The following is a 222888-nucleotide window of genomic DNA, read 5'->3' as shown; positions in this document are numbered from 1 at the left end:
CCAATACAGTGACACTCCAGCAAAGTGTGGTTTAAAATGTTTTGAAACTTGAGGGAAATGCTGTTCCATCTATATGCACAAGAAATCTAACATTTATTCAGTAGAAGAAAGGATCTCCCATAGAATACAGATCCAGCTTAAAAACACACTAACCTGCCTGGCTGTACCGAGACTATAACCCACACTTGGAAACAATGAAAAGTGACTGTGGAGATTTACTGTACACTTATGTCTGCAGAATGGAATGTGTTCGCCACTATAGCCACATCACTCTAGTACAGTGTGACATATTTCAACGATTACTAAATGTTCGACAGACGTTTTTGATGCTTAGAGGGGTGAAGACTACTGACTCTGAAAAGCCTCTGACTTTTTCCTTCAGCCCCACCATGAGTTGCACATTTGTGGTTTTTAGTAACATATTAGATTAACATTTATCTGACTGACCGTGGTGATCCCCGTAACTTCATGACTTGTCTCACAATCAGTTCAATTTGTCCAGAACCACACACTTGGGTTATAACCAAGTAAGTGCAAAAATTCAAAATTTGTTTTTGAGTTGAATAACAAATTGCAACTATTATTAGTATATTATTAAATCAACCTTTTACAACAAAGGCAGATGATACTACATCGTCAGGTGCATTGCATACATTTTAATTGAAACTTATATACATTACTCCTTATTTAGCTACAAGGGAACAGATAGTAATGACATTAGATGCGTAGTCTTTTCATAAGCTTTATTACTAAAGTGCTATGATCGGCATCTCCCTGGCGTTTGTTGGTTTGTGTGTATGTATTTGTCAAATTTGTTCAAAAGCTCTATGATTAAGCAAGTGAAAACAAAAGTAGCCTATTTATTTTCGAATTTGATAGTCTTAAAGTTCCAGTCTGCAATGTCTATCCTGTCATTCCACCATGTATATGACATTACATTGATATTTATTATCCAAATCTGCATTTAAATGATATGGTTTCCATATAATCAGCTGAAAGATTTAGCGTACCTTGTTGGTAAAATGTCGTTATGAAAAATACTGGTACATTATGAGCTCTCTCAACAACTAAGCTGAAACTCATATTTTAATGATTCCACACCCAGTTGCGTTGATGACCACTTTCTAAAACATGCAAAGGGTTTGTGAGGTTAATACAGAAAAAAGAACACACAATGTTCAAAGCCTGAATTGTTTTTCTGTAATTCCTGGCTGAAATATCAGATGTCAATGTCAAAAAGCCAGTCTCTTTAGTCATTATTTTCTGCTTTTCCATTTCCTCTACCCTGGCTTAAAATGTCTAAAATGTAACTCTAAAGGACATTTATGCATGCCTACTCACCTTTAGATGTTGGAACCAGCATCAGTAATCAGTAAGTAGAATATCAATAGGGTTCAACAACTACTCATGACTATGACCCAGTGCTCTCCATCAGGGAAAGAGTCCTCTGCGCTGAGGGAGAGGTGATGTGATTTATTGAGACATGAAGAAAGCATGAGTGTTTTTAAATAACATTTAGTCAAGACTTGAATACAACTTCTATTATGCATCATCCAGCACTGGTTTGATGAGTGGCTGTTACAGCAGTTGACAGTTCTCTCCTACACTGTAAGAAAAGATATACCATATCTACTCAATAAAAATGAGGCAACAGATTACAAGCAATATAACATGTTGATTAATTCACTTTTGTGCTTTCAAACACATTGTAGCAGAACTACAGCAATCCAAACAGTGATGTATCCATATACATGTGTTAGCTCAATAATGATCTTAAAGTAGAAATTCTCTATAAGTGCATGTGCCAAATCATAAATCATAAAAGTGAAATTTGTACACAGCAAAAACATTTGTACTTTGAACACTGAACTAACAACAATTGAAATGTCACTGACATTTATGGGACAAATCAGTGCCAATTACAAACAGCACTTTAAAATGTGCAATTCTCAAGCTCTGCAGAAGCTGGACAAAAGTCTGCACTGCAACTACAGTCTCATTTCAAGCCAGAAGTTTGCTCTTGAGGGACTGGACTTTGTCTGACAGCTTTGAATGATCCAGTTCAAGGAAAAGTTTTTGGAGTACCTCAAAGGTGTACTTCAGGTGTCTGGGATAATTGAGATTCAGAGCGTAGGTCAAGCCAAGGAGGACAGAGCAAGCCCTCATAATATCTCCAAGTCCTGTGATGATTTCCACGGCCTCTATGACAATTCCAGTGTTCTTTGCGCTGTTGCTTGTAGAAGCTCCAGGCTTTGGGGTCACAATAATTGCCATTACAAGCTGTTCAAGTTCCTCCAAGTTCTCAGTGTCCTGCAACATGAAATTGTGTCTTAGTATAAAGCTGTCAGTAATATACTGCAAGCATAGGGCATTACTAGACAATACGTTCAAGATTGTTTTCATAGCTTATAAACCTATTTTATCAAATTTTATTTTCTCGCAGGCCTTGGTCTCAAATAATTTTTTGTTTTCTTCTCTATTTTGATATTTTTATATTTTACAATTGTTCTTCCATTGTAATGAGGGCTTTATTCTGTTCTACTATTATATCCCTTTCTATTTACAGTATTTTGTGGAAGAATAGTGTTCATCCCTCTAGTTGAGTTCAGAGATTTGGAGAAACTATGACAAGGAGCACTGAAGCTGTTAAAAAGATACTACAAAAAACAAACGTCACAGATCTAGCAGCACCTACTTGAGGAATTAAGGAAATGTGGTCCTTGAAATAAGTTAATGCCAATTAAGTTCCCTTACGTTGAATTCTTTGATGAGATGCCCCCCTTGTTCTCAATAGTGCACTGAGTCCTGGGGAGGAATACAACAACTAATAAATCAATCACCGAAAAAAAAAAAAAAATAATAATAATAATAATAAAAAAAATCACATCATTTGGAAATCTTATGGAATAAAGCTACTTCTAATTTTAAAAAGTATTGTACCTCCAGCGGTTGCATTATGATCTTCAGTCTTCTTCCAAGTGCTCCACCTTTGGCACGAAATAGTGTCAGTAGCCTGGGAGTGTAAAGGTCTAACGCAGACATAAATTTCAGCTCCAGATGTACAGTAGTTGTTCTTTGAAATTCTGCATTGATCTGAAACACAAAGGCAACAAAAGAGACAATGATATCACATCAGGTCTTTCATAAAATTTTCTAGCATTCAACACTTTTTTCCACTGTCAGAGTACTTGAAGTCCAATATATTTGCATATCTATACATTCTGGAATTTTTAATGAGGGAGAGTTAGTAGATGTAATTTTAAGGATTTTAATGGCATAACTGAAGCTTTTTTTTTGGAAAAAAAAATGTTAGACAAATTATTATTCAAAGAGTATTTTTATACATCTTTAAGTCAATTTGACAAAATTATTTGGAAGTAATCCCTTACAGTGTCATCGTTTTCACGTTTTCATTATCTCTTAACAGGAATCATTTCGGTTTCAACAGAGAATCGTGGAATAATGAATTCAGTTGGCCATGGTTTCTTTTGTAGGCTGCTGCTTGCTGACATCATGGCTGACCTTGGAGGTGATGAATCACGAGTCATATGAGTCTTGCGCAGTGGAACTTGTGGAGGCAGGATCATGTGATTGATCTAAGGTGATACTTTCATCAAAGCTTTCAGTGTGTGGTACTGGATACAAATTGAGAACCACTGGTTCAATTGCCACAACCTTAATTGTGGCTTTGTGTGTAATTTCAGCAGTGAAGTTGAGAGTGAAAAAGTCCTCAAAATTTGGATCTAAATACTGCAGGCTGAAGTCGTCAGGGATACTTTATGTCTGCTTGACAGCCAAGTTCAGCTCCTCCATAGTCTCTGGTATTCCATATGGAAGAGTCAGTTTCTCTATTATGTGACCAAAGATGACCCGGAGCATTGCTGGATCCATGTCAGGTGGTCTCGTAGTGAGACGAAAATAATCTTTAAAAAAAGTAAGGGTTATACCTCCAATAAGCACCAAAATTACTCAAACCCTCTGAAAACAAATGATGTGTGGGACGCTGTTTTTTGGAAATAGGCTAATTCACAATATCTTCGACAATCTACTCTTTATGTTAAGAATTTAAAATGTACAACAAATGGAATGTTTCAGTGTAACCACACGCATTCCTGCAACTCTGTAAGCTGCAAGTGGATAGACATCTTGAAGGCTGGGGTGATGAACAAGTATCACTTCCTTACAGGTTTCCAACAGAAAAGATCTGAGGTGCTCCAGGTACCAAGCATTGAGCTTCTTAACAATGAAGTAAAGACTGCTTTCCAAAATCAACATCTGTATGATCTCTATAAAGTCTGGGAGCCCTCCTGTGGAACCATACGTCAAGATCATCCCAGCTGAATACCTTGTTCCATGGTATATCACAGTGTTTGACAACTGTACACTTGTTGGCTGAGGGAACAGTTTCTTTAGAGACTCTGGGATGTCGATGAGATAACACTTTGCTGATTAAAAAACTGCTCCTTGTTCCAAAACAGACAGATCTTTCAAGTGAGGCTCCAAAACAATATCACAGCCAAATCTTTCAACATCAACGGCTTTGCAGAGAATGGCCAAGTATATTGCAGAAACAGTAGAGCACAGTGCAGGTGGTACATTTGGTACGATCCAATAAACAGCTGTGATCTTGTGTTTATTACACGATGTCCCTAATGGGTTACAAACCTCAAAATCATCAGCATAGAGAATTAATTTTATAGATCCTGGATTTTTTTAATGAGTGAAAAGGAGTTGATGTCATGTTAAGGACTTCAATGATATAATTTAACTTTATTTGCAGAAAAACTACATTAAACAAATTGTTATTCAAAGTAGTCTTAAAAAAAAAAAAAAAAACATCCTAAAACATGTCCTGAGGGATCTTGGATCAAGTAGCAAAGACAAAATTCATTGCAGGGTCATTGTTTTCACATTTTCATTTCTCATCTAGTAACAGGAATTACAAATTACAGCTCAGTCATAATTGAGAAAAGGTACCTAATTTACAATCTCAAATGTCCTGTGTGATGCTGAATCCACAGATTTTACACTGTTGTCTCACTTGGAGCCACCTAAGGACAAAACAGAAAGTTTTAAATGTGAGATGCGCCTTTCAGCTTCACATTACTTATTTTAAAATGAAACTCATCCCTACTATCAATTAAATGAATTAATGAAAATATATGCATATTTATAGATCCGAGGATTTTCAATGAGAGAGGAGTAGGTGTGTCCGCTGAAGGCGCGCATCATGATGATATTTTTTTAAAAGTGACGGTAGGAGTCACTGTTTTATTCGGCAACTATTTTTTGGGTAAATGTAGACTTATTTCGGTAAAAACGTCATTTAAATTACTTGTTAACCAGCTCCAACTATCAAACTAAACGCCGGCGCTGTAAAATGGAAAAGTCTCTGCCATTTTAAGCCTCCTCCCCTCCTGCTAACGTTAGCTAAGTGCTGTGGACCGGTGTGTCAACCGATTTGGTTCCCCCCAAATTCCTGTTACCCTTTACGCTGATTTACTGCTGAGTCGTGCGTAGTTGCTAAGTTACCGTGCGTACTTAAGGAAGAAACATAAATAGAAACACAGCTGGGTGTACGGAAAGCGAAATGGAAAAAGCCAATGTGTAGGTTACTGGTGTGTTATTTATTATATAAAAAATAAATTGAGAATGCGTTTGTTCGGCCATTCATTGTCAATCTTTGTGTAAATGGATGCCAGCTAGCATAGCTGTGCGAGAGTAGCCTACGTTAAGTAAACTTGTTTTGTGGCTAAATGATAGCCTGCTGCAGTAAAAAAAAAAAAAAAACGCATTTTCACAGGATGTGCTTTTCACTTAAAATTTGCCTGATTACATTAATTTGAATTCACTCAATATTCTCTATTCTATTATAGTCTATTTGGGATTAGATAAACATAATGCTTATGTTTTATTTAACTACAATGGGTGGATTTTATTCCTAGCATTCTAAATTGAATTCTAATTAAATATTTGCCTCAAAACCAAAAATACAATTATATTGAATATATTTTACCTGATACGTTAATTCAAATGTACATGACAACAGAATCATTTCTTACAGTGTAAAATCAACCATACATTATGAGGCCCTGAAGGGGAGGCATGGTTATACAGCGGTGGTTTCGAAAATTAGACTAGATCCAACTTTTACCACTTGCTGAGCATTGAAAGCCTAGCACCAGACTGAAAAATCTATGACCTTATAGTCTGATATGTGTGATTTATTCTGACCTTTGTCTTGTTACTTTGCTGGAAATCCATGTAAGAAATTATATAATCGCTCCTGATTTGCCATCTTCCTTCCTGACTCATTCCTTACCTTTTATTTTTTTTTTTCCCTCTCCACTCTGATTATGTTTTTTTCTTCCTAAGCATATTAGTTTTGACAGATGTCTGTTCACCACAAGCTCCCAGTCAATTAAATAAAAACATGACTAAATGCACAAAAGTACAACAACACTGGGTGTGAAGTGACACACCGAAAAGTGGTGATGCAAACTCTTCCTTACTCAGGTGGTAGGATACATTTAATCCTTTGTGACATTTTCTTGCAACACGCTATGTGTTTATTTTAGTCTTCAAAAGGTTCAGCAGGCATGTTATGATAATGTTACCACTACTGATCGGTAATGACAAAGGGAGAGTGGCTAAGCTCTGTGCAACTACCACTGGGTAGATGGATGGATGATGTGGGAGGAAAGGAACACAGTCTGGATAGCAGGATGCTACACCAGCAGGTGTCATGAAAGCATTTTGTCTCACAGTCCTGCTGAAATGAATCAAATCACCACCTTTCACCCTCATGTTCCTCCCTGCCTTTTGAAAAAATACACATACATCGAAGCAATATCAGCGAGATTTTTACATTTCCCTGTAGAAAAGAAGTAAAACAACAGAAGCAAAATTGTAGCTTGTTTCAGATGAATTTTAATAAAAATACATTTAATGGAAACTCATTTAACCCAATAAATGGAGAGCCAATAACCCATGATTACAAAGTGCATAAAGAGTTACATTTCAATTAAAAGTCAAGAACAAGTCTCAAAATCAACCTGTGGCAAGAAAACATCTACTCTGAATTTCCAATCATTTAATAAAAATCTCTGACATTGAATGAGTTATGAACCATCATTCCCTCACCAAATTATTCTTGAGCTGCCCTTGAGTGAGGCACTTAGCCACCAACAGCTCCAGGAGAGCTACTCGGTGGAAGCAGTATGAGACTGTCAATGCACTGTGTCACCACCAAGTGTGTGTGTGTGTGTGTGTCTGTGTGTGCAGTTGGGGATTGAAAAATTGCAATGCTGAAAATAGCATTCACTTTTGGCTGACCTTTTCCGGACAAAGAAAAGTTAGTCTATGTAAATGTTATTATAAGCTACGTTCTATTCCATTGAAAGTCACTAAAGTAACTAATAATGTTTAAAAAGTTTTAGGCTGGCAGACAGACAGATGAGAGAGCACTGTCTTGAGGAAAAAGCTTTAGCTTTGACCTTATCCGCTGTCTAGGAAACACATTTATTACCTCACCTTTGCACAAATAATGACAAAATAAACGTATAATGGCTTCAAACATGATACATGATATTTTGGAGAAAAATAAGAGGGGTGAAGAGTTCTTCTTTAATACATTCTGTCCAGATCAAATAGTTGTGCAGAAAAAAAGTAACAAATTGTTCATAGGACAGTACATTGTAGATATGTGTTGTGTTAAATGGACACCTGAACACATGCGGTCTGTGGATGTGGGATTATTAGAACGTGAGGTTGTTAGAGTTGGTCTCGACACCCAGTGTGTTTTCCTCCATAGTGACACCATGGTCTGCTGGTCTCTTCTGAAGTGGTCTTTTCCACTGCCACATCTCAGGGATGAAATCATAGGACAGGTTCTCCACAATGGGTCTGTAACTAGAAATTACATGCATAAATAAATCATAAATCCTACAGCCCACCTCTACATCGGCTCAAAAACCTTGCACTCCATTTCATCTGTGTTTAAAATTTCTGTTATGCTTCATGCTTCATGTCAAAGCACAATGCATAATACATGTTACTCTACACAAAATGCAAACTAATTTTGCTAAATTTGAATTTGTTTTCTTGTAAATTTTCATGCAAAGATGGGCATGCTCCCAGTATGTGTCTGTCAAATATAAAATTGCAAAACCAGCACAACATATTTTTTCCTTGAATCCACCCTAAAACAAAAAGTATTCCCTTACACAGAAAAAGGAAAATGTTAGTTTTTGCAGTTAACTTTTTCACGTGATATTAGATTTCTTGCAGCTCCTATTACAGGACAAATGTCAGAGTTCTCATTTAATGTATCGTATTTTTCGCACTATAAGGCGCACTATTATTTCCTCAAAAATCGCCAGTGCGCCCAATGTATGAATTCTTGTTGTGCTTACTGACATCGAACCAATTTTATGTGGTGCACTGCGCTCAAATATCACCCGACTGTTTTGTTTCACTTTATATATGTTTTATCATGCGCCTTATGTATGAAAATAGGCCCGTTCATTTATATTGCGCCTTATAATGCGGTGCACCTTATGGTCTGCAAAATACGGTATGGTTTTGTATGTTCAGAGCCTTGATGTAACTTTTCTATGATTTTGCGCTACATAAATAAAATCTGTTTGACTTGAAACATCTCTTGAGTATGAGTGTACAAGAAACACCTTTCTGTGTGTACTGTAATAGAGAGTATAATTTATAGCCTCATGAGCAAAATCTGATTATCATCCTCTCTTTCTCCACACATCTCTGAATTTCTCAACTCCTACACAAGTCTTTGAAAAATCCCCTGTGTATAGTTGTGTTGGGGGAGGTATAGAGGTCAAGCAGGAAGGAAGATAAAATTGGGCTCTCATTTGATCGTAGTGGAACAAGAGAGCATGCCCGTTAAATTGTTGAGCCAATACTACAGGAGAGTCATCAAGGCTATATTTACCCTGCAATAGCACTATATGCAGAGAACCCGAGTAGGTGCACCTCACTATTTCCTCTTAATTTTACTGAGAAGTAGTTCAATAGCACACAAAAAACAGGAACAAGAAAACATATTTGACTGTGAGGCATTGCCCCCAGCATTAATTCGAATATGATCTCTACACATAACACATAGTTTTTTTTACTTCAGATCAGAACAATTCAAGAAAAAAAGGAAGAATGACTCACAGGTCTCAACTTGTGTGGGTTAATGACCCTTGGTGTACATATATAAAAAGTTCTGATTTCACTCAGTACTGTTCCTTGGTCCTTGGTCTGCAGAATCCTTGGTCTGCAGATAGAGTTAATGACTTTATTTTCACCCCTGTTTCACACATCCAGATCCCATCTACAGCTTTGGTGGTAATGCATTTTGATGTCCGTCTAAAAGCCTGAGTGAGACATGTGCTGCTGGGAGGCCAGCAAGCGTACAGGGGCTATCACAAATGATTACAGTCAGCCAGAGGGTGACGGGGATCGCCAGGTGTTGGAGCATGTTGAGGCATTACTTATTGAATCCTGTCTTTAGCTCTTAGGAGACTCGGGCCATAGCTAAATGGCTTTGAGGAAATCACACAACCTGTCAAAAACTATTAAGTTGCTGTCTAAGAAATGGACTGTCTAAACCTAAGACTGCTGTATGTTTGTTCCCCAAGACTAGTGGCAATTAAAGTTGTCGTTGTAACATCAAGTTAAGTGAGATCTAAACACAGAACAGAAAATTCAAGCAGTCTTTCATGAATGTATTTGAACATATACGTCATTAATATGACGGTCATACATATAAGACTCAAAAACAGTCAGTCCCTATTCCAATCCAATCTTCTACTGCTTTTCCATTTCCAGGTCACGAGGCTGCTGGAGGCTGCTAGAGTCAATCCCAGCTCATTCTGGGCAAGGGGTGGGGGCAACCCTGGACAGGTCACCAGTCCACCATACAGAGACAGACAGAGATCAACAACCACTCACACTCACACCTACGGTCAATTTAGAGTCACCAGTTGATGGAAATGCAAAACTAAGGACACAATTAAACACTTTTGTCAAATCGTATTTAGTTTCTACCTAGAGTCACACAGTACATTTTTTTTATCTATTTAGTTTTTGCACTATGTGCTGATATATAGTATTTTAATTCTCCTGAATTCCCAATAAAGATATTCTCATTTTACGTTGTTACATTTTAGTTTGAAATTGTGAGCAGGCGTCGCTACTTCTGGAACAAAGTAATGATCATCACTGATCTGTCTCCATTTTGATTTATACAGCTTTGTTTAATCACTAATTGAAGGCAGTGGAACATTGTTACCAATTCTTCTCAAACACAATAAAAGTAAATACCAAACGAAAAACTGATTGTGAATCTTTAACAATACACACATCTTCATCAAAGTCCATATTTTTTAAATCATACCTTCAGTTTGATGGCTCTAGGAGGAGTGTGTGACAGTCTATATAGAGATGAAGGCCAAGGCATCCAACTGTGTGGCCTGGTTTAAATGTCACATTGACATCTATGCTGTTTTTGCCATAAGTGCTGTGACATTCTCCAGCACAAGCATGGACAACACCTCATTGGCACATCACTAAAAATCTCCATCCTATTGTATAAGAGTGCTGGTTACAAAATAGTACCCTAAACAGTAGAAATGGAGATATAATCTTTATAAAACCAATGACACTATAATGGGTTCAGAGGGCTGATGTATTCACCTTGTTTATGATAGTGAATATTTTGTTACCTGCATTTTCAAAGAGCTGTTGCCTTTTTCTCAATCTTAGCCATCAACCTCTGACTGCCCTTTAGTTGGTGTTCTCTCTTCTTGAATGTCATGACCAGAAGCCTTACAGGTCCTGTATCTCTCATCTAAACACATAAAGCTCTACTTTCCAGATCAATTAAATTACATATTATGTAATCATTTGACAGAATCTTCTGTCCAGAGCATCCTACAAGTGCTTTACATTACTAGGGCATCAATACAGTTGGAAGTCTTGGTCTAAATATTAAATATTACTATATATGAACAGCATCCACTTTGAAAGCCCAGAAAAAGACCTGACTTGCACATCTGTGTTCATTCTATATTCACCAAGAGCTAATTCTAATTATTTTAAAGGTCCTTCTAAGAGAGAAAGGAGTGACTCAGACTAATTTTAATCAACTGGTCACTTTATAGTTTGCATTTGTAATATAATCTCACCTGTCTTATTTGTGTATTGCTGAATCCAAAATTATACACATTATAAGATTGTGATATACATCACAATAACCCTACAAAAATATTACAGTTGTGAATTTATAGTAAAATTGAGTCAAATAAGACTTTTACAACTTTTTGTTATGACATAACTTTGTTCAAGTTAACTGTTCAAACCTTTTGAGCCGAACACCAGTTCACTGGCTAACGTTATATTGCAGGGGGATTTCATATGGCTTTGAAAAACTACTGTTGAGAAAGTGATACATCCAGTGTGATATAAAGATAAAATACAAAGAAAAGGTGCTTCAGAATAAGTGGATGGCTATACATAAGAAAGCTGGGAGTGTACACTTTTGGAACATTTATGCTCAGTCCTTTGTTGAATTACTTGCAAGCTAGAAGAAATTAATTCAATTCTGAATCTTGGTCCCTCCAGTCCATATTACTACCTGTGTATGTATTGTTCCCAACAATTTTCTGAAAAAAATAGTTAGTTTTATTTTTATATTAATCAACTCATAAATTTTGTTTAAAGATAGCCTCAGTGCTACATAAAGCAAAAAAAAAAAAAAAAGCCAATTTGGGTTGTATGAAGTCAAAGAAATCAGTTTTCTAAAACATGGTGTCAGTTTATGGCTTCAACATGTTTCGATATTATTTTGTCTTTATATCATTGTATCATGAAAAAAAGTTATTTGATCAGTTCTCAGCCTAATCAATGACAAGGTAAAACTGAAGTCTTTTCGTCTTTTTTTTTTTTTTTACATACTATAGATATCATCATATTTACATCATTTAAAAAAGTTATTGTCTATAGTTTAGACTTTCCTACATTCTCTCTTTGAGAAAGACCAAGTTCATGAGTTATGAATTTGAGTTTTTCCCTGCTTTTTAACTGATATTAATACATTTAACCACCCACATATTTGGTGTGTTCTTAGCTAAGGTTAAAAATCTTTTGAATACTGAAGAAACATAACTATTTTACTATTTGTCCGTTATAGGTACTGTAAATGGGCAACACTGTGGTCTAGTGCTGTTACCCCACAATAAGTAGGTCACAGGATTGGTTCCCAGCCTGGGGCCTTTCTGTTTGCATGTTCTCCCATACCAGCGTGGATTTGATTCGTGGGTGCTCTGGTTCCCTCCCATCGTCCAAAGACATCATGTTTAGGTTAACTGGCGACTCTAAATTGTCCATAGGTGTGAGTGGTTGTTTGTCTCTGTCTGTCTCTATGTGTTGGCCTTGTGATGGACTGGCAACATGTCCAGGGTGACCCTGACCTCATCCATTATGAGCTTTGTAAAAAACCTGCTTTGGATGAGGGCTGGGTGTTCAGAACAAGGCAAACCAAAAATTGTAATTATGCAAATGTATTTCTTCTTGCAAGGTTGTAAAAAAGTATTCAAAAATTATTCATCAAAAAATGGATATTCAAAAATAAAAATAACAAACTCACAGGCTTTAAATCCAGTAAACAGCATAGAGCATTGAGCATAAGCAGACTCAAACCAGTACAGGTATTAAGTCTGTGTGTTTGGATATGTTGAATTACTTTTAACTAAATGTATTTCAACCAGATATTGTCTGTGTGTTTTGTTTTTTTTTTGTAGTCCAAATGAAATTTTAAATAAATGATGAAAACATGATAACAATTTGAACACACACTAGCCGGCATAGCAGCATTCAAATTGTTTGGTGTTGACCATGTGGATGTAACAAAGTAATAGTGATTTCTGAACTCAAAGACCAGGGTGTACATACTGCCACATAAAACCATGGTAATGAGTGGAATGATGAAAAAATATATAAGATAGTCAGAAAATAACAAATGTATTCAGGAAAAACAAAACATAACTGAACGTGTGTGGCTTGAAATATACAATTGGGAATGGCAGTCTCTGACTTTACCACAAGCTGGGATAGTCCCCAGCACCCCCCATGACCTGGAAATGGAAAAGCGGTAGAAGATGGATGGATGGAAGGTGCTGTAAGTGTTAGAATCTGAATTTTATGTTGTCTTGTACACTTCCTGTTTTATTTTGAAACTCTTGTCCTCTTGTCAATGATTTTAATTCCACTCTTTGGTCTTTTTCCCACCTTGGTTGATTACCTATTTGTTTCACCTGCATCTTGCTTCCCTGTGTATTTAACCCCACAGTGTGTGTTGCTTGCCAGATTGTCTTTGTTACCTCAGTACTAGCTTTCTCATGTTTCTATTTGTTCTTTCTTTGAGACTGTTCGTTTTTGATTTGGATTTTATGCTTGCTCCTTGCCTGTACTGTTTGCCTAAACCTGCCTCAGCCTGGATTAAATAAATTGCCTTCCTGGATTTTGTACCTCTGCCTCGCTTCCCCATTTTGCACCTGGGTTCACTCTCACCAGCCTTCACAGTAAATGTACCACTACCATGGCTAAATTTTGAGCATGTTATATACTTAGTGTGTGTTAGTAGTGTACCCTCTGTAATTAATAGCAGGTATGAATTTCATGTTAAAGTGCCTGTGAATCAATGTTAAATTATTCAAAGATGTCATTCTTTTATGATGTGACTGACAGGTACAGTGCTTATCCAGAAGCCATTTAAGATAGAAATCTAGTATTGATGACACAGGCAGTATCCAGTTTTGGAATCTTCTATTTGTATTGAAATGATTCATGAAGTATGCTCATTTAAAATGTTAAAGCAGTTAAACGTAAGGGACAGAGAGCAGCGCTAAAAGCCATGTAATTGCATGAATCTAATCGTCTTTGAAATACACCTGCCTTTGAGACAGTTCCCTCTGGGGCTAGAGGATTTCCATTTGTCACGCATATAGCTAGCATTGTATTCAGTGGATAAATTGAGGAAAAGGGCATGAGAAAGAGAAGATCAGGAGAGAGCAGTAAATCTGAATGTCACCAAGGAATTATCTTATAATCAGCAGTAAACGGCATCTAGAATGGATTTAAGTATCAAACTGGTTGGATTGATACAGTCGTACCATGCCCCTGAATCTTTGGATTTCTGATATTAATTGTGAGCATTTGCAGATTAAAATGAAATATTAATGTTCAAAACACATTGTACAGTAAAATTGGTAAGTTTGAAAAAAAAAAGTCTATTTAAATTTAGTTAAATTATGGCAGATTTCTTCACCTTTTAAGTTGTGCCAGTGAATTTTTCTTGTGATTTTGAAATAAGGGATTTCCTTTTCTATTTTCTCTAATTGCTTTATTGGATTGATCCTTACTTCATTGTTGATCCTTCTTTTTTTTCTTCCATACTCCCATACACCATTTTTGAAGACTGGTCACTGTTTACATTGCATGCATGAATTAAGTGTATTTTATATACTATACTAGAAAAAATGTATACTGTTCTAAAAAGGAAATAATGACTCCCATTAATTTCATCATTAGCACTTTGTTATATTTATGGTTACATCAGTAAGAATATGTTCATTCTCAAAGGTGCCCAGAAGCAGAATATCAACCTTCACATCTTTCCTTATCAACAGATTACTGAGCACTTGAAATATAGCAATCAAGATGAAGTACAGCGTATGTTACACTTAGATATACACATGTGCATTTCTGTTTCAGATCTGCATCTGGTTATACTGTGAAGGAATGGAAAATTTAAAATGAAAGAAATTATCACAAAGTGGTGCTGTATTCCAATTTAGCTAGAGAGCATGTCAAAATGCTCTCATTCTGCTCTCATGAGCATTCACTCATGCTCTCCTTACAAACAGAGGATATGAATGTCCACATTGCATGGTAATCTATCTAAGTTTTGTTCATTCAAACCCATAGGTGGCAACAGGCTGGGGCACACTGGAAAAGTCTGTGCAAGAGGAGACATAAGGGTCTCGCTAAAGTCAGTAGGCTTCATCCTTTGGGTACTTGTGATAGCTGCTTTAAATGTTATCGTTCCAACAATTATTGAAATATTTTTAAGTGGACCAAAGTCAAGAATTGACATAAACATTCCACTTGAAGCAAAGAAAGTGACCTTGTGACTTTAACATTTTTGCAGCTTGTATCTTTGAGAGAGATCATGACTTCAGATTCAAATAATTCAGCATCAACAATGCATAAAATCTAAGCCCAAGAGAGGGATTGTCAAAGTGCTTCCAGCTTGGAATATGAATTTGATTTCAGAACGCTTCAGTTAAGGTTTGATTGGATTTTTTTTTTTTTTTTTTTTAGATGTTACCATTTTAATATTTAATGGAATATACAAGCTGAGAATTAAGAATACAAGCAAATAGCAGAAAATTAATTTTTCATTCACTCATTCATCTTCAACCATTAATCCGTTTCTGGGTCGCGGGATAGCAGAAAATGAAAAAACAAACAAACAAAAAAAAACACTGACAACCAAATAGGCTTTAGAGGTGTTGCAATGTTAGCAACTATTATTCTTGGTATTTGAAAAATGGTTGTTATTTTTGAAAACATAACAAACATGCAAATTTTAAAACTTTATATATTAGCTTAGCTCGCATGACAAATTCAGAAATTCATTATGGCAAAACACTCACTCTCACTTTCTCCCTTCTGTGATGATCAATGTCCCTTGGAAACCTCTCTGTGCCATTCACAGCATTTCTGCATTTAATTGTGTTTTTGTCAACTTTTTCCAAAATAAAGTTTACCTTCATTGTTGGGAATTGATTTATGATTGCTAATCTAGAGCTTTATTCACAGTGCTGACTCTGCTAATCAAAACGACCTTCAATAAAACCTCAAAAAGTTAGTTTGCTTTCTCTTCTATCCCACAGTCATATATCACCACATCACCTCTAGGCTCCAATCCCTTCATATATCTTAGTGCTCCCATTCATTTGCTTAATGTTATGCTTTAAAACCTAAAACTATGATTGACTTCAGTGTGTGTGTGCGTTAGACATTCAAGGTTACCTCTTGCACACATACTGAGGTCAATCACGAATCAGCACTCACTAACTCAACTAAACCTGTTGTAGCTTGCTACTTTCATTGCTGACATAATCATCCAACCACCACTTTCCCCACAGAGCCACTTCACTCCAACCACATTAACAGTTAAGATGAACAGCTGACAGCAAATATTGTTAACATTAACCACTGAAAGATAATTTCAACCTGTAATTTGTTTTTTTATTGCTTCCATCCCTAATCAGTCCTGAATCTCGTCTGAAGTTATGTCTTTAAGGTCAACCTAAAAACTGATGGTAATCGCCTATAAAAACTATTGTTAACAATAAATTCCAAGAAGTGTAAAACACCAGGGTAACCTTTAAGAAACTGAAGTTAGGAGATGGCTTCACTTCTTTTTTCTTTCTGCCTACATTACAGATGAAAATGTGCAAATCAGTCAGTTTCCAATACAGTATGCAATGTATTGTTATAGATTTAAAAGCTATTGGGCTTTGAGCTCTTTGTGCTCTGAGGTGACCATACACCTATTCATCCATCACATCTTCCCACACACAGGCACAGGCTTTCACACCAACCTCTAGGCGATAAGCTCATGTATTTCTCTCTAGCATGTAAGTTGTGTCATCCATGGGGATAGCTCAAAGTCTCATAGATATCATCACAGCACAGGGGCATAATCTCATCCAGTCTCTCCATCACACCATCAGCTCTCACAAATGCCAACACCTGCACATGAAAGTAATCCTCTCTTCCCCTCTTTCATGATATAAGCTCTGCTTGGGGCATTACTCATCACAGCTGAGCACAATGGGAGATGTGTTTCAATAAACTAAACACGAAAGAAGCACATGGTGCATGTATGTGTCTCTAATAGTGAACTGCAACAGGAGTGTGAGGCCCAAAGCAGATAGTAGTATCTTGAGAACCCTGTAGCATTTCATTTGAATTTTACTTCAAAAAAAGATACAGAGTGACGATAATCCAGACTATTTGAGGAACAAAATGTTAAAGTGTGTGAAAGTTTGGAAAAACTCAGCAGGGTATGAACAGCATAAACTACGTTATACTCACTTAGTAAAACCCCTAAATTTGGATAAAAAGGGTAACAGGTAAATGTGAGCTAAACTTATCAACAGGAATGATAGTGTGTGTTTTCTCAAAAGTCACATCTAATTAAAAGCCCTTAGTGCCAGGAATTTGTCAAAGTAAAAATATGCAGTTTGTTGCTTAAGAGGACAAGTCTGGAATGGGGAAAACCAAATCTAAATATTTACTTATTTTTCAGCTAACTCTATATCAGAAGAAGTCTATATCAGATAGAAGTCAGTTTGACTCAGAGAGTGTGGAGGTAATATCTTCCATGTTTTTAACCCAATTAGGAGGCCATATTAGAGCAAGAGACAAGGAAAAAAGCAAGAAAGGCAAAAAGAAAAAAATATAGATTTAGGACTAGAATTATACTCCATGCGTCATCAGTTTAAAATTATTATCCTGGGTACAGATCTGGTAGAAACGACAGAGAGAATCACAGTGTGTGGGATATAGGAAATAAATGGAAAGTAGTGACGGAAAAAACCCGAGATGGCAGCAGATGTTAGAGTCACTTCACGAAAGATTTATGTGTCAATATAGTGGTCTATTGGCTTTCTCTGCTCTTCAGTGCTACACCAAATATGGACAGCAGGGGAAGGAAAAGGGAAGGAAAATTGCATAAAACAAAGCAGAGAATGAAAAGATAATACGTGGATCATTGCGGGATAAAGTGAAGTCCCTGAAACAAAGTGAGTACGTTTATCTCTAGGAGAGAGATATTTGTTTGTTTCCTTTGCAAAGCCTGCACTATTTTGCTTTTGGCCAGTTCTGACAACTGTGTTTTGTTTTTTTTTTTATCTTTGAAAAAGTGTTGTCACGATGAATAGAGGCAAATTTTCTTGACCACTTTTGGTTTGTACCCGAATCCATCGGCAGATAATGCTTGTCTTTAATTTATCTATTCTTTACCACTCCAAAATTAACAGCATTCTATTGTTATCATTTTAACAGCAATAACAGGTGGATGATGCTACAAAGGTACACATGCTGACCTTTTTTGTGATACATATGCAAAGAAGGTGAATAAATATGCAATGCATATGGGGTCAAAATGTAGTATGTGTCTACAAAGCATGGTGTAAACCATTGCCATAAGAGCAGAATATCACGCATTCCATGCACATAGTATAATGGTCATGCTGTAAATGTATATGTAATTTGTGGACTGACTCTGAGGCATACTGTAGAATTAACAAGGTTTGCAAGACCTAAAAACTATTACAGACTGGTAAATGATGAATTTGGATGCTTGTTGTTTCCTGCTTTTCAATAGCTCTTTGTCTGAGCCAAAAGTTGAGGCCCACTCAGTTCCAAAGAGCTCTTCTACATCTGAATACTAATGAGGAGCTTGTTATCTTAACCTGACTTTGACTTCAGCATGGAGAAGTCAATGTCAAGCACTTGGCCCAAAAAGAGACCTGCAGGGGGTTTGTATGAGCCTGTGGAGGATCAACGAGAGAAGGTGGAGGGCAGTGGAAAATGTCAGCTTGTGATATGACCTTGTACGTTACATCCATTTGTGCATACCAGCATCTTGAACCGTTTCTTTGGGGTTTTTTTACTGTTAAGTTTCATTACCTTTATGTCAGTGTTCAATCTGTTGAACGAGCACTTGATCCCCTGATCCCCTATTTTAACTGCAATTAAACTCCTTGTTTTTCTATTTCAATTGCAATAAAAGCAAGTGGGAGAGAGGGGAGTTTGGAAAGTGCTAGATGCTGAACTGAGTGCACAGAGTTGACTGATCCCCTGTGACTGGAGGCGTAGGGCTCTGTGGGGAGCATTAGAGATGTTTTGTAGCTGGAAACAGAAAAATGGAGAATGATCAGGGATAAGAGGATGCTGAAGTACACTAAGCGGGGTAGAAAAAAAATCTCCCACTCCTGTTTGGATCTGTGTATGCATTTGTGTGTTGCTTAGAAACATGCCAGCATCTCTTTTAGCATAGTCTTCTGACATGAATGTCGATCGCTGGCCATTCTGACTCCCCCTCACTCTGACTGCACTCTGGAGTATGCCTTGACTTCGGCTCATTTTGTGAGGATGTTTTACTACAATACAAAAAACAGGACACAGGGTTTCATTCTGTTTATTGCAAAATCTGAGACAGTTTCTATTTTTTTATGACACTTTAGATTACTTCATAACTTCATATTCAAAAATATACAAGTGTCAACCAATTAAAATTTGTATGATGTTGTGGCTCCCAACTGGCAAGCTGAGGGCCAGATGAGGTCTGGCAGTGGCTAACAACATGGTCTTCTAATCTTCCAAATCAGCTGCTGAGTTCTTCCAATGTATCAGGAAAAAAGGATCTCAGAGTCTTTTGTGGTTGCAGTTTAATTCAAAATACAGCAAGTATTTGAACAAACAGCTGAGTGGTTCAGAACCCGGGTTCTGAAAGCACACTGAGTGATATCTCTCTTATCCCTTCCTTATATACCCCTTTCTTTTAGAGACAGCTTGCCTGAGCAGAGGCCCCATCATTGGAATTCCACCTGCTGTGTGTTCTTTATCAGCCACCACTAGACTTTACCCCTCACTTGTCTTTGATCTCTCTTTTCTACTCGTGGCACCCTCTCATCGGATTGTACTCTTTTAGACAGTTCTTCTGCATGTCTATTCTGGCCCTTGACCTTCTGTCTCCCTCGTTCTGTTTTTTCAGTAGGCCTACGCTGCTTTTCACTAAGCCAACACTGTTTTATCCTCTCTGCCCACATCACTTTTCTCAAGGCCAACTTGTCTCATACCTTTCTGCTGTACATCAAATGTGTTATCTGTGCCCCTGCTTTCCCCGTTGTGTATCACACATGTCCTGTACAGCTCTGTTGTTCCCCTCCTGTCATGTGTGGGTCCAGTATTTGCTGTGATTGACCAGCACTATTTATTTTTGGTGCATTCGACACTTTTTATTAAAGCTGACTATTAATGTGATAAAGTGTGATTATTTATCAAAGTTATTTTCAGGTTTAACAGTGAAGAACAAGCTCAGCTGTATACCAAGGTCATTTAGTTAATTCTGTGACCCTCAAGAGACAATGCAAGGAAATGCCATTTTCAGAGGTCTCACTTTAGTGGGTGTGTTAATGACAGCCACTGGCTAGGGTACTGTACTGATGTTACTCATCCTTCTCGTCATTTGTCCTTCAAAGTCATGCATTCAAAAGCTAATCAAATGGGCTTCAATGTGTCTGCTAAATCTAAATCAAGGCTCACAAACACTGTGAATACTGTAGGGATAGTGTGATGTGTGGCTGTTCTAAATATGATAACATGCTTTTGAGATTCGTCAGAGCAGGGAGTTTAAATTTGTAGTTAGCTGTCATTTGGGTTGAATGGTGGCTTCAGTTACAATTGGTGATAAACAAGACAGAAATGGTGATCAGCAGTAAAGTAGTCTGGGTCTTCAGAGGTGAGAATGATTTGAGATGTACAATAGGCATTGGCAGTTGATTCAGGAGTTGCTGTATTCAGTAGAAGATTATTGTCTAATGTAGGTAAGAGCTGATGAATTCTTCCTCTGATTGTGAGAATTTTATCTTTAAAATAGTCCATAAAATCATCACTGCTGAGAGCTGAGAGCTGATGCTGAACTGAGCTATAGCTCTCTGTCAGCTTGGCTACAGTCCGGAAGAGAAACCTGAGGTTGTTCTTGTTTTCTTCTATTAGTGCTGAGTAAAATGAACTTCCAGCACTGCGTAGAGCTCTTTCATTGTTTTTAAGCTATCTTTCCAGGCTTACTGGCACGCCAACAGCTTTCTAATTTCCTTGATCTCTGCTTTAAGGCACGAATTTGGGAATTGGGAGCCAATTGTGTCACGTTGGTGTTGTTGTTGAGGGTGGTGGTGTAGCAGGAACGGGGAGCAGGAACAACCAGAAAACAGGACTTAAATACAGTGACTAGACAAGACACAGGTGAACCACATTAGGGCAGGGAAGGCAATCAGAGGCCGGAACAACCAGGAAGTAAATCAACGGGAAACAAAAAATAATAAATAAAATAAGAAGTGACAAGACAAACCGAACACACTAGACAGAACTCAAAACATTACCACAGAACTGAAACCCCAACAGTGAAACACAAACCAGACCAAACTCAAAACATGACAAATTGAGTCTATTAGGGAAAGAAACCCAGAACTAAGGCTGTCGCTTTCTACATCTGCATGTGTATTGAAATCTCCCAGTATAATGATTTTATCTGTACTGAGTACTATCTCTGATATAAACTCAGAAAACTCTAATAGGAGTACTGACCTGGTGGATGGTATACTGTAATTAACAGAAATGGTTTTTTACCTTTCCAGTTTGAGTGGGAAAGACGAAGAGTGAGGCCTTCAAAAGACCTACAGCCAGATTTTGGTCTCAGGTTGATTAATAGGTTTGATTAAAATATTGCAGCCACCCCCCCACCCCCCAATCTGTGGTAAGAGGGATATGAAAATGGGTGTCGCTTCATTTCAGTTATAAAAAATAAATCAATACAATGATCAGCTATGAAATCATTGACTAGTAGTGATTTTGATGATAGTTATCGAATATTCAACAGTCCACATTTAATTGCAGTGTTATTTGAGACCGAATTTGTGGCTGTTTTGATTTCAGTTAAGTTTTTGTTTTTGTTTTTAGCTCCTCTCCTGTTTAACTTGGGTTTAGTAACCTTACTAAATTTAGGTGGTCAGGGGACAGACACAGTTTCTATAGACCTAAACATAGACAGACACTTTATTCTATTCTCGGCTGGTGACCACTCTGACTGAGACGCAGAGGAGTGTCTTAAACTGCGGCGCTGCCTCCTGGGCTCAACTCAGGGCTGTCAGGCTTTTGGCTTTCTAATAAAATCTGCCAAATTCTTCCTAGATATAAGAGCGGCCCCATCCACGGTGGGATGGACACCATCTCTCCTAATCAGGCCAGGTCTCCCGCAGAAAGCCTTCCAGTTAATTTGTTATTTATGTAGCCCATATTGTTTTCGGGACACCACCTCAACAGCCAGCAGTACATGTCATCACTGGTCTGATTGGGCAGGGGGCCAGCGAAAACTATAGTGCCCAACAGTGTTTTAGCAAAAGTAAACACCAATTCCACATTAATTTTTGTGACTTCCGACTGGCGAAGTCGGGTGTCATTACTGCAGACATGAATAACAATTTTACCATATTTACACTCATCCTTAGCCAGCAGTTTCAGATAAGACTGGATGTTGCCTGCTCTGGCCACCGGGATACACTTATCTATGGCCGCCGGTGTCGCTAACTTCACATTCCTGAGAATAGAATCACCAATCACGAGAGTCGGCTTTTCAGCAGGTGTGTCCCTGAGTGGGGAGAACCTGTTGGAAACGTGAACTGGTCGGTGGTGAACCGGGGGCTGCTGCCTACGACTATGCCTCTTGTCTCGGACAGTCACCCAGCCGCCCTCACTAGATCCTGGCTGCTCGGGAGCCACTGGTGGGGTGAGGGGGGACTCTCAGGCTGCTGTAGCAGCTGGTCTAGGTCGGCCCGCACTACCTACAGGGGGGAGGCTAGCTACACTAGCTGGGCTAGCTAAGGTGTGGAGCCGCAACTCTAACTCGCTAATTTTCGCCTCTATTTCTACCATCTTCCTGCATCTATGACAAGAGGTGCTATCATAAAAGGAGGCAGAAGAATATACATGAGGCACACAGGAGAGGAGAGGAGAGGAGAAGGGGTGGGGGGTGGAGTGGAGAGAGCTACAGGCCATTGCTAATCGTTTAGTTCGATTTGTCGGTAAATCTTAGGATGCCGGAAGAGATTGAGTTCTTGGCTAGTGTAAGTTTGATAATGGTTTACTGTTGATTAATCAGGTGAATAGCAAAAGAATAGCAGAGACAGCACACGAGGTAACAGAGTGCAACCACCAGGGACAGAAAAACGTAACACGCTTACCGTGTGATGGATAAAAGAAACAATATGAAAAGATGAGTTCAATTACAGCAATCTGCTGTGTCACTCTCACTCACTAATAATTTTTTAATGATATAGCTCAACTGCACCAACACCAAATCACTCCCCAACAAACATGGCCGGAACACAATGTCCTTTGTTGAAAGTAGTGTGATTCTCTGCCCTGCTAAAGAGTAGGCATTCTCTTTGATCTCACTGGAGATATACCTCAGGGGGATACATGTCAAGATGCTACACAAAGCTACACAAAGTATGTTTACCATAGATATGACTACAAGTTTAGTGAAGGACATTGCTTTAAATAAATGCTGATTTTCTTGAGAAGCAATTTATATAAAAATACAGGCTTCTGTCCTGAAATTATCAGGAAATCACTCTATTCTTTTATTGCATATTTTACCGTGTTAATGATGCATTATTTGCATCTTGTATTTTCCACCAGAGGGGAAAATGGATATTTGTACATGGGGGATTAAAATCTCATTTCCATTTCTGTTCTGTTCTGTACAAAATATAAAATAGAGATATAAAAAAGCATGCATAGCCAAGGTAGTCAAACCTACAAGCTGCTGGTAAGGATATGGACAAATAATCTGTCTGTCAGCAAATTAAAGTATTGCATGAGCTACAGAACATAAAACAACAGACTGTCATTGCCTGAGGTCTCTGACCGCTTCATTAGTACTCCATGGAATCAGGATTAAATGCTGGTGGTGAATTACGATTCATAAGTAATTAGTAAATGTAATTAAAAAAAAACAACAACAAACCTGATCCTTCTAGAGGCAGTGGTAATATGTCTAGCGAAAACTAATGCACTTCAACAACTTTCTATATATAAAGAGAGAATACAGATATTATAACACCTCAGAACAATAAAACAATAAAACAAGTCAAATTGTGTTTAAGACAATAAGCTGTAGTAGACTAAGGTCAACCAAACTACTATGAAAAGCTAATATTATATTCACAAAATGTATCTGAATACATAATAACCCTGTATTAAACAGCAAGACTATGACATTACTTGAGGGCTTCTGTAGCATCTCTTAAGGCTGACGTACAGTATTAGCCAAAAGTTTGGACACACCTTTTCATTCAAATAAATAGGGAAGTGTGTCCAAACATTTGGCCTGTACTGTATATAATTATTGTACCACGTATTTCTTTACTTTTGAAGGAATATCTATTAAAGCATTTATTTTGACAACATTTGTGTTGTCATGGTAATCGCTATCAGTCACCACGTGCATTGAGTCTTGGCTCAATGGCTTTCAAACATCTCTGGATTATAACAGTGTGTGGGCAGCATACATTGTCTTACAGTATGACAATTTACACATCTAACTGATGATCACACTGAATGTAACCCAAAAATAACCATCACCAACCCTCTGTCAATTTGACTTACTCACCAGGGTTATTGAAGCCAATCTCAACTGACAAATTAGTGTGGGCTACAACCCGTATAGGTCATCAGTCTATTGCAAGCCTGACATAAAGAACCAAACAACCATTCACACCCACATCAAACCTTTGCCAAATTCAGAGCAACGATTTAACTTAAACATCCATGCTATTGGATTATAGGGAACCTATGAAGGCACAGGGAGACCACGCACCCTCCACTACAGATAGGCCCCAGGCAGAGCCTTTTTGAAGTAAGGCAGTTATGCTAACCACCGCAACATTATGCACCCCAAAATGAATCACTCAACAAATTTAAGGGTATTATATGTTCATTTCAAAGTATGCTCAACAAAGACATATCAAACCCAAGAAACCTAGCATGACATAAGTGTTTTCCTTGCCTGCAGACAGACTATTTTAATTCATTTACCACCAACGATTTTATTAAAAGTAGTCAAAATGGCATATAAAGACCCCCTACCCCAAAAATTTTAAATGTGTAAAAATGCTCTGCTATGACTATTTTTTGATTGAAATGGCACTGAAATTCCACAAAAAAATTGTTTAAAAAAGCTCTCAGAGAGGCTAAAAACATGTCCACTATTTCTCCCTCATTGAAAAATCCAGGTTTTATGAATATTCATGAGTATCCAAATACGCCAGACTTGCGCCCGCGTGGTATGATTCTTTGGTAAAAGATGAACGCTGGTATCACGATTAGCCTCTCCACACCTAAACACAGAGCAAGCGTTCGTCATTGCTGTCTGTTTTACGTTGCTCCCGCATTCCAGTCTTTGCATATATTATGTAAATGAGCTGGGAAAGAACGTATGACGTATGAAATCCAACTGAGGAGCTGAAAAACTGAATTCAACTTTTTCAGATCGGGTTTTGAAACTGCATTTTCAAATCTAAAATGCTCAGTTATGGCGCACACTAGAGACTTTGCAGCTGAAATAGTCTTGTAGCAGAACCCAAACACTACATAGACATGTTAGTAATTTGGAAAACTAAATTTTTTGGTTAGGGGTCTTTAAGTCATGCCTATTGTATTTTATCCAGTGACTTTAAAATGATTTTTGCTTAGAATTGGCTTTTCTGAAAAAGGACACTGGTTGGATAGAGGGATAATCTCTATTTTACCTTCCAGTAATTTGTTCCACCCATCAATAAGACCTTTGACTTTCTTCTTGTCAAACCGTGGTGAGGTTGTGTTGCCCTGGTTTTGTTTTGTCCTGTCATTTCCTGTTTTATTTTGAAAGTTCTAACTCTCCTCTCGTTCCAGAGCACTTGCCCTTCCTCATGTGTCACCGGGCATCTACACTGATTACCAATTGTCTCCACCTTTTCCCCATTTCCCTCCATGTGGTTAAATAGTCTGTGTTCCCCTTGTCTTGTGCCAGAGTGTCTTTGTCCTTCGACCAGCACCCGAGCACTTTATCCATTCCTACAGCCTCAGAGATATTTCAAGTGAGCCACGGTTCCTCAAGAAGAGTGATTTATTTATTTTTTTTTTTTGGTAATTTATGTAACTTTAGTTTAGATGCTTTTTTCCGCTAAAGTTTATAGCCAGAAGTTTCCTCCTTATGAGTAATTTTGATTTTGAGCAGTAAGTTTAATAGATTTTTTTTTTGTTTGTTTTTTTTTTGTTTTGCATCGTGACCTCAGGATAGAAGTAGTAATTTTCACAGCCTTTTGTTTTGTCACTCTGTTTTGAGGTCATCTGTGTTCCCAATAAAATCTGTAAATCTCTGTGTCTGAGTCCTGCCTTGAGTCTCTGCCTGACACTTCTCATTTTCTCTCATTATTTCCAAGATTTTCAATTTTCCATTAATAAAGGTGATGACTCGGGGCAAAATATTAACAAAATTGAGCAGTGCTCAAGAAAGAATTTGCAAAGTGAAATAGGTAGTTATTATGATCCTTATGGCTCCCATGTCTGTGGTTTCAAAGAAAAAAGGGAAGATTATTCTTCTCACCACAAATGGCCTCATGTTATTACAGGGATTTCCTTTAAAACTTTCTCTGATGTCCCACAAACAGAATCATATTCCTTCCACTCTCAACACCACTCTGTCATTAAGAATATGATTCATGCATCAAATATTCAGGTTTTACCTAACACAGATTTGTTATTTAATTTGGTAGTTAATGTGAAAGCTTTTTTCTTTTAAAACCTTACACGTGAAATAGGTGTTAATGAGGGGAAATTGCAGGACTTCAATTAAGGTACTTTTTCCCTCTAAAATCTAGTATGTTCATGTGCAACTGTCATGGTTAAGAGAATCGATAGCCTCCTTGTTAATCTGAGCTCAGTAATGAGTTGCAAGAGAACACATTCAGTGGAAGACACACTTTGAATCAGATATTCTGAATTTACACATTTTCTAAGCAATTCAAGTTCAAGGATTTCCTCTGAAACTGAGCTTTACGACTGAATTTAAGAAACGCAAATTGTTCATGCATATACTCCTTTTTAAATTCTGAATTTCTCATATCTTTAAATATTTAGAGAGAGGTGAAATTAAAGTATCAATCTAACAACTAAAAGAAGACTGCATGCCATTAAAACTAATTTCAAAATATTGGTGAAAGTCTATTATTTCTAAAACATTTTCAGACACACTCAGACACTTGCCCAACTGTACTTGTTTCCTCAGGCTTTCGTGGGTAGACTTTATTTTGGCAGCGAGCTGCCCTTCTCTGAATTCATGTGGGATAATTTCTCAAAATGATAATGGTAGATAAATTATAAATAGATTTTAGTTTATTATGACATTTTTTTACTCAGCACGCTGTACTGTACTCAGAGTTGACACTAGTGAAACTTTTCTGTTTTTACACAGGACCTGCCTGGACTTAGATGAGTGCCAAATAACTTCCTACCACAGCTGAAATGATTTCCTCTCTTTGAGGGATCAACAAAGGGTTATCTTATCTCACCTTACCAATGGGATTTAAGCATTTTTTTACTTTAAAAAATCCCCAGTAAAAATAAAAATCACTGAGAAGAAGAAGTCATCAAAAATATTTCCCAGAGAAGGACATGCAATAAAACTATCCAATTTGGCTTTCTGCCCGTCTTTATTATGCTATTTGCTGCTCTTCTTAACTAGCACTGGTAAATCTATGTTTATATGGTTTTGTAGCGACATCCATTTGCCAATAATCTCTGTCATTCACAACATGACAGGGCCACATAGGCCCATTACTTTCTGTTAACACACAGGGATGGACTGTTACTGTTGTCAACAAAGCTGTGATGGATAGGTATAGAAGGACAAAGAAGGAGCTAGCACTTTATTCAACCACCATTTGGGGTTTGTATTAGAGTTGTATCAGAGTTGTAGAGAATGTATATGTGTAGAACAAACATTCAATGAGCTGAAACTCAACCGTTGTGTTGATGGCAAACAAATTACGGTTTTTGTGTTACTGTTTGTTTGTTTTTTTAATTTTATTGGATAGAGTGATTGATTATCTGTCAAAATTTACAACTTTACACGTTTTACTACACCTCTTTCCATGTACAGTACAGGTCAAAAATTTGGACACACTTTCCTATTCATTTGAATAAGAAGGTGTGTCCAAAACTTTGGCCTGTACTGTATTTCAAAGCTGCAAAAAACATACTCAACTCAAAAGACAACTACGAACTTCTTCCTGCAACTTCCTCCTTCCTTTTCACCTCTAAGATACTAAATTAAATTCATGAGAAAATGAGCAGCAGAAAATGAGATGACCAAGCAATCAAAGACACCAGCTGTTCCATACTAACCAGCAGATCTGTGTGGTGTATATCTCAGGTAAATTTGTGGATCACAGCATTATCATGATGGGAGAACATGAGGGGCATGCCAATTGTGCAATGACCTTGACTAAAGTCAAGAGAATTTTAATTTAAAAATGTTAAAACCTCTCTCTGTTACCAGCTCAGTTATTCAATACTGCAGCAATTTGAAGAAATTGAGTGCTTTAGTCATGACACTATGTTAACTATTTTTCATTTTGAAACAGAGCAAGGGCAGGTGTGAAAGATATGGGAGATATCATTGTTGTCAGACAGTTGTCAGACAAGATTCAGTTCTGTATGGACCCACATATTTAGCATTTCTGGATTCACGCATTGACTTCAGGTTGTGTACAATGAGAATAAAAGATTCGTCTTCTAAAAAAAGATTTAGAGCACAATCTGCAATATGGTACAATACAGTACAATATAGACGTAAATGGCATACGTTCCTATAGATTGTACAAAATTATTAGGATCACCTGCACAGCTGCTTACTTATGAAATTATTAATTTTTATATACTAATATTTTTGCTAGGATTTACTTGGATGCATGTTAGCTTTCATTCAGAATGGTAAGAAAATAATTCACATCCAATGAGATGCCAATCTGGAGATGGAAACGGCTCATTAATGAGAGGTGTGGCACCACGAGGGGTGGAGACATTACATTCCCATATAGAAACAGTGGCTGCCATGAAACAAACTAAAGATAAGCACCTACCCCTAAAGATAGGGGTAGGTGCTTAAGACACATGTTTGAAACAGGACAAAAAACTATACAAATAAATCTGATTTGAACGAACTTTGAGGTGGGGCAGAACAAAGAGAGAGCAGGAGGACAGAGAGAAGGCTGCTGGAAGGAGCTGGACAGTCAGATCTGGAGGAATCCTCAAGGCCAAAGGAAGGCACATTAGAATAATCCCCACCATTACAGGAAAGTGGACACATTATATTTGACTTTTGGGACAATTGGGGGAAATATTACATAAAAGGTCAATATTGCTCAAGACTATGATTAGTTTAATGAGGAATTTTGTGAGAAACTCCCCGTTCCCAAATGTATGAACTGATTCGAGTAACAAGAAAAACTCCTCCACCATTATAGAAATTGTGGTTATGGACCGTTTTCTAAGAGCGCTGCCTTACAAGGCCAAAAAGATAATCAGTCACCAAAAATTGCAGACAGCCATGGAGTCAGTAGAAGCCATAGAGCAGTACCAGGATGCTTCAGATATGCTCCGCCCTCCCCATAAAGAGTCTGTAGTCGACCAAGCTCGACCAAGTGTACCAAATCAGCCAGCCCGCACCCAATGTGAGCTGGAATTGGCTCCAGCAACCCCTACCCTGACCTGGAAACCAATAAGTGGTGGAAGATGAATGAAAGAATCTAGAATTACAAGCTGATGCAATTTTATAAATAATAATAATAATAATAATAATAATAATAAAATTTAAAAAACATTGCAACTTTTGCTGCAACTTTTTTAAAAAGTTGCTGTGAAATCTGCCATTTTAGGCCACAACAATCACAAAAAAAAAAAAAAAACAACACGCAAAATCCTGTATAATGTATAATGGGAATAAATAAAACTGGACAATGGAAAATTGATGAAGCTGGATGTTTCCCAATACACACAAACATACACACACAAGGTAGGATCAGAACAACATGAGCAATGGATCTTAACTGGCTTGTCTCAACAGTTCAAGCTGGTGGTATGATATGAGAAATTTTTCACATTAGCAAGCACATAGTCCCTCAATACCAATCAGTTATCAAATGGCACAGTTTGAGTGTTGCTGCTGACCAAGTGCATTCTTTTACGTACACAATTTACCCTCTTCCAATGGCTATTTCCACAACTATAATGGACTTTGTCACAAAGCACATAAATTGTCTCAGACTATACATAACTCTGAGTCCAAAGTGTTTCATTCACATCAGCTTCTCAGAATAAAAGAAGCACCTTTGGGAGGGCATACAAAAATGGAATATCTGTAGCATGAATGTGCATCTGACAAATCGGTCTTTTACAGAATTTAACATATATATTGGATTCACAGAAAGAACAGTATTTACTTCGACATTTCTTCACCCATATGCCAGCACACCACTACACCTAGGCAGAAATACTGTACAGTGTTCACAATGAGCAGGTCCACCACCAATCCTACAATTGCTTTTTGTATTTGGACTTGGATTCAAGAAAAAAATTGAAACAACATAGGTTTCTCTGTGTTTAAAAAAAAATACATTGAAAAAAATTTTATTATATTCATCTGTTTAAGTGACTATTTATAACAAAATGTCACAGTTACTATTTGTATTAGTCTTTTTATTACTGAAAAGGTATCTAAACACAATTATGTGTATTAAATAAACACTGACATTGAGTCATCTAAAATGTACTCAACTGAGACTAAACCATTTATACACTATTTTGTTCAAATGTTGTTCAAATGAACTGTGCCTTGGTCAGAACTTGATAACTACTCCACACACAGCAAATTATGCTCCAATTCGCCATCTAACTATGTATGCCCATATGCTCACACAACAGCTAAATAGTCCATTGTCCCTGAATGGAATATGACAGTATATTACAAGCCAGAATAGGAATGCAGTAGATGAGTTAGAGCTAAGGGCATTTAATATGCAAGACTACCACAAGGTCACAGCAGTGTCCTACCATTCCTCTGATCCAACAGCGTACATTAAATATCTAGCATTCCTCCCACTCCCTAGTAGTCACAGTCAGTTTGTTTGAGTGTAAGATATGGTCTTGTCAGTATTCACAGGCCACTGTGGTGGTGTGTAGAACTGTAGTTTCCAATATGTCGGCTCTCTGATAATTAGAAATCATTCACCCTATGCAAAGAGGCAACCTACTGTACAAACCACTGCCTCACCGAACCTGGGTTGCCTGAAATGTTACTGTGCTTAAAAATTGTTTAGATATTTTAGAACGTTTGCAACAGGAATGCAAAGTATATCTGCTGTTCAGCTCACATACAGATATATATTTTTTACATGAAGAAGAATAAATTGAAGAATTAGTCAGATGAAAATAATGTTAATATGAAATCAAAACTGCTTTGTACCTTGGTTAAGATTAAGGAATGCAGGAAAAAGTTGTGCAGAGAACCACCTGATCAGTGACAACACATCCCTTAGAAACTAACACTACTAACAAAAAGGTAAAAATTAACAAATGTATACATACAGAAATCGATACATAATAGTAAAATATCATATTACTATGAGAAAAGATGGAGTCTGCTTCTATTAATATGTTCTCAACTAGAGGTGTTAAATATGAAATTAATGACAATTTGTTTTCCCTGGTTTCCTAAGTCCATCGAGTCAACAACAAGCTCTGATGCATAATATCAAATCAAATCAAATCAAATCAGATTTATTTGTATAGCAGCATAACGAAGTTACATCAAGGGACTTTACATATAGAGCAGGTCTAGACCAAACTCTTTATAAAATTATACATTTTATAAATATTATAAATAAATTATATGATTGAGTTCACTCCACTGCCCATACAGAGATACAGACACACAGGAGCATATGTTTAATAAATGATCAAGTCAGCTGGGCCAGCCAATGGCCAACAGTTGCAAAATAATAATAATTATTATTATTATCTGGCCAAAAGATTGAGCCTAACCTTAATGTCCATCCTTCATGTAGAAAGTCTATATAAGATTTTGTTGTGTGGAAAATATAAAGAAATCAGCTGTCCTAATTCAAAGGACACACCACAGTGTGTGGTAACATCTCATTAAAAAAACTCTCTGCAAGTTGGTTACAAATAAATAAAAAGATATTCTAAGAGATTCACAAGAACAACATCAATATATTGATAAAGACCAGCAGTAGCAGATATCTCATTGTACATTACTACTTTTTCAAGAAATTAAATTATTATGAGTATGAGAAAGATATTGTTCCGGTGACAGAAAAGAGCCAGTACACTTGCATGGTCACAACATCCACCAGTTAATAAAGGTGCACATTGCACAGGAAAAGTTCACTAAATTGCTCCAATGACATTCAATATACCATCCAGAAGTTAAAGGCATGTAAAATTGCCTGCTACAAAGTTAAGTCTGCAAAAGGAAGGCTCTACCACTGATGTGTATTGGTAGCCATGTACATTGATTGCTCTTTTACTGCTACACAGTGAAGGAACACAGTCAAAGGTTATCTTTTTTAAACTCATTACTAGTGGCAGACCCATTAGCCTGCAGTGATGTGGGAAAATCTAGTGTTTCTGCCCTTCATTTCTCACAGCACTCCCCCAACCCAATGTTGGTTTAAAATAGTTTTACACATTCTACTGAAATGTATGTAATATATCTTTATAAAAGATACCCCAAATTAAATTCACTGAAATTTCAGACAATCTGGCTTAGTTCTACTGTTCCATGTCAATGAAGATCATTTAATCACCAATGCTTACCTCAATTTCAAAATACAGAAAAGGAAAGCAATAGTTTATAAACACGTATTCTTAAATTTTAACATAATAAATTGATATGTTACTGCCTGTGTAAATTTCAATAAGTCCTTGCCCATTTAACTTAAAAATGTAATGATGTTTAAAAAGAAAAAAAAAAAAATATTATTGTCACTGCGACAGTGTGTGTGTAACCTAACCTACAACACACTAATGTGGTCATGTGGTCATTGTTAGGAGGCCAGTGATAGGTAAAGCTGTTCAGAAATGCAGCAACACAGCATGACAAACAATCACTGCAATCACTGGGTTTTTCTGACAAGAAAAGCATATGCCTTCTTGCAATACAAAAAAATTAAATTCTTTTCAAACTAAAAGTTGGACTTCACACTAATGATTAAATATAGTTGTGTCGAACCCACAATATTTCTCCGTTAAAATATTTTCACTGAAGTGAATGTACTTTCCACCAAAATACTGTACACCACTACATTACACTGAGCTGGCTATTGAATCAGTAATTCAGGGACATTGTTTATTGACAAATTATTCATGTGAGAAAATTGAATTATTAACTCCAGGTTACCAGTGATTGATCTGTATTAGTAAACATTTTACCCCCACTGCCTGCCAGACAGCATGGATTTAATACATTGCTAATTAAACTCATTTGATCAGAAAACTTGGAGCACAACACGAAAGCAATTTATTGAAAAAAAGAGTAAAATATTGCTATTGTGTGACACTCTACAAATGTATAAATGCCTTCAATTCAAAGACTTGAGCTCATGGTCACCTTTTTTCTATCTTTTGACAAAGGTAAGCATAACTGATTTTAGTAAACGCCAAGGTTGAGAAAGTAGCAAAAGTTGGAAGTGAAGGTGCCATGTAAGCTGTAGAAATATCAGTCATTATCAATAAGGTTAGCAAATAATTATGAGCCAGGAGCTTGAGAGCTGAAAGCCAAAGTCACCCAATACCAATTCCAGACCGATTGGGTCAGTATCACTGCCAACCTTTAAGAATGAACAGACTAGAGCTATGAAAACCTGACTGAATCAACCTCATTACTTCAAAACTCCCAAAGCAGTGGCACTCAAGAGCTCATTAAATGGATGAGTGTGGCTCTGGGGGTGCAAAAACACTCCTCAAATGCCTTTGTTTCTCTGGCAGAGTAACTGGCCACCGAAACCAGCACTATGGATCCCAATTACAGTTTGTTGTGATGATATGTCACAAGATGTGAAAACTTTTTCAAGTAGATTGCAAATGATCAAAGTCAAATCTGTAAGACCTTCTCATAATGTCATTATTTAAAAACTTTGGATTGTAATCGCAGTGCAACAAACTTCCACAAAACCAGATAACAGTGAAACACTTGTGAGAGTGGTATTAAATTTGTCAAATCTTACATTAATCAATAAGGTATTTGTCTTTATGGTTTTGTGAAAACAAAGCCATTACTATGTTACTGTATACCTGTATACAAGTATTCTGCTGTTATTTTATGCTTTGAACAGTCATTCTAAACTATTATATATTTTTTCTACCTTTATACAAATTAATCATTTTGGTTTTTGTTAAACCAAGAGACAAGAGACAACTTTGACACTCGAAACACGGACTATAATCACTAGCATTAGATAGCCTTTGGCTCACCAATCAAATAACAGCTTTTTTACATTTCTACATAGCAATTCATGAGGACAAACTTGGACATTTGAGCTGCCTGGTCATGTATGAACTTTTGGTGACTTTTCTCAGAATCTGAGATTTTTGCCATCCCACTTAAGCTGATAACTCCTCTTTTACCCATGGAGAAGGAGGCGGGAGTGAGAACAGTAACTCAAACACTGCTTGTTTTGCAACTATGTGCGAAGTCCCTGAAAGAGAAGAAACAAAAAAAGAAAAACACAATGTACAATAATGTCCTCTTTGCCTAGATAAGAGCCCTACCTCCCACCGGTTGTATGTACCGTGAGTTACAAAGCAGTGGCACAGAGCCATTAGCAATGAAACAACATACCCTCTATCCAGGAAGTGATTTATGTATTCAATAAGCTTCCCTGGCTTTCATTCCCTCCTTCCCCTCATTTCACTTCCTTACTCTTGACAGCAGCAGTAAGAAAAGCCACAGACTGGAAAGTCAAGTGTCCAAGCAAAGTGCCCTAAGTAGGTGACAATGCCACTACACCATAAAACTGCCGTTTGGCAGTTCACTTTGACTGCTCTGTACCTGTATCACACTGTATCACTGTAAAAAGCCTCCCTATAGTTGTTCATCTATAAGTTCTTTTTAAAAGGCTACAACAATCTTCAAAGGAACTAATTTTAACTCAGGAAAAGGAACATGTAACATTGACAACATAGGCAAGCGCAATAATAATTATTGCTACTAAATCATTTAGTAGTATTATTTAGAGTATTGAGTGGTACTCAATACTTAATGAGAAATTTCTAAAATTAGCAAATGAATAAAGGCAGCAGGTATTTACAGCTTACCTACCTAATCTACCTAATCTCCTTTACATGTATGCATTTACATGCAGAAGTGGATATATGTACACATCATTGTTAAAAAATGTGACAACTCCATGTCGTCTTGTTTGATTTTGTTGAGACTGTGTGAGGTCCGAGTTTATGAGTTGGTTGTGAACACAGTGGCTGTTGTGTCAGAATGATGTTACACTGTGTAAATAAGTGGCTGGTTTGTTCTGGCAGACTGTTGTTTCGCTATTCAAAGCCATTTCTCAGTGTTGAGGTTAGGTCCTGACAGACGAATTCACTGGAAGGTTTTGATAGCGTGGTGACCAAAGTTGCTGGAGCAGTTGTCCCGGAAGACATCTAACATTGCAGGTGAATGGCATCAAAGTTTTATTTCTTTACCAGGCTTGCAGATTATGATGTTGTCTGTAAAACATGAAATCACTGCAAAAGCCAGGGACAATGGAAAGCTGACTGTTCTGTAAGTGCATATGCCAAGCCTGTGGCACTTGCTGCTCCTGTTAGAAATGTTGGTCCTGTTAATACAGTTCACCCTCATGAACAAATCAAGCTAAATTGAAACATACTGACATCTCAGCTTCTGTGTCTAATTAATATGCATCATTGTTTGGGAGCAATATAAAATTACTGGAAAAAACCCAGTGAGCTACTGGTGGATGACAATTGTATTGATATTTTTGTGCTTCAAATGTATGAATACAGGGATTTACATTTTGATGCAGGGAATAAATTTATATGTATTGTTTGTTTCTGCTCAATTGGGGTTGGTCTAAGGTCAGTGACTATGGGGGGCATCCTGCGGTCCAAGAGGTGGATGTTATTTTACGGAACAGCCTGGCTTTTAGCCATGTGTGAGCATTCATCTTCTACCAGGTTGCGGGGGTTCTGGAGCCAATCCCAGCTCACTCTGGGAGAGGGTAGGGTACACCCTCAACCCTCAAAGTCCATCACAGGGCCAACAAACAGAGTCAGGCAGAGACAAACAACCACTCTCACTCACATTCAGATCTACGAACAATTTGGAATCGCCAGTTAACATACACAAGCATGTCTTTGAACAGTGGGAGGAAACTGAAGTACCCAGAGGAAACCCACACAGGGAGAACATGCAAACTCCGCACAGAAAGGCCCCAGGCAGGGAATCAAACCTGCAACCTTCTTATTGTGGGGTGACAGCGCTAACCACTACGCCACAGTGCTGCCCAAGAAAGAATTAAAAATATTTTTTTAAAAAGTCACATTTTGTAGGGTGGTCCACAAATTAACTGCCCCATTATGTCTACTTTCAGTTGTTATAATATAAGAAAGTTAGCTTTCTTACTTAGCTTTCTTTCTTAGCTGTGCAAAGTCTGACTTCCATCAAAAAAACATCCAACTATTGCTGCAGCAGGAACAGAAATAGCAATAATATAATTAAAATTGACCACATGTCAATGCCAGCCAGGGAAACTGCATAGAAAGCTTTGATGAGGGTAAAGGGCAACATGAGGGGCCCTTGAAGAAGGACTAGATAAGTAAGGACGGAGTGCAACCACTCACACGTACAATTCAGAGTCAGCATTTAACCCAGACATGCATGTCTTTGGATGGTGGGAGGAAACCGGAGTACCTGGAGGACACCCATACAGGCACTCCACACAGGAAGGTTCCAGGCCAGGAACCAAACCCACGACTTTGTGATTGTGGGCCGACAGCACTAATCACTATGCTGTGCTGCTCGTTAAAAGATGTATATTTTCTTATTTTGTATTGGTTGCAGTTCAAACCCCAAAGGAGAGGGAAGTTATATGATGGAGAATAGTACAGATCACTGGGTTCTGAGCAGATCATTACATCATAGCTTTGCCAGCAGCAGTTTTATGAAACATCCAAGCCGATATACTGCAGCTGCCTCACTGTCTGTTGAACTAAACCAGACACTTGGCATCCTCATCCCACAGCCAGGAGAGAATGGACTTAACTGATTTGGCGTTATGGAATATATATAGGTTTTCCTTATCAGCTCTTTAAATTACCAGCCCCAGACTGAAGCAATACTGGTTTATATCATGTTTTCAAATGAAATAAAATCAAATAGGCACTTTACATATTGACCAGGTCTACACCAAACTCTTCATAAAATGATTTAAAGAGACCCAACAGATGCCCACATGAGCAAGTACTTGGAGACAGTGGCAAGGAAAAACTTCCTTTAAGAGACAGAAACCTTGGGCAGAACCAGGCTCAGAGGGGGCGGCCATCTGGTTGAGTAGAAGGGGGGGAGTTAGCTCTAACACATATCATGTTTGTTACATCCACTGCAATTAAAATTGTGAAGTCTGTTCTCTTTTTTAGTATACCTACATATGGACAATAACAGCACATAAACATGAAACTGGGGCAGCACAGCACATAGTGGTTAGTGCTGTTGCCCCACAGTAAGAAGGTTCCGGGCCTGGGGCCTTTCTGTGCGGAGTTTGCATGTTCTCCCCTGTGCCTGCTTGGGTTTCCTCCGGGTGCTCTGGTTTCCTCCCACCATCCAAAGACATCATGTTAGGGTTGATTGGTCACTCTAAATTAAGTCTGAGTGTGAGCATGAGTGTGAGTGGTTGTTTGTCTCTTTCTGTCTCTTTGTGTGTTGGCCCTGTGATGGACTGGTGACTTGGCCCCGCCCTTGCCTAGAGTGAGCAGGGATTGACTCCAGCAATCCTGCGACCCGGAAACAGATAAAGCAGTTGAACACACAATGGAGTCGGTTGAAAATACACATGTACTTGCAAAGGAGATCACATAGTTCCTGACTAATCACCAACAGCACACACTAGTTACCAACAGTGAACTACCAAGAAGTTCTTCACTGTAATTAGAACTATGTAATTAAATTTGGCTGAATTTATTTGTATCTTAAGTATCTGGGATTTTTTAGCAAACATTGTTTAATCTCTGTAAGACATTTTCTTTTTATTATTTTATTGCATCACTAATACTGACCTCTGGTTACACTGTATTTACATTTCTTTTTTTCACATTTCTCCCATAAAATTATGATCGCCTAATGTTATTCAAGTCTTTCCTTCCTGTCAAAACAGCAGATTCTTCAAGTTTCTCAAATTATTCCTTAATCTCTTTTGCAGTCTGGCATGGGTGTGTTGGAGTTTTGCTTGGATCGCTTTTGGTAGATACTGACATTATCAGACTGGAAACAATCACCAAGAGCTGCAGTTTTGGATATTCTCTGACACAATCATTTAGCTATCACATGTTGGCCATTGTCACTGTCACTCACTTCTATATGCTTACCCCTTTTTGCAGCTTCTCACACATCAACTTCAAGGAATAAAGTGCTCACTTGTTGATAAATATGTTCCACCCAGTGAAATGTTTTTTTGTAACAAGTCAGTCAATGTTATTCCTTGATCTGAATTGGGGTCATAATAATAATATTGTGACATGTTGTGGTTTATTGGCTTATTTTATCAGTTGATGTTAGCATTTGGTGAGGAGAAAGTCTCCAACTGACCATCTTACTTCATTTGCACTTGCTTGGCTTAGCATTTAGGGCTGCCCCCTTTGCCTTCAAACAGCCAGAACAAGAAATGTTTGAAAGTGAAATAGTAGAGAGGGAAGGGAAGACTAAGAGGGGCACGCAGCCATCTTATTGTTGTGGTGTAAGATTACCACTGAGAATTTGCACAAAGTTTTACACTTACAGTAACCAGGTCACAGCAGTGGTTTGATAATTTTTTGAGGAGGTGGACAGCTTTTGTGGACTGGAATTTTCTGCAATACACAAACCAGAGTAGGCTGAGAAATAATCAATAGAATTACTTGAAATAGTGGACGTAAACCACACAGCACCACAGTTATAAAAATCCCAAAAGGATGGAAAACTGTGCTGACAGAAAAAGTTGCAAAGCTTTTTACTGTATGTACATGATTTATTTGAACCAGAGCATCTGTTTCAGAGTCACAACAGGCAATACGATCATTTAAATGTTCTATTCCACTATGTCGTTCAGAGGCCCCCCAGTTAATGAGACTCCGTCAGTCTGGTTTAGAGTTTGACTTTCAATACGCCACCCACTGAGTTCACACATTAAAACTACACCATTGGGAGAGTTCAGTCAGTGGAAAACAATGTCATTTCCATCCAGATGAAATTATATGGATAGAAGAAGAAATATGTGTCTTTCGGTATATGCATTCTTATTAGATCATTTAAGGCTGATGCAATTTATCATTTGTCTCATTAAAACCTCCCAACTTAAACTAATATGAGAGGGAATTTTCAGCCGCACTTTATTGGGGAAATCATATCCGATTTTCAAGCTTTCCAACAGCACTGCAGTCAAAATTACAGTTTGAAAGTGATTCAAGATTACAAGCTTACACCTGAGTAGCAGAGGATGAAAATGTAAATGATTGTGTCACAGAACAATCATTGGAGCAGTTAATGTCAAATTCTTTCCTTCTGTGACCTTTTCTTGGAAAGATCATTGGGGTAAAAAAAAAAAAAATCTAATCTCTGAATTGATGTTGGCTCAAAAGGTGCTACTATTGTTCTCATAAGTAGCTGGGACTTTATCAGATATAACAGACCATCAGAAACACACCACATACAGCTGTCTGATTAGGCTATAACTATCCACACTCCACTTAAGAGAAAAGGCATTGTGAGAAACGTAATTAACAAGTTATTTTAAAAGAATTGTAGACGTCAATGAATTGAAATGGGGAATTGGGGGAAGTAGATACAGTGCTGTGAAAAAGTATTTGCCCCCTTACACATTTCTTACTTTTTTTGCACCTTTGTCACTCTTAGCCATTTCAGATCAAGCAAACTTAAATATAAGTTTATAAGATAACTCACAACTACACACAAAATGTCTAGTCTCTTTCTTATGGTTGAGTCATGAACACTGACCTTTACTGAGGCAAGAGAGTCCTGCAGTTGTTTAGATGTTGTTCTGGGTTCCTTTGTGACCTCTTGGATCAGTCGTTGCTGTGCTCTTGGGGTAATTTTTGTAGGCTGGCCACTCCTGGGAAGGTTCACCACTGTACCACGCTTTCTCCATTTGTGGATAATGGCTTTCACCGTGGTTTGCTGGAGTCCCAAAGATTTAGAAATGGCTTTACAACCTTCTCCAGACTGAGACATAATTTTCTTCTTATCTGCTCCTGAATTTCTTTGAATCAGGGCATAATGTCTTGGGTTCAATATGGCCTACTTCAGCTTGTCAGACATGTTCTATTTAAGTGATCTCTTGATTTGAAGGGTCTGGCACCTGTGTTGGTCAGTAACGCGTTAGTAATAAATATTACTTTGATCAGTAACGAGTAAAGTATTACAATTGCCAAACAGTAATATAAATGGCACAATTACTATGGCAAATAAGAGATGAATTTGTTTTGTGCATGCTTTTTGGGACAAACCTATACGAATTTGCGGAGATTTCATGAGCTTGAGGTCAAAATCAGGTCTCGAGACGCTGACGTCATCTCGCTAGCAGCGAGACAAGTGCAAACAGGCGGGAACTTTCTTTTGGGCCAGGCTGCCAACTGAGGCGCCATGCAGCTAGCGAGCTCGCAAAATAATAATAATATAAAGATTGCAAAGAAAACCCCCCGGCGAAGCTGTGGCTAGAGAAAACAGCGTTTGAGTCATGGAAATATCAACACTACTTTCAGTTCGACTTCATCAAAGACGAGAAAAACATTAGCATCTACTGCAAGGTGTCTGAACAGTAAAACGCTTTCTACTGCAAATTATTATCCTATTATCCTATTTTATAAATGGTTATGTGAATTTCGCCATAGTTGTAGTGTTTTGGAGCCCTCTGGTGGTTATGCGGTGCAATTGGTGCCCCTTACAGTTGCACATGTATCAGACTGTTCATTTGTGTGTTTCTATTATTTCACTAAGGTGACCACATTTTGATTTCCAAAATGACCACGAGATAGCCTACTAAAATGATACTGGCAGTTTTTTCAAAGATTCCTTATAATTTTTATATATTTAAAGTTTATATGTATGGATAGAATATTTTGCTATATTACAAAATAATATTCTCAAAGACAGAAACTCAGATAGGCTTCTCAGAGGTTACTGAACATTCTTTATTATGTCTCAATTGTAAAATATATATGTAAAATAAAGGCAAAACGTTTCACAAAGAACTCAAATTTGCTGAACTACTCTCACCTCACCCTGCCTTTTTATGTTTCTCTGTGTCCATATGAGCATATGAGGGAAAAGAGGACGTTTGGTCAGCCTAATTTCACAAGTTCACCATAAATGTGGTGTAGCCTGTCAACATTAGACCCTTTGTTGAAAAAACATTTGAAGCATAGCATAGCCTGCTGTACGCTCACTTGTTTTAATAGTCTTCATGTTTCAGCAAAAATAGCTGTGAAGTCAAAACTAAATCAGTGGTCTATTTAACTAAACCCCCCTTTTCTACAAAATCATTATTTTGTTACATAACCCATAAATTAGCCTAGGCTTCTGTGTGCCCAAATATTTTAACAAAATGTTCATTTAGATTAAATATATATTGTCTTTCTTCAGGAGATCTTGGCATTCTCTTGATGGGCTTCATGAGGTAGTCATCTGAAATGGTTTTCAAACAACCTTTAAGAAGATCCCAGAGATGCTGAGCACTTGTTGGCCTTTTTGCCTTCACTTTGCAGTCCATCTCATCCCAAATGGGTTTAGGTCAGATGACTGTGGAAATCTGTGATTTCGTCTTATAAGTCCAAATTTGAGATCTTTGGTTCCACTCATCATGTCTTTGTCTGATGCAGAAAAGGTGAACGGATGGTCTCTACATGTATGGTTCCCACTTTGAAACATGGAGGAGGAGGTGTGATGATCTGGGGGTGCTTTGCTGGTGACACTGTTGGGCATTTATTCAAAATTAAAGGCACACTGAACCAGCATGGCTATCACAGCCAACCATGCCACATTTTCAGTAAAGCCTGCCACCTCTCTCTAGTCTTATTTGAAGAATAATACACTTGGACACCTACACCTTGAGTGTTACACACAGACCCTGCTAAATTAATAGTTTTTCCATTTTTAGATAATGAGAAAGGCAATCATAGGTTTTACTTTATTGATTTTGTGTCAGGTTTCAGCTGAAAACCTGTAATTACATCTAATGGGTACTTCAATCCCATTCCAATTTCACATGTAGCAGCCGAGTATTAATGCTCCTGAGTTCTTTCTAATAATAATTAACAGATTTCTGTGGGAGGAAGATTAAACAGCCAGGTTAAAGACAAAAAAAAAAAAAAAAAAAAAAACAATAAAAACCGAAAACCATTATCACTGCTGTATGTCATTGCCTTGTGTACAAGCCCCATGATTTTCAAGGTTTCACCCCTGACTAGCTGATCTTTTTCATCCACCAAAGATGAAAAAGGGGTAGCAATTTTTGTGTACCATTACAGGAATTCCCTTAAAATATATGAATGAGTAACACACACATTTGAGCCAATGGGCCTCTAATAGAATGCCAAAATTTGAATATTCTGAATTTTAAAAGTGTAAGATATATTTCATGGGTACTGCATTAAACTACATCATCATTATTCAGTAGTGTTAGTGGTATTTGCTCCTCCACACATTGTATACTTTAGGTACTCTGAATTAATAGCTCACCCATTCTTATGAGGAAAAACATTGAGTCATATTCGGCTGGGCAAATGTACTTTTTCACCAAGGATATGTCTCGCCCCCTGAAGAGAGCATTTGTTTGCAGACTTAAGGCTGAACCCTAGTGGAAAATAGATGAACTACAGATCCATTGTAGAAATACTGCAAACACAGTCAAGCTTGCAAAAACATGCCCCAAACTGTCTTTACCATAGATTATGATAACAAAAAGATGTATATAATAAAGACTTAATAAATAATTATTTGCATTGATGAGGCCACATGTAAATTCTAGGCAACAAGAAAAATAAGTGAACCACTGAGCTTTTAGGTCCTACAAAAGTGCAGACAAGGGGTTTTAAATGATGAGGAAAATCAATCCTACATAGAGATATTTTCTGAGTATCCTTCTTCTCAGATTGATTATAATTTATAAAAATAACTATTACAAGTACAAATACACATGTAGCCATTGTTTGAACCATTCTGTACCATTTTCTAAAATTCTGAAAATGGTAAGAAACCAAAAGTCATACAGCAGCCAGGAAGCCAAAAGATCATGAAGCAGCGGAAGTATTTGACCTACGAGGCCACTGCCATCAATTGAACTATATCAAGTTAAATCTACAATAAAACATAATAAAACTGCAAGATGGTTAAGGACTAAAGGGCCCTGTGTACATGTAATAAGCCTATTAGAAAATTTCACTGAAGTAAAATTGATCGCTTGCAGTTTGCATTAATACATCAAATCTGTTCCAGCAAATACTTATTCATTTCAAGAGTAAAAATAGTCCCAGGAACATGGAACAACATCCGTTTCTAAAGCTGCTGGCCAGAAGCCCACTCATTAGTTTGTTCTTCTCATCTGATTGCCTCCAGATAACTTCTTGTGACCCCGTGCTACAGTTCGCCAAATTTGGCCAAATAGTCAGATTGACAGTGTATTAAAGATGACAAATCTTTTATCATACATTAGGGGGTTTTTTTCTCACTGGTACCTGTCAGCAGATAAGGCATTATCATTCTTATTATCATTAATGGGATCCAAAGTTTGGCCCGTGGAAATTGGCTGCAGAGGCTTTGTCGACAGGTCAGCTACCAGGCTGCTTAAGGACATGGGAGTCCAAGGCCAAGCCCAACACCAAGCCATCAAAGCCCTCTCAGGTGCAGCTGAACAGGCTAGTCGGTCGCTCTGGGTGAAGAGGAGAGACACTTCTGGGCCCCGATATAACACCATGGGCCTTAAACAACCTTCAAAACAGAAGATACAGTGGGGCTAAGGGCAGAGGGGGGCACATCTGGGACGCCAGATGTTGCCGATGAGCCCTCTTGAGGCAATGTCCCTAAAAAAATCATCTAGCCCATTAAAATTTCTGTACTGGAACTCAGCACTGGGCCTCGTATTCAAAATACCATAACTACTTGTGTAACATGAGCAAATGTTCACCTGGGACAACAGACTGACACTCACACTTAACAACTTCCTTTCCTTTCCATTGTGGCACAAAAAATTGCCCTTCCACTCTTTGCATCCCAGAGACTAGATGTAGCCTCACCAGGAGACCTATAACCTGCTAAGATCAAAAGCCCTATGTAGCCACGCAGGTCAGTCTGATCCATATTTTTCAGTTGTCTCCATATTTACAGGAACCCTCCAAATTTGTCATTTCCAGTATGATCTTTTCAATGGCTGGTGTGATGAACAGGAGGAAAGTGGAGGAGATGTCCTTGGCATGGGCAGCTGAATATCTTGTTGGCCCTGGGTGTCATCCTAATCATGTTTTGTGCTGCTTCTCTTCCTGGGGTGCCGTATGTGTTTGATGAGGACCATGTTATTTTACTGTTCTTGGATAAAAATGTCTCTCTGTCAGCATTTCTTCTTCATCTGAAGAGGCGCCATTGTCTGTGTTGTATTCCTCCTCATCTTCTTCTTCAGATACCTCTTCTTCCACATCATAGTGTTCTTGCTCATCCTGAACCTCTGAAAAAATCTGGTCCAGGACCTGCTGGACAGTGAAATGCCCACTCATAGCTTCAAGGAGGAGGAACCAACTAGAGGTGTCAGGTTTTGAGTTTATTCTGATGTTTAGTGTTCTGTCCTTGTAACTTCCTGTTTTATTTTGAAGTCCTGGTTCTGTTGTGTTCCCCATTACTTTACTTCCTCGTTGTGTCCCATGTTGATTGCCTTCCCTGCCCTAATGTGGATCACCTGTGTCTTGTCTAGCACTGTTTTTAAGTCTTGTTTTCTGGTTGTTCCTTGTCAGATGTCCATGCTCTGTTTAGTCCTTGTCAGATTCTGTTCCTGCTCTGTCCATTCTTTATTAAAGTTTTTTCGTCACCTACCTGGTTTCTGGCTTCTGCATTTGGGTCATCATCTTGAAACGCTTTCACCGCATTTTCCCCTTGACAGGAGGTTCTTTGGTCAGAGGTATCTTTATATCCTCTCCACTGAATTTATTTTACATTGTTTTTTTGTTTTGTCTGGGATCTTGTGTGATGTGAGGGGTTAGCTACAGGCCAGAGGTGAAGGAGCAGGTGCAAATTCAAGTTCAATTCATACATCAATAGGAATCCAGTTTCTTTGGTGTGTGTGTATGTTAGTGTAGTGTATGTTTTTATAACACACAATGACTGATAAGACAATCTTAGGACCATCGTTTATAGCCCATAATGAAATGTAAACAAAGCCAGAGTTTCACTTTTTTAATGTTGGGGTCCCTCTAGGAAAAGTCATAACATTTCAAGTTATATGGGTTTTTTTTTTTTTTGCAGCTAAACATGGCAGTGGGTAATTTTTGACCCACAGGACAACATGAGGGTTAAGCAAATTATATCAGCATACATTTGTTAAGTACAGAAAAAATATTTAATTTCATGTGAAATCTTCAGTGAGAAGAGATTTAGTGAAATGGAATTTATGTGTACAGTATTGATGATACTAGTTAGTTAGTTACAAATTTGAAGGAGAAAATATCCAAATGAATGGAGTAGGTTCCCAGCCAATTCTACAGGGATCTTCATGAGCAAGCCACAAATTGTCCCTGCATTTAAACATGGGCATTTCCAATGGTTTAACACGAGGACCTCACATGCACATTCACGGATGTATCCAGCCTGAGCACCTATACAAAGATTGAAATATAAATAAATTAAACAAATAATGCAAGAACAGAAAACTAAAACTCATTTAAATGCTTAGTTTATGACATTTAAAATATATTTTTCAATTTAATAGCAGACAAAAGTTTGATAGCTAACAAAATCAATAATATATAAAACTGCTTATATTAAGAGAATTTAAACAGAAAAGTGTTGATTGAATGGTGCACAACTTCAGAGATATAAGTCACTGAGCATTCATAACATGTTTTATCAAGAGCACATTATCACCAGAGCAAAGTCAATCTTCCTGGCAATTTATCAAGAGGGAAAACAAATCAATGTGGGTTTAAAGTATGTGTTTTGAATGAGATTATTTCCCTAAACTAAGAAAAATTGGTATATAAAACAAACAGCTTGTGCCCTACGGTTGGTAGCTTGACATTGAATCCAGTCAGTGTTTAGTAAACAAATAATTTTCTGTTAACCTCATTCATATATTTGCATAATTAATAATTAATTCAATTATCCCCCATTGTTTATTGCAGTACCCAAAAATGCATGGAAATCTGTCTGTTCTTTGCTTCAACGTGACAAAAAGCTCTAGCAAAATTGCAAACAAGAGACCCTTTAATAGTACACAACTTTCAGCCAAACCTCCAACAATTGAATTGAACTGAACAAACATATAGGATTAGCCTTTTCTTGTTGTGGGACAAAGCCTCAACATTCCTGTGTCATGGCCAGGTACACAGGAAAGAGCCCAAATGTGAGGCAGCAGGCAGATGGAGTAAAGAATCTTTATTGGACACTCAGCAACTAAAGGAAAAACCAGGAATTAAACCCACATCGCCCATGGGGTAGTCAAAGACTTCACCACCAGGCTGCAAGGTGGTGATGTTTCCAGCTCAGCACAAGCAGAGGCCTTAGTGTGGCAGCTCGATGGTCAGGGACGGGTGAGAGGTCAGGTAACCAGTACAGCAGGAACTTACAGGTTGTCTTGTTTGCAGGAACTGAAGTTGAGGTCGGTTGCCGGGGGTCAGACAAGCAGGCAGGGTCGGAACAGAATCAGGTCAGGATCTGGTAATCAGGGCCAGGCACGCAGGCATGAGTGGGGACGAAACTGGTCAGCAACAGGTGATCAGTCCAAGGTAAGTTGCTGGAAGGGCTTGCATAGGAGCAAAGATGAGTGTGGAGCTGGGGCTTAAGAAGAGTATTGCAGGGCATGGATGATTAGCTGAGGCAGGGCAAGTGAGACGATTGTGAATGGGATGCAGGTGTGACTGCAGCTGGCAGTGTGGTGGTGGAAATCTATCAGATGAAGCAGACTGGAGACTGTGACAGAACCCCCTACTCAAGGATGGCTCCTGACGTCCAAACTGATGAAACAGGTGACAGGGTGGGTGGGGGGGTTTAATATTCTTCAGAAGCGGAATCTTCTTGGATGTCAGGCAATGGCCTGAATCAGTGGCTCCTCCTCCTCAACTGCAGAATCCTTGGAGACATGGGCAGTGGAGGGGCCAGTGGCAGAAGGTTGTCCAGGTTGTCCTTGAAGGTTGGTTGGGGTTTCTGTGGTGGAATTGCCTAATCAGGTCCTCATCTAAGATGTCCTGGGCAGGCACTCAACCTTTCCTCTGGACTGTAGCCCTCCCAGTCGACGAGATAGTGAAGCCCTCTCCCTCGTCAACAGGAGCGGCTCAAACGGTGGACTGTGAAGGCGGGACCCCCATTGATGAGGCAAGGAGGTGGAGGAGACGATTCTCATGCACTGGCTTGACTTTGGTGACGTGGAACGTCAGGTGAACCCTCATGGTGCGAGGCAGAACCAATCTCACCGGTGGAAGAGCTGGAGAGGGAGTTGTGAGCGTACTCTAACCACAGGAGTTGCTGTGACCAAGAGGAGGGGTTCTGGGAGACCATGCAGCGAAGGGCTGTCTCCATCTCCTGGTTCTTCCTGTCTGTTTGGCCTCGGGGTGAAATCCAGCCGAGAGACTGGCAGTGTGCCAATCAGTGTGCAGAATTCCCTCCAAAATATGGAGGAGAATTGGGGGCCTCGGTCAGAGACCACATCCACGGGGAGGCCGCGCAGGTGGAAGATGTATTTCAGGACCAACTGGGCCGTCTACTTGGCAGAAGACAGCTTGCTCAGGGGCAGAATCAGTCTCCCACCATGAGAATAACAGTACCCATCCGAGGAGGGCAGACCGGTAACGAAGTCCAAGGAGACATGGGACCAAGGTCGGTGAGGGATGGGAAATGGCTGTAGGAGTCCTGCGGGGGCATGGTGTAAGGGCTTGTGTTGATTGCCAACCAGGCAGGCTTTAACAAAGTCTCTGGTGTCTTCTCCCAGCGTGGGCTGCCAGAATCTTTGGAGGAGGACCTCTTGAGTACGTCTGGAGCCAGGATCCCATTTTAGATTGGAGGCATAAGCCCACAGCAGGACCTCTGATCTTAAAGCCTCTGGGACAAAGAGGCAGTGGGGAGGACAAGTGGTGGGACCTGACTGTGGCCCTTACTTGCTCCTCAATGTTTCACGTAAGGGTGGGAACAACACAGGGAGACAGAAGGATGGGAGCTGGATCCTCAGTGGAGTTGTCGTCCTTCAGGAATTGGCAGGATAGGGCATCAGGCTTGGTGTTGCAGGAACCAAGGTGATTGGGCAGGGTAAAGATAAACCTAGTGAAGAACAATGGCCAACGGGCTTGGCGGCAGTCTTAATGTACTCCAGGTTCTTGTGGTCAGTCCAGACCAGAAAGGGATCTTTGTCACCCTCAAATAAGTGGCGCCATTATGCCCGGGACCAGCTTGACCGCTAGCTGGTCCCGGGTAGTCCAGAATGTGGAACTGGATGGTCTCATAATGATTCCCAGACATGAGCATGGAGACTGGCGATGTCTTGTGGGTGATGGTGCCCATCTTGTGACCATTGAGGGCTCGTACAGGGACTAGGTGAGTAAGTGGAACCCACCCAAGCCCCAATAGCTGGGCCACCATCTCACAAGGCAGGAATCCAGAGTCGATGAGGGTTGCCAGAGTGCGAGAACCATCCAGAGGAAGCAGTCGGGCTTGGAGCAGGGAACGGCGAGTGTGAGGAGGCCCGGTTATTGCAACCCAGTCTCGTGGGAAATTGTGAAACTGTCACGTTTTTTTAAATCTATTGTTTCATGCTCACCAGCATGATTTTCTCCCTTTTTTCATGCTCCCCAGAATGTTTTTCAAACTAATGTATCGCAATTGGAAGTTCATTTCATGTCTACAAGCACGATAGTCATGCCATGGCGCACAGAAGGGGTTCGATTTTATTTCATTTCTGAACTTGACAACTGAATAATGAATTAAAACATACAATAATCGGATATTCCTCATATCACATTTCATATCGTATTAATTTGAAAAAGTTTTTTTTTTTTTTCCCTGATTTTAATGTAACATCAAGCCAGTGCATTTAAGACTCAAGTGCCATATTTTGCATAATTTCATCCCATATTTATGATCTATTGCTTTTACTCCTCATTCTTGCTGCAGGATTCAGGCATTTAGTGATTAGAAAATTCTTTTATGGTTATTTTTGCTTTTTCATTTACAGCAAGTTAACATTGCGTTTTTTTGTTTTTTTTCCTTGTCGTTTTTGGATGTACCACTGACAATGTCATCTGATATGTTACTATAGTTTTTTCTTACCATTATTGTGGAAGGGTCAGATATTTCTCAGTCCCTCCCCCCACAGCTCCACCTCCTGCTGGGAAAGCTGAACCTGCACTTTTCCCGTGAACCCTCCTCCAGGTAAGATGTTCATCTGCGGGGTGTTTTGTGAGCTGATGCCTTACTTTGCTTTTATTCACATGGTTTATATATTGAAGGAATGATTAACAATGGTTTCATTACTAAACACAAGACTATGAAAACCTCAAACCCTGTGACCCACTGGAGAGCATGGAGGGGTATGTGGAGCAGACCAACATGGTGAAAAAGTCAGGTATCCACTAATGTTTGTTGGATATTTTCAGTTAATTAAATTAGTAATCTCATGTCTCTGTTGATTAGTTATCTCATTATATCTGTTAACAGGTAAAGTATGATGTATATACTAACCCTGGCTTCAGCGAGAGTGTAGTCAATCTTCATTGCAATAGCCAGTCACTTCCCCTCTTTGTATTGAGGATTCTGGGAGTCAAGAGTGTATGTGTTGTCCATTGCAACACAGATAGAGCTAGGCAAACAACCAAAACGATCCAGACAAACAGGTGGACTAACAAACACAAATTGCTATAAAGCTGAGATAGATAGAAGATGGCTCTTAAAAGTGCCTTTGGGTTTGTATGCAGAGTATGCAGGTTCAGTGATCGGGAATGGGTTGAGAGAAACCACATGGAGAACAGAGACAAATATTAGTATTGTAGGCTAGCTATAATCTAGCTGTGTTTCCATTTATACAGAAAGGTTTAAGAAGTGGTTGAACCATGACTTCCCCACCTTTTGAATGAATACCAAAGGTCATGTTTAAGGGTGCCTAATGAGACATTATGCCTCATGTTATTGCATATCACATGCTCCTCGTTTGTACAGTAACTATTAGCTTAAACATAGTTGACTTAAGATAGCTAGAGAAAAGTTACAAGATATGGCTATTTCTTCCCTCGCAAGTTCAAAGATTGTTTTCATAGTCTTGTGTTTAGCAATGAAACCATTGTTAATCATTCTTTCAATATATAAACCATGTGAATAAAAGCAAAGTAAGGCATCAGCTCACAAAACACCCCGCAGATGAACATCTTACCTGGAGGAGGGTTCGCGGTAAAAGTGCAGGTTCAGCTTTCCCAGCAGGAGGTGGAGCTGTGGGGGGGAGGGACTGAGAAATATCTGACCCTTCCACAATAATGGTAAGAAAAAACTATAGTAAAATAATATCAGATGACATTGTCAGTGGTACCTTCAAAAACAAAGAAAAAAAAAAAGAAAGTGATGTTAACTCGCTGTAAATGAACAAACAAAATAACCATAGAAGAATTTTCTAATCACTAAATGCCCGAATCCTGCAGCAAGAATGAGGAGTAAAAGCAATAGATCATAAAAATGGGACGAAATGACGCAAACTATGGCACTTGATTCTTAAATGTACTGGCTTGACGTTACATTAAAATCCGGAAAAAAATAACTATTTCAAATTAATATGTTACGAAATGTGATATACGAGGAATATCCGATGATTAAAATTCATTATTCAGTTGTTGTCAAGTTCAGAAATGAAATAAAATCGACCCCCTTCTGTGCGCCGTGGCATATGACTGTCGTGCTTGTAGACACGAAATGAACTTCCAATTGAAATACACTAGTTCGAAAAACGTCCTGGGGAGCACGAAACAATAGATTAAAAACCGTGACAGTTTCACGACTTCCCGTGAGACTAGGTTGGTTATTGAGCTCACCCTTACCTCCTCAACTAGGGGTGACTTCTGTGTTTTCGCTGGGCAGCTGGCGACAAAATGTCCTTCTCCTCCGCTATACAGGCAGAGCTGGGCTGACTGACGTCGCCGCCGTTCTGCTGGGGTAAGGCAGGTGCGGCCCAGCTGCAAGGGTTGGTGGCTGATTGTGAATGGGATGCAGGTGTGACTGCAGCTGGGGGTGTAGTGGTGGAAATCTACCAGGTGGAGCAGGCTGGAGACTGTGACATCCTGTATATATACATCCCAATATAATGCCAGTAAGAGAAAAGACGAAAGAATTAGGAAGTCAGCGCAACAATTTCTTCAACTCTTTTGATGTTGTTCACCAGAACAAATTACATGCAGAAATGAAAAGTGGTATCGAAGACAGTGAGTTACTTTATTCCTCGACTAAAATCTTTCATTTAATTTTAATCATGTCAGTTAATATTTTTTTTTCTTTCTCCATTTGCCCTAGGGTCTCTCTGTCAGTTCTCCGAGGAACATCATATACAGTGAGATCAAATAGATGAAAAGGAAATGAGGAAACCAGTCAGCAAAACAAAAACAAAAACAAAACAAAAAAAAAGACATTAAAATTTAATAGGTTCAGCTCAATTCATATTTCATTTCATAGACTAATACTCATTCATTTCTCTAAACCAATAAACCTCTAAACCCTTTCTCATTTATCCAGCATGAGAATGTGGAAAGGTGTTCACTACTGGCATACGTAAAAAAAAAATATATAAATAAAAAAAAAAGGACTTCACTGTATTTGTTACAGCTCTGAAGACATTAAGTGCTCCTCTGAGCAATGAGTAAAGGAAATCTTAGGAGAACGAGCAACAACAGACTTCGTGTTGATTTTAAGACATACAATATTTTCACCAATAGGCATGAGTATAAAAGAACAATCTTGGACGAGAGGGTGGGTTTGCCAATGGCTAAATTCATCCAGGACTGCTATAAAAACAAAAAGGAAATAATTATTTAAAGGCAAGTTCTTCTAGTGCCATAATAGACAGTTCAGGTATGACACAACTGATTACCATGAAAAAAGTGTGCCGTCTAATATGCAACAAGATAGTAAAAGTGTCAAGCATCTAGAAGCTCACTGTTTATGCAAACATATTGCTGCATCCCCACTTAAGCCTTGTATGTACTCATCTGCAGTTAGTTTCTACTTTCCATCCCAAAGCCAAGTACTCTTCATGAAAGGTTTTCATGCCACAGTGACTAATGATTTTTGTTTTATTGTATAGTTTGTAGTTTTGTGTTGTGTATTGTCCCTTGTCTGTTGCTTTGGTCTGACAGAGTTAGTGTTGTTTGACAAAGGTGATAGAACATATCATTCAAGGACATTCAGCTCAGCTTTAAAATATCAATTTAAGAGTTCAACCTCCCTCCCACCATCCTCCTATTCTAATAGCTTTGACAAGCCTTTCTCACAATTCCTTAAGCCACTTACTCTGGCACAACACTATAAAGGAGTTATATACTCCCAATTACTTTACTTATAACTTCACGTCAGGTCTGGTTTCTGGGTCCTGATTCTTCGTCGTTTGTAAAAACAGTTTCTGTTTTTGATTTTAGTTCAGTTAAAGTTGATATTTTTGATAGTGGCATAGTTCAAAGTTTTAAGCATGTTTGTAATTGAGAATTTTCCATAGTATCAATAAGTAAACGTCTACCTTAGCATATAGCACCTCAGAAAAGCACAAATAACCTGCAGTCAGTGCTCAGACAGGCATTCAAAATGATACACAAAGACATGAGTGATTATAGCTTAGGAGTGTTGACTCAGTCCATCTCCTTAGCTCAAATAACCACATGAATTGGTTTTCTGATTGATGAAGTTCAATAAATAAGGCGCAGTAAACAAACAATGGACCCAACATTATAATAAACTGTCGCACTATTACCATCTTCAAACCACTGGGCTTAAAACTTTTTTGTGATGTTCACTCAGCAAGTATTATTTAATTTAAAAACCTTTCCATTTGAGTTTTTGATGGTTAAACACATTTTGCCATTTCAATCAAAAACAGATAAAAACATAGTCATTGATCATGTTTTCCAGTATTTAACAGCCATAAGAATATGCTATAATAACCATCCATTTTTGAAGGAAATGCCTGTCAGTCTCAACCAAGTCAATAATCCTCGTGCACAACCAAAATGATTTTGCAAATAGTAAAGCATCCATTACTGATACATAAAGGCAAACACGTCAGATCATCCTCATAGATGCATCTTAAGAGTTCATTATCACTTGGATTGGACTAAAGGCAAATACAAATATACCGGTCTGGTCTCATTTCTTAATTAAAGGGAATTACCATCCAATTATTACATTTAATGAAAACATAAAAACATCAGCAAAGACAGTCAATGTGTGTTATTTTTCTGGTGTTGAAGTATTTTTGGAAAATAAGAAATTTATAGAAGCAATATGTTTGGTATGAATTTGGTATGAAGTGATATTCATGTAGCAACTCTTATTGAAGTTAATGGTCTGTAGAAAGAGGGAAGATACACAACGCCCTTATACTGTACATGCTCATTATACACTGTGGTTTATACTTTACGTCTGAAAGGAAGTATTTTGTCCTCCCAGTACAAACAATAATGCTACTCTCCTTCCTCTCCTTTCAGTTGATGCCAATCCACAGAAAAATGTGGAAAATTCAATTTTCCTTATTTAGCATATCCTATTGACATATCTACAAAGAAGAGATGCATCTAATTACTTAGGACATAATTGATAGAGGATGTTTGTTTAAAAAAAATCATGAACCATTTTCCCATTCTTTTACGTTAGGAAGTGAAAAAACACAAATGGTACATGAAAAGAAATCAGTCTGTGGGTATCAGTGGGTACAGACTATCAGTTCATTTTATTGTACAAACATCAAAAATCAGTCTGGAGGAGTTTCACCTTAGTGTGCCTATGTTGAGGAACAATACACAATTGACCACCTCCTTCAAATAGGAGCAGACTCAAAACTCAAACACATCATTTTGTTTCTTTGCCAGCTTGGCCACCTCCTGCCGAATAGCCTGCACAAGTGCAGATGTCGAGAGGCTGCTCAGGGGCATGCTGTCCATGTCCTTCACCACCTGGGGCAGGCTTTGCTGGGATGCTGTGCTAGGGGCAGCAGGAGGCGGCTCCAGTGCCGGGTTATACTCCAGGGGTAGCCTGGTGGTGCTCCCCTGTGGGTAGCGAGGATGAGGAAAAGCCTCTACATACCCAGGCAGGGGCACCTGAAAAAAAGGGCAGACATGAAATCAGTAATACAGGAACTTCATACGATTACTTCCCATAACAATAATGGCTGCCAATGAAATCATTAGAAGACTACAGTATATACGATAGTTTTGCTGAGTGAACATTTTTTCTTCAACCACTATTTTAGAAAGAATTATATGGGTGAGAAGGGAAAATATACAGATTTGTATCTAAGGAAATAATCATTAGAAATGAACTAAAATAACAGGGAAAGTAATGATTGTGGAGATCTACAAATATATGACACTGAAATGGGTTTTGGTTCAAACTGAGTTTGAACTCCAAAAATGGACTAATTTTGAATGCCGTTACAAAAATCTTTGTGTCAGGTTCACATGGCAAGAAATGGGAAAAAAAGGACATTTAGGAAATGTGCTCAACTACCCCGGTATTTTGTTGTGTCCACTCAACGGCAGCCATAAATTCAGTTCAGCAAATGGTTTCTAAATGACACTGGTTCTGCAAAAAGACACTGCGTGAAAGCATCTGGTTGAAAAAGGCAAACACACAGGAAAAAAATAGAACAGTTCATACAAACAAGGAGAGTCCAGTGCAGGGAAGGAAGGGAGAGTCACATGGGTAATAACAGATCTGACAGGACGAATGGGAACTGTGTTATTTTCATGAAAAACAGTGGAGAGGGTAGAAGGATGCAAAGTGTATTTCCCTCACAATGTTTCTATTTTGCGTTGAGGAGTTTATTCCTGCTGCAGTACTGTAGTTAACTTCCTGGCTCCGTGAGGAGACCATAAGTTAAGAGGAAAAACATCCTGGCAACCAAGGTGAAGATGAGGTTAAGGACTTTACTAGTCTGTATGCATTTTTTTAGTTTAAAAGCGAAGAATCCAGAACTCATCAACAAGAAGCTTCTGTTTCTGCTTAAATTTTGAAGCAGAAACAGCAGAACTAACTTTAATCCTGAAGCAAATTTTAACTATCATTATGACAAAATTATTTCAAAGGGCTAATTATTAGGACAAAGACCTGTCCCCAACAGGTTTTTATTCCTGACTGGGACAAATGCCTGAAAACTTTGGGTGTCCCAGTTTCATCAAGAGATCTGTCCATATTACATTACCACTGTCTATTGTGTTTGATACTTGTTTATTTATTAAAGGTTTGGGTGCTTTCTAAGTAAGAAATAAAGGCTTCCTTACAGAGTCTGCCCACTGTGGCGGAACATCCTCAGGCTCAGGTGGATAGGACATCCAAGATGGACTATGGTAGGAGGTGGGTGGTGTGGAGACAATGTACTCTGGGATGGCGTAGACAGCTGTTATTGGGTTTCCTGAAGAAAAGTGTTGAATGAGTGATATGTCAATTATTTTTTCACAATCACAGATGATATCTCAGGCAATGGCTAAACTTGAAATTGCCTTTCAAAGGTTTTTTATTAATATACATTTACATTTATTTTATTTCAGCATGTTCACAATGTTGAGACTTACCTGAGTAGTTGGACACAGGCTGCTCTGCAGTGATAGATGGAAGTACTGCTCTAGTTGATAGCCCATATGGGTTGTTGTCATGTTGACTTTGCATTTCAGTGACAGATGTCTCTGAGCTCCTTCCCTTAGGGCCCAAGTCAGAAGTGGAACTAAGTTGACCAGAGATAGAAGGGGAATCAACACACAGTAGCTGCAATACTACCTCAATGTCACTAGATGGCAGAAACATTTCATGAGAAAAAGTGACTACTGATTAATATTCTTTCCACCTCTCAGTGCACTAGCTCAATATTCTAATTTATACAACACTGAATAGTACTGAATAAATGTTGAATATCTGATGGGTTTCAGAATGCTAGAGACATTGCGTGTATGTTTCTGTCAGCTTGCATTTGTGAGTGTGTGTCTTACTCAGTCTTACCGTCTTAAGGAGGTCCCAGGAGGAGGTCCAGTACGAGGTGGTAAAGGAGGAGGAGAACTGATGGTCATCTCAGGGAGCTGGGTGAAGCGAAAGGCCTTGAACAGATAGTGAAAGGTGTTTAAAACTATCACTATCACAGTTCTTATTACAGAGGAATTAATCTTATGCTACTTACTGGTTTAGGCAGACTGCACTGATATACATCTGCACCACAAGATGGTACCCACTGCAGGCTGCCACGTCCACAGCTCATCGTGCCTGGTGCACTGGTCACCACATCTGAATAGGAGAGGGGAGGTGGTGCAGGGTTGTAGTGATCAGGAGGGGGTTGGTGGTGGTGGTGGTGGTGGGACTGCCTTCCGGATGTGGACTGCCCCCCTGAAGCCAGACTGAATGCTTCCTCCAGCAGTAGGTGCATCTGTTGTCGCACTTCATCAATGGATGGTTGTGAGCTCAGAGTTGATGTCTCTGAGTGGCCTTTCAAGCCTCGGCCATACATGTATCCCCGAGGCCCCATTAGGCGGTCAACATTCGTTTCCTCAATCAACTCAGGTTCAGTCTAAAATATCCAAACCCATTCACAATTCAATTCATTGATTTACAGTGTGCGCCATTTTAGAATAATAATAACAAGTGCTGTGTTTTATGAGGAAAACAAATAGTAAAACTCCTAAATTTCTTATAGTTTTATGCCAATACGTAGTTTATGTGGGTAAACCTGCAGCACTGGCCACTTGAGGAGTCATGTTCTGATTAACTCCTGAGGTTACTGGAGACCTACTACTTCAGTCTTTCTCCAAACCCCTGCTTCCATTAATTCAGCCTTATATTTGGTGATAAATTAACACGAGCGGAGGCTGCCCCACTTCCTGTGTGAATACAGGGTAGCCACGGGAGACCTAGCATAGTGCACCTCATAAATCAGTGCCCCTGCAATGTGAAACAGCAGAGATGTGCCTTTGCAGATCTGGGGCCTGCAGCTACCCTAGTCTCACTGTAAGCAACACAACCAGGTGTAAAAGAGGCCTTTGTAGCTTACACTGACTATTTTGCCAGATTTATAAGAAGGCTGAACAGTTGGCCAGCCTGAGTTTAGCTACAGCAAGTACAAATCAACAAATAGACATTACAACAGGAGGTTAGGAATCATGGAATTACTGATTTTCTAAATGAAGTAAACAGAAGGCTATCTCCACAGTTGATATTTGATTTGCAATGGAAAAAAAACCCCAGGATTATATAATAATTGGTTCCATAGAGATGTCCCAAGCCTAGCCTGTGAGCAAGCATGCACAATACCAAAGCTGGTTATACTTGCTTCAACTTGCTATTCTCAGGTCAAATGGATAGCAGGACAACGCCGACTTAAAATCTTTACAAAAGGCCATCTCAGAATGAAAGGCCTCTTTAGGGATGTGTTCCTCTATAGTTCCTGGGAGCTTGCATGCTAGTATTCTGACTTCCTGACAGAAACAGAGAGGCATAATGGAACAGTAAAATAGTGGAGAGAGAAACCAGCCATCCTGAGATGCATTATATATCAAAACGACAGGTCCCCATAAAATTTAATCTTAAATTATGAATTAGCCACCTTCTTGCTCTTGAAACCTACTTGAAAACCACACCTGAGCAGAGTATGTCTGAATTCTAGCTTAGTTGCTGCACTGTCTTAAATAGGCTAATAAAGAACAGATTTAGCCCTGACAAGCTCTCATTGATTATGATCATTTCTATTTTAAATTAACATCTCACAGGAGTAAAATAATAGCATCAGGTATTTAAACTATTATCTGAATTTGGTTGCAAGCATATAAATTAATGTTTCTGAAATATAGCGGAATTGGACATACCTAGCATATCATTTCTAATTATAACTTTAAAGTTTTGGTTCACAAGGAAAAACTACCATTGCTTGTATACCACTTATCCACCAGTCCTCTAAATGTATATAATTTGTTTTTAAAAATGGTTAACATCTGTATCTTATTGAGACACAAGGGTCTGCTGGTGATGACATGTGACTCACATCATAGCCATTGTTGCGAATGCCTCTCCTGGGTCTCTCCCTCATAACAAGCAGGTCCATCTCTGTTCCTCCAGGACTGGGACTGCTCAGACTTTGTCTGCTGCGATAGGCTGCTTGCCCTACCTGGGAGTGCCTGCCAATTAAAGTGAGGAGTACATTCAGGACAACTCAGACCTGGGGTAGTTAAGTTAAAACATTTCAATTACTTTCAGTTCACGCTCAGGTTGCCTGCAGTGAAACCATGAAGGAAGTGCAGGAAAGGTCTGGTACATTCTCAAATTCATTGTATCTGACAGTATGAACAAGTTTGGGAGAAGTATTCAATTCTCTTTAGAAAGTTATATAAATCAAGATGATCTCATAAGTAGATCTTCGTAGACCTGAGATAGCGCTGGCTATCACAAAAAGGCACAAAAAAAGAATGTAATTTCAGATGCCAAGTGTGAGAAAAGTCTCGAGTCTACAGAAAAATGAAACACAAATTAAGAATCAATAAAAAACAAAACAACAATGTATTATCATAGTTTGAGGGCAGGATATATAACAGCAAACATGCTATGACATGAGCTCTTCAGCTACAGAAAATGTACTATATTTTGGTGCTGTAGCTAATCAAGAAACATGCTAATTTAGATAGCAAATAGCTGCTAAAATTGTAATCTTGCTCACCACAGTGGGATATTAACATAGCCACCCAACCCATCCTTAGCACACAAGCCCAAAATCATAAGTCACTCTCTGTACCAAGTGCAGCTGGTATGGGTGTGTGTTATCTGGGGTGGAAAAGACTACTTGCACACTTGACCTAAATCTGTAACATCCAAAAACTATCCATCTTTATGTGCATCAGAATCAGCGCAGTGGACCATCCAACACCCTGCCAATTCTTTATCTCCACTATGGAAGCTCAGGACTTGGATCGAACTAATCAGAGACCTAATGGGTCTCTTACTGTCTACAAAGACAGGATTATGACAACAATAGAAAGGACCATTTAATTTATCAACAAGATAATTAGACAAAGAAGGGATCTGCAGTTATGAATTGCCCTCAGTGAGAAGTCCAATCAGCCAAAAATTGTGACTGTACAGACTGTCCCTATATGAGAAGACTCCTCACACCCTTCTACTAGCATGTATCTCTCTTTCTATTTACACTCAAACTCAGGTTCCACTTGCTTTTCCACTCTCCCTCACCTCCTGTGAGACTTGACATAAGTGGAACCTCGCTCATCATCAGGCTCCAGAGGTCTGCCATGCTCACCGGCTGCCCTCTCATGGCCTTGCCATTGTCTCTGCGCCAGAGCTTGACTGCTGCTGCTGCCGTCAGTGGAGGGGAAGTCATAATAGCCCTTTCTCTTAGCCTTCAGTCTCAGCTTGTTCCTGTAGTGTTCAATGTCTGACTTCTGCTTTAGAGCCAAGTTTGCCTGTAGAGTGAAAAAAGTGCACGAAGCAAAGGAAAATGGAGAGATCAGAAACAGACCCAAGGTGGTTCTTGTTGCTGTGGACCTACTCTGTTCAGATGTCATTGTTGATGAAACTTCAGAGTGTTTATAAAGACATGTAGCGCTTAACATGAAACTGTTATGCAATTATACCCACCAGAAGCATTTCTTATTTTTCAGATCTACCAAATTTCAAGTTGATTGGGCAAATAAAACGTGTCCTACATCATATAATCAAATTAACAGTTTTCTTCTGGTCTTTGGTCAGTGCTGCAAATTAATCTTAACATATTTCATCATGGATGGTATTTTTACTTTGATTGTTTCTTTTACAGCCCCTGGAATGTTTTTTATTAGTTTGTTTGCTTTTGGTTTTAGTTTGTTTTTTTTTTTTGCATGAACGTATTCACAACTGAATCAATAAAAGTCAAACTTTTGACATCAAGACGTTCAGAATTTAACTCTAGAAAATGTATTTCTTCAGGACTCGGCATGTTATGATCATGATTTAATCAACAGAGCTTTTAACAGAAGCAAGTGAATCTACAAATGTATTACATTTTGATCCAAATGTTGAATACATTTTAAATAGATGACCTGGTCCCTGACTGTTCAATACCAGTAGGAAAAAAAGACAAAAAAAACATAAACACAGAAGTTTTGGTTGTTTCATGAGAAACAACCAAAATTGGAAAAATTGGAAAAATTACATTAATAGCAGTAGGAGTCTGACTGATTTTTTGCATCTGATATGCATATCTCCATAATCAGATGTGTTCCTGTGCATTACCTCTCCACTGACAATGGCTGAGTCCTGGCTGCGGTCTGACGATGCAGGGTGTGTGTAGTTTGGCTGAGCCACCATGGGCTTTATGGAAATGAGCTGCAGGGAGCCAGAGGAGGTGTCATATGGATCTGAAGAACAGAGAGCAACTTCACTCACAAAGAGACTACAAATACCTCTAATCATTACATTGTCATTTAACTCCCTGTCTGCCCCTTCCTCCCACATCACCAGCCCTCTCTTGCTCTCATCACCTTGTTTCTGTGTGTCTGACACACTAGGATAATTTCAATCTTCAGTTGTCTGCATCAGAAAATGAAGACACAATAGATCACAAAGATATATTTGGCTTCCAAGGTTGTAGGAATGTGTCTCTTTGATAAATGAAAGAATCTGACTTTGTACTTTTATTCCATATCTGAAATCAGACAAACTGCCTTCACTTCTAGTTTCCCTGAACTCAGCTGATGAATTATTCAAATCTAGCCATTAAGAAAATCATAATTTTGAGGGTACAATTCACAAGCAGAGTATTTTAAATTGATTAACTCACGCCCACATGTGGAATGGTTAATTTCACCATACAGGAATACAGCAGAATATTTGAATGTATGAATGGTCATATGGTCTTCATGCATTTTTTTTTTTTTTGCATGACTCAGTAGGTATACATGCATTTATGTGTTTCTGCCAGTGTCACTGTATCCCTTACTCTGACATACTATATTATGTCAGCAGTGCATCTGTATATTCAGCAGGTCTATCTTTCCAGTAGGTACCTTTCCAGCATCAGAAAATAAAAAGCAGCAGAGACTGTGCCTTTCTCTAAGGGTATCTGCATTGAAGGAGTTTGCCATGCCTGGGGGTCTAGAAAATATTTTTGTCATTTGCGACACATCTGACCTTGACTGCAAAGGAGCTGCAGAATAAATAACTTGCATTTGCATCACTGTATGACTCTCACCATCCCTCTTATATGTCTCCTCCTTTGTCAGTTTCTGCTGTGCTGTGACTTTCGGCACTGTCAAGCCCCTGCTGGAATTCAGGTTCTCTGATTCGTTGCTGATGACGGAACCGTCCTCACTCGGCAACTTGCTGCAAGTAACCATAGTAACAGGAAAGGCGGTAAGCTCTCAGGAAGCTGGGCACACAGCCAGGTTATGTCATCCTTTCTTTTAACAACCTCACCTTCCTCTCCCCTTCTCTGCAGCTTGAGTCCAGTAAATATAAGGAAATATTCTCAGACTTAGATTATTCAGTCCTTTGTGTTCAGTTTTTGTTAACTGATACTGACTTACATAAAAAAAAATCAGCTTTAGCAAAAACTGCAAAAAGTGGCTATGCTTAAGATTCAAGTGCAAATGATTGTCTTGCCATAGCATGTGTGTGTATTGTAAATGTATGCGCAAATTTGCATGTGTTGATTACGTTCATGTGTTTTTAATATGGATGCATTGTTGATGTACAGTGTTTCAAAACCAGTGGGCACTCCTGGCTGAAGCACGACTGTTACTTTAATTGGACAACAATTGCTTTATCCCATTCTTGTTTCACTAGCTTCAAACACTGTACTCTAGTTGGAATTAGAGCTGATCAAGCAGTGACTCAGAGGACCATGTGGTTGACAGTGACATCAAAGCGCCACGGTCTATCCCCTAATTGTCTGGTAAAAATGATAACAGCAAAGAGAGACAGCAGAATAGCAGCTGCCCTCGCTGCTCTGTGAGGCAGTGCTGCAGAGAGCTAGCTGCATGCAAAAGTCACAGGCTGGACAAACCTGTGCAATGTGTAAAAATTAATCAGTGTAAAAAAAAGCATTTTTGTCTGAAGACAAAGTAATAATAAACAGCTGACAATGAGCATTGAGGAACAAATGTAATTTCAAACCTGCAGTAAAAAAAAAAGTGACAGGATTCACTTTCAATGTCATGTCAGATGTTAAAAAGAACTGACCTGATTGAATTTGCTCATCTGTCAGTGTTCTTAGCATTAAGTACAGAACAATCATGTACTTGCAAAACATCTGTTTCAACACCAGTTAGGACATATGTTGCAAATTAGCAAATAAAGATAAAAGGCAAATTCATAGTTTAAGTTCTCAACTGTACTCTGTTCTGTTAGACTGGAAAATCATGGCATCTAAAAAGTACCAAACTACGACTGAGGCTAAAAATATTGAAATAAATAATAATGAGGATGATAGTAATGAAAACCGAGCTTATCAGATGTAGTCCATTTTTGTGTAGTAAGAGGTAGTTTCTTACAACAGGCAACATACTAAGGAATATTGAACCTTTTGTTTTCTTGCTTTTACTATCTTTGAGGACTAGGAAAAGCAGGGAAGACATATAGCTGGTTCCCTATTTTCAGACATAAATTTCATTGGATTGCATTATCCTCCATTATTTAGACATAAAATGGACCAGACTCTGTGACTAACTCCCTAAAACTAACAACAAATTTCAAACTATCACTGCTCCCTAACAACAAACTTTCATCCTGCCATATGTGCCCTACAGATAATATCTGACTAGGCCAGTGAGCATTATACTAGTTTGAAAAATGGTGCCCTTTTGGTTTTTCTCAATTTGATCATTTAGCATGATTTACTATGGCAATTCATTCCAGTAACACTGCTGCTGACTCTCAAACGAGGAAAATTGTCGATTTCACCTGCCCATACAGTGAGCTGCCTGTTGTTCAGCATCAGGGTAGAATGAGGACAGACAATAGGGCCAGAGGGATCTTTATGTTTTATGATCCTTTCTTTTGCTATGTGACCCAGGAGCTTTCAGACAGAGCAGTGGTGCAATCCTTGAGATAACGCACACAAACTGGAAGCAAATCTATTATCCTTTGGATACCATCAGTTTCTGTTATTGGAGGCTTCTGAATAAACTCTTATCTGTAGCACACAAGAAGTGAGGATGATTCATTTAGTCCAACTGTCAACAGTAAATGCACATTGGGATGCTGACACCTTAAATAAACCTTAAATAAATCACATCTTTTGTTAGACTTATTATCAGTAAATCCAGAATAAAACTTTATTGTCAGTGTTGTTCAGTAAGTGATTAGCCTCTTAAACTGTGAAAATTGTGGAAAAGTTGTAGTTGTAGGATTTTTGGTGATACAATCTACAGCAGAATGAGTTGAATACACATTCAGATGATGATACCTTTTGTGTCTGTCAGCAGTGAGGCTTTTCTTGTTGGCAGTTCCGTCTTGCTGCAGGGCCTTTTCGAGTGAAAGTGGCGTGTCTCGAATTTGCAGCGACATCACTAAGGTATCCTGACTGACAGGAAGGGTCTCTTCATCTCCTCCCTGCTGTCCCAGATGCTGCTTGGCATAGTCAAAACCCTGGACTGGCTGGGGGACAGGTTGAGTGAAAAACAAAAGCGACTTCACATACTTGTGGTCATAAAAAGTCATGATTACTGACTGATGCAGAGGGATAAACATCAACCAACCAGAAGTGTCACATAGACGTAAGTCTTAAAATAGCCCCAAAGTTAATTTATTTTAAGAGATGTCCAAAGGAAACGAGGAACTGAACTGCGATGACTGTAGTGCCCTGCCTTGAAACAGATAATCATAGATTTAACTGAAGTCCCTTTTCATTATTTCCAAATTCTTGTCAAATAAATGACTTGCAGGTGACAGTAACAAGATAAGATTTGTAGACTTTCACAGACATATAGTAATGAAGTTAAACTGTTGGAACACATTAAAGGGAGCTGGAGGAGGACTCAACATGTTCCTTCATAATTATGTCTCAATGTTTACAGAGAAAGGTACAAAAGGGACCAAATGAGTCCAAATCGTATACACTAATACTAAACACATTTACAAAAATTTAAGGACCACTATCACATCGTCATAAATTTGGGACACAAGTTTTGGCTTCAAGCCATGGTGCAAGACTATGGGAGTACATGGGAGCATCCAGATTTTCAGTCTGACTCTAGGTTTCAAAAGCAAAAATTCCAACAAGGATAAATGGGAAGTGTTCATTTTACAGACAATGAGTGCAACGCAAAGGAGAAAGTGCAAGAGCCTCATTCAAAATTCAGGAGTCACCTGTCTTTGAGTGTGAGAAGAATTTCCAAGATTTTTAAATGACTTATTAGAAATGCACAACAATATTTGTGTTGCCTAAAGATTTTGGTTTGTCAGAAGACACTCAGGAGTTTTTAAATATCTGATGCATATCTGATGGTTTTGGCATGATGAAACTCGGCAGGCCCTCAGAGTTCCTGTAATAACTGCTCCATACTGAGGTTGCGTTCACTGTTTAATATAGAAGATTTTATGGTTTTCTCCTCTAATCATATTTCATAAATAAAGCAGTGCGATATGCTGAATGTTATCTTCTGTATTTTTTTTACTCTACACTGAGGTCTGCTTTGAAACCACTGCAGACAAAAAAGCAAGAGACATGGAGCTGGAGAGATAACTTTGATTAGGGGGTTGGGACACCCTTCACGCAACAATAACTGAAACAGTGTTAAATCTTCTTAATGAAAAACAGCAAATGTCAGCACACACTCATTCTGCCTCTCCATAATAACCATTCTCTGTAAAGATCAGTCTTTTCTATTTGCTATCTGCCGTAACAAGAACAGGCTATACCTGCCTTCATACAAGAGAATCTCACTGTGAAAGGTTTGTTCTCCAAAGTGTGGTTGTAGCCTTACTTTTCATCAGCACTACAGAAATCTTTTAAATGTATCAACGGTGATGTTCGCACATAATCCCATTCAAATCTTACTGTTGGCACAGCTGAGCCCTAAAGTTCAAAACAGAGAGTGGTAATGAGGGAATACAGAGAAAGACAGGTACCTGGTGATAATAGCCAACATCTCTCCGATATGCCATCTGAAAGAAAAAGAGAGAGCACATGTTTTACACAGTGTATGTATAGGGATTGTGCAGTTTAAGTTTTGAGATTGGCTTTGTACATGCCAATCCATTATAACATAGGGATGCAAATAAACACACAATACACAGAACAAACTATAATATTCAGTTATCTTGTTAAGACTAACTATTATTTCCTTATATTTTCCAAAATGTATGTTACAGACACTATTATTTATTTCATTTTATTTAGAATTTAAGCAGAATATGTGTACCCATAAAATAATAAGATAAAATGTGACCCTCACCTGCATACAACTGGTCACCCAAACATAATAGGGAGACTGTAAAGCTAACTGATACACCGTCTGTAATGTGTGCTGTATAAAGTCAGAAATCCTTGCTTTAGGGCCACCACTAATAATAATTTCCATAGTCAATTAATTTGCTGATTATTTCCTCCATCATTCAATTCAGTGTTAATTGTCAAAAGATAGATGAAAAATAATCAAGTTAAATTGCCAAATGTCTTTTCTGGTCTGAGCAAGACTGCAAACAAATGCAAGAAATTTACAACAATATAAAACCAAAGACATCACATTGTTATATTTCAGCACCCTGAAAAATACTACAGGCAGAGAATCCATTTCCAAATTAGGACTGATATGATAATTACTTCGACTCATAATAACAGACAGATACACAGGAAAAAGAGATCTTAGCTAAGTACCTTAGCTCGGGGATTGAGGTTGCCAATAGCATCAGCTTTAAAGTCATTTTTATTCTTCCTGCAGAGTACTGCTGTGATGATGATGATAATGAGTGTTACTACAGCGATGGGGGCCAACACTGCAGCAATTATCCAGAGGTTATTAGGTGGGTTCTTGACCACAGCTGCAAAAAGAAAATCATATTTTCAACATTACTGAAAAGAATATGACTTAAAATTTCTTTACTAAAACATGCAGAGGCATCTATCACACCCACATCAAGTGATTCAGCTTTTATAGGTTACAACCTATAAGAAAGAGCAGCATTCTCTCTCCCCCATTCTCTCTTGACCAGCTCTGTCTCCCTCTCCTCCCCTTCACATCGGAGTGAGCCCCACTGCATCCAAAACAATGTCCTGCCAGCAGCATTTTGGGGGGGTGGTAGAGAGCAAAGAGCTTGCTCAACCTTTTCTTCTTCCCCTTCTTCATCCCAGCACCAGCTTGTCCTTGAAGCTCAGCATGACTCATGTGTTATGCTTTGCATGTCTCTATGTCAGTGCTTCTGTCTATTGCCTGCTTGTCAAATGCTGTACTTACGTTCTGCTTGCAGCTGGACAAAGTAGCCCAGAGTGAGCGCCATGGTCTGAGAATCCACTGTGTTCAAGACCTTGGCAGCCAACGTGCCCAACAGAGGAATGCCGTTGTGCTGGATATAGTAGGTCATCTCTGCTGGATTTTTCAGCCCTGACACCCTACGGATGCTCACCATCTGAGAGAAGAAGAAGAGCAATGGCATACACTACATTTGGCTCATGTAATGAGTGGCTAATTCATTTTAATTAAGTAAAATCATGCAGCTAGGCAGAAACACATGGATGAGCGTACTTGTTTGGTAAATCATTGGACCTGTGACTTGTTTTGATGAGCAATTAGCAGATAATGAGCTGAGCATCTCCCAAATTATGAGTGGCTGACCACAAGTAATCTTCCAAAGTGTGTGGAAGTGTGTATCAAAGTGTACATTCTCATAATAATATATAATAATATTCATAATTCAAATAGAAAACACAAAACCGCTTTAATTAGACCTTAAATTGGCATGCCAGGGCATTCAGGCAAAACATCAGAATAAGACTCTAAATGACTGATTTGTTCTCACTCTCTAACGCTGTGCATCTTAAGCTATTTGCTCTTCCGGAGAAATCAGACTTGGCATTCCCTGTAGGTCGCTGTGCCAGTTCCTTACCTGCACAGTGTAGCTGCCTACAGTAGTAGCCCGTCTATAACGGGTGCCCTGCTGGCCTGCCAATACAAACAACTCTGCCAACCGCTGCTCCATTAAACTGGCAAAGCTTTGGTATTGTCCCTCCAGGCTGGCATTATCCACATCTTGGATCACTGCAAATACAGATGAAAAGGAGGGGGATGGCCAGACGGTTGTTAAATGAGAAAAAAAGTAATTACTGGCAAGAAGCGCAAGCAAACACAAAGAAGGGATTGAAGCAGAATTAGAAATGTGTACGTACGGATGACAAAGAGAGCACTTTAAAATCTTTATATATGATGTTAGGGGTATTTAAATAATAACATTAAATTCAAAAAGCCCTTATAGAACTGTCAAAGTAGGGGTTTCGTCCAAAATACTAGTCTACATAAAGCCGTCAGATAATATCTCAAGAAAGAACCTTTCCAAAAAAAAAAAAAAGAAATCATATCACAACATTTTAACTTACAATCACAACCCATGATCTGAACTGCACTCTTCCGTATAAATTTTAAACTACTGAGCTGATAACATGGAGACTTGAAAACCCAATGTTGCTTTAAAGATGCTGTTTTTAAAATGGTCACATGTACAAGTGTCTTGCGTTCCATATTGTTTGCAACTTTGATAAAGTTTATTTAGCCTCAGCTAGATAAACTTTATTATGCCCACCTCAGTCACCATCATTATCATTTGCTCCTATTATTGTGTTTTTTGAATGCTCTAGAATGTAAATCCCATTTAGCTACAGATCCAACCAAAGGGGAGCCACTCTCAGCATGTTCTTTCAGATGTTTCCTTTTAAGGTAGAGGAGGTTCAGACTGTTGCACCACAATGTTAACAGACAACTTTGCTTTGAGAAATAGTGACAATTCAGAGGTTTACCAGTAGGAGAAGGAAAGAGAGAGAGAGAGCACAGCAGGAGAGAGTACAATAAAAAGCAATAAAAATGGAAGCAAAAACCATTGAGATGTAAAGAGGGTTACTATCTGGTACCACTAAATGTTCATCAGTAAATGCTAGCAGTAAGTAAAAATAACAGAATATGCGATGATGGAAATGATTGATAATGCCAGTTAATTATAACTGATAGACCTGATGAGTAGGAACATTCAACACTTGCATGATGAGGACAGGTAAAGAGTGGACAGGAGGTAAAAACACAGACTCCAGGAAAGAACGAAGTTATGACATATAATGGTGTGATTTACATGCATGGGGGCGGTTAGGTGCTCAATGAATCCCCCAGCAGCCAACATAGCCAAAGTGTAATCAAGCCTAAACTTTAACTATAGACTATAGACAATTTAAGCATCCACTCCTTGGACTGACACTGGCAGATGGTTTCAGTGAAGATGAGTCTGATAGCTAGAAGATCTGCCTACTTGGAGACTTGGAGAAACCAAAAGTAAAAAAATACAAATAGAGAACTAAGTAAAGCTGCATCTAGAGAGGGACAAAGAACTATTAATTCGCTGAGATACGATGGAGCTTGATCATTCAGAGCTTTGTGTGCTAAGAGAAATATTTTCAATTCTATTCTGGATTTTACTAATGAAGAGAATCATCAAGCAGCTTTATGAATCACCTAAAGGCCTTTCAGAAATTTGCTGGGACATCTTGATAGCCGTGAATTACAGTAGTAAGTCAGTCAAACTTTTGCCATTTGCCAACAGTTGTATTTTTCAAGTGAGATTCTGTTCACTGCTACAGATGGTTCAGAGCCTGTATAGACTCATGGGAAGCTCAGTGAGAAAAAATTGTTGTTGTTGGCCATAATACCTTGATAAGCTATTGATGGATAATGAGTTGTGTGTCCTAGAAGCATTTTTGGGGGTCTCTGTGTCCAGCAGCAGTCAAACGTCGCCAATGAAGCTGTAATCTGTTGTTTCAACAACAACTGAAAAACAATAATCCAGGTTATTCATCTTGTTTAGTGAAACTAAATCCCATTATCAAGGGGGATGACCTTGAACTGACTCAGCTTCTCATCGATGTAAGTGCAGGGTAAGAGCTGCATGGCCTGATCTGAAAGGCCAATCCATTATATAGTACATAGGAGCCATTGAACTCTGAAAAATATTCTTACTGCTGAGTCTGTGTTGTCAACCATAAAGCTCACAGTATAAATACTAAACAAAACACCATCCAGGTGTCCTATGCACATAATTACTGCTGTGAAAAGAGACAGTTTAGATTATAAACATAAGCATATTCATAATCTCTAGCTTCCTGTTCTGCATTAAATCCACTCATAAAAAGCTCCCTGTCTGACCCTGCTCAGGCGATCTCAATGCTGTCAACCAGCTATTATCAACCTGTACATGTACAACTGAAAATAGCAGAAAAATAGATTAACTGTAGTACAAGGTGGTCTCAGAGGAGTCTTTTCAGATAAAAAACAACCAATTGATTCTGCAACATCACCTAGAAAAGGTCCAGCAGGGGCCATTGGGTTTGTCATATTCATGTCATATTCATTAAAACAAAACAGTGATCCTTACCGGTTATCACCCAAAAGTCTCGGGTTGCAATGGAGGTGTTCAGATTGTGATACTCCAGGGCTGCAAAGACAAAGAAAACACCAACAACATTCAGTCTTATATAATTAACATCATTATTTTTTGTCATGTAATCACTTTATTTTTCCTTCAGCAAAATACATTTTGGAACAAAAACTGAATAAATCGAACCAAAATACTCCTGATCATCTTTTCACACTGCAGTGTAAAATACATTTGGATTTTTGCATTTCTGTTTCTAGTTTAAGCTGCTTCAGTCATTAGAATCACCTTTTTATTATAACAACTATGATCTTTCAAAAAACATAAAATCTATGTCATCAATAATAAAATAATTTTCACTGCTAACTGTGTGGCCGGTGCACTCTCTGGCAAGGCATTTTCCTTTTGTTGTGTGGCGAACATTTTGTGTGGTTAAGATTTCATTTTAAAGCCTCATTACTACTGTAAACACAGAGGCAAGGAGAGCTTTCAGCTTCCTGGGTTCTGGTTGTCTTCGTGTCAAGGGTATAGAATCGGGTCAGGGACGCCAGGGACCTCTCTCTGCACAAATCTAGCCACTACTGTATTCTCCCTGTCAGGAGTACAGGAGGAGATGGATAAGGTAGAACATGTATTTGTATTTTTATTTTATTTATGTTTACGTACAATGTTGTTGATGTACAGTATGATACAAAGTCGCACTGTAGTAAGTCAGTATAGATGAAAAGCCTGCTAAATTTTCATCCTGGTCTTATTACAGAGCGCATAAAATTCTTGTATACGCTGTAGATATTCAGATATGCAGTGTAAGCATTAATGTCAATCCCTGAGTAGTTTTTTTTTTTCTGATTATGATCGTTTGCTTGTTTGTTTGATCAGCGTTACAAGATGTGAAATTACATTCACAGATGAAACAAAAATCCCATCAACTTTCAGGTGTGCTGCCTTGAAGCACTTTTATGTCCCCAACAATGTCAAAATTAAACCTACACCCTTGCTTTGTGTTCTCTTTCATCTATTTCCTCCCTGATTACACTCTTGTGCCGGAGGCTGCTGAAGCATTTGGGGGAATGTTGTATCACTGGCCTGTGAAAGCAGACTCACTACAGAATGTACACTCAGGCGTGACAGGAGAGAAGAGGTGGAGGGGGTGCAGAGGGTGGTGTGAAAGGAACAGTAAGGTCATTCAATAGAGATGCAGCAAAATCAGCAGAGTGGCAATTCTAAGTTTGAATCATGAGCCTCTGTATGATGTCTGATAACAACGTGAATAAGTGAAAAAAAAAAAACAGAAAGCTATTATCAAAACAGAATTTATACTCTACACCAGTATATCATCAGTGTCGTTTTCAATGAAGGTTCAAGCCTCAAGGTTGCACCTGAGAGGCATCGCTGAAGAGCAGAGGGGGAGTACAAGGACTGAACGAGCAACACAGGAACGATAAGTACTCAGTGCTAAAAACAGGAGTGGTGTGAGATCCTGGGCCTTTTCTGTCAGAGCAGAGCCCAAGGTGGTGGAGGAATCCCCCACTGTTAATTATTTACTGCGATAATTGGCTTTGAAGTGTGGATGCAGCCACTGCAAGCATATGCTTACACCTCCTGTGAACAGTGTAATATCACTAATGGTGAGGTTACAAAACAAACAGAACTCAGAACAAATCATTGACACACTATCATTTGGGCTTCTGCATCACTTTCTTCTAGCCCTAACCCTAACCCTCTTTGTGTACTGTTGCCTTACTCTCTTCCCCTGATCCCAAAATGAGTCATTCTGCCCAGAAGTAAATGCACTTTCTAACTTAATTCAATCACAACTCAACATGAACTTTAATTCAATGTTCACTAGCAGAGATTCAAACAGTGTGAGAGCTTAACTCCTATCTCGCTCAGTGGCACTCAGGTCGTATCAGTGCTTCATGGTTCAAATTCAGATGCTGCAATTTGTGGAGAATCAAACTTGGTTGACACATACTGTATTATCTTCTGCTGCAGTGTCATACACAAAACTCAGAATTCCCATGATTCAATGCGAGCTGGTTGACTGAGAAATCGAGCAATTAGGGAATCCAGATATACCACATCCACATACAAGTACTATACTTTGACTGTGTCTTTTTTACTCTACATCACATCTTTACCTAAAAAAAGCCACTACTGAAAAAAATTTGTATAGGCTAGTTATAAATCTCACCTGTTAAACTTTCACTCTGGTAGGTGTCAAAAATGACACCTAACGCAGTACCTGCTGTGACACTGTGTACAAGTCACAGTACAAGTCACACTGAACTTGTGGTTGTGCTTCATTGATCTTATGGAGGGAATTGTTTTAATTTCAAAATAATGTTCTACATAATGTTTAACTGAGAGCATTACAATCTGCATATTATGCAACCTACTCTTGCTTTAACAGCACTTGACCGACCTTGACCTTTTGTTTCGAACTTCTTCTAAATATGGTCCATCATTGTACAACATTGGAGGTGAGAGCAGATCTAAAGCCCAGGCGTCCACTGGCTCAGTAAGTGTTTTAAAAAAGAGCTATCAAAACTGCACTCTAGTACATGGTAATACAGGGAAACCTCTGGCTTAGTCCATAGCTCACACAGCAACACTACTGTGATCCTGAGCATGATCTTACATAGCCAAACCATTTTTTAGTTAAGGTCCAGGACCAAAGGACAAAACCAAAATCTGGAGTAGCTAAAGCATTCCAACTGGTTCAGACCCACTATAATAAAGCTAGGGAGTCTTGTCTCTGTTTCAAGAGAAACCTGAGTCCAAGTGTGGGCCTCTTCAAATTCACAGCCAATCCAATAGCTCCCTATTTTTTTGACTGAAAGTGTGTTTTTATAGATTTTCTCCAAACTTCCTCAAGCTTGATGCAAATGTTGGTTACAGAGGATTACACAATTAAAGACTGCTTGTACCTGAGCCTGATCTGATCTGTTGCCAAACTTATATCCAGATTTTACTGAGGTAAGGGTTGGGGAAAACTGTGACTTGCAACTGCCTCATCACCCTGTACTCAGTGTTATATACTGTATATCACTCCCCTGTTACAGTGGTGGAGAACAGGCTGCTCACTGGGATTCAACTGGGATTGCTGTTTAGGCTCCCACTGATTCCCTGTCACTCTTCATTTGTTCTTCTCTGGGTATTAGTCTAAGGCAGATGGAGCACCAGAATGAGCATACCCTCAAAGGAGGCTGAAATGAAAGACATGCACTTAGTTGTGTCTGAGTTGCATTGACTAAGTTTAAGCGAGTCAATGATTAAAAATGACTGTAATAATTTAAAACTGCAGAACTGTCACAAACATCCACTGGTTAAGAATCCATCACTCAGGTTCAGAAATCAAATAACAAATAATAATAATAATAATAATAATAATGTGATATAATACAATATAATACAAAAAAAATGTTGACTACATCAAATGAGACAACCTGCAGTTTATAAGTTGGATCAGGTATTGATTTCTACTGAGAAAGGTAATCAATCTTTGATAGTTGAGGAGGCTTTGAAAAAAAGAGAACCACTTGCAGGCATCAGAAAAAGCACAACACTTTGTACTAAACTTTGTACTTCGTACCCAAGAATACAAGCCTTTATGTAAGCCTGTTCAATTACCCTTGACTAACACATGTATTTCAGAATGCAAATTGTGACTTACGCTCAGCAATGATAAGTGGTGGATAGAAGAGGAAGTAGCCCACCAGCTCAGCTGACAGGTGACCGAGGAGATTTGAGGCAGCGGTACCGTTGAGGAAGACAGAGCCATTACTCACAGTGTAGACCAATGACACAGCAGGAGAGCCTGCTGCCTGGGCGACACTCAGCATCTGGGAAGAAAATAGGAAGAGAACAATCTCAGTGAAAGAAAATAACACAAAAACAGGTATAACATTCATTCTTTAGATTGCATTATTGTAATGTTCCAATTTTAAAGATTAGTAAAACTCTTGTAGAAGAAAGTGACAAGTAGAAAAGATCAAATGCTGTGTTCAATGAGAAATATTGTGAAAATCATCGACAGCTAGGCAACTGGCAAGGCATGAAAGTGTACAAAAATACTGTAACAATTATTTTTTTCATCCACAAATCAAAGTCAGCTTTAATATAAGGGAAACTTTAATATGGCAATTAATTCAAATAAATATAAATGCCACCTCCCTACACATAGTTAATTTGCATTTCAGAAGCCGTTCTTGTTTGAAAGGCAAAGCCTAATGGGGCAATTTTACATAAACTGCACAAAATTTGCATCAGTTTGTGGCTGATAATCACAAAAAACACTCTATGTGTATTGGGGAAAAACTGTTGAAGGTATATCTTTTCTAATATAGAGCAATAATAATGGCCTCTAATGATGCCAGTGGATGAATCCTTAGTCGCCAAACTACCCAAAAAAGAGGGGAAAACCTTTACTGTGTTAGAAAGACACATGGCCCACAGTACCTGAACAGAAAGCCTGTTGTTTGTGCTTAGCACTTTGGCCTGTGCCTCTGAAAAAACCTTTTCAAGCCTCTGTTCCATCATTTGTGAGAAGCGACAGGACCGAGGATTATCATCCGCTCCCACAAATTGCAGCACTGAAACATAAAGGAAGTTCATATAAAAATTACAAACTGTTCATGGTGTATTTCATTTCTTCGTATAATTTCAAAGATTTTCATTTATAAGATTTTTGTTCAGATTTCAACTACCAATAAAATACTGTCTCCTCTGATGCAACATCACAAAATGTTTTTTTTTTTTTACTTCTCATTTCGTTTCCACTGAGACACCAAAACTCAATCGCTGCAGGAACAGATAAGCTTAACTCTCAAGCTGATTTTGGGCCATTTTTCTGCTTTTATCCAGACTGAGTACAAGCTGACCTGTCTTGATCTGGAAGCCGGTAGCTGGGCTGGGTCTCCATAATGCAGCTGAGAGGGGCAGGGCGGTTACCATGGGGAGGTACTGTCGCAGGTCTGCAATCAGTTTATCACGGCCATAGGAGTTCAAGCTTTGCACCACAACAGAAGGGGGGTAAACCATGTCCCCTCCAGTCACATGATAAGCCACTGTCATGTTGGGAGAGCCAAATACAGTCTCCACCTGAGAGAGTAAGAGAATTATATGCCTTTTTCATGAAGTCTGTTGTTTTCTTGCTTTCTCTATTGTGCTTAATAGCACAATATCTGAATAACCAACATTACAAGGTAAGTTAACACAGGATGACACAGGCTGAGTTTCCAGTCTATTTTACCTCTTTTTACATACTTAGTCTTCTTTTTAATAATCTTGGTGTAATATTTGTTTGTTTGTACTAACTAGAACCTTAAAGCAAATACATAGTAACTGCACTTTCACACTGTCGTAACTCCATTCAGGCTTTCAGCTGTTAGTTATTCCATAAGTTATTAAAGAAAACAGGCGATCAGTCAATACATTTCAGAGAGGAAGCAAAACACTTGCTAAAGGTCAGCAACATTATCAATCATTAAACTTCCTTTAAATTGCATAGCTAAATAGATTAAAATTATGTTAAATTATATACTGGTGTTGTTTGTATTGACTCATTGTCACACCATCTTGACTTACTGTGACTCTCAAGCAAAACAGACTGTGATGTTAATAGTAACACTTTTCCTACTCGGAGAAGCCAAAGAGTCTGCTGTGAACATGGCCTGAAGAAAGTTTATTTTCGCACCATAGAGAAGAGAAAGAATCCACGAATACCACTGGCAGAAATAGGTGCAGTCCTTCAGAATGGATAGTAAGGTACTGTCTGTCAGTCATAAGAAAATGAGCTGACTGACTGAAGATATGAAGTTATATCTGATGGAATGAGTGTTTTACAGTCTATTCCACCTCTTTGTTAATGAGAGCTTGTGGAAGAAGAAGGAGAGTGATAATGGAATACAAATAGGTGAACAGGAGGGACTGGGGGCTGCAAGGAAGAGAGCAATGAGAGTAAGAGATGAACAAGGCATGGCAGAGACTGTTAAATACGGACTTCAGGACAATGAGGCTCATGTTCCTCCACTACTAGGAGGCCAGGTATGACTGCAGTTTCATTTTACAGTCAAACAGGTGAAATATCCCGAAACTGTGTGTCCTGACAGAAAAGATGTCCCTGTCAGTGAGCGTTTGTTGAACTCCACTCACATGGAGACTGGAAAAGAAATGATGACAAATCTATCAAAATTATGTGTGTGTGTTTGTGTTAGACTTGTTATCTGTACCCATCTGGAAGCCTGTGATGACAGGGAGATGCACTGGCCAATGCACTGAGAGCCTACAGTTTCTGTGAGCAGGTAAGAGTCACCACTCTTCCTCTTCATAATTCAGCCTTCTCATGGGTTCTGTGAAAAGAACCCTTTATTATCACTTCATCCTCTCAGGCTTTTACCTGTGTGAAGGTAGTATTAGGAGATTGCATTTCACGTAAGCCAAAGATTGGTAACACACCCACTAACTCTATTTCAAAGAGCGTCAAACACTGCCAGGAGGTTAACCCAACAGATCTCAGTTTTGGCATTCAAAAAAAGTCACTCGAGGGCCCACAATAGACGGCTTTTTTTAAGGTTCCAAATGGATTGAGTCTAGTGGTCTAATTTAGTCTATTTCTCATCATCTTTTTAGCATCAGCACACACATCACTCTCCTCCTAACCATTTATAACCTATAATTAAACACAGAAGCAATTTCCCTTGCCAGCAGCTTGCTTCCCATTGGATGAGAGAGCAGTGCTGCTAAAAGGAACCCATGCAATGTTGAAATGGGTGACAGGAGTGCACTGAAGCACGGCACCTTCAGAGACTTCAGATAAAGTGAGCATGTGAAGTATTCAGGCCTTCCTCGATTCTTTGATACTTTCACATAAAGAAAGAAATATAACAAGATGGGTATTTCACGGGATAGCAGATATACAAGTAAAAACACATCGACCCAAACATACACACACACACCAATGCACTTAACACTTGGCTATCATTGCAACACTCAGATGGTGCTCCAACCCACTGGAGAAAAAGGAAGACACATTTTCCTTATGTAAAGAACGAGTCATGTTGCTGTTTAATTTATTTTTAAGCACAAGAAGTCAGATTTTTTTTTTTTTTTTCGCATGTTCAGTGTGGTACAGTAAAAACATCATACCAGAACCAGCAAACATGTTTCCCTTAAGAAAACCTTACTGTTTACCAGACTGAAACACCCACATCCCTACCTCTGACTGACTGTATTTTAACATCTTTTAGCCAAAAGGTGCTCCAGACACACTATGTGGAGGAGGCAATAGAGACTTATTTGAGCCAGAGAATGCATTTGGCACAGCGGGAACCAGACTGGTTTTTGGTTCTTGTTCAACCAAATCTGGCTTGTCTCTATTCTTTTGGTGAGACTCTGGTCAAGTATGGAGAGGGTAACTAGCTTGAAATAAAAGTCAGCTACAGTCCTAATCTACATTGTTTTAGGAGTTTTTAGGAGTTACTCAAATATATGACATCACTGACTGGCTTCTGGGACACATTCATGCAACCTAATTTCTATATTAGTCCTCCTCTCTTTTCACATAGCCTACATGAGGGTCCTTGGTTTAAGTGCCTCATTCGCTCCAGCTAATAAACCATCAGATTTCTGGTTGGGGCATAGTTAGGAAACGCTTTCTCTTTATCCATGTTAGAAGATTGCTTTGATTATTTAGCTCAGGCCCAAAGTTGAGAAAAAATTAAAGTGAAGCGGTTGTCAATTAACATCATATTCACAATCAATTTGCATGACATGAGACACAAATTTCAAATAAATGTGTTCATTCTCTTCAGACATTGCAAAAAATGCAAGGAGTAGTTCTCTCACTGCCAAACATCACCCAAAACACAACTGACACAAACTTGTATATTTCAAAATTTATTCTAATTATATTTTTGCTTTAATTTGGATGTTAACTTTTGTGGGACAAAGGGTTAGGGTTAAGGTCCAAACATCAATGTTCATTTTCAGTAGGTCACTGTAAATGTGCCGTCAGGTGAAGGTAATGCCTTCATCTTTATGTCTTTTCAAGAGTATGTATAGTCAGAAAATTGTGGTAATTTTTTGCAAATTTCAAACTTTGAGTCTTTTCATCATTTCAATGATCTGTATGAGTAAAACAAAGTTCGGTTAATGGCTATCTATTCCAGTCTGACCTGCACTTGGGCAAAAGAGTCATTCAGAGCTTTTCGGAGGCCCTGGCTGAGTCCCCTCCGCAGGTTCTGCCTCTGGATGCTGTCCAGCCTGTTTCTTCTCACATAGATGGAAACAACTAGCAGATATAGAAACAGAGATCAAGATGGAGACAAACATCAACAGACAGCAGACAAAATGTTAGAGAACATTAGAGAATAAAAATAAAATTTCACCTTTTTTTTTTTTTTTTTTTTACAACTATGGAAAAAGTTTTGTTTACCTGTTTTCACCCACATTCTCTCTGTGATATTGCACTGCTGTGGTGGCGCCTCTGTTGTGGTGGTAAAGGGGGAAATGAAGATTGTGGTGGCCCCCCTGGGGGGGCTTGTTCTCAGGACGAATGGAGTGAATATTCTCCTGCTGGTTTGAGTCCTGATGGTTGTGGTGGTCGTTGTTCTCCTTGTGATGAGTGTGGGCTGCTGTGTGGTGGTAGTAGTGGATTGCATGGCTCCAGCGGTGGGAGGCGTGATGGTGGTCGGATACTTAGGTTTGGCAGATGAGGCTACAGCTGTGGTGGTGAGCTTCACAGAGGCTGTTGTGGTGTCCTGTCGAGGGGTCAGAGGGGGTACCTGAGATGTCCTTTCAGCAGGCACAGCAGAAAGCATAACTCTGACTGATTGAGATGGGGCAAGACTGGCCTCTTTTTCTTTGGGCAAAATGAATGCAACTGCTCTGGATGTTAACTCTTCTGCCTCTGTAAGGACAACAAACCTGTCAGTCATATGCTGCAACCGATCAGAACGTATTGATGAGATCATACCAGGTGATAATGTGGGTGGCACAGCTTTGACTGACAGAGATATTGATGTTGATGAAGAAGATGGTGGTGATGATGATGATGTTGATATTGATCCTGATGCTGATGTTGATGATGATGATGACAGGGACATTAATGATGAAGCTTTATGAGACACTGAGGTGACCAGAGTCATATGTAAGAAGGGTCTATAAGAGGCTTTGGAGCTTTCTGGTGGTAGTGTTAATACTGATGATAAACTCTTTTGATGATGTTAGCCCCTTCATTTTTGACTCAGTTGTGTTACTAATATACTCAGTGTCAGTGTGAATTCGAAATGTGACATGTGTATCATCTACCAAAAGGAGGTTTCTCTTTGACAAAAATCCAAGCAGACTAGCTGAAGATGAAGATGTTACAGAATCAGAAGTTATGTGAGCGAGAGGTATAAAAGTCTCTGAATCCCACGCTGTTGGAGCAGTGGTGGATCCTTGCTGTGCAATGGCAGATCTGACATTTGCTGAGGACAAACTTATATTTTGTTCTTTAGAGTCGGCTGTTCCTGTAACATATGCAGAAGGCGAATATTCTCCAACAGTTGGGTAAACTGAATACAGATCACTAACGATGAATGATGGTTCAGTTGAATACAATTTAGGAGCATTACGCTCTTGTCCATCTTCCAGTTTTTGATGTTCCTATGATGAGCCATCTGCTGGTAAATTAGAATTTGTCCTGTCGAAGCCAGTAGATAGATTTTCTGATTCAAAGGAACTGCTTAGAGCTGGCACAAGCTTGGTGGCTTCCCACTTTGTATATGGTGCCATTAATTCTGTGCCAAGGCTGAAAATAGCACTCACTGTTTCAGTGCTATTTTGTCCATCACTTGAGGAAGTATTCGCTGCTGTAGAGGAAACAAAGGAAGGGATGTCTGTCTGTTGACCGAAATAAAAGATTGATTTATTACTACTCACACTGGTGACTGGCCCATGAGTGTGGGAAGAAGTATTAGTCCTTGGTATTAGGATGATTTCTGACCATGAAGAAGGAGAAAATTGCACATTATGGCCAATCATTGTCACATCTTCTTTATGAGAAAGGACTTCAAGATCTCCTAGTGCAGCATCAAAGCTTACTGAAAAAGCAGAGATTTCAGAGACTGATCCTTTGCCAGAACCTCCGGAGCCTTTATTCAACACAAACATTTCTTTTTTCGGCGCTAAAGATGGGAGCTTTGTTGAGAAATGGCCTGATGTAAAACCCGTCTTGTAAAATGGTGTGACCCTGATTGGAGTAGACCCTTCATTTCTATCTAAAGGGGAAGCTCCAGTTTTTCTCTCTGACCTATCAGCAGGCAGCTTTCCGTTTGTGTGCACATGAGGGGCTGGTGGTGCTTTTCTATAGCCTGCAGTAGTTTCTACACTCAAAGTCAAGGGTGTGTGACTAGCTCTCTCTGAGGCTTCAGCTGAGGACACAGATTTAGAGGAAGATGACATTCTAGCAAATGTTGTGTAAAATGTAGGAAAAAACCTTGTTTGAAAGGGTCTTTTGGAGGGGATTATTATGGCTAATGGGGCTTTGGGTTGGTCTGAAAAATTAACCCCACTAGTGGCAGACAGGAGATCAATGGAGCTGTTGTGGTTTGGGCTTTGGCTTAGGAATAAAGGTAATGAGTATGAAAGCAGAGCAGGGTGTGAAAAACCTTCATGCATGGTTAGTATAGTTCAAACGTGTTTTGCTGACACAAAAAGAGACAGGGTCCTGCTGTTGGAGGAAAATATTTTTGACAATGTCCATCATCTCTGATCCTGAGTTAAACCCTTGAGAGAGTTTGTTTGTGTTACTTATTGTTCAAGGTTTATAACTTCATTACTTGGAAAATTAAGTGAATCTGACTCTGATGTGGAGAAGGATGTTGCTGCTCTGTTGATCGAGCTGAGGATGAGACCACTTGTGGACTCTGGCCCCAACTGTCTGTGAGAAAGTGTGTTATTCTTGTTAGCCTGCGTGGAAATAAATTTGAGCTCTCCTCTTCCTCTCTCTCCTTGGTTGTAATTTATATTGATGTCAGGAACTCTGCGGCTGCCGTGACCCGCTGGCAACAGTAAATCACTATTGTTAGATGCATGATCTGAGGACACCATGCTGGAGTAGAGAGGTGTTAACTTAGTGACCGAGGTTTTGGAGGGAGAGGAAAGAAGTGTAAACATCATCAGGTGTGATACCCCCATATGCTCTTTGATTTAGTACCTGTTGTGTGGCATGAGCAGAAATTGAATATTTGTTATGATGCGCAGACAACAGTGCTGATGTTGGACCTTGTGACTTTCCCAGCTGAATATGAACAGCTTGACTCTGGAAAATGAGGTGGTAATTTCAAGATTATTAGCCATTACAGCCATATCCAGGCTCTGCTTCCGAGTAGGTCTGTATAAAATCTGTAAGAGAGTCTGTCCACGGTTTGAAGAATATGATGTATATGTGTTTGTGTCTTGATTATGCTTACACTTGTATTCTCTATGTATGTTCCTCTTCCTGCATGGAGTTTATCCTCTATGGAGTAAAATGTGTGTTTTGTAATTTCTGGTTTCATGTGGAAAGTGTGAATGTTTGGTTGTTGTGCTTTGCAGGCCCTGTGTAACAGCTAGTAGGAATACAGCTGAAGGGGTGGTGGGCTGTGTAGGTGTCAGACTATCTGTCCAACCCAGAGATCCTATTGGTGTAAATCCTGCAGTTTCATTGAGAGGAGCAGGGCTGGACACAACCCTTTGACTTTGAGAAGATGCTGCTTTGTTTATTCACTCAATGGAGGATGATCAAGAGAGTAGCGACACCAAGGACAATAGCATCGATGAAGTGGAGCTGGTGATGATACTGACAATAACAATAAAGGAGAAGATGGTACTGATGATGATGAAAATGACACTTGTGATGGCCCATTAACAGGTGAGAACATGGTTACAGCCTGAAAATGTGTGGTATATTGGTGAAACATGTTGGAAGTCAGACTTGAGCTTACAGGGAGGATCTTACCTCCTACATGCAGCAGTGAGGAAGACATCTCTGAGGCCCAGCTGGAACTATGTGAAGGCCATTGAGTGGTGTGGGTTTTTTCCCCAGTGACAGTGGGCGAAGTTCTGCTTTGATCAACGCTCACCACATGTTTGACGGTTCCTGCCATGACAGTTAAGACAGAGGAAAAGGCAGGCTGCCCCGATAAACCTTCCGCTTCAGACTCCAAGTCACCATCTGAATGAACGGCAGTGAAAGGCACCTTCCCCACCACCGGGAGGTCAGTAAGCGGGTGACCAGGAACAGCTGTGACTGTCGGGTCGCTCGGTAGAGATGAGGAGCCAGAGGCATCATAGGTGGATATTTCTATTAAAGGAACAGGCAGGGAGAGGCTACAATTAACTTTAATGTACAACTTTTTATAAGTCTTTAAATTTAAAATTTACAAATCATCTATACTTTAAATTATTTACAAGGCTTTATTGATATCAAATTCTGGCTCATTATGATTATAGCCTGAAACAACAACAATTTCTGATGCAGATTTTGTTTAAAATCTTCCTATAGAGCTGGCCAATAACGCATTAGTGACAGATTTATCAAACCTGTCATTTATAACTCATAGAGCCATTAGTAAGCGCTCTTTATTTTCTGTTGTCTTTAAGACCAAAACACAACAAGCACAGTAATCTATTTCTACTATGTCCTTTTATCTAAATGTGTGAAGAAGCTGAGTAGCTAAGCAGTGTGCATATTCGTTCAGCCTGCATGTCAGGTACATGACACAACATACAAGAGACCTGAAGCAAGGAATGCATTTGCTTCAGGTATGTTTTTGTTGCTATTTGTCCTATGTGACAAGGTCAAAACAGTTCACAAAACCTTCTCACACAAGGTTTAGGAGCTAAAACACATATGATGATCCGCAACAGTACACCACAGGCAGATATTCATGTATTCCCAAAGGAGAGAGAAAAAAGAGAGTCTTCAAAGTGGAACAAATAGAATTACTCGGGATGTAGCTGCCGTGTGCTCAAGTATAGCAAAGATAACACTACTTCTGAAAACACACAGTGGAGACTGTAAAGAGTGCCTTTGCAGAAATGATATGAAAGTTTACATTACAGTTTCTGTCATGAAGATGCTTGAGCTGATTAATGCACTGAGACAGAGCAGCACAGCATTGTCTCTCATCCATTACTGTCCTCTGCTCTCCTTTTGCTCTCAGCATGTTTCCCCTGCTATGGTGCATCCAGCAACCCAAGTAAGCATGAGGGCATTTGACATCAAACATGTACTTGGATTGCAAACGGAGACAAGATCCTCTTAGGGCAGTCATTTTTCCTCATTGTTTTCCAATCAAGTTTTTCTTGAACAATGATGTGGTATGAAAGAATCTTTCCAGCATATTCTGCAGAAATTGGAGGTTAGTGTTTTCTAAAACATGATGTCTAGGCTGAAGCAGTGCTAACTCACAGCTACCACTATAAAGCTATATGAAAACATTAATGGTCTGTAGATATTTGCAGTACATTTAGGAAAACTAAAAAAATATCTTAAACATCCAAATTCAGTGAGAGTTTCAGACCACTAACTCTGAACACACTAAATCACTAAATATCACCCATATCCCACAGAACTGCCAAAATGCTGCGTATACTTTGTTTTCAGACTCATAAATCAATGAATTTATAAATGACAGCCATTGCCAGTTCATGCTCTATTCATGATACCACTCAATGTCTTTTCTTATATTACTGACTCAAGCTAATATGTTATTGATGAAAATGCACACCGCAATTTCTAACCTGCATTAAAAACCTGTGACACTGTCACACTGGCAAGTTTTGCCGCTTCAGATGCCCTGTGGCGATGTGAATTTGGCCGCTTGGGACAACTAGTCTAAGCAGAGGTGTACTGTGGGTCTGTGGTTTGCCACCTGCTCTGACAGAGCTGAGCATATGGGAGGATCTCAAAAATGAGCGAGAGAGGAAGAGAAAGAAAGACTGGGCTGAAGGAAAAGAAAATTGAATAGTCAAAATACTTCAGAAAGAGGAGCAACAGTTTGGTAAGTTTTCTCAAAAAATTATTATTGTTCACAAAATTAACAACAGGCTTCTATCTTAACAGCAGTGTCACAGAAATATAACATATTTTTATAATGTTAGTAGTTCTACTCAAGGGGGGAAATGTGTTTTTCTCAACACCCATGTAAAAGGTCTACAGTGAAAACACTGGCTGCGCATCTTAACAGCTGCCACACGGGACGTGGCGGCCGCACAAATGACAGTAAACTGATGCAGCTGTTATAATGGGCCAGTCAACCTGTACGCCTTTCGATCTCTTTCTGTCTGCCAGAGACCTTTTAAGTGCATGTGTAGTTTCTTTGTTTTCTTCTATCACAGTGAGTCATCTCCTATAAGAGAAGTCATCAAAATGTCCCACCAACAGGAAGAACACACAAGCATTAGCATGCACGTGTACAGAAAATGACCTGCAGGTGCTAGTAGGCTGGAGACCAAAAAAAAGAAGAAAGAAACTCATGTTACAACATCCAGCGGAGGTGTGAGTTCACCTTCACAAAGAAAATAATTCCTGGCTGCTTTATTATTGTTTAAAATTGAATTTTTTTAGAGCGTTTGAGATTTTAATCTTTGGTTCTAAATGCATATTTTGCAATAACAAATATAAGATTTAGGGAAAAAGCATATGAAATTTTGTACAAGGCATACAATATCTCGATGAAATCACAACATCACATGGAGCAAGAGAATACAATCTTCAAAGTAAAAAGAAAAGGAAAAACTGAATTTTAAGGGTTTTAGACACAGTTGGTAAGAAGACATCAGTAATGTTTGATGTTTGTAGACTAATTTCAGAGAGGAGACCACAAAATTTTTTTTCCCTCCCATGCCTCTGAAACCAACTGTAACCAGCACATACAAACTATAGGCCTGTTTTCCACACTCATTGCTTCCTTCTGCAGCCAAGCACTATCTCCGAGCTACCAGGACAGAGACATGACACCGCTGGGGCTCCTGCTGCTTCACTCAAATTATACAATGCTTCTCCTTTTGCTCTGGGCTGTTTTTGTTCTCTTATGTGGGGAAAATGGTAAACAAGAGAGTGAAATTCAATAATGAGGAAAAGGGAACCCTCGAAGCAGAGAAACAAATTTGAGAAGCCCAGTTGCAGGAAGTGCCTCAGAAGTCCTTCCCACATTATGACTGAGTTCAGATGATGGAAGCCTGTGCAACTGCTTTGCTGAATTAAAATTATAAATAAAAGCGTCAGTTGTTTGGGGTTGAATTCTGTATCAGTATTTGGATCTATGTACCGCACATATCCTTCATTTATTTATTTATTATTTTTTCTGTGCAGAGCTAGAGGAGCAAATTTCAGTGCTGCTGAATGATGGGAGGGAAGTGTGTCACATGCATCCAGGACTGTGCTTTATTAAGTTATTTATATTTTAAAGCGTGCAAACACCACAGCAGGCTGGGACACAGTTCAGCTGTCTGGAATGAAGCCCAGCAGACACTTAACCCTGCAAGCATGCAGAGACATGGGCATGGTATTAACAGAAATGTTCATTCATTCAATCACTCATTCACTGCTCCACAAGGAGGTGAGAGCATGCTGTTTTTCCCTAATTGATTGATGTCTCTTTCGGGATATTTCAAAACACATTATGTTTGTAAAATAGACTCTGGTTCTGTGCAAATCTTTCCAACATATGCACTTAAACGCTGGAATGTCTGGGGATTGGTTCGCTTTCAAGTCTTCCTCAACTGTCCCTTCTTGGGGACTGGCCTAGTGGTTGGCGTGCTTGCCACATTATTGCAGTGTCCCAGATTGGACTTGAACCCAGGGACATGTGTTTCGTGTAACTGTCTTCTCTCTTTCATCCTCTCTGCCACTTATCATTGGAATTTGTATTTATATATCTTGTGGTATTTATTATTCTAAAATTGAACAGGAATGTTCTTGGGAATGTACTTAGAACCAAGACCGTCGCGGGTGGTATGAAGCGCTGCTCTTTGACGTTAGTGCGCAAATCACACGGACTGAGCTATTCTAGTAATACTGAACTCATGATCCCGCGGCAATACGTTTTTATCAAGTAATACGGCATAATCATACACATCACATGTAGTTGGTGCTAGTTGTTGACACGTCATTAGCAAATTCAGACCCGCTAGCTTTGGGCATCTGCTCAGCCACCGCATCTCTGTGAGTGGTGATAAATTTATCCAGTGATTCCCGCAGTGACTTGTTAAATTCTTTCTTCTTTTATTTTTTTTTTTTTTTTTCCTTTTCTCGGAACCCGATTCGTGCTTGCGAAATCGGTGGCGTTCTCTCGCAGCCGACATGCTAATTTTCCCCCTCAAATCTCAAATTATGAGGAATTTTTGCCCTTTCTTTTTATTTCACAAAAGCAATAATCCTAAGGCTTCCTGGATGCTAGTTTATTCAAAATTCAAGTGTGAAACTTGAACTTGGCATGAGATTTAGCGTGGGAACATGTACTATATGTGAACTTTTGACCACGACTGTACAGTCTATAAGTCAAGCGACCAGCTAAAACAGTGAGTGAATTGAGGGAAGAAAGACAGAAGGCGATTAAGAGAGCAGGAAGATGGCAGGATCTGGCGAAGAAGAAGACCGTGTGGCCTATATTTTGGATACTTCTTTTTCAAGCGTGTCTTTTCAGGAAAAACTAGATATTATCCAAAAGGTTCACCATCACCTGACTTGAGTAAGAGCTACCATCGGCATTTTCAAGCTAGCAGCTACAGTCGCTATCAGTGGCTAACGGGCAGCAGCAGCACAAAACTGAATTTGTAAGAAGTATACTGTCAGCCTAAACCTACAATTTGCAGATGGTTTTATAGCCATTAAATGTATTTGCATTTGCAGCAATTGTGTTTAGTCTTTAGTTGTTAAACAGTAGCTAATGATTATTCTAGACATTTTACTTTCATTCCAGCTAAACAAATATGTGAGGTAAGTGAATGTGTGATTTGTTTGTTTCGTTTAGTTTTTGTAATTAAATGATGATGTCATGATAGCCAGCTTTAAATGTCTGTTTTTCCAGAATCACCTTGGTGTGTTGTGAAGCCAGTTGGGACAAATAAGCCTTTAATATGCTGAACATCCATGTGACAGGGCTCTGGCTATTATTTGTATTTCTATGTTTAATCTTTTATTGCTTCATGTGGTCCTATTGAAGGCCCTGGGTCTGGGTCCACGGTTCATCACTGGGGAAATTAATAAATAAATATGTCAAGCACTGCAAAATACACTATTGACTGTTGATCAAGAGGTAGCTGAATGCACCCTCTCTGCTGGTCTGTTGCTCCAGATAAAAGTCTGGCCTATCCACTCAAGCTCTGGCCCTCCATACTTTTCAGCCTGACATGTCAGCACTGACTTCTGTCCTGATGCACCTCACGAAACTGCGGTCAGTGTTTATGTTGCTACTCTCTTTTCAGTCCTATTACAGCTCACTAAGGCTAGTCTACCCCATTCCTGTTCCTGTGTTTGAGCAAGCCTCTATTAGTCTTGAACCGTATGATGGTATATGCTGTTATACTATCAAGATCTTTCACTTTGTAGCCATGAGAGATTCTGAATTTTTAACACGAGGCAAGGTGAAAAAAAGAAATGTATTAAGGAAATTATCATAGATTTTCCTTTCTAGATATCCCAACACTATGCTGTGGAAGTTTCTTTCTGTATCTGCATCTCTATGGTACATTAGGGTAATGTTCCTATCAAGTGTCTATGTTTTCCACTGCAGGCACAGGCACATAAAACACATTGGAGAGCCATTATTCAGGGCTCTTAGAAAGCTTTTTGGAAGGTGACACATGGGACACATTCCCTCCACTCTCACAGGAGAGATCATATATCTGTTGCCTCAAACCCTTTTGGCAAAAATGAACAAAAAAGCCAGCATTAATTGATTTCTGTGCTTCATTATATTAAACCAGAAATGAAGGTGGGATTGGCTCCAGCATCCCTGGAAATAGATAAGGGGTAGAAGATGAATGAGTGAATGAACAATGTTTTTCCAACAACTATGTTGTAAAATATGAATCAAGAGTCTCACAAAAGTGGTCATAGAAACTATACAGAAAGGCATATTTCATGAAACATCAAGCTATCAGGTTTTTAAATTTCTTGATCTGACCTAGTCATTGCCATTGTCAATGACACCAGTCACCTAATAAATATTTTTTCTCCCTGATACCATCAGGCTGCAGACGGAATTGAGCTTTCTTCTCACCACCACAGAAGCCCTCATCAAACGGCCCCAAGTGTCTTAATTGTCCTGCAGGCAGTATATCTTTGTATCTATGTGTTTATGCGGTGTTTGTGAACTTGTCTGATTACCAATGCAAGCTGTGAAAACAAAGTTTGCTATATGGGACAATAAAGTAAATAGTTTTTGTGCAATATAGATCTTTTCATATATTAGTGAACTGCCAGAAGGGTATGTCTAATAATCCCAGGGGTCAGGCCACTGAAACATAATGTTGGAAATCATTTCACTTTCAAACATTGCGAAGAGTCTAAAAAATTTGAAGTCTATGGGCCTTATCTACTAAAGCAGTGCTTCTAAAATTGTGGGGCGCACAAACACACAAACAAATTAATAATGGCTAAAATTATTAATGAGCATTAGGAGACCGGGAGAAAAATGTAACCTGGGACTAAAGAGCAAAAACAATGATAGATGTCGGGATGAAAATTGCAGCGGGACAACAAGGTAGCAAGTAGCCGTGAGCAACATGGATGCATTTGTGACGTGGACTACAAAAGAGCTTCACCTTCACACAGAAAAGAGCCAGCACTATCACACACACACACACACACACACGACAGACTGTTGCTTCTCTCAAAACGAAATACAGATCTCAGCTCAACAATGAGAATGACTTGGGAATGGCAGTTTCATGCCTGCAACCTCGTTTTGAGAGGATGTGCAGTGCAAAACAGGCACATTGCAGGGAAAGTTCTCTTGTTTCTGTTTTTTGCACAGATTACAAATGAAACACTTTCATTATTTGACTACTGTACTTTTTGTTTTTGATTCAAGATATCAGTTATGATGGCACAACTGCACTCTTATTTTCTTTTTGAACTTGGTGTTGATGTTTTTTTTTTTTAATTTTGATTCATTATAAAACGTGGCTGATATACTTGGTGTTAGTAAGTTCAATAAAATGTAAATTTGTAAATTAAAATGTAATTTGTCAATATTTTTGTTGGGGGACAAGGTCAACTGGGGCTTGAATATCCCCACTTGTTCAAAGTGGGGAATGACCAAAAAAATTTGAGAACCATTGTACTAAAGGTTTAAAAATAAAAACGTGTTCAAACTTGATGTCACCTGCAAAAATGTGCAAGCTGATCTACTGACGGTGCGCACTGAGGACTGCGTCTTTGAAGTGAGCAAAAAGACACGACCTGTCCATTTAGCGCCTTGGCCTTCATGAATTTGGAATATGGGACGTTTCGTTTCTGCCCAGGTGAGCAAAATACTGGGTGGAGAAAATGCAGATAAGAAATATTAGCACACGCGTTACGATTTATTAAACCTTGAAGTAATTGCGGGGATTATGATTGCGTCTAAATATAATACGTTGGAAGGGCAGGTGCAAATTATCCCAGTTTTACGCACAATGACTGCTTGTTATTGTCGCCAAGAGGAGAAACGGGAACAATGAAAGCAGACGCAGACAACGGATTTTTCTCGTTCGCATCGGTATATTTGGGATGATCTGGAGCCAACAACAAGGAGGAGTCACGCAATACCAGCGGGCGGTTGCCATTTCTGCTGGGGTATTGCAAAACAGTTTGCCAGGTATGCTCTCAGATGTATTAAATGTTATGATACGCAGATGGGTCGATACATAAAATTTGCATTCACACGGGAAGCACTGAATGAAACCAAACATGGGTTTTATGCTGTTGCTGACTTTCCAAGAGTAATCGGAGCGGTTGACTGTATTCAAGTGCAAATGGTTTCCCCCTCAAACACTGAGCTTGTGTACAGGAATCGCAAACACAGCCGCTCATCAAACGTGCAGGTCGCTGTGACTCCAGATGAGTCATAACTATGTTGTGGCAAAATATCCTGAGTGCACGACTCATTTATCATGATAAATATCAGTATATTTTCAAAGTTAGGAGATGGCGAGTATGGTGATGGCTGCCTGTGAATATAGACACTCTACAAAATATCAATCATTTCTCTGATTGAACAAAATTAAACCATGTATTTTCATATATTTCAAAGGTGATAGTGCGTACAGCCTCCATCCCTTCCTCCTCACTGCGATACTCCATCCTACCATGGAACATAGCGGAGCGCACGTTTGCGGTGCTGAAAAGCCGGTTCAGGTGTTTATTTGGCTCCTCTACAAGCACTTCCAATTCAACTGAATCAAATTTCAACCCTAACCCATTTTGCGCTTTCGCTCTTCCTCCACACTCGCCATGATGGAAAGGGTGGCAGCGCGACTCCTTATTTAAATACTGCCATTTGCACATATAGGTAATTTTTCTTAGTAGGTCACCCGCAAAACGCACGCAAACCAAGCGAGCAAAATTTTACGAGCGCCCCTTCTCTGGGATCTTAGTAGATCAGGCCCTATGTGTAGATTTAGTCAAGGACCTTCTAGAAATGCTCAGATTTTTTGGGCTTGAGTGCAATCACTACTAATATCAGATACAGATCATGATAGTGGTATCATCATAGCTTCGTTTATATTTCCCAGTGTGGCAGACAGACAGCACATCAGGGAGAGCCTGAAACTAAAACATCTTAATGACTTCAATCATCACTGTTTTGTTTTTTCAAGCTTGAAATATCTTTGCTAACAAGCTTGTTATCAAATAATTCAACTGAACCAGTATGTAAAATAGGAGGACTTGGAAAATCCTCATTATAACATCATTTTCTAATGCTATACCACATTTGGATTTCATCAAAACAAAACAAACAAACAAACAAAAGAGCAGTTGCACCAATTACTGAAGATTTAAGTACAATTGAAAACTTATTTTCCAGGAGAAATTCTCCTTTGGTTTATGAAGTGACTAGATGCACTTTGCTGTGAATGAGAGCCTCTCAGAGGGGATGACAGTAAATTATATTCCTATTAAAATCACCAAAAGTAAATCATGTTTCACTTTAGCCCTTGGCGCAGAGACAGCACTGGACTCTCAAGGTTGAAACAGAGCATGCAGTAACAACGGAGATAAAAAAAAAACAAAACAAAAACAAAAACAAAAACAATACAAGCACTTTATTATCATGAAGGTGTCATATGTTAGAGCTTCTTTACAAAAATTAAATCATAAAGAGTGTTTTATATCACATAACATTTTTTAGCAACATAATGCTGGACTATAACCAACCCTCAACCTGGCTCTATAATCTGAGGAAAATTCCCAAAAAATAGTATTTACCTAACTCCGTCCTGGCAAAAGCCCAAACACACACACATACAGATATTAATAATCTGAGATGTTACTACAAACAATTCTGGTGAATACTGTTGGGGATCAGTCAGTTCTGTTACTATGGGTGAATATAATTTATGGTCTCAATTACTAGTGTAGTCTTCGTCTATACATTTAGAAGAAAACAGACAATAAAGCAGGGTATACATTAGGGAGTGTTTGACAGACTGTACGCTTGGTGACCTGGCTGAAATCAGGAGATAAGTGGTGGGTCAGAGTCATTCCTCAATCTTTAGCACCGCCTTCTTCTCATAATATCAACTCTTCCAGTTGCAAAAAGCTCAAGATAGCAATTTATAAATGAAAGACTTTAAGTTTCACAAACCAATGGGCACCATCACCTGCCTCAGTATTGGGTATTGATGAATGATTGCTAAATCAGAAAAGGATATGAATGGAAAAAATCGGGGCCTATTTTACAAATTCTGAGACTTTCAGAATTCATTAATTCATCTTCTACTGCTTATACGATTCTGTTTCATTGGGGGAGCTGCAGCCAATCCCAGCTCACACTGGGTGAGAGCGGGGCACAAGCTGGACAGGTCGCCAGTCCATCACAGGGCCAACACACAAAGACAGACAGAGACCAACAACCACTCACACACACACGGACAATTTAGAGCCACCAATTAACCCAAACATGATGTCTTTGGACGGTGGGAAGAAGTCCATTCAGGCACAGGGGGAACAATCAAATTCCTCTTGTTGTGAGGCAACAATGCTAACCACTGTGCTGCTGTGCTACATAGTACTCTGGTATTATCACCGCTGGGAAGATCACAAGTTTTTGCCTCTGTGTTTCTAATTGGGTCCGGAGAGAGAAGTCAGAACTCATTGTCATGTCTGTCAAGTTTCTGGCTCTATTTCACACATTTCATGTTATGTCTTGTCTTGACTGTTCTTTTGGAATCACTAACCTTTTGTCTTGGTTGACCTTCCCGCACGCCCTTCCCCCGTCCCATCACACCTGTTTCCCATCTCCCCTCATTGCCTCTTGTACTGTATATTACCTTGTGTGTCTCACAGTCTCGTTGCCAGTTCATTGTACTTCATGGTCCTCGTTCCAGCTCTTGTGAAACCCATAGTCATAGTCTGTTTAGTGTTCAACCTCGTTTTTGCCTTATCGACCTGCCTTTTTGCCTCTCGATTTTTGGATACCTCTGCTTCTCTTACTGCCTGCCTGTGAACCGAACCCTGTCTGGAATTAAACCTGTCTTCGCTCGAACCAATCTGTGTATGTGCATTTGTGTCCTCATACCCTCTATGTCTTATAGATCCTGTACTAAACCCTTGCATGTCTCATAGCTCCCAAAGTATTGTATTTTAAGGCATGACAAGAGCAACATTGCAATACTTTTGCAATTTTTGGAAATAACTGTTGTAGCAACATAAAATGTAAAAGTTTTCAACTATTTCAACTACCATTAATGGAAATTCAAACCACATTTCAAAAGACGTGTCAAAAGAAAATCTGTTACCTTTCTCTAATGTTTGCTGAGCACGAATAAGGTGAAAATAAGATGATAATAATTAATAAGTAAAGTATAAATTTCAATCTAGATCTTCAGAAGAATTTCCTTCTTGTTTTATTCAGCAGATTTCAAGCTAAATTATACCCAAAAATTATTTATATAATTTCAAATGCAAGAAGCAAAGATCTTCTTAATGATCTAATCTTTTATGGAAATAATTACCCCAACCTGTTTTATTAATAAGGAATTTGTTAGAAATTTCCACACAGGACATTTTTGTTCCTTGAATTTTAATATTATGGATTATGGTAAATTCCTCTGGGATTCTGTCATAGCAATCCATGATTCACATTTACCATATCAAACCAAACACACAGTGTGACAGTCAGGATTTGCAAGGATCTTCAATGATAGCAAAGAAATATTCCAGCATGGACCATTAGGACCTTCCTACAGCTGATCCTGATGCAGTTTGGCCAGCATATGTTAAATATTTCACAAAAGTTAAGGAAAAAAATCTTCAAAATGGACAAGATAGTACATTTGTATGGCATACCAACCTTGTAAATGTGTAACAAGCTACTGGGATGTCAAAGCCCCCAGAGACTGAATATCAACAATGTATGATACTGACAGAATCTATAGACTATGATGCAGCAGAGGTTAACTGAGGCTTGTGGAGGATGTGGAGGACAATGAGGGATAACAAGGTGGGATAAGCCTATTAAGCTTTCAGGATCCACTTGAAAATCCTCATTTAAGTCACAACACAACACAAAAATGCCAAAATGTATGTAACGCAACACTACTGCTACATGCTGCTGTACCATTAGGTCACTTAGGTCACTAAGCTTTTAACGTAATGGAAAACACACATTATCCTGCATAGGTACTGTAACCTATTTGCTTCAGGTCATGTAAATTTGACCTTTTCTTTCTTTTGTTTTTACTAAAATGTGGTTTCAGCTTGTTAAAAGTGAATATTTGCCACTTTTCTTCATCTTTTACTGCTGTAGAACAATTCCATGGGAAAATTGTGAAGGCCGTTCTTACTTCCCAGACCAAAAGATGAATCGGTTCTTCCAGAAAGCAATTATTTAGAGCATAAAAGGAATCGCAAGTTGCAACAAGCCTGCAGTGGGAACCACTAGTCAATAATAAGATCAGTGGTTATGCTTCGTAAGTGCTGTTGAGTCAGTGAGGGAGGAATATTAAAATAGCAATATGTTTTTTTATGCAGCGTGATGCTATTCAATGCAAGACTGAAATTGTGGACTTCTCGTGGGCTGCTTCTCTTGTGGCAAGAAAAGTAATGCTGAATAAATGTTGATACTGCACCTTTTCCTTTTGGGCCACAATAGAAGTCACAGAGAAAAGACCAGAGAAAATCTGACTGATACAGCATACAGGTGAGAAGAAGAGCAAAACGTGACTGCTTTATGAAGTTTAGCAGTACTTAAGAAAAGGTCAGACAATATATGTTTGAGCTATGGCACCAACAGTGTTCATGCATCACATCACGAGAGCCGGATGCTCAACTTTGACCCTTCACAGAAGAGCGAAAAGCAAACATTCAGATCACTACAGACTTTGGAAGGAAGCATGATGGATGCGCTCTCAACAAAAGGCCTCTACCACGTCTTCAAGTCACCACAATACAACAGGACCACAGCACACTGTTGCTACCGCTGCTAATGATGGCCATAAAATATCCTGCCATCTCATTTTCAATAAAGATATAAATATTGTTGCATCATTTTGAATGTAGTTAATCTAACTCTGTTAATCCTGCCACTATGAAGATATTCCCATCTTCAAGCACTAATGCTTTCATTCCCTTTAACTTTGAATCAAAGTGTTACAAAGCTCATCTGCCCTCCAGACCTACTGTTGGCTTGATTGCTCTTTTGTTACACTATAATGCAACTGTTACAAATTGAAATGAAAACTGTCTTTTTTAAAAACATATACACTGTATGTGTGATTGTTTGATTTACAAGGAATTCTGTGATACGCTTTCTGTCACACCGCAGTGAGGTTGTCTTGTACTGGTTCTGTGTAGTCCCATCATTTCCTGTTTTATTTTGAAAGTTCTAACTCTCTTCTCATTTAAAAGCACTTGCCCTTCCTCATGTGTCACCATGATTACCGATTATCTTCACCTCTTCCCCATTTCCCTCCATGTGGTTAAATAGTCTGTATTCCCTTTGTCTTGTGCCAGAGTGTCTTTGTCCTTCCACCATCACCTGCGCTCCTATCCATTCCCACAGCCTCAGACAAATTGCTAGTAAGCCTTTGTACCTTGAGAAGAGTGATTTTTTTTTTTTTGTAAATTTTGTACCTTAGTTTAGATGTTTTTTTCCAGCTAAAGTTCGTAGTCAATTGTTTCCTCCTCATGAGTGATTTTGAGCAGTAAGTCTAATAGATTATCTTAGATCCTCCGCTTAGTGGCGTGAGGTGTTTGTTTATTTCTTTATTAGGTCAGGATTTCCTCCTCACGGAGCATTTTGTGAAAGCCCTTTTGGCTTTTGTTTATTAGCCTTTTTCCCACCATCTGGAGCGGTTTTTGTTTCACCTTGTGACCTCAGAATAGAGCTATGGTCTCTGCAAGGACCATCTTCATATGTAATATAATCTGTAATAAAAGTATTAGTATTTAGGGGTTTGAAACACTTCTCCAGAAGAATGACATCACCCTAGTTAATATAAATTTGAAGCCAGTGGGCACTTCTGGGAGCAGCATGGTGGTTGGTGCTGTTGCTTCACACCATCTATACAGAATTACTTAGTCTAGTACATACATATAGAAAGATCCAGATTGACACTGACATATGCATGAACAGTTTAAGCTTCAGTTTACACAGTGTCTATATTGCTGTAGCCAAGCAATGTGAAGATAAACAGCTTAAAACTAATTTCACCAAGTTTGCAATTTATGCTTGTTGGCCCGGCCTTTCTATGCGGCGTCTGTATGCTCTCCCCCGTGCCTGTGCAGGCACTTGGTCTCTCTCTGTGTTTTAGCCCTGATGGACTGGTGACCTGTCCAGCGTGTACCCCCCCACCCATTCAGATGGAATCACCTGCAATAAAATGTTTTCTATTGCCAATGTCATTAATAATTTACAAAATCTTAACAGTCCTTGTTTGAATTTGTGACTAAGATTATCCATCCTCTCATGTCCGTCCAGCTGTAGTGCTAAAGATGTATTTCTGACAAGTTTAATGGTGGGCATATTATTAAGAGGATGGACATCCCGCAGGAGCCATCGCTTCAGGAATGCTGCTCATCTAGATAGTAGCTTTCTTTCAAAATAAAAAATAGGCCAAATCAGTTCACATCCTTTGTGTATATGGTACCCTATGACTTAAACATAAAAAGCTTAGTGGGAAATTGTATATTTTGTTGTGTTGCCATAAGAAATTGTCAGAAAATGTAAATTATTAATTTTTTCCCAGACATGCCACTCTATTTTTTGGTGATTACTTGTCCACTAGTCATGTGTTATGATTATTCTTTCTCAAAAGTAAAAAGACAAACTAAGCATTACATGATTTAATTTTTAGTTTTTTGATAATAAAACTTCAAAATCCAATGAGTATATATACACTACTCACAATAAGTTAGGAATATTGTTATTTACATGAGTGCTTTTCCTATTTGGTCTGAATTTTAATGAAATAAGTAAAAGTCCCCTTTGATATAACTAATAATGAATGAGAAGAAACACCATTTTCATTAGTTTAATATTTATTACCCCCAAAATTTTGACAATAATAAGGATAGCCCCAAATAACAAAAATTGACAATGTCAGTAGCTGGTGTTTCCACCATTTGCCGCAATGACAGCTTGACAGCGACGTCTCATGCTCCTCACTAGCCTCATGATGTTGCTCTGATGGTCGTCAGCGTTGCTGCAGAAGGCCAGGTGAGCGATACACTGAGGTCAACATGGTCCCCAGAGTTCGCTTTGGTGGAGGAGTTGCAACAGTCTGGGCAGGCATCACCAGTCAGTGCAAAACAGATTTGGTTTTTGTAAATGGCTCAGTCACTGCACGTTCTTACCTCAGAGACATCATAGAACCCATCATCATCCCCCAATTCTGCCAGCACACCCCCAACATTCTGTTCATGGATGATAATGCTGCACCACATCGTGCCAGAATTGATACAGCTTGACTTCAGGAAGTCGGAGTGCCTCATATGGTATGGCCAGCAATGTCCCCATAGAGCACGTCTGGGACCAGCTGAAGCAGAGACTGGATGATTGTACCCCACTCCCACGTGATCTGGCAGTAGCACTTGTGGAAAAGTGGAACGCATGGCCTCAGAACAACATCATGAGGCTAGTGAGGAGCATGAGACGTTGCTGTCAAGCTGTCATTGCGGCAAATGGTGGAAACACCCGCTACTGACATTGTCAATTTTTGTTATTTGGGGCTATCCTTATTGTCAAAATTTTGGGGGTAATAAATATTAAACTAATGAAAATGGTGTTTCTTCTCATTCATTATTAGTAATATCAAAGGGAACTTTTACTTATTTCATTAAAATTCAGACCAAATAGGAAAAGCACTCATGTAAATAACAATATCCCTAACTTATTGTGAGTAGTGTATATTATAGTTAGATGAACTTCTCCGTCCGAGGAGTCTCTTTATATGAACCATTAGATGCTCTTCTTCTTCCCTTCTTAAATTGGATATTCTGTCATTTATCTCTGCATTGATCTCATGACTGTGCTTTAATGGATATCATCCATGTCTAGTAATGACATCCACTGTCAGGGACATGTGTGTCTCCGAGGCACCATAATCTAATCCTACGGACACAGTCTTGACCTTCATTAGCCATCTAATACTTCACAGTGGCGCAGGCATTAAGTGAAAAACATATATACTCATTCTCTAAACTGCAAGTTCACCGATAGCATATGTGCACTGTGGTTTGTTTGTTTGGAAGATATAAACAGTCATTTCTGTAATTGAATTGCCGAGTCTCCTGTGCAATGTATCAGATCTTGTGTTGCATGATATTTCAGTTTCAAAATTATTGCTGTAACACACAAGATATAAAGAAACAAATTGAACATCAGATACAGCAGCTCTGTAATTTAAACACATACGAACAAGGAAGGTTACAAAGCGCTGAGAATAGTTATCGTCACTGAAGACAAATTAACAAGGTATACACAAAGGAGTAAGAGAAACTATCTATGAAACTTGCATCAACTTTTCTGCAGACGAATATGAGCTTGCACATGTGTAAAGGCCTTGTTTGTGTGTGTGGGTGTGTATGTGGTTAGTTCTTCAGAGGTGGTGGGGATACATGCTCGGATTATACCAGTAATGAATTGGACTGTGGGGAACAGCCAGGCTCATTCTTAGAGTTAAGGGATGACTTCAGTGCTCCGAAGAAAGAGCATGAATCAAACTAAAGTGGGACGGCACAGATTTATGAATGTACATAAATGTGCATTTTAATGTTTGCTGCATTTGTGTGACTGCAAAAAAAATTATGTGCTAAAGAGAAGTCAGAATTTAGGCTTCAGGCTTCAGCACTGGAAGTCTCACTGCATGTTTTCTCTGTGTGCAAGTCATTTGAATTTTCCCTAAAAATATGAGCAATTTTATATTCTGGAAGGAGAACATGTTTAAATCCTAAGATAGTGTGATTACTGATTAATAAGATGGGCCTCTAAAAATGCAGAGGACTTCCTTTTATAATGTCAAAGTTCAGCTTATCCCTCCCCAGCTCTCCTGATGCTTCAATGATGCTGTCATCTTTACTGCCTCTACTCTCAACCTATTCCACTGCAGCTAGAAATCAGAGAGCGAGCCCCTGAGTCTGTGACATCTCCAGGATTTAAAAGGTTTGAAAGGTTTCTTTACAGGCTGTGAGATGGTGTCAATGTTTCACTATCAAAATGTACCACAGTCAACATGCCAGTGCTTTGGTGGTCACTTAATGTGCTGAATGGTGTAGTGACAATGATATATTTGTAATGAACAATCTCTTCAATAAACTAGAGGTGCAAAATAAATCTGGGATGGGAGCCTGAAATAAATATTAATTTTTTTATAAAAATATTCCTGCTCATTTTTATATTTATTAACAGTGCAATGCTGCAAAGTAGTGTCTAAAGTTTTTTACTTATATTATCTATTTAATTTTGATTTTAAACAAAATCTGGGCCTTTTTTTTTTTTTTTTTAGCTCAAATACATTTAATGTGAAAAGAATTGAACTACAAAGAGCAATCAGGAGAAGCAGGAAATGTAAAGAAACTACAGAGGGTTGACTCCACATACACACACACGTTCACAGTAAGCTATGTGCCAGTGAAATGTCAAGTAAATGCACAAAGAAGTACAATGGAATATTGTTATCCTGCGCTCACAAGAAACTATGAAAAACAATAACAGCACACCCATTGGCCCCTGATAGTATAGCCAACAGGCTACACACAGCAGGCCAACAATAGCAAAATTTGTCAAACAGCAAGTTAGCTGAAATATAATCATGTCTAATGTAAATTATGTTGCCTGCTGCATACTACTGGCTGCTAAGCATTTAAAAATTTGAACACACAGTGCAATTAATGTGTTCACTTGTCTCAGAGATGACCTGTTCCTGCTGCAGCAGTTTGAATGGACGAGCTGAAATGCCACAGTCCACTAGGGCATCTATGCAAAGCTGAAAACTTTGCAGCCAGACTTTGTATTTCCATTCAGCAAGAGCTGAAAAACACCTCATGCCAGTGACGCCATTAAATGTGACTGATGACCCCGTCTGGGAAGAGTCAAATCTCTCTCTTTCTGATGGTCTTGTCGCTCTCATTCATGCACACCATAAATTTAAATCATGATCTGGTCCAACATTCTTCTTTTCTGCTAAAATCTTCTTAATTTTTTTTACTTCCATACCGATAATATATCCCAGGGTCAAGGCCTATCTGTGACTTCTCTGGAATAACTCATAGAATCATTGGCAATAAATTACACGGTAAACAAAGTGTTAATGGAATTTAAAGCCCCTACATGCCCTTGGTAAGCCAACATACTGGAGGTAATTTTATTTATTATGGCTAATTACACTTTTTTGTTCATAGACATGAGCAGTCCAAGCTTGACTAACTCAGCTCCGCCCTCTAGTTCAGCCATTAGTATGATAAAATTAACACCTTTCCTGGTACAATCTTCAAAAAATGGAAGTATCCCTTTGCACACTTATATGGCTTAATTAGACTGTTGACAGTCACACACCGTAAGTCCAGGCCAGGTCCTCTAACTATTTCTGATGACAGCTCAATTCTAAAGTTGGCTACCAGGTCTACATTTTTATAGTTCAACATTTTAACAGGAGGATTTTCAAAGATCTATTTATACCTTGGTCTACCTTTATATCACAACATTAATTAATTAAACACAAAACAAGTTGCATGTATCCAATCTAAAAGCAGATGTAGTCATCGTGGTGAGTTGCTTCTGATAGTCTCCTGCATATACTGCTGAGGTCAAGGCTGATGTGGTGAGAGGACCAGTGGCCTTGTACAGAGACGTGTGCTGTGTTATACAGTAGACCCCAATAAATCAAACCTGCCTTTGCTTTATTTTGTGAAGCAGCACCTTCAAAAAAAGCACACTCCTGTAACTGGCATCAGCCTATGCCTAACAGACACCACACAGAGACACACAGTAGAGACAGATGAAAGAACAGAGAGCCACAAAGGTAAAGACAGACACTGGAGGGAAATGTCATAATGCACACATACAAGCCACACAAACACAATATTCCCTGACTGCAGCAAACTATATGAGGGATAATGTGTGGCAGATGGTCTGTGTTACTAATTAGAGGCCTGTTTGCCTTTCTTTTGACTACATCTATGTGCTGGAGAAGAGTTGCCTGCTTCATTTACAGTGGTTAAGGTGGAAACACTCACTTTCTTCAAGATGTAATGGACACAGAACACAGCACGACCAGAAGGAAGTCAGACTGAGGATGGATAACTGCATTATTACCAGTAAAAATATATTTTAATTGTTGGATGACATTTGTTTTCTGTCTTTTCAGTATTTTCTGGTCACGTGAGTCCTTATGTAATTTTGAAGTGAATTTACAGTCGTACACAGTCATACAGTTGTTATTTCAAAACAAAAAAATAAGAAAAAAAAAACTTATGGGAAACTGGGAATAGGCTATAAGGAGTGATTTTTTTCCTTTGCCTTTTTTGTACATCAACTAATGTGATGTCTGGTTCTTCATACCAACTACTGGTTGAGGTTTTACTTATGTGATGAGACTAAGGCCAAGCTAAAGCTCCACTGAAGGAGAAACCACCTAACTGATCACAATATGAGGAAATAAATGTGGTTTAATAAATCACTGCAGTGGCACTGACCCCTACGTGCTCCTGAAAACACAGGGCTAATGCAGACAGGTCATTTAGACTAAAGGTGAGTGATAGGTGCTAGTTTTTCAAGCCAGTTCCCAGAGGGTATTTAACATTAACCATTGTGGCACCCCTGAAATGGCTCATCTAGATAGAGGGAAACAGCAGGAGCACAACATTACCGCATTTAAAATGCGGTAATGTTGTGATGTGAAGCTCACTGCCCATTTGATGTACCATAATAGTCATCTTATGCGTAAAAACCCACGACTGCATTGCAATTAGGAAACAGCTTTGAATCTTAGGGTCATGACTCCTATCAATGAATTCCCAAGCAGAAAGTGATAACAAAAGATCAGGGGATGGTGTCTCACACAGCAAGCTGTCTAGGAAGTTAACCCCCTTTAAATCAAATTGTCAGCATGTGAGAGATATGGCCAGCTTGCAGTTAGATAGAAATAAACAGAGCTGTCGTCAGGTCAAGAATTCTTTGGTTTAGCTGGCCCTTCTTCCTGTCCTCAATCTGCACATCTTTTCAACAACTGTGTTAATAAGAAAGCAAAAAACCAGACAAGAGATTCTGTGAGTTAATTAAAGATCAATCTAATTGCATGAAAAAGCTTCATTTCTGCAGCCAAAACAACTGAGGATGCCTCTTGACACTGCACCCCGTCCTCCGCTCTGCTGACTGTTAAAAGCTTTAGAGGGAAAATGTTGCTGCTAGACAAAAATTGGCATTCCCATAGAAACTACATGTTACACAAATTGCACACATTAAGGGAAGAAGCTGTAAGTCTGGACATTAGTAGCTCAAAGCCAATTGAGGATGTTTTTTCCATTCACTACAACTACACACACACACACACACACAAATGTATTCATACAAACACAACATTAGAGTCCAAACATTATCGTTATTAAAACCTAAGGATTTAAATAAAATGCATTGACCAAAAGTATTACTGAGCATGATTAAACAATCGTGATGGAATCCCGTGGATTATTTTTGCATTTTTATATTTTACAAAATGTTACCAAAATACATATGATGCTTTATATGATGATATTGAACGTGCAGCATATCGTCAATTTTCGATGGTAGACATGTGGGCTACCTGTGACAGTAAATTCTACATTCGACCTCAAACCCAATGTGGCATTTCTGCAATGCAGCGTATTGTTACTAACACATCTCGTTTCCATTCATCATCCTGACTCCAGTGTGCCATAGTTCAGCCAGTAAAGGAGCAGGCAGGGATTAGTGGAGCACTAAAAAGTGAATGTAACTGAAAACCTTTTATGTTTCACAGTCCAGTGCACAGCAGCCGTTGGAATCATTAATTCACTATCCACACCAGTTATCCTTAAAGGGTGGGTGATACACTGGTCGAGGGAGGAGTCCAGTGTATCACTGGGCTGATTTAGAGACCACTCATACCAAGGGAGCAGTTTAGAGTTACCTAGAAAGCTGTACATCTTTGGGAGGAAGCCCAAGGAAACTATCGCAGGAACACAGAAAGGCCAGAGCCCATAAACAACAACAAAAAAACTTGTCTTGTTGTGAGATGAGTCATTGAAGAAACACCTGGGAGAAACTGTAACCTTCTGTTTAAGCTAAAATTTTAGGAAAATGCACGCTGGATAGAGAGGGGTGATGCTCTTCTCGCTGACTTACTGAATTACATCGTACTTTATTATGTAAAGATAAAGATAAAAAATGACTGGGAGATAACCCAGGATCATTTTTAAAAGTAAGAGTAAGTTCTTCATTTTTCAAACAACTAACTCAATAAACACTAAGACAACAAAATCCAGTATTTCTCTGCAGGAAGCCAGTTCCTTTATCTCCACTCCAAAGTCACAGTCCTTTGTCCAGTGATTGAATAATAAAAGTACTGCTGTGCCTCCTTTAGCGTATAGCTCGTGTGCTGGTGCTGCTGAGCTCATGTGTTACGAATGGATGTGCTGACTGTGAGCAGGGGGATGGGGGTGAGGAGGAGACTGTGCTACTGTAGCAGTGCATCAGCAGAGGTGAGACAACAGCCACTACATCAGTCTGCTGACTGGAGGAGGATGATGGCCCGATCATTAGATATTCGCACTTGACACTTTGGTAAGAAACATCTCGAATTCTGAGTTGCAGAGAGATTTCAAAACCAATCTAGTCTGAAGTGGTGCAAGGAGCTGCAAGAAAAGTGATGCAGCCAGTCAGTGTAAATCCCAGCTGCCTCACACACTGCTAGAGACAAACAGACCAAGAGTGGGCTAGACTATATGTGTCATTAGTGCTGACCCAGATGCTCTGAAACACTGACTGCCCTGTGACTGCACTGCATCCCCGGAATTACCCCCCTACAGCTCATTACACACAATGATGGCATGTAACAGCCCCATTAATGGAAATATCATTCAGCCGAACTGATATTGAGTTGAAACTGACAGACAAAGGTAGACTGATTGCATTTTCTTTTTAATCCCGAATTGTTGAAAGTTGCGTTTGAGATGGCTCACGGTGAGTCCATTTGCAGAGGAGAAGCAGAGATTCAATGCAGTGCGACCTGAGACAAAAACAGGCTCAGGTGTGAAGATTAGTAGGTGAGAGGGAGCGTTACATCACATACAAGCAAATCCTGTGCTGACCAGCAGCAGCAGCAGCATCAGCTGCATCCCTCCCACAACATATCATGTCAGCGCTGGTCAGTGAGGGAATTAATTCCGAGTAATAGCTGTTTGGACATACACTCTCACCTCTGTCTGCGCAAATTCCAACACAACCCCGCCGTCTACGCACATATAGCGCGGTGTGAGGTGATTCATGCGGTGACGGACCGCAGATAGTTCAGTTTATCCTTCACTGGAGATGATTTAACGTGATATTCAGCCGACCACAGCTCCGTCCGTGCAGCCGGTGAATCATGCAGCCAGCAGCAATAAATGTGTGGATCACAAAACGCTGTCAGTGTGAAACAAAAGACCCCCCCCCCCCCCCCCCCCCCCCCGCCATCACCACCACCCTCTTTTTTCCACCCAATGTGCTCCAACAGCCTGGACATAAATTGTGTAGATGTGTCAGAGGTTAGTGTTGTCGGGCTGCAGCTGCTCTGCAGACGGGCTTACCCTCTGCGGCCAGAGCGCACCGGACAAGGAGCGAAAGCATTCCTGCGGACAGGAGACAGTTGGCGAGCATCCCCCTAGCTCCAGCTCGATACCCGCTTCCTAAACATCTCCCGTCCTCTCCCGCAGCGGTAGCCGTCCTCCTCCTCCGGGGCTCCGAGAGCCCGCCGTGGTCTGCTCCGCCTGTGTCCACCACTCCGCGGTGCCCTGTCCGCCTACCCCTCAGACCGGGAGCCATATCCAGTGGAGAAGTTGTTGAAGTTTCGGTCGTAAATAATACATTGAATCAATCCTCGTGCGCGAGGCAGAGAAACACGGCGCGTCCCGCGGTCTCGTCGTGTGTCCAAGGGCTTGGATGTCTTGGGGGTTGAGGGGCGGGGGGCTGGTGGTGATGGGGTAGGGGAGTGGCGGTGAAGGGAAATTAAGAAATGAGCCCTATAGCTCTGCTCCGCTCGGTCCACCCATCACCGCCGTGCCTGTGCCTGTTTCGCAGGGGCGACGCGCTCGGTGCAGAAGGCTTGACTTTCAGCTCCGCTACGGCTGGATGAGGGACGTTCAGTGACAATTACGGCTTGAATTCAATCAAATTAAAAATAGTAATAAAAAATAGTCTTTTTCACCTTTGGTCAAAGTGAGCAATGCTGTTGATTGTCTGGAGAAAGTCAAAGCTGAGCAGGACGACATCTGCCGGGTGTCAAGAGACAGGATGAGCTCCGCATGAAGCCCGCCGGCCTCGAGCGTTCAGAGTGGATGGATGTTGAGGAGGGAAGGGGGGTCTGCACCGCTACTGACATCTATGGTGTTTCTTTCCCGAAGGGATGGATGGGTTACAGCTATCAATACCTGAATATTAATTTGCGTGGAGACGACTGTGGTGTGTTGTACCGCTTCATCTCCACGAGATGTCAGCAAACACCCAGTAAATCACCGAGCTGAGGCCTGTGAAGTCATGTTGAAAGTGAAGTTTAATGGGACTTAACTGAGACCAACCAAGATTTTATCAGAGAACCTTATTGTAAATAATGGTACATAATTTTTATTGTTATTTCGTATGCTTTGTATAGCTTTTAATTCTATAGCATGATTATGTGTCAGTGAATAGAGTTATCATTTAATTGTGTTGTTCCCATTTTTCTTGTAATGAGATGAAACACAAGATAAATCAACTGACACATTCAACCCGAAACAAATGTTAAAATACCTATGTCTGACTTTACTTTCTCAAGATGTGCAGACTTGCTTTCACGGTTTTGAAACATAGGCACCCACAAAAATGGGATTCATGAAAGAGAACAAGTCAAAAGAAGCTGCATCAATAGATTTTTTTTAATTCAAAGTGAATCTTAACAATAATACACCATAAAGTGTTATTTTGACACTCACCAAAAGAGTCACCTGGAAAACCCGCTTAATGTGACAAAGTAGAGAAGGCTTGGTCACACCTAAATCACTGAGAACTAGAGAGGAAACACTATCGCAAACTTTAAAGAGACATTACATCCATTGAGTTAGTTTTCCCAGTCCTCATACTGTAAATATTGCACAGTGCAATTGCTACATGGCAAACTAGTGTAGCACAAAATGGAGAAGAAAAAAGCAAATGGAGAAAAAAAGCCACAAAAAATCTACAGGTATTAAAACAGTAACAGTTCAGATTTCATAATCAAGTGTATTTGATGAGCTGTCTAAACAGATGATTCCATAACTTGCAGTGTGAATTAACTCTGAAATTGATAGATGACCAGATAACTGAAAATAAAAGCTTGAGTAAAAACAGACCTCATCAATTGAAATTATAGAGTAACACAGTAATACATTGAGACTAATACAGACCCTGAATTAACATCTCTAAAGGATAATATCACAGCAAAGGATTTTTTTTGTTGTTGATATCAAAACCATGACCTTAACAGTAATAATTTTACAAACAGCTGTTTTATCTGTTAAATGTTACACAAATCCTCAAAAAAAAAAAGTTATCCATAAACCAAAGTGTCAATTGTGTGAAAAAAAAAACAAAACAGTTTAACATTTCTCTCCTCTTGCATCCATTCTTTCCTAAACAAGTACTGGAGAGTTTATGCAGGCGCATTGCTGGTGAATACCTTTAGAAGAATCAAAACACAGATTACATTTCACATGCTTATTACAGGGGAACTATTTCAAGCACTAATCTGCCAAGTTCATGCCTCATCGTCATAAGCTTTCTTTCCCAAAGTGATACTCGAGTATGATCAGTAAAGCATACAGGTAAGACAAAAAAAAAAGCAATTAGAGAAACCCCACACAAACATATCAATACCAGGGTTTGCAAAGTGGAGTATTGCACTCATGATTGAGCGTGCAGAGAAACTACAATAATCTCCTTCACAGATTCGCCGCCTCCTCCACGAACATGTAATAATAATAAATATCCAGATACACAGAGCACAGCTCCACTGATTTTAAAAAGAGTGTCATCAACTGTGCTCCACTTTCTCCTGCTCAGCCTCAACTTGTGTGAGGGAAAAGCTGCTCTGGGGAGATATCTTTGCGATAGACAACGTGAAGCAACTTAGGTGTGCATGCAAGGTAATGTAAAGCATGGAGATTATCTAAGAACACTTGGTGGTGCAATGACCGCACAATGTAAAGTATTGCATCTGCTGTTCAGCCAGAGTGACTATCCAAATATCATTGAGTGTCATATCATTTAAAGAGTAGGTGTGTGTTATGTGTATTTCATTGGTGTGTTATCATGGAGAGACCTGTGTGGCGGCTATCAGTGACAAAAGGAGAGCCACAACCGTGTACATGCCCTCTGTTGTGATGAAGTCCTGGTTTGTGTGTTTGTGTTTTGTAATTCTTAGTTGAGAGGCCGCTAGACTGTCTTCATGATAACAGCCTTTATATGGAATCTATACCTTCCTCCTTAATTAAGTGGTGAGGAATCACCATATTCAACTCTCACGTTCTGAATCGCAAGGCACATACACAGTGCTGCTCACACTGTCTCTTCAGTAAGGAACACATGACAATGGCCACAGTTTTGCATTGACAAAACATCATTTTGATATGAGACACTCATAAAGGGGAGAGCGATCCAAACACAAGGCAGTTTAGAATAACAAATCATGAAACTGTATTCTAGCCAGATATAACATTGAACAGATAAAAAGTTGCAGTATTTGTTTAAATCAATTTAACAGTAAAGCAAGTTGTAAAAAATTATTTGTGAGAAGAAATGTTGGGATAAGTTTATTTTTGGACACAGTCTAATCACCCAAAGCCTTACAAGCCTAACTACCTGTATGAGTGCTTAGTGGCAAGTGTGATTGTGTGCGACTGGTGAAAACATTACAGAAACAAAATGGATTTTTTTCCTGGCCTCTCACAGTGCTCCTGTAATACATATAAGAGAACTGGTAGTATATTCTGTACGTACAATGGAAAAAGTTAAATCAATCCTGCAAGCTACAGCTTTAGATGTGTACAAAACGTCAATATGAAAACATACAAAAAATTAAGTTACACTGATACATAATTTATATGCAGTGATGAGCCTGAAAGGTTAATAAGGATAAAATACTGATGCAAAAACACACACCCCGAGAACAACAAATGCAACTAATATTCATCATCAGCAATACAGTAGTTACAATGACACTCCAAATATGAACGCAAAACACAAAAATCAAAACCACTTCTATTTCAGATAATTAGGGACCTATACAAAAATAGCAACGCTAGGTTTTAACTCAGAGAAATCACCTAATTTCACAGCTATTGAAGTGGCAATCATCATATAGCAGCTTATCTATGATACATTCAAGACAGAAATGATACGACTTATTAATTGCCCAATAAGCTAGACAAAACCTCGGCCGTGTTTAAATACATTTTTTTTTGTTTTGTTTTAATTTAACCCCATTCTAAAACTACAGTATAACTGAGGTCTATGCAAACAGAATAGCTACCTGCTCAGGAAATGAATTACAGTCTTTGGTGCTGCACAAGCAACTTCATTTGCAAATTAAAGAAAAAAACAAAACACAAATATCTAGTAAAATGAACAAGAAAAAATGCGCACGCGCGCGCGCGCACACACACACACACACACACACACACACACACACACACACAGCATATCTACATATATATAGACTGGTGCTTCCATCATATATATGTATATATCCTCCCTGATGGAATGTATAAAATAAGCAGTTGACACCGATAAGCCTTAAGCCTTTAACAAATGGTATAATGTAAAGGGAAAAGGTTAACTTCTTCACACATGCATAAATGAGAGAATTGCACACAATTAACTCACACCTTATCAAGCATCTGTACTAAATAGTCTAGTTCTATAATATATGTCCGTATACGTGTGTATATCAAATACTGCATGGTTTGCTCAGGCTGAGAAGATTCCATACCGTTAATTTGCATTTTTTTCCCTTACCTAATCAAAGCCATGCCCACCACACTTCTAAATACCTAAGAAATAAAATGAAAACACTCAAAAATAAAAATGCGTAGACAAAAAAGAAAATAATCAACGACTACTTAGATTGTATTGCAGTTTCATCAAACAGTACAAATACTGTTAGTAATAAGAGTTTCACTAAATAGAAAGTGATTATCAAATATTAAGCAACACTTAGTACTTGCACTTTGTACACTAGTTCATTTGGGATAGGGGAAACAAAAGAAGAAAAAATGTTTTAATGAAACAGCAAGCATTCGCAACAGCAAAGCATGCTGTTCTTCTTGAGAGAACGGAAAAGTTACTCACTACACACTGAAATATACACTGACTCTAAAAAATAAGCACCGCTATTCGCGATACATCACATCCATGCAGGCTATGCATGGACATATACACATGTGCATATATATGTATGTATATATATATATATACACACACATACATATATATACATACATACACACACACACATACACTCACACATAGGATGCATCGACTGATTGGAATTTCAAGTGCTGCAGTCCAGTACATTATATTCATGTATATAGTCATATATAAGTAGTAACATGAACAACCTCAAATATGTAAGGCACTATGGCTGGAGACAGTTATACAATGCAGCGAGTCTTGTGACACAAACAATTAGAGCAACGTCTATGCATCTTTCTGTTTACATTTTTGCTCATGCAAGACCACATGCAGCGTGAGGAACAACCCTATTTAAATCGGTTAATTGACTTGACATTGCTAACACCAAAAGACACCGAAAAGGTACAAATACTTCAAACGCAGCACAACATACACTGTAGACAACATGTGCATCTGTCGATCTAGAGCTAGAGACTGGGATGGCTTTACAAATATGGATGTGTCTTGCACACGCAAGAAGGCAATATAGAAAAATAGCTGGGATCAGGGGTGCAAAGTCTTAACTATTCAACACCACCCCAATTATTTACCTGTTTTGAGGAGTATTCGTAGAAGATCCAATGCAAAGATATATCAAATGTGCAAAACACATTAAGTGTGAGTTTAACTACCCATTCATTCTTTCATTCAATCATTCATACAGTATTTCCTTCTTAATTTTTGCCCTAATCAAACCATTGGAACTCTTATTTTAAAGCTTGAAGTTCAATTACACCCAAGTTGACATGATTCAAAAAATAGCTTGCTTTCTGTGGTTGTGCCATGGTTTTGGAAATGAAAACCATGTTTGTGGTTTTAAGATAGAATTCGCCCTGCTTATTTAGCCCTCAGGTGGTATGAAGGGTACATGGGCAACCATGCTCAGATGTAAGGGTACTGGTTTATTTTGGTAGGGCTGAGAGGGAAACTGGCATAGGCAGGTGAGGCAATGTAAGAGTGCGGGGGAAAGAGGGGCTTGAATTGGCCCTGGGGGTGCAAGGTAGGAGAGGGCAGTAGCCGGGGGTTGATGCCCACTGTAACCTGATGCACAATGCCTGCTGGGTGGGAGATGCTGTAGGTGGGCTGGAGGACGGGGCGAGAGGCTCCAGGGGAAGCCAGGAGGTGGGCCACAGGTGCAGCAGTGACCAAAGGACCAGATGGAGGATAGGATAGTAAAGTATGCTGGGAGTGCGGGAGGCCCGCAAGGTGGGGGTGGGGGCCTGTAGTGTGATTTGGGCTGCTGTGGGACAGGGTAAAAGTGTGCCCATGCATGGTGGGAGGGATATAGGCCTGTGGTCTCCTGTGAGCAAAATTGCCATTCCATTCCTGATGGCAGGAACCAAAATGCTGCACCTGTAGGACAGAAAAAGAATCTTGCTGATCAGATTCACCCTGACCATAGCTTAATTTTACAGGCCACTAGAGTTTGCAGTTTACTTTGTTTATGCACATCTAGGTCGTGTCTCTAAACAGCTGGTATTAATCACCACATCCAGCTTGCTTTACTTTGCAAGTAGTCAGAATTACAGTTAAATCCCTTCATTCTTAAACACAGTAGGTAATGTTAGTGTAGCTGCTAGATTTGTTCGCAACAAACAAGATGAGTGAAGTATATCCAAGTGAGATGAGCTTTTGGATGCTGATCTACTTGAATACTGCTTTGCTGATTTTTTTTTTGCTGATTAAAAAAAAAAAAAGTCACAAATTCAGAACCCAATAATCTAGCATGGTTGTTTTATAGACTGAGCCTTTCCATAAGCATTGTATTTAGTGCCATTACATATGCCAGTGAAGTAAACTTATTTGCGTTCTTGTAAAGAAAAATATATACTATCTTTGCCATCCCATACTTCCAATAACCTTCCAAAGTTGAATGATATAAAATGTTGTGTATGTGTCTATGGTTTATGAATTTGCTCACCTTCCCAAAGCCTAAGGGCTGCTGTTGCTGGGGCTGGAATGCAGGGGTGATCTTCTGTGGCCTGTTGAGGAGGGGAGTGGAGTGAAGGTGTTGCCGCCCAGGGATGCCTCGCCCTTTGGACGGGAATGAAGGATCTAAGACTGAGGTAAAAAGTTGTGTAAGGAGTGGTAAAAAGGACAGACAGGCTGAGATCACATGTCAATACAGACTATTTAATGTCCAATGTCATGCAACCAGAGATCGGATCCAATCAAAACAGAAGAAATAGTATTACTATAGTATACTATAATAGTATTACTATTCCCAATCGGTCGAGGCAGATGGCTGCCCCCTCTGAGCCTGGTACTGCCCGAGGTTTCTGCCTCTTAAAGGAAGTTTTCCTTGCCACTGTCGCCAAGTGCTTGCTCATCAGGGGATCTGTTGGGTCTATTTAAATCATTTTATAAAGAGTTTGGTCTAGACCTGCTCTATATGTAAAGTGCTTTGATGTAACGTTGTTATAATTTGGTGCTATACAAATAAATTGGATTTGATTTGATTTTATGAAAGGAAGCTTTGTAGGCTTGTCAGTGATTTAACTGTGTTTGATCAGTCACAAACCTTTAAACACAGTGGAATCTGTCCTCTGAATATGATCTAAATGATTATAAATAGAAATGTTTGGAAGATCTGGGAGGGATTTCAGACTAAGCTCGTACATAGAACTTACAGTGGAGTCACACCATCAGCTATAAATACACCCACTAGGACCAGAATGGTAAGCTGTGCCCTTTTTGTGAGGCCTTGGATGCGATAGCTTCAGGGTTGGGGAGGGAGATGCCTTTGATGTGAAAGGTGATATGAATGTATGACTTTTTTTCTTTCCTTGAGAATTTTATAAATGGGAAGTTTTAAAATGCAATGTAACTGAAAAGGACAACATTGTCCCACTGACCACAACTATTATGAAGCCTACATACAGCATGCGTAACTCAACTTTAAGACTGGAATGAAAGATCCCTTTATTTGTTCACGATTGCTAGAAAATTATTGACATTTTCTCATCTACATCCCTGATCTGAATATTATATTGAAGGCATGAAATATTAAGGGGAAATTACGCATGTTTTATGTAGCTTTACCGAGTGCACAGCTACACAGATGCAGCTGCTCTAAGAGTCAGTCTGGAGCCAGAGTAAGACAGCAAACAAAAATCCACTGCAGTGATCAGAGCAGAAACACCAAAGCAAGTCATCCATAATCACCTGTGAGAACCTGTGTGGCCTACTAAGACAGTGTAATCCCAGGCCATGTGAGCTGTGGAGCAGACAGCAGCAGTGGTGACTGTATCTTTGAGCTAGCATGACCTACTCATTCACTCACTAATCTCAGTGAACAACACCATCTGAGCAGACTTGAGGCACATTGAAACAGAGAAAATCTGTCCTGTCATTTGCTTTATTCACACAACCACAGAGCTTTGAGAGATCCTGGGACTAACACTCTGCCGGCCAATGTCATTTCCATAAGTTCATAAGTATATAGTAAAGATTTCAGCCTGTAGGCTTGACATTTCATATACACCATTATGCCCACAGTCAGACTTACATAAGGAACATGATAATATATTTGTGCTAGCAGTGTGACATATGTCCAGTTTTACCTGTGTTGCCAGGTGTTTCACTGACTGCAGGGTTGTTGATGTTGTTCTGGACTCTCATTGGAGATACCACAACAGTACGAACTGTTGGCTTGCCAGGTTCTGTCTCTGGGGCAACGCATGCAACACGCGGCTCACAGTTCTGGTTGCTGTCAGCGATGAAGCGTCGCTCGGTGAAAGGACTGTTGCTATGGCTGGAGGCATCTGAAGCAGGCGAGCTGTCAACTGTGTCACAACAACTTTCCTGTTCATCCTCTGACATACTGAACAACAAGAGAGGAGGGAAGTTACTGATGTCTCTTTTATTCTTGTGTAACACCTAATATATATCAATACAAAACATTTGCAGGAACGTTATCTAAATTAGGTGCATTAACCTTACCTGTTGGGATGTTTGCAGGGTGAGGTGCTGGACTGGGCTGAGGCTGAGGAGCTAGTGCTGAGTGTGCTGTCCGGACTGCTCAAGGAACAGACTCTCTCCATGCTGACAGTGCTCTGACATGCCTCACAATCTGCATTACCCTTACATCTGCATGCAGACAGAGACAAACAAAAAAAATCATTTAGATGCTGGTATTTTAGAACCAAGTTAGTAATGTCATTTGTAGGAACATTAATACTCACTCCCTCATTGTGTGTCTTTGTGTGCTCTCCTCCTCATCACTACTGATACTGATGACACTAACAGTTGGGCTGGCCAGATCAGAGATCACCATGGCCTGCCGCTGTTCCTGTGAAACTGAAAGCTCCTCACACTCTGGCTGCACTTTACAGCAGTTCACTTCATCCTCTTCCTCCACCTGCAGCACTCCTTGCTCCTTTCCAGCAGCATGCCCTTCCTCTGGGCATCTGGCTTTCTCCTCCACTATTTCCTCCACGTTCTTTGCTGTATCAGCCATCTTTGGGGACTGGCATGTTAAATTTTGGATGTTTGTGTTTTGGGAGAAATTGCTGCCTCTACAAGAGAAAAAACATCAGATTCGGAGAGGCCCTTTTTTGACATGTATGTGTCTGTTAATTGAATAAGGATAATTCTGTGAATCATACCTGTTCACACAAGGCTTTGCTCTCTTGTTGGCAGTTGGCTGTGGCCAGACCACATGTGCGATGCCTATGTTGATTGGCTGGTGAGCGGACATTGTCATTTGGTTGGTTAAGAATGGCTGAGGGTGTGCAATCATGGAGCTGTAATGGTTACCATGGGGACGCACTTTCCTGAATTAAGAAAACAGAACATTGCAAATCGAGCCAAAAGCCTTTAGCACTATTACTGACAAAACGGTCTAAGTCGCTGGTCCCAAAGGGCATGTATGAGTCATCAATCATTAACATTCAGAGGAGCAAGCGTGCTGTACTTTGTATCAGAGCAGTGCAGCTATTCCCCAGGGTGAGCACAGCAAAGGTAGTATAACACTATACAGTTTTACATTAAATGCTAAATATCAATATAAAAACATATCATGAAAGAATACAGAAAATGGATAATACAAATACAAGCACACAATGCAAAAGCACAATACAAACAATGTTATACTGTCCTCCTTTACAACAGACACACAACTGCTTACCCCCAGTCACCCAATCTCTGTGAACCCGTCACGCTGTCAGATGCCAATGTGGTAGGTGGTGGGGGCACTGATGTCACCTGCTGCCAAGTGGGCACCAAGATCTGTTGTGCACGGTTGGACCAGGCCTGTTGGAAGAGCAGAGAAGCAAAGTAGGTAAGCTTAAGTATCAAATAAAGATCAAGGCCCAATCCCAATGTTCATCCTACTCACATTACCACTAGCCTTCATCCACTACCCCTTCACCCTCGAAAGGAAGTCACAAGGGGTAGGGCTTTTTAATCTTCCCTAAGAATTGGGACACCACTTGCTACATCTCTACGTAGTTTATGTCCGGGCACGCAAGCAACCGTGTAGTCCCAGTAGGAACATGGAGAAAACGGTTCGTGTAAATTTCAATCAGCATTATTTTATTTTCGTATGTAACCCCCTCACCCTGTTCATATTCTGTCAATGAAAATTTTGTCAATTAAAAAAAAATAAAAAATACTGTTAAGATCGTTTTTTTAGCATTCATCATGCTTCACTTGATAAATAAACCAAGAAGTACATGGAGAAGAATACACCATCAACGTCTGTTGTTTCTAGTGAATTTTTTGTGGTTTTTCTTGTAGGACTTCTCCACATCCTCTCACTCTCTGGGGATCACCATTGTTGTTTGATTCAGTATGCAAATTATGACATTAAACATTTGGGAAATTTTCACTGGCCCTTCCTCGGGAAGTCAGCATTGGAAGGGTTATTCATAGCCCCTACTCCTCATTACGCCCATTACCCCCACATGAAAAAAGGAATTTGGACACCACTAACCTCATGGGAACGTGCAAAATTTAGGGGTTGGGCTAAAAAGTAGGGGTAGGGGGTGTATTGGAACTTGGCCCAAGTGTGTCCTTCATTAACATACATGGTTCTGAATGGTTATTATATTCTCTGCCCTTTACTGCCATAATGTATATCCTTGCTACCTCCTTACCTGTGTGATGACGCCAGGTCTGATTTGTATGGGCTGGATGGGAGGCGCTTGCGTGACCAGAGGTACAGAGGCCTCCATCCGAACAGAGTAGCCTGCTGGTTTAGCTGTGTTGGTGGGGATTCCTGTGGCAACAATGGACAAGAAACATTTTATCTCAAGACATTTAGTCCAACCAACAGATAGATCAACAAGAGAAAGATTGATATGTTTTACCTTGAATGGCTGGGGGGCATAGAATGAGTGCCTGCTGAAATGAGTCGTTGCATCCAAACTGACCATTTCCTGTCTGCAGTGCTATCCCAGGGTGCATCACTGAGGGGGCTGATGGGGCTAACCCCTAAAAAAAGGAAAAAGCACATAGACTAGTCTGAAGTATTCAATGGATCGACAATAGAATTTACTATCCAGCAGGTGGCGACATTAATGTCAAGAGCAATGTGTTTTTTCGACAGACATAGTACAAGGCCCAGCCATCTAATGATAAGATTAGTGGGTTCATCTAATTTAGGACATAATAATGGACTCCCATCTGAAAGACGGTGGCTTACTTGGCTCATCTATGTTAGATTACCACTGTAACCTATGCTGATGGCTACCAGAGGTCTTCATGGTACTGACCCAAACCATGGCCCACTTTCTTACTAAGCTCCCTGAAAACCAGGAAAGATCTCAATTGGGCAAAAACATTAATAATGTAGAATTATTCAGGGTCAGCAGGGTTAGACATTTCTTTTAAACTTTGATAGCTTAAAAGGTATTCAGTGTAACTTACTGCTTGAGACAGGCCTGAGGAATAAGCAACCAACAGCGAAGCATGTGCCTCTGCTTCACCACTCATGCTGCTCTCGTAACTTGCTATAATCAAATTTATTGAATAACAGAACTAGGCCTATATTGTTCTGCTACAGCTCATGCATGTAGTCCAGTCCCTATACACATGGTAGTAAACACAAGGATTTCAAAAATTATTACTAAAAACACTTTGTTTTCCTGCATAAAACAGATTTACCATTTTCCATAATGTTCGATGTAAACATAAATTATAGCTGCCTGGTTGTGCCTGTGTCCTTCTGATGTTGTCCTTATGTTTGTCCAGATGAAACATATTTGTAATTACCATTATGTTGCATTAGGAATAATATGTCACCATCCTTCATGTTTCATCCTTGGCATGCTGACTTTTGAATAGAGAGATGTTTTGCATTATAAAGATCTAATATAAAAAAAAGGGTCAGCTCTTTTTTTCTCCTCAGCAACTCTGATTTGCACTGTTGCCATGACCTCAGAAACATGACGTGATTGTGTTGCCATGACAGCAGTGGTTACACGCAATAAGACAGGCAAGTCAGCATACGTGAAAGCAATAAAGGTGAGGAAATATCTACATGATCAGCCTTGACAGGAGCAAATGAACAGAACAAGACAAAACACACCATCTGTGATTTTCCTGTTATTCAGACTCAATTATTTTATTTATTTATTATATTTGTTTTGAAATAGCTTAAATTTCCTGATCTAATGATTACTGTGTGTAACTCATAAAATTCCCAATGCACAGGTAATGGCAGTAGACAATGATGTAAACATATGCTGAAAAACTTACCTGGGCATGGACACCATTCATCTTGCTGAAGGGGTGATTGACAGAGGCAGCAGTGGTTGTGGTCACAGGTCTGACAAAGGGAACTTTATTTCTGTTGGCCAGTTCATATGCGCTGGGACGATTCCAGCAAATATCCATGATGTGGAAACATGACTTAACACTATAGGCAGAAAAGACAAGGAAAGTTTCAGTTACGCAGTATCATAATGACGTGTCTGTAAATTTGAGGCAAAGCAGACTCACTGGTTGCTATGGGGAAAGTCGAGCAGGTGTTGCATCGTCACAAAAGGGTGGCTAAGAGCTTCGGCAGGAGCGATTCTCTCCTCTGCATCAATCAACAACATCTTCTTCAGCAGGCCCACAAACTCCCGGCGGTCTGCCTTTTCCGCAATCAAGTCACTACCTTCTATATTCATCACTAAATTCACCTGCAATATATCATATCATATATCAACTTTTCATAAACAGAGTAACATATAAAAAAAATTAAAAAGTGACATGTTACAATACAGTATGTTTAGTGTGTGAATGATTTTTCTGAAATCCCCTAAGAATGATGAATTCTTGTACATTATGAATAATGAATTCACAAGAATCTCCTGTGACTAACAAAAGTACAGATCAGAAAAGCATTAGTGTCTGCTTGGGGAAATTCCACCAGCTGCCAGTTTCTACAGAGAATGGTGAGTGAAACCTGAATCTTTGTCTTTAAATTTAGGGTCAGCGTGTAACTGGGAGGAAGTTAGGCTGACAGGTGTTTTTCATCCAAATTTCCTCCCATTAAGACTGAGTAACCTGCAACCTATAAACATTTGATTTTGAACTTCCTCCAAAGGCCTATTAAGTACATTGTGGTCCAAGCAACTTACATGTGCTATGTCATCCAAACAAGTGAAGATGTACTTCCTTGCTTCCTTTGATTTCATGCCTGTCTCCGTCTCATGCTCATCTGTGGACTGCACAAAAAGAGTGTTTCATGTGGATGCAAAAATTCAATTCAAGGAAGCTGGTACCATGCCATGCAGTAATTCTGATGGTAGTTTATGTTCATATAAACAGTCTATTGCATGGAGGAAACTGTCACACAACACCTGGACTTTTCTTTTTTTTTTTTTTATTTCACGGTAAATGTCTGAATATGGTTTTAATTATTCTGTGCATGCTTTGTTTCAATAAAAATATCAGTGGTTCTTTATGAGCATGCTTTATTTATTTAGCCAATGATTATTGCCATTAATGTTTTATTGGTTAACCTAACATACAACTTGGGTATACCTCTTGTTATGAGCAGTCACCCAGCCATCATTGCACATCAAGCTACTCAGAAATATTCAATGCCATGATGTCAGTTTTCTACAGCTTCACAGTTTTTTCAATCTTCAAACTAACACACTGACCAGGTTTGGATCTGGAGATTTAGGTGTATAAATACTACTCACCTTTAGTCTCCATGCTGCATAAGGGGAGTCAGACTTTTTGCAAAAGAATCGCACTGTTTTTGTCCCCGAATTTAATAGATGTTCTCCTGGCACACCTTGTGTCTGAGAAATGTAGCGAATCTGTTGGACACAAGGAGGAAAGAAAGTGACGAAAGAGAACATGAAGAGAAGCTTCTTCGGTCATAAAAATAAAAGGCAAAGAAAAGGGCTATACCTGCTGGTTCAAAAGGTGCAAAAAAAAAAAGAAAAGAAAAAGAAAAAGAAATCAACATCAATTTTATTTTAGTGGTTAGTGTTGTTGCCCCACAATAAGAAGGTTGTGGGTACGGTTCCCGGGCCTGGAGTTTGTATGTTCTCTCCATGCCTGTGTGGGTTTCCCCTGGGTACTCCAGTTTCCTCCCACCATCCCAAGACATGCATGTTTGGGTTAGTTGGTGACTCTTAAATTTTCTGTAGGTCTGAGTGCGAGTGTGAGTGTGAGTGTGAATGGTTGGTTGTCTCTGTCTGTCGGCCCTGCGATGGACTGGTGACCTGTCCAGGGTGTACTCCACCCTCACCCAGTGTGAGCTGGGATTGGCTCCAGCACCCCACGACGAAGAAACAGATAAAGCGGTTGAAAATGAATGAATGAATGTTGATTTCATTAATGTCACTTTAACATCAAACAATGTTCATTTCAATGTTTTGGTAGCTTGGCCATCGCCACTGCACATTCAAATGTACTGAGGATAATTTAAGAAGTCATTTACATTACATTACCCCAGCTCACCTCAGAGTTAATACAAATAAACAGCATCTTAAAAGGCCTGAAGGATGTCATATTCCTGACAAATGTCTAGACTCAAGAGTGTAGCTTGCATTTATGATCTCTAAAAGGCTCCAGGGCATGTTCCTATAATCTCAAATAATAAAGTTCCTATGACGTCAATGCCAAATGATTTGTTTGGTAATGATGTTCGCCAGTCAAATGGTGTGGGGCAGGAATGTCGCACAGAGGTTTACGAGAAGAGACCAGTGAGAAGTCTGATGGACGTCAATCACACCCAAGTGTAAAGGAAAACAACCATTGGGAGATTCAGCACTTTTAGGAAGCTCAGGGAGACAACAGCCACACATAATCACAAGAAAGTCACTGAACATATTCAAATGTATCTGATCATAGTTATACATAATATTACTAAGGTATATCTCTGCCATTATTTCCATGATTTTTTTAAACCTTAATACTTAATATTAATATAATACTTAAAGGATATTTACTATCTGTGTATGAAGTGGTCACCCTGCAGCTACAGAATTATACCTCAAAATTCCCAAGAACTTAAATATTAAATAAAGGGATGGGGTGAATATGGTAGGAAGGGGCACATCTATATTTGCAGGACTGACTCTCTTGACTGTTTCTGAATCCAGGTAAAAACAATGAATCAGTTTGTGAAACAAGCAGATAATGACAGAAAATGTTTCTTTATATGAAGAATATGTAGCCTGCACAAGAATGAGTACATTTGGCAGTTTGAAGACAAAGCTGAATAAACATGATTTATGTAGAAAAAATAAACAAACAAGTTTGCTGATGCTACTGTGATGACATTTATTCCACTATATTTCAACAATGCTTTTTTTTATTCAAGTTACTTCCCCTTTCCTTTAATGATTGATAAGAAATTGTGGAATGTAAGTTGAGGGTGGGATGTTTTTGGGTTTTGACAGCAGCATGTAGAAAAAGGAAAAAGAAAACCAGTAGAAGTTGTAGTCTGAGCACTGGTTTATATCCGTTTATTGTTCAGCCTTAATACTGCAGTAAGCCTGTTAATGGGTGGGTTTCAAGTTCACATTAATGGGCTATTGATGAGGCTTTAATACATATCGACTTGGATCATACTGGCCTGTTGGACAATTGTTACCTCATCTGTCTACTGAGAATTTTAGAGATGGTGGAGACCCTCCTGCCTTGTCTGAAGGAAAAATGACATTCAAGTGTCACAAACTAAAGTCACATCACACTTTTTCTTCGTCTTTGGCAGAAAATCCTGATTTACATCAACTAAGACCATTAATTTGCCTTGCATTTAGCCCATTATGATTCACTTAAGGGACAAGCTGATGCTCTCAATTCCAACCAACTTTGCCTCAAAAGTCCACAGACTAAATTCTGTAGTAAAGGCTGTAGTAATGCTGTGGTGCAGTTCACTGAAATCACATGAAAACAGCAATAGACACATAACAAGCCAATGTGTGTGGGTGGGAAAATTCTTGTGATGGGAAAACCCTTATTTTTCCTGTAAGGCATGTCTCTGCAGAGATCTCACAAACCAGAAAGATCATTGGTGCAAAGCAACTGCTTTAGAAAACAACTGTCTAGCGAGCCTGGGCCTGCTACAAGGCAGAAAGGAAGCAGCGGCAACTTTTCTTTTATTGCATTCCAGATAACAATACACACTATAAAAGTTGCATTTAAAGCTATCTCTCACTGCAATAAAGGCCTCTAAATTCTCAATTTAGAATAATGAACCCACACTCTCTTCCATATCTGGTGTACTAAGCCTCTTCCACATTTGTAAGATTCTGGTAAATTTTACACCAGCTCACAAGCATGAAAATTTCTGGTGGAGCCATGAGGGTTTTAACTACAACTTACCAAGATCTTTTTTGCTTCCCTTGACCCTGCCTACATCCTACTACATTTACCGATTATCCTAGATGCAAGTTAGGCCAAGCCCAGAAAGAGAGAGAAAAAATAAAATCAGCAAGCACCCATTTTATTGGCCTCTACAAAGCATGCATTGAAACATTTGGTTGCACCTTTTAAATACTGCCTGACGAAGCAAGTGAGAAATAAGGAGGGCTACTCATGACTGCAGCTGGGGTGATCAGAGCCACACATGAAAATATGCTCTTTGAACAGTGAGGTTGTCAAATCAAAGAGGTGAACAGCCTCCTGCTGTACTATGCAGAGAAAAGATGGTGTGATTGTAGGATGAGGTAAGGAGATGGAAGAGCAGGAGGAATAGCCTCAGTTATAAATACAACATGCTGTGTGGGGTGGAATAAGACCCCATGCGGAAAGATAAGCGTCCACCAGATCACCCTGTGGCCCCCGGATGAAACCTCACACCAGCTGCCTAGCTGTTTACCGACAGTTGGTTTTAAATTTTAGGCAATTGAAATTTACAAGCTTCCTATTTTCAACTTCTATTTTATTTACACATACCACAAGAGCACTCCAATCAAATAAATATTGTGATTTTGTAAATTTGACAAGCCAATGGGACTACAATGGGGACCATCTATGACGTGCTTGAGATAACATAGATAACATTCTGCCATAGAGGGTAATATGACAACTATGAAGTTGAAAACTTAAAGCGATATAACTCTTGATGTCAATACATGATTTACTAAAGCTATCTGCCATCATTCTCTTCCAGTGTGAATGCTTACTTGTTGAATATAGCACTTATGTACTATATTCAACAAGTTGCCTCACGCTTACTCTTTATTTCTGTCTCTCACACTGTCTGACTATACCAACTTTGTCCCATCCACCCTCATGCCCACATAAGCTCTAACTAAATTAGGGAGGCTCCCCCCAGATATCTCTAAAGCTGCTTTGCAACACTCTGACTGGCTCCTGCAAAAACAGATTCATCATATTTAGACTGGTGTGCTGCTGCACTTAAGTTAAATCTCTTTCGGAGGGTTTGAGTTATCTCTCCTGACTTGGGTGTGGTGAAAATGAAAAATGATAGCACACCATAAAAATACTCTGGTATGAGTGCATTGAGCCTGAATGCTATAGTATATAGTATTGTATAAGATAGAGCAGGATTTGACAGAAGCTCTTTGGCAGGCATTGAGGAAAGCTGCTGAACATAAGCCTAGATCAGTCTAGTCCCGGGAAGTTAGGGCTCCACTGGGAGGAGCAGGCATCCACCAGTTATTAAATTAGGGGACCAGATGATTAGGGATTTTGAGGGTATGATTATTGTGAGAGAAAAAAAAAACATGGTCTCATCTATATCAATATTATTATGGATTTTAATGGTCCAATTATGAACCATCATACATGCTTCACATTTTTATTAATTTTCCACAGTCTACTTAACGATCTATTTAATCTATTTAACCAGTTGTACACCACACAGTGTTGTAGCCTATTAAACTGTTGTGTGCCTACTTGCACGTGTAGCTTTGGATTGTTATCACATAGAGGATGTGTTGGACCCTAGCAACTTTCTTTCGGCAGGTTTTGCAGATCGGGTGCCTTTCATCCTGAACAACCACCTGGTCATCCTTTTTAGAACCAAAATACTCCCACAGCAATGATTTCACTGGTTTTTTTCAGGTGGATAAAGATGCCATTGTCTGCCCTTGTTCCTACAACAGGGGCAGCTTCATTGGCAATTTAGCCAGCACGTGCACGGCAATTAAGTAGGCGTGCGTGCCAACTTTTATTCCATTCCGGTCCCTTAAAAAACAATGAGGGGAAAAAAAAACCTTGTCTATTCTGAGGAGCTTTGCTAAGAGGCTTTTGTTACAGCTGCAGTAGCAGCAGTGCAGGTTCCTCAACAGTAATTTACCATTAAGTCCTCTCTTTTCCTGTGAACATAATCGCCTGGATTATCATTGTGAAGTTAATCGTGGTTTGTGGTTAATAGTAAAACTGGTTAAAAGTACCTTCCCTCAATCACTAGAAAAATGCCTTATACTCACTGCAACAGATGTCAGATGATACAATTCTCGGGGGAAATATGTCACCAAGGGACCAGTAAATTTGAACTAACTTGTTAATATGAGTCACTTGAACCATATGTTGCTTTCTTCCTTTCTTCATGCAAATTGTGTGATGGTGCACAGACGTTGTCTTTACCTAAACCTCATCTTCTATCTATTTCTCTTTTAGCTGTACTATCTTTGCACAGGAAATCACTTCATTATTCCTACAATTGCATTGGACCTAAATCCCAAACACATTTTGAAAATCTTTTGTACATATGGTGAGAATATTTCTTGCCAAATCTTCAAGCCACTTGGTTTAAACTTTGCCGGCCTATGTTTCTACTGTTTTTTTAAGCCTTTTTTAGGTTTTCTTTCAGACTGACTGTTTGGAACACTTCTTTTTGAGATTCACACTGAAGTCACCAGGGATTACATATCCTGCAAACCCTGTCCTCTGTGGGTGGCCTTCTTTGGAAAAAAAAAACAGGGGTAATGGAAATGAAGATAAAAGAGGAGACCAGAAAAATAACACCTTGGTTGGAAACAGAGGGTGTAGTACTGCTTTGGGAGCTGCATGGTATTAGAGAATGGAGAAAGGTCCTGCAAAACATAGTATGGAGAAAAACTGTTTTCATGTGTAGCTGATGTAGAGAGGATAGACTGAGTCATGGAAGGTTAAAATGGAGCTATGAGCTGCTGGGATCAGTTGTGCAAAAACTTGAAAGAATAGCAGGACATCAAGAAGTGGACAAGTGGACAAGCAGGTACTGAGAACATGGGTGTTTACCTGGTCGTACTCCAGGGCCCCAGGGTATAGGGGCCAGCCCAGAAAAAGTTCAGCAATCACACAGCCTAGGGACCACATGTCTATGGCTTCAGAAAACGGCAATCCCAAAATAATCTCTGGAGCCCTGTAGAACAGACACAACACGTTGAATACAGTAACAACTAAAACATTTCATGTCAATATTTTTAAATTTCAAGTAGATCTGTAGGAAATTCATTTTAAAAAGAGTTGTCTTAAAAACGTTTTTGATACATCTATCTATATTGAGTAAATAAACTCCCACTTACAACTGAAAATTATCTGTAAAGCAGATGTGAATATAGATTTTTTTCTTATACGATGTGAACTATTTATTTTCAGCAATGAAAAGTTCTAATCCTTGGGGAAAAAATATGTTAAAAGGTTAAAAGATGTTTTATCAAAACTAGTTGTAGTTGTTTTGCTTTTTGCTTTATAAGCTGATTTCTTGAGTATCCATGAAAAGCAATGTCATGGAATTCCTGCTGATGGCAAATCAGTAGCATTGTGTGATACATGTGTAACAGTGCCAAGTGACTTGTAAGCCAGTGCTGTGCGTGTGCTAGTCACTAAGCTTCAGCAGGCTGAGCCAGTGGGTTAGCAGGTCAGCCAAGCTGAGGTCAGTGCTTTGACAGGCTGTTTTTCTGGTCTAGGCTGATACAAATAAGATGTTCTCCTTTGCCACCTACATGCCGGCTCAGTGTTGCTTTGAGTACCTTTATAATAATACTGTAATACCATGTAGCCTGGGTGACTAATGGTGACGCAGGCCTGTCAGTTCTAATACAGGTAAGACGTGTCTGTCTGACATAGCTAAGAACATTGTTGGACACACAAGAAAGCCTGTAAAACAGTGACAGTGCATTTTCAGCATGAAACAGCATGAAGCAGACCAAATTTGTCTGATGCTAGCCTTTTTTGCAAGTGTGGCCTCAAGGCTCAGTCACATCAATTATACTTATTGGCCAGAGAAATAGCAGTACATATAAGGGGTTGCGGCTGTGGAGAACACAATCAACTGTCACATATTCACTACAACTCTGAACATTTCAAAATATTACCCAGTGGAACCATATGAGGGAAAGAGAATCAGTTGAACTTGACTCTGCCGTGTTATTTTCCAAGTATAAAGTCAAAGTAATGTTAAAATTGAGCTGGAAGTAGGGTACTGATGTCAGTTCTATTTCAGGGTCTTGCTTCTTCCTCATCCTTTACACGTCACCTGTAACCTAAACTAAAACATATTTCTGCCGAGTCTAAACACAACTCACACAGAAAAACCAATCTCCTATTGTGTGAAGCATGCATTCAAAGGCAACTAGGGATGCAGCAATTAACCGATTTTACTATTAACCATGCTTCAAAACGTCACAGTTAATTTAATTCCAAAGGCTCAGTTACACTGTTCTTTTCTCACTCATAAAAAAGGGACACTGTTACAATACTTTTGGCACAACCTGCACAGAATGAAAACAAAGTTACAACAGAGATGCAGTTGCATTGCCATGCCTATCAAGGGGCATGGAGGCTACGCTACATTAGTTAAACAATGGCAGAAGAACCAAGCAGCAAAGCTTTATTTCAACCTAAGTGAAGTCGGCAGTGTGCAAGTATTTTGGATACAGCAAGACGGACCAGGGAGTCATTCAAGACAACAGATCACCGGTCTGCAAAACCTACTGAAAAAAGTTGCAGCTAAAGGTTCAAACACATCAAGCTTGATGCAGCATTTACAGCATCACAACCCAGCTTTACACGCCAAAGTAAAGGTAACATGTAATAACTGAGTTAAATTACATTAGTGGCACTATATTATTTTATTACTGTGTTATTTCTGACAGCAATAAATGATAATAAAAAATTCGAATCTCTAAAGAATACTCATGTTACTTTATGCATTAGCTCATTAGTAGTGTTGTGTAATCGTGGTAATTGTGAAACCATTATTATTCCTCAGACTATAATCGTACAATCAAAATCTAAAATTGTTGCATCCCTAAAGGCAACTCTTGAAAATGTCTGAACCTAACTCTCTGGTCATTGTAGTTCATACGTATTAAAGGTTTCTTCATATCGCTTACATTATACAGTAAACAAATTATAGCAAGAAATTTTTGACATTTGTCAGTTCCATTCTGCATATACATAGCAGAAACCCTCCAACTGTTTGGGTTCTATGACATCATTCATGTGTTATGGGCTAGACAGAGGCAATATATGGGTAATAATAGCAAGCATAGTATACTACTACTATAACTTTTAGACAATCTTATCACATGGTTGAACAACGGGCGTAGTAGGAAGCATAGCAGCTAAATCAGAAGGCACTGATGCTAACCATTTCAGCCACACAGGCATGCCCCATTCACAAGGAATAGGTTTTCCCCAAATGAATGAGGAGGGAGTAAAGCTACATATCAACACATCTGTGCATTCATCACGACTCAGAAATAGGATACAGGCTATACTTCAACACGGACAAATACAAACTAAGCATCACTACAAATCATCATCTGGTTGAAAAATTTTTAAGAGACTACAGTGTAATCAAAAACTTACCCCAACAGCTCCTTTTCATTACTGGCATCCTAATATTCAAACAATCCTAGAAGGACTGAATCAGAGCTTTTACACAGGCCTTAAAATGTTGTTTTAGGAACACTACCTCTTTCATTCTTAACTCACTAAGCCTATTAATTGGGTCCTATTTAAATAATGAATACTTTTAAATAAACCCACTCATTTAGTTAACTTCAGATTGCTAGACTCTCACAGCCTGCAAAAATGCTTAAACCAAAACAATACTGCCAAGGAAAACAGGAGGCTTAGGTAGAGTAGATTGGTAGATGTTGCCATGGTTGCACGGCTTTGTTCTAATCAATGCAACTCAAGTCTTACCGACCTCTGTGAAACTGAATCTGTTATCCATCCTGAGGTTATGACGTACAATTTGAGGTGCCTCTGCATGCTTAAGACCTGACTGTTCACTAGCACGTGCACAGACACCAAAGGAAACAAAAAGGCACAATAAAAATTGTGGTGATCAACTAGTATTGTGCCTTTTGTTGTGTAGGAAAAAAATGCCAAGTTTTTTAGATTTTTAACAAAAATTTTGAATATTAAGGATCTACAACCACAACAACAGCGACATCTATGTAATTATTGCATCAATGCAATATCAGTACATTTACCATTCACTAAATGTAATTAATGTGCTTCTAATGTGTTTATGTGCTACAAATATCTCTTACAAAGGCTGTAAACATGTTCTTCAGTCTGAAGACAAAAGACAGTGTATCAGGTCTATTGACTGATAGTAATCCTCCGTGCAAAGTTTGGAAGTGAATGACTGAGAGACACAAATAGTTTGTCACTATGTTCAAAGGTTTCTATAGAGCCCCATTTGTTATCGGTAAAAACACACCTTGAGGGGCAGCAGAGGGGAAAGAAGATGCATCGTCAGAGCTTTCTATGCCTGCTAGCAGCATAGAAAACTAATTTCTCAGTTTACAGCTCACATCTAGAGTTTCAAGGTTTTTGTACCATAAGATCTTCCAAATTCTTACGAAGCATTAAGTAAGAAACAGTCAAAAGAATGTTCTGAAGAAGATTTTCAATTTAAGGGCTTCAGACTGACACAGTAAAGTGTGTATCATTTGGTTTTGGCGAGGGCACTGCAGAACAAGACCTGACTGAGAATAACAAACACTGCATTAGCTGTTGGTTTGTCTTTAATGGAGCCATCAGTAACAATCCCTAATGCTGAGTGCAGCAATATAGAAGGCCCAGTATGGGTACACTACTGTGCCAAGTATGACTCAAACTGTAGTTATGATATTTAGCATCAATCAAAAAATAAAACCCAGGCAAGAGCAATGGGAAGGTTTTATGCCTTTTTTGCCCCAAACTTATAGCTTGAAGCTTCCAGTGTAAATTTACTGCTCCTTTGTGAATAGGGTCTGACCAATCAAATCACATCTTTCCCTGGTCAGCAAGTTCAACAGTTTGTTCCATCGCCTCAAACAGCTGCTTCCCTTCTTCCATCTACCTCCTTCTTTCTTTCCACTCTGTTTGTTTGTCTCCCACCCATAAGAGGCTGAGGCATGTGATGTTATGTTAGCAGAAGCAACACAAAGATCGCGTATGGCATCATTCCAAACTACACAATGTGCGCGTGTGACTGTTGTGATGGAGGAAAAACTCCTCATTCATGGGAAATATTTTGAGTCCTGGATCCTAATATCTTGGAGTTTTATACTCTGTCCTGAACAGACACAAATGTGATTTAAATTACGTAATAAATATGTAATATTCCTCAATGTAGGGGTTTTATGTTTTGTTTTATCAACTTTTTTTAATCTCATCTTCCAAAACAATACAGCACAGGTGTACATATTTGCAAGAAGGAGCATGACAGAGCAGAGAAATTATCTCTGTCTATTTCTTATTTATGGCCGTTACTTCACACTCTAGAAATAGCCCTCTGATCCTCCCTGCTCTGTCATCAAGTGTAAAGTGGAATCAAACAAGCTAATACAGAAAACAAACAATAGGAGTGGCTACACATTGTGGAGGAGGGTCTAATTGTCATTGTATACCAAGATGCCTTTCAGTTAGTTTCTGCTTGTGAAGAAATTCAGTTGGGCTGTACGGCAGTGGGCTTGAGCTCAGCCACAAAGACAAACCAACAACATAGTGACTCCATGATGGAAGAATGTAGCCTCACACCATGTCTCCTCAAGGAAATGCTATTTCTCATCACAGAGTATCCTGCATTATTAAGTGGAACACAAATGCAGTGCATCAAAGGCAGCTCTAATGCCATTTGCACTCTGATCTGCTTAGATTAAGGCTACAGTTTGCATGTACCTAAAACAAATTATATAGGTATCAGCCTTTTTATATTTGTAATTTCTGAAAGCAATAATGACGATTCTTAGACTTTGTGATGTACAAAAACTTTTCTTGGATTCAAATCACTATCAGTGTATTTTGCATTATATTTGAACCACTTGGCATGCCACTGTCTTCACCATTTCATATCATTGTACTATGTTCCTGAATTACAGCTACTTGTATTACCATTATAAATGTTGTGGGAACATTTCAATAATATTTGTACCTGAATACTCCAGTATAGGCCCAGTCAAGGACTCCCTCAGTTAGGTTTGAATGAATACAACATTAACTTTGCAGCTTTGTGGAAGGCAAGCCAACATTTTTCACCATCCACCAGCTTTTGCTATTCAAAATAGTAAGAACACAACGCTAAATGAAAACGTTTTGACCTTTTGAGCACAAGTTCAAGAAACCTTAAGGAAGATGCTCACTATTCGTATCCAAAATAAAGTTTAAGAACTGTATCATCCTCCATAACTTGAGACAGCAATAATTACGAAGGCTGATTTGACCTGCTGATTTGAAAAGCAAATATTACTAACTTGGTAATAAAATGCAACAAGATGAAAAAACTTTAACTTACCATATGTGGAGAAAAAACTGACAATTGCTGAGGCATTTCAATGTATAATCAATGCAACAATGCTTAATATGGAATAAAATTAAAAAGTAAATGAAAAAGTTGCCACAGTTTTTATGGATTATCTAAATTGGCAGTTAGCTTGCAATGATTTCAACAAGTCTCAAGATTGTAAAGGAGCTTCTCATCTTTTAAAACTACAAACATGACTATACATCACAGACAATTTCCTGGCAGATAAAACCATTTCTTTCTGTGGGTGCAAGAAGAATCAACAAAGTAATTGGCATATGCTGATGGGGAAACTGACAATTTAACATTTGCAAAATACAAACATTAATTCAGAACCTTAATAAAGAAAATTAAGGTTTTATTTTCAAGCTGAAGCTGTGTTTCAGCCAAGAATGTTCCAGTCTAGCTGACTGTGCAAACATGGGTGGCAAATTACAAGTGGCCACTGGCCAAATGGTTGTAAACTGCAGAAGCGGCAGGTCTATCTATCAAACATATTAGTTTGAGCAGCTGATAAATTGAAAGTATCCACCAGGTGCAGAAGCCTGCTGGCCAACAAATGCATAGTGCTGTGCACCTAACCAAACTACACAAAGATAAATGAACATATGAAAATAAAAACAGCCAACATTAGAGCTAGTTGACCTTGAACATGTAAGTGTAAGCTCTCTAGTATTTCAAGCTGTCCCTATTTCATTCTTGCTGTCTATGTACTTCACCATCTATAGAAGTCAAAGCATACTGGCCAGTGTCCCATGAGCTATTTTAAGTAACCCTTCACTCTTAGCCTCAGCAACGCTGTTACCTCACCATATGCTTTGCATTCTCCTGCCTATGAGGGGGTACAGAGGAACAAATTTTTTTTTTCACAAAATGTTTTAATATCCTAAGTATTTTGTAATCCAGACTTTATTATTTTATATTTTTCTAATCACACATAATGAAATTTTGCAAGACTGCCATTCTGCTTTCACTCAATGAGCCTCTGAGCATTGTTACACGACATAATTGAAAGCATTTAAGCACGATTTGTGTTGTGGACATTTGCATCAAAATTTATCACCATGCATGGCTTGTGAATAACTGTGGAGCTGACAATAGAGTTGAAGCAGCTGCATTGATCGCTTCCTCCACCTTCTAAAAGAACAACAAACTATGACAGTTCTATTTCAAGCAACTTCATGAAACAAAATACATTTACAAAAAAATGACAATATTCATAAAAAGCCTGATACATGTACTGGATGAAAGGAGAACAATAAGTAAATGTTGGAGTCAGGTATTTTTCCCCACTGTTGTGGCTAAAAGCAAATGCTTCTCTCAGTTACTGAACAACGCTACAGTGACTGCAAATACAGACTGATATCATATGATCTATTTACATGTATTTTCATCTGTGAAAGTGTTTCCATTCCCACTGGACCATACTCCTTCACAGAATCAGTGTGCAGGATAATTATTCAATTGTTTTGTTAATGGTATCACTTTTCAATGAAACAGATAGCACTGATGAATAAATCTTGCCCCATTCTCCTCAGCTTAAAATACCATTACACTTTTTTCCCCCCACAAATAGAGTATATCTCCATTTGATCGGATATTCCTGTCATATGCTACTAAATTACAAGTGATGGATTAGACAAGACAATCCACAGATATCCCCAATAATGCAACTCAGAGCCAGTTAAGTACAGGAGACACTGTTTTTGGTTAACATTAGATGATAAGTTCAAATTTAAATGAGTTTAATAACATTTTAATTCACAGGCCAAAAAAGCAGATAACACAGACTTTATTAATATGACACATCAAAATCAACCTTTGCCAAAACTAGAATAGCAAAATTTCTCCTTGTTAGAGCATTTTGATAGTTTGAGTGGAGGGAACTGAAAGTTAGATATTCTCTCTTGCTGACACTTCTAAAGGAAGTGTCAATGGCTAGAATGGGGATAAATATATCAAATTTGAAAATGATGTGCAATTAAATTTTTTTATGTTTACTTTTTCTCCAACATCAACATAATCACATGAATTTTCATGGAAATTGTATGACAAAGAGTCCGACACCTCCTGTGGTAGATTCTGATAAACATTTCCACTTGATAAGTTGAGGAGGGGGAAATTTACCAGAATCCAGACATCACAAGGATTCCAACAGACTAACCTAAAAGTCCCATTGTGTCATCAGGCAGTGTAAAATACAAAATACATCAATCCCTCCAAAAGACCAAGCTTCAACAGACCTACCTATTACTGCACATCATCATAGAGAAAGACAGCAGAGAGAACAAAGGCTGCTTGCCTCATAAGGTAACTGTTGCCTGCTACCGTGGATCTGTGCCACCCAAGTGAATCACACCATGTTCTTAGTGTTACCAGTGGTCATGTTTCTTTGACCACATGTCACAGGTTAAATGCTTGTGTGTACAATCTGCCCTCTGTGTGCATGTATTGTTTAGGCATTACACCTGTTTGGGGAAATTTTTAAGTATATTCATACTATTCATTGCACACTGGATACTACACCAATGTTTGTTGATATTTTATTCTCTATTTCGTTTATTAATTAAATCATTTTACTGTGAGGGGTTTTTTTTATCTATTACCCTACTCTTTCTGTGCAAGTCTACCAATATGTAGTTAAACAACCTCACAAAAATACACACATATGATGTATACTCTCCCAAATAATGCAAATTATTGTATAAAACCTCCTTACAGTGTATTTCCAGACCAGCACTAATGTGTTCTTTTTTTTATTCAAGTGTGTGTATAGACATAAAAAACAAAAAAAGAATTGCCCCACAGCTACACACTTCAAGCCTAAGCAAAGCACAAGGGATCCATAACTTGTTTGTATTTTCTTTGCAAAAATAATCAACTCCTATAGACACAAATATGGATGTACACAAGTTGATACCATTTCAGGTCTGTTTTACAGATAAAACCCACCTAGCATAATGCCAAACGTAATTTATCCTGCCAATTGAAATAGTGCATATCCAAGGCCAGCAGAAACTAAGGTGCCCTAGCATAAATGTCATGTATTACATCTACAGCCATGCCATACCCCAGAATATACCATGTGTGGAATGGTTTTCTGTGATTTCTCTCTGAACCATTTTTAATTATTCCTTTGATTCATACTATGTCTCTGTGTCATTCTGCAAGTACTTGCTCATACTTTTATGTATACATTGGTGAAAATTCTTCCAATTCTGAAAGTCTTTGCTCGTGTTTGCAAATATCAACAGCAATTGAAGTCCCAGAAAAAAAACTAAATTTTCTGTCCCAGAAAGCGGAGTCATGGACACAGAGTGTGTACCCAGCTAGTACACACTGCAGGATTTTTAGCAGCCTGTGGTATGTAGGTCCTAAATGGACAGGACATGCAGTATGGGAGACATTTCCTTGTTTTGCCAAAGGAAGGACATCTTTTAAAATGTGACTCTGGTGGTTCATTTTAGCAAGACATGAGCTCCCCTGAAAACATGATGTGTGACATCTTAAGCGATCTGCAAAATATTGCCAATATGCTGTTTTTCCAATTCATATCTATCAGCTTGTATTGTCATCATCATCATCAACATCAAGGATTGTGAAATAAACATCTTCATCTCTTTCTCCTTATCACCATGCTCCATGCCTCTGTGTTGCTTTTATAAATTTATTTATATACTTTTGAACATATAGATTGATTAATAAAATTACTACTGCTTGTCAGCCCATTTGGTCATAAACATCATAAAAAAAAAAAAAAAAATGTATTTCTCAACACTTGAGCATGTGTGTGTCTATGGGTGTTAGTTCTTCTAATGTGATCATCTTACCCTAACCATCATATGTTTGTATGAAATGTTGTATAAATCGTTTCTGACCAAGAGAAGGGAGAAAAGCCATCGTATGATGATGATGGTATGGACACCAACAGAAATTGAAAAATTGTCAAAAAAAATTTTTTGACAGAATTTTGTACTCACCTATAGTACCGAGACTGGAGGTATGTTGAGCACACTGCTTTTGACACATGACTGGCAGAGCCAAAGTCTATCACCTTCACCCTGTAGGGTTGCCTCACTGGGTCCACCAGCATTATGTTCTCCGGCTTGAGATCTGCATGGATCAGACCCATGCTCTTCAGCTTTTTCAGAGCTGTAGCTACCTGCTGTAGCACAGGTCTGATCACTTTCAGAGGCAGGGGGCTGAACTTATTCTGCTTCAGGAAATCGTACAGGTTCTGCTCAAGCATCTCAAACACCAGACAGGTGTGGCTGCGGTGCTGGAAGCATTCAAAGGCTCGAACCAGGTTGTGCTCATCTGCATTCTCCCCACTCAGACGAGCAAGGATGCTGACTTCAATTTGACCCTGCCGTGCATATGAGGGGTGATTCTTCAGGATTTTCACAGCCACTACCTCACCCGTGCCTCTTTTCCAGCACTTAACAACCTGGCCGAATGTGCCACGCCCCAAGAAATCCAGCACTTCATAAGTATTCTTCATGGAACACAAGACTTCATGCTGTACAACCTGATAGTCCCCATCCCCACCTCCTGTGCCTCCTGCTGCACCTACACCCCCAGGCCCTGCACCCTGTTTGGAAGGGCCCCCTCCAACCCCAACGGCCGCAGGTGCAGTCACAGCTGCATTCCCCACATTCGTTGTTTGCAACATTGACAGTTCCTCCACAATCTGCATGATGCTCCCTCGGTTATCCAGCTCCTCACTTTTACGTTTCAGCCCACATCGCTGAGAGCTGTCAGCTGAGTTCAAACCTCCACAGTTCTGTTCTCTGTCACCCTCTTCCTCTCCGCCACCTTCACCTCCTCCACTGCAGCCCGCTCCCCTTCCCCCTCCTCCTCCTGGTTCTCCACTGCTGCCCCCACTTGCTTTGTCTTTCTGCTGCTGCTCCTCGCCCTGCGAGTGGACAACCCCTGTGTCCTGTCGCGGCTGGGCCGCAGCTGGGACTGGTCCTCCTCCTCCTCTTTTACCGGGCTGATGTCTCTGTACTCCACGAACCACCAGTGTCTGCACCGGGTACTCTTGTCCTCCACGCACTTTCACGCCCACTGCAAAGTCTCGGTTCACAAACGGGTGGGCTTGTTTTCGTGGGTGCACAATGCCTAGGGTTCTGCCGTTCAGATAAGTCTGCGGATGTGCCCTCTCATGGTACACACAGCTGCTGGGCTCAACTTTGAGTTTCTTCACACTGCTAAAGGCACTTGTCTGGGTTTGATAAATGTGTGGTGGGTAGACCAAGACTTGTGAGGCCATACCTGTAGATAAAGACAATAAACCATTAGATCATTAGTTTGCATGGTCAACAAACCACTTCAGTCATTTCAGCATGTTAGATTAATGGTACCATTAAAACTCTGCAAGGAACTGTGGTTAAAGTCATATTTAATACACAATGTATTTGATACATTGTCAACCAAAAACCGAAGATAAACCAGACCTCCCACATTGTTTTCTTGTCTTTGTGCAGTTAAGGTCAAAGGTTACAGTGCGTTATCTTGAGTCCAGTACAACTGGTACAATTAATCCCATTATGTTATTTTACTTGCACTTACCATCAGAGATAGCATTGCCCCACAAGCATCCATCATCCCAACATATGTCATGAGAACATCCTCACCATTCTGCCTACCCTCCATTGAACCTACACCTCCACACAGTTGAGTAACTTCACAAAGGTTTGCCTGACCTTTCCCTGAAATTTCCATACATCCTACTGCAGGTCTCCAGGCAACCAATCAAGGAGAGAAGATAGAAAGAAAAATAAAATAACAAGGCATTGTTGAGCCCACATGTCCAATCATATTATTATAGAAATTTGTTTATTCTCCCTCTCCCCCCATTATGTGTGTCCTAGAGGTTGGATGAAGCAATTTATTCACATGGAGACTATTATATATTGCCAGAATTTTCTGAAACCCAATTAGGTGAAGCCTTCACTTGAAAGTAAAGCAGCATAAAATTACATACATTTTCACAATCCTGACCCAAATATAAAAAAAAAAAAAAAAAGAAACTCACAGTGACCAGAAGCAGTCCAGATGCACTGAACAGGATATATCTTATTGCCATAGTGGAGATAATGACCTACTTTTATTTACTGAGGTACAAGCATCTTGCCCCCAAAAGTTTCCATGCTTTAATCGTCAATCAAAAACAGTGTTTACCTACATAAATTCAAATTTGGCAAATCTTCAGCCTAGCTTTTAAACGTTCATTTAAAGAGGAAACTCAAGTAAACCAGGTTTGGTGTGTCAATGCCCCTTTAAACTCTCCTAAAATAAGTATCCATGATGGAAAACAAACTTGTGTTATGATAACATGAATGCTGTGAACCACTCCTTTGACTCTATTCTGAGCAGCAAGATAAGGTCAACACATTCCCTGGACAACTTTCTGCACAATCACAACCTATGTTACTGTTTGGTGGCACCATTAACCAACTTCTGTGTTGGAGACAATTTGTAAAATTATCCCAAGCAGGGCTCATAAGGTCAGATCTTTTGGTCCAGTATGAAAACAAAATTGGAAGTGCTCCGTCAGGAAATTACAATTGGCCACACTGACAATGTGCTGGCTGTCTAGTGTGAAGGTCTGCTACAGTCAATCCGTACTGCAAGCAGCAAAAAAAGTATCTCAAGTAAGTTGCAACATGTTAATGTTCATATGGTATATGGCTGCAGCTTTTCAGATTGGAGTTTACATGTTCTTCCTGTGCTGACATGAGCATAATCTTCAATCTAAAAACATGCAGGGTGGATGAATCTGAGACTCGAAATCACCTGTGGATGTGTTAGTGAGTGCCTTGCCTGTCTTTGTCTTAATGTGTTTAGTGCTAGAAAAGATCAATTGCCCTGTGTGTGCTTGGAATTTCTGTGGTATATACATTTGTGGAATAGCCACACCAAATCATTGATGTCTGACAATTTTCACAGTTAGAAAATATAGTGTGATAAAAATCTATTCTACCTTATATTTATACTATATAGATTGTTTTTTCAGCACTTCATAGAAATGAGGCCACTGCATGACGCTTGGATTTAGTGCATGGCTGTTATGAAGAAACTATGAACTTTGGAACATGGGAGTCAACAAAGAAGTTAGAGAAGCTACAGGGTTGGTTTGAAAATGTTTCTTTAGATTTTGTTTGATCTTTTTCTTCTTTTTTTTTAATCCAGACTGGTTAGCCAGTTTTGCATCATATGTATGTGTATTTTGATTATATAGTTCACAAAGCATGCAGGAGGTGACATGTAAGGCTTGTTTCATGCTTCTCATTACAATCATTTCCTCTTCTGCATCATTGCAGAGCATACTGTCAATCCTCTGTGGCTCTATTTCTCAGCAGTGGCATTCCCATGTGAGTGCTAGCACTAAATTTCACAAACAAATAAAGAACTACATGGCAGGTGTATAAACACCCCTAACCCAAATGAATTGTGTTATTTTTAACTACAATAAAGGTATCTGGTAGACAGGAAAACACGAGTCAAGTTGAATTAATGCTCAGTAATGCAGACAATTGTGATATAGCATAGCAAATTTAAGCCATTTTATACATGAAGCACTACATTTGCACTGAGAGTTTTGTCTGCTGTAGGAATGGAGATCTTAATTGTCTATTCTGAAAGAACACTATCTGGTGTCAGGGTCCATAGATGAATGGAGTCTTCACTTGGGCCACTCTCAATAATACTCTCAACAAGTGAACATTTATATGTCTAGATTTGAATATCAGCTTCACCTAAGAAAACACTCAAATTCAATTTGGGAAAAACAAAGCATCATTTAATTTGCCTGGTCACACAAATGCTATCACTAAATGAATGCAAAGTACAAGTCTGAAACAAGTATATGAAGTAGACTGCCTTTGTTGCTTCAAAGCATAGAGAATGGCAGCTGCTATTATTAACATCAGGAACCAGATACTCTGTTGATCAGCCATGGGGCTCCTTGTGTGGCATCACATTACATCCTTCAAAGCTTTAGAAAACTTTCCAGCAACATACAGCTAATAAGTAATTGCTCACAGTTGAACTTCTGACCCCGGCATACTCAAAATTAAACTGAGAAGAAAATAAACATTAGACGCCTCTCTACATAGAATAAAAGGCACTGACTGAAGAACCAAGCAAACCTTTACAAAGAAATAATAGTGATAGGTGAGAGGACAAACAGGCCATAACAGTCTCAGCACACAGGGGAAATGAAAACAGATAATTAAGCTACATCTAGTAGCTTACAGCAGATATTTCTCTGGTTCCCTTTGTAATAAATGCAGTTGGATTTGCCATGATAGAGAAAAGACTGAGTGAAATGGAAGACCTAGCTTTTTCTTTGCCCCACAAAGAAACTTGATCAAGAATTAAGGGAAATTGCTACACATATAGCAGATGGCATATAATCTACTTTCCAGATATATTGTAAGAATCAAGCTATTAAAAATGTGCTATACATTTTTCATTTTAAAATTTCCTTGCTAACAGCAGCTGGTAAGTGTATTCTTAATTAATTCTCATGGCAAGTTTGGCATAGCACTACATGCACCAAATGTACACCTGAATAGATTAAGACCCACCATCACTCGTGTCAGTTGAGCAGACTTCACAGTCCCACTGTGTTCAAGTAGAGACCCACCTACAGGCAAGAAAACCCATGATGGGACAAGCCAGGACTACCTGGTTATCAGCAATTGAAGTTTTGATTAAAACATTTAAATATACCAGTTTCATGGTATATTTCATACTCAATTTTCAGACTGGCCACCAGCAACAATGCATACAAAATGTAAAGAGAGCTGGTAAGTGAGATGCAATCATAATTGGTTACTCAAGGTAAATGTTGAGATCTAGACAGGCTTGTATACAAGCATGCTTTGAGAGGTCCACTTCAACCAAACTAGGTCCTGCTACATAGTGTGTCTGTGGATTCACGACCATCATGAGTTTTTCTTTCCATTTCAAAACTCATTTTTACATTTCATTATCTAAAATTTTCTTCTCACCACATGACTTAGAAGCCATAATGATGTAATGCAAAGGTGACATCACAATTATTCTGTAAGACAAAGAACTGAATAATATTTGGAGGTTATGTTTGCAAGAAAGGCCATGACGAAGCCAGCAAACAATTTCCCACAAACGGTTAACTTTGCCTGAAACAAATATTCATAGTCATGAGCAAACCTTAAACAGTTTATATCCTGTTTTCAAATGACTGTTGATTATTGCTTCTACTAAGTGCAAATTGCATTCTGGGATACTGGCTGCGACGTGAACAGCTTGGTAAAGGCATACTTAATCATTTACTTTGTACATAGATCATATACACTTCATACTACTGTGTAGTAGGCACAAGGTTGTAACCAGTAGATAGTCAGCAGTTTTTAGTAGAAAGTATCTCAGGCAATATGCTACTAGGTGCTTCCTAAGAGAGCCTGTGACAATGGAAATGTGTGTAAGAGGTTGTTGTTGTTGTTGATATTTTTTTGGTATCCTCTTGTTGCTTTCTTTTGAGCCAAAAGCAAAATTGTTGTCGTAACTCAGTCACAACAACTTATTACTCACTGGGGTGCTTTGCTCAAATCTCATTATCAAGATCTTCTATACTGATTAGATAAAAGGGCCCTCTATTTTCTGAGGCACATGACCTTGGGGTATTTTTACTGTGTGTTCCCACTGGTCAGCTTCACAATATTGTACAACAATGAGTGTCTGCACACATTTTTTAAATTATAAGTCATTATAGTGTACTGGTTTTAAATTTAGAGTGCATGAATGTCACAGATGAAGACAGAGGCCATTATTTCAGTTTTGTTTTGTTTTGTTTTTTTTAACGGAAACAACCAACACCCCATAATCACTGATGATTTGACATGTTTAGTTTTTTTGTTTGCTTTTTAATCAAAGACTGGCAAAGTTAACTTCTTTATATTCAAAGCAACCACTCTATCACCTCGATCAAACATGTTTAACAGCTGTCACCTGGTCACACACAGTTATATCACATCCCCCTCCGAAATAAGCACTAACATTAGTCATCAAAACTTTGATCATAGTGCCACATTAACTAATGCTTCTCATTACACCAAGCAACACAATGGTAGAGTGAGCAGTTTTATTTTGTTTAAAAAAAAAAAACTGTTTGCACACATTGGTTTCTGGACTAAAGTATCAACTGTGTCTACTGTGTCATTAAAATCTAGAACTCTTGACACAATTGGTAGATGTTCTGTAATGGAACAGATGTTTACACCATGGGAAACTACCATGCATCACTTCTATAATTCATGCTAATTACTTACTTTTGTTTACTGACTCATACCTGTTTTCTCTTCAAAACGACATTACTCAGAAACTGGTCTTTAAGTTGGCCACCAAACAATCAACCAACCAGCTGCTCCAAGTATAGCAAATCTGTGCAGTGACATCATATGTCAACACGTTCCTAAGTCGCTTTGCCTATGTGCCTCAGCTAACAGCCAGCATTACGCACTAATAACAATTAGAACAGAGAAAACCGTATTTAAACATTTATGTACTGGTATCACTATGCTGACTTTACACTGGCCTCATCATTCCCCACAACCTTAATTTTGTGGCGCTGCAACTGAAGAACGTGATGAATATATGGTAGAGAGGAGTAACCATCCAATGGGGAATCCCACAAACAGAGGCGTGCAGTGCTGCACAGCACTTATTGTGTTGTCTCAAAAGGTTTACAGAATTCACAGATAGCAACATGGGCTTCAGACAGTCTCTGTGGTACTATCTGTATTACACTATTGTTACAGATGATCAAAAAATTTTGTGAAAAAATCTATTATGCTTGTACCAGTAGCTAAAACAGTAGTAAATTAAAACGGGCAGCTGTGATACATTATACTTTAAGACCAAATCAAGCTGCCATGACTACGACAAAAGGCAAAACCTTGCAAAAATTCATTTCAGTGTCTACTGAGATACTGCAATGATTCAGAGAAAAAATGACCAAAAAAATAAATTAAAAAAATCAAACGTCAAAGTCACACAGATTTGAACTATCTCCGTTAATCTAGATCCAATAAGAATTTTTGTGTTGTAACCGGAACAAACGTGTAAAGAAAAAGCTTAGGTTGCCTAAATTTAACGGTACTTTATTGAATGGTGTTATTACCAATGTGCACATTAAGCCAAGGTAGAAATCCGGTGTGTAATTATGGGAACTAAAGGGGCTAAAAGGTATATATTAAATGTCCTTATTTGTAAGAAATCATGATCACCACGATTATCTGAATCAAAAAGTCTTAACAAAGTCATATAGGGATCCACATAACAACTGACATCGCTAACACTGTTTGGCAGGTCATCAAAATTAGTCGAATAAAAATACATTTCAACTGGTCACTCGAAGTGCCAATACAGCTAGCTACTTTCGAATCTACAGTTGAAACCTTATACAGGCAAAACCTCGCTAGCTAACTTTGTGGCTAAGTTATGAGTTTGTATTACGTCACGTTTAAACTGTCATTTCAAAAGGTAACTGTTAGAAATATCACATTAACAACCATCACTTGACCACTTACCTTCACATGGAGTCACTATTAGTATAATCCAGGGCTTCTCTGAACATGTTATGGATTTATAAATCCATACCATGCACAGTTCGCCTGCATTGCTGCCATCTTGTCCTAGACGACAGGAAGGGAGAGCTCGCTCTCGCTAACGCCACCATCTCCCACATTTTAAAACATTAAATAACTCCAGCATGTGAGCGTCTGCAAACATCACACCGAGCCCATGTCGTAGGTACGTAGTTCAAATTCGTCTCCTTGCTCTCTGGGCAACGCAGCCCATCTCTGAAAGGGTATCTGTTACCCCGTCTAGACGCGCGTACCTGCGACCCTGCCAGCCTCTAACATGTCCCTTTTCTCCAGCTACTGCAAGCAAATGTTTGTGAACTGACGGCATCGGCCAGACCAGAGCAATAGATCAGAGAGCGCGCACAACGATTCAAAACTCGATACAATTCAAAAGGGGAAGAAAATTCGACTTATCTTCACTAGCAAAAGGCTAAAAGCAAAAGACAGTGAGAAGATATGGATTTGGTAGATGTGAACTTTTGAAAATGTTATGTGTTCTTCAAAAAAAAAAGATGAAAGGACTAAAGAATTGGACGACTGAGGGCCTTTAAAACATATTCAAGTAATAGCCTTTTTCAGCAGTTGGAGAAAAAAACTGTTGGTAAAACATTTGAATCCTTTGTAATCTCGCCAATCAACTGGCGCAGTAATTTGTGGTTTTAAATACAAAAAACGGCATATGTAATAAAATTAGTGGTCGGGAATCACATATATAAGCAAATTATGTATTTAATTGCACATGAAGGGTATAGTTAAAAATTGCTTCTAGTGCTGAATGTTGATAACCACCAGAATAAATGAATTCTTAAATGATGTATATATGTTACTGAACAATGTCTGAAGTCTGTATTTGTAAATACAGTGGAAAAACCTAATGTAATCAAAATATGCAATCACCCACAAATTTTCATACAGAAAACCCTTGAAAGTACACCAAGCATCTAATTGAAGACATAAGGGGATGCTTATTGAAGAGCTCAGTTAGCTAGGCATAGGCTAACTTCAGACCTAGAAAGATATAATCCTTAAACTGATCCAGAAAACCGAACCAACAACGTTCAGCAACAGTTCAATATGGTCACGCCATGCCAGTATCATTCTGTGCTCTTTTGGTCTAGTCTGTTTTAGGCGGTTGATCACATACTTAGAAGCGCGCGCTCTTGGCGTTTATCTTTTGTCCCCCCCTGTTGGCCAATATAGCAACCATCAGGACAAAACAGTACAAAAGGAGCCTTTGTCTGTCCTGACATATATTTAGCCAATTTAGCCACTGATAACAAAATCCTGTACACTCTTGTTATCAAAGTACCCAAAAGGTTACAACATAAGCCTGAGATGTATGTGGAACAGCAGTAAAATGTGTCTGCATTCATATCATCACCATGTCCATTGACCACTGCAAGTAACTAGCTGTGGGCCAAAATCCCTTCAGTCACATGAACGCACTTGTTTAACAACATTGTTGAACATATTTTGAAATATAAATAATACATGCAATTTGTTGAAAGGATTTTGATCCTTCTTGGTAGGTTATGCAAACCATAAAATGGGGACCAAGATTTGCTGCACACACCGACTAGTATAATGTAGACGGCCTCCAAGCATCTGATTCCATTTACATCTACCAAATGAAAAAAAAAAAAAAACAACTGTATGTATGCATGTACTCAATACACATTCATTTACAACATAGGTCACAATACAAAGGCTACAATATTAATCTTTAAACAGCCATTTGATTGGCAATTGTTTGGATAATTGTTTCAAGCTTCAGTTTTATGGAAATTATATCTGTGGATTCTTAGGTCTACTTTTTGAATCTTCTAGTAATATTATATAATGTATAATATGTACGACCTTATCACAAATTTCAAGGCGCACCGACCGGTTTAGTTGCAGACGGCAACAAATTTATTTTGAAGGCACCGGAAGTAGTGTTGTTATTGCTGTTGGTGAAGTGGAACACAAGTTTCACGCCATTTTGAGATATCGGCCAGCGAAAGAAGCGTTAGTTGGTCGAAGGCAATGTGATCGATCCTGTTGAAGTTATGCCGATTACTTAATCGTTTTCTTTTCAAAAGAAAATAAAATTACCATCACGTCATTATTTGAGCGTTTATCCAACATTTCTAACCTACATTACTCTTCCAGCCATGTCCGCCGAGGGAACAGCCGACCAGGTAGCTACATGCAATTTTGTTCATGCAAGCTAACTCACTGAAACGCAAGCATAATTTTATTTGGTTTTATATTTTGGAAATGTCCGAAAATACACTACTCTGTGCATGATGTTTTTAATTCTTAGATGTTAGTAGCAGCTTTTATGACGCATTAATGCAGATAGTTCGTGATTTCTATGGCTTTTGCAAGTTTAGCTTGTCGTGCGCCATGTTGACTGGCCTAGCTGTATAGTTCTGTAGCTGTTTCTCATTGACCGTCGTTGAGTTTTTCTGAACATCACTAATATTTCACGTTGATATCAATGTTCATATGCCGACATCAAGTCACTGTTACTTGTAGTTGTAATTGTAGTTTCCTCGTGCTGGATTGCCCCTTAATGGTGCCAGCCACGAGGACGTAGCTGCGTCTTATATGTTCATCAATTAACCTCAAGTGATGCGTTGCTAATGGTTTTAAACCAAATGCAGGGAGATCTGGACTCCCTGTCCCCGTTTTAACAGCCAGACAAACCATATACAGAAAGCCAGTGGGTACCGCGAGTCGTTACCACAACACAAGCATCGCAGATTCTTCAGCTTCATAAATGTTTTTTCCTTTTTCGTTTGTGTTTTGCAGGCGGCAGCTGAATATATTCCTGAGAAGGTGAAGAAGGCAGAGAAGAAGTTGGAAGAAAACCCATATGACCTTGACGCATGGAGCATTCTGATTCGAGAAGCACAGGTTTAGTGACACAGAGTTGCATTTGGGGGTTAAGCAAATTGGGAATAATGGGTGGGAAGGGTCCTGGGCCAGAGGTTAATATATGTTGTTAAAATACAATACACAACATCCTTTCCAACATGATTGCTACTACATATATTAAATAATGTGAAATGTAAATGTATTCTCCCTCTTTAGAACCAACCCATAGATAAAGCAAGGAAGACATATGAGCGACTTGTCACACAGTTCCCAAGTTCTGGCAGGTTCTGGAAACTATTCATTGAAGCTGAGGTTAATACTTTTTTTTTTCTTTAAGTGTGCATGGCTGGGAATTTTTCTAATATGATCAACAATGTGATTTCACACAAACAAGATGTCTCTTACTTCAATGAAGTTTAAAGTCACAATTCTTGCTTAAGATCCTTAGATGTGGCTGTTGCGCAGTTACAAGATTTTTACACTATCTCAGGTGATGTGAAAGGTATAAAGACATTTTTACAAGGCACCTACATACCTAAGAGTATACCAAACATAGATGTAGGATAATGTAAAGCATTCTTGTTTTGTTAGGATCTCACTAGATTCACAAAGAATTGTGCCTTTAAACACAATCAAAGGGGAAATTAGCTCTAACAATTTATTTTTCAGAAAATTGTGTTCCAAGGATACGAAAAAAAAAAAATACATTTTTATCTGCGCCATATTTAAATGGGGTAGATTGCATTTGTTGCATGTTTGATCTGCAACAGTATTAAAACTATTTTAATGGTATTGAAGTGCATTAGCCTTTTATTTACTTGTCGTGTCAATTTATTGCCTCCTGTGTCATTTCTTTCAGGTAATTTTATAAAGAAATATTATGATTGTGTGGCCCGTTATTTCATTTTCCTCCTGAATATACCCACAGGCTTTCCTGTCATGTAGTCACCTACTGATGGAATGATTCATTTTCCCTGTTCCTGTTATCATTTTTGCTAACCAGATGATTGTCTAATGCCCCCAACCTCCTCTGCCAATGACTACTGCAATTGGTGTTAAACACATTGCTTTCACAAAATTGCACAGTATTACCAAGTACCAAATTGCATCGAATTGAGCTTTTGGTTAAAACTCCAGCAAGTAGATTCTGGAAAGTGATTATGTCTAGATGTTGTAAATTGAGGTTGCACTGGTCGTGGTTTGTTGTTGTGTGCTTGCTCCCCTGGGTGAAGCTCTCTCTGGATATATTTGTTTGGAAAATTATAAAAGTAAACAAACTTACTTAGTCACCTGGCTTCTTGAGAATTGTTCTTGATCATTTAATCTGGTCTACAGTTGGCACCAACCATGTGCCAGTATAGCATCACTTGCAAAGTGTGGATGATTTAAAGATCATATGATTATGCACCACATCTCAGGAAAGGCTCAAATAAAGAGATTGAAATATTCAAACATGTGAAGCTCTATTTGTCTGAAAGGCAGGTAAACTGTACAAAGTGACAGATAGTGGAGGATAGTGTTCACCCGAATGATAGCTGTTTTATTGTAAACAGGGTTACGTATTTAAGTAATTGTAATCCATTCTACCGTTCTACTGTGATTGTTATTGGGTGGGTATGACTAAATTTAAACTCATCTGCAGGTCTGGTAAACAGAGTGGCTAGAGTAAAATGGGCTTAACAGGCTATTGTTTGCAAGTTGCTGAACTCAGTGTCCTTGGCAAGATTGAATACATATAACACAAAACAGTTCAAGTAATTATAAGGCATGCTTTGTTTTGTCGGGGGATTAAGTTGGGTTAATTTATTGAAGTTGTAATTAAGTCGAAAAGTTGTTTGTGCACATAGCCAGTAGGCCTGTAAATTTTCTTTATTTGGTTCTTACCAAATGTTCATACACATTTAGCTAACAATTGTTAAGGGATAAGGGAGCAGGAAAAAAACAAGCAGTAGGGGCAAATTTCTTGAATGCATGATCTCATTTAGCCAGTGACATTTATTCTGATTTGGAGATGGTGATACTTCTGTTGCATCTATTTAAATTGAACATTAGATGTTTTTCCAGTCTTGATTTTATTCCCAACCCCCTTTCAATGGTCTCTCACCTTTATGTCCCTTGTGTACTGAACTTGTGTATTATGATGTACTCACTATCATGATTATTCCAATACACAACCTATGATATTCATTAAGCATATTGGAATTTACTGAAATGACTGACATTGAGATGTGAACTAGTGTGAAGCTTTTTTTTTTTATTATTTTATTTTTTATTTATATATATATATATATACCTGTTCAAGATTTCAAAGCAAATAGGGACATTTTCAAAGTAGTACCCATGGAGAGATGTTGGTAGGCTGTGCTACTTGTAACGTATATTGTAAAGCAGCTTATCTGGTAAGTATGTGAGGAGCTTTTATCATTCCCGTTTAATTGACAAAATATTCATAGGCTTTTTGAACCCATTTATGCCACATTCTCCATATTCAGCATTTTTTTGAAGGGGGTGGGGCACGGTGTATAGCAGTTTCATAGAAGAGCAGAGTCTGTATGTAGTCAATTAAGTCTATTCATAGTCATCTCATGTTTGTGTGAACATTTTGTTCTCTTGAGATGTTACAAAGGCCTCATGTGCAAACAAGTTGCACACTGGGAAAATCTTTAGAGAGAATACAGCTCAGTAGCTCGGTCAAGATTATTTCATGCATTGTAAGTGGTGCGTGAGAAGAAGTGCTTTTTGGTGAAAGTTGTCAGCACACAATGACCCGAAACAATGCTGGCGCTTACTCTTGCTTTATGCTTTGACCCCAAAGCAAAGTGTCAGGAAACATGACAGCATATTGAGATCAATATCCCTAGTCTTTCATATTATTTAATATATTGTAATTTAAAAACAGCACTTTCTAAGTATTTCAGCATTGCCAGTATATTTTAAAATTATGAAGAAAAAAATTTTGTGTTTTGTTTTAAGGGAAGGCGGGGTCAGATCATCCTACAGTATTTTTCTCAAACAAGGCAAACAAATGAAAATCTTCCAGCTTGGTTGTAGAAATAGTGCACATTTTCAAACTTGCTGACTGCAGTGTAGAAAGTAATTATTGAGTACTATTTGCTTTTAGAGGCTACAGGAGCTAGGAAAGCATAACTCAATATCTAATTTGAGCCAAGTTCATTATGATTTACTCTCACGCTTTATATTCTTCATGGAAATGACAACTTTTTTCTGCGCCTGACAATTTTCTTTCCTGTAAGTAGGTTATGTAATTATTTAGTATATGCAATTATGCACTGTTATTATGTGAACTGTCTTTTATGGAATAAGTTCATAGTGAGCTTATGACATCACAGAACTTCAACTTTTCTCACAGGCATATTCAGCTGAATTTGTACTTTGATACAACCTGCAACAAAAAGTCTTTCTGTTACAGCTAATGTACTAATGTAACCCTCCGGAAGGAGCCTTTAGAGAGGTTTGCTATTTGTGTTGCTTCTCTAAAGATTTTTTTTCTTTATCAGAATCATAGCTTATCCTTTCCAGTGTGGCAGATGAAAACAAAAATTTGCTTCTGATGTTATACACGATCGGGTTTTATTGATTGTGGGCAGTCACTTCAGATACTTCATGAAGTAGTAGTTTTGATTATTTTAAAAGAACATTATGCAAAAAATATAGTAACATTTCAGACACCACATTGTACCTTGGAGCTATTGTTATATTTGCAAGCAAATTCGTTCATAGACAGTGGGCGGTTCATTCCGTAAATTATTATTAAAAAGTTGCTGTTGGCTTGGTCGCTTAAGATTTTTTATTTTTTTTTTTTAATTAAGGGAAAGTTAATGTGGCTCATGTCGTTACAATGCCTGGAATGAGCAAGTAAAGTAGGTCAGACTTATGGTTAGTATCCTGGCAGCACTCTGAACTACATTTGCATCTAGTCCTAAGAAATTATCTAGATTACCACAGTGGGATAGGATCCATTTACCCAAACAGTTAATACTACAGAAAGAACGCTCTTATGTCTAGACTGTAGGATGCTATAGCACTGTTGTTTCAGCTTCATAGGAAATTCCTCTCTGCAACACTGTTGACCAAAATAATGTTCCCATCAGTGGGTTTATAAGGAAGTTAAATAAATGCTAACTACTGTATTTTTTTAGATTAGGAGAGTATCTTTAATTTTCCTCTCAAAGTTATAATTTCTATTCTGCAATTTGATCTTATCAGGCTTTTTCTATGTAATGTGTTCACTGGTGATTTTCTGGGTGTGGCACAATCTATAAAGAAAATAAACCCCATATTTTCTTAAAAGTAATTTGTCATTCTTGTGTGAATTTCACTTTGTTGATCGTGTGTATGTGTGATTGGTCTTATTTGCATGAATGCATGTTTCCTGTAAATCCTATAATTAGAGTAATTAACATTGCATTTACACTCTCATTTGCAGATCAAGGCTAAAAACTATGACAAGGTAGAAAAGGTAAGTGTCCATCACACTACAAGGTTGAGTAGGTTTACTTTGGTATTTGGGAAGGGTCATTTATCTGTTTCTAATTGGGCTTTTTGTCCTTTTTATTTTCCCAAGAAATTTCCGCAGTATATTCACTGGTGTGTTATGAGGCATCTGAAAATGAATGTGAAAGGCATGTAATTTGAGAAAAGGAACTCGAAAAGCACAAGAGTTTAATTCCCAGCATGCCCTGAACCAAGCCTTCCAAGCTAATTGACAAACAAAAACTGGGGAAGTTTGGAGAAGATTTCTTTGGGTAATGAAAGCAATGCCTCTGGTGGGTCAGTTGAGGTTATGTGCTCTGATCTAAAAACATATTAACATCTTAATTTTGTACCCACCGTAGTGTTTTTAGTAGGTTCAACTATAATAAGGATACGCATTTTGAGTTTTATCTCCATTGATAACAGTTTTATTTTAAATGTACTCAAATGTGTTTACTGGGACAAACCATACTTGCCATTTGTTGGTTTCTTCCTGCTTTTAATAGATTCTGTAAGTCTGAAGCTCAAATGTGTGCTTTGTTCAGTGTTTGGGTGAATGCAAATTCAAAGCATAATGACATTTGTATTCCTCAAATAATCAGAGTTTGAACGATTTACTGAAATGTGGGTCTCGTCTGAGGCCTGTCTATATCAGGCAGATAAGTGGAGTTCACTGTCAGTGCTTCAAAGACCCCCACCCAACCCCATGGGGACGTATCGGTCTACAATAAAAGCTGCTTTTCTGAGTTTTGCTTGGTGCAGTTGTAAATCCTCCTTTGTGGGATCTACCGCCAATTATCAGCAGGCTAGTTTGAGAATGGGATTATTAAAGCAAAGCAATGACACACTAAGGATGTCAGATAGAATATATAAAATCTATACCACTTATTTTTAACTTTCAATATTCTCGCCCCTGCAGTTATTTCAGAGATGTCTAATGAAAGTGTTGCACATCGACCTGTGGAAATGCTACCTCTCATATGTTCGAGAGACCAAAGGGAAGCTACCCAGCTACAAGTAAGACAACATGCATAGACAACAACTGAAGGGTGCCGACACTGTTTTCTAAAACACGTATTTTCTTAATCTCAGAGAGAAGATGGCTCAGGCATATGACTTTGCCCTGGATAAAATTGGCATGGAAATAATGTCTTATCAGGTACACAGATCTGCACAATTTATTTGTATGTGAAATTAATCTTCTGCTGTCACCTAACAGCTCTGCTTTCTTCACAGATTTGGGTAGACTACATCAATTTCCTCAAAGGAGTGTAAGTATCTATCTTGTGTGATACTTGTAAATGTGTGAACCAACTCTAAAATGTTGACACCTGAGTTTGTTGTTTTGTTAGCGAGGCTGTGGGCTCATATGCAGAGAACCAACGGATCACTGCAGTACGCAGAGTTTACCAGAGGGGCTGCGTGAACCCCATGATCAATATTGAGCAGCTCTGGAGAGATTATAGCAAATATGAAGAGGTGAGAGACCAACCAAGGTTATAACTTTTTGTTTTTGCATATGAGGATTTAGCTGTTGAGTGATGGAGAGCTGGGCTGACTTCTCTATTTTAGGGGATCAATGTGCACTTGGCCAAAAAGATGATTGAAGACCGAAGCAGAGACTACATGAATGCCAGGAGAGTTGCTAAAGTGAGATTATCCACAAAAAGCAAATATACAAAGACTTGTTTTGTATCTTTGCACAGTTTGTTGAAATGTTAAGTTTTCTTTGCGAACTAATGTATATTGTTGTGTGATGTGGATAATTCAGGAGTATGAGACTGTGATGAAGGGTTTGGATAGGAACGCACCCTCAGTACCACCCCAGAATTCTCCTCAGGAAGCCCAGCAAGTGGAAATGTGGAAGAAATATATCCAGTGGGAAAAAAGCAATCCATTGCGCACAGAAGACCAGACCCTCATCACGAAGAGAGGTGACGATTCGTGATCAAGATGTCATTATTAGAGTTTGTAAATCCTTGGAATGCATGCCTCCAATGGTTCGCAATAAGTAAATAAATATTTCTTAAAAGGCCAGTGATTTCAGTACATATGCTGGTGTGTGATTTTAGTCCTTAAAAAAAAAAAAAAACATTGTTTAATGGAGGTCCTCTGCATACAGTAGATCCTTCTCCTGTTGGATTGCAGCCACTAGAGGGCACAGGTTATCACTCGTCTCATGGCTCATGGTTTAATATTTGGGGATCCGACATTGTCGTCACTTGCTGTCCTGTTCTTTGTTGTAGTGATGTTTGCCTATGAGCAGTGCCTGCTGGTGCTTGGTCACCATCCTGACATATGGTATGAGGCAGCACAGTACCTGGAGCAGTCAAGCAAGCTGCTTGCAGAGAAAGGGGTAAGAGACAAAACTTAGATTTTCCACAGAGACAGAGAATGTTATTTAATCCTTTTAAGTATATATTTTTTTTCCTCTCAGGATATGAATAATTCCAAGCTGTTTAGTGACGAGGCAGCTAACATCTATGAACGTGCCATCGGGACTCTTCTGAAGAAGAACATGCTTCTCTACTTTTCATTTGCTGACTATGAAGAAGTGAGTGTCCAGGTGCTCATTCAGTTGCAACCAACACGGTAAAAGAAACAGGGTCTTATCAGCAGCACTCTTTTACTGTCCTTACAGAGCCGCATGAAGTATGAGAAGGTCCACAGCATCTATAATAAACTATTAGCTATTGAAGACATTGATCCCACGCTGGTCTACATCCAGTACATGAAGTTCGCCAGGAGGGCGGAGGGCATCAAATCAGGTCGCACCATCTTCAAAAAAGCTCGTGAAGATCCTCGCACGCGACACCATGTTTACGTGACTGCAGCACTGATGGAGTACTACTGCAGCAAGGTGAAGACACATCACACTTGATGACTGCTGTGACTAAAATCAATTGTACTAACATTTTTCAAAATAAACTCTTCATCTTTCGCAACAGGATAAATCAGTGGCCTTTAAGATTTTTGAGCTTGGTTTGAAAAAATATGGAGACATTCCAGAGTACATACTGGCGTACATCGATTACCTCTCACACCTTAATGGTAGGTCTCATCTAATAACATGCAAAGAATGTAGAAAGAATGCATTCTTTACTACAAATCTTTGGATATGAGAAGTTTTTCCAAAATATATTGCTGAACTTGTATTATTATAAGTATATAAGTATTGTTTTGTTACCAGCAGTTGAAGACATTAGTCAAAGAAATGTAAAAATACACTGAAACACTCTTTTCTTCTCTCTCCAGAGGATAACAACACCAGGGTGTTGTTTGAACGTGTCCTCACCTCAGGAAGCCTGTCACCAGAAAAATCAGGGTAATTCAATTAAATTTAATTCATTGGTTTTATTGCCATTGCGCAAATGTAAAATAAAACTCGAATGTAACTCCTTGTGTCTACAAATAAATAATAAATGAACAATTATTAATACATTTAAAAGTTTAATGATAAGTATTAAACAAGTTACCATGAAAGAGAATATTTCTGATAGTGTTTGTTCGCTGATTCTTCTTTTGCTCCTCAGTGAGATCTGGGCTCGATTCCTGGCCTTTGAGAGCAACATAGGAGACCTGGCTAGTATTCTCAAAGTGGAGCGCAGGCGTTTCACTGCCTTCAAGGATGAGTATGAGGGCAAAGAAACGGCGTTGTTGGTGGACAGATACAAGTTCATGGACTTGTATCCCTGCTCTACCAGTGAACTCAAGGCCCTTGGATACAAAGTATGTATTGTGGCCAATGTTTAGGACGCAAAATGTGTCTCATGCAATAAAACTGATCAAGCTTTTCTGTGGTAGTTAAACTGTCTCTACTGGGTTTGTAGGACGTGTCTCGTGCCAAACTGGCAGCACTGCTCCCAGAGACTGTGGTGGCTCCCTCTGTGCCTGCACTGAAGGATGAAGCTGACCGTAAACCCGAGTACCCCAAACCTGACACCAATCAGATGATCCCCTTCCAACCACGCCATCTTGCCCGTACGTATACCTAAGTATACCTAACTAAACTTACCCCAAATCCAATAACTGTTATGCTACATCTGTGAAACCTTGTGCTTGAGTCTGATGCACATTACACAAGATGATTAGTTTTTTTGTTTTTTAAATAGTTTTACTCTCCCTTCCACATCGACTCAACATATGAAAGGATTCATCTTTGATCCAGCCTCTTGTGCTTCTCCCTGCAGCTCCAGGTTTACACCCTGTCCCTGGTGGAGTTTTCCCTGTCCCTCCAGCTGCTGTTGTTCTAATGAAGCTGCTTCCTCCTCCTACATGTTTTACTGTGAGTAGCAGCAGCAGCAGCTTAATTCTGTCAAGCTCATATTTACTGGTAACTGACAAAAGACAAGAGGGGGAGACTTTTTTTTATTTGAGGACTTAAAGAGTCTGTGATTGTGTCTGACTGCAGGGTCCCTTTGTTCAAGTGGATGAGCTCATGGAAACTTTTAGGAGATGCACACTTCCTGACAGTAAGTTGCTTTTGTCAGAACAGTCTTTTTGGTCATGCACCAGACATCTGGCTCATGATGGGTCCAAAACTAATCTAAAGTTGTTTAGATGTGTTACGTCCCCTATTTGACATGTGGCTAATACCTTTTCCGTCCCTGCAGCTGTTGATGCTGCTGTAGAGCTGATCACTGGCAGACAGCCTGATGCAGGAGGGGAGGGCAATGGGTCCATGGAGAATCACGCTATTGCCAAGTCACTCAAGAGGCCTAACGCAGACTCAGATGAGGAAGATGACAAAGGAGCTGTGGCTCCACCCATACACGACATCTACCGAGCACGCCAACAAAAACGGATTCGATAAAGTAAAACAAACCATGACCCTAAATAGAATGTAATCTAAGTACACTGTTTTTGGGGGTAAATGTACATGTTCATACTTCAAAGTGTTTTGCAGATAAAACATCACTTTATGTCTGTACAGATGACGAGCATACATAAATACACACTCAGTCATACATACAGTATGCACTCCTGGGTGTTTTTGTGGCTTTTGTTTGTTAACAGTTTTTATTTTGAAAGACTGACCATTATACTGTAAAAACTTTTTAATTCAACCATTGATTGGCACACAGCTGAGTTTTGGCCTTGTGATCTCGCAGTGACGACAAAGTGGAATTACGCTTTTTTTAGATAACAGGAGGAAACAGTTTGTTTCAATAAAAGTGTAAAAAAAAAAATAAACCACTGTTTGTTTCTTTTATTTTTCTGACGCTTTATACGTTGTGCTCATCTTTCTTTGTACTGGGATGACATTTTATTCAGACCTCAGCCATCCCAGGATTTATTATTGCACCTGGATTGCATCATTTGACTTTTAGTTGGTTTTAATTGCCAATCAACTCTGTTGAACTAATCAGATTCCCCCTATGAAGGAAAGCAGGATCTCAAGCTTACGCACTTCATGTGTGAAGATGGTAAAAATATTATGCCAACAATAACTAAGCTTTTTAAAAAAAAAAAAAATCCTTAAAATTTGCCATCCAACCCAGACAGTTCTTCAATTGTGACTAACTCTACTTGAAAACATACAATTTGCACAATAAACATAATATTTTCCAGTTGCTTGTTTTCACATCGTATCAGTTACAGCAGTAGATGTCATCCCAGCATAGCCTTTGTTCTGAGCCCATCTTAAAAACTTAACCCACCTGTCCAAAATAATGTTTCCAATTAAAATATTTTAATGGAACTCTGCACAAAAAATCCCTCTCAAGGAAGGTAATTGAATTGGAAGTAATTACATGTTTCTCATTTTGCTAACAAAACTACCAGAACACAATGTCCCTGGAATGATTTATTAATTTATTTATTTTCAGAATTGATTATGTACTGTCTGTATTTTCAAGTATTCTATTGTGAAAAGATTTGTCCTGATAGCAACAGTGACAAAATATGGGAAAAGGTAAAGAGCTTTCAATGACATTGAAGTCATAATTTCCAAAGGGTTGTCTTTATTTTACAGGACTGTGTGTATTGATATTAGTTTTACAGATTAAGTTAAATACTGCTCACAGCAGCAGGGATGTGAGATTTTTTTTTACTTGTAATGAGGTGAAAAGCTGCATCCAGCACTTGTCTTTTGTTTTACTAGAAAGTGCCATAAAAATTTCACATTTGTGTTCTTTAACCATGTCGCTGGATAAGTTATTTATTTCAGTCAACGGTTGCATCTTGCATCAGATTTTAGCCGAATTTTATGAAAACCTTCTGTCAGTTGGAGATATGGAAGCAATTTCATCAACTGATTAGAGGGCAGCACAAAAGCCTTATTTGGTTTGTATTTTTACTTTACTTTAAGAACTTTTAAGATGTTGTTAAAACACAGCTAAGGTTTTAAATCAAAAGAAAAATAAATTAATTAAACATCATAAACATACTGATTTGTAGCAAACATAAAACCCCAGAGGGCCGATTCTCATGAATGCCTTTGTTTACTACAGCACATCATTTGACTTACAGATTTCCAGGTTAAAATTTCTGTTTGGTGGTTCCTCAGACAACAAGTCTGCACTGTATATGAGAAACCACATGAACATACACATTTACTAACACTGTTTCTATTGCACAAGCTCAAGGGATTTGAGAGGAAACATGCAGGTTTGTCTTTACTGGCTGCACAACACCATCAAGATGCATTGTAAAAAAAGAAAAAAAAAAGAAGAACATATGATTCCCAAAGTAACAGTGCAACTTCCAACTCAGACATTTTATGTTAGTGTCCTGCACTAAACAAAATATTTAAATCCAAAAATTAGGCTAACGTGCCCTTAAATATCGCAGCTTATTAATAAGTCTACAATTAAAATTCACATTCTTTTTCAGTAGTTTCAACTTTTCACATACAAGCAAATAAAATAGACTTGCTAGCTACACGTCATTGCCTCAGTTTTTCTTCTGATGTCTATTTTTGTACATTATAATACATGATTTATTTTAAATAAAAAAACATTACTGTAGCAACATGTTGATGCTAGACAGTCTACTTCCAAAGTACTGGACAAAAATCTCCGGATGGCCTTTATTAAACTGTCCAAGTAGTCGTCTTTTTTCCTTGATGGAAAGCTTTGGGTTCTCATGGATTGCCCGGAGTAGGGACCAAAGTTCCTCTTTAGTGGTTTTTTGTGCATTTTCTGAATAGGCCTTAGCATTCAGTCTTGTGCAGTACGTCAAACCTGCATAGGAGAGAGATGGTAAAGTAGAAAATTATTGCAATTTTAACAATTCATTGGTAATGTTTTTTACCAATGAGTTTTTTGATCACACAAACCACAATAAACAATAAAGTTGAAATGTTAACCTGTTATCATATCAGGATCCTTCCCTTCAACAATGTTCATTACTCTGTCACTGACCATCTTGTGCAATGAAACAGGAATCTGGTGGAAAAGAATAAAAACAGGTTTCATTCCCTTTGACTTGAAGATATACAGATAAAATGTTTCTTCAGCTTGTGGCTCTGAGCCATCTTTAGAGCCAGACATATTTGATTTATTATTGATATCTGATGTCTGATTGGTTACATTCCGCTTAGGAGCCTGTGTAAAAATTATTTTATCAACACTGCCTGAAGTGTCTTGCAGTGATGTTGATCGTTACATCCCTCCAGCAACACTAAAAACACAAGTACAAACAATGGGAGAGAGAAAAATTAGGAAAACTCACTTTGAAAATACTACAATGGTTATCCATCATGAACAGAACCATCAAGTCCACCTTTCCTTTAGAGAGTCTTCTACTGTAGACGACGGCACTCGAAAAAGACCTCTTCACCGCCATCCTGTTCTCAATCTGACATTGAGAATTCGAGTTAACAGTAATCAACAACGATGTGTATCAACCCACACAAAATGCACACAAATGCTCACTTCTTTATTCAGCTTAACCTCCTGCGGTTTGGCTGCAGTGGCCATGAATCTCAGGAGCCTGCGTAGTTCCTCCCTACTGCGCGGGTCTTGCAGCTTCAGGATCAGCTGCAGTGCCTCCAGCGCTTGCTCTTGCTTACCATTCACTGGCAAACAAACAAGGGAAATATGAAAACGTGAGAAAAGTTGCTTTTTTAAATATACCGCATGATGCCTGCCTCTAAGAATCGAATTAACCCTTCTAAAGATAACAGACCACCAAAGAGATCTGATCTGAGGCCTGCTGGTCTTACCGAGTAACTCGGAGATGCCGGAGTGGATGTCAAAGACATGGTTGGTGAGCAGCGGGGGCTGTTGTGCATTTCCATAATGCTGAGCCAGGGTCTCGTAGAGCAGCCTCTTGCACTGGAGCAGGTCGTTTGCACATGCAGCCAAACCTCGACTCACTTCGACCACTCGCTCATCAGGCAGAAACTCCAGACAGTCTACTGCCCCTGACATCCACTCATCAGCCCTGAGAGAGTTAAAAAAAAAAAAAAAAAAAAAGGATTTTACACACAGTCACCAGATAGAAAGACAAGTCGGGTGGCACAAATATCTAAGGAAGGTTGGGTACAGAGCTATTAATTAAGGGGTTTGTCTGCGAACAGCTCAACAGATGACAAGAAAGGCAGTTTGAACGACAAATTTAAGTTCAGAAAACTATAAAAGCTTTCGAGGGCTTACTGCGCTTCACTGAAGGCCTTAAGAACTTCCCGGTCCAGGTAGCTCGATGTGTACAACAGGTCTAGATCACTGTCTGTGCCGCGAAGGGAAGGCCGAGGTGTATCAGGGCCCTCCAACAAGTTTTCCAGTAGGGGGAGCTCGATCAGCTGCAGCAGTCTGAACACGGCTTGCTGATGCCACACCTCGTCCACACCTGTAAAAAACGAACAGGGTTATCATGTGGGCCTGTGCACACACACATACATGCACAAAATCTGACGAAAGACAGATACTGTTTTATTTTATGACCATCCTCCCGTGTCTCATCAGGTAGTGGACAACTTACGCTCTTGTGAGAGCCCGAGGTTTATCATCTGAGGGGTGACAGGTGTGCCCAGGTTGAGGTTTCCCAGCATGTCTTCCATTGATTTGTCTGTTTTTACAGGGTAGTAGGTGGAATAGCTGAGCACCACTTGTCTGAAGAATTGTATAATAGCAGTAATCAGTGGAATTGATTGAAGAGAAAGGGGGAAAAAAGACTTATTACAGGAACAAGTGTGACATCAGGCTGCAAACATTTGTGATTCAGTTGCAGTTTGCTGCTGCTTTGATTACAGTCATTTAATCTCAAACTGACAAAATAAATGCCCAATTTAAACCATTAAACCATCAGATAGAAAGTAAAGTTTTTTTCCTTCTGGCCGCATTGTATTATTCCCATTATAACTTGATGCCACAAACAAAAAAGCTTAATTTAAGATGCTTGAGCCAGTGTCTCGTCTCCTAATAGAGACATCAGGCCTGTTGACCAGTCTGACCGCAAGATTTCACTTTCACAACATTAGATCAAAAGGGAGTAAACACAATGTTGTGAGGGCTCATGTTAGCCCCTCATCTGTATCCGGACACTCTTGTGAATGTGGGAGAAGTGATTAGGTAAATAAAGGAAGGGTTAGATTTTTTGAGAAATAGATGGATTGCTTTTTCTTTTTTCTCAAATCAATATGATTTATAAATCTGAACTAGCTGTAAATGCCATGCTCCAGCATGAAGCCAGACTGCTGAGCTTAGAAAAAAATTGGCTTTACACGTCACTTGTTGAGCTTTATATTGATCCTTTTCATTTAACTCATCCATGAAAGAGAATAAAATATGTTGAGGCACACTGTGCCTTTCTGTTCGCTAAATATTTCCCTCGAAGTAAGTGATTTTACAACTGAAGTTGATATTTGGGTTTAAAATTAATAAACTGTTACACTGCTAATGAATGGCATAAAGACAGGACTACAAACATGGAATTCAGGACTCTATCAGCGTCCCAGTCTGAAGTTGTGCTGGATTTGGGATTAACTCCTGGATATCAGGAGAACAAAGCAAATCAAAAATTAGATCTAAAGACGTTGTGATGTGATGAGCCTGTACCTTTCACATGACGTACTATAGCTGTTGTTAGTCCTGTTCATGGTTGGTGAATCGTAGCCGCTCTCAATGGTACTAGTGGAGTGAGATTTGCCATTGGTCAGTGATGATGAGGAGCTGGTTGCTGTGCTCAGAAACCTGTACAGGCTGCAACTGCTATCCTCAAAAGTTGCTTGCTTCTTCTCCTTGCCAAAAACTGTAATGCCCACTGGCTCAAACACCCTGGAGTCCATCAGGGCCTGACAAAGACGCATCGCCTTGAATCGAGGCACTGCTTCATCACCAAAGAAACGGTTCAGAGTAATGTGTGTCAAAACCACGTCCACGGCCTCTGAGCCAAGGAAGCAGTCATCGTAAGACTTGAGGTTGTGGCGCCGCCGTTTGACCTCCACATGAGTGTGGAGGTTGGAGATGATGCTGCTCCAGATATAAGTGGCCCGGAAAGGCTTCCCGGCCATGCTGTGTTCTGAAGGAGGAGGACAAGAGAGAATCAGTGAATAAGAAAGGAAGCCTGAAGTAGCTTCAATAAACTTAAGCTTTAATCAAACAAAAAGAACTTTGAATGAGCTTCCTTCCTTCTTAATGTTTTATAATGGCATATCACAAGATTCAAAAGGAAATGCTGTGCAGCTTTAAAGTAAGCGTCAACAACACAAGTATATAAATTGGTGGGTGAAAGAATTGATCAATTAATCAATTAATAATTTAAATAATTTATCAACAAATATCTGCATGTTTCTCAAAAGTTTCTGTTTTCTCTGGGAGTCACTATTATAAATGAAATATTTTCAGCTTTAGACAGACTTCCCAAAAAACCAATCATTTGGTGATGCAGATGTTATTTCACAACTGTTATCCCAGCCTTGTCTATTGTCCGAACACTTTCCCACGGACTACAGAGAGTTCCACATTCCTTCTTTACAAACACTCCCTATCCTCCCTGTGCAATATCACCTCATCCAAATCTCAAACACTATTTGTGGGTACAGCAGAGAAAGGTCCAGGATCCATGTATCTCAAGTGGATAGCAGCGAACGGAAATCCTCTTGTAAGCGTGTACAATAATTCATTTCAATGTAATTCTATTACCATGACTAACACTTGAGAGCCAAATACTAAAGTCAGCGAATATACATATATAAAAATATTAAGAATTGCATTGATCATATGAGTGACTGTAGTAGACAGTATAGTGCACTTTCTGCCCAGCCTGCTACTTTAATCACATGCATGAGGAAACACAGACAATGATCATATTGTGAGCGCCCCCTCTCATAAGAAATATTCTGATATGTTCCTGATGTATTTCCCATTTGATCTGCTGCATTGCTGCTAATACAGGAACATAAAACTTCATGCAATCAGTCACTGTAATGTTCAAAAAGCTTATTCTCAACATAATTGAATCAGTGTTCAGCCTGTAGTTTGGTGGGCCTTTGTTGTGTCATTCACGAGAAGCCAGACCAATGAAGACAGGCAAAGCTGGGCTTATTGAGCTGTTGCTGTGGCTGTGCACTGATGTACACACTGATGCACGCAGTGTGTACTGTGGCTTTCATCTTACAACAGGAAACATTAAAAGCCTGTTGAGTAAATGTTATAGAGAAGGATCTGAGGCCGGAGGCCATAAAGCAGGCACCTGACTGTAACAGCTAGCCTCCATGTTATGATAACACAACATGACAAATACAATTAGTGACCCATTTGTGAAACTTGACCCTCCTCCCCACAAAAGAAATGACACAGCAGCAAGCATATGTTCAATGATCAACTCATTAAAAAAACATACAGTAGCTCATTGAGAGAAGAGGAAGGTGTGTGGAAGACATCTTGGGGATCTGCTGATTAATGAGATGGGTCAAAATCACACTGTGCATCGCTCTGGGGGGAAGAAACTGTCCTGGACAATCCCCAGATTTGCATATCAGGGATTAACAAAAGGGGCTGCAGCTGCTGTTCAAGGAAGAACACTTTTAAACTATTTGCATGAACAGGAACTATAAGAAAGAAAACAAACCAGTGATACAATTTAATCAGGTGTTTCCTTCAGTGAGCTGAAAAGATAAAATAAACTTGACAAGAACTGGCCCTAAAAACTCAATATAAGCGATAATATGTTTTGATCAATTAGTATAAAAATTGGAATTATCAGAATGAAATCGTGGATTTTAGGAGTTTGGGCAGGACCATCTGGAGAATCCCACCAGGGTTCCTTGGATTAAGCGGCCGCACAATAAATCCGGATCTGATCAATATCCATTAATGCTTGCTCAAACTGGTTAAATAAGAAAAAAAAGATCATGTTAGGGTCAGAACAATCCTGGGAACCCAGCTCAGCTCTGTCACCTCTTGTTGCTTGCGTTATGATGAGATTTGAGGCCTGTTTGCTCTGCTAACGCTGAGCAATGTCTCCTCGGCTACTATTCTCCTCATATCCTTCCCTGTGATACTGGTCCTCAGTGTGATCTCAGCAGAGACACTGAGGGATGATCAGGGGACAACAGTGCGGCATGTGTTTTCACATATCAGGTAAATAATCACAGAGGGTGCAGCGCAGTCAGCCCAGAAGGCGATGGCCCCGCTGTGGTTAGTGCAAATCCCCAAACCAGCTCAACCATGTCACTGAAGCAATTGCATGTGGATTTTTTTTTAAATTGGTGTATACAAACACAGATCTGGTGGTTTCAAGCAATAAAAACCCTATTTTGGTGGCAGTAGACAAATCATACAGCCTGTGGCAGATACCTCCATACTCCAAAATGCTGAGACAAGTGAGATTAACCGATGGACCTGCATTAATTTGAACCCTCACATCCTGTGTGATATAGACTATATAATGACCTATGGCCTAACACCAACAATGCACTGCTGAGTTGGCACTGAGGACATCTGGGTTGATAACTGACCGACAAAGTACCAGTAGAATAATGAAACTAATAAAGTTATTTATCAAATAAACCCTTAATACAAGGTCCATTATCACTTTAATTATCAAACTTTACAATCATTTGAATTAGAAACATTCAGAAGTGACACGAAGACACAAACATAATTTAGTAAGTGAATTCAGATCAGAAATAAACATCTGTTTTTAGTAATAGAGCACAAATAAGCAAGTAGTATCACAATCTCCAAAATTATATCAGACATATAGACCAGTAGTTTCTGTCAAGTCCATAAGAACAGCAGGCAACATTTGTAAAATCCCATCAACACTATTAAATAATGTAGATCTTATTTCTCACAGGATTAAAAAAAAAATAAATAAAAATTCAGGTCATCTTGTTTTACCAGATAAATGGCATGAGATAGTCCTTACCTTTTGATCTGTGCATTTAAACCTCTTTCAGTGGCAGTAAACTCAGCAATAGTCTAACAACCACAATGTGACGCACACAATTTACAAAGATCAGCCCGAAACTGGCCCCGCCTACCATATACATTATTCATATCCCAATCACCGCCCCATCTAACCCCAGGGAATGACTTGTTCTCCCTGTTTCCCACCAACTTTTAAATGTTGATGTGTCAAACTTTATTGAAAGGTCATCAAAGAGGTTTAATATACATGAGTCGTCTCTCCCATGGTGCAGACCTAAGCACAGTTTCATCTCAACAGGTAGGGAAGATTATTATTTGGTTTTAAATCTCATAATAAATATCAGGCTGCAATCTGATGATGCTATGATTATATTTAATACTCTTATTTACTGCTCTGGGAAAGGAAATAGTAAAAAGAAGGAACATTTTTCACAACCTTTCACTAAGTCAAACACACTGCAAGCCCACACGATCTGATAAGGACCTGAAATGTTTCACAGTACAGAGGGCAGAAAGTTTGATTGGTTGAAATTCAAAGACAAAGAGATGACGTCAGAAATGTTCCAGAAAACCAGTTTTGCCTTTCTTCATGTCAAAATGTCACTGAGGGCACAGATGGTTTTGAATCTGTAGCAGTGTCAACATTGGCCCTGATGCTATTCAACCACATCTGTTATCATCATCTTACACAAAACCGTTATCATAAACAAACAGTCACGGTCCCGTGTGATCATGCATGAACGCCGGTAAGGGGCAGATTTCATTAAGTCAGGCTCTGTCTTGAGGTGTAACCTGACAATGGAAAAGCAGTAAACTAACATTTCAAACTCAGAGGAAGACAGCCACTGTGAACGTGAGACATGAATGTGGAGTGAAGGGTGAGGTGTGTAAGTCGGGCAAACCGGTTTGATTACTGCTGTCTTCACTTCATGCATGTGGAAAAAAAATTGCTCGGCAGGAGAGAGGCAGTTAAAAGTCTGAAACTTGTGTTTTCAAATCCTTTGATTAAGGAGGGAAACCACTATGCTCTTTACAAAGGCAGGTTCTCTAACTCCAACTGTGACAAGTGTGAAGGTGTGAATTTTGTGTGTCACTGAAGTTCAGTTTGCTCAGCATAAGAAGAATGACTCAGGCCATGTAAATAGGGTGTGTGGGCATTTAGAAAGAAAGAAGTGTCTAACAAAAAAATGTTATAGATGCATGATGGGAAATGTAGGATGTAGAATCAACAAACCCCGACAGCCACGAAACAGTGGTACAGATTTGTTGGTCAAAACCTTTTGACCAGGATGTGAGCAAGAAAAATGATGTGAAATACATCTCATAATACAACTCATAATAATAGGAACAATAAAACTTTCATGACTATAAAATTCAAAACTTTTTTCTTACACAATAATAAAGTATATGATTTCAGATTTTTATATTGATTGGACTGGTTCACACAAGTAAACACTGCTATTTACTTTATTGTCGCCAAAGCAACTGATTTAAATAATAACGCTTTTGGTGCAAAGATTTGCTGAATCACTGTCAAAATCAAAAATACACTAAAGTCATAGCAGCCCAGCCTAAGTCGAAGTAAAAGTAGGTTTACTAACCTTTTTTTGTTGCTGTAGTTGGTGTTTTTAATATTTATCATCTGCCATTTCCGCACAAAACAAAAGCCAGGCACGATTTTGCTTTTACATTAAAGGTGACGCTGAGCCAAAACAGGTTTTACAACTCCTCTAATGAAAGCATAACAGTCACATGGCACTGATATTTTGTCATCTCACTTCAAAGCTGAGGATGAAACTTTAATCCAGAGCAGTGATACATGGTTTACAGCAACAGAGAAAAGAAGAGTGTAAAGAGAGAGGGGGAGAGAGATAGATAGCACTCTTTTTTATACTCACTACAATTCTGGTCCTCAAGGTCAAAGCAATATTTACTCTCCTGTTTCTCTACAGTTGCCTGGAAAAACCCTGCATATTTCCTTTCCTTTCTCCTTCATACTTATCGGTCACACATCGTTTGTCAGGCAATGGTGCAGTTATGACGATGACAAATATTCTATGGCAATTTTTCCAGATAATGGTTTTGTGGACACACCGTTGAAGCAGTGTTGTTACTGCAGACTGGTTAGTCAAGACCCTGGGGGAATTTTCCAAACATCACTGGTAGCAGAGTTGCTCAGATTCTTCTCACTCGAGCAAAAAAAAGCTGAGTGCACAATATAAATGCAAAGTATCAATTTAAAATTAACCTCACCTTCTACAGCTGTTTTGGAAGCTGTGGGCTGAAAATAAAAGTAGACCTATGTATCAGTATGTGACTGCTTATTGCTTCCGTTAGTTTATGTCATAGAGTTTGTTTAACAATGAGAAAAAGAGGTTGGAAAGAGAAAATAGATCTTTTTGTACACTATTTACTATTTGCTAAAACATTACAATCCGATATTCTATCCGATAATCTGCTGTCGGAATACAAAAAACTGCTGGTTTGATATTTTGCAGTGAATTCTTCTTTTTTTTTTTTTTTTTAAATCTCATTAAGCTTTTTATGTAAAAGTAATGAACTGTGAAAAGTAAAGGGTAATTATCTGTAATTCCTCCTCAGTGCAATCAGTTTAACTAGGCAGTATTTCCAAAACCAATAGACTGTCAGTGTTGTCCAGTTTCTGTGACCTTCTCAGATACTTATGCTGCCCTGAAGGTCCTTTCAGTCTGTCTCCCACATATGCAACAATGCAGTGCGTTAAAATTCATATGCATGTCATCTGGATAGCAAATGTTCAATTCTGTCTGTTACCATACTGGAATCCCAAGCACTTGCCGTCTTCCACCCCCATTGCTCTCCATCTCCAAAGGCCAGAAGACAGTGGTTTCCCTCACTGAACAGTCACCATAGCACAGAGACACTTTTGTTTGTTTGGGGGTTGCCAGTAATTCTGCATGTTGGTTGGCCTTGCTGGACAATCATATTTTATTCAACAGCCCAGAGACCCTTTTCAGATGACACAAAGTCCAGCCACCCATTCACAGTGAATAGTTTGGCCATGAGAACATGGTGGGCGAGCATCATGCTAAGGGTCTTGTCCTGTTTTGTCGTCTGCCTGAAGGATATGAACCAACATCTCACAACTGCTCACTCAAACAAGTCGGTGAAGTTAAACAGCATTACTTGTTGGATTTCTGCCATTACGTTTGAATTGTGAGTTGCAGGGTGCATCATTAAGGATTTTGGAGGCATTATGGAGAAAAAATTAAGTACTTCATAAAGTGTTTACCTGATGTAGTCTGCCCCTCCCTTTCCATCTCAAAGAGATCGATTAGCATTTAGAACTGAATGTTCTGGTTAAACATTTCTAGACAAAACAGCAGAAATACAATGTTGTTCTAGTGAGGTTTGAAAGGGCTACAGGATTTTGAAATAAATACTTTTTCTTCCCTTCAAGCCCACTTTTCTATCTCCTGACTTTGGACGCGAGACTCATGTCAGAGAGAGAAAAAAAAACAAAACAAAACAAGACTCTTTTCAGTTTATGAAGACACATTTTTGAGGAATTTCTTGCCTTTTTTAAATAGAGAAAACTAAGATTTTCAAAATTTGGTGCATCACATAGCAACAACAAAACATCTAGTACATGTGGCACTTTATTTACAAACTGCATCTTTAAAGAACGAGTTCACTTTGAGAGCATAAAACTGGTAGTTGAATTATAAAGAGTCCATTTTTGAAAACTGTGGAAAAAGAATTCTGAAAAAGTGTCTTAGAAACTGTAATGAACAAGAGAATATAGCAATATTTACTTCTGTGAAAATATATCTCTGTCATAAAAGGTGGGCTATGTCTGTAAAGGGGTATAAAGACAGCTTTTATTTAGTTATTTTTACCTTAAGATAATTCAAGGTAATTTGATAAACAAAAGGTCATAACAGCAGTAATGGAACTGCATTTTTATGACACATATCTTAAAAGCAAAGGGTGTTTTGAACCACAATACAGATACAGCTTAAAGTCACTACATTTTTCCCCTCAGAGAACTGCTGCAGTTTCCACCTCCCTGTTCTTTTATACAAAATTTACATTTATATATATATATATATATATATATATATATATAGTTGGCACTCCATTATAAAATGGATATTTTACCAATAGTATATAACTTCAGTTACATATGATATATAAAAGGTTTTTTTTTTTATTTTACTTTTATTTATTTATTTTTTTTACAATATATGAACTATGTGAGCTTACTTATCAAATAATTGATGAAGGCAAGCTATAACTGTCAGCAATCAAATTTTTTTATTTATTTTTTTTATTTCCTGTGATCTACTTCCTATTGAGTGCATACTTCCTGGTTATGATTTGGTATATAACTGAATATATATATAAAAACAAAAAAACAAACAAACAAACAAACATTAGAAAGCTATGAAAACACTCATAAAAACTGGGCTTGGAGCTACAAAAAAACTACAAAGACTAGGAGAAGCACTATGTGAGAATTTTCCAAAAGGCTCCCAAAGACAAGTCCTTGTGTTGATCTGAATTCTGCTATCTGCTGAGATGCTGTGATGCAGACCATAAACTTTACTGCTTGCCCACTGTTCTCCTCTTGACACATTCAAGGCCCCAGAATGTCTTTCAGGTAAGTCAGCTGACAAGACCCTGAGTCAAATCTCTGTGTGGGTGAAAGAGGAGGCTCTGTCCTTCTCTGATGCCTTTTTCAACTCAAGGCATCCTTTTCCATTGAAGTATTAGACATTTTGTCAGGGATTGATCATCGGCAGGCCTGCTGCACTTGACTGATTAGTTCTCCAAATCGATCAAATAGCCCCTCCACCCAAGCTCCATTCTGCAGACACTTCTGTACAGTCTCCTCCTGCCCCAGGTCCCCTATCTGTCCCCGCTGAGATGCAATCTGGGAAGAGGGAACCACAAACAGAAGTATTTATAACTAATGTATTATTCCATTCTCAAATTTGAGAGCTGATTAAGCAGTGATTGAGAACTACTTGTTCAATACAATTAAAAATTTATAATCTTTAAAAACAAAATGTAAAAAAAATTGAGGACTACCATTTGTGATTTTCTTTCCAGCTTCCTGCAGTGGTGATCCAATGATAGGAACTTTTGTTTTGTTACATTGCATTGCTGTCATTGGCAGTATCACATTTTATACTTGTTTGCTATCTCAATCTGATCATATGCAAAATATCTGACTGATGGCAACAACAACAACAGTATTAAATTAGAACAGGAGGGATTGAAAATTGGTTTGGTTTTGCAATTATGAGTAGTTGAACAATTTTTTTATATGTGATCTTGTGCAATGAAGTAATGCCTTTATGTTTTAAGAGTTATGACTGTTCTACCAAGAAAAGGACAAATCATTTTGGCATAAAAGTTTGAGAATGTAATTAAATATCAGTAAACTGTACTCAAAGATGATGATGTGTAAGTTGAACAAGTACTTATAAGAGTATTCATTCTGATTTCAGAAAAGTATCCAAGTGGCTGGAGCAAAGCTGTAATACAAGTAATGCACATTAATAACCTTGTGAAGTAATAGCTATACAGCATTGCTTAAGAGTGTAATATAAATATAAGCCTCACCTCGTCTTTACACATGAGGTAAGTGTGGTACTTGTAGTGCTGCAAAGAGTGGTACAGAGAGAACCACTGAGTTTTTTGCTGGTCCACTGTGTACTCCTAGAAAGGAAAAGCAAAGCCTTAAAAACAAACGTACATTTGCAAAAGATTTAGAAATAGTAGCAGCATGATAGAAAATGGTAGCATCAGTGGCTCCAGTCTGCAACAGGATGAAGACGTGTTGCTGAAGCACAAATGATAACATTGTGCCCTCTGCTGGACAGACATTAAGGGCACACAAGGATTTCACCAAAACAGTATGATGATGATCTTACTTGTGGCAATTTGTTAGGCATTTTATTGGGCTTCATGGTCTTCTTGTTGTAGGTCCTCCCACTGAGACGCACCTTGAAAGCCGGGGTTTCCCCATCCTTCTTCAGTTCTGTGACCACTGAGATCTCTGGGAAGCTGTCTAGAGCTGTCTAAAGGGACAAAACAGCCAGGTTACTTAGCTTCATACAGTGCAATGAGAATCCTCTAGTTTCTCTCTCTTTGTCATTAAAATAGATCATATAGAAGTGAGAGTGAATAATTCTGTTGTTTTTGTCTGTTACGGTTGAGTTCATGCATATGAAACAGACTTGCCAAAATGAAACACATGAACCTCTGAATGCTTAGTGGTTGCTTGCTTCTAATTTAGAACATTTCAATAACCATTTCTACTCCACTTGTCAAACCTGCCTATGGGTTTTCTGCAGAACGAGAAAAATAATATGAACTTTTGAACACACACCAACCTTCAGGACCTGCCCAATGTGCAGTTTGTGAAGCAGGCGTTTCCGGTTGTCGGTGATCATCCCATCCATTCTTTTCATATGTGGCAGCAGCAACTCATCTGAAATATGACAAGTTAATTTAGACTTAGAAATTTTCAGCTGAGAAGAATCGCTCATTGTCCAAAAATCATTGCGCCTACCATTTGCCCTCTCGAGTGCTGTCATCACATCTTCATCTAAAGCAATGCTGATGAGCAGCTCAATGAAACTTCTGAATGTCTCCTTCATGGTTCGTGTGTTGAGTAACCGAGATGCAAATGGCATTGGATGGTTTAACTCTTCAGATTGTGCATGAAGCAAAGGGAGCAAAGATGAAGAAGGCATGGAGAGGTATAGAGAAGAATGGACATTTTCAGACCATAATTACAGCAACATGCACCCAAAAAGTTAACTTGAATAAGATCAAGATTTCTTTACCATCATCTTCACGGCCCTCTTCTGCAGATGATCCAGAGTCTGCAGGTGAAAACTCCTCTTTCCATTTCCTTCTCTTCTTAGGTGGGGGCTCTGCCCTTGGCTTAAGTTGTTTGGGTCGCGGTTTTAGGGTTTGAGAGACTGAGGATGGGTTGGCTGTCAAGCCCAGCAAAGTTTTCACCTGAACACCCCTGGATAGCAGAACCAAAAGAGTTACACCACTTAAGACCTACATTTTACTTGGCTCAGTTAATATTATCAGCATACCTTAATGAATTAATCGGCTTGCAACGTGGCTTCCTACTGCAAACTCTTACATACTCCCTTTTGTTAACTGTGTCCAAGAATTTCACATATACCCTCTGGTACATGGTCTTGGCATCACCAAAGTATCCAAGATACTATAAACAAACACACAAAGAGAAAAAAAAAAAAAATCTCACATGCATGGTAAAAGACATGATAAATAATCACACAGACATGGCTGTCAACTTGTCTGCTTTTACTTACACTATTTGTGGCTGAAAATACTCGTTTTCCATCTCTGAGTTCAGGCACAAATTTCTGCAGTAGGGCCTTCTGAACTTTCCAGATGGCTGGAGGTTCGCTCCCTGCTCTCATTGTCTCCTAGACATGTGCGCATGACAGAATGCAGAACAAGCTTTAGTATGCAGCAAAGGTTGAAGAATATGAACAAATCAATGTTCAGCCACGGGCATAAGCAAGGTCTGATGAATCAACTTTTGGAACTTTTGAATATCTTAAGTGTTACAAGAGAAGTAGTGGGTCAGAGCAGGTTTGGAAAGACCACTGATGAAGGCCACTACAGTGCTAAAAGGCTACACAGTTACATTCTGCAGCATTCACCATTTCATACAAGCTCCTTCATTAATACAATCATTTCCACAAAGGCAAATTTATGTTGAAGACCAGAACTCATGTTCACAAGCATTCATTTTCCCACTATGTTGTTTCCAGAATGTACCTTCAGGTTTTCAATATCCTCATTCCTGACTACAAACTCATCTCTTTCCCGGTACATTCCCTCCCCTCCACTGTCCGACAGTTCCTCATCAGTCAGTCCCTCGATGGCCACACTCATCAACTGCACCGCTAACTGCCCTTGCGGAAGCTCTTTTGGGTCATCTTTGGCAGCAAATGCAGTCTCTCTTGTGATGGTATTTGGTGTTTGTGGTGAAGTGGATACTGGTGGTAAACGGGTCTCATTGACAGTGTGTGGCACAGTGGGAACTTGGTCAGGCTTCATCACTGATCCAGGGCTTTGGGTATCTACAGAAAATGTTAAAATGCATAAAATACAAAATACAAATATTCAACTTTATATGTTCTGATAATGATCAAAACACTTATTTGGATATTTCTGCAGCATTTTCTCTTGATTGAGATATTTTTTCTGACAGGAATCGGTATAAGCATTACAGAGATGACACCAAAGCCTCTGTCTCTCCCAGTCCTCATCACGCAGGTGATGAATCATCGCCATCCCATGTTCCTGCAACCCCTGCTGCTCCCTTATCTTCATGAACATCTCTCTCAACACACCACTGTCACCTAGTGCTTGCTCATGGGGGGGATCCGTTGGCTCTCTTTAAATCATTTTATAAAGAGTTTGATCTAGACCTCATCTATATGTAAAGTACCTTGATGTAACTTTGTTATGATTTGCCGCTATACAAATAAATCTGATTTGATTTGACCTAACATACAAACATCGCTTAATAAGCTTAAGCAGTGTGTCATTACCTGTCCTGGTTTTCCGATCTGAAGACTCATCCAGAGCTGAAAGAGCCGAGCTAATGCTGTTCCTCAGGGCCTGGTTCTTCCCAATGTTCTCTTCTTCATCTGAACTAAATGATGGCAGCGTTTCCAAGTTATTTTGCAGATCTTCATTTAGACGTTTCTGCTGAGAGCTCACTCCTTGACTCTCTGGGAGTATTAAAGGCCCTGGTAGAGTCTGCAGCTTTGGAGAAAAAGAAGGCAAGGTACATGGCAGTGGTTTGGATGACACGCATTGCTTTCTGGGCCGACTGATAGTTCTTGTTGGACTTGCAGTGTGCTGCTGTTTGGGGCCAGATTTGATGAAGTCTAGAAAGGAGCCAATGAAGCCAGTTTTGACTTCTGGCTGTTTTTCCTCCACTTCACGGATCTTCTGCCTGATTCTTTCCTGTTGTGGACAACCATCATATACACTGTGTGGACCAGAAAGCAAGCTGATGTCACTACCTCTGGAGTTTTGCCGCTTTGCCTGCCCACTGCGCTTAGCTGCTCTAGCCTGTCCACTGTCTTCTTCACCACCTAGTTTAGTCAAGGACTTGGAACGAGCCTTCTTTTTTGGAAAGTCTTCACCACCTTGGCACTCTACTAGGCCTTCCTCTGTTTTAATACACTTTGCATTCCCTTTGACGCTACTGTGTATACCTGAGGGGTCATACACCTGCCCGGCTAGGTGATAATCATTATCAGAGCTCCCTCCATCGCCATTTGTGCTAAGCTCAGAACTGCTGTTCTGATGAACTGACTGACCCTGAATGTCTGTGGCCATCTGAGCTCCATTTAGTGTCATGGTCAAGGTGTGAGAGTTAGTGTTGGTTATAATTGGCTGTTGCGCAGAGGAGAAATTAGGTGACATGTGCCTGACATCAACAGTTTGGTAATGCCCTTTAGAGTCAGCAGAGCTTGCCATAACAGCCATTTCAGCTTCAGCAGAGGATGTGGCTTTGACAAAGTCTTGCGGTGTGACACCACAGGCGGCGACTGTGGCAGCCAGGATGTCATCAACATTTGACAAAATATTTCTGTCATCTCCTAGTAGCATAGAATCAGTGAAGCAAATGGAGTTGAGGGCAAAGTGGTTCTTGGCATCATTTGACTGTTGAATTGTTGACTGGCTATAGTGGTGTTTAGAGGAGCCAGGACATCCAGAGGTCTGTCCTGACACGACTGCTCCCTGCTGCGTGTGGGTTTCACTGACAGTGAGGCCCAGCAGTTCCTGATCCATTTGAAGATATTGGACATGCACAGGGCCCAGACCTTGGGAAGGTTGGATACTTTGCACTGATACCAATTTTGAAGGGTTTTGAGCATGGTGGACAATTGGCTGCTCCAGCAGAATCATCTGGTTTGGCTCAAGGAGAACCTGTGAGCCAGGGACCGTGATGAATTGGGTGTGGGCTGTTTGGGTCTGGCTCTGGGATTGATTGTGATTCTGGTGGTCTTGTTGATGTGGCTCAGAGGATTTGAGTTGGAGAGGATGCTGCTTAAGCTGTTCTGAGCTCAGAGGTACAAGTGAAGATACGATACTGGAGTTTGTAGTTTTTGTGTTGGCGGTGTCCTGACCATCTGTAGTGCTTAGATGTATGTGCTGCTGGCTCAGAGAACCTATTCTTTCATCCTTTCCCTGTGCCGTGTGTGTATGACTCAATCCCATGAGTTGGTCATCGGAACGTGAATTGCTTCGGATAACACTTTGTGTTTTGTGATGATCGTCCATTTTTGAAACAACATAGATGACATTGGGAGAACTCATGTTGTTATCTGCAGCAGAGCCCTCCATAGTTGCCTGCTGCAGAGCCTCCAAATCTTGGATAGGAAGCTCCTCAAGCTTCTGTTTGCCATATGTTGGCTTTATGTCCTGTATTGAGGATCTGACATTATTTTGTAAGATTTGATTAGTTGAAGAGTAGGTAGGCAACGTTGCTGACAAAACATATTTGTGGGGCTGTGCTTGTTGCTGGGACAGAGTGTCATGTGGTTTACCTCCCACTGGGGGTTGCATGAGAGTGTAGTCCTGGGTAGAATTGGATGCAGGCAGACTCCGCACACATGTAAGCGGATAAGGAGAGCTAAGTGATTGGTTAAGGGATTGTCCTGTGGCGTAGCTATGAGATTGAGTCACTGAAGCTTGCCCCTGTGACTGAGAGGCAAAAGTCACATTTGAGGCACCCTGAGAGTGGGATGTGGGGTAGCTCTCAGAGAGATTCCCCTGACATAAGCCCTGGACCTGGGCTCCATACCTGACCTCCTGCTCTTGATTTAGGCCAGGACTGGAAGTGTTAACAAGAGTCTGGCTAATAGTTGTCACATTGCCAGACTGGCTAGAGAGAGAAGGCAGAGACTTGTAAATGGATGACAGTTTGGCTGATGTAATACTGGGGGGCTGTGACTGTGTGTGCGGGGTGATATAGGTTTGCGACAGATTGTTGGACATTAGACTAGGTAGTTGTACTGACTGCTGATTAGCAATCACCGAGTTCTGGTTCTGTCCTGGAGAGGAATATTGCTCAGGTTCTGTCAGATTTTGATTGTGGCCATGAGTCTTTTCTCCCCCAGCAGGGTCCAGAGCTACTTTTGCAGAGCATTCTTTAGTCTTTGTAGCAGAACTAGACGAATAAGCTTGAGTTACTGAGTCTGTTTTGGGTTGTAGAGCACCATTAACCCCTTGAGAGGAATCTACCCCTGTGGAAGAGCTGCAGGACCCTGGGGTCTGTCGGGATGGGTCCTGCTGGTAGGACACGTCCGCTTCACTGCCAGATCCAAAATATTCCGGTACGGGGTGCTCTGTATTGGGCAACTGCTCTGGGGCTGTGGTGGTGCTGGAAGGCCTCTGGTGGTGCTTGATCACACTACATTCACGCTGAAGAGCTTTTTCAATAGAGCCAGAAAAAACTGTGGCCCCATAGAGCTGTGTGGCACTATGAGAAGCAGGCAATGTAGAAGAGAGCAGGCTGAACTGGGGTTGTAGGAGGTGGGGGGCTGACTCCTGGGCTGAACGGTACGTGGAGGACTGGACAGGCAAAGGAGAACCCAAAGGAGGGGCAGAGAGATGATTGAAGGTAAGAGCACTAGGAAGCACAGTCTGGCTTGATTTGAGATGTAGCAGAGGGTCATGGTGGGCAAACAGGCCATTGGCAGATGTGCTGAAGGCAGGTTCCTGGAGCGTCAGTGAGGGGTTTGTAGTGTAACTCCTTGAAGGGTAGGCACCAGTGTGTTGATAGGTTGACAAAGCAGCAGGTGAAGGAAAAGTGGCAGTAGAAGGCAGGGCACCAGTCAAGTAAAGCTCTGTGGAAGAGCAGTTTGTACCTGTATTGCAAAGAGTAGACAATATAAGAACAGGAAAGGCAACTTTCAAGAGACAAAGACTAGGTAAAATTAACCATGAACTGTGTATTTAATTGTAACCACAAAAATATAAATTAAATGATGCGATAAACCAACAACCTTGAAAGATTTGACTGTGTTAAATACATTTATCAAAATAATCAAAAAGTCTGAAGACTGAGGGGCTGTGTTCTCACCAGCAGGCCATGATGGGGGTCTAAAAGAAGGAAGTAGAGAGGCACTAACAGGACCAGCCTGAAGGCTTCTAGTCTCCATGGCTGAGAGGAAGCTCATGATTGAGGTCTCAGAACTATTACTGTTTGAGTCAAGTGTTCCTGACAGTCAAAAGAGGAAAAGAGAGACAATCAAAGAAGGAGATTGTGTGGGGGGAGGGGGGGAAAAAAAAAAAAAAAAAAAAAAAAAATCACACTTTATGTACATCACAGTATTATGTACTCATGCAGACATTTTTGGTTTTATGAACTAAGATTATATTTGCCTTGGAAACATCCAAATACAATGAAAGTGGAAAAAACATTTTAAAATGGCATTGCTGGATGTTGTTGGCAATGTAGCCTGATTCTGCTGAGGAAATTGTCCCAATTAAGACTGTACAAGGTCTGTGTAGCATCCCAAGAAACATCTTTTTCTTAGAAAAAGGCAGCCTTGTTAGGGCAATAAACAAAAGGCCTCAGAGGAGGATAATTTGTCACCTCTTCACTCACCATAATCCTTAATTGTGAACCTCAAACTACAGAAGAGAAGGTATCCATGTGACTTGACACTACTAGGAGCAAGTCAGGACTGTTATTTAAGCTGACCTGAGTCATTCAAGACAATTCTCTACTCAGCATCCATGGCTCACCGGCTGCAGCAGGAAGATGTGACGTAGTGTAAGTAGGAAGCTGGTGGGTCGAAGTATAGCTTTGCCGCTGGAGGAGCTCTGAATGAAGGTGTGTTGCACCATAGCTGGGACTGCATGAATGCACAAACACATACATGTTAGCACTAATCTACATGACTAGCAGTGAAGCATTCAACAATGTATAATAGAGTAAATCATGCCTCTTTACACACAGCAAACTTCTTTTGAGTTATTAATTCTTCAGGGTATTGGCTGTGCACTGGGGGACAGCCACAATAGTAAGGCAACAACATATTTGTAGAAAACACAACAGCAGTTCTGTGAGGCACAAACGTGCTACATCTGCACAAGTGTTAAACCTGACTGATTGTTTTCTCAGTGTCTCCTTTAAGCCTCTGGGTAAACATCAGTAGAGAGAGAGCACAGAGCTAAACTGGAGGTATCTGCCTGCATCTGTGGTCGCTTCAAAACTCTTTCAGGTTAACTTAACGCTAAAATAATAGCATATACCCCTGACTGTTTTGTAGTGACATTCCTGTCTTATTTTAAACCATTATACAATAAAAACTCATAAATGAATATTATTTATGATCCTGTCATCAACACATTGTACAATTCAACTGAATAATTACTATTGTCAGCTAATAATCAGAATAGTGGAATAATATGCGTTTTTGTTTCCTGCATGCAACAAGTCAACTGATTAATCACCTGAGCTCTAATTTAATCAATCATCTTTATCTATCAGTTCCAATTTTCGCGTCCTGCTTTAGCAGAGCTAATACCTGAAAACACTTCCAAGATGCAGTGAATGCCTTGCACGTCGACAGTCTTGACAACGTAACTTTTTTAAACTTCTGACTTATTTTTAGTAGAAACTGTAATATTCATGAGAAAAACGTGCAGCTTGGAGATGCCAAAGTTCGAGCTCGGCAACTTTAGCGCTGACATTCACTCCGCATTATTCGACATAAAGTGCGTTAAAGTGGTCACTACAAATAAAAAAAAAGCTATTAGAGGAGAAAAAGAAGCAGTGGCACAAATGTGGACAGGCATCGACACGTCGCCTATTTGCTGTTGGCTAACGACACCAAGAGCTGTACCACAAATTTTAAATGCCATAACTGACATGAGTAGCATCGGTAGCTAGTTACCTTTCTTGTTTTGGTTTCGGCCGAGAATCAGCGAGTCCAGACACAACATGCCGAAAACACGATATTTTAGGAAGCCAAGCCGGTCGAATTCATTTTCTAACGGTAACACTCCTATGGTTTGTTGTTTGTGCCAGCTCTGTTCGTGGCCATGCTGAGGAGACAGTGTGCTAGCGAAAACTAGCAAGGTAGGAGACACTAACCAACGGCTGCTGACAACTCAAAGCCGCAACGGCTCCATCACGAACCCCCACATTTCTCTCAAATCCACCACCGACAGCAAAAGCAAACAAGAAAACTAAGCGCTTTTCTGATAGATCAGAGCTAGGCCCTTCCATCACCGAAATTTCCTTCGGAGGGCGACCCGCCCTCTCCTTCATCGTTTTTTTTTTTTTTTTACCTTGGCTTGATACTAGCTGTGCTGCGGTCATAGGCCCAAGAAGCTACGGTCTGTGCTGGAGGAGCCAGCGCGTCCGCGAAGCTGGAGGTCGGGTAGTTCCTGTCCATCATCCGGTGAAAGATCCACTTCCCCGACGGAGCTTCATGGAGCAGCGGACACACATCGTTGCAGCCCGGGGGTCCTAACCACCCACCGACCAGGGCAGGCAAGTCCCGTCAGAGCACTTAGGCAAAAAGAAAAAAATGAAAAAAAAAAAAAAAAAAAATACCGGGAAAGGGTTTATGTTCCGGACAAACGCCTACCCCTCCTCCTCAACCGGGTCTCGGTGTTTGTTAATTTTTGTTCATCTCCCGTCACGTAGAACAGTGAGAGTCCTGCATGGTTTCACGTCCCCATGTTATTAGGTTTCCCAGGATGCACCACAGACTTGGGCTGCAACTTTTTGTAGTTTTCCTTCCTTCCACCAAAACTTTTCTGTGGTGTCAAAATGTGGCTGTCGGTGATTCTCCTGGGCTGTTAAAGTGTCAATATAATAAGAATACTAATATCTATAGACATTTTGTGCTCATTGCATTTTAATAATTTCAATAACAAGAAAAGTAGGTGTAACAATAAGCATTTTATTTTCAAAGTTATGTATAGTTTTGTTCAGAAATGCAACTTGATAGGCACAAAGTGCATCAAAAGTACTCACTTCACAGAAAGCTGTAAAGATTCCAAGGATTGTAATGTAGTATCACGTGGAGCCTGCAGCCAATTTCTTTACTCTATAACAACTTGACATGTTTTACATAGGGCACAGAACAGATTTTTTCCAAATCTGACCAAAAACAAATCCATTAGTGCAGATTTGCATTATATAGTAAAAGATGTTTTTGCACTAAACCATGTTAATTTAGTGAAATAATAGCTGCAGTGCAGTTTGTAGATGTTCAATCTAATGTTGCTGATAAAATTCACAGGAAATTTTGAAATGTGACTGTTGAGAAATGAGACATGAAATAATTAAAATATCAATTTTATTTAAAATATCTGTACAAGGTTTTTGTTTCAGGTAATTATGCTTCAGATTAGCCTCAAACAAGTCTTCAGTAAATTGTCATGTGATTATAACCATTGGTAAGGGTACTTTACAGGGACCTACTTTGGCATTGTTTCATGAAAATTAGAAAGTCGTTCCATCAGCAATTAAGTAATGGCCTTGTTTCACACGTCTACATCTTTTATAGCTGTTACCAATTTTTAAATAACATTAATTGCCATAATTATTTTTTGACTGTAAAAACACTGTTTAAATGTAAAATGTCCCCCCCTACCATCTAGTTATACTTCATTTAATTCATCATAACATGGATATTGAAAATAAAAATGACTTCACATTTTAGTAGAGCATTTGATGACTCAATAATACCATTCATCATACTTGACTTTATAAAGCAGCAAAAAAAAAATAAAAAATAAAAATCAGCAAATAAAAAGTGAGTAAAACATGATAAAATGGAAAGTACAAAGTGAATCTTTGCCGAAAAAGCTGGTAGATCAGTGCATATTATCCTCCATGGCAAAATTAACAATCATGCTATTAAAAGCTGTATTGTTGGTATGCTTTTCCTTCTGAAAGAGGCTAGAACTGTATGACAACACACAGCTTGTCTCTTTTTGATTACCATTAATACTTACTGTGTAATGAAACATAATCCTAGTCATTCACTCACCCTCATATAGATATTGTACTGAGAAAAGACATGCATTAAAAGAATAAATATTATTCTAAGTCAAAGCTGTTGTGTTCAACACATTACTGGGTCTGCATTTTCATACAAAGCAGCAAACTTAATAAAAGGTTTTGTAAAGCTCATTAAACGTAGGTTAGGAGTTACAATTCAAAAGCATAATCGCAGCAGAAACAATAGTGGAGGCTGCCATAAAAATACATTTTGGCACAAGCAGGTTGAGCAAAAAGGACAAAAAAAAAAGTATGATTAGAAAAGAAGGCCTTGTGCATCGTCTACATCCAGTTGCTGAAGGCACTACCGGCGAATACTTCCCCGCTGTGAGCTAAAACCAAAAACAGGACAAGATGTTATGGATATATGTGTGGATTATCTGTGGATTGTGAGTGTATACACAAGGAGGAGCCAGAAAAGTGAGTCATGACACAGATGCAGAGACAAATGCAAATACCCAGGATAGGGCGGAGGTGGCGCGTCATGCTGTCCGCTTCTGGCGATTGCTTGCTCATAGGAGGGCAGTCCTGGGGGGTCAGTATCATCCATAACTGGTGGGGGTACAGGTGGGACCACTGGGTGTAGGGACACCTCCTCTAACCGTCTCATTATTAGAGAAGCATTACTTCTCCTTGGTCGGACTCGAATTGAACTGTAAGTGAATGGAGGACACACACAAACAAACAATTGGAATTATTTCTTCATGGGTCAATTGACAGAAAAATAATGAGTAACTATTTTCATAAGTGATGATTACTATTCAAAACAAGAAAACTGACTATTTTCTAAAGTTGACTTGGGTAATTATGCAACTCTTTCTCATTCAAGCCTGAATATATTTAGGTCTTTGTAAGGAAAAAAAACTCAATCTGATTATGTCACTTTAGACTTTAGAAAACTTTGGCACCCATTTTCTACTGTTTTCATTTTATGGTCAAAATGTTTAATCAAGAAAATTATCTAAACAAGAACAGTATCAAATTATACTGTGAAATTACTGTTGCAGTTGCCAGTCCATTAAAATGCTTTAAGTCTTAAATTGTGCATATCTTATTTTCATAAAGTGCACAAAAATGCCAGTTAGATCAAGTACTGATGTTTATAGTGAAACACTGAAAGGCACAGTAGTAAATGTGGAGGGATAACGATAATCCATTTGTAGTAGGGTAAGACTCTCTACTGACCTTGTACGGCTGAAGTTATCTTTACATTTTCCTTGACAAAAATACCAAATCAAGAGGCCAAAGATAACAATTGTCACTCCTGCAGTGATCAGTCCCACCAAAAGAGATGTGATGTCTATCCGCGTGGGCCGCTTGTCCTTATCTGTGGATCATCAGAAACCACCTTTGTCTTACATCAACAAGTTGTATATAGTAAAAACAACATCTGAATATTACATTATTGGTCACTCATAAATATATTTAGTCAGCTTCAAAGCAGAAATAAACAATGGGTACACAATGTTCTATGGTTTTAAAACAGTTTGATGATGATGTATGTACCATATCCAGGTATCTTTCTCTCCCTTACCTGCAGTGTATTTCTTCCAAAAAGCGTTCTGGAGGGAAGATAAACGAGAAAACACATCAGTTGGACGTTCTGCTTATGAAATGACCTCAGTGAGACACCACAATGACCAGCATCACTTAACTGTAGCAGCAATGTTTTCAAAGACCTCTCTAGCCTCCTCATAATTGCACACTTCTTCATAACACTCCCGCTCCAGATTTCCAGGAACGAAGATCTCGAAGTCAAACCGGTTGAACAACAAATGACGACCCAGGAACCTATTTGCATCCTCATCATCTACAAACACTGCCAGGAGAGTTTACAAACAGGCGACCTGATTAACGGGACAAATGATTACAATAGATCGATAGGCAGTTTCTCAGCACAACATTCTCCACCTTCTTGGTCCTGATCAGGGGGTGAGCTCCTGGTGCAGGCCGGATCTCCGTACGACACCAGCTGAAGGAGGATGAACAGAGGAAGCAACATGCTGAAGGGAGGACCTGACAGAACAGAGGGCAGTCGGTTAAAATTACCAAATGTACACTTTTATTTAACGCAACAGGTATTTATGCGCCACCTTACCTATGATGAAAAGCAGCGCATAATGTTGGGATGAGTTGGACACCAACGAAGTGAAACCGTCCGGGCGGCGAGGACGTGTCCCAGAACTGACGCTGATAAGACGAATCAGGAAACGTTCAAGCGACAATTTAACAAACTTTTGTTAACAAATTTCTTAAGAAAAAATAAAATAAAAAAACTGTTTTCAGAGTCAATCAAAATACATGCGAAGTCTTAACCGAGTCTGCCCAGACTTTCGATAAACTAAAAACACGGTTTTGTTTACTCCTAACAGATGCCGCCTCAGCTCCTATTCCACCTATGGCATTTAACCTATTCCACCTGCGCAGACTCGACCAATAGATCACATTCACCTGGATAATCTGATCGGGTATGTGGTGAAAAAAGGCCGCTAGATGGCATCTTAAACCGCGACAGAGTCCTCCGAAGAGCTTCCACATCCGAGTGTTTAATAAAGTTTTTCTAGCATCAGAATACTCTGACCCTGAATCAGATACGACTGCACGCCTCCCAGTGCCATTTTCTTTACTTTTGCATATTTAAGCAACACTTAATCATTTTAAATTCAAATTTCTTCATTTGTAGCTCAGTGGAGAAACTGCCGTTCTGTTGTGAAAGTATAAGGAATAAATAAATGATAAGTAGGGTTGGGGTTAGTTATTTGAGTTGTTGCTATAATGGAATTGCACTTTGAACGAGAGCAAAGCATCTAATATGTAAACGGAAATATGAATTAAAAGTATGACTAAAAAGAAAAAAATTATAAAATCATTATGACTGTTCATTTGCTCTTAATATTTTTGTACTAGCTTAATAGAGTACTGTTTTATGGTGCTAAGCAATAAAAACACGGAAAAAAAAAACCTTTAAATCCGATAGCTTAATTGTGTCTGTAACACAATTTAAAGCAGAACTGTCGTGGTTAGTCACATAAGCTTTAGTTGTGAGCTGAATAATTGACTTAAAAAGGATGATCTTAGTTGAATGACCCTAAACTGGGACAGACTGTCTTGTTTTGTGTGTGAGTGGTGTCTAAAATGTTAAATTGACATTTCTAATTGTGTGTAAAATGCTATATTTAGGGATCTTTGTTGTTTAAAGACTCTTTAAAAAGTACAAGAGCTTGACTCACATGATCTCTCAGTATGTGTACAAGTCTTGTGTGGAAAAAGTGTGTCATTTTGACAGATGTGTGGCTTCTGTGATTAAATGCACTTAGTTTGGCTTTTTCCAGCACAAAGACTTGTGACTGCCACAACTTTAAAAAGTCCACAAGCAGCAGCACACAGAGCCACAAAGTGAAGATAAAACTTCTCACTCTTAGCTTAGCTAACCATCCTCCATAAAAGTGTTTATGTTTCACACTCTCCATATAAATAGACAGATCTGTCTCAGAGTCTCCGGGCCTCATGGTCAGTGTTTATAGAGATCGGATGCAATTGAACATTATCTCACTGACTTCTGGATGGTACTAATTGAAGGGCAGTGAAAGTGTCTTTCTTGTACTTGGCTTCATCTCAGGATACTGTCAGATTTACCCAGAGGAATATTGATATGAAGAAATGGGATGAAGAGCTTACCCAGACCTTAGCCAGGGTGTAGTCAGATAATATTGCCATTTCCCACCTAAGACTAAATTAAACATTAATAATTTATCATCTTTTACTGGCACAAAATTCACACTGCATGATCTAACACAGACTGCCTTGAAACAATAGTCAGGTACCCACATGAACTCTGAAGTGGTTTGAACTTGCAGATATCATTCCTCTTATTAATACTGGTCATCTTAATCCACATCCAATGATGGAGATACAAAACCCAAAGTCAATAAAGGGTTTGTGAAGTGTCTCGTCTAGTGACTGTGTTTTTTCAGACAGTGGGAGGAATTTTACACTGAATAGACCAAAATTTAATTACATCAACTTGATCTCTCTCAATCAATTCCTCATATTAACTTAACAGATAAACTTTGTAATGTAATTTTCCACGCTAAGGAGACTGACTTGGCAACAACCATCACTTCCATTGTAACAGCACTAAAAATAAATTCCGTAATTGTCAGTATGGCCAAGAGGAATGATGATAGCATGTAAAACCAGTTTCAATGTCTTTGTCAACACCAAATTATTATATAATGTAACATATTACACAGCATAAAATTTTGTACAGTCAATGCTTCTAATTCCGTTCCCTAACCCAACAACGCAATGAAGACAAACAAAACAAACCCTGAACTATGATAAGAACGGGTTGTGGCATTTGCACAAGATAAACCAACGCTAGCTCACAATATTTACATCTGGGACACCTTACATGTTGAGCTATCAGTAAAACAGTTACTTAAACCCAGTGAGACAAATTTGAGGCAAAGACAGAGTGTGGATAACTAGCTGTTCAGAGAATAAGAGAAGCAACTGGAAAGTAGTTCCTTATGGTGAGAGCATATACTCTGTGATTCAAACAAAGATAAAAAAAACAAGGCTTTACAAGCATTTTGTTAAACCTTGCTCGTATTAGTTTCGATCTGTTCTACACTCCACTTTGTGGGTGGCTGTGATGAGGTTACGCTCCTGAGAATGTGTTTTGTGATTTACACCCTTTGATAAGGGCCTGAGATGCTGCTCCCTGAGGACACTGGACAGAAGTGAGTGGTGAGCCTTAGCAGACCTCTGGTATGATAGCAAGAACACACACGGCAATATATGTTTACCACTACTGGCAATTTAATCCCAGTAAAAATGCTAGTAGTTGGGTTGTAGTGTTCAGATAATAAAGATATAAAGCATAGAATGACAAGTGGCAAAACACCAAATAAATCAAACAGATTGAGCTGTAATTTCATGGGTTACTAAAAAATGGCTGCACTGTTGATTTGGGTGGTGATTCAGAGTGTGCAATGTCAGTAGTCTGCATTTTGTCAGTTTGTGCTGATTTCAACACAGCCCCAGAGGGAGAGAATTCCAGCAGACCCCTTTTACACCCAATGCATGGGTCATATATCAGAGTCCCTCTTAATGCTATGGACCGATGCCTGAGAACAGCTTTCAATGCGAAATAAATGGTACTTTTACATTATCAGGTGAAGGAAAGGCAGACTTTAAAAAATTGCCATTTTTAAGTCCTTGTCTTTCCACTTTTCTGAGTCATACCAACTCTAACTGAACAGTGTGTCAACTGGTGGAGAGGTAACAGTTTTTAGTGCCAGTGATTCATGTTACACCACAAGCTTTATGTGTTGTTTCAGGACTACAGCTCTGACCTCAGGGTCATCTTAAGTTCATGTTGCCATTGTCACCCTTCATGTGTTCCATGACAAGTGGCCCTCTTTTTGCAGGTTGTCACAGCTCAATTAACATGCTGTCCTCAACTAAAAGCAGATATTAGGAGCTGTTTGAGAACGAGTCCACATTAAAGTCACAATATGGAATTGTAAAAAGATATGGTGGCAGTATTTCCCTGTGCAATACAGTACATGTATTATCTATTAAAGTTCTTTTGCACATTTCTCATAAAAAAAAAAATCTATCTAACCAATTTAACCTTAAAAAAAAAAAACAAAACAACACACAAGATCTCCACAGTTCTTTTTATTGAATGGATATAAAAACTGATAATTTCAGTTAGGAAGGTGAGAGGGCTGGGCAGTCTAGGTTAAAGTGGAATTAAGCAGAAGGTGATAGAGCTTGCAGACTGGTCTTGACAGTTGCTAGATTGGCCTTCCAGGAGCTAAGGCTGTCATGCAGCTGCTGCCACTGCTGCTTGCCAAAAGTGCGGTGTGTGCTGTGACTGATGGGAGTGGAAACAGGAAAGAAAGAATGTTAAACTGACAATAAATACAGACCAAGGTTATGTCCTAGATGCCTGGAGAAATAATAGCTTTTTCTAAAAAATTGAATTGAAGTTACCCAACATTCGGTATTAAAAACTAATACCACTTCACAGTTGTATGGAGAAACAATCACATCAATTAAATAATTAAAAGCTATGGAAAATATTCCTTGTGCAATGACAATTTTGTTCGCTCCCACACAAGAAACATGTTTCTCTAGACAATGACAATATATACTCATGGGATCTTTGATGACAACTTGAGATTGCTAAAACAAGATTCAGATTACCGTAATTTCCGGATTGTAAAACGCTGATTTTTCACCCGCTTTGAACCCTGCGGCTTCAACCACAATGCAGCCAATTTATGAAGTTAAAAATCGATCGATCTGGCAAAAAGGCGAAATCTTTCTGTATAACATAATTCCTGCCATATGCCATTTCCTCTCATATTTCCAACACCTGTGACTTATAAACAAGTGTGGCCTATATATATGTACAAAACTGTTTTTCTCTTTAAATTTAGCGGGTGCGGCTTATATTCAGGTGCACTCTAATTACGGTATTTGTCCCATTTATAGTTCTTTACTTAGTCAAAACACAGTGAACATGTTTAATTGAGCTACTTACCTGACAACAACTTTTCGCTGTGTCTGGTCAATTTTGCAGTACACCATCTTGGTCCGAACAGCTAAAAAAGAAAAAGCAGACAGAAGGGAAAATAAGACAAATCATGCCAAAAGTTTAATTGAAACATACATGGACAATGAAATGCGAGACAAACCTAATCCCAGGCACAAGACCAGTGCTTTCCTTGCCTTTATGCCACTTTTCACTGCAACTAATACAATCATTCATGTACCATCATCAACATGGCAGCAGCAACCCCCCCCCCCCACCCCAACAAAGGAGGTAGTTCATTTTTTGATTGATGATGGTAAAGGAATGGACAGAAAAGTCATGCCACTGTACTGTCACTTTCCCCTGTCTTTGCTATTGTAAGAAACTGATGGCATGTTTAATAAGGGAAGACGGCAAAGAGTTATTTGAGGTAAAGTGTTTTACCATCAATGACGAAAGCCTCAACGTCATCGGCTCCGATCTGCAGCTCTTGTTGCATGGTATCAAAGGAAATCTCCTTGAATTCCACTGCCATGCCCATAAATGTCAGCAGACGCATCTTTGCCATGTTTTGCTCATGAGAGAGACCTGGAGAACATCATGCAGGGATCATTAAGCACAAAGCAGTCACAGTCTATTACCCCTGACTCTGGGAGTTTCCCTGTGATAATTGGTTCTGCATTTAGGTGCAAGCAGTCAGGGAATCTACTCATTAACAAAAACATCAATCCACAATGTCTGTTTTGAGAATCCATCCTACACATGCTTTTAATTACACCTAAACCTTAAGTGGTTAGAGAGAGAGAGATTCTGCTGACACACACATTCCTGCACTTTGTCAACAGACCGCAGTACCGCAGTAAACAGCCTTAAATAAATAATAGGGATGCACTGAAAATTTTTGGCCAAAAGACCTAAATCACCAAAACTTGATACGGCACGAGCAAACAGTGCAGCCAGCACACGGGATAAGAGCCAACATGTCTGTGGTGTGGTCTTATTTCACTATCTTGGAGAAAGACCCACAGATAGCGATTTACAAAACAGGCAATGCTGAACTTTCAAGAGGGGGTGCATCTGCAAAGAGTTTTTCCATGCCGGATTTAATTTATCACCTGAAATCCAAACATCCCGATCACCATTCTGAATGAGAAGAATGCGGCACAGAAAAGGAAACTGACACCGAGCACGCAGACTCTGTCTATGGCGGACGCTTTTGAAAAGGCAAAAAAAGTTTTCCAGTGATTCTGCCAAGGCAAGGCACAAAAAAATTATGGAATTCATTGCCTTAGATGATCAGCCATTCTCTGTCGTAGAAGAAGTTGGATTTCATAGGCTGATAGATCACACTGAGCCCCATTATGCTATGCCAAGCAGACAACATTTCTCAGACGCTTACCTGAGCTGTTTAATGTCGTTGCAACTCATGTCCATGAGTTTCTAGCATCAGATATTACCGCTATTAGTTTCACAGGCCAGTTATAAGCCTGTACATTATTATGAGTGGGGTTAAGTTAAACATTTTATTTTGAATTTTAATTTATATTGTGCATTGTTGTAATGTCAGTGCTAAATAAATAATGTCATACATTTGTAATTGATTTATTGCAATCCCTTGATTTTAATGAGGTTAGTACACATTGTAGCCATAATTGCTATGGTTCTAATAATTGACAATCATTTATTTCAGTGTTTCGGTTTTTGGCCTTGGTTTCCTCATTTTTGGTTTTCGGCATCAGCCAAGAATTTTCATTTCAGTGCATCACTAATAACAAAAATAAAATATATACATACATATACATACACACACACATTATTGACTGATTGGAAAAGGTGGTTCAGACCATCTTCATGCATTTTTTCATGCATTATAGACTTTGACATGGACATAACTTCTCATATTAAAATTTCAAAGATTATTTTCTCTCTTGGATCTTTAGAATTTAATATTGTTATACTATTCTATTAGCGGACAAAATGGGAAACCCTTGAAAGACTATGCTGTACAAAGAAAATTGTACTAATACTAATCAAGCAACAGCATCATATCACAAAACAATTCTTATGAAGAATATTGCATTAAACTGTTTCTGGAATACACATAAAACCTGATATATTCTGATGAATATATCAAGTTTTGGCAACTTACCAAGAGAATCAATGAAGTCTTTGTTATTCTGGTAAAATTTGACATATGCCACCAATTTTGCACTCACAAAAATGGTTAACAGCTGAAAAGAGAGAGGGAGAGAAGGTAAAGTGCCATTATTAGATTGTATACTCACTCCATGGAATGCACATTATATTGCCCCCTGCCCCAACTTTGACATATATTTCACAAAGCCATTATTAACTTTAGAATCATTAAGTAGTCGCCTATCAAACCTCTATGAAACTGTTCACACCCAGATCAAAAATATTTTTTCATTGTCTCCACCTGTTCAGCTAGTAATTCATAAACATTCCTGCTGCTCACCATTCAAACCCTTTAATTGCTCATCAACTTGATACTAGGCTATGCTTGCCTGAGCTGTCACTTGCAATACATGTCCAAGGTGTACCTAAAACTCCAAAGACTTTAACATCAGTGTGTTATTTTAATCACATGACAGCAGTGTACAGTCAATAAAAACAAGATTGACAGGGTTGTTGACAAGGGGATCCAGTTAGTATGGCTAATACTCCTAGCATAAACCTGACATTAAAAGAATGTCAGTAGCCTTTTGGACATACTTCACACTGAAGCACTGAGTCCTTCAGTACTTACGTCATGAATGAGTTCTCCTTCCAGGAAACGGACAGGTTTTAGGGTGAGCAGGTGGTCAAACAGGAAAGTGTTGGGGTCTTTAAGAGCACGGACGATACATCTAGGTAAAATCCACAGGGGTGGATGTAAGTGTGAGCAATACACCACATATTGATTATGAATGACAAATATTAATGTTCTGAAAGTTCACCTGTGGGCATCAACCCGTGCTTGTGAAGCATTGTCTTCTGTGTAACTGCCCAGCAGCTCAACCATCACTTTTGCTGCAGCCTCACTATGAAAGGAGTAAATGCAGTATGATTAAAAAAAATTACTATTGTAAGAGGTACGTCAGTACGGTTATGCTACTTTTAATAAATGCCTCAATAGTAACAGAATGTTGCATAAAACTATTTCCACTCAAAATTTGATAACATTACTTGGACCTTTTTTAAGCAATCAAAGCTCTCAGAGCTCTAGAGTTGCACACAGAAAGAATGTAAATGAGAAACAGATAAAAATATGAATGCAGAATTTAATACATATGCCGCTAATGCACTTTGCATATGCCGCTATGCATTTTACACATTTCACCATATCTTGACTTACCTTTTTTTGCAGTCAACCAATGCTTCATACACCAGCCTCAACAGTGTATGCTTCTTCTCTGTGTTGAGGTTCCAGTCAATAATCCACTTACGCACCTGATCAGGGGCACAAATCAAAAACCAGCTGCAATTTCACTGCAGCAAAACTCACACACTGAAATTCAAAGCTGACTACAGTGAATAGGCATACCTGATCAAGGTCAGTTGGGATGAAAGAGATGGCATTACAAGTTGCTGCCACCTTGATGAGGCTACAGAAGACTGTATACCTCACTGGAGTATTTTCATCCATCCCATGGAACAGGTTGCTGAGGCTGTAACACCATAAAGTTATAAAGAGATGGTTACATGTTCTGAGATTTGATTTATTCATTATTATTATCTGTCTTTCAGTTTCTATATGAGAGGATGATCAATGCATTGCTGTATTTTTGTAAGTTCCTGCTGGGATGTAAATAATGTTGTCACTGCCATTCTTGACACTGCATATCAAAACAGAAACCCATTTCATTTCCGTGTGTAAGGTATGCCCCCCCCACAATATAACAGATACAACAGTAAATAGATGTGATGTTTGAAAGGTTTGATATGAAAAAGTAAAAGGACTCACAGCTGCATCCGGAGGGAGGGTCTCTCTCCTTCACGAAATTTCACCAGTTTCTCACAGAGACTTTCAATAAGAGCTTCCTGCTTCTCTGTCTCCAGGATCAACAGCAGTGACACAATACTGTTCATTACACTCTCTACATCTGCAGTGAGACAAAGAGAATGGGCCATAAATTGCTGTTATCCAGTAACATTCCAACGCCATTGTCCTGGTGCCATGCACAATGGACCACTGGAATAGTAAACAACAGTTACTTCTGAATCATTCTGAATTTTAATAAAAACACCAAAATTAAAATGTCTCCTTATGAAAAATATTCCACCTTCAACAAGCAACTCAACAAAAACTAGTTGTGGGCAAGAAGCCAAGTTGAGCGTCTATTTCATCATCACCACCTCTACCTTTATCATCGTCCTTCAGACAGACATCACATGCCTCAATGATCTGGGCCAGATCTACATGAAGCCCGCCTTCAGAGTTCTCCTCCGAGATATCAGCTCCTTTGGACTTGATATAGGCCCTCAGCTCTGAAGCCTGAGAGCAGAAAAATAACATAAACAAACAAATCTAGCAGCACAAAAAGTACCAACCTACATATATACCGTGTCGGACATTTAACAGCCAACTATTCGTTTGGCATTGTGTGGCTTTTATTTATAATAACCGAATGAGTATATTTGCTGGAATCAGCTAAAGCGGAACATAAACTCTTATTTCTGTCTATTTGATAAATGTTTTAGCCTCAATGATGTTGTAAGCAGGGTGTTAACTTGGCGTTATGTTGTTTTCACGTCTTTGTCTACTACACGTCTAGCTGTGCATTTGGTATTTTAGCTAATCTGACGATATAACTTTACGGATATTTGTAGCAGCGTCAGCCGTAAGATATACTGAGATGAAATTAGTAACTAGGAACATCTTACAACCGATTTTCACAGACTATAAACTAACCCTAACTGTTTTATAAGTCACGCCGCTCCCACATATGTTGCAAATAGCATATAGCTAACAATCAGCATGTACCTGTCAGCGGCTATAGGCGGTTAGCATCTTAGTTGGCTAGCATGCTAAGTTAGCCGGTTGGATATTTTGCATTTATCGGTTCGTACGCGGGCGGAACTTGATTAAAATGGTTCATGAAAGGAAGAATTACCTGGTCCTCTTCCGTAATGTCGATAAATGCCGGGACGCTCATATTGGGTGTTTTTATGAGCCTAGATGGTGAAATCCACGCTCCCACCACTGGCCAGTCTTGAACGGAAAAGAAAAAGGATTAGAGGTAGGTGAAAGTCTTTCTGTTCCGGGTCAAGTTGTTAAAGTGACAGTAACCAGTAACCAGTGGCCAAGTCTGCGGGGAAGGTGCTTCCAACCTCTGGGTGTTTTTTTTTTGTGCCTTTTAAAACGTATAAATAATTTAAAAAAGTAATACCATATTTGAGAGTTATGTGAAATAATTATTTTTGTCTGTGCTGCACAATATAATTAGACTTTTACAGGTTAGACTACCTCTTAAATATCTTTTAGTCACACAAATTTGCAGCAACATATCCCATTCTTTCATAATTTTTTCTCATTTAGATACCTATCGCCTCATCGGGAGATTAACTCTGGATGTCTTGGATGTTAAATTGGGATGTTAGGGCCTACAGAGGTGAACTTGTTCCTCAGAGGGGTTATCTGATCCAACAGGCCAGGGTCGCAGGTCTCCAACCCAGAAATACTGACAATGTCATAGGGCAGTGCTCTTCCATCATACACCAACTGACCTAGGGGGCCACATGTTGGCCCTCTGTACCACGTGGGATCCTGTGTATTGTTAGCCTGGCAGGTCACCCAGTGATTGAGGTGAAGAGGGTAAGTGGAGCAGAAGTTCAGCCTGAAAGTGTGGATTCATGTTACAAACATTTGGGGTGCTGAATTTCCATTTTAAAGCTGCGCTGCGGCTCACGGCTCATCTGTCACAAAATGAAGACACAACACGCTGTGTCATAATTCCATGCAAGTCTGCTTGTCACATTTTTCTTTTAGCACTTACAGTTAGGGAACTGAACTCTGTTGCATTTGGCTTCAAAAATACCTTAAAATAGAGGAACTGGTTTGTGGAGTCTTTCACCATAATGGATGTATGATGCATCATTCTGTTGGGAAGACAAGTGCCTGGTACCAAATCCACCCTCGTATGCTCTCATGGCAAAGAATTTATTGCTGCTTCCCCACAAGTGTGCTTGTGCAACTCTGATGTTTTCATTATCTGATTAACAGCTGTTGTCAAGTGCCTGGTGTATTTCAAGTCCAGAATAAGAGTTTTGGAGGCTCTGAAGCGCCAGGTGCATGAGACATTGTTTTTGTCTTCTTTAAAAGGTCTTTAAAACTCCACAGTGTGCTATGATGCTTTATAGCCTTTTTTGATATTTATGGCAGAATGTCCTGATAATAGTGTAGATATTGGCAGAGGTGGCAAAAGTACTCATTTTGTAGCTAAGTAGAAGTAGAGATACATGTGTAAAAAAGTATTCTGGGAAAAGCAGAAGTACTGATTCAACTCTTTTACTCAAGTAAAAGTAAAAAGTAAAAATGAATCATCAATTTATAATTCCCGCTCCAGTACAAGTTCTCGCTTCTCTCTCTACCGTCCCCTTACTCACTTGACTTCTTCTCGTGGCTACCTGTTCCCCCCTCTTCTTCTCCCTCTTTCCCTCTCTAGTTTGTCATGTCTTTTACATATGCTTTTACGCCGTGTCATCTGTGGAATTAAAAAAAAAGTATTGAGCCTCTTTTTACAATGTAAGGAGTAGAAAGTACATATTTTTGTGTATAAATGTAGGGAGTAAAAGTAAAAAGTCATCAGAAAAATAAATACTCAAGTAAAATACAGATACCTGAAAAATCTAGTTCAGTCCAGTAACAAAGTAATTGTGCTTTGTTACTTGTCACCTCTGGACATTGGACAAAGGAAACTCTTTAACTCCAAGAAAACTGTGCCTGGTAAATATATTAAACAGTGATATTGTATGTTTAATATAATTTAAAATCTTACCTGGTAATGCGATCTTCATATGGTGTATCCTTAAACATGCAACAGACAGTGCTCATGTAATGTGTTTAGGCTTTGTCAGATAATTTGCTTCTTGCAGTTCTCTCTTGGGTTATTTACTTCATCAATTCATTACAGATATTGTCAAAGATAATTCATATTGTAATACCTTTGCAAGAGAATGTAATATTTATGTTAAACTCCAGTTCCCTGGTTATATTTTCCTTCTTGCCACAAACTTTTATCCTAGTCCACAGGGGGTTGAACTTTTTTCTTTAATAACATGTATATGTGCAACTAACTTTTTTGGGTTTTTAGGGCTACACTCTTAGCTGCTGGTTTATAGATATGTATTTCTAAAATGAATACAGTCCATATTCAGTTATTGTTGCAATTGTTTTTAATGTTGATTCAAAGCAAGTGGTCATAGCCATAGGCATGGCCAAGAATGCCTTTTGCGGTGTGGTTCAACAGTGTATAACAACAAGGATAGGCTAAATAACAAAAATAGCTCCACTGTGTAAAATGGTAGGGCACAGCACCATTCTAAAATCATTGTGAAGTTTTAACCAAAATTAGCTCCACGTTCCTAATAAATTGGCAGCTGAGTGTTAATTGTGTTGGAGAATATGTGTGTGTGTATGTGTCTGTGCACGCGAGGTTGCAACCTCAGTATTTCTCTCCCTGTATGTATCACATAGCCTATATTGTAAATGTTTTATTCATAATCAGCATGCACTTCTGTTTATGTTTAGGTCTGAAATATTCATATCTTCAATATTTCTAAAATGACATCAACCAGTTTTACTCATAGCACACACTGTTCCTATATTGCCAAATTGCTTGTTCAGCCTGCTCAAAGATAAATGAGCATGTGTTGAGAGTAAGTTCAGTCCAGGTGTCTGCTTTTTTCTTGTCAGTTAGCCAAGCAGTAAGTATCCATGTAAACCAGTCTCATGGTCATCATCCAACATGGCAGCCTAGCATCCTCCCACTAATTGTCTGGTTCCCACAGTTCTGCCTGCCTTCACAATCTCAAAAAATCCCCTTGGTCAAGCTCATCTATCAGCCAGTGACCTTGTCAGGCTACATCGCATGAGTAACTTCCCCACTTCCCTAGGTGGAGCGAATGGCTTGTTAATTACTTATGAACTGACACACCCTCCCTACACAAATATGAAAAACAAATAAACAGCTGAAACCAAATTCTGAAACAAAAGTGAGTTAAGAGTGCACTACGGCCAAAGGTATGCAAAATCCCACAGGGCCCATCTGATGGACTGTTATTGTTACAGCTGCAGAGAAGTATTTTATATACTCCTTAGTTTTTCAGTTATACTGATTATTCGAAAAATATCGTCCAACTGTTGAAAACCTGCTCATTGTCTGTTCATTATGTATACTTCATTATTCCTATGGCTAGAACTGGGTTAGTGAGTCACTAAAGGATGATTTAAGTAAGTTGTTGTATCGTACGGACAGCGTTAACATGGAAGACAGTTGTTACATTATTAGAAAGGAGGAACCATGACCTTCTAATCAACTCTCTGCTGTACACTTACCCAGTGTCATCTATCTGCTTATTATTCTTCCAAGCATAGCCCTAAAGAACAGTTGATAAACTAATATGACAAGTGACAGAAAATTTCATGAGTGAGAAAATAATCTTTTGTTGCTTTTCTTTTTGATGCAGGAAACAATTTCAAAGTATCTTCTGTTGGTTGGACAAAACAAGGAATTTGCTGGCATAACCTCTGGGTTTCACTAACTTATATTTCATTCTGCATTCTGCCATTTTGCAACAATTGATCCATTGCTAACATCAATAACACCACTTTTCTCATAGTGTTGTAAACAACTAACCAGAGCTACATGTATGTATCTGTCAATGTGTTTTGATGTTTTTCCATACTGTATTGGCCAAACTCATTATCATTAAGCAGTTTTAAGTTTACTAAAGCGTCTTCCATGTGCACAGAAAAAAGGTGTGAGCAGATCTTACTGAACACCTGTGGTCTACTGTGATAGCTGTTTCATCGCTGTGATCACTTATCTCCCCAAACACAAAACGATCAATCACAGCACAGCTACAGCTTAGTGAAATGAATTTACAATTCATTTTGTTGAATAAATTATAATGTGCTATGTATTATGTACTTTTATATACTCAAGAGATTTTACCAAGCTGAAATGTAGAAGCCCTCTGCAGTGAAGATTCCCATATGACCAGGGAGAGTGTTGGTTTGTGAAATACCACTGTCATCTTGCCATATGACTTAATGACCAGCATCATATCACACCAAAGACTGCAGCAATCAGTCAAACTGGGTTTGCATTTGTGGTGTTGAGTTATCTGAGGTTGTTAATCCCCCAATGTGGAATGTGTTTACTCTGTTTCATCCTAATGGCTGCAGGAAAAAAAAAAAAAAAAAAGTTACAGTCTTCCAGGAATTCTGATGCTCCTTTCTGGATTGACTGAGTCACTGCAGAAGGACTGGAGCTTCTTGATGATGGAGTGGCCCCTTGTCAATGCTGTCTAAATTACACACACTGACAGACTAGAAAGAATAATAAGAATTTAAAAGAAATGGTCAAATAAAAAACACTCATATTTCTGTGTCACATATATTGCACAATATTTGGCTCAAAGCAACAGAAATTCTAATTAGGGGCACATTAAACTGTGTGACCCTTTGCCTTTGAGATACAATTAGGGCCATTTTATCATTTCTGATAAACAGTGCAGAAGACAAAAAAACAGACAACTATTTAAACATTCTTATTCATAAATGATTGCTCAGTATAAAGAAAGACACATGTTTGAGTTACTTTAAAACAATATCAATTATATAATATAATATAATATAATTTCACATCTACAAAGTGTGAAAACAATTTTTCAAATAAACCAAAAATACATTAAACTTTTAATTTAATCTTTAATATCTTTTTAATACAAATGCTGAAGCACATTGTCTCAACATGGCTTAGAAAGTTGCCACAAAGACGTGTTTCCCTCCTGTCAAGATGTTACAGTCACACACTGCTCAGGTTGTGGTAATTTTTCAGCAGAGTCATCCTGTAGACATTTGCTTGTCTAGCCTCAGGATGAGACTTAAGGGTTTAACAACACATCATGTACAGTAACCGCTGGAGATATCTGAAATGTTTTCTGATGACTGCTTACGCCCCAGCCACAGCTGCTAGGGTGTGACAGCATGGAAGAGGCTGTGGTTTACTGTAAAGCACTGATAAGGCCGTGGCCTTGATCCTGACACACAGGCACCTGCTAGGATGAGACACACAATGGGTCATTCAGCAAAATCAACAGGATACACTTTAAGCTTGCTGATGCATTATAGAGTGAAATAAATCACAGTCTTCATTTCAAAGTTTTTGATCTATACAGGTTTTCAAAAGACAAAAGTAATTGATGAATATCAAGATCTGCCACATCATAGCCTATTGTGAAAACTGTAATAATCTGCAGAGTAGTACTGTTCACTGCAGTCAGTGAATCAAAATAAATGCCAGTGTTAACAGTAATTAATCATTTCACCCTGAATTATTGTTGTCTTTTCTTTTCATCTGATTGTGCCGGCATTGCATAAAATGCAGAATTTATCGATAGCAAAGGGTTTTATTTAAACAAAAAGATGAACCAGGAATATCCCTCTAATTAAATCTTCGTGTTTTGCATTTTTCTTACAGTCAAAATACAGCTTACTTTGTAGTAGACTTTCATTGCTGTCTAAAGACTAAAAAAATAAATCCAACTACAACTGGATGACATATTTCTTTACTATGATAAACATACGCATTGATTCATTTGTCAAGTCCTACATATAATGTCCTGCGGCCATCACTATTCTCACTATTAAAATATTACCCTAATAAACAGATAATTTATTTGACTAATGCTTGCTCAAGTTAAATGATATTAACTGTTCTAAGAAGTGAATGCATACATATGTGAGATTTACTTATCAGGAAGAAACAGTTACCTTAGTTCTGTCTTTTCATGGGATTTGTTTACAATAGAAAATATTTTTATTGAATATCACCAAATTTGACTTTAGTGGTTATATGATGTAGTTCTTTACCTTGATTTGGTAATATCCTTTGGCTCAAAATATTTCCACTTGCATCTGATCCCACAGTATTCAGCTTGTGAAGTGGCCATAAATTCAAAGAGAGAGGAATTTCGGATTTGGGAAAAGAAAGGGAAGTCGTTGATCAAGATGAACTGGTGTGTGAAACATCACTGGACCTTCGCTGTGTCTGACAAATGAGCCATATGAATGTTGGCTCTCCCACAGATCCTTTTTCTTTGTTTCCAATCTCCAGTGTGATATAGAACATTTTGAAGAGCAGTCAGAGTCGATATGAGAGAGAATTAAAGACGGACTGTTGCTTTCTCTGTGGGTCTACAGTGAAATAGAAACATAAACAGTGGATGAAAACTTCATTATTGGCATAGTACCCTATAATTGCTTCCAAATGCATGTTGAATTGTGTAAAAATTGTTGGATCCTGACGAGTGCCTGACTTTCACAAAGCCCAACCAGTGTTATCACAACATACTGAAGAAAGACAGAGGAATATTATTCCTTCCTTGGCTTGATTTAAAATGTAGCAATTTTCTAAAGGCCACAGTCAGATGGGAGGGAAATGATGAAATAATGTAGCACTGCTCTTGTGTTTGGTATCAGTGTGTTTCCATACCCAGACAAAAAATATGAAAAATTGAGCCCTTTTTAATGTGACTGCCAGGACATCAAAACAACACCCACTTGCTCTTTGAGAGTCCTTTCCCTCAGGCTGTCAGGATGATAAAATCATAGCCATTTTAATACCAATTATTAATGTTTTAAAAATCTAAATAAATCATACCATTTTAAATAACAAGTGCTCTTGATTTAAAAAACAACATTAATAAATTGTACATCTCAAGATGCAATAGCATGAATGGAGATGATTATTTTTAAAAAGTTATATATTTTTTTCATGTGCCCTGCCAAGTCATATTCCTGTGTAATTAATCGTGTGTCTTTCTTGCTGGAACAAAACCTTCTCAAATTGCCTCTTACTCATCCTGTAAAAAGTTTGATTCTAGTGCATTTTTTCACTAAAGGTCAAAGGCAGCATTGACTATTTCCCTTCCTCAACAGAGCAATGTTGTTTTAAACCCTGAGTTTACCAGAGATGGAGCTGCATTTGGTGACTGCCATCTGTCATAAGGGCTGAAAGGGTTGTTTTCTCCTGGGCCCCGTCACCTTTGATGCATCCCCGCTAAAGACTCCACTGGGGAAGGGATGGCCAGCATTTGCCTTGGCTCAGAGGCACTGCAATATTCACTCACGCACTCTGGTTTTTGGCAAGATCTATTTAGTTGTGCTACAACCTTTTCTACATGTAGTATATTATTTTAGGTTTCTGTTTGTTTGTAGTGGGTAGAGGGTTTTTCAGATTGTTTTGGTAGAAATAAATTTTACTTTGTTACTATTTTGAAGGGAGGATTTTGGACATCCTCTGAATGTCTGTTCCCCAGAGATATGGGTCTGCCTTTGTGCACATTTATTTCCAGGAATAGAGTAAATTAAAAAGCATTTTTTCATCTTTATGGCCACAAACCTTCTGCAGGAATCTGTGATTAACTTATAAAGGTTATAACTATATATCATCAGATTGGAATATAAGCGTATCATATACCATGTTGTTTTGCAAATACAGGAATGATGGTGTTTAATTGTAGTCTTAAGAGAGTTATATTATTAAATAGATTTTGGGACGTTCCTTCACTTACACGTTTTCAATGTCAGACTTTACAAAGTTGGGCTTGCTGCTGAGTAATTTCTATAACACCAGAAAGTCAACAAAACAGGAACAAAGAATATCGATACATCAGTGATATTGTGCAACTACGACTGTCAAGAAAAATGCAGTAGTCTCTTTGAATGCTACCTCAGAAATATCCAGGATGATTTCATCATTCTTACAGTAATATTAGACTTGTCTCACTCCTTTTCTACTTTCAGATCAACTGTACCATCTCTTTGTCCATTTTATGTATCCTGATCCCCACCATTCACTTTTTCTAAAGTTCAATAAAGGGTCGCCCATGTTTACTGGAGCTCTAGACTAATCTTCCAGATGGTGATGTGAGGAAATATCTCACAGCCCTCATTTCACAACATTATTCTGGTCTACAGGCTCAGATTTACAGGATTTTTCCTTTAAATAAGTGTAAATCAAACAAATAAAACAAACTTCAATGGGCTGTTAATTCAGAGGTTAAGAAAACAATTTGAATTGGCACACATCTTGACACTTGGACTGTTAAGTGCAGTAAAGACAGTGCTGTGGTCTCTTCCCAGGTCAACTAACTGACTGTTACATTAAATGTAGCCTAGAAAAGAAACACTGATTTGTAACACGTTGTCACTGTTTCAGACTTTAAAAGAAAGGAGGAACCGAAGTGCTGATATGACACATAATATAATGTTAAAAGATCTATAGCAGCTGTCTTGAATTTTACAGACATATTTTAAGTAGCTGCATTCCTCTGTAGTTCCACATTGAGTGGAACTACAGAGGAAAGTTAAGGTCAAAGCCCCTTGTCTCTTAAATGCTCATGCACACACATCCACACACACTCAGTCCCCATCCCCATAAATGTGAAAATTCAAACATATCTATGAAGAGTGTGTAGCATCTTGTGATTCAATTCAGTATTGTCCTTTGTAAACATGCAATTGAGAAAAGAAACTAATCCAATCTACTTCGAGCTTCTATCATACCTAACTTTGGCTTGGGACATTGGATATTAGTAAAAATGAAAGAAACCCAGCTTAACAAAACTTCAGTATTTTCTGACCGGCCTTTCTCTTTCCCCACCTCTTGCCTCATCCTATCCTAGAAATGCATTTTGAAACTGCCATATATTTCTGAAGACAGATGAGTCAGAAATGAAAAAAAAAAAAAAAAATAGGGACAGACATAGGCCAGAAGTAAAGGGAAAATAAAAAATATTTTTTAAAATCAGTTTTCAAATGTTAAAGAATAATAAATTCTACTGTAATTTGTCTATAGCTGTCTATGTACAATTACACATTCAAACTGGAAAGAGTTAAATGTCACAAATAGAGTTGATTAGTCTAATAGAGTCTTTATCCAACTGTGTTTTGGCTTACTGACTACAAATGCAGCTGTTCCATGCTGTAAGTCTTTCAACACAGTCCCTTGCTATAGGAGGAATGCATAAAAAACACCTATTTTCTTTGAGCAGACATATATTTATACACAGAACACACATATCCAATATGAACAACACTTGAACTTCTACAAACAGTGAAAAGAAACACCCGCTTAGGCAAAGTGAACATTAGTCAGAAATTTTTAAGAAGTGCAGTCCGGCCATGGGGAGTCATCCTCTTCTCACTCTCGTTCACTCCTCCCCCTGTCCAATGAGCTACGCAGCTTTTGAGACTTGAGGAGAGTAAAGAAAGCCAGACTTTATAGACACACTGGGACAAGGCACTGTTACCTTCATTTACATCCACTGCAGACTGGGAGCTTGAACTTTAGCACTGAGATTTTGGTCATCATCACGCATTCAGTTCCATGATTCACCTCATCATTTGCGGTGGAAGTGATGTTCCTATAGTGTATAGTGAACCTTAATGTTTGATTTTGCTCCATGCCTATTGTTTCTTCAGGTGTTTTTTTTTTTTTTGTTTGTTTGCTTGTTTGTTTGTTTTTTCAGATGCCCTCAGGATTTTATTCCTGTGTGAATTTTTGATTCCTCAGGCAGTCTCCTTCACTGGGATACCTTTACACTTTTTTAACTGACAAGAAGTGCCTGCATCAATGCTCACTGAACCGTATGGAACCATGTCCATGGGGTCAGAAGTTCGAGATCTGACCCTCCTCCCTCCGGGGCCTCCTGTGCCATCATTACCAGGAACCAGTGGTAGCTGTGGGATGTCTGTTAGCAGTGGCCAGTGGACCCAACTGTTGGACCGCCACCCTAGCTCTCCCTACAACACCCTGCCCTCCCACCACTCCCTCATCAAGCAGGAACCAGGTTGGGGGGGCAGTGACTCCATTGAGGATCCCCATTGTGGACTTGGGGCCTTCACTGTGCACTTCTCAGGCCAGTTCACAGGGTCAGGCCCCTGTCGTGTTGGGGCCTTTGGAGAACCAAGTGCAAGTCAATCCAGAGTGTTTCCCAATGGACCCTACCTGCCCAGCTGTGTGGACAGCCCCCCTTTACCAAGAAATCCCGGTAAGCATGTTGATTATCAATCCAACTTCTGCCTCCTCACAACGTAATGATTTAGGGATTGCCAAACATGAACAGTTTTTCACATGAAATCCAGGCTTTCTTCCGAACTCCTTTTTTTTTTTTTTTTTACATTTACAGCTGGATGTGTTCATGGATGTCACTCAACTCCATGTTTAGGGTTTTTCAATGGTGTTGTTTCTGAGCAGGATGTTATGTCCTGTCCTGGGTTTTCTTGACCACTAGGTGTTTTTGTTGTTGTTGTTGTTGTTTTTTTTTTACAAATACTGTGCCTGCATTCATAAACTTTCAAATGGTAACTTAATCGTATCCATCCAAAGTGCAGGTGCCACTAACTAAATCTGGTATGTGAACTAGCTCTAGTTAAGCTAAATGTGAATTGCTCATATTATTAGTATCATATGATTATTTTGTACAACTAACAATATATGTGTCACAACTTAAATTTTAAGGTTAAACTTTTTTTGAAGAAAATCTGAAGTGATAATATTTGAATATCAGACCTGCAGAAAATAGGCTAGAGGGAATTAAAATGTTCATTACCAGGAATCTAAGGCAAATCTATTGCAAGTCAAACTGAATTTATGTTCCACTTGCAGAGTGAACAAACAGATAGACATGACATTTATTGTCTTTTAGGGCTCATAATTCAGAAATCAGGGGTTTAAATACACGTGTCAAATTATGTGACTTTCAAAAAGAGCACACAGTGAGTTGTCTTTGCTCAATGGAAAGCAGTTTTTGATGAAGTGATAAAATACTTAGAAAAACTTTCTGCAGGCCGCTGGGATTTAAGCTTTTGAGTCACAGTTCTGTAAAACTTTTCAACAGCTGTCTGGCTGAGTCGACTTAAATTACAGCAGACTGTCCATGCTGTGTATGCAAAATAAACAAGTTTGTGCATTGCATTTACTTGTATGATTTAATGTAGTTTAATAAATGTAACATTATGCATTAGGATATATTTTAAATGTTTTTTGTATTTCAGACACTTAGAGCTACTGACCAGATACTAGAGATTTTGCAAGATTCAGAAATTAATCATTTGTAAGATGGTGATCTAATGACTTGACAAGGCAAAGAAAAGAAGATCATTTTAACCTTCCATTTCATCTGTTTTTATTTTCTCCTTTCAGGTTATGGAGCAGTAAGTATAGACAACAACCCAAGTTGTGGTCACACGCCATCTCACCCTACCCCTCAGCTCCCCAGTCTGTCCTTCAAACATGAGGACATGCTGTCACCAACAAGCAACATAGGTAACTGTCTTCATCTGACTCACTGACTACAAGACTGTCATTTCACAGCAAGGTTATTTTAAGTTACCCATCATTTTTCATGTGACAACAAGATCGCTGCTGTCCCTTTTCCCTCACATGGCTACACACATTACCCCTCTTCCTCTTAAAGCATATACTGGATCTGGTTAAGGAATCTTGAAAATGGTAAATTTAGGAAAAAGCTAACAGAATTCCACTGGATGGTCAAAAACTGTCTGGGGACAGTTGCAACAGTGATTTTGAAATTCACTGCTATTTATTCTATGGATATAGTTTTGGATGACGTAATGTATTTTTACTTGATTGAGTACTGAGGCAGCAGCTCAACATGATTTTTTTGGAAAATTCAAATTTCATGAATATTATATATAAATATTATACAAATTATGAATCATTGAGCTGTTGTGGGACAATGTTGAGTGTGCGGATGAACTTTGGCAACTATTCAGGAACAACAGTAATAATTGATTCATTGTTTAAGTCACTCTTGGCTGAAATATGAAACATTAACTGTGCCTAGCTTCTCAATGAAACTTTGCCTGTTTTCTAATTCTTGTTTGATAAAAAAGTGAGGAATTAAATTCAACCAAAAAAACAGAGCATAATTTGCCAATGATTAATTTAATAAATTATTATGTTTGCCCTAGTTAGTGTCAGAAAATAGTAAAAATGCTAATTTAATAGTTAGTTGCAGTTTCATTTTGAAGCAATTTTTTTTTTTATATTTTCAGTTGACCAACAGTACCCAGCTCCTCCTCCCGTGTTTGGCTGCCAGAATCCTTCAGAGTCGTGTCCAGGCAGCCAAGCCCTGCTGCTCAGAAACTACAACAGGTACAGTTATTTGTCCCTCTTTTTCCTTTATAGTAGCTATATTTAACTCCTCTTCCTTCAATCACCTCTCAGCAAAAATAGCCCTCTTCCCACAAGTTTTCACACTTCTCACGCAGCAGTTGATGTCAGACAGTTGCCAACAACACAACATGCAGCTTGCTTACTAGGTGGCAATTTTTAGAAGTATGAGCTCTCTCTGATCTGAAGCAAAGTCTTGCATCCACCTCTGCAATATCTGGCTTGTGAATCCTAATTTGTTCAGAGGTTAAGTGCTGCCCACTGCTGCTCAGTAAGCTGAAACAATCACCGTGGGATCTACTGCTGATATGCCCCAGTCCACCCTGAGGAAAAATGAAGAGAAAAGCAGCAGAAACAAGCTCTGTGAAAGTGAGAGTAAAGTGAGCAAGGGTGTGGCAGCTAGTCAATTTATTTGAACCTCTGCATGTATCTCCAACTTCTTTTGGTTTTGATGCAAAACACCATAAAGAATAAATTAAGATGAAATTCTTTGCATGTCGACCTGCAATGTTGTTGGAGGAAAGGAACATGTGCAACCCAAATACTGGAACAGCAGTTGATAAGGGGGGGAGGGGACTTTCCAGTTGTTAGTACTAATGCCATGAACTGGAAAGCCTCAGACACAGAACATGCACGGACACCCACATACACACACACGCACATGCACAGACTATGTCAGATATCAGTGAGTCTTTCTGCAGTTTACCATAGTTCAGAGCTGATTAGTGAGCCATCACAAGCCTTCCCTCAAGGACTTTTGCAGGAATGCCGTCCAGAATTCCCCCCGAAACTGTTTCCCACCTTTAATGAGACTGAGGACAGAGTGATGTCATGCACTGGGCCATGGTGTACTAGGCACGGAGGCACTCACCCCCACAGAGTGCACAGCGGCATGTCCAAGTTTGTGCGTTTGTGTGTGCGTGTGTGCGTGGGTTGGTGTGCACACTAGTGTGATCTGCCAAGGTAAAGAATGGCCCAGAGCCCATGTTTTTTAATGAAGCCAGCAGAGGAGTGTGGTGGGTGGACAGGATGTGTTAATCAGCCAACCGTGTGGAGTTCCCCTCCAAATGAAATGTCTTCATTATCCATATAAGGAAGGATAAATGACACCAAGAATGTACTGCAACATAAATACTGTCAGTGTTGTCTAATTTCTGGATTTTCCCCAAACATAACATAAAAAACACACAAAACTGCGCATAGTGTAATAACAGCTTGTAATTACAATATATTGTTGCACTGTTTCCCTCAGTGATGATGTCTACCAAATGGCGTCTCAGCTGGAGTGTGTAACATGGAATCAAATGAATACACTGGCATCTTCCATGAAAAGGTGAGTTTATCTTCACATAATAATCTGTATTATTGAGGCCTGATGGCTGTTGGCCTGCTGCCTGGGTGTATCGGGGGCAGAGAGCATGATAGTGTGTGTCTGTGTGCATGGGAATGTGTGCACTTATTCTTCTACATTCTTTGAGGAATGTTTTGAGTTTTTAAGTTCTTGATAGGTTAGTACATTTTGATAACAAATTATTGGGTTTTAAGTTCCGTAAAAATTGACATTTAATGTTGAAAACCAAAGAATTCAAAACCCAGACGCTAGCAGTGATATATGTTTCAAGGGCCTTTATGTTCCAGTAAAATATAGCCAAGCTGTCATGATGTTCAAGAAGTCTGTGCATCAGTTAAGTAAGACATATATATAATTTCTCTTAAAGAGATTTTCATTATGAATACTTTTGATTCAGAACATTTAAAGAGTATGAACAGAATCCGCTATGTATCTTTTATGTTTTCAAAGCTTTCATTCATTTGTTAATTTGCCCCTGCTCAGTGGCAGCCAAACAACCAGCTACGACAGTGAGCCCACAGTTCCAGTCCCACCTCCACCCATGCTTGTCAGTGCCCAGTACCACATACACACACACAGTGTTTTCAGAGGACTGCAGGTCAGTTAGCACACAAGCAAGTGTATACACAAATTTATAATTAATAAATGCACAAAATTAGGTCCTTTACTGCAAAATGCCTGTGTAATCTTTTTCTTCTCTTAAAGGATGTCAGACGGGTACCGGGTATTACTCCTAACATTGCAAGGTCTTCAGAGACCAATGAGAAACAACCATTTATATGTGCTTATCCTGGCTGCAGCAAGAAATACTTTAAATTGTCACATCTGCAGATGCATGGACGGAAACACACAGGTAATGAAGGCATTTCCAGTGCTGCTAAGACCTTAGCTTCTCTTCATCAATCAATCCGTCTTTCCATCACCTATAAACTTATTCACCAGGGTCACTGGTGTCAACACAAACAGAAAGTCCCCAGAGCCCAGTTTTCATAGTCACAAAATAATGTAGACTAAAAGTATCGATGAAAAAATATAAGATAGTGATGGTGAAAGAAGCATTATTCAACTCAAGTTTCAAGAGAGCAAAAATTTGATAAAAATTTAATTTTACATGGTGATGGAAGAGGTGGTATTAGTGATCTTGAACTTTTGGAATGTGGATGATGATGATGATGAGGGTGGTTTATTTTGCAGGAGAGAAACCTTACCAGTGTGATTTTGAAGACTGTGGCCGTGGATTCTCTCGTTCAGACCAGTTAAAGAGGCACCAACGCAGGCACACAGGTACAATCATGTCACAGGTACTCTACCTGAATGGGAGTACCTGAGTCTGCAGTTGTTTTTTCTTTTTCTTTTTTTTTTTTTCTTTTTTTTTTGGGGGGGGGGTGGTTAAAACATAAAATACAGATAGAGACTTCATTCCAGAAATTGGCAATATTAAAAAGAATATAAGTGAATCTAACTGCTTTTCAACCTAAAAAATAATGGACAATTTGTCGTATTCCAAATAACAAAAACATCCAGGGTTTTTATCCTCTCTGTTTGATCAACATCTTTTTGAATTGATATGGGTTATTGAAAGCCTGAAAGCTTTTTATTATTTTTTTTCTAAAATCCTGGCCATGATGATTTTTTCTCTCTTGCTCTTTTCGCTTGTGCTATCTTTGATTGTGGCGATCAATGTAATTGTTGGTTGATATAACATGTTAACGTGTTACGGCAGGCTCACAAGTTGCATCATGAGAAATTACTTAACTTGGCCATGATATTAACAAAAAATTAATAATGATTAAATATTTCCAATTACATATAAATCCTGCTTGAAAAGAAAGATGCTGCCGAAGCGCACTTTTTTCCATATAAAATGTTTGTACCTATTTAATTTAAAAAAATTGTCTTCTGGGGGTTCATCACATAAAAGGGCCAATTAATGAATAGACAAAATATTATTAACAATGAATGACTTCATTGAATTCCATATAGAAGGTGACAACATAAACATTTTTTGAATCTGCAATTTGGGATTCCGAATCACTATAGACTTTAGTCTGTTTAATTAAATACTTTTGACCATTATCCTATTCTTTTCACTCCCATTTCTATCTCTGCCTCGGTCCCAAATGCTGCCCTCCCTGTGTAGGAGTGAAGCCTTTTCAATGCGAGACATGTGAGAGAAAGTTTTCACGGTCAGATCATCTTAAGACTCACACTCGGACTCATACAGGTAAAACAAGTGCGTATACCTTTATTTTCTACCTCTTTTTCTTTGTTACAACTTTAAGTCTTGTGCAGCAAAAGGTTGAATTTCCTCTAAAGCAACAATTTCTCTTGTTTTTTCCTTTTTTGGTCCCATCCTTGTCAGGTGAAAAGCCCTTCATCTGCCGCTGGTCCAACTGTCAGAAGAAGTTTGCCCGCTCTGACGAGCTGGTGCGCCATCACAGCATGCACCAGAGGAACCTGACCAAGTTGCAGCCTGCCATCTGAACACAAACAAGAGGAGGAGGAACAGGGTGGTGACTGTATGTCTTTCCTGCTTGTACAGAAAGATGCTTGGAACCTGAACAGCAGTTATGGTACTTTGTCAGACTTTGCTTAAGCGGCTGCAACAGACTGAGTGATGATCTTCACACTGCACCTCAACTAGCAGTCGCTTATCTGGTACTGACACTCAGACTTTGAGAGGTTACAGGACCACAGTAATACTGATCCAAGACAACAATGATTATGTTAATACACCATTTTGAACTTGCACTGGCTTTCTTGTTTTATTTTAAAATCGTGTCACAAAAATGTGCTGGAACATACTAACTGGATTTAGGAAATGGACACTTTTTATCCATTAACCTGAACACAATGATTTTTTGACTTTTGGAATGTGAACATCTTTGTAAGTCTTACAACGTACAGGATGTGCACAAAATTGCTTTTGTATATATTTGTATTTGCTTACATCTGTAGATGTTCATTTTTGTACTTTTTACATTTGTATTGTTTATAAAATGTTGATTCACTTCAGTATGTGCTTGTCTGTGTGAAAGAGAAAGAAGCGGTGTTACTGCTGTGACGTTGGCAGGCCACCTGGGGGTGATGGTGCTGAGGCTGGGAGGGGTGGGTATGACTGACAGTGAAACAGCACCCCACCATGGCTCTGACAGGGGGCAGGTCTCACTCTCCTAAATCTCCTACACACATCTTCATAACGTCTAACATCTGGACCCCAGTAAATCTCATTAATATAGACATACCTTAGCGTCAGCTGGCTGTACTTCACTAACTGCCCCCTTCTGCATAGGCTGGAGCCTGACATGCACATATGCATGCTCCATCCTCAAAGGAGTAGAATGGCTTTCATCCTTCAGCCACATGATGGCAGTAACAGTCTTTTCACCGCAACACACAAGCCTCAAGCTGCGAGTGTGGCTGAAACCAAACTACAACCTCTACTTTTCCACCTCAGCCTTCAAATAGTCCAACTTAGTCTCCCCGTTAGTGGCATTGCGTATCTACAACAGATATGTTATTATCAGAGACTGTGAGAAACAGAAGGGGGCCTTCAATGAAAGCCCCTGAGCCATCAAATATACATGATGGGGATGCAGTTGTGTGTCAGCTTGAGTGCAAGTCGAAGACATGGGATGATTCAGCTGCAGCAGGTATGTGAATAAAATATGAGTGAATTTTGGTGCAGAGAATCGTTGCATGCCTCTGTGGTCTAATGATGTCACAAACCTTGAAAAAGCAATGTAAACACGCACATACAAGTGCAGTGTATTTCGCTAGTGGCTACATATTCTTGTATGGAAACCACAGCTTGTATCTGTTGAGGGCCCTCGCTCTGCATCTGCACATTTCCACTGCAGATGCTTGCCAAATCAACAGAAAGATTCAAGTGTTGTTCTTCTATTTCGGGGTCACATACGGCTCATTTGAAACGGTGATTCAACTTGTTTTCCAATCCAGATAATGGCTGTGAGGTAGTACCCGTGCGATGTTCTTTTTTTGTGTGTTCTTAATCCATTGTGCTTTGATTAAGAAGTCCTTCTCTTTGTTTTCTCTCTGTAGGGGTGCTAGAAAGCCAAGGAAGATCAGAGCGACAGCAGAGTTGAACATTTTGCTCACTTCAGTTCACTCTTAATTGGAGACTGCTGAACGCGAGGAGCCCATGTTTTAAAAGTCTACATTCACTACTGCCGTCTTTATCACACACAGAGTCAGGGACACTGACCTCAAACCTGCATTTATCTGTCTAATCTATATTCATTCAACTGATTGAGAAAGTTTGTGATTGGCCATAATAGCAGGAGGTGATAACACGACAAATGTCTTCATGCCATTCCCCTTCTGCCAAACATTGCCACCAATCTGAATGCATGAACACACACGTACACGCACACTCAATCACACGCACACATGCCACCAGATGCCCCCTCAGCTGTACTGCTGGCTCTTTGCCTTTAAGGGGTGTCAGCTTGGGTAATCTCAGGTGACATACACCTGGTAATGCACAGCCCAAGACATCTGTAGGACAGCAGGCCTGCTAACTTCACAGCCTCCAAACCCACATGCAACCCCGACACACACACCACCCAGAAGGATTCTTTTCTTTTCAAATCCAAGTGCAATATAACCACATTCTCTTACACAAAGCCAGAAAACAGGTATAGCGGAATTTTTGCATGCAGTTTTCTTCATTCACTTGGTTTAATAATTCCCTTTTTAAGTAAGTAGAGTCCCAGGTGCATTCAATGTCAGTGTAAAACTCCCATTGTGATTCTTTGGGCCAAAAAATTAATTTTTTGACCTCCACAAACTATAAAGGTCAGTGCACATAGAGCACACAGAAGCCTGCTTGAGTCCCAAGGGATTGTTAACAAGGTCAAGGCCCCAGAGAGGAAACTTAACAGGGTTACAAAGAGGCCCATGTGTAAAAATTATCCTACACCAACAGGAGGCGCTGTCAAAGACTGTTGGTATTAAGTGAAGCATATTTTCACTTGTATTCCCAGACAGCATCCCCTTTCCCTCAGGCTACCTCTCTTGTGCAGAGCTGCTGCTCCACAGTCTGAGGGGGCCTAGGGGTTCTTGGGGGTTTTCCCTGTGGTATAGCAGGGAGCCTGAGGGGCTCCAGTGTGTAAGAGCTTTGGGAATGCAGAGGCCTTGGGGGGCCAGGAGCTCAGATGGGACCTAAGGGGTAATATTTCTCACTCAGGGAGCAGAGATGGAGCAAATAGGGAAAACACCTTGAGAGGACTCGTATATGCAGGCAGCAAAGCAGGGAGATCCCATGAGGATACACAGGCACAGTAACACAAATACACACATCCAAACAAAACCAATATGTGGGTCAGCAAATAGAGAAACATAGAACTTTTTAAATATTCCCCTTTCTCCTCAGCCTCCCAGTCTTTCATATTCTCCTCTTATCTCCCTCCTGCTGTCTCTTCCATTCCGCTGGAAGATATTAACTTCTAACAGGATTAGATGTGTCTCTATCATGTGAGATACAAGATCACAAACCTACCTAGGCTCCCTTGGGGGGTGATGGGATAGGACGGCTGGAACAAGGCCTCATCTCCCCTCTCTTCCCTCTGCATCCCAAAGGTATCCAGATGCTTGGACGTAGGGAGAGATGACCAGAGAAGTGAGAGGGATGAATGTTGACAAATGGACTGAGAGGGGTGTTTTTGTCCAAAGATACAAATCTCAATGGGATAATTTTGTCACTGTCGTCATCTCCAAAATAACTGTACTTTGTCTTTTAAATAAAGCTTGAAAAGTTTCTCTGTGGATATATTATATTTGATATGTCACTGACTATCACAATGAATGATTGACTAATTGTAGCTGTGTAAAAGCTTGTTGAAGTTGATTTTGAGTCAACCTGACCTCAGTCCAGAGAGCTCCCATTACTCCAAAGGCAGTTATAATTAGTTACCAACTCACTAGCTTTATGGCTCCTAAATTGAAATGTATTACACTTTAAAGCCTTCTCTCTAATTGTGTAGTCATTAATGGCCTATTCCTTATCTACACTGAGTTGATGGGCACATAAAAACTCATGATGATAAACGAGCACAGAGCACAGTTGATAAAAAAGACACCAGATTTGTTTCTCTTGTTCCGCCTGATGGCCACTAGGGGGAGTAGAGTCCTGTGGTGGGGCAGTGGAGGAACTACTACTCTCTCTGAGAAGACATGAAAGATTGATTTATTCCTTTAAGCCTCATTTTACAGCAGTAGAAACATGCAAGTCGCTGAATTAGCCTACATTCACATGACACGCACCTACAATCATACATCTTGCCTGAATACAGAAAAAACTGCCTTTTTATCAAAATCTGAGCTGATAAGCCAAGTTCATTCAGAGCAACTCCTCAGAAGATTTTTACCACACATCGAGAGCTGGGTGTCAAATTTTATTTGAAAATATATTAACTTGCTTAGCCATTAGATAGCATTTAAAGTAAATAAACTGTTATAAACTTGAGTTTTGTTTTGGAAGGGGGTGAACTTTTGTGTCAGATTACTTTTGTACAGGCTGGGAATGAAGAGAAAGTTATTTGTTCATGTTAAAAAAAGATATAACTAAAACATCATTCATGTGAATGTTAAATGGCAAAAAGTAAAATCTACACTTAGTTTGGTAAAAGCCACAGACATGACAAGTAAATACTGTGAGGTCCTGCCTACATCATCTGCACAGAAATCAGCCTTAATTTCTTTAGTTTGCATGTCATCACCAAATGTACTAATTATATACTGTGTTCATAATACATAACTAACATACTAAGGAGTGTTGGTAATTCCACTAATTATGATGGTGATAGCATTAAGAGCAGCAATGTTATTATTCTTAATGTTATTTACCTTAATTAGAAAGTACTTTGTGGGCAGTTATGACTTCTTTAACAGTAATTCAGGTCAAGTGAGAGGAAAGAGGGGAAGAGTGAGTGTTTTGTCAAAACACCTTTTTTTTAAATCTTGCATTGCATTATATAATGGGCACAAAAGCCTGTTATGAAAGCCTCAGCACAGGATGGGTCAGATGTCCCAAAGATCATTAAAAATCCCCAGGGTGGAAGGAACAAACACAACAAATAAAAGACAAAGATGAGGGAGCACAGATATAGTCAGATGAAAAATAGGGCATCATGATGATCAGAGTCAGGGAGGCTGAGGGGTGGGGGGTGGGGGTGTTGAATAGTTTGTTATACAGGCAGTTTAATTGTAGTAGTCATTTTTGGTTTGCTCCTGTTAACTGCTGATATGGAAATTGCAATGTGCTATGGAAAAAAGGCTCTTTAAAAGGAGATTGTTGGTGGACAAGACCAAAGAGGGAGGGGGCTTCTGGTCACTGACATTAATATGCTACACTTTATCCTCTCCCACTGTCTTCATCCTGTTTTCACCCAAGGGGGTTCATTATTGTCAGCGGAGAGGGTTTGATCTACACAGACATACATATGAGTGCCGTCTGAAGGCATTACTATACACACACTCCTCCAGTGTGAATGATTACAATCCTATCAGAAACAAGAGGGGCAGGCTATTAAAGACAACCGTGAGGCAGTGTGTGTCCATGTGACCCCATCTTGCACATGAAAAACACACATTTGGTTCTTTTACATCTCTGCCACTAATACACAGCCACCTTCACTCACACAGTTGGCCCTGACACACAGATGTACATTGACACATGACAAACCTCATATGCTATTTCGAGGAAGTACATTGAGCTACATGGTGTTTTAGACCTCCCAGTTACTTCAATGTATGATGAAAGACTAACCCCATGCTCTTTAGCCAGACAACCATGAGATACTCTAATGGATGTTATCAAGGCCAAAAATAATAACAAAACAACAACAACAAAACCTACATGTTACACCTCAGCACCTCCACTTTGAATGTTCCTCAGACCTGGAGCTTTTTTGCCAGATTAATAAAGTAAGCGTTTATCATAAAACAAATTTGCATGGTTGGATGAGACTACACTTAGAGTCACAGCAGCATTTGGTAACCTATTTCTGCCACTTGTTATGATAATGCTTATTCAAATCAAATCAAATCAAATCAAATATTATATTATATAGTGCCAAATCATAACAAGGTTACATCAAGGCACTTTATATATAGAGCAGGTCTAGACCAAATTCTTTATAAAATCACATAAGGGGACCCCCCCGATGAGCAAGCACTTGATGACAGTGGAAAGCAAAAACTTCCTTTAAGAGGCAGAAACCTCTTAAAGGAAGGAATTTCTCTGAGAGTAAAAACATTAAACCAAACATTTGAGGCTCCCGCGGTCGTAGTCTGAGAAATCAGGAAGAAGGTCCTGACACAGCCTGCACATACATCGTCCTGTCCTGTGTTCCTAATGAGCTTTATCGCACTGGTCCCGCTTGACTTGTCTAGCTAACTGGCACACATAAATCCATATGTTCCACATGAACAAGCAGAGGGGACGGGCTGGGCGGCAGTGCTGCTTTCTCAGTTATATCTGAAGAGTTTACTGCAACAGCCAGAAGCAGCAGGTCAGCTTAACTCCATCTCTGTTGTGTGTGTGTGGGTTGTGATTTGTCAAGAGAAGTGTTAACAGCATCTTAAGTTTGTAATGTTCACCGAGTCGAAAAGTTGATCAGAATGTTGTCAACTGTCAGAATGTCCATGGAGATCATACAAAAACATGACAGTTTTAAGTTTATTGGGCACACCAATCTCAAGCTATTCTAATTGAATAGGCTACAACACCAGCAATGAATCTGCCCTCATAGTTTCAATGGACACCAAGAGTTTCAGCATAAACTGAATGCCATAAGCGTCACAAAAGGAGGATGTAGCCTATTGCGTGACTGTTCCTATAGACTATATTACAGTATCCCTATTAATGTGACAACTGAGTGTACATGCTGCTAGCTCATACCAAAACTTGATGAATTCCGGCAGGAGTCTGATTATTTCAGTAGTTCAGTCTGTGTATGAAAAGCCAAGCAGTCACTTGCCATCATGTAACAGTGAGAAGACAGAAAACTGGATACATCATAACATTCATAAATCTTCTACTGCTTATCTGTTTCCAGGTTGCAGGCGGTGCTGGAGCTAATCCCAGCTTACTCTGGGCAAGGGTGGGACACACCCTGGACAGGTCGCCAATTCATTACAGGGTCAACACACAGACAAGCAAAGACCAACAACCACTCACACTCAGATCTATGGATAAGTTATAGTTACCAATTAATCTAAACATGTATGTCTTTGGACAGTGGGAGGAAAGCCACGCAAGCAGGGGGAGAAAATGCAAACTCAGCAAAGAAAGGCCCCTGGCCCAGGAACCAAACATGCAAAAGCTTTACCTGCAATGTCACCATGCTGCCCCTGAAATAATTTAGATTTCAATAAAGCAAAGCTGGATTTATTTTGTGTACTTCCCTGGCCAACAATATCAAATCAAAATCAAATCAAATCAGATTTATTTGTATAGCGCCAAATCATAACAAAGTTACATCAAGGCACTTTACATATAGAGCAGGTCTAGACCAAACTCTTTATAAATTTATTTAAAGAGACCCAACAGATCCCCCGATGAGCAAGCACTTGGCAACAGTGGCAAGGAAAAACTTCCTTTAAGAGGCAGAAACCTCGAGCAGAACCAGGCTCAGGGGGGGCGGCCATCTGCCTCGACCGGTTGGGTTGAGAGAGAGAGAGAGAGAGAGAGAGAGAGAGAGAGAGAGAGACAGGCAGGCAGGCATTGGAGGGGGGGGGGGGGTGTAGGCAGGAACATGTTGTTGCATGAAGTTCATGGAGTGAGTGAGCTGTAATACAGAATTCATGCTATATGGGACCAGCAGGTGTTGCAGGAACATGGGATGGAGATGAGTCACCACCTGCAGGATGAGGACAGGGAGAGACAGGAGAGGAACTGGGAGAGACAGAGACTTTGGCAGAACATGGTTAGTAAATGCAGTATAAATGCTTAGAACTGGGTGAAACTGTTTTTTTTTTTTTTTGTTTTTTTTTTAAGAAGGATGGTTTTTATCAGCACATGCAAGGAGGGAGTTAGAGAGAAAGAGGGAGAGAGGGTGACAGGGAGAGACAGAGAGCGAGAGAGAGAGAGAGAGAGAGAGAGAGAGAGAGAGAAGCTCAGTCCTTCCCCCAGCAGCCTAGGCCTATAGCAGCATACCTAAAGAGTAGAGGACTTTTTAACTGTACGCTCTGTCATACAGGAAAGTTTTAAGCCTGGTCTTGAAAGTTACTAAAGAGTCCGCCCCCCGGACCGATGCTGGGAGTTGGTTCCATAGAAGAGGAGCCTGATAACTGAACGATCTGCCTCCAGATTTACTCTTGGAGACTCTAGGAACCACAAGTAAACCTCCATCTAGAGAGCGGAGTGGCCTGCTAGGACAGTAAGGAACTATGAGCTCTCTGAGATACGATGGAGCTTGGCCATTAAGAGCTTTATACGTTAAAAGAAGGATTTTGAATTCTACTCTATATTTTACTGGCAGCCAATGAAGAGCAGCTAACACGGGAGAGATGTGATCTCTTTTCCTAGTTCCTGTTAATATTCGTGCAGCAGCGTTCTGAATTAACTGAAGGCCTTTTAGAGATTTGTTTGGACTTCCAGATAGTAATGAGTTACAGTAGTCCAGCCTCGAAGTTACAAATGCATGGACTAGTTTTTCTGCATCATCCTGAGAGAGGATGTTTCTGATTTTCCTAATGTTTCTCAGGTGGAAGAAAGCTGCCCGACTAACTTGTTTTATGTGAGGGACAAAGGACATGTCCTGGTCAAAAATTACTCCAAGGTTTCTTACAGTGGAGCTGGAGGCCAAAGTAATGCCGTCCAAACTGATGAGATGATTAGATAGTATTTTTCTGAGGTGCTTAGGACCGAGTACAATAACTTCTGTTTTGTCAGAGTTGAGAAGTAAAAAATTTCCAGTCATCCAGACTTTTATGTCTTCAAGACATGCCTGCAGTCTGACTATCTGACTGACTTCATTTGGCTTCATTGATAGGTACAGCTGAGTATCGTCTGCGTAGCAGTGGAAATTGATGCTGTGTTTCCTGATAATGTTGCCTAGAGGAAGCAGATAAAGCGTAAAGAGGATTGGTCCAAGTACCGAACCCTGCGGGACTCCATGACTGACTACAGTACATGAGGAGGAGCTGTTGTTTACATGAACAAACTGATGTCTATCTGATAAGTAGGATTTGAACCACTTTAGTGCAGTTCCTTTAATTCCAATTTCATGTTCCAGTCTCTGTAGTAAAATATTATAATCTATGGTGTCGAATGCAGCACTAAGATCTAGAAGGAGAAGTATGGAGGCTGATCCATTGTCTGAGGCCATTAGAATGTCATTGGAGACTTTAACCAGCGCTGTTTCTGTGCTATGATGGGCTCTAAATCCTGACTGAAACTCTTCGAACAAACTGTTCCCATCCAGATGCTCGTGTAGTTGTTTTGCTACAGCTTTCTCAATGATTTTAGAAATAAATGGAAGGTTTGATATGGGTCTATAGTTTGCCAAAACATCTGGATCAAGATTAGGCTTTTTAAGCTGGGGTTTGATGACCGCAGTCTTAAGTGCCTGAGGTACATAACCCAGAAATAAAGTCAGATTAACCAAATCTAGAATAAACGGCTCAATTACATAAAAGATCTCTTTAAAGAGGCTAGTTGGTACTGGGTCTAATAGACAGGTTGACGGTCTGGATGATGAAACTATAGAAGCTAGCTCTGAGAGATTTAGAGGTGAGAATGATTCCAGATGTAAAAGAGGCGCCGCAGCTGATTCAGCAGTTGCCGTCTTCAGAAGGGGATTTTTATCTAACGTAGGCAAGAGCTGATAAATTCTTTCTCTGATCGTGAGAATTTTGTCTGAAAAAAAACTAATAAAATCATTACTGCTTAGAGCTAAGGGGATCACTGGTTCAACTGAGCTATGGCTCTCTGTCAGCCTGGCTACAGTGCTGAAGAGAAACCTGGGGTTGTTCTTGTTTTCTTCTATGAGTGCTGAGTAATATGAACTTCTAGCACTGCGGAGAGCTTTTTTATACATTTTTAGGCTGTCTTTCCAGGCTCTGTGAGACTCTTCTGACTTACTGGAACGCCAGTTTCTTTCTAATTTCCTTGATGTCTGCTTCAAGGTACGGATTTGGTAACTATACCAGGGAGCCATCCTCCTCAGATTGAATACTTTCTTTTTGAGAGGGGCAGCATTATCAAGATTCGAATGCAGTGTGGCCATAGTGCTAGTCACAAGGTCATCAACCTGCGTATGGGAGAAATCCTCATTTAAATTTAGATTTAGATATGGCATTGTTGGGAATGATGACCAAATGTTCTCTTTAAATTTAGCCACAGCAGCTTCAGATAAACATCTTCTATAGCTGAATTTATTCCTCAATGCTGTGGAGCCCATTAAAGTAAACTCAAATGTAATAAGGTAATGGTCAGACAGGAGAGAATTTTGGGGAAGAATTGTTAGCTTGTCAATTTCAATGCCATAAGTTAGAACAAGATCAAGGATATGATTGTAAAAGTGAGTGGGTTCATTCACGTGCTGGGAAAAGCCAATTGAGTCTAGTAGGGAAAGAAACCCAGAACTAAGGCTGTCGCTTTCTACATCAACATGTATATTGAAATCTCCCAGAATAATGATTTTATCTGTACTAAGTACTAACTCTGATATAAACTCAGAAAACTCTGATAGGAATTCTGAGTACGGACCAGGTGGACGGTATACTGTAACTAACAGAACTGGTTTTTCACCTTTCCAGTCCGAGTGGGAGAGACTAAGAGTGAGGCTTTCAAAAGACCTGCAGCCAGATTTTGGTCTGGGGTTGATTAATAGGCTTGACTGAAATATTGCAGCCACCCCACCTCCTCGACCTGTGGTACGAGGGATATGAAAGTTAACATGAGTTGGGGGTGTAGCTTCATTAATGCTAACATACTCATCCTGCTGCAGCCACGTTTCAGTTATACAAAATAAATCAATATGGTGATCAGCTATGAGATCATTTACTAGTAGAGATTTTGATGATAATGATCGAATGTTCAACATTGGAAAGATAAAATATAATTAAAACTTGTTCTGCCCTGATTCTTGGAAGCTTGATAAAATACACAATATATTTGAATTATTTCTTTATTTCAGTTTGTGAGAATGTGTGATGTACAATGTGGGAAAAGTTGGTGCCTTTGTGCAATGTGGACCTTTACTGCAACAGAGGTTTGGGAGAACAAAGAAAATTGACATCCAATAAACAATATAACATACGTTACTAAAAATGACAGATGAATTTGTGAGGCTCAAAAATGTCAGGTGAATAAATGTTAGGGCGACACAATTAATCAAAGTTAAATATGGCCCAGTGCATTTCCAAAACCACACACACACACACACACGCACGCACGCACACGCACGCACACGCACACGCACACGCACACGCACACACACACACACACACACACACACACACACACACACACACACACACACACACACACACAACCTGAAATGTTTTTGGTAAAATGTGTCGCAACATTGTTGTTGTGCATTGTCACAATACAGAAACGTAATCATATTTTCCAGACACAGAGGTGTATGATTGTTAAGTACAAGAGCCAACCTAAATATATTAAATCACATTTTCATATTTTTGAAGTGAAAATAATATGTGAAAAGCATAATTGCAATCTTAATTGATTCCATTTTGTGAAGCCCTAATATGCATAATTAAAATATTTTTTTATTAACTATTTGGATCTTGAGCTGGGATTGGCTACAGCACCCCCATGACCCAGGAACGGCATAGTGGTAGAAGACTGATGGATATTTGGATCTTTTGATACAGAGGATGAGGGATGTAACAGGAAGAAAGAAGTCTTGAGAGAAATGACAAAGAAAACTTTGTCTTTCTTCATATAACAAGCCAGTAATGAAAAACCTTCAACGTAATGAAACGAGTTGAACTGGACACTTGTAAAATGGTAAAGCTCAAATATTACATTAGCCAAACTAACTAAAAATAGATCATAGCAGATTGTTGGCCTTAATAAATACAGTAAAAACTACAAGGAAAAATCACTTTCACGGGCTGAACTAAAACCAAACACATGCAAAAGCCATGGTGTTAGTTGGGGTAAGATTTAACTAAATGAAAATGAACAATAATAATAATTTGTCTGGAAAAAAATGTAAACAAAGAAACTCCATGTGTTATCAGCAAAAAACAAAATCTCTATTTGAACTCAAAAGTCCTCTTGGACCTGAAGTTCACCAAGTTAATCCGATAAATAAATAAAATCAGCATAAACATTCTGAGATCTTGCTTCACATTAACTGCTATCAAAAACTGTTCCTGGATCTGACAATTGGTGAAAAGTTTTGACAGGTTTTCTGCAACACCATCTACTCGACTGTCTGAGGCAGTGATGCCGGCAACGCGGCTGCAAGGCACCATTGATAAAAAGTAAGTCCATTTAGTCTGGCTTTGCTCCTGAATTTCAGAAACCTCGACCCAAATGCTGAGGTGGACTCTGAGTGTTAGTGGTAGGGCTGCACTTTGTTCCTCTTCTCTTCCATAGTGTTGAATTTAAGTTCAACACATCAATGTCTGTCCCGTTGTTATGGGGAAAGTATGGAGCGTTGGTAGTGGTGGGTAGGTGGAGGTGTAAGAGTTTGTGACTTTGTCTTAGAAGACAACAGCCCCCCACCTTCACAAACACATCAACATCTCAGAGCTCATCGTGGTTCCTGGTGAGGTCCTCTCCATAGTTGGTGGCCTGACTTCCAACGAACATGTTCCAATTCTCAAGAATCTCATCTTTGGTCAACATCTGATCCTGAGAAGAGACAATGAAGCAAGATCAATCATCAAATTTAAAAATGTGAAAACACTGTAAAATTTTCATTTCAGGCCAGAAACAACAAGAAGTAGAAATGGTCAAGATGACAAGTACAGAACTTAAAATTTATCATATGACTGGAGGATATTGATAAAGCTCAACCATGATGTACCTTGTCCTGGTCTGACTCATAAACCAAATGTCTGGCCTCAGCCTGGGCATGGTCGTAGTCTTGGGGCATAATCCAGTGGCGAATCTCATCCTGGTCCATTTTACCATCTTTGTTTAAATCTCTAAAGTCAGAGAACTGCTCCCTCTCAGTCTTGACCCAGTCTGGCTCTGGGCCCCCATCCTCATGAGCAAACATGTCAGCTAGAATAACAAAGGGCCATGACTTAAGCACAGAAGTGGGTGGTTAAATGGACATAAAATTCAACATTTAAAGCCCCAAAAATCCTTATAAAACTATATAAAGAGAATGTAACCAAACCCTTTGAATCTTTTGATATTTTAATGCTAACCCATGTTTGAACCACATGGCATTACAGATGTGATTGTAACATAATCTTGGAATCCTCTGTAAAATAATTCCTAGATTAAACAATTGACATGACTCTTGCCTGAGGGTAATGTTCCTATGGAGAGGATTGGTGAAACTGAAATGATCCATATTTCATTTTTATTTACCGGTTTACAATACATTTTGTCAACTTATTTAAAACTAATTTGCTTCAGTTTATTTTAATTAATCATTTACCAATATACTCATCCTCATCCACATGTCCATCGCCATTCTTGTCAATGTCTTCCAGGGTTTCCTGCATTCAGAATGAGTTAATGCTGTGATTAAAGTGAGACACAAGGGCCAACAACAGTGGGACTTTCAGTTTGTGCAATAAAAGACAATACCTGATGCCTGAGGCTGGATGAGTGAAGCTATGCTGGCAGGCTGACATGACATTTACAGGATTCACTGCTGATGAGAGCTAAGCATTCCACACTAAAAAGGAGATCTCTCTCTCAGATCCTGGATTTGACTTGGTGTGACTTTAACTTAATGGTTACTTAAAAGGTTTGCCGTGAGAGCACAGCTTTATTTAACCAACCACACAATTACATGTACAGTAATTGCAATACATCTGGGCAATATTTCTGCAGCATCCCCCTGTGCAGGTAAGATGCCATCTCTAAGCACTGCTGAATGATTAATGGCAATGTGGTCTAATAGGTGGCTAAATAAGAACACATCTATCCATTTTCTTTACCCACTATACCTGTAAAATTTTAACCCTGATGTTCATGAGCTCGACAATCAGTCCAGAATACCAGACTCTTTTTCAGTGCTCATACTTGGATTAAATACAACAAGACAACTGTGTGGCTTTTTGCATCTTCTTCAATATAAGTGGTATAGAAGAGAAATTATAATACTTGGCCAGTGGACCAATGGTTTGAAGTTTCTACTCAGTCAGGTAACATTTGACTGATCAATTGTTTTACTGCATTAAACGAGTTGGTGAATTTGTTTTTATAGCCCCCCCCCCCCACATCGTGTCCAGATAAAATGTAATTTTATTAAGTCTCTTTCTTATATTTTCTTTCATACAACTATTTCATGGTTGTATAGCGGCATAGTTAGTGCTTGTTGTCCTACAATAAGAAGGTCACAGGTTTGGTTCCCAGGCCTGGGGCCTTTTTGTGCGGAGTTTGCATGTTCTACCCATGCTTGCATGGGTTTTCTCTGGGCATTCCAGTTTCTTCCCAGTGTCCAAAAACGTGTATATTTCGGTTAATGGTATGCGCCCAGCCCTCACCCAATGTAAGCTGGGATTGGCTCCAGCAGCCCACGTGACCCAGAAATGGATAAGAAGATGAATGAGTGAACCTAACCATGTCCTATTGTGGAAACTGGATTGTTATTAGCACCAGCCAGATTCACCACCATTAGTCAAGATGCTACCAGCAGAACTGTTGGTAACATTTGATGACATCATAAAAATGAGTTATTAATAATTAACCCTGTCAAATGGGTAGTACAACTTTTATGAAGACTGCAGCATAGCGCATCACTGCAAACATTTTCCATACAACTGTTCCATGAAACTAAATTTATATTTAAAGACTGAGTCTTAAATGGGACAGTCTGTTTCTCCCACTGGACCTGTTCCAAAATAAATAAATAAATAAAATACCAGAACCTCAATAATTTCAGAGCCCAGTTAAAATTTTATTAGGGAGTAATTTAAACATAGTGTATTTAAGAGTGCTATCAAATGAAACACTGCTCCTGTAATTAAATTATATTTTTTGCGGCCAAACACCTTAACATAAATTTAACTTGAGAGGGGTTTATTTTTTCTCAGCACAAATCCAAATGTCTGACACTGCACTTAATGAGTCCTTGAAAACACAAGATGCACATAAGTTTCGCTCTCCTGGCCCTTGCTAACCATATTTAATTATCATGAGGGCTTACCAGAACAACAATATCTCTCATGTGTTCAAACTCTTCAGGATGGAGGAAGCCTGTGAACTCTTCTCTGTCTGCTGCCAGGTCTCCATCCAGATCAGCAGTTTTAAACCTCCTCTCATCTCGGGGAAGCATCTTCTTGAAGCTGAACTGGTCTGTGGCATCCTCAAACTCTTCTGGATTGGCTAAGAGTGTGATGCGATATCAGATTACTGCCACGCCTGTAAATAGCTGTGTTACATATCTTGACACTGTACTTAAAAAAAGGGGGGATGAAGTGGGGATAAAACAAGTGAATGCATACCAAGGTAGTATCCGTACGTTGCTTGTTTGTATTCATCCCAAGAAATTTTGTTGTCTTTGTTCAGGTCATAATCTGTCCACACCTTTGCCACATTTTCATAGACATAGCGCTTCTGTACCCGTTTTATCCAGGTCTTGAGTTCGGCCGTGGTGATGAAGCCATCAGTGTTGCTGTCTATCCGGTCAACAATTTTACTGCGAGAAAACAAGAGACAGGGCAACGTTTTCATAGGATATTACCAATGGTAAATATAAACAGACATTCATATAAACATGTGTCACTGTGGTTACTGGACAGTTAATAAGCCGAGGAGTAAAGTCTATTTCGCATCTCTACCCAACGATGAGTTGTCCAAGACACACTAGTGTATTGGGTTTATCAGCACCAGCATGCAGAAGAAAATAACAACTAAAAAAATATTTGGCAGTGCCATTTTTTACTACAAAGGATGTGGCTTCAATTAGACTCTGTTGGGAGGAACAGGCAAACCAGTTTTAGTCCCAATAAATGTGGAGTAGCTGTGGTGTATTTTTAGACCTGGGTTGCCACGTTGTTCAAATGTTAGGGGTCCTCCCACTTCCATCACTGCTTGGAAGTGGGGGGGATTTAGCCAACTTGTGTTACATGGTGCCAACTTGTAAAGCATTGACAAAAAAACCCTAACACACTCTTACTTTGAAGCACATGAAGTTTAGCACAGAGGGTCTGTATGAGGATTCTGACACACTACTTAACTCAAACTCCATTACTTACAAATGCTTCTTTAATGACGATCTATAATTAAGATTTCAGGGTAGCAAAGCAATTAACTCTGCAGGAGTGTGTGCGAATCCAGATTCATGCAGCAGCCCTGTAGATCTGCTGGCATGCACATCCTTCTCAGGCACTTGTGCTCCTGTTGTTCAAATTTTAATGTCCTCAGTCTGAACGCTTACACGCAAAAACAAGGAGAGAGTGTGTGTGATTTTTACAAATTAAATATAGAAAAAAAAAACAACATCAAATGAATCAGAGCTGGTTGTAGCCTGTGACAATAACACTGCAGCTGTCAGTGTTATTCCCACCCGTTCTTACCCGAGCCGGTCTTTGCTCTCCTCGGGGGTGAGCTGATCAAATGTCTTGGCCTCCTCTTTGCCCAGAAAGGCTTCATGGTCGTATTGGTAGCTTTTATTGTCCTCATGAGCCTGTCTGCTCAGTTCTGGCTCATGGTGGACTCTCTCTTTCTTCAACGTCGGCTTCCCCTGCGCTACGGTCGCGCAAAGGAGGGCGGCACACAGCAGGCCGAGCAGCTCCATCCGTCTGCGGGCTGAAGCCGGGAGTCTGTCGGAGGCCACAGCTGCTAGCTGTGGGTAACACTCCGGTGCACAGTTAGCAGGCTGCAAAGTAGCAGCCCCCACTAACACTAACCTCCCTCTCTCTTTACAAACAACAACGTTTCCGTAGCCGTCTCATGTACACGCACACGCAAGCACACACTAGACCTGCAAAGAACACCTGGTCCAGCACAGTCCACTAATAGCGTTTACAGCACTCACTCATTCGATTTTTTTTTTACTTAATCCATCCTGTCCCCCTTTTTCCCGAGGAAGGGGCGACGCAACCAAACCGGCATTTCCTGCCGCCTTACGTACAGCCAATCAGAAAATTTCTTTCAAGCTTGGGGGTCCAGCGCTTGCGATGAGATGAGCCGTCCCATTGGTCTGCAGGACGTCGGTAAGAAAAATAGGTATTCGGGCGCCACGTTGCAGGCTGACGCGTGGACTAATAACTGAGGGCTC

General features: G+C 39.3%; 9 protein-coding genes across 18 annotated transcripts; 2 read left to right on the top strand and 7 right to left on the bottom strand.

The window, feature by feature from the left end:
* Positions 1-54474: 54474 nt before the first annotated feature.
* Positions 54475-104982, bottom strand: kiaa1549lb (KIAA1549-like b; the record flags this gene model as incomplete). Its single annotated transcript, XM_029498450.1, has 26 exons — positions 54475-54738; positions 55921-56051; positions 56212-56360; positions 56633-56727; positions 56808-57191; positions 58659-58791; positions 59855-60084; positions 60893-61017; positions 61851-61981; positions 64065-64255; positions 65729-65764; positions 66477-66640; positions 67054-67225; positions 67703-67854; positions 70226-70285; positions 73902-74070; positions 74687-74820; positions 75109-75328; positions 78403-78518; positions 78663-79021; positions 79203-79343; positions 79494-79740; positions 79954-80313; positions 82212-82556; positions 104709-104882; positions 104925-104982. Coding segments are annotated over 26 exons (4740 nt in total), but the record flags the coding sequence as incomplete, so codon positions are not given.
* Positions 104983-107929: 2947 nt separating this feature from the next.
* On the bottom strand, positions 107930-141655 carry hipk3b (homeodomain interacting protein kinase 3b). 2 transcript variants are annotated; one of them, XM_029497753.1, is made up of 17 exons: positions 141319-141655; positions 133933-135013; positions 133720-133866; positions 124231-124354; positions 118722-118841; positions 118152-118238; positions 117526-117710; positions 117283-117442; positions 115893-116016; positions 115680-115801; positions 114710-114834; positions 114189-114356; positions 113766-114098; positions 113524-113670; positions 113145-113404; positions 111503-111642; positions 107930-110934 (listed from the first exon to the last, which is right to left on the bottom strand). In XM_029497753.1, exons 1-17 carry the CDS (start codon positions 141389-141391, stop codon positions 110464-110466), a joined length of 3867 nt encoding a protein of 1288 aa, XP_029353613.1. In that variant the 5' UTR covers positions 141392-141655; the 3' UTR covers positions 107930-110463. The 2 variants fall into 2 exon arrangements, with proteins under 2 accessions (XP_029353613.1, XP_029353612.1); XM_029497752.1 differs by having other exon boundaries at positions 133720-135013.
* A 1683-nt stretch (positions 141656-143338) lies between these two features.
* cstf3 (cleavage stimulation factor, 3' pre-RNA, subunit 3) lies at positions 143339-153943 on the top strand. Its single transcript, XM_029497801.1, has 20 exons — positions 143339-143555; positions 144172-144276; positions 144454-144549; positions 148685-148717; positions 149651-149748; positions 149824-149890; positions 149968-150002; positions 150084-150210; positions 150304-150381; positions 150503-150665; positions 150978-151087; positions 151169-151285; positions 151373-151591; positions 151680-151782; positions 151987-152056; positions 152265-152460; positions 152562-152712; positions 152922-153016; positions 153143-153203; positions 153345-153943. Exons 1-20 carry the CDS (start codon positions 143529-143531, stop codon positions 153542-153544), a joined length of 2151 nt encoding a protein of 716 aa, XP_029353661.1. The 5' UTR covers positions 143339-143528; the 3' UTR covers positions 153545-153943.
* Positions 153944-155012: 1069 nt separating this feature from the next.
* On the bottom strand, positions 155013-163784 carry depdc7a (DEP domain containing 7, paralog a). 2 transcript variants are annotated; one of them, XM_029497802.1, is made up of 9 exons: positions 162049-162102; positions 158733-159195; positions 157657-157787; positions 157332-157524; positions 156899-157119; positions 156609-156751; positions 156406-156531; positions 156041-156119; positions 155013-155915 (listed from the first exon to the last, which is right to left on the bottom strand). In XM_029497802.1, exons 1-9 carry the CDS (start codon positions 162062-162064, stop codon positions 155692-155694), a joined length of 1596 nt encoding a protein of 531 aa, XP_029353662.1. In that variant the 5' UTR covers positions 162065-162102; the 3' UTR covers positions 155013-155691. The 2 variants fall into 2 exon arrangements, with proteins under 2 accessions (XP_029353662.1, XP_029353663.1); XM_029497803.1 differs by lacking the exon at positions 162049-162102 and adding an exon at positions 163652-163784 and having other exon boundaries at positions 155692-155915.
* A 2408-nt stretch (positions 163785-166192) lies between these two features.
* Positions 166193-176530, bottom strand: qser1 (glutamine and serine rich 1). 3 transcript variants are annotated; one of them, XM_029497679.1, is made up of 13 exons: positions 176421-176530; positions 174870-174979; positions 174202-174339; positions 170651-173986; positions 169872-170176; positions 169397-169513; positions 169154-169287; positions 168890-169077; positions 168613-168750; positions 168434-168531; positions 167972-168118; positions 167661-167756; positions 166193-166965 (listed from the first exon to the last, which is right to left on the bottom strand). In XM_029497679.1, exons 1-13 carry the CDS (start codon positions 176528-176530, stop codon positions 166825-166827), a joined length of 5058 nt encoding a protein of 1685 aa, XP_029353539.1. In that variant the 3' UTR covers positions 166193-166824. The 3 variants fall into 3 exon arrangements, with proteins under 3 accessions (XP_029353539.1, XP_029353540.1, XP_029353541.1); XM_029497680.1 differs by lacking the exon at positions 176421-176530 and adding an exon at positions 176024-176382; XM_029497681.1 differs by lacking the exon at positions 176421-176530 and adding an exon at positions 176224-176375.
* A 757-nt stretch (positions 176531-177287) lies between these two features.
* prrg4 (proline rich Gla (G-carboxyglutamic acid) 4 (transmembrane)) lies at positions 177288-180383 on the bottom strand (the record flags this gene model as incomplete). Its single annotated transcript, XM_029498447.1, has 7 exons — positions 177288-178478; positions 178605-178799; positions 179332-179473; positions 179681-179708; positions 179802-179965; positions 180058-180162; positions 180245-180383. Coding segments are annotated over 7 exons (801 nt in total), but the record flags the coding sequence as incomplete, so codon positions are not given.
* A 3431-nt stretch (positions 180384-183814) lies between these two features.
* On the bottom strand, positions 183815-189930 carry eif3m (eukaryotic translation initiation factor 3, subunit M). Of its 2 annotated transcripts, XM_029497930.1 has the most exons (11): positions 189811-189930; positions 189059-189191; positions 188661-188799; positions 188241-188364; positions 188052-188146; positions 187654-187737; positions 187464-187563; positions 186846-186927; positions 185141-185284; positions 184706-184766; positions 183815-184033 (listed from the first exon to the last, which is right to left on the bottom strand). In XM_029497930.1, exons 1-11 carry the CDS (start codon positions 189850-189852, stop codon positions 183910-183912), a joined length of 1128 nt encoding a protein of 375 aa, XP_029353790.1. In that variant the 5' UTR covers positions 189853-189930; the 3' UTR covers positions 183815-183909. The 2 variants fall into 2 exon arrangements, with proteins under 2 accessions (XP_029353790.1, XP_029353791.1); XM_029497931.1 differs by lacking the exons at positions 188241-188364; positions 188661-188799; positions 189059-189191 and having other exon boundaries at positions 189811-189852.
* A 9630-nt stretch (positions 189931-199560) lies between these two features.
* On the top strand, positions 199561-206481 carry wt1b (WT1 transcription factor b). 4 transcript variants are annotated; one of them, XM_029497787.1, is made up of 9 exons: positions 199561-199978; positions 201133-201255; positions 202008-202107; positions 203378-203458; positions 203966-204074; positions 204182-204329; positions 204671-204760; positions 205617-205709; positions 205839-206481. In XM_029497787.1, exons 1-9 carry the CDS (start codon positions 199561-199563, stop codon positions 205958-205960), a joined length of 1284 nt encoding a protein of 427 aa, XP_029353647.1. In that variant the 3' UTR covers positions 205961-206481. The 4 variants fall into 4 exon arrangements, with proteins under 4 accessions (XP_029353647.1, XP_029353646.1, XP_029353645.1 ...); XM_029497786.1 differs by having other exon boundaries at positions 203960-204074; positions 205617-205700; XM_029497785.1 differs by having other exon boundaries at positions 203960-204074.
* A 10155-nt stretch (positions 206482-216636) lies between these two features.
* Positions 216637-222675, bottom strand: rcn1 (reticulocalbin 1, EF-hand calcium binding domain). Of its 2 annotated transcripts, none has more exons than XM_029498024.1 (6): positions 222185-222675; positions 221111-221304; positions 220813-220991; positions 219094-219154; positions 218509-218708; positions 216637-218333 (listed from the first exon to the last, which is right to left on the bottom strand). In XM_029498024.1, exons 1-6 carry the CDS (start codon positions 222403-222405, stop codon positions 218226-218228), a joined length of 963 nt encoding a protein of 320 aa, XP_029353884.1. In that variant the 5' UTR covers positions 222406-222675; the 3' UTR covers positions 216637-218225. The 2 variants fall into 2 exon arrangements, with proteins under 2 accessions (XP_029353884.1, XP_029353885.1); XM_029498025.1 differs by having other exon boundaries at positions 220813-220979.
* Positions 222676-222888: the final 213 nt, after the last annotated feature.

This window comes from Echeneis naucrates, chromosome 3 (assembly GCF_900963305.1).
Source record: "Echeneis naucrates chromosome 3, fEcheNa1.1, whole genome shotgun sequence".
NCBI lineage: Eukaryota > Metazoa > Chordata > Actinopteri > Carangiformes > Echeneidae > Echeneis > Echeneis naucrates.
This window is presented reverse-complemented; position numbering and strand designations above follow the sequence as displayed.

What these genes read in the sequence shown, in the direction of transcription:
- hipk3b (XM_029497752.1), bottom strand. Translation starts at nt 141,391, where the DNA reads ATGGTATGGATTTATAAATCCATAACATGTTCAGAGAAGCCCTGGATT. An exon ending in CTCCAGTCTCGGTACTATAG is followed by an intron (nt 124,355 to 133,719) that starts GTGAGTACAAAA and finishes TCTGTTCTACAG; the next exon opens with GGCTCCAGAGATTATTTTGG. An exon ending in CAGAGATTGGGTGACTGGGG is followed by an intron (nt 114,357 to 114,709) that starts GTAAGCAGTTGT and finishes TTCTTAATTCAG; the next exon opens with GAAAGTGCGTCCCCATGGTA.
- cstf3 (XM_029497801.1), top strand. Translation starts at nt 143,529, where the DNA reads ATGTCCGCCGAGGGAACAGCCGACCAG. An exon ending in AACTATTCATTGAAGCTGAG is followed by an intron (nt 144,550 to 148,684) that starts GTTAATACTTTT and finishes TCTCATTTGCAG; the next exon opens with ATCAAGGCTAAAAACTATGA. An exon ending in ATGCCAGGAGAGTTGCTAAA is followed by an intron (nt 150,382 to 150,502) that starts GTGAGATTATCC and finishes TGGATAATTCAG; the next exon opens with GAGTATGAGACTGTGATGAA.
- depdc7a (XM_029497802.1), bottom strand. An exon ending in AAGGCCTTCAGTGAAGCGCA is followed by an intron (nt 157,120 to 157,331) that starts GTAAGCCCTCGA and finishes TAACTCTCTCAG; the next exon opens with GGCTGATGAGTGGATGTCAG. An exon ending in CGGCATCTCCGAGTTACTCG is followed by an intron (nt 156,752 to 156,898) that starts GTAAGACCAGCA and finishes TTTGTTTGCCAG; the next exon opens with TGAATGGTAAGCAAGAGCAA.
- qser1 (XM_029497679.1), bottom strand. Translation starts at nt 176,530, where the DNA reads ATGATGGACAGGAACTACCCGACCTCCAGCTTCGCGGACGCGCTGGCT. An exon ending in AGAGGGCCGTGAAGATGATG is followed by an intron (nt 168,751 to 168,889) that starts GTAAAGAAATCT and finishes CACAATCTGAAG; the next exon opens with AGTTAAACCATCCAATGCCA. An exon ending in ACATTGGGCAGGTCCTGAAG is followed by an intron (nt 168,119 to 168,433) that starts GTTGGTGTGTGT and finishes TTGTCCCTTTAG; the next exon opens with ACAGCTCTAGACAGCTTCCC.
- eif3m (XM_029497930.1), bottom strand. Translation starts at nt 189,852, where the DNA reads ATGAGCGTCCCGGCATTTATCGACATTACGGAAGAGGACCAG. An exon ending in TCCCAACTGACCTTGATCAG is followed by an intron (nt 188,147 to 188,240) that starts GTATGCCTATTC and finishes GCCCCTGATCAG; the next exon opens with GTGCGTAAGTGGATTATTGA. An exon ending in AGACTTCATTGATTCTCTTG is followed by an intron (nt 185,285 to 186,845) that starts GTAAGTTGCCAA and finishes GATGTTCTCCAG; the next exon opens with GTCTCTCTCATGAGCAAAAC.
- wt1b (XM_029497785.1), top strand. Translation starts at nt 199,561, where the DNA reads ATGCTCACTGAACCGTATGGAACCATGTCCATGGGGTCAGAAGTTCGA. An exon ending in GTCACCAACAAGCAACATAG is followed by an intron (nt 201,256 to 202,007) that starts GTAACTGTCTTC and finishes TTATATTTTCAG; the next exon opens with TTGACCAACAGTACCCAGCT. An exon ending in CTGCTCAGAAACTACAACAG is followed by an intron (nt 202,108 to 203,377) that starts GTACAGTTATTT and finishes TGTTTCCCTCAG; the next exon opens with TGATGATGTCTACCAAATGG.
- rcn1 (XM_029498024.1), bottom strand. Translation starts at nt 222,405, where the DNA reads ATGGAGCTGCTCGGCCTGCTGTGTGCCGCCCTCCTTTGCGCGACCGTA. An exon ending in GAGAGCAAAGACCGGCTCGG is followed by an intron (nt 221,305 to 222,184) that starts GTAAGAACGGGT and finishes GTTTTCTCGCAG; the next exon opens with TAAAATTGTTGACCGGATAG. An exon ending in ATGAGTCAGACCAGGACAAG is followed by an intron (nt 218,334 to 218,508) that starts GTACATCATGGT and finishes GTCTCTTCTCAG; the next exon opens with GATCAGATGTTGACCAAAGA.